Source organism: Ictidomys tridecemlineatus, chromosome 6, assembly GCF_052094955.1.
Source record: "Ictidomys tridecemlineatus isolate mIctTri1 chromosome 6, mIctTri1.hap1, whole genome shotgun sequence".
Lineage (NCBI taxonomy): Eukaryota > Metazoa > Chordata > Mammalia > Rodentia > Sciuridae > Ictidomys > Ictidomys tridecemlineatus.
Window position 1 is genome coordinate 54,431,635 of NC_135482.1, and position 288,358 is coordinate 54,719,992.

General features: G+C 35.4%; 1 long non-coding RNA gene across 1 annotated transcript; it reads right to left on the reverse strand.

The window, feature by feature from the left end:
- Nucleotides 1–104,453: 104,453 nt before the first annotated feature.
- LOC144378323 (uncharacterized) lies at nt 104,454–227,039 on the reverse strand. The gene is made up of 2 exons (XR_013440022.1): nt 226,943–227,039; nt 104,454–104,486 (listed from the first exon to the last, which is right to left on the reverse strand). It is a non-coding gene; the product is annotated as an uncharacterized LOC144378323 (long non-coding RNA).
- Nucleotides 227,040–288,358: the final 61,319 nt, after the last annotated feature.

Genomic DNA, 288,358 nt, shown 5'->3' on the forward strand with positions numbered 1-288,358 from the left:
TAGACAGCTGAGGAGAGGTTTCTTTGTCCCCCATAAAGTCCCTGTAGACTTGGTTACTGTCAGGGTTTCAGAAGTTGGACCACCTGATTAAAGTACTCACATTTTCCAGTGAAGACTACTACATTTGCATTCAGTAAACATAGAACAAGAAGGATGACCAGTTGGTATCTATTATGGCCCCTTCAAAGAGAGAACACAGACTTTTGGATCCATCTTAGTTTAGAGGAGCAGTTAACAAGCCCTGCAGGAAGTGGTGCTGGTGGGGATACCTCACCTGGTTATGTCAAGGAAGGTTGAATTTGAACTGTAAATCAAACTTCTTTATTCATTGATTTTATTCTTTCAGAGAGCTTTATCTTCATTTTTGATCTTCAGCAGACAGGAGCTGTTGATGCTGTCTGTAGGACAGAGGAACAGCGTTTGCGTAGAGGAGGAAAGAAATTCACTAAGATATTGTGCTCAGCTCCCATGATAAAAGTTGAAAATGATAAATCTTGTCAACAGTGTATGTTTCCACATGGAACTACTTCATTTTAAATGTGTCACCAACTTCACTTAATTTTTTTTTCTGCCCCAAGGTGGAAAACACTTAAAATACCTGAGGGGAATTTATTATGTAAAGATGTCTTTTGATTTAAAGAGTTTTTCTTCTTCTTCTTCTTTTTTCTTTTTGGAAAAGCACAAACATATTCTTGTCATGTGAATCGAAGTCCCTGATGCATACTACTTTGGAGAGTGAAGAAGTAGCTATTTGGGTTTTAAGACAGAGAAGAAAAACCTAATTTTCTTTTAAAGTCTTTGGGGTACAGGACTCAAGTCATATTTCAGACAACTCAATACATTTATTTTACTCATTTAGCAGCATCTACACAAAAAGAATTAGGAGGTTTTACCAGCAAATATTTTAAAATTGTCTTAAATTACCCCAACAGCAGCAAATCAAAAAAGAATGACCATCCTTTCTCTCTCCAAATCACACATCTCTCAAGTGGTATTTTCTGCTTTCTTTTTCTTTCTAAAACTCCCTTTGAAAACAATACAGACTATATAATGTGATATGATGTTATATAATATAATGTCATGTAACATAATATATATAATTGGGTACCCTTAAGAACACCACTTTTTCCCACAATATAATATTATATAATGAGGTGCCCTTAAGAACATGTTACCTATTTTTCCTTTGCCACACCAGCCTGCAGAGGGATTGGGAAGCCTGAGACACAAAGTCACTGTTTTTCTTACCTCCTACTACTAAAACAATTTTTCTTTAAATTTTGCCACACAGTTGAGATTTCCCAAGTTGTACAAAATGAATTTCCATAAGCCAACCCTTCCCCCCAACAATACCATTTTACCTCCTTTTCTGCTTTAGCTAATTTTGTCTTGGTTTTTCCTCCAGAAAAAGAGATTGAGTGATAAAGACAAAGTACCCAGAAGGCTTTGTTGCCTTGTATCTGTCATTCAGGGCTTAATGCCAAGGCTTCCTGTCCCATATGCCCTTCCTCCTGAATACGATATGCTAGTACTATTCACCAATGAGGCTACATGGATGCTACTGCAGTGAATCATGGGGATGCATCAGTGGGGCCATGACAACCAGTTTCTGCACTGCAGCAGCCCCTGACAGATGTCAGATTACAACCCTGCCTATACAGATAGACATCTACACTTCCAGTATTATCTTCATCCTTACCTATATAATAAAACCATTCCTCCTTACCTTCATAACTGCTGACAGCAATATTTTTCGGATGCCCTGTGTTCTCAGTATTTTGTGTATGTTCTGAGAAAGAGGCATTTTCATTTATCACCTGCTCTTTTATTCTATACCCATAGTTCAAGAATGGAAATATGAAATTGTAAGAGCCTACTAGAGAACAATCTGAGTGACAGACATCAAGCTGTATTCAGAGTTGTCTTCTATCAGGAATTTTTTTTTCCCTTAAACCATACATATACACTGCTGATTTTGCTCAGTATATAGAGTTTCTTGGTTTACATATGAATAGTGCCCCTGAGTGATCAACCTAGGAGCAGGCCAGGCATGTCTAGGTATTCTTCAGTGCTTGGCTGAACACAGAAGAAATTTAGATTAGGACTTTCCATAAGCAGCACTCAAATAATTGCTAGTGAAACATACCACACTTGTAGTAGTTTGGGACAAAGACTGGAATGGTAAACATATATTTGAAAGTTTAATACTATGAAGAATTTTAAAAATAGGTATAAAACACAATGTATTCTTTGGCTTACTCATTAAGGTTCTGTTTATGATTGTCTAAATCTAGGAATACTAAAAGGAGGAAGTGAGTTGCTTTTCTGAAAAATACTGTATTGGTCTTGCTTTCTTTCAATGAGCAGAACTGAAATTCCTAACAATGTCAGAGTTCCAACAGGATGTTTTACCTCAAACATTGATCTCGAATCTAAGGTAAAAAAGTATTGATCAAAATATAATACAAGCAAGAATTTTATTCTATGAAGATAACTATATAAATTAGATTTTCTTCTCTGCCTGGGCCTTGGGAGGAAATAACAAAGTGGAAAATAGGTCTCTCCTAAGTGAAGTAATAACCTTGGATAACAGAAACTAGAAAAGACACTGGATCTTCTTTCATAGCAGAGAAGGATTTGGGTGAGGGTGGATACATTTGGTCATTAAGCCACCTTGTATAGATAAACCAACCAGATTCTTTAGCTGTAGGATTCTCCAACTTCAAGATAAGAGCTAAGCACCGAAACTGTCATATTCCAGAAAAAAGTATTAACACAGTGGTAGCCAAAAGCCACATACATACTTATAATAAAAATGTCTAATTGAAAGTGTCTGCCATGATTGGAAAAAGGAGCAGAAAGAATGGTAGCTGTGATACTACTTCTATCTGAATCTATAGGCATGAAATAAATAAATCACACTTGTTTTTCATTATTGTTTATATTTAAGGCATGAGAGTCCATAGGAGTTAGAGAAAATTTAAAAATATTTTTTTTTTGTATAATCTCAAACAAGTTCAGAATATATAGCATAAAATTTTTCTAATTCTTCTAAAAATCCTACAGATGCCTTTAAACACATCCATTGCTGGAATTGTGTTTATAAAGAAATATTCAATGGAATAATTAATGTTCCTTTGCTATAAGAACATTTGTCTAAAGATATAAAAAGTATGTATTTAAACTTCCCGAAATAGCCTTTTCAAATGACCTGAATCATCCATATCATCCCCAAGAGCTCCTGTGTTCTAAAGCAAGCAATGCTTTTTGTTGAATGTTTAATGTTTGTTGCAGTTAGCGTATCAGTTAATGATATTAGTTTATGATGCATTAGAGTTTATATGCCATGTGCACATTTTATAGTATGTTAAGGCCTCTTGTAAAGATCAATGACTATAATATATTCTGTTTTAGGTGGTTTTATATGAGATGCCTGTGCCATGGTGTTAAGATTTATTGGGCTACCAATTAGGAGATCAGAGTTCTGACCTGAGATTTGCCTCGGAACACATGAAAGACAGCAGACAAGTTCCTTAACCCCTTGAAGTCTCAGTTTTGCAATCTGCAAACAGTGAAACTGCATTAAAGAGTAGCTTTTGATCTGAAATTATACTGTCTTGGACCCGAAGTTTGAGACTTTTCTGGTCTGCACAAGAAGAAATGACATACTATTGTTAGTAATTTGTTAGAATTTCACACTAATAATAATACTATGTCATTTCTACTTGTGCAGACCAGAAAAGTACATTGCCAATGACTATGTCAGGAAGTATCCTGAGTGGTGTCACTTCATTTAAAATATTAACGAGGCCTCATAATCCTTCTAGGGTTGTCATGTTGCAGCCTAAATGATGAAATAGGCTCTCTGGCAGAGCACAGATACAGGATTTGAAAACAGATTTGCAAAACTTCTAAATCCTTATTTCTTCTACTAAAACACTTTTATTAATCGTATTTGTGACTTATCTACATCCAAGTATTTTTGAATTTAATGTAATTCCTAATTGAATCATTGTTTCTGTACAGAGTTACTAAAGTTTTATGGCCACACACTTCACAACACCACTCCAAGGGAAAGTTTAGAGTGAAAAGTCGCCAAGTACTTATTAGAACAAACATCCTGAGTGATATGTCAACAGTAAGGCAACAGAAAGCCAATGCTGTGCACAGAAAAAAAAATAAAAAGAACCCCCACATGCATTCCCATACTAACTGGCAATCTACACTGTGAATAGTGTTTAGAAATTTTGAATATCAATCCATTTGTGCTCTCTCTTCCATTTGTGCTCTATCTTTGTCTCCCTTTAATCTGCCAGAAGCATCCACATAAGTGTGGGAAGGAAGATTGGGAGACAACAGAGAAGTCATTGATATTCAGTGCTCTGACATATAAACTAAACTATTTAGAATCAACAGGGAAAGTCTTGTAGGAAGTGAAATATAAGGACTATGGGGAGGATCTCTCTTGATTGCCTTTGCCCTGAACAAAGTAAACCACAGCAGAAATGTGGCAGCTTTTCTCCTTACAGGGCGAGTGAAAGGAGAGCTTACAGAAAAGAGGGAGCTACAGAAAGCGTTCATTTAAATTTGTATATGAAACCCTATTCTCACCTTCAAGGGGCCATTCATAAAAATAACTAGAATCAAAACAGCAAAGCTTTGGGAACAGACTGTGGTATGGAATGCCATCTGGATTTCAACGTGGTCTCTTGGTGGTATGCAAGCAAGGCAGACCAGAATGACCCTCCATAGTCTTTGTAAGCTAAATTGACATTTGAACTATATCCCACAAGAGATGGATAAAATTTGCATTTCAGAATACTGCCAGTTCAAGTTAACGATTTAAGGAACAACCAGAGGCACAGCATAGAATATTCCAAATATTCAAAATGTAACCCAAAATTACTAAAAATACTAAGAACAAGGAAAATCTCAAGTGAAATGAGAAAACACAAGATATAACATTACCTATAAAACATAGATACTAAAATTATCTCTACAGAACTTTAAAGCAGATAATATGAAAATGTTCTAGTAACTGATAATGAATACTCATAAAACCTATAGAAAAATAGAAAATCTCAGCAAAGAAATAGAAGACAAAAAAAGAAGCACCAATTGAAGATTTTAGAAGTAAAAATTACAGTAAATGAACATGTAAAACTCATAGGATGGGTTCAATAACCCATACACTGAGAAAATATAAAGGATTTTTAATACTCAAAATTAAGATAGAAACAATGTAATTAAAAACAAGCAGAGAACTTCATCAGACTTCACCGAACAGGATGTACAGATGGGACAAATACATAAAATTATGCCCAATATAATTAACCATTAATTAGATGCAACTCTGAAACACAACTGAATATTGCTTCATACCTATTAGAATCACTAAGACACAATATGCTATCTCAAGTGCTGGTGAGGATGAGGAACAGCTGGCTCTCTATCAAATGTTCCCTTTGGATTGTAAAATGTTACAAATACAGTGGAAATATCTTGGAAATTTTTTATGAAATTAAAAGTTCACTTGTCATGTGATACAACAATCCCACTCCTCAATATTTTGCCTTCTAGAGAAATGACTTACATTTTTGCTGCAAATACCTATACATGAATATATTAATCACATCTTTTTTTGGTAACTGTCAAAGACCAGAAATAACCCAAATACCCTTCAGTGGGTGAATACAGAAACAAATTGTGGTACAGTCTTTAAAAAGAAAACTATTCAACAATGTTTAAAAACAAAAATATTATTGGGCTAGGGGTATAACTCAGTGGTAGACAGCTAGCCTAGCATATGAAAGTCTCTGGGTTTGATCCCCAGCACTGAAACAAAACAAAACAAAAACATACTATTGATATCTACTACAACTTGGATAGATACCAAGGCGATTTAACTGAGTAAATGATCCAATATCAGATATATATGGTATAATTCCACCTAATGTAGCACTCTCAAAAGAACTTAACTATAGTAATGGAGAAGACATCAATGGTTGCTGGGCATTAGGTTTTCTCAGAGGATATGAATTCAAAAGGATAGCATGATGGAACTCCTGTGAGGTCATAGAACATTTTTTTTTTAATTTTAATATTTATTTTTTTAGTTTTCGGCGGACACAACATCTTTGTTGGTATGTGGTGCTGAGGATCGAACCCGGGCCACACGCATGCCAGGCGAGGGCGCTACCTCTTGAGCCACATCCCCAGCCCCATAGAACATTTTTTAAAATTCTGGTGATGGTTACTAAATTTTATCATGTATGATTGACAAAATTTTATAAATTATAAACACAAAAGAGTACCTGTAAAAAATTATAAAATATAAATATGGTCTGCAGTTTAATTAACAGTACTTTTATACTGATATACATTCCCTGATTTTAATTATTATATATGATTTCTGAATGAGGGAATGTGTCAGAGAATTATTTTAACTTATTAATGATGTAATCAGCAAGATGACAAAGCTAATTCAAGAGGCTATGAAAGACAGATGTTTATATAGTCAACTAAAGAATGGATATTGACCTGAGTTTATTAAATTAGATACAAATTAGATATAAAAATATTTAAAAGAAAATAAAACTAGAACATTTGGAAATACAGATATATTTATATATTTTTTCTTGAGAAAAATCAATCGCAATTCGCTATTTTTCCAAGATAATATCTAATTCTATTGCCTCTGGGCCATAATCAATATCCAATAGTAAATCAAACAGTTACATGTCCCTGAAGAGACACATGACTTCTAAACAGACTTGTCAGACAATGCTCCAATATGTCATTGAAAGGACATATAGCATCTTTTTATCTTATTTCCAAGTTTTTCCTAAATAACTTCAGTCTTTTTGCTTGCTAGGAAAGATATGTTAGCTGGTATCTACTACTGTCTTTAGAATGCCTTTTGTAAATTGCTACTTGCTTTTTATTCATGAATCTTTGAGAGAAAATTGTTTATCCTTACTCCAAGAAAACTGAGTGCCCATGTAAGTTGGCTCTATCAATACAGCTAGGTCTCATAAGACCAGGATACATATTAATATCCTCTCCAAGAATGGGTGGAGTCTTTGAATCCCTCCCAAACAGGGATAATGTGAAAGGAAAACCTCAACACTAGAACTTGGTTTGAAGCAGACAGCGGGAAAGTGCTATGGCTGGGATCTGGAATGTTCAGGCATTGAAAACTTAGTCCCCAGTGCAGTAATGTTCAGAGGTGTTTTTTTTGGGGAGGAGATGATTGGATCATGAGAGCTCTAACTTCATTAATGGATTAATCCACTGATGAATTCATAACTGAACAGTCTATTGGGAGGTGGTGGAAATGGCACGAAGTGGGATCTAGATGAAGGGTGTGGGTCCTTGGGGGCCTCCTCTTGTGGACTGTATCTTTTCCCTGGTCCCTTCTTCCCAATCTGCTTCTCAGTAGTCATGAGCTGAATGACTCTTCTTCACCATACCCTCTCCACCATGATGTTCTGCCTGAACATAGGCTCTCAGAAATCAAACCAGCAAACCATAGACTGAAACCTCTGAAAACTTGAACCAAAACTTAACCTTCCGTCTTTAAGTTAATGTTCTCAGATATTTTTGTAAAAGGAATAATAATCTAACACAGAAAACCACCCACACTAACATATGTGGCCACAGATGAATTCAATCCGTTTCTGTTTATTAATGATAAAAAGCATTTCTGACTCAGGTTTTGTGATAAAGTTATTCTACCACAGTGTCAATTGTATTAATATGAAGAAGGTACTCGAATGCATAATAGACATCAGATTCTAAAGAGATAAGAAAATCAGCTCCACAATTTTGCAACCATGAATTTGCTTTATTGTCATAGCTTCTAGTATTAGAGCATCAGAGTATTGATAGAAGATTGTTCCCTACCATTTGTTATTGACTTAGGATGCTGACACCTGTAAAGGTATGTTGTAAAATCTAGTAGTCTGGAAGAGGAAGCTGGGAGACCACCAGAATTAATCAATAAAAGGAGTTGGCATTGACTACTTCAGACATGTTGTATTTCTAATTAAACCAGAGCATAAACATTTCATTTTTTTTTCCTCTTATTTGTACAACGCTTGATTTCTCTAGAGAAATTTAATTCTGGTAAACAGTTTTTCTGAATGCTTTCCATGCACATTCTAATGTATTGACACTGAAGGAATGATCCAATTATTATGTGATTAACTTTGGACTGCTGTTGGTCTTAGGCTCATTATATTGAAGGTTTATGGGGCAGAATCAGTATTTGGCTCAAATGTCTTCACTAGCAACTTCTACCTAGGGATCAGAACCACACTGGGAAAATATTTCAAGCAGAAGCACATGTGATAATTATTCAGTTAATTCCAGTTGTCACTGGGAGACATGCTATTACTAAGCAGTGGTAATTTTAACTGCAGCATGTGTAACACAGCTGCCATGTTTTAAATTAATGAATATTTTATTGTAAACACACAAATATAGAAATATCCTGCATTTGTTGTGCAGACAGTTCTTCAGTGTTTCAGCAACAAAGACAAATAAAATGTATTTCCATGCAGATTTAATTACAGTATGATACATGAGAGAAAGAGAATTTGTAAATTAGAAAATTAGAAATTTGAAAACAGTAATTTTTAATAAAGCCAATTAACACACACTAGAATTAAATTCAATCTTTGACTTCACCAAATGATTATTTCCCATTATTTTTTTGTGCAGCATTAAAATTCAAACTATGAAGGACAGAAAATATTCTGGAAAGAGAATTATGACAAGAGTATGAATTCAAGTTTCCCTTCAGGGATTACTTCTAAATAGGTGACAGGTAACTAGATAGAATCCTCTTCATTTGCTCCTTTTTAGGTTCCTACCTATGGTTTATGAATGTTCTCTTCTTTTTTATTTGTAGTATCTTAGATGGTTGGGTATCTTCTAAATCCATTCTTTCATTCCCTGTATCACGTGGCTCATTTAATCATGGTAAGAATTCAGACCAATTAAAGATGACAAATTGACCAATATTAAGATCACAGAATAAGTAATGTTTCTATTTCTATTTAGCATATCTCCTTTTTTTCAGTGAATCTCTAGAGAAAAGTAAATACTATTGATGTTTACTCAGTGCATTCAAAGAAAATAAATTTATTCTTTTTTAAAAAATTGAAGTTGAGTCCTTTTCCACCCTATCAGGTAGAAGTAGATTCTATTGTTTGTTCTTGCTTTTGAAAGAGAGATATAAACTTGTGAAATTTTTAAACATATGGGCTTTAGAGGATCTATTTCAATCTGAAAGGAGTGCCTCATAAGGAGAGTCTACTGCTTTCAGAGAGAAAATGAGGTAGCCCAGTATACTTAAATAAATAAAACTTCATTGTATTTTATTGTTCTCAATTTTTTTAGATATAGTAGGAATCATAATTTCCATCCTTCTCAGTCCCTCAACACTAAAAGCAATTACTATCCAATATCTGGTACTTATTATTACATACAGGCTTCTATTTTAAAGTATAGATACACATTTTATATATGTACAATTTATAAATTATTTTATTAATAGTAATGCAATACACTTTTTTCTGTAATTTGTCTAGTTTTTTTTTACCAAACTGACATTTGTAAGATTTATCCATATATATTCAATCATACAATTTTAGTTAACTAATTTCCATTGCTGAATAGTGTAGTGTTTCACTATAGAACTCAATATATTTATTTTTCTATTGATGAAGTTTTTTCACTACAAGGAATGGTGCTATAATCGTTCTGGTGCAAGAATTTTATTGTAGACATGTAAGACTTCAAGAATATATTAAAACAAGAGTACATTTACCTCTGAAAGTATCCACAAGCTTCCCATGATACACCTGTAATTGATAATTTTATGATAGAAAATTCTCTGTTATCAGTTTCCATATGAACTCATTCACAATTGCCCTCCAACATTTTATAAAAGAATTGAGTCTTTACAACAGTAAATCTTCTGATTTTTTTAATATAATGGGTTTGGTGGGTTTTTTCCTAGTTCCTTTGTTCTTCTTTAATATGTTTCATTATAATTCTGTTAAATTTTTTCCCAAAATTCTTTCATGTATTTTGATAGATCTATTTCTAATCATATTAAGCATCTTTTATTAAAATATTTATGATGATACACAGGAAGGCAATTTGTTTCTGCATATTTCTAAATTCAAGCTAATATTTTTTTCTGTACATTCTTTGGGGTTTCTTATGTAAAAGGAAAAATCAAATTAAACTAAATTTGTTTTTTATTTTGGACTATCAAAGATAGTTATTTTTTCTTGCTTTATTTCAATGGTTAGAATCCCCATTAAAATTTTGAAACTGCATATTCTACTGTAGGTTCTTTTTCATTATGTTTTTTGTTTATTTTGTATTTGAGTTAATATACTAAGTATTCAAATATTGATTCAGTTTTTCATGATTGGGTCTATCTATTCTTCTACTTTTTCTATAGTAATTATATATAACTTTTCTATAGTAATTATATATTTTAGGAAATATTCCAATTTTTCTGCATTTTCAAGTTAATTTGCATAAATCTATTTGTGACATCACAAGGTTGTTGAAACACCACACACAACACAACTACCAAATGCCCAATTCTTAAAACAAGTTACCAATTACAAGATAATCAGCATATTTTTCACCCTTCCACTGTTACTGATATAAAGGATAATAATTAATAATGTTTGAAAGAAGTATATCTTTGGAGAGAATTGTCAATGTGTTCTTCATACCTCCCTTCTTTTATGTGAGATAGAAGATTTCCTTTCTCTTTGACTTAGTAAGTTGAGTGAAGAGGGCATTAAGAGAACCATGGAGAGAAGTCCAGATGTGTCTCCTGGAGTTGAATTTATGCAGGGAATAATGCTTAATCCTCACAGAACCATATTAAACACAAGGGGTGATCTGGAGCTGATATAGAAATAAGAGAAGCTTGGGTCTGGATGACTAAACACTTTGTCCAAAAGAAAGTTAACTGTACCTCAACAGAAATGAAAAAGAAAAGGAGAGAGGAAAAGGTGTGTGTCCACAGAAAGGAGATAGCCAAGAGTCATCTTACAAAGAACTTGATCCAAGAGGATTATGGGAGTCGGGGGGACAATATGACTCAGTTAAAAACCCAAGGACTGAGGGACTTATATTTGGTCAGATAACAAGGTTATTCTTCATCAGGAGATCCTAGTGGGGGATTTCTGAGGAAGTCATAACAGTGCTCATGAGAGAAATATCACATAAAAGTGAAATCTGGTTTACCTGAGGTAAACTATTAGCCACATAATAAATGTCATTTCCCTTTAGTCTCCTTTATCCATTAATGTCCTTCCCAAAGGATTAAAAGTCTAGCTAGTTGCTTGACTGAAAGGTGTGGCAGGAAAAAGAAGACCATCATCTTTCCTCACCTCTACCACTTACTGAAGACTCAACCAGACCCTAAGTGGAAAACGAAAGGGATCATTAACTAAGATAAAAGTATTGATATTTTGTTAACCTGGACTGAACTTTCATTATTAAAAACGAAGGAGTTTTTTTTTTCCCTGGGCATGGTGGAGCAGAACTGTAAATCCCAGCAGCTCAGGGGGCTGAGGCAGGAGGACAGCAAGTCCTAGGCCAGCCTCAGCAATCTAGTTAGACCCTCAGCAACTTAGCGAGACCCTGTCTCAAAATAAAAAAGGCTGCACATCCCTGGGTTCCATCCCCAGTTCAAAAAAAGAAAAAAAAGAAAAAGACTTTCTTATTTCCTGAGATACCAAAAAATTATCAGAAATGTTTCTCCAATTGAGAACTTTTTTTACATTGACTTTGCAAGGGAAAAGGAAGGAAAAAAAAAGTTGATCCAAAGAGGTCCCACAGTCCATTAAAACAAAACCTGGTTTGTTCTTTTGCATTACTTTTAAAATCTTTGCTCTGACTGTAGTTATGTCCCACTTTGCTATTTATTTATTGTCTACTTTCTTGTTCTTTCTTTGGATAAATGTTTTGTCTGTTTTATTAGGCTTAAAAAGCATCTATTTTTGTATATTAAGTAATTATAATCAATTGAAGTGTTCAAATCTTCCTTTGCTGCTGGATTTATTAAACATGAGAGAAATGTAGATAGACATATTTATCCTGATAACTCTTCCAATTTTGTTTGCTGCTGTATATGAGGCTACATTTCTATTTGCATACATAACTAGCCAATTGTAAATCATTAGAGCTTCATACATATGAACAGAAATTTAACTGCACATATACAGAGTATACCCTATGTTATCTAAACAGGATTAACTCCATCCAAGAAGGGCACAAGAGAAAGAGTAAGAATTCTTTTTCCCAGACGTGCAAGAGGTCATGAAGCAGGCTCAAGAAAACAGACTGAGAACACTCTTCCTATGGCCCTAATCCCTCTAAATGCAATGATCCAGAGAGAATTCATAATGCCCCTAAGAACACTGTCATTTCCCAAAATGCCCACTTACTGTTTTCTTAGTGTATTATAGTCATAAATAATAGTGGGGTTCATTTTGACATATTTATAAATGCATACAACAATTTTTTCCATTTGAATACCCATTACTTCTCTTTCTCTCCCCTTGTCCCTCCACATGGTCCTCTTCTTCTACTGCTTTTCCTTCTATTTATTGATTAGTTTTTTTAAAGACTACTTAGCTTTTTTTTTTTTAAAAAAAAAAAAAGACCTTTATTTTATTTATTTATTTTTATGTGGTGCTGAGAATTGAACTCAGTGCTTTACACATTCAAAGCAAGCACTCTACCACTGAACCACAATCCCAACCCTGAGTAATTTTTAATTGGAGCATTATAGTTATACATAAAAGTGGAAATGATTGTGATATATATTCTTTAATGTAGGTAGCTTAATTTGGTCAATTTTATTCCACAAATGCTCCCTTTTCCCCTCCTTCCTCCCTCTCTACCCCTAGATGCACTTTCTTTACTCTACGTTTTCCATTCTATTTTCATGAGATCCCCATTTTTAGATTCCTTATTTCTCCATAACTTCTGCATGGGAGAATATATTCAGCGCTTGACTTTCTGAGTTTGGTCTAGTTCTCTTTAGCATAATGTTCTGCAGTTTCATTTACCAGCATAATTTCATTCTTCTTTATGGCTGGGTAAAACTCAGGAACCTAGGCTGGTTCCATAGTTTGGCTACTGTGAATTGTACTGCTCTAAACATGAGTATGTGTGTTTACCTATAGTATACTAACATTAGCTCTTTTGGATAAACACAAAGGAGTGTCATAACTGGGTCATATGGTGGTTTAATTCCTACACTTTGGAGGAAACTCCATACTGCTTTCCAATGTGGTTGTACTTAATTTGCAGTCCAACGATAATGCATGAGTATACAATTTCCCCCCACATCCTCACCAGCATTTATTGATATTTGTGTTTTTGTTGACTGCTATTCTAACTGGAGTAAGACAAAATCTTGGTCTATTTTTTATTTACATTTTATTGATTGCTAAGGATATTGAACAAGTTTTACATATTTATTAGCCTTTGTATTTCTTCTAAGAAATTTGTCTATTTAGTTCATTTTATCATTTATTGATTGGATTATTTTGAGGGGGTTGGTGTCGAGTTTATGTTTTTTATATTCTGAGTATTAAACCTCTGCTGAAGAGTAGCTGGCAAAGATTTTCTGACATTTTGTAGGCTCTCTCTTCAAGCTCTTGTTGCCTTTACTCTGTAGAACCTTTTAAATTTGAAGTCATCCCACTTATTAATTCTTGATTATTTTCTTGAGCTTAGACTCCCACTGCTTCCCTTTCTACTCCCTAAAACTCTTGGCTATTCTCAAAACCCTAGATCCTATATCACTGGATATACAGTAAGTGTCTAATTGTTGGACTATATGGTAATTCTATGTTTAACATTTTGAGTAATGTAAGGTTGTTTTCCAAAGAGATTGTATCGTTTTATGTTCCTATCATGAATATAAAAGTTCTAACATTATAATTGTCTTTTGTATTACAGTCACCATGTATAGAAACTGTTATTTCATTGTGGGGATAAAATATCTTTTCATGTCTATTTTTAAATATGTATTCATAAAAGAGTTGCTTCTATTAGAGAGGCTTTGTTCTCTAATTAATAACACCTAAATGAATATAATATGATATATTTGTTAATGTAATATATGGCATATATAATATATATAGAGAGAGACATGTATATATTCACATATAAAGAGAAATAGATAACTATAAAATTTTCCAATTTCATTGTTTATGATTATCTTTTATGCACAAGGCAGTGGACACAGATTCACATATTCCCCAATTAATATATGGTATTGCAGTGTAACTTCTTCACTCAAATTTTTGTTTAAAATATAATGACTTTAAGCATAACAATATGGCCAGCTTTGCTTACCAGTCCTCCATACATGACAAACATTCAATAAATAATTACTAGATTTTAACTAAAAGGTATACAAAGAACTATGGAGGATAGAACATTGTCATATGAACAAAATGTTAGGTTCCCACATAAATAATTAACATTCCACTGAAGTTTGACATCTTATTAATTTTCCACTTGCATTGTTCTTCATTTACAATTTATCCTTGAGTTGTTGTCTTTGAAATTATATTTAGTAGTGAAACTTCAAGGCACTTGTAAAATCTATTTTACATTTTATTGAAATTTGTATTGGCTTTATCACTCTTGGAAACAATACCTACTAATACTCTAAAAACTAGAAATGTGAAGACTGAGAATAAATAATTCTTCATAGATTGTACAGAGGCAAGTATGAACCAACACAAGGAAACAACATGGAAAACACCAGGATCTTAAGAAAACTGTTTATCAAAATCACACTCAGGTAATCAAAAGGCAAAAAGTAGTCTGAAAAACAGCCATACACTGAGCAAAAAATAGATTACTTTTCTTTTCTTTTTTTTTAGAGAGAGAGAGAGAGAAGAGAGAGACAGAGAGAGAAAGAGAGATAGAATTTTTTAATATTTATTTCTCAGTTTTTGATGGACACAATATCTTTATTTTATTTTATGTGGTGCTGAGGATTGAACCCAGAGCCCTGTGCATGCCAGACGAATGTGTTACCGCTTGAGCCACATCCCCAGCCCTAGATTACTTTTCTTAATATAAAGATTTTTCAAGTCAGTAAAAAAAAAAAAGATACATATCTCATAAAATTAGTTAGAGAATTGTCAAGGTTTCATCAGTCCCTATAAAAATGGTAAAAAAAAAAACAACCTTTTTTGACATTAAAATTAAAATTCACTTCAAATTAATAAAATGCTAATTAAAGGATCATACAAATAAAATTTTTAGCTAACAACTATAAGAAGTTCATCTCACAAAGTTATGGTAAGAGGGTGAGTTACAGAAATTTTTCTATGCTGTTGGTTATAATATAAATTAGCACAATTCCACATGTCTGAATTCATTTAAAAGATATTAGGGAATATATGAATACAGATAATTAGACTCAAAATTAATAAATGAAATACATAAGATCCTAGCTTTAATGAGTGAATTGTGAAAAATTTAATAAGCACTGAAATTGTGACACAGTGTCACCTAGATAGCCCCTGACAAGTTCTTGGCAACAACCACTCTCTCATTTTTATACACATCTGTCCTGCTCCTGGCATCATGCTTGTTCAACAGGAGCCAAGACAGAAAACCAAACCCTAACACCAGCTCACCGCAGAAATATCAAAGACAGTGATATGGCAGCATGTGCCAAAGGGGTCACAGCAATGTGTGTGTGTGGCCTGCAAAAAAACAGGAACTTCCTGTGCTTTGTTTTTCTCCAGGGTCAACTGTTGGCATCTGTTCTCTCTCCTATAACACAAAACCCCCTGACCCCACCTCAGGGATAAGGCCTCTTTAAAGCATGGATTCTCTCTTGTCCATTCTTTGATCAAAGAGTATAGTTTTTGCTCTGCTTTGCTAAATCCCTTTTTGTTCGATTGGCAGAGTGACACCAAGCAGGAGGATCTTCTGAGAGGGTTGGTAACAAAAGGATTTAACAAGGAAGCATTATTGTCACAAATCTTAAGTACAAACAAGATAGCTATCTATTTCCCAATTAGATAAGTTATACACGTTATCAAAATTGATCATCCAACCCAGGTGGGCTAGATTTTGTTAGAATAATGCCAAAATCCTGGTTATTTAGCATAATTTATATTTATTATTTGTCTGACCTTTATGTCTTAACTCTGTGTTCCAGGCTTGGCCACAGCAACATTAGGTTTCTTCCCAAGAGGTGAAAGTGAGAGACTAGAGAATCATAAGCACTTCATTGCCATTATCCTACAGTGATATTTCATTTGCTACGCAATGGCTAGAAAGTGCTCTCTTCCTTGTAAAAAGAGAACCAAGTATTTCTGACATCAGTATTGTCTTCAGCCTATAGTCCAATTATCTATTCATCTATTTCTCTGTTCGCTTATCTATTCATCCATATACATATCCCTTGGGAAATATAGGCATTTCTTGATTTTTACTAACATTGGGAATATAGAGTTATTCTCAGAATAGTAAAATTATTTCCTTTGTGAGGAGTTCATGTACACTAATATAATAAAATTTATTTATAACATGCCAACACACTCAAGAACTTTTTAAACCAATCCAATAAATTAGGAAGAACATGAAAAATGCTAAAAGAGCATGATTGGTAGCCTGCTGTGCTTGCCTTGTCTTGGCAGGTGGCACTAAAATTATTTGTGCGTTGGTTGGTATCCATTTTGGTTAGATTGCTTTGTTGTGGGAAATCCCATTAATACCACTTTCTTCTCTTCAATTTTCATGCCAATAGATTCCCAAAACTTTATCCACCCGAATCATGTATGTTTCTCTCTGCCTGCTAAACTGGATACTGGCTGAGCTGAAGCAAATATGTATATACAGTCTGCAATGTTCAAAGCTCTTTGAATGCATTACCTCATTTAATCCTCATAACAATTTTGGGAGGTAGGTCTTATAATCTATTCCTAACTAGGATGTGAAATTTAATTCATTTTAGAAAGTGCAATTGGTTCCCCAGGCTAGATCATTTTTCCAGTGCCACAATTAGTAAAAGACAGTTTCAGAATTCAAATTATCTTTTACTAATAATGATCCTTCTCCACCACAAATTTCATCCTGTTCAGAATTCTTCAAGTAGGATACTGTAGGACTATCTTCATTTTACAGGAGTGAATTTGTTATCATTAAGTGATGTACATACAAATCAGCCCATTAAAAAGATAAAAGATGAGATGATTGTTGAAAAAAAAATCCTAGAATCTGGGATTCCTAACTTCTTATTCTGCCATTAGTACATTACCTTGTGCTGCCTCTGGAGTTATCCTAACATGATAAACCACTTGGCTCTTGGGGTTCTTTGGGGACAATGTCCCCCACCCTTTCCGTTTAGCTCCATAAAGCCTGTGGCACTACCAGTGTTCATAGTGCTAAGCACTCAGTCACAACCAACACGTTGGGAAGCAATTGCTGGTAAACAGTTGAGCTGAATACAAGGTTTTGGGGGATCACCTGCTTTAGAAACCAGCAAGAACTAGAGATTATTGAGAATTACCAATGCCTGGACATCACCTGACACGAACAGCTTTGTGCCTTAAGCCTGCTACTGACTGTGTAAACCACTAATTTATCCTTATCATCTGGAGTACCTAGAATGGCTCCTATTTCCCAGGCCAATCTCTCCTACTCCAACAAAATTGCTTGTGAAAGTGGATTCTTAGCATCTGTGATGCCAGAGGAATCCTGATATATTACTTCTTAGTGCTCATAAAATAAAAAACTGGTTAGTCGTGAGACAGACATCTAATCTAAATGTGTGAGAGCTTTACCCCAACAACTTTCTTCAAATAAACTGAGGTTTCATTATGTTGTTATTCTAAGCATCCTGCTACAGTGTTGGGCAGGGTGGGAAGTGAGAAGCAGAGAGGGCAATGCCTGCTGTGTGGTGCTCCCTACTTACATTCCTCATTTCAAGAATACACTTCAAAACACCTGACTGAATGGAGAGTCTGTTCTCCAAGAGGTCATTTGCTTAGCTCAGTGTTGCTAAGAATTATTTCGGAGAGCATATTAAATTATACTGGGTGAGCAGCTAAATACAAGCTCATAGACCTTAAAGAAAACCAACCTAGATAAGATACTATCTATATCTGAGTAAAACTGAGGAGCTTAACAAAATTGAAATCCTAATGAAAGATTCTTACTTTTTTACAGAAATTACCAAGCTTCTCTATAGAAAATTGTTTCAGATCCTCTTTAGCAAAAGGATACTTGGAGAATCAGGTCATATTAACAAAATTCATTTCAGTGAAAGTTCTAATGAATTTACTTAGGCAGATTTTCTTTGACAAATGTGGATGACCTTAAGATGTTCATATTATAGTAGAGGTTCATATTATAATATTTGATATGAAATTGCTTTATGACCTGAATTTTATAAGTCCACATGCTCTGTGGTTTGCCTCTATAAATCACACCAGAAAAAAGACACCTTTCTGGAAATGAGAGCACTCACCTTTGTAATATTTATTGACCAGTGCTCTTCCTCATATACAAGAATTTAAATTATTGTCATTTAAAATCTCTAAAGACAAATGGGTCACGGTTGAATTTTTTAAACTAAACATGTAACTTTATCCAATGAAATATTTATTGAACACCTACTACATGTCAGATATTTTGTTTGAGTGCTTCAATATAAAATATGCAGAGGCAATTAGCAAATCTCATGTTCTAGTAGTGGAGCTACAAAACAATCAAAATAAATAATAAAAATAAGTAGTCTAGAGTCAGGTATGGTGGCACCTACCTGTAATCCCAGCTACTCAGGAGGCAGAAGGATCACAAGTCCAAAGACATCTTCAGCAATTTAGGGAAGGACCTACACAACTTAGGGAGACCCTGTCTCAAAATAAAATAAAAAGGGCTGGTGATGTGACTCAGTGGTAAAGCACCCCAGATTCAACACCAATACACACACACACACACACACACACACACACACACAAGAAAGTAAGAAATAAAAAAGAAAACAACTCACAAAGAAATAAGTAGTCTATTAAAAGAGTAGTGGGTAACACTGAAAAAATATAGAAAAAAATGGAATGGAGAGTGGCAGTGCAATTTTATTTATTTATTTATTTTTACTTGTTTAAATGACCTTTATTGTTTTTTTTTAATTTTATTTTTTATTGGTTGTTCAAAACATTACAAAGCTCTTGACATATCATATTTCAAACATTAGTTTCAAGTGAGTTATGAACTCCCATTTTTACCCCAAATACAGATTGCAGAATCACATCGGTTACACATTCACATTTTTACATAATGCCATACTAGTAACTGTTGTATTCTGCTACCTTTCCTATCCTCTACTATCTCCCTTCCCCCCATCTTCTCTTTCTATCCCAACTACTGTAATTCATTTCTCTCCTTGTTTTTTCTTCCAATTCCCCTCACAACCTCTTTTATGTAGTTTTTTATAACAATGAGGGTCTCTTTCCATTTCCATGCAATTCCCCTTTCCTCTAAAATCATGGAATTTGCAGGGAAATGGATGGCACTAGAGCAGATTATGCTTAGTGAAGCTAGCCAATCCCTAAAAAACAAATACCAAATGTCTTCTTTGATATAATGAGAGCAACTAAGAATAGAGCAGGGAGGAAGAGCACAAAGAAAAGATTGACATTAAGCAGTGCAATTTTAAATGAGGTTTTTAGGGAAAGTCTCTGTAGCATTTTGAGATTGCAATAAGGCAGGTCAGGAGCCAAGTTGGTATGGAAGGGAAAATACTGCCTAAAGGGATCAGCTTGTGTGAAAATGTGCACTTGTGAAAACATGCACTTGTTTGACAATCAGCACAGTCAGTGAAAGTGGGGCTGTAGGTGAGGGAAAGTAGGAAGAAAAGAGATCTGAGAAGTAACCATGGAGGGCCATGCAGGCCTTTGTAAGGATATTGGAATTTATTCTGAATGACCAGGATAGCCATTGGAGGACAGAGGGCAGACAAATGATATGATTTAATTCTCATTTCCACTTGATCACTCTGGGGCTGGCTGAAATATTGGAAGTTGTTATGCCCTGGTGCATCATCACTTTACATTTGTCTCACTAAAATTCTTCTCTCACTTGTCTGCCAGCACTTTGTTTGAAATCCCCTAATGCACTATGTTCTTTTGTAAAAGAGCTTTTGTTTTGTTTTGTTTTGATCTCTTTTTTTTTTTGCAGTACTGAGGATGAAACCCAGAGGTGCTCAACCACTGAGCTACATCTTCAGTCCTTTGAAGAAGAGCTTTATCAACTAGCTTTATATTTCACATGATATTCCTTCCTCCAGATTTATTATACAGTGCTAAATAAGGTTGGACTCAGCACTAGGAATGTTCCAAAATTAACCCCTGTGCATCCAAGTGTTGTACATCTATCTTATATAAGTCTTATATATTATATAATTTATATTATATATTACTTAACTTATATATTATAATATGTCTTATATATCAATAAAAATGTTGTACATCTATCATGATTTTAGATAATAAACAAGGATGTACAATTACACATTCATACTTATTTCCAATAAAACCTCAAATATATAAACCAAATGTACAAAGGAAAAAAGACCAACTAGAAATACCTCAAATGTCTATATGATCATTATTATTTTCAGCTTTCAGTATATTTTATTTCATGAGAAAAAAAAATTATTTAAGGTTGTAAGACATCACCCTCTTCACACCCACTGCCATATATTGAATTCTCTGAAAGCAGACATAGAAAAGTTTGTGGTGAAAGTTGCTTCCTAGGAATCAAAATGTATAAAAGAAGGGTGGGAGGAAGCAGGATTGGACAGAGAGAGTAGGTTAAACTACAGCACAGTTCTGACTATCTCAGCTAACTTGGTGAGATGTTCTGTGGGAGAAAAAAAAATCCCATAAGAGTCTTCTTGATTGAGACTAAAATGGTCTGTCTCTTATGTTCCTATCTCAATCAGGCACTGATTGTAGGTGTGGCCTACAATTTTGCCTCCCTGAGTAACTGACAGCTTGAATCTTCTGCTCATCAAACTCCCCTCTGCTAAGCAAGTCCTTGCTTGAAGGGGATCAGAGAGATACATGTCTGGGTTTCACATACACACTTGTGATAGATTATTTTGGCATTCTCTTCACATCCTCTTGCTCCTTCTCCATCCTCTAAGGTGAAAAAATAATTAAAACTGAGTGAATAGACTGTGCAATAAAAGTAGACAAAAAAAAGAAAAGGATTATAATTAACTCTAGGTGGTGGTGGTGGTGGGGAAGAGTAGAGATAATTTCACATATCATAGTGATTCATGTAGGAAGGAACTATAGAAGGATCAGTGTATAGGAAACACAGAGTTATAGAGAGTGAGAAGAGTTAAAGGTGCCAAGAGTCTCAAAGCGTTAGAAATTAAGCAAACATAACAAGAGTTAATGCTGACTATGTTCAGGGATCATCTTAAAAGTTGTGACACAAATTTGTATAGATTATAGTTTCTGTTAGGCTTTGCTTTAAATGGAATCCCACTGTGGAATGATGATTTTGTGAATTTATAAGCACTACAGAACTAATTAAATTAGATAGATAAGTAATGCTGTAGATGATAAGTTAGACAGGTAAGTAGGTACATAGATAGAAATTTTATTGATGAATAAATTTCCTTTTAGATTCCAAGGATTAAATTTATGTGTAATTGAGCAGTCATCAAAACCTCATAAGACAGATAGATAGATAGATAGATGCTTATTTGTTTGTTCAAAAACCTTCAGTGTCTTAACTTCTCATATATCCTTTCCTGAGATTCAATAAAACCACTAGTTCACCATCATTATTATCTTTTTTGAAAACTTCATATATGGTTTAGAATATAAGATTTTCTGATATTGCCTCCCTTCAAACAGATCTGTTCAATTGTCTATACCTTACTTGAAATGTTTACAATTTGTCAGCTCTTAAAGTGGGACTCACCAGCAAATTTCTTTTATATTAACTTTTACACTGGTGGCCAATTCTGTGGATTGCCACTGATGTGTACTTTAGTGAAGAAGTAAAGCAATGAAAAATGGGATTTCATCTACAGTTGGGCAATTCTGGGTACAAAAATGTCTTTGCAGAGATGTCAAAAATGGGAGGAGGTTAGTGGTAAAGAGGGTCTATACACCAGAAACCTTGAAGGCAACATTAATTGGTAATGGTGCTATTGGCAAGGGTCCTCAATGCTTCCCTACAGGGGGCTTCTTATTGTGTTGATGAGTATGTTCATTGTATGCCCTCTGGCTTTCCCCAAATAATACAGAAGCTAACATGAAAATCTGCAGTGCTCTCCAGGAGGTCCTCAGAAGTCATACAGTGACACTTCTCTTATACCAATCATGCTTCATTGTGATAAGGATTTTCACACAGGTGTGAATACTGCGAGGCAAAGATCACTGAAGGAAATCTTGGTAGCTAGATACTACTGTGTGCATATATTTAAAACAGTAGCTCTCTATTTGAAAAAAAAAAACAAAATAATTATTGAGATATACTCTTTCTAAAATTACACATAAAATTAATAAGGCTTTAATATCATTGTTCAAATTTTCCCATAATTCTATAAAATAAATAAGAATTAAAATGATGTTCATGTATTGCAATGAGTTGAAATGATTCTTGAACCTCTTTGATCTCTATTTTTTCCTAATAAGTTATTTGTTCCTTTAAAAAAAAAAATGGGCCTGGCTGGAGTATAGTTCAGTGGTTAAGCATGTGCCTAGCATGTGCAAGTAACTGGGTTTAATCCCTAGGAGAGAGGGGGAAAAAAAGAAGACAAAGAAAGGGAGGGAGGGAGGAAGAAATGAGGGAAGGTGGGAAGGAGAGAAACAGGGCCTTTTTTTTTCTACAAAGTTATCTAGCCACTAAGATGTCTCTCAGTTTAGGTTGTGTTGATTACAGCCCCATGGTATTATTTTGCATGTTTCTTTGCACCTGCATTTCTTTTAACTTGGTGATTAGAACTAGGTTCTTAATCTGATTCAGATTCTGATTCTTGGCAAAATTACTTCATACTTTTCCCCAAGAGATTCACAGCATCTAGTTGTCTCTCTCTTTGATGTTAACAACCAATGATTGTCAGTGAGTACATCCATTATTTCATAGTATTCCAAAATATTGATGTTCTGATTTCTATAATCCTTTCTTCATTTATTACCTGAAATTCTTTAATAAAGTCAAACCTCATCTCGTCAATTATTTATCTTGAGATAGGGCTTGTTCATTAGAATCTGAATAGATGCTTCATTTCATTCCTCTTATTTACCAGTCTTCAGATATCTTTCTGTAACCTCCTACACAAGTCCCTCACAAGAGCTTTTTACAAAATTTTATAGTGGATCCCTATATTTAAGTGTATTTGTTGTGTTTCCATCCATTTTAGTTATTTTATTATAGATGTTCAAATTACCCCACCTTCAGCTAATAAAAGCCTTCCTAATATCCCTGAGTTTTTGAAGTGATACCAGTAATCTGAGGGGCTTGCTTTTTTTCCTCATATAAGACTATTTTCCAGGTTTATCTTATATATCAGCTGGCATCAAAATACAAACACATATTTCTAATAATCTATAGTTTTTTTTGTGGGCAATACTGATTACAGACAACAACTTGAGCACTGACCGTACTTATTGCTACTGACTTGGCACTTTTTTTAAGGAAATTTTTGGTGTTCAGTGCAAAAAAAAAAATGTATTTTCTAAGACAAATTACATCATGAATTCATAGTTAATTGAAATCTAATTTAATTTTTAAGGTTTTTACTTAATGTTTTTCATTTCATATTAAAACTCTTATACTCAGAGATCTTAATTCTAATTACATTAACTACATGGTAATTGTGAATATAATATTAATCATGTATTATGTACTCATGGATATAACATATATAGTTTCAAAGATTGTTGCCAATATTTCTACTAATAATACTATCATGAAAACTAATATGAGATGTTGTAATTATTTTTTAATCCTTAGTTCTAGTATATACAATCAAACTACTACACTTGAAATCAGGATAAATCTATGATGCATGAGCATATTCATTTATTTCATTTTGCTTTTCATCTTTACATATTATTTATATAAATTTAACTTTTATAGTTATATAACATTCATATTATTCAAATGAGTATTAAGAAAAGTTACTTCTGTCTCTTTTACCCTGTCCCTTTCTTTCCTTTATAGATATTTTTAAACCTTTGGTTCATATCTTCATTTTTCAAGAAAAAGTAGATGTTTGCTTATATATGTTTTGTAGATTAGATAAATTATATTCATACTCCACCTTTTTTTAGATAAATAGGGGACCATCACACAAAAATGAAAACTTTTATTCACCTTGATGTATTTTGCTTAATTTATTTTGGGTATCAACTTACAATAGTATATAGAGATTTTCTGCACACTTATATAGCCCTATGTAATTCCATTGTGTAATTGAATCATAGTGTTGTCCACCAAGTGATTAATGTACATTTAGGTTGTTTTCTTTGTGTGTGTGTGTGTGTGCGCACGCAGGTGTGTAGCATATGTCTGTACAATGAATGCATGGGACATATTGTACATATTTTCACTTGTTTGAAAATTATCTATTTTCTTATCTTTCAAAACTTTGTGGCATAGAACAGGTGTTCAGTAACCATTGTTTTAAATAAATGAATGAACAACTGGAAAAATTGAACTATAATAAGTTATTACATAATAATTTTCGTATAAAAAAGACAAGGTCCCCCAATGTCAAATTTCCTTTCAATTATTCTTTATTTCCTTGCATTTTTTCCTGTCCAAAACTAAAATGTATAATTGAAGAATAGTTTGATAATTGCTTTCTTCACTCTTTTCCTTCCATATGGCTTCTGTCACTACAAATCCACTGTAACTGATCTGGCAAAGGGCAAAAATAACCACTATTCTGACAAATATGATGGATATTTTTAGTGCTAAATTTTGCTAGGGCTCCCCTTAGTATTGAACACATTTTGTCACACATTTTTTAAAGATTATGTCACCACATCCTCCTTGTTGGCATCTTTCCCTTTGTGTGGACTTCTCCTCTTGTTTGTAATTTCTCCTGCTCCTTCTATGACTAAAACTTTTCATTTATTCAGAAATATTTTTAGCATCCCTTCATTTCTTTCTCTATATTAAACTCAATATGATGTCACTAGTTTTCCTGAACTTTAAAGCTCCTTTTTCAGATGACTCCCAAATTTATACCTCCTGACAATCTCTTTCTTGAATTCCAAACTTGAATGCCAAATTTCACTTTGAATTTCCACACACATTCCCCCAAGGCATAGAACACCCAACAGGTTCGGAAAAGATCCTTTAGTCCTCAGTCCTCCCTACTCAAATACAATAGATCATCCCTAATTGTCCCAATATTTCTTTTTATTATTATTATTATTATTATTATTATTATTATTATTATTATTATTATTATTTCTACTTAGTTGTACATGACAGCAGAATGCATCTCATTTCATTGTACACAAATGGAGGGCAACATTTCAATTCTGTGGTTTTACCTGGTATAGAGACACACCATTCATGCAAACATGCATATACCTAGGGTAATGATGTCCATCCCATTCCATCATCTTTCCTACCCCTGTGGCCTTTCCACACCCTCCCCTTTGCCCAATCCAAAGTTCCTCCATTCTTCCTATGTCCCTTGCCCCATCATAGCTCAGCATGCACTAATCAGAGAAAACATTCGGTCTTTAGTTTTGATGATTGGCTTACTTAGTTTAGCATGATATTCTCCAACTCCTCCCATTTACCTGCAAATGCCATAATTTTATTCTCTTTTAATGCTAAGTGTCTATATACAATCATTTCTTCATCCATTCATCTATTGATGAACATCTAGGTTGCTTCCAAGTTTAGCTATTGTGAATTCACACATTGGTGTGGCTATGTCACTAAAATATGCTGATTTTAAGACCTTTGAGTACAGAACAAGGAGTGAGATGGCTGGCTCAAATGGAGGTTCCATTCCAAGTTTTCTGAGGAATCTCGACACTGCTTTCCAATTTGCCCCACATCCTCTTCAACACTTATTATTGCTGACACCCTATATTTCTTATAGCCAGAATATCTGACTTTAAATGCTAGAAATTGAATATTCATATATTAAGTGTGCCAAGTATACCTCATTTTCATTTCAAAATATGTACCTTCTCCTCTCTTCATGGCCACCACCATGACCTCCATCATACCTTTTTTAGAGACTTTCAATAATATTTTCAGTCTTTTCCTGCAAAACTATAATTCTGAAGAGTAGCAAAAGGAATTTTTTTCAAAATATAAATAAAATCATCTTCAAAACCTCTTAATGAATTCCAATTGCACTTTACAGAAAAGCCCAAAATCTTTATCATCCCCTTCAAGTCCTCTGCATCTTATGGGTCTGGCTTGACTCTTCCCCTTCATTACTTGCTGTTCTTCCCTGAATTCACTCTGCCCCAGACATTCTGACCTACTTTTGAGTGCACTGAGCTTCTCCCTACCCTTCAGTTTTGACTTTTCTAAACAGTTTTAACTTTCATATCAAATACCACTTTTTTTTTTGTACCAGGCATTGAATGCAGGAACATTTAATGACTGAGCCATATCCCCAGCCATTTTTTATATTTTATTTTGAGACAGGGTCTTACTAAGTTGCTTAGGGCCTCTCTAAATTGCTGAGGCTGGCTTTGAATTTGTGATCTTCCTTCCCCAGTCTCCCAAGCCACTGGGATTATAGGCATGAGCCACTGCACCCAGCAAATCACACTTCTTTATGGAGAACTTTGTTGAGAATTTATTATATTTTGTTTTGTTTTATTTGTTTTAAATTGACTATCCAAATAGATATTCTATAATATTTGTTCTTTTCTTTTAGAAAATTCAGCCACAACTAACAATTATTATTTTGCTTAATTGTCTAATATATCTACGCTCTACGAATGTAAGTTCCACAAGGGTCAAGAAAGTATGTTTTATCCACTATTGTATCCCCAGCACAACACCTACCACCCAGTAAGACCCAAGTAATTACATAAACAAATTGACAAATTAAATAAAAGTCTTTATACTATATAGACAATAAGAAATAAGTTTTAGTCCTTTCATTTTAGGATAAAATGTCTTGCAAATTTTCTCACATTTTGTAAATGATAAATCTGAAATACAAACAATTTGGGGACATGCCATCATTATATCTCATCGAGATGACTTTAGAAGGCTCCTCACTTCCATCCTGTCCTTGTACAGAGTAACCAAATCTAGGACTCTTGGGTAATTTGAATTTACTGTTTTGCAATGTTTCAAAGGAAAAGACAAAAGTCAATGCAAAAATAAAATACAGCTTAAGTTGAACCTTCAAAATACTACATATGCATATTTAGATTTTCCCCTCCATGCCTCTTGAGCTTTTTAAGCTGCCAAAACTATAGATAGTCCTTCTAAAGCAAATTAGTGTGTTCCCTGAAAATCAGGAGAAGTCAATACTGAAGTAGTAGTGAGAAATGTCAAAGATGCCTACAGTCTCCAAAGGAAACTTAGCAGCATATTTCTTTTAGTGTCAAAGACACACAGATAAACTCTACTGCTTTAATTAAGGTCTCTGTAGGCGCAACAACAGGTAAAATTTCCTAGCATTCCCAGCACCATAGATCAGTAATTTGCCAACCAGGATAAGTGTGAAAGATACTATAGCCCAGGGTAGCTATATTATCCTTAGAAGTAATTAGTAAGAGATTATAACCTGGCATTCTGTTCACAGCAAAACACCTTGTTATCATAGCAATGATCTAGATGTGGATTAATGTGACACCTATTGAACAAGTATGTTAATAAACGAACACAGTAAAAGAAGATAGAAATGAGCTTGTGTTTTAATGTCATCATGTTTTCTATGATGATGACAATATTAAAATGCAAAATCCCTTAACACTTCAATTGATATGCTTCACAATCAGTACAATTATTAAAAAGCAACTCTTTGCAAAAAAAAAAAAACTCAGCTTCTTTTTTGTTTCTCAACAAAACCATTTGAGTCTCAAAAATACTATGCAAGGATCAAGAAAATTTAATGAGAAGTTTGAATTTAATTTTATGTTGCATGCTGAGTTTGCAAAAAACCTTGCAAGAATTTTTATCCTTTGGTCCTTACAGCAAGCAGCTCAGCATTTAAGAGCATCCTCTCTTTACAGATGAAGAAAAACAGAAATGCGGAGAGGGTCAGTGTGGTGTGCTGCTTATGGTCTCTGGGGAAATCAACAGGGGATTAGAGCCTGAAGGCCTTCTTTCCAGGCCAGCAAATGGTACTTGGCTCTGTGGGATTCTTTCCTTAGCAATAGAACACATAGATAAACATCAATGGACATTTAAATGTTAAGAACTTTCCAGAAATCAGTTCTCTGAATTCAAAAATGTTCTTTAAAAAGAATGATTTCTGGAGAGTTACAATAGAAGTCTCAGGGAATTCTGAATTGAAAATTTCTCTTTACATCTGTAATCTTCCACTTACTAGCTATCTGTCCTGGAGCAAAACACCTTCTCTGTGACTCTCTCCTCACTTCTAAAATTGATACAGTAATAGAAGCTACTCTCATGGAATAATCTGAAAAAATTTCATTGAAAGTGCTGCAAATAACTCCCTAAATGTTCCTTATACACAAGAACTCCATATCCTAAGATACAGAGAGAGCCAGTCTCCATCCAAGAATGTGATTATGAAAAAGTTTATTATTGTTAATTTTTTATTCCTATATAAATGTGGAAACCACGTTTTTGTGCTTCCCATCTCAAGTACATGTTTTATTAGTGAATCAACCTCTAAACCAGGGATTAAGACAATGATCCCTGAAGGGTATTGTTCAAAGCATCTGTGAAGGTAATTCAAAATTTGTTGAGCACTTTATTTCCTGAGAGAAACAGACAATGTAAATAACACTAAGCAAGCATCTCCCAATAGAATGTCCCAGAAAAACACACACAGGTGAGTCTAAACACTACAAATAACTAATTAGGTTAGACACTTCCTGTCTACATTGCTGTGAATCAATGTGTCCAGTTTTCAACCTAGAAGAATTATGTGTAACTGACAAAATATAAAACACTAATTTATTCTCTTTAAAGAGAAAAAATCAAAACCGAATAGAAATCCAAAAGATAAAATTATATCAGCATTTGTCTTCAAAACTCCTTTCTTTAATAAACAATTTTTGATGAGCAATTTTCAAATCAAATAAGATTTATTATGCCTTTTTCTGTAACATATATTCCTGAGTTTTTAGAGCATTTTGATCTTATCAAAATGTAGGGGATTCACAGATTTTAATTTATGAACAGGTATCATCTATTTTATAAATTTTGTAAGATGTCAAATGACTGTAAAATATATCTTCATAGGTACTGTATTGGTTATTAATTGCTGCCTAGCAATTTATCCCTACATAACCTAAGGGTTGAAAACCATAAAAATTCACTACCTCATAGTTTTTGTTGTTCAGGGATCCTGGAACAGATTACCAGGGCTGTATCTCATGAGGCTGCAGTTAGGGTGTGGGTAAACCTTGACTAAGCTATAGAAGGGATTTCGAAGATAAATTTATTTCTCCTGGCTCTTGGCAAGAGGCTCCTGTTCATACTCACATGTAAGTGTTTCCAAAGCCTGCTAGAGTGTCCTCCTAATTTGTCATCTGCCTTCTTCAGAGAGAATGGCCAAAGAGAGAAAGGCAAAAGCCACAGTATCTTTTATGCTGGTCTCTGAAGTCTCACATGGTCATTTCCTCTTTTTGAATCTGTGCAAAACAATCAAATCAAGAAGGCCAGCCCAAACTCTAGAGCACAAATCAGGTTCCACTTGTTGAAAAGAAAAATATCAAATCATTTGTGGACATACTTAAAACCCCTATATTAATTTATTTTAGAGGGTTTTTTTTTTCCCTAGAATTTTCCTATCAAAGAGAAACAAACATATGTTGGCAACACCTAATTATCTGAGTTACCTTCAAGATAGTAGGGTAATCAGAGTCCCACATTCTGGGACAGACTGCCCAGGTCAAAATCGTAGCTGTAATATGTACTAACTGTGTGGTCTCTGGAAAATTACTGAACTAACTTGGGCCTCAGTGTTTTCTCTTCAAGAAGTTAATAACAGTCTAATAATCTTTTAGACTTCTTGTGAGGAGTAAATAATATGAAAAAGTGCTTAGAATATTTCTTGTCACATTGTAGTCACTCCATACACTTTAATAATTGCTATGAGTTGGTGCTAACCTAAAGCTCACTTATAGATTCATGACTCTGTTTCCATAGTCAGAAATCTATTTATCTTTCTTTCGTCAAAAATAGAAAATTTCAACCAAATGATTAGATAACAGACATTTCTTACCTAAAACAATTCAATTGACTATCCTGTATAAAAAAAAAAAATCATTTTAAAGATACCTGATCTCTTGTATTTCTACAAGGAATTACCTCCTCATCCCTAATTTAAGAGCAATTCTCTTTGGAGTGTTTTTGTTCTTCTAAATTGTTTTATTTTTACCCATATAAGAAAAGATTTAATTCATCTAATATGTATTCTTCTCAAATAGAGGAATTAACTAAAAACAATGCTGTCTCAAATTAGTGTGGTTAATTTGGTTTTCTCTTTTAACAGCTCTCCCAGCTCTGCCTGATTGTACTTGGTTTTTATTCTTTTGATAAGCTTATTCCGTACTATGCTGTGTTTCTTTACAGCTTGATTGCAGTGTGTCAAAACTGCTGGGCTCTAATCATGAACCGCTTTTCAAAGATTCAATTGCTTCCTAGTAGCTGAATACTTACATCCATCCACTGACTGTTACTGTCAGTATCCCGCTGCCTCCTTGTGCGAGGAGTTCCCAGGCCCCTTTTACTTTAGCAGCTTAATGAGCACTTTGAGTTGTGAATAGTATTTTCTCTGTGAGACTAGGACCATGAATCCTTCCAAGTCACCCTGCCTTTTCACCATATTAGACAGAAGTGGGAAAAACTCCCCCTCCCCACCCCACCATTCTTTCTCCTGGTAGATCAAAAAATTCCCTCAGCCCTTCTAAACTAGCTATTACCAATCCTGCACCTCAATCTCTCTTTCTGCCTCCTGTTCTGAAACAAACGTAATTTTGTAGAAGCAAGTTGTGACAGCATATTTGTCACATGCCAAAGTAACCAGAATGAGAGAGTGGGGAAATCCTTCAAAGATTACACAGTAAAACAAAATGAGTTGTGTGTAAATAAATCATTCACTTGAAAACTTTTGTCTTCAAGACTTTTCTTTCTGAGATTATCTGTTTTTTTTTTCCTAAGACAAAACAGGATATTAAATCATATTTTCTATATGATTGTTTGCAAAGTTTTGGGTATTGTTAAATGTGTGCTACTCAGTTGTCTTGTCAAGACTTTTCACTTCTTTCTGAGATTATTTTTTTTCCCTAAGACAAAAGAGGATATTAAATCACACTTTCTATATGATAGTTTGCAAAGTTTTGGGTATTGTTAAGTATGTGCTACTCAGTAATTTTTGGTCTCTTCCCCATTTCCATCTTTCACTATATATGCTTCCATCTTTCAAACACACACAGATACACGGGTACGGTTTCCCAAGGTGGAGCCACACTACCTAGAGAATCTCCTCAATTACTGCTGTCTAAAATTAACATGTGGTCCATAGCATCTATACAATGAGTCCCTGCACAGGAACAAAGCTGATGAGATTGTCTCCTCCACTCAGCACTGTGTGAGACAGGGTAATAAATTACTTAATATTGATAATTATTGCCTATTTGTAAAATGGAGATAATACTACCTCACAAGGTTAATGTAAGGATTAAATGTGACATAGTAAGTACTTACCATATCGTCTACCAATAGGAAACTGATTAGTGTATTTCAGCTTTTAACATAATTTTATATCACTATTACTTAACAAATTTTCTCTACTAATTAAAATGACAAAAATCAGAATTCCATTTTAGTGATTGATGAATTTCAATATCTCTAAGCAACTCTCTATTGAAAACTCCTTGGATTGTTTCTAATATTTTGATATTACACATGTGATGGAATGATATATGTTATTGTCAAACATCTCCATACATTCATGACTATGTTTATGTTAGCAATATTCCCCAAATTATCAATAATCCTAGAGAATTTATGTAGACCAGAGATTAAGAATTTTTCCTCCTGTGAAGGAGATATATTTATGGCCATATTTTTTTTTGCATAATGCAAAAGTGTTTGTGTTATCAGTTGTATTCATCAGGGTTCTCTAGAGGAACAGAACAAACAAGATACATGGATAGATAGATAGATAAATAGAATTATTATCATAAGGGGGAATTTATTAGATAGACTTACATGATCAGAAACTGAATAGTTCCACAGTGGCCATGTACAGGCTAAAGAACCAGAGGAAACACAAACTCCAAGAAACTGGAGCCTCTAAAAAGAGGGACCAATAATAAAGACCCGTCTGATACTAAATAAATGGAAACTCCCTGGAGAATTTCTGGTGAGAGTCCTCAGTGGAAGATTGGAGGACTGGAGTCTCATGTCCACAGACAATGGCAGCAACAATAGGTGCACTTGCTCCAGAAGAATCAAGCTTGCACCTAGGGCAGTTACCTCCTTCTTCCACCTTGTGTTCCATTCAGGGCTGCTATTTGACGGTACTACCCACATTCAGGATGCATCTTTTCCCTCAATTTGTTGTCCCCCATGCCATTTGTCTCTGGAAACACCATTATAGATATGCCCAGAATTTTCTTAATTCTAGGTATTTCCTAGGCTTCTCTCAATCCAATCAATTCAGATTAACATCACAAGTCCACCCCTTGTCCATCTGACACCGAAGCGTATCTCTTTAAACCACACTCAATCTCCAAATAAATATAACAAGATTGTAATTTTTCCTAACATGACATAACTATACAAACTACATACAACATACAACATCCTACATACAAACTCTAGTTTCTTCTGAAAACACACTAATTTCTTCCCCACAATAGGAGGTAAAGTTTTTGAGTGATGCTTCCTCTTCTGGCATCTCACAACTCAAATACTGTAATGTAGATCTGACAACATTTATGTATTGTCAGTTAACATTTTGTTAAATAATAAAGGAAAAGGGAAAGAAAACAAAAATATTCACTCAATATATATATATGTGTGTGTGTGTATGTGTGTGTGTGTGTGTGTGTATAAAACATTTTAACAAAATAGGAAATAAATAATTATGAAAATTATAATCTTCATTTCTCTAACTGGTCTCATGGTCACAGCTGATATTTATAACTGCCTTCTCCCACTACCCATGCTGTATTCCCACTGTCTTCAGCTAGCACTTCAGCAGGTCTTGGTTTTTACATGGAGGAGTGACCTATGCTTTCCTTTCTGAAGAGTCTAAGCCATTTGTCATCCCTTCCTGGATTGATTTGTTGTACTTTTCCATTGACTTTAATGATAGGACATAGTAATACTAAAAGAAACTGTAAGGGATCTCCTGAGCTCCAATTATACTCTTTCTTACCTCCATTGTGGAGCAATAGTACAATTGCCCCTTGGTAATCTGGTTCACTCACCCCTGCCAATGCCGTAACTTCCTTTTCAGCCTGTTGACTCAAGCATGAGGAGCCCACAGTGGCCTGGGGAAAGAATTTTGTCTTTAATCTCTCTCTCTTTCTATATTTTTATTGGTGCAGTATACATAATTGGTGCATTGTACACAATAATAATAATGAGATTTATTGTTACCTATTTGTACATACATACAATATTACAATCTAATTTGGCCAATATCACTCCCTAGTACTTTCCTCTTGCCTTCTCCCAACCCCTGGTCCCTTTCCTCTTCTGATTGCCCTTTAGTTTACATTATATCCACCATCCCCCAACACACACATCTTTCTTTTCCTTTTTTCTCTTTAGCTTCCATATTTGGTAGTAAATATATGACCTCCATTTCAATGGAATCACTTTGCCTCCTGGAAGAAGCATTCCCCCTCTGGAACTAACACTTCTAGACCAGGAGAACATAACATGTCTTGTGGAAACAGAAAGAAAAAAAATTATTAGTGGGTCCTAGTGATAATGAAGAATGTACCATTTCCATTTCCATCTCTTCATTCCTGGATCCATGAATCCTAGCTATGGAAGAAAGAGTACCATATACTGGATGCTAATTCAGAGCATATACAGCCTTCTGGATAATTTTACACCTGCCTTGAAAGATATTGTCACTTCACTGGTCCTTTTACTGCATCTTCCAAAAACTATTCTATTATTCTACCAAACCAGCTGTTCAGAATGGTGGGGAACATGGTAAAACCAATGATTCCCATGAGCATTATCCCATTGCTGCGAAGTGAATTCTTTCAGTAAGAAGCAATACTGTATGGAATACCATGATGGTGGATAAGGCATTTTATAAATCCACAGATGATAATTTTGGCATAAACATTATAGGAAAGGCAAACCGATATGCAAAATAAGTACCTATTCCAGTAAGGACAAAGTACTACCTCTTTAGTGATGAAAATGATCCAATGTAATCAACCTACCACCAGAGCAATGTCAGATCACCCCAGGAATGACGTCATATCAGGGGCTTAGTGTCAGTGTCTGCTGCTGAAAGATTGGGCACTCAGCAGAGGCCATAGCCAGGTTAGTCTTGGTGAATAGAAATCCATGTTGTTGATCCCATACATAAACTCCATCCCTGGCTCCATGGCCACTTAGCTCATGATCCCATTGGGCAATGATAGGGATGACTGGGGAAAGAGGTTGGCTGCTACCCATAGACCAGGTCATCTTATTCACTTGATTATTTATTACCTCTTATGCTGAGGTCACTTTTGGTGAGCATTTATGTAACTGGGGCACAAGTATCTTCACATCCTTTACCAGTCTGGAGAAGTCAATCCACATACTTCTTCCCCAAATATTTTGTCAACAATTTTCTAATTCTGTTCCTTCCAAGTGCCTGTCTAGAGCCTATGAATATATATATATATACATTTGACCATTTTTCCTTCCTAGTAAAATGTACAGATGTAGAGCCAGGTGCATTGCCAGAAGTTCTGTCTACTGTGAATATTTCTCTTCACCACTGTCCTTCAGAGATGCCCAAGAAAGGGGCTGCACTGTTGTAGCTGTCTACTTTTGGGTAATACCTGGGTATTATGAATGATCATCTGTGAACCAGGTCTTAGTATTCTCTCCCTCTCTCAGCTGATCATAGCATATATCAATGAAACCATAGGTTCATGGTAGGGATCAAAATATATTGTAGCAGTAGTAAGAACCATGGTATTTCAGGCCACTTCTTCACATAACTAGTGCCTTTAGAACCCCATCAGCTCGGTCAAGTACATACCACTTCCATTTGATGATGGATTGCTGCTGTGCATGTCTAACTTTATGGCTTGGTGGGTAAAATAACAACCCGTTTATCATTCATTATGAGCAACTCAGGTCTCATGGTAGGTTGGTGGTCCAGGGTCATGCATTCAGTTTGCACTAATGCCCAGTAGCATCCCAGAACCTGTTTTTCAAAGGGAGAGTAGTTGTCTGCAGAGAAAAGCAAGGTTTTCCTCCAAGATCCTAAGGGTCTCCTCTGTGATTCATCCATGGGGGCCTGCCAAAAGCACTGGACCACTTCCCTATCTGCTACTGCTATCTTACTACCATTGGGTCTGCTGAATCATATGACACAAGGAGCAGAGTGGCCTGCAACAGAAGCCTGGATCCGTGGCAGAGCCTTCTATTACTCTGGGCCCCACTCAAAACTAGTAGATTTTCAAGTCATTCAATAGGTGAATCAGAGTAATGCATTCAGTTGAGGAATGTGCTCTATCCAAAGTCCAAATAGGCTCTCCAGGCATTGTGCTTTCTTCTTGATTATAGGAGGGCCAGGTGCAAGGACTTATTCTTTACCCTACAAGAGATATCTTGTCAGGTGCCATACCACCAGTGTCCTGTAAATTTTACTGAAGTAGAAGGTTTTTACATTTTAGTAGGATTTATTTCCTGTCCCCTGACATGAAGGTGTTTCACTAACAAGTCCAGAGTGGTTGCTCTCTCATTCACCTCAACCAGTCAACATAATGACATCAATGTATTGGACTAGTGTGACCCCTTAAAGAAGAGAAAGGAAACCACAATTTCTGCAAACTAAGCAGTTTTGACACAGGGCTAAAGAGTTAATTTACCCCTGAGATAAGACATGAAGGTGTATTGCTGGACTTGCCAGCGGAAAGCTTACTTCTGATGGACCTTATGAATAGGTTGAAGAAAAAAAGCAATGGCCAGATCAATAACTACATACGAGGTTCCAAGAGATGTGTCCATCTGCTCAAGCAAGGAAAACAAATTGGGTACAAAAGCTGAAATTGGAGTCACTACCTGAATTGGTTTTTATAATTACCTGTCATTTCCCAAGATTCATCTATCTTCTGAACACCTGGGAGGGGGGTGGTTCTGCCAAGGGTTAAGTATAATGTATCCTAGTTATACATTCTGGGAATGGGGAAATAACCACTGAATAAGTTTCAGAAATACAATGGACTATGAGTAGTTGGGCCTTGACCAAAACTCATCTGATTATCTGAACTCCATAAGCTCCTCCTTTGACTGGAGGGCAACAGTGACATTTTGGATCTCTCAGAATCAATATGAGTTCAGAACCAATGTCCACTAGTCCCTGAAAGATCTGATTTTTCCTTTTCCTCAAGGCACAGTCACTCTAGTAAAAGATGATGGGCTCCTTTGGGAAAGGATGGGAGGAAGATTAAAACTTTCTGCTACTGTAACTATCAGTGTCCTTCCTCAAGGTAACTGAACTTCTGTTAATTGACTCAAGTATGGGAATTAGTTGAGGGGCCTTGATCCCCTTGCATTACATTCAGGGCAAACTTTTGTACATTTGTCCTGAAATTTTCTGTTTATACAAATTCTGTATAAGATTTTGATGGATTTCCTATCTATTCACTTCTGGGATTGTTAAGCCAATGCAGTAAATCTACATGCTTTGGATCACTGTGTTCATTGTTTCTTCTTTGAGGCCATTATGGTAAGAATGAACCACCTTTGTGGTTGAGTGCCACTGCTTTTTCCTTGCCACTCTGTGATCCAAGTGTGCCAATCACATATAAGTTTCCCAGTTCAGTGACTATAACCCCCTCTGTAAGGTCTGTCATAAAGGAAAGAACAATGACAGAGTTTTTCAAGGATGCTGGTGCTACCATTGTAAATCTATATTAGTGAATGATACATTTGGACCCTCCCAGTGTGTAGGAGAAAATCTTATATGACAATTTTTTTGAGGCTTTGAAACCCATCTGCAGCAGTAACCTAAGGAATATTAGGCATTTCCAGCTCTTTTACAGTAGGCGATCATTTGATCCACATTTTAGCCAACCAACCAAATAAGCTATTAGCACATTTCTTAACACTATGAGCTACTACATTAAATCCAAAATATCTGCTTAATGGGCCCATATCAATAAATTCAGATAGTCTAATTTTATGTTCCTTCCACCATTACCCGACATCCTAAAAATACATTCCTATATATGTTCCCCAGAACTCTGCTTCTATGAAGTAGAAAATCAGGATGTTCCTTTGGAGTATAGTACAACTCCTCCTGGGTCACACTGTGTACCTTGCCTCTAGGGACCTGCTTAGACTTCAGTCTGGTTACAGGTCTAGAAGCAAAAGAAGATTGTGAGGGCGGGATGTGAAGGGTATCAACATTGTTTAACACAGCAACTGCATCTGAGAAGGTCATTACTGTTTCTATGGTAATGCAGGATTATTTCCCTCAGGGTGGGGGTCTGCATGCTATTATCACTAAGTGTGGGGAGGCCACTTCCTCTGGCAAAATAAAGCCTTCAGAATGAAGAAGCTCAATGTCCCCAGACTTATTAAAGGTCCCCCATACAACTCCAACCCAATTTACAAGACCCCATTCTTTTCCAATCAACGCCCTTATTTCAGTTGCAGACACATTTTGAGGCACTAATTCAGCCAATCACAAGATGAAAGTTTGTGCTTGGTTTTGGAATTTTAACCCTACAACAGAGAAGAAAAGTGTCTCCTTCAGAGCATACTGAGAAGACTTTAGGCTGGATATGCACATTTGGAGCTGAGCAATTGAATCTTTGAGCTCCTCTTTCTCCAATGTTATTTTGACCAGTGAAACCAGGAGCTACCAGCCAACATCATTATTTTAAGTTCCTTGATTAGCATCTGGATGGCCATCTTAAGTGACAGCCACCATTTTAAGGAAAAAGTCTCACTTTCCCGCCCAAGGATGTTTCTGAGAAAGGCTCACCACTCCCTCATACCAACCCAATCCCTAACTACCCACTTTAGGACCTGCCAGGTTCTGATTCCTGAGTCTGCCACATAAAAGTCCCAGAACCCAAGCCCGTTTTGTCTCTCTCTGCTATAGAGAGATGGCCTTTATTTGTCAGATTTGACAAATAAACTCTCACATGTATCTCTGCCTGGTCTCCATCTTTCATTACTTGCTTACCTGTCTCTGGTTCCTAGCTTTCCCTTCAATTATATTCCTTAGTTTTCCAGAATATTCAAAAGTATCATGGACAGAGCCACTAAATTCCTCGTCTCTCACAAGTGGTAATTAGGAGTACTGAATGCATTTACTTTACTCAGTACTTTAAATAGTTTGTGCAATATATTATTATTACTCTCCACATTACCAGAAAAAGAGTCTTAGTGACTTTAGGCCAACCAATTTAGAGAGCCAACTCAGAAACCCCAGACCAATTAAGGAAATTCATCTTTACCATTCTGTTTCTATAGAACTACTCCTGGCACCAAAGTGTGTCTGAGTAAGGGTTCTCTAGAGGAATGGAATATGTATATGTAAGATTATAAAAGGGGGCTTATTAGGTAGACTTATTAGGTAGATCAGATTCTGGAGAGTCAAACAATGGTCATCTGTGTGCTGGAAAGCCAGAGGAACCAGTAGCTCTTCCACCTAATAAGCTGGAGCCTCAGAACAAGAAGGACCAATGATGTAGCTCCAGTCTGAGATTAAGGGCCTGGAAACTTCCTGGAAAATTGCTAGTAAGATCCATGTTGGAAGAGTGAAGGAGGTGGAGTCCAATATCCATGGCCAATGAAAGCAGCAATAGATGAAAAAAAAATGCTTGGAAAAAAAAAATCTTCCACTACATAGGCTTCTGTCTTCCTCCTTCTTCCACCTTTTGTTCCACTCAGGCCCTCAGATTATTGGACAATACTGGCCAAGTTTAGAGTGGGCATTGTCCTGCATGCCAATGGAGACCTTTCATATATACAGCTTTTTCATATGTATATGCAGAAAACTCTTTTTTAATGTGATTATTAAACATAAAATGTAAATTTTATTGACAATGCATCACTTAGATGGAACTTTTACTTTTATCTCAATCAGCTTAAGTATTCATGATTGAATATAATATATTACTAGAATAAAATAGGGCTTATTCTCATTTTTTAACTCATTTGTAAGTCAAAAACAACATTACAACTTATTATATTTTTATTAGCTAGACATGACAGTACAATGATCTTGACAATTCATACATTTGAATCAAATGGGGTATAATTTCTCATTTTTATGATTTTACAGGTTACAAAATCACATTGGTCATACAGTCACCTATATACATACAGCAATAATAATGTCTATTTTATTCTGCTGCCCTTCCTATCCCCCCTTCCCTTCCCCTCCCCTCCCATCACTTCTCTCTACCCAATCTAATGTGACACACTTCTTTTTTTTCCTGGCTTCTCTCAATCCAATCAAGTGGACAATACAGATTAACCATTCCTTGGAATAAATTGTATCCCTTCAAAAGATGTATCAAAGTTCAAAAGTCTGATATCTGTGATGTGATCTCAGTAAAAAATACAATCCATGTGGATGTACTCAAAGGCAAGTCATGAAAAAGAGCCTTATTCCAGTATGACTGGTGTCCTTATAAGAAGGAAAAATATAGACACAAAACCAGACAAGAACAGAGGGAAGATAATGTAAAAATGCAAAATAGCCATAAATCAATGAAGTCAGAGATTGGATAGTAATTTATCTATATTCTAAGGAACACGAAGAATTTCTGGTAATGTGAGAAGCTAGAAAAAGAGAAGGAAGGATTCTCCTTTACAGATTTCAGGGAGAGTATGATATTATGGACACCTTGATTATAGACTTTAGCTTCCAAAACTGTGAGACAAAAAATAAATTTCTATTATTAAACCATTAAGTTTCTAGTGTGTGTGTGTGTGTGTTTAATGGAAACCAATATAGTTTGCTTAGACATCTGTGTTGGAAATCAATTTATCTTATTGTTTTATATAATATAGAGAAAAATGAAAAGATTGAATCACTATCTCACTTGAAGTATCATCTCCTTGCATAAAATTTGTTTCACAGGAAAAAACAATACTATTGCAGGACCACTGATAAAGTTAGTTAATGTTGTTAAAAGTGCATAAAAAAGATTGGTATAACAAACACTGAATAAAATATTCATTAGGGCAAAGTGGGACGGGAAGGTAGGGGTTATGGGAATAGAAAAGACAGTGGAATGAGATGAACACCATTACCAAAAGTACATGTATTTAAACACAAATGGTGTGAATATACTTTGTATACAACCAGAGATATAAAAATTTGTGCTCTATATGTGTAATATGAATTGTAGGGCATTCTGCTGTCATATATTGTAGGGCATGACTTGTTGCCTGCTTCTGGTCTTGGGGCCGCACATGTGGCTGGGATGGCGCCTGGTGATAAGCCAGGAGGCGGTGCTGTGGGTGGTGACAGAAAAAACAGACCACCTCCAGGATTGGTCAACGACTCTTCCACTCTCATGGACGCTCGTACCTTCCTGTACAGACTATAGGATGGGTGTACACATGAACTTGTTCCACCCCTCTGACCTTTATCCTGATTGGCTCCTGTGCAGTATATAAGCTGTGTGTACTTCCTCAATAAATGAGATCCTGCTTTGACTCATCTCCCTGGGGCATCTGATTGTCCTCCAGCAACGGAGGGCTGGGTGCAAGTGGCCAGTCGACCTTTGTCTTTCTTGGCTTATCCTGGTCGGGGCATGCTTTCCTCATCTCTCCCTCAGGTCTGGAGGAAACGGGGGGCTAAAAACCCCAACAATATATAACAAAGCAGAATAAAAAAATAAATTTAAAATAACATAATTTTCACATAATACAAAACCCTCAAGACAAATTAACTAAGATGCTCTATGTATCTATGTAAGTATCTATGTATGTATCTATTTTACAATAGCTAAGATATAATGTTCAAGTTAGAATGTGGCTTAGTTGTAGAGTGTTTGTTTGCCTACCATGCACGACAGTCCAGAGTTCAAATTCAGACAAAACACACACACACACACACACACAAAAAAAAAGCAATCCATATTTAATGTTTTGGACAGCACCCTGATTTAGATAGATCCACTTTCTCTGGTATTCAGAATTCAGATGATCAAAACTTCACAGAGTTATGAGCGTTAGTATGAGAGTTTACTTATACTACTTCTTCAGATTCCTGTTCCATCATTGTTTCTTTAGGGAAAAAAGTTTCTTCTCTACCTAGTCTACTAAATTTCTCCCATTATATCTTTTCATAATTCCATATACCTCATCTTTGTAGTACTTACCACAGGTACATATTCACGAAAACTTAACTTCTGGATCCTTCAAAATCATATAAGTTTCAGAAATTTCAAAGTCTGTCTTCTTGTGAGGATATTTTACCCTAACCATTATAAACTTAGACCATAACATTTTACCTGGCACATGGCAGACAAAACACTCAAAAAATATTTGTTGAAAGAATTCTTTCATTGCTTTGATAGGTAGTTTTATAAACAGGGTGTATCCAGAAAATATAATACACATAAGTTTGACATTATATTTTAATTTTCCAAGTACAAATTCAAGACAAGAAGGGCAACAAACATCTGGACATGGTGGCACATGCCTTGTAATCCCAGTGACTCGGGAGTCTGAGGCAGGAGAATCACAAGTTCAAGGCCAGAATCAGCAACTTAAACCCTCAGCAACTTCTGAGACCCTGTCTCAAAATTTAAAAATAATTAAAAGGACTGGGGATGTGATTCAGTGGCAAAGTGTCCCTGGATTCAATTTGCAGTACTAATAAATGAAACAAAAATCAAAACAAAAAGAAACAAACAACAACAAAAAGACAGGAAAAACTACAATACGATGATAGTATATTCCTGAGGGATGGAACAACTTAAATCTTACAAAGAAGAACTGAATGAAGCTGGGAGTTGAAAAAAAAAATGATGACGTTTAGATAATCAGAAAGGAGGGTACAGAGCTTTAGCTAATTCATATGTCAGTGTTGGCTACTGGGTTGTTCCCCACTCCCAACCCTGCCATTGTCCATGAATCACAAGCCTGTGTTTTTCCTATGAGTAACATCAACTGAATTTAACAGTTCATTCTGGTAATTCTCAACCTACCACTGTGACATGATTTATTTACTTGGTTAATATGGAAAAAATGAAGCATTTGTAATAAATATAAGATAAACCATTGTAAATAATAACTTTATGTAACAATACCATCACATATTGCACATGAACCATTTGCATAGCTGATAGTATTAAAGACTGATCATATAATTGTAAAAATCCTGGAAAATTTCAGAAGGAGACAATTTCAGAAGTCTTATTACTAAAAGAAACTCATATTAGAGATGTTTCAGAACAATGTTATACTCAAATAATTATTTCTGTGTTTTTTTATGATTGTTGATATTTTGTTTAAGAAGTGATATACTTCAAATAACATTTGGGAAGATATGTTTCATTATGATACAATTTTATCTTGGTATTTCAATCTGTAACCTACTAGAAAATTTAAACATGGGATATGTTGTATATAATGATCTATTAAGCCCAGTTGAGACCATGAAATCTACTTTGAACTAATATAAGATTAGTCCCTTTGTCAATGTCTTCCAATCATGGTGCAGGTAACTTCTTTCATTTTAGTTAACATGTAGGGGAGGTGAGAAGCACTGGGCAAGAAGAATACCACAGTGAGTCAGGGATTTGACTAGCCCCTTTTCCACTTGACAAGCTTCAAAGACCTTCCAGCCAACTTATTATATCCATAGGTTTCCCATACACACTCCCCGAGAGACCACAGATGTGGTATTTTGTGCCTGCGTGGCAGGTACAGGCTATGAAATAGGCAAAGAAACTGCTATCTAAATCTTAGTTATAAAAAAATATAGATATTATTGTTGGCACTGTGGCCCATGCCTATAATCCCAGAAATCTGGGAGGCTGAGGCAGGAGGATCACAAATTCAAGGTCATTCTGGGCAACCCTGTCTCAAAATAAATATAAAAAAATAAAAAGGACTGGGGAATCAATGATAGAGTGCCCTGGATTCAATACCCAGGAACAAAAAGAAAAAACAAATACAGAAACAGAAAGCACTGCTAATGGTGGCCAGTAAAAAAGGTAAGAAAACTGATATTGGAGCCTGAAAAAATCAGTGAACTATGCAGATAGTGTTGAAACAACTGGCAACAAAACAAAACAAAACTGTGAAATTATATATGTATCCATATGTGTGTGGGTGTGTGTGTGTATGTGTGGGGGGGTGGGGGTGTGTGTGAATGTGCTAAAGAGGATTGTAGATTATATGAAGAATGTTTAAAATACTAGTTGCCCAGCCTTAAAGAAGAATGAAATTATAGCATTTGCAGGTAAATGGATGGAGCTGGAGAATATGCTAAGTGAAATAAGCCAATCCCAAAAAACCAACAATTAAATGTTTTCTTTGATATATGGATCCTAATTCACAATAAGGATGGGGCTAGGGGGGAAAAAAGAGGTAATTTGAATTAAGTGGGGGGGAGTGTAGGGAGAGGAGGGGATGTGGGGAAGTAGGAAAGATATTAGAATGAATCAGTCATTATTGCTCTACATACATATATGACTACACAACTGGTGCGATTCTACATCATGTGCAACCAGAAGAATGAGAAGTTATACTCCATTTATTGTATGATGTGTCAAAATGCATTCTACTGTTGTGTAACACTAATTAGAACAAATTTAAAAAATACTAGTTGTCTTCTTATAATGGCATATGATAAAGTAGAAGGTGAGGGAGATAAGCGAAAGAGCATTACTAAGTTTTCAAGCAAAATTAGAAAAAATACTGAGAAGACAGGATTATGAGGTTTGGGATGTAAAATAATAACTTCATATGTCTAGACCCTCTTGGTAGAAAATATTCTCAAAGAAGGAAATGGTTCCAGAATAAATATCCCATCAAAGATGCAAGATGTTTTATTGGGAGTTATGTGTTTGTTTGTTTGTTGTTTTGTTTTTGGTAGTACAGGGGATTGAATGTATGACCATGAATATGCAAGGCAAGTGCTCTTACCACTAAGCTACATCCTCAGCCCAAGATTTCTTATTAGAACATCTGAAGTCTTTAAGGCAGTGCTTATTACACTCTCTCTGTCTTGATAGAAGACCTTAAAGTTTTAACCTCTGTTTCCACAGAAATCTAATCCCAAAATAGTTTTGAAACAGTTTGGAAAATAGTGTCTCAACAAGAAAGAATTGTAGGTATGGCTTTTGTCTAGTGGACTGAACTATAATCTAATGCATAGAAAACTTACAATATTTTCAAGAGAATTGGATTTATTTGGATGTTTAAAAGGAACAGAGAGCTCAAAACAAAGAGGACTCTCGGATCCAAGAGGATGAGAAACCTGCTTAGCCAATTTTATGAAAAAGAAAAGACTTTTCACAGGGCAGAGTCAACAGCTATGAAGCACAATGGACCAAAGAATCACTAAGAAAGAAGAACTTGGTTCTAATAAAGAATTGTTCCTTGTAGTAGTAGGGATAAGGAAACCTAAAAAATATGCCTGACTTGATTTCGCAATTGCTAAGAACCATTGACTATTTTATGCTTCCTGCTCTTCAAATGGGACTGCCTAATGCACTTATTCTTTCACTGTCTCATTGGAAACATTTTTACCCACCATGCAAAGAACCCTGAACCAGCTTTCTCCTGAATAAGAGTATGTGTAGAGAGGTCGCAGGCCAGATCATCTCAGATGAAGTCCAATGCATACAAGAGTACAGATGACACCGTTTAAAGCAGAGCCACATCAGCCTGACTTAGTGGTGCACTCCTCTAATTTCAGATCTTTGGAGGCTGCAGCAGAAGGATTGCAACATCAAGGCCTCAGCAATTTAGTGAGACCCCCAGCAACTTAGTGAGGACCTGTCTTAAAAAGAAAAAATAAAAAGAGCTAAAGACATATATAGCTTAGTGGTAGAGCACCCCTGGGTTCAATTCCCAGTATCTTCCTCCACAAGAAAAAACAAAACAAAACAAAGCAGAGCCATGTCATCCCAGATGAGCACAGCTGAAAGTGCAGATCCAAAGGATTATAAGCAAGCAGATGGTTGTGTAGGTCACTGAGTTTTGCAAGGTGGTCTATCATGTAGCAACAGAAGACATATTTGCTCTCTCAGCCTCCCAGGTAGATACTCATCCTATTCTATTTTTATTTTAAAAAAGAAGATTTCTTAAGCATTTCTCTGACAAATTCTTAAATCTATACATGCCATCTATAACCCTACGTGTCTCTGCATTAAAGACTGTAAACCTCTTACAGCAAAAACTACAACTTATTTTATTTATATTCTTACCATACAAAATAGTATTGATGCAGACTAAGAGCATAGTGATTTTAAATATGAATAAAAGAATAATTTCTTAACATGTCCAATATTATGTTTTAACTAGATATCCAACATTAGTGATTTTAAGTTAAAATGACTTATTTCAGGAGGACAACCATTTTTTTTTTAAGTTACACTAAATGATTCATATTAAAGCATTTAATTCTATTCAGCATCTTACTAATATTTTGCACATTTGTCTGCAGATCATGGAGGTTCCAAGTTGAGATATTTTCTTCTAAATATCATATCTTAAGTTATGATATTGTTGTTTTAATCCAAAGGATTATGCCTATGTCTATGGGAAGCTTTGACTAAATCAACATATTTTTAAGATTCATCTATTGGGTAATGAAAATATTTTAGAATAAATAAAAGAACCCCTTATTAGAGCCCTCTGTATCTGTGACAAAGGACACATGCACCAGTCAGTCAGTGCTGCTAGGCCAGTGAGGCTCTCAAGAGTAAAGGAGTCTTTCCAGGCCTCCGATTTTCCATTCATTCTTCATACCTCGTTTCCATCATGAGGCCCATTACTTGAAGATCAATTGCAAAACACTTTTCTCTCCTATGTGGAAACTTAAACTTAAAATGGTAAATAAATAGATAAAAAATTTTTTAAAGATGACCTGAGAGTAGAAGAGAGACAACTAGGATTGGGAAGGGAGAGAGGAGGAAGTCAGGGTGGGAGAAGGGATAAGTGAGGGTGGATATGACCAAAGCATGATGTATGCGTGGATGGAAGTGCCACAGTGAACCCCATTTATCTGTGTAATTAATGTGTGTTAATAATTATGAAAATAATTTTCAAACTGATTTACACAAGATAGAAAATAAATTTCAGTAGTCAAATCTATCAATTTAAAAAAGCAAATATCATTTCAAAAACAATTTTGTATTCCCATAGAGAATATGAGATAATTTAGGTAATTTCATAGGTGATTAAACAATTCCCAAAGGAACTGATCTGTGAATCAGAGCAGAATGTGATCTTTAGGAATATTCAATAGCCCTCGGCCCTCGTAAAAGTTTTTACCTATTTTTAATCTATTTTTATCGTAGATATGAAGTAGAAATGGGGGCTTATGCCACTTAGATGCTAAAGTCTAAATTTCATTTTTCAAAGCCATTAATGGTAGTTGATTATTGTTCCAGTCACTTCGCATAGATTTTATATATATATATATATATATATACATACATGTTATGATTTACATATATGTATGTATGTAATATGTAATATATGTATATATGTACAATATCAATTGTAAAATATTATCATTTAGATAATATAATTCATAATAAAATGTGTAATAAAATATGTAATAAAATGCCAACAAAGCCCCAAATAGAGCCTGTTTTACTTGCTAATGTTTTTCATATGCTCTTTTCTTTGCTTTGAATCTCCTTTTCTTTGTCCAGATACTTGATGCTACTGCTGCTCCATCCAGATCATTTTTAATGAGTCCATGGATGGAATCTTCAATGGTTCTAAACATTGGCTGCTAGTGATTCACAGTTTTTTCAAAGCAAGAAGTTGAATATATTTTATAAGGATAAAATAAGTCATTTCAAACACATTTAAAAGTTTAAAAGTCTGACATTTTGCTCCCTTTTTCATAAAGTTGCTCATGGCTGATTAAGGACCTAGAAAATGAGTCCCAATTCCTAAAGTAATGATCCAAAGTACTTGAAGTAATAATCAATTAATGATTGACATATGGGCATATAATATAGTTGTTTAGATGTAAGGTGGGTAAAGTATTACAATTCTTGCTTCAGATCTCCCAATGAGACCAAACTGGAGAAATTTCCAGAGAAATTTATTATATCCCTGCTTAGTTTTCTTTCCTTACCGTATCCTTCTTTGAACTCATTACTACAATAAATCAATTTCAAACAGATCTTCATTTGACAATCTGCTAATAGGAAACTTGCCCTAAATTAGTAAAAATGGGTAATTTTTTTTGCCCTAAGTTAGTACACTTGGACAATTCCTCAGTATCTTTCAAGACTCACATATTTTACTGGTGTAATATCCCCTAGAAAACTGTCTAGTTTTAAAATTTTCCAGAATACCACTTGTCCATGGCCATAAAACACATCTTCTGGGCTGGGGATGTGGCTCAAGTGGTAGCGTGCTCGCCTGGCATGCGTGTGGCCCGGGTTCGATCCTCAGCACCACATACCAACAAAGATGTTGTGTCCGCCGAAAACTAGAAAAAATAAATATTAAAAATTCTCTCTCTCTCTCTCTCTCTCTCTCTCTCTCTCTTAAAAAAAAAACATCTTCTAACATTTAAAACATTAAAATTCCTTATAAACTTCCTCCGATGTGAGAAGACCATTGTAGCTACTAAATGTGCGCATTTCTTAAAATAGTGCCTGGCAATAATAGGAACTCATTGAAAATTTGAATAAGGAGAAATGGCTTCAATTTTTTTGTAAAGATTGTTTAAACAATAGATAAACAAAAAAAATTAAAAGACTTGAAAAAATATAAATCTAAACCAGCAAGTGAAAAATATTTCATAAAGCTTAAATATTCGGCATAAGAATTTTACACATCATGAGATGGACATCATTACCCTAGGTACATGTATGACTGCACATACTACATCATATTCAGCTATAGAAATGTAAAGTTGTGGGCTGGGGATGTGGCTGAAGCAGTAGTGTGCTCGCTTGGCATGCGTGGGGCGCTGGGTTTGATCCTCAGCACCACATAAAAGTAAAATAAAGATGTTGTATTCACCAAAAAATAAAAAGTAAATATTTAAAAAATTCTCTTTCTCTAAAAAAAGAAAGAAATGTAAAGTTGTGTTGCAATTGTGTACAATGAATCAAAATGCATTCTGCTGTCAAATATACCTAATTAAGACAAATAAATTAGTTTTTAAAAAGAATTTTAAACATCAGTATATGCTGACAGAACTTTACACTTCTCAAAATTCTTTACATATTCTTCAGCATTCATCTCCCTTGATTCTCCACTCATATTTTTGTGATAGCTATTACTAGTACCCATATTTTGTAGTTGGAGAGTAGAATTTCAAGAGGTTAGGAGTCTTTCCAAGAACTCACCATTATTAAATCACGAATCTGAGAAAACAAACTACTTTGCTAATTTCTTAATTAGAAATCTCACTGCTTCCTCAAAGTAATTTATATGAACATATCTAAGAAAAGTTTGGTTAGCCATACCTTCCAGATGAAAAATGTCCTTTTTAATTACTCTAGAAGTGATCTCAATCTGAATCATATATAGATAGCACAGATGATGATTCCTTTATTCTTTTTGGCTAATTAAGAAAGTCTGAAATATGATTGGTATCCTGGCACCATGCTTTAAAATAAATACTAAGCAAGATTTGACTATATTTTGAGAAGTGCAAAGAGGACAGTGAGAAAAATGCTTTCTATGGTCCAAAGAGTTTTGAATATTTAAATATAAAGAAGAAAATTTTAAGGACATGTAACATGACTTCATGAAAAGTTCAGAAAGAAAACACTGCATCCTGCTAATGTACTTCTTATGAGATATTTAGCCATAATCTCTCAAAACTGGAAGCAACTCAAATATTCAGTTAGTATACATGAATAAATTATTCTACATTCATACAATAGAATATACACAGAATAAAAAAAAAAACAGTGACGTGGCTGAATGTCAAATGCATTATACTAAGCAAACTCAAAAGCAAACTCAAAAGAAGTCAAACTCAAAAGACAGGATACTATGTGATTTCATACATACGACACTTTTTTAAAGCTACTTTTCAGCTCCAGATTTGAGCAGTTTGATATGGTATTGCTTAGATTCCTTTGATGTTTATTGGGGTTTATCAAGGTTCTTGGATTTGTAGATTAACAGTTGCATAAATTGGAATTTTTCTACCTTTATTTCTTCTTTCTGTTTTCATTTTTTTCCTCTTAAAGCTATTTGAAGTTATCACACATCTCACTAATTTGTTATAGTTTTTTTAATTTTATTTTGTCCCTGTGTCTCATTTTGCATATTTTCTATGGCTATTTTACATTTCACTGTTTTTATTCTTTAATTTTTCTCATCATTATGGGTCATATATTCTAACTTCTTTGCACACTCAAAAGTTATTGACCAAATATAGAGGAATTTTTATCTTGTCGGGTGTTGGAGACTTTGAATTTCTATGCATATTCTGAATTTTGTACCATGTTATGGTTTTAGTTACTTGCAAAGAGTTTAATTATTTCATGTCTTTCATCATAGAATTCCTAGGTGAGAACGCAGTAGTGTTCAGTCCAAGGCTAAATATTCCCCAATACTGAGGAAAGATATTTCTGTGTTTTCTACCTAAGGCCCTTGAATCATAAATATTTCCAGTCTGGCTGGTGGGAGCAGGCATTATTCCTGGCCCTGAGTACTGTTCCCTATTTTCCTTTCAGGTAGATATCTTTGGACTCAGTTAGTTTCTTGGCATATGTGTGTTAATCACAACCCAACCAATTACTTGAGAGGAACCCTCTGCAGTTCTCCAGAATTTGCTCTTGGGGTAGCAATCCTCTCTCCACTCTTCTATCCTAAAATCTCTAGCTGCCTGGGTTCTTTCAACTCAGTCTTCACAGTTCAGGGATCCCATGAGGTTCTCTTTTAATTTCCCTGTGGAAACCAAAGTCTTTAAGCTCTTTTAGACAAGAACCTGGGAAAATTGCAGCGTTCATTATTTGTTTTTGATTTCTCAGGGGTCAACAACTTTCATTTCCTGATGTCCAGGGTCTTGATGTCCAGCATATGTTTTGTTCATTTTTTTGGTCCAATTTTAGTTATATAGGGTGTTAGGGTAATCCTGGTTATAGCTACTTCATCTTGGTTGGAAGCAGAAACCACACTGCCATATAGACACATGAAAAATAGCAGCACCAAAATATAGCTTTCTCCACTCGTCCCTGGGAATGTTCCAAGAAACTAGTGCAAATCACAGACAGTGTCAAACCCTATACGGAGGATACTACGTTTTTTCTTATAAATATATACCTATGATAAACTTTGATTTATAAATTAGGCACAGTAAAAGATGAACAACAATAATTAAAATAGAACAACTTTAACAATAATGTGTAATACAGCTTAGATGTCTTCTACAGACAAATTCAGTATTTTTTTCATCTTTACTAGGCACTTATGCACTGTGACTAGAAGTTTTGCTGTTTTAGGTGTGACTGCAAAACTAGCAGAAATTTCTTTTTCCTTCTTCACAATTTGATAGAAGTTTCATTCTTACAATGGATCCTAGAAATCTCAGTATGCTTTTTTCTTTCTCAATTAAATTGAAAAGTTTCACTTTTTCACTTAAAGTAAGCACTGTACAGCTTCTTTTGGCATATCTGAACTTCCAATATCCTTATTTTTGTGCTTTAGGCCACTGTGATCTGATTAGTCAGATGGCTGTTAAGTCACTAACAGGTGGGCAGCACACAGTGTAGACTTGCTGCACAAAAAGATGATTTGTGACCTGGGCAGATGGAGGAAGACAGTGAGTTTTTATCAAACTGCTTAAAATGCTGCACAACTCTAAACTTATGAATTGTTTATTTCTGGAGTTTTCTACTGAATATACTTAGACCATAACTTAATATTGATAACTAAAATTGCAGAAATTGAAACTCTGGATAAAGGGAAACTATTGCGTACATAGCAAAAAACTAAAGAAATTTAAAGAGATATTAAGAAAACAAATTTTTAAAACCCTTTAAAATTTTTGGTATATGGAAATATAAAAATGAAAATAAATTGTATTTTAGTACAATAATCAAAAAGGTTAATAGTGTCATACTTAATTTCCCACAAAGAATATACATTTTTATTCAGTCTTGCAAATAAGAATTGATCACTTAATAGTCCACAAAATGGACTTCAGTATATGTCATAAAAAAATCAATAATACATATTGCATTCTTTAAGTAATAAAAGTAGAAGTCTTTAATTTCAACATAGTAAAACATGATCACATGGAAATTAAAAACATAAAATATCATAATAAATACTGAATCAAATGAAAAATTATGAAAAAAATTTATAATTGCTAGCTGGGTGCAATGGTACATACCTTTAATTCCTGTAGCTCAGGAGGCTGAGGCAAGATCATAAGTTCAAAGATAGCCTTTGCAACTTAGCAAGGCCCTGTCTCAAAATAAAAAAATAAGAAGGACCAGGGATGTAGCTGAGTAGTCAAGTACCCCTGGGTTCAGTCCCTGGTACCAAATAAATAAATAAAGTTATTGCTATAGTTTCACTTTGACCATGAAAATATTTTATACAAATGAAATACAGTAAAATCTTAGCTGAAGGCAAATGTGAGAGCTAAATGGTTTTAATCATTTTTTTAAAAAAATAACATACCTAAAATAGTTAACCCAATAATTATTACTTACCGCATTTCAATATTGATGAAGATGCTGGAGATACAATGTAAAATAGTATGAACTGAGTACATCCAGTCAGAATTGCTGCTATTAAGAATACAAACAACAATAAGTGTTGGCAAGAATGTGGGGGGAAAAGGAACACTTGCTGGTGGGACGCATAATTTAACTCATGTGGAATCTAAAGAGTCCTTCTCAAGATAAAGGTGGAATGGTGGTTACTAGAGACTGGAAAGAATGTAGAGGGTAGAGAAGCTTGAGAAAAGGTTGATTAATGAGTATTCAGTGGTAGTTAGATCGGAGTAAGAAGTTCTGATGTGTTATTGCACACGAGGGTGAATAAAGATAACAATATCTTGCATAACAATATGCAGCCAATATGGAAAGCAGTATGGAGAATCCTTGGAAAACTGGGAATGGAATCACCATTTGACCCAGCTATCCCACTCCTGGGTTTATACCCAAAGGACTTAAAAACAGCATACTACAGGAACACAGCCATAACAATGTTTATAGCAGCACAATTCACAATAGTTAAACTGTGGAGCCAACCTAGATGCCCTTCAGTAGATGAATGGATAAAGAAACTGTGGTATATATACTCAATGGAATATTACTCAGCATTAAAAAAGACTAAAATCATGGCATTTACATGTAAATGGATGGAGTTGGAAAATATAATGCTAAGTGAAGTTAGCCAATTCCAAAACACCAAATGCCAAAGGATTTCTCTGATTAAGGATGTTGATTCATAAATTGTTGTGGGGATGGGGAAAAGATTAAATGAACTCTAGCTAGGCAAAGGGGAAAGGGGGAGGAAAGGGAAGGGAGGGGCCAAAGGGGGAGGAAAGATGGTGGAATGTGATGGTCATCATTACCCTAAGTACATGTGTGAAGACAAGAAAGATGTGACTCTACTTTTTATACGACCAGAGATATGAAAAATTGGGCTCTATATGTGTAATATGAATTGTAATGCATTCTGCTATCATATATAACAAATTAGTTTTTTTTAAAAAAAGTTGCCAACAAAAAATATAAACATGAGTAAAATTTTAGTGAAGGGAATTCTCAATGCAAAAACTTATGGAAATATTCACAGAAAACAAAAATTTGAAAGAATAAAAGGTATTATAACCATTGACATAGAGATTTGTGTATAAGTGTATTGAGGATAATTCTCTGATAACAAATTGGCACATGTTAATATTAATGGGCAATATTTTGTTTAAGTATAATTTTAAAATAATAGTCCTGACAAGGACTAGAAGATCTAAATAGACCAAATGGCATTTAAGAATCAGAAAAAAAATTACCAAGGGATTTATATCAAATAATAGACCTAATACCTTGGGTTTTCAGAAAATTTATTTCAAACATTTAAAAGAATGCATATGTCTGAATATACAGTGGAATACAATTCATCCAAAGAAAGAATGAAATCCTGTTATCTGTGACAACACAAATGGAATGGGAGATCATCATGTCAAGTGAAATAAATCAGGCACTGAAAGACAAGTATGCATAATCTAACTCATGTGGAACCTAAAGAGTCGATCCCATTTAAGATGAAGGTGGAATGGTGGTTACTAGAGGCTGGAAAGAATGTAGAGGGTAGGGAAGCTTGAGAAAAGGTTGATTAATGAGTACTCAGTGGTAGTTAAATAGGAGTAAGAAGTTCTGATGTGCTATTGCACAGGAGGGTGAATAAAGATAACAATATATTATACCTTTCAAAAAAATTTTAAAAAGAAGTTTGAATGTTTTCATGATAAAAAATGAGAAGTTTGAGGACACAGATATGATTAACTTGATCTACACATTACACAATGTATGCTTGCATTAAAACATCAGATGGCTCCTTGTTACTATGTCCGCTTTGGAAGTTTTTATGCATCAATTTTAAAATGTATTTAGTTTAAAAATACAAGTATATAAAAATTTATAAATCTATAAAATAAAATTTTTGGCTAAAAATCATATGCTTGGGCTGGGGATGTGGCTCAAGCGGTAGCACGCTCGCCTGGCATGCGTGCGGCCCGAGTTCGATCAGCACCACATATCAACAAAGATGTTGTATCCGCCGAGAACTAAAAAAAATAAATATTTAAAAAAATAATAAAATTAAAAAATTAAAAAAATAAAAATCATATGCTTGATGTTATCTAGTATAGAATTTAGGGAAACATAAGACCATCTTTTTCATTTTGTGGAGCTAATCAGCTGCCAAAATGTAAACAGCATTGTACTAAAAATAAGAACAGTGATCACTCTCACTTGTGAAAATGCAGAGGCAAATGCAGATTCTTAAAAAAAAAAAAAAGCTAAAAAAATCGACATGTATATACACACATTCAATGACTTTAATCAGAAATGTTGAAATATTCTAATCTTAGGAAGTGTTTCACTTTATAGCAATTAATACTTAACAATACATTATAATTTCAAGTTAATACCTATTCAATTGCATTGGAACGTTGAGAAAACTTGATAGAAATATTTCCTCAACATTATAAAGATTATGATAGTGTTCATAATCTGAATATCTGCCTTTCCCTCAGCACGTTTTACCATAAGCTGCTCCACTGCACACTCAGTGCTGCAAATTCTGGACCATGATCCATCAGTACAAATGTCCTAGTATATGAAATGGAGCTGCCATCCAAAGCCAAGAATTCCTGGACATCACATAAGTGAAATGTCAGGAGAACAAGTTTATGTGGAACTTAAACAGGAAAGTGGCATTTGGAAAGAAAATTCAGAAAACATAAAAGTCAAGTAGCAGGTTGGGGCTGTGACTCAGAGGTAGAGCGCTCACCTACCATGCGTGAGGCACTGGGTTCAATCCCCAGCACCACATACAAATAGAATAAAGATATTGTATCAACCTATAACAAAAAAAAATAAATATTTTTTTAAAAAGTCAAATAGAAGATACACGTGGAAAAGGGAGAGGAGGAAAAGGATACAGAAAAGAGACGAAAAACTTTTCAAGATAGCTAGTAATTTCGGCTTCAAAGATAAGACAGGGAAATTGCTCAAGTTGAGTAGTCAGCACGGCCACTGGCCACTCTTTGAACACATGTCCCAAATTCTGGACTCCTGATCCCAAAGTCTGTCTTCTTTCCATCAGACCACAATGCCTCCTCCCTTTTCTCTTGAGTCCCACACCTTTGCACATCTGGAGCACAACACCTCAAATCCCTGTGTTACACTTTTATATTCCAACTTTACCCAAAGACTGGTTCACAGTCTTCTTTCTTTTGGACTTGCAAAACATTAATCATTTAACAATGATTTTCCTATTTGCTTTTTTTCTTACATCTTCATACTTTTATATCAATTATTATCCCAATTTTTCTTACATCTTCATAATTTAATATCAATTATTATCCCAATTTACATGGGATATTCAAATATCCAAGTAGTTTCCAACATTTCCTTGGAATGTAGTTGGATATTTGAATATCCCATGTTTATACATGTTGTATATCATAAGCATGTATGTTTTAATTGAAATTTCAAAAATAAGGAGATTATTTCTAAATAAATATGGGAGAAAGCTGATTGGTTTCTCTTTTTCTCATTATTTTTCATTCATCCTCACAAACTTGCATTTATCCTTGTTGAATTTCAACATGTTATATTCAACACACTAAAACCCACATTCTGATTTCTGTATAAATCACAGTTTCTTTCAGCTTTATGTCTTCATCAGTTTTTATCATTGGTCCCTTTATATTTTCTTCCTGGTTGCTGATAAAAGCACTGAATGGGATAGGATCTAGAAGCATTTTTAAAAGCTTCCTTTGGGTTCTCCTCAATTCATAAATAATTTTAGAGTATTTTAGATGGTTGTTCATCCATTCAAAATATCCATATAGTATTTATCCAATTTTTTTTACAAGTAAATAGGTCTTGCCAACTATCTTTTATAAATAGAGCTGAACTATATGCATTATATTTGATTTATCTTCCTACTTAGAACCTAATTTCAAGTTACTTATCATGACCAGACTGAGAATATACCACAAACCTCATATGGTCTTACAGGTGGATTACTTTACTATCTTTTTTAAATGCCAATAAAAATTCTCTTCACTGATATATTTTAAAGTTATCAAAAGTGATATTAAGCATAAGCTTAGTTAATTCACAGCATTAGCTCAGCCATCTGTTTTGTGTGCAGTGCTCTAGTAATTTAGGGACTCCACAGATTGCTTCATGCACTTGCATACCTATCTGTTCTCTTAAAGAATATGAGTCTTGTAGTCAAGACTGGGAAGAAAAAGAAAGGAACTCTATTCCCAATTCTGCCAGTAACTACCTTAGTGGTGCACCATGTCATTACTAATTCAGGTTTCATTTCATTCATATATATGAAGTGGAAATAATTTACTAGATTAGCATTTCCCAAAGTGCTCATACAATTTTAGTTCCATGGTTTCAGAGATATTGCTGAAAATATGATGTCTATGGCAAACTCTGGACAATGTCAATAGATTTCTCTAATATGGCATTATAAAAGATTGAAAATTTACATAAAAATTGTCTCTCCAACAAAGGTATTATGGTAGTGCTCATGAGACTTGAGACATAAAACACTAGTACAGTTTGCCTTGTTGGCTAATGTTCTCTAGGCCATATCCTGGGAAATGTTGGAATGTAGTTGGACATTTGCTTATATGTGTTGTAGATCATAAGCACATAGTTTTATAAAAATAAAGAGATCATTTGTAAATAAATATGGAATAAATCTGATAAAATATATTTTAATTTAAATATTCTGACAGATGACAATGGTGCTAACAAAATTCATAAATGTTTCCATAGAAAATCCTGCTCCACAGGACTCTTTAATGATCAAAAAAATTAAACGAACAAAATCCAGAGTTTTCATGAGAAAGGCCAAATCCAAGAGAACTAAATAAAAACGATGGAGTCAATAGTTTGGACAAAACTAACATTGGCATTCTGAGGTCCTTAATTGTGGAGTATATGAATGGTGAAATGTTGTCCAATGCAGAGAAAACTCAACAGATGTTTTCCAAAAGTTGCTGTGATGTGTTCTTAGAATTGATCTTAGTGTTGTGATGTCAACAATAACTTTCTAATAGGAAAGGAAGATAAAAATTTAAAGTAGACTTGATGTGAAATGGATATAATTATATGAAGATGTAAGAAAAAAACAAACAGGAAAATCAGAGTTAAAAAGGAAAAAAGCTTTCCAACCCTGTATTTTGTCAAATGACAGTAAATTTCAGTTAGACAGGAAGAATAAGTTCAAGAGATCCCTCAGACATCATGGGAATTAATGACCACATACTATATATTAAAAATTGTGAAAAGAGTGTGTGTTCTCACCACACCCACAAAAAAAATTGATTTTTTTTTTTACTCAAGTGATTTCACCTATGGATTACCATAGGTGAAATCACTTGAGTAAAATATTCCACATGTTTATGCGTATCAAAACATGTTGTCTATCATAAATGTATACAATTTTTACTTAAAATTTAACAATAAAAAATAAACAAATTATCTCAAAATAAAGAAGGAAGAAATCCGATGAAATATATTTCAATTAAATATTTGGACAGATGACATTGGCCCAGTGAAGACTGCTAGAATTTATTAATTTTTCCTTGTTTTTCCATGGATTTGTTACCCTTTCTTTTAAAAGTGTCTATTGAATACATAAATGATAAAAGAAGAAAAGAAAGGACTAGAAGGCTCATAGGTGAATATGATTTGGAAAAAGTATGATATATTTATTGAACCTTAAGGTATGCTTCCCTCACAGTATTAGTCAAAAGCAGCTCTTGCATCTGTCATCTTTGTCCTCATTTGTCCTCAGGAGAGGATGGATTCGGCTGCTCCTCATTGTATATTGTTTATAATAGACATCAAGTTTTTTAAATGTAGTGTTTATGCAACTTAGTATTTCTCTCTATTCCTGATCTAGTACCTTAACAGAACAAGTACTCAATAAATATTTGTTAACGAAATTGTGCTAAAATGGCAGTAGGTGATAGAGATACAAAGATGAATGCTCTTGAGTTGCTTCCCTCAGGTCTTAGAGTTGCAGCCATAAACAGCATGACTTTACAGTATGGAAAGTGCTAAGGGAAGTTGGAGAAAGCTGCAGGAGGGCCCAGAGCAGAGCACCTGATGCAGCTGAGCAGGGACCTTGACTGATTCTCAGGGAGGAATGGTGTTAGAGGCTCAGAAAAGATTCACAATAGAAGCAGCCATGTGCAGTGAGCAAGAAATGAAAGTGAATGCCTGAGAGAAGAAAGCTAAATTACTACTGAAGGATGCATGTCTGGAGGATAGAGATCAAAATCCAAGCTGTCCATCCAGCTTTACAGCTCCCACTTGAACCACCATTTTCTCTCACTTTTATCCAGCTCATGCTGTTTTTAGGTCAGCGGATATGGTCTCCTATCTTGCTTAAGAGAGAGCGCATGTTGTTTTCTCTGATTGAAATTGTTTTCCTCCAATGTGTATAACTGAAACTTATTGTCAACTTTGAAATCTAGACTCAAATATTATCTTTTTGGAGAAGGCCTTTCCAAACTCCAGAATAATGTGTGTGTTTTTTCTCATTCTACCCTCTGTCTTTTCTTCCATAGCACACATTGCTGTTTCTGTTGTATATTTATTTGTGCGATTTAAAAATTAATGTCAGCATCCCATTTTAGACTGTTCCATGAAATCATAGATTCTGTCTATTTTATTTAACATTTATGCTCAGTATCTAGTAAAGTAGTTTTCATGTAGAGGGCTCTATAAACACTTGTTGATTGAATGCATGATTCCGTCAGGGAGAGATTAGAGAAATCAGCGAATGCCAGGAGAGAGCAGACATTTTGTACAGTGCTATTATACTTTATCCTTTTATTATTTCAACTTTATTCTAAAGTCTCTAGGGAAGAATTAAATTTTAAATAAGGAAAGGTATTTTATAAAGATTGTCATGACTACATGTTAAAAATTGATCAGAGTGTAATAAGGCTAAAGAGCCCAATTAAAGGTTTCCACCATAACTCAGGGAAGAAATGATGTGACTTAAACTAGGAATTAGCTGCTGGGATAGAGGTATTGTGAGATTTGAGAGATATTAAGGAGAATGAAAAATAAGAATCAGTAAATGTTGAGAGGTGGAAATGAGGGAGAAAGAGAAGAACATGTTCAAGTTGGTTGTTAGATTTCTATTTTTGATAAATATGTGGGCATTGTTAAAATAGTAGTGAGAAATAATGTGAAGTATTTGAAATGCTGAGTCATCAATGATTTCCTTAATTGACTGCAGTGGATGACAGATTAAATCTGAGATTCTGAGAGCAAAAACAACAATACAAAATACATGACATATAATTTACCATCTTAATCCATTTTGAACAAATATTTCAGTGTCACTAAGAACATTCCCTTTATTGCGTGACCATCACACTGTCTTTTTCCAGAATTTTTCATTTTTTCAAAGAAAAACTCATGTATCCATCAAATAATAGCTCTCTGCTTCTCTCCCTTCCCAACCCTAGCCACAGCCATTCTACTGTCTATAAATCTGACTACTCTAGGTACCATATATATTGCAATCATATGATATTTCTCCTCTTGTGATGGGTTTATTTTACATAACATAATGTCCTCAAGTTTTAGCCATGCTGTGAATTTTAAAAAATTTGAGAATTTTTTAGGCTGAATAAAATTCCATTGAATATATATTGCAATTTGTTTTTCTGTTCTTCTGTAGATGAATGCTTGGGTTGCTCCTACGTTTTGTCTTGTGGATAATTCTGCTATGACATGGATGTATCTATTCAAGACCTGGTCAATTATTTGGTGTATATGCCCAGAAGTAGAATTAATGAGTCATATGATAATTCTATTTTTAATTTTTAAGAAACTTTCTATATTGTTCCATAACAAATGCATTGTTTCACAATTCTATCAATAATATTCTAGGATTCCAAATTTTTCACATTCTCACCAACACTTATTTTCTTTTATTTTTTCTTTTATGTAGCCATCCTGCTTTCAAAAGTATCTAAGGTGTTAACAATGAGCTTTTTGATAAGAATTTGGAGGGTCTCACTGATATTGATTTGTAATACCAACATTATGGCCCAGAGTGGGACATGATTGGCTTGTGTTTATTTATATAGGAGCCCTATATGGAGAGTATTGCATCATGCCTTACTGTTTGGGAAGGCCTAGACCACATTCCTAACAAACAGTTCTTCAGGGTTGACTGAAGTCTAGTAAAGAAGGGCTCCCAAACATTCAGAAAAATAATCCTAATTTTGAGTACTTTTTTGTTATTGATGATTTTTTTTCAGAACTAAAACCTATCTCTGGATTTTGTCCCATCAGAACTATGAAAAATATATATAACTTCTGTCTTATATAAAAATTTTTCAAATATTCAAATAGAACTGTTTTGTTTTTTTACCTCAACAAATCTTCTTTATAAAACTTCACATTTTTGTTATTTCAGCCATTTCTCACACATCATGTTTTCTGGACTCATCAGTTTTATCTGACACGTGATTAACATACTGACTCTCCGTAGAAATTTAAGAAAATGGATGAGCTATTTGCTGTGGAAAATTGATAAATGTGGATGTTTGGAGTTTAAAAATTAACCTAAAAATAAGTTTCCGTAGAAACCACAACTCATGGTGTTACTTCAGATTTCTGTCATCTTCTGCATCTTCACCCAAGTTATCACACAGGATTTTGAGTGGTCTGTCACATTTCATCATACCACCTATGAATTCTATCATGCATTTGCTCCTCAGAGTAGAAGTTTAAGGTCTTCCACTCATAAGTTGACAGTACAGCTTCATAAATTGTAGGCTGACTCAAGTTGAGAATTTTGAGGAAAAACTAGGGTTCTTTAGGTTTGTTTTTATGACTCAGATAAGTTTATATAACAGGAAATTCTGGTAGACAATTTGCACATTTCAGAAATTATTGTTTGGGTTTGCACAGGACTCTATGAAAGAAGATAAGGAAGTTCAAAAGAGTCTATGAAAACATCAGTGGGAAAAAAAATGTTGAGAATTATCTTGAAAAAGGAGTCAAAGTGAAATGAATGCAGGAGGAATCTAAGCAGAAACAAAAGTAGTAAAGTAGCTCTAAGTTACTGGAACATATAACTTAAGAAAAGATTTTTTTTCCAAAATTGAAATAATAGATACTAGGTAGATACCAGCAGGACTCAGAAGACCTTGTACCTAGCCACAATACTTATATTTTAGTCTGTGTGGACTCTTGCTTCCATTGTCTCAGTGGGAGGTGATAGAGATCTATACTGTGGATGGAAAGCAGGGAACAGATTTTATAGATATTAAAAGGTACAATGAATAATCCATCTGATGTGATCATTAAAAATAATTATAATTGCTTTCATTGATTATTTACTGTGCATAGCACTTTTCTTTGCGTGATTAGCTCATTTGAGGTCCTTGTAAAGTAGGACCTACTATTGTGCCCTTCTAAAAATAACTGAGGCCATTACAAGTTTCAATGCTATGATATGGCAGACCAGCATTTAAACCCATAAAGCTGGGAACCTGAGATATTTTGTGTCTATTAATTCATTTTATTTGCAAGTGGAATGTTACAAAATATTTTATATTTTTAAATTTTAAGCAAAAATAATAGCAATACATGAAAATGTAAAAGTTCTTGCCTTAAACTGAAAAAAAATATTAGTTTTCTAATGGTAAAATAACAAATTTATCACAAATTTATTACCCAGAAATCAACAATACTAAATTTTATACTTCTTGTCTCAGAAGTCTGAAATGAGTTTCATCAAGATAAAATCAAGGTCCCAGCAGAGCTTCATTCCTTTTTAAAAAATTTTTATTTGTTCTAATTAGTTATACAGGACAGCAGAATGCATTTCAATTCATTGTACACAAATGGAGCACAACTTTTCATTTCTCTGGTTGTACACAATGTGGAGTTGCACCACATGTGCAGTCATGCATGTACCTAGGGTAATGATGTCCATCTCACTCTACCATCTTTCCTACCCCCATACCTCCACCCCACCTCCCCTCTTCCATTTGCCCAAAGTTCCTCCACTCTCCCCAGTAGCCTCCACCCTCATTATGAGTCATCATCCAGTTATCAGAGAGAACCTTTGGCCTTTTTTTTTTTTTTTTTTTTAGGATTGGCTTCCTTTGCTTAGCATGATATTCTCCAACTCCATCCATTGACCTACAAATGCCATAATTTTATTCTCTTTTAATGATGAGTAATATTTCATTGTGTATATGTACCACAGTTTCTTTATCCATTCATCTGTTGAAGGGCATCTAGGTTAGTTCTACAGTTTAGCTATTGTGAATTGAGCTTCAGCAGAGCTGCATTCCTTCTGGGGGCTCTTGGTGAAATTCTGCTTCCTTGTTTTCCAGCTTCTAAAAGCAATCAGCATTCCTTGGCTTCTGACCTTCTTCCACCATCTAAGCCAGGAACAACCACTTGAGTCTCACCCTAATGCTGAATCTTCTTTTTCATTGTTAAGGACTCTTGAGATTACATAGGCTCCACCTGGATCATCCAAAATGATCTCTCTATGCTAAGGCCAAATGATTAAACGACCTTAATTCCATCTGCCACCTTAATTCCTCTTTGCCATGAAACACAACATATTCACAGATTCTGGAAATTATGATATTAACATACTTGCGAGGCCATTATTCTGCCTAGTACAGATGTTGTAACTAATGGATGGCAATTACTAGCTAATAAAAATTATGTTCCATCTTTACTAACAATAAGATATTAACTATAAAGAGCATACTTGCCTACAATTACAGAAACACATTGCAAAGTTGAAAAATAATCTATGCTGCCCAGAAAACACAGCTACTCCAAAAACCTTGGTCCTGAATAGCTCCTGGAAAATAGCTTCAGAAATAGCTAAATTGTCAAAGACTATCTCCTTGAAAACCACTCTCTTTGTTTTCATCTCTTTTGTGAGTGAAAATTTCTCAAGGTTGTATAACAACAGCACTGCTTGGGCGGCATTGTTCATGTTGTCTAAAAGAGCTGCTCCTCAGAAAACCCAATGTCCCATTCATTTTTAAATAAGTTTACATGAGAGTTCAGTCACAGATGAATTTGTCACCTAGTTAACTCTGATAAAGATGCTTTTTCACATGATGATGTTCTGCCTCCCTTATTTGCTTCCAATTTATTATTGACTAATATTCTTTTAATGTAGTCTGCACCACTTTTTCCTTTCATTTTCTTTCACAGTATTCTAGTGAAAGAGATCTTTTGTAATTACAAATTTGAGGCATGTGAAAAAAGGTGCTAGGTAGGAAGGGCTGAATCTATTTTTAGGGACATGTAATATTACCCATGAGAAAAGGAGAGGATTTGAAAAATGTAACTATGCAAAGCAAATCTGTTTGAACTTCACCAAACAGTTGGATGAATGACTTTAAGATCTGAGAGAGTGTCAGAAGAGGATTAGGAGTCTGAGACTTTAAGATGCACATCAGAATGAGCTCACGACAGGACTTATTTCACCATTATCTTCAAGGAACTGACATTTGTAATAGTACCCATGGCATTAAAGAGTGTAGGTATAAGGATGGATAACCATAGAGGGCAGGACCTGCATGTTTAGCCAGGAAACAAGTGTATATCCAAATATCTACAGATTGCACATTGAAATTGTAAACAGAACAAATCAACAAATGTAGATGTAAATGAAGTCCTCATTATCTTTTTTTCTTAAAGAATAGATCTTTATGAAAAAAAAAACACAGTAATATCTACCTCTCAAAGTTAATTACTGAGATATGCTTTAAGTAATAGATGCATGATTTTTTCCAGTAAAAATTGATTCTCTTCTTGTAGGGGTATTATATACTTCCTCTCTTTTTTCCATGTTAGTATTTACATTGAAAGATGACATTTGCTTTTTATCATATGAAACATGGTGTTTTGAAATATATAAACATCATGCAATGGTTTAATGTAGCTAAATAATATGCGTATCACCTCACTTCACATACTTACATTTTTTTGTGGTGATATTACATAACATCCCTCATTCTCCTTGCATTTTATAAGAATAAGAGACCTGTGCAGGATCCCAGGCCCAGATTAGGCCCAGGTCTCCCCCACCCCCAACCCCCAGACTTGCAAACCCACAGTGGAGCTCAGGCCCAGGTCAGGCCCAGCACCATTCCCTGGGCCCCCCTGGGAGTCCATGCCTAGCCCACCTCCATCTTTGGACAATGCAGCCATCACCATAGCCCTTCCCATGCAGTAGCCTCCATCTTGCAACAACAGACAAGGCCTAGACGCAACTGCATCTCAGAATAGGCAGCCCAAAGCCATTGTAAGAATATCAAGAATTAATAAATGGGATGGACTCAAACTAAAAAGCTTCTCAGCAAAATAAGTAATCAATGAGGTAAATAGAGAGCCTACATTTGGGGAGAAAATTTTTGCCACGCACAAGTCAGATAGATCACCAATTTTCAGGATATATAAAGAACTCAAAAATCTTAACACCAAAAAAAACCCCCAAATAACCCAATCAATAAATGGGCTAGGGAACTTTCTCAGAAGATATAAAATCAATCAACAAATATATGAAAAATGTTCAACATCTCTAGTAATTAGAGAAATGCAAATCAAAACAATTCTAAGATTTCATCTCACACCAGTCAGAATGGTAGTTATCAAGAATACAGACAACAAAAAATGTTGGTGAAAAGGTACACTCACATATTGCTGGTGGGACTGAAAATTGGTGCAACCAATCTGGAAAGCAGTATGGAGATTCCTCAGAAAACTTGGAATGGAACCACTATTTGACCCAGCTATCCCACTCCTTGGTCTATATCCAAAGGACTGTGTAAGTCTGCATACTATAGAAACACAGCCACATCAATGTTTATAGCAGCTGAAATCACAATAGCTAAACTGTGGATATCCAAATATCCACATGCCTTCATATAGATGAATGGATAAAGAAACTGTGGTATATATACACAATGGAATATGACTCAGCATTAAAAGAGAATAAAATTATGGCGTTTACAGGTAAATGGGTGGAGTTGGAGAATATCATGCTAAACGAAGTAAGCCAATCCCCCAAAACCAAAGCCGAATGTTCTCTCTAAAGTGAGTGCTGATCCATAATGGGGGTGGGGAGGAGGCATGGGAAAAATAGAGAAACTTTGATTGGACAAGGGGAGGGGGCATGGGGGCAGTTAAGATGGTAGAATGAGATGGACATCATTACCCTAGGTACATGTAAGACTACACATATAGTCCAATACTACATCATGTACAATCAGAGAAATGAAAACTTGTGCAGCAATTGTGTGCAATGATCAAAATGCATTCTGCTAGCATATATATCTAATTAAAATGAATAAATTTATTAATTTAAAAATATGACATTTTGTCATTATCCTTACCTTGCTATAGAATAGGTACTTGAGATTTATTTCCCATGTCACTATGTAACCTCTGACCCCATTTCTCCAGACACCCGCTAACCATCCCAGTCTCTGATAACCACGATTATACTCTCTACTTCTACAAGACTGACTTCTTAGATTCTACATATGAATAAAATCATGCAATATTTGCCCTGAGTCTGGCTTATTTCACTTAACATAAGTATCCTCTAGGTTTAGCCATGTTATCACAAAAACAGAATTTCATTATTTTTATGACTAAATAACTTTGATTATGTATATGTACCCCATTTTCTTTATATCCATCAGTTGATGGATATATAAGCTGTTTCCATTTCTTAGCTATTGGAAGTGGTGCTGCAATGAACATCAAAGTGCACACATCTAGACCATATACCAATTTTATTTCCTTTAATTATATAGCCAGAAATGGGATTGCTAGATCATATAGTATTTCTCTTTTTTTAATTTTTTCAAGCTTAAATTCATCCTGAATCATTCAATAATTGTTTATTGATGAACTCTGTGTGTGAGACTACAATTTAAAAAATCCAAAATAAAGTATTGTCTTATGGATTTAATAATTTACATGAGTCTTTCAAATTTCTCACAGAGGAAAATGATTGGCTAATCCTGTCCATTAGATTTTGTTTTTTCTTATATTAAATATGAGCCTCTGTAATGGTTATATGTGAATGTGTAGAATTACTCTTCTCTAAGAAAGTTGGTCATCAATATTTTAATAAGAAAAACATATTGAGTTCTGAAATGCTTTCAGAAAGTTTTGATGCTTTTATCCCATTATTGATTTGTCTTTATCTGAAGTGTCATCCAGGATGGCAGGTGGTCTGTTAAGATTTCTGGTGTGTTGCCCAGACAAGCCTTTCCCAGTATGAATGATAAGATCACACTAATGGCTAAACTTTATCTTTGGTATAGGTTCATAAAGGTCTTTTGAATAATTCATTGACACTTTATTAAACTGGGAACAACCTCACCATCTGTAAAGAAAGGGTTAAAGTTTAGAAATCCAGAGGCATGTTGGCATCCCAAGTCTACTAGGAGAGCCTGGTTGACACAGTTCAAGCTATATTTTCCCATGTGCATCAATTTGAAAATGAAGCTGTATGGGTGTAGTGGCTCACATCTTTAATTCCAGCTACCAGAAGAGAAGGGGATCATAAGTTCAAGTCCAGCTTGGGCAACTTAGCCAGTTCCTGCCACAAAATAAAAATTAATAGAATTGGAGTGTAGCTCAGTGTTAGAACACTTGCCTAAAATATGCAAAGCCCATTTGGGTCCCCAGGACAGGAAAAAAAAAAGTTATAGCAGCACCTAAGTGGTAGATGGTGAGAATGGGGATAAAATAATTGTAAAGATTATTGTAAATAATAAAAGAAGAATGGAGTAACAAATTCCTCTGTGAATTAAAAAACTGCAAGCTACATGCTATTATTCCTCTCATTTATTTACTGAAAGATTTTTTTTCAGTTACAATAGATGTGAATAATTGACAACTGAAGTGGTTTGTAGCATGAAAATCATGAATCTAAATGGAATTTAAAGTCACTCTTTCCTCTATTTGTTTCATGAATTATTTTACTCTAATTTTCTTTGCAATGTCCTAGGGACATATTCTGTCTTTTGAATTGTTTACTTATTTTGGTGTTCTTTCTAAACTGGATGATGCTTGAGAACAATTTATATTTATGGATTTATCAATTGAATTCAGAAAACACATCACTACACAAAACATCAAATATAATTATCCAGACATTCCAGAATTACTAGATCCCAACATGGAAATGCACCGTGCAAAGCCTCTAAGTAGAGAAGTTCTCAGCAGAAAGCAGCAGCTGGTGTCCCATAATGAGTAAGGAAGTAATTAAATGAGATGAGATTGGAGAAGAAAGAGAGAGTAAGAGACTAGGATTAAAATTCTTATTCCAACAGAATCAGCTATGTAAAGGGGGGGGATATATACAGTGTTATCCACCAACCATATCCCCCATCACTCTGTGGGCCATTTATATTTCTCTCATTTATTGTTTACAATAACCTTTTAGGAAGTCTGTCATTTTTCTGAATTGATGAGAAAAATGACATATACTTACCATACAGTTAGTACATGGGAATATTAAGATAAATACCAAAGCATATTTGCCTGAAAAAAATGCATGATTCAATTTTACTATGGCTCACTACCTACCAGAGTACTTAAAAATTGAGCTGTGCCATGAACAGTAGCCCTGCTGCTATCACCATCTTAAAGCATGATGGAGCTGCACTTGTTTTGATCATAGTATTTACAATAGTTCATTATATTTAGTTATTCATACATATTTGTATCTCATGAATTTGTAAGCTTACCTAATTCATAGATTCTCAAATTGCTCATTTGAATATTCTTCACAACTGTATTAAATTATTGCAAACATTTTTGGTTAACAAACATTAATTGAATGAAAGAATGAATGTGTAGATTAACCAATGAATTTGTGTAAAGTCTGACATTCAGTCGTTAGCATAATACTAAATAACTAAAGTTTGTCATAATGTCATTAAATGCTCTTTGGGATCCCTATTCAAAATACTTAATAGCATGGTTTAATGTGTTTGTACCACCTTACAAAGGCAGCTTATACCCTGGAGGATTTGTTCTTAATGATTAGTATACATTTTTCCCAGACTTATGGAGACACTTTTTTTTCAGAGTTCTTCAGTGATTTATGGCTTTTTGTGCATTCCTCTAAAATAATTTTGGAAAACTGCTGAGAGCCATTGTCAAGTAGGAATGAGGCATGGCAATTTCCTTGTCAGCCTACCCAATGTTGCGTAGATGGAAGTCTCTCCATTATGGAAATGGGCTTGCCTTGGACCCAGGTCATTTGCAGTGACATTGCATGAATGTTTGAGAAAGGTGACCCTGCTCAAGGACCAGGGTGGATTCAGGTTTAGGGAGGATCCTGCTGGATTAGGGTGGGTCCAGGTTTAGGGTGTATCCTGCTGGGAATAGGGTGTATCATGCTGCCTCAGGCGCCCACCTGCTCCTTGAGTTCCAGTTGAGTTCTCACGGGATTCAGAGTGTATTTTGGGATGCAGAGCCGAGTGGAGGTGGATTTTCCCCAGAAGGTGCGTGTAGAGTGCCGGTGAGAGTTTGGGAATAAAGAGTTGCTGTTTGAATCTACAAGGTGTGTGGTGGCTCATGATTTTGTGCCCAGCCAGACTGCGGCAGAAAACTACCTTTCGTATACTGTAGTTTGGTTATCTTAAACTTTGCATCATAATTGTAAACAATTTCAAAGGGTGCAACCTAGGGAATGTTATAAATATAAGCATGTTAGGGAATTCTGTGTAATGATTCTATTAATATAGCAAATGGAATACAAGGATCATGGTGATTTGATAGGCAATACTGTGGACTGATATGCAATATTCAAGAATACAGAAAAAATTACTCAAGAGTTGAAAAGTTAATAGCATGTCTTTTTTTGTTCTTTTCACTCATATTTCCATTTTATTTTTACCAGAGAATTTAATTTTACAACCCAAAGTCTTAATGATCCTGACATCATAGTTCTACATATATAAAAGTACTTTTTTAAATACACAAGTTAAAATTAAATTTTTAAAATTAGCATGTAATCAGAAGGTTCTGCAACTTAATTTATAACTTCAGAACTAAAGAATACAACATTTTGATAATAAAAATTTTACATGAAAGTAAATTTTAATTGTCAATTCATTTTTTAATGAAATAAGTGCTAATTCTCTGCCTAGATTATGTATCCAAGAGAAATATTACTTGTGACCAAAAAGCATAGGCTTTAACATTAATCGCTTCTTAACATTTAAAAATTCATCATTAAGAATCTTTGTTAAGATCCAACATGACTGCAGGCGGGGAAGCAGCGCTTTCAATACCTCCTCAGTAACGGGGTCAGAGAAATGCATCTATACGCCTGCTGAGAGGCTCCTGGTGAAATTCCACTGAAGAGAGACCAGCTGACAATTGGTAGGATTTTGGGAAGTGACAGTTTGCCCCAGATGAGTGAATCTCCGACACGCAGTGCAGTACAGAGGTCCAGACCCGCCAGCCGCTGCTCGCGCAACTCAACTCTGCGACCGCCCACCTGCCGGCGACCACCTGCTTGAAGTCCCCACAGCTGGGCAGGTAGACCCAGAGGCATGGCCCAGCAGGTGAGGCGCAGGGATGGAATTTCTTCCCAGCAGAATCCACTTTAGCAGGTGTGTGACTCCAACCCCCTCCAGATACAAGCAGCCAGGAAACCACAGGAATCTCCCTGGGGGTGTGTCTGTAGGGAAGCAGAGGGTATTCCTGATCCCCAACTCCCCTTGCCACCAGCAGCAACACCCAAGCTCTTAGCCACCAGTTTCTGGTGGCATGCCCACCAAAGGGGTCTGGAAAAATTAAAACTGTTGGTCCCCAGATCACCGCACCACAGCACTGGGACTTAGATGAATGATGGAGAGAGTGCCCAGTTGTTCGGGAAATAGGACATGCGGTGGGGCTGCAAGTGTAACCGGTTCTTTGGGGAACTGCCTCCGGTGAACAGGACCTGGCTGGCTGGCTGGCAGGAGTAAGAGGGGGAGGGGCTGGAGAAGTGAAACAGCTCTGGACTAACAGGACTGAGAGACTCCCAGGAGCCGCCTTACAGGGATTGCTATAGGCACATAGAGGGCAGAAGCTCGGCGCAGAGGGCACAGCTCGGCCTACTGGAAGAGAAGAAAATGGATCTCTAAGACTTCAATTTTTTTTCCTCTTCTCTCTCTGTTCCTTTCTCCCCTTTTCCTTCTTTCTTTCTTTCCAGTTTCAAGTTTTATTGTTCTTTTCATTCTCCTCTAATCTATCTCTCTCTCTCTCCTTCTTTCTTTTTAAGAGCACCTTCCTTCCTCTACCCCCCAACTCTCATACCAAACATAACATCTTCCATTACGTATAATTGTCTAAATGCAAATAGGTGAATGTTTTGAGGCTGTCTATATGGCTCCTAAATACCTAGCTACTACCAACACCCTGATCCAATCACCTGTTAGTATCCCCCTTCAGTAGAGCAACCTTCTAAAGAAGCCAAGACATACTAACCCTCATACCATCATAGCACCTAACCTAAACATAAGTCCTAAGAACAGACAACAAATCACTATATGCATACAGAACCCGGAAGCCTTTTATGAATTGAATGAATCAGCTTTAAAGTACAATAAAGCCCAACATTTCTAGGCATAATCTCCCACCACAAAGGAGAGACAACAGAGATATACAAAACCAAAACAAATGTATAGGAGAAAGCAGTTACACAGCAGTCAAACAGAACTGGAAAGTAGCGTGAACCACATGAAAAAACAAGGGAAAAAAGGATTACAAACAATGCAGGACAACTTAAATCTACAGGAGGACCTAGAAACATCAGAAACATGGACAGGGAAAGAACTCAAGGCACACCTAACTCAGATGGAACGGAATATTAGAGAAGATATGAGACAGCAAGTCCAAGCAATGAAAGTATATTTTGAAAACGAATTAAACAAATTCAAATTGCAAAGAACGAGCTTTACCAGGAGATAGAGATTAAAAAAAAAAACCAAACAGTAATACTAGAAATGCAGGAAACTATAAACCAAATTAAAAACTCTAACGAGAATATTACAAATAGACTAGATCAAGTAGAAGTCAGAACATCAGATAATGAAGACAAAGTTTATCAACTTGAAAAGAATATAGTCAACACAGAAAGGATGCTTAAATCTCACGAGAAATCTATCCAAGAGTTATGGGATGTAATAAAAAAACAAACTTGAGAGTCATTGGGATAGAAGAAGGTATAGAGGTTCAAACCAAAGAAATGGACAATCTATTAAATGAAATAATCCTAGAAAACTTCCCAGAGACAAATGACAATACAGACATAACATACCGGAATCAATGGGACACAATGAAAGCAGTTTTAAGAGGGAAATTCATTTCCTGGAGTTCATTCCTCAAAAAAAGAAAAAACCAACAAATAAATGAACTCACACTACATCTTAAAACCCTAGAAAAGGAAGAGCAAAACAACAGTAAATGTAGTAGAAGACAAGAAATAATTAAAATCAGAGTGGAAATCAACGAAATTGAAACAAAAAAAAAACATTGAAAAAATTGATAAAACTAAAAGTTGGTTCTTTGAAAAAATAAATAAGATCGACAGACCCTTAGCCATGCTAAGGAAGAGAAGAAGAGAGAAAACTCAAATTACTAATATACGGGATGAAAAAGGCAATATCACAACAGACACTACAGAAATACAGAAGATAATTAGAAAGTATTTTGAAACCCTATATTCCAATAAAATAGAAGACAGTGAAGATATCGATAAATTTCTTAAGTCATATGATCTGCCCAGATTGAGTCAGGAAGACACACACAATTAAAACAGACCAATAACAAAGGAAGAAATTGAAGAAGCCATCAAAAGACTACCAACCAAAAAAAGCCCTGGACCGGATGGGTACAGAGAGGAGTTTTACAAAACCTTCAAAGAAGAATTAATACCAATACTTTTCAAGCTATTTCAAGAAATAGAAAAAGAAGGAGCTCTTCCAAATTCATTCTATGAGGCCAACATCACCCTGATCCCGAAACCAGACAAAGACACTTCAAAGAAAGAAAACTACAGACCAATATCTCTAATGAACTTAGATGCAAAAATTCTCAATAAAATACTGGCAAATTGAATACAAAAACATATAAAAAAAATTGTGTACCATGATCAAGTAGGATAGATCCCTGGGATGCAAGGCTGGTTCAATATACGGAAATCAATAAATGTTATTCACCACTTCAATAGACTTAAACATAAGAACCATATAGATCATCTCGATAGATGCAGAAAAAGCATTTGACAAATTACAGCATCCCTTTATGTTCAAAACACTAGAAAAACTAGAGATAACAGGAACTTACATCAACATTGTAAAAGCTATATATGCTAAGCCTCAGGCTAGCATCATTCTAAATGGAGAAAAACTGAAGACATTCTCTCTAATATCTGGAACAAGACAGGGATGCCCTCTCTCACCACTTCTATTCAATTTAGTTCTTGAAATACTAGCCAGAGCAATTAGACAGACAAAAGAAATTAAAGGCATAAAAATAGGAAAAGAAGAACTTAAATTATCACTATTTGCGGATGATATGATAACATATCTAACAGACCAAAAAGGTTCTACAAAGAAACTGCTAGAGTTAATAAATGAATTCAGCAAAGTGGCAGGATATAAAATCAACACACATAAATCAATGGCATTCCTGTATATCAGCAACAAACTTCTGAAATGGAAATGAGGAAAACCACTCCATTCACAATATACTCAAAAAAAAAAAAATACTTGGGAATCAACCTAACAAAAGAGGTGAAAGATTTATACAATGAAAACTACAGAACCCTAAAGAGATAGAAGAAAATCTCAGAAGATGGAAAAATGTACCCTGTTCATTGATAGGCAGAACTAACATCATCAAAATGGCGATATTACCCAAAGTTCTCTATAGGTTTAATACGATGCCAATCAAAATCCCAATGGCATTTCTTGTAGAAATAGATAAAGCAATCATGAAATTCATACGGAAAAACAAAAGACCCAGAATAGCAAAAGCAATTCTAAGCAGGAAGTGTGAATCTGGAGGTATAGGGATACCAGATTTCAAACTGTACTACAGAGCAATAGTAACAAAAACAGCATGGTACTGGTACCAAAACAGGCAGGTAGACCAATGGTACAGAATAGAGGACACAGAGACCAATCCACAAAATTACAACTTTCTTATATTTGATAAAGGGGCTAAAAGCATGCAATGGAGGAAGGATAGCATCTTCAACAAATGGTGCTGGGAAAACTGGAAATCCATATGCAACAAAATGAAGCTGAACTCCTTTCTCTCGCCATGCACAAAAGTTAACTCAAAATGGATCAAGGAGCTTGATATCAAATTAGAGACACGGCATCTGATAGAAGAAAAAGTTGGCTCCGATCTACATATTGTGGGGTCAGGCTCCAAATTCCTTAATAGGATGCCCATAGCCCAAGAGTTTATAACAAGAATAAACAAATGGGACTTACTTAAACTAAAAAGTTTTTTCTCAGCAAGAGAAACAATAAGAGAGGTAAATAGGGAGCCTACATCATGGGAACAAATCTTTACTCCTCACACTTCAGATAGAGCCCTAATATCCAGAGTATACAAAGAACTCAAAAAATTAGAAAATAAGATAACAAATAACTCAGTCAACAAATGGGCCAAGGACCTGAACAGACACTTCTCAGAGGAGGTCATACAATCAATCAATAAGTACATGAAAAAATGCTCACCATCTCTAGCAGTCAGAGAAATGCAAATCAAAACCACCCTAAGATACCATCTCACTCCAGTAAGATTGGCAGCCATTATGAAGTCAAAAAAACAATAAGTGTTGGCGAGGATGTGGGGAAAAGGGTACACTTGTACATTGCTGGTGGGACTGCAAATTTGCACAGCCAATATGGAAAGCAGTATGGAGATTCCTGGGAAAGCTGGGAATGGAACCACCAACTGACCCAGCTATCGCCCTTCTCAGACTATTCCCTGAGGTCCTTAAAAGAGCGTACTATAGAAATACTGCTACATCAATGATCATAGCAGCACAATTCACAATAGCTAGACTGTGGAACCAAACTAGATGCCCTTCAATAGATGAATGGATTAAAAAAATGTGGCATTTATACACAATGGAGTATTATGCAGCACTAAAAAATGACAAAATCATGGAATTTGCAGGGAAATGGATGGCATTAGAGCAGATTATGTTAAGTGAAGCTAGCCAATCCTTAAAAAACAAATTCCAGATGTCTTCTTTGATTTAAGGAGAGCAACTAAGAACTGAGCAGGGAGAAAGAGCATGAGGAAAAGATTAACATTAAACAGAGACGAGTAGTGGGAGGGAAAGAGAGACAGAAGAGAAATTGCATGAAAATGGAAGGAAACCCTTAATATTATATGAAATCACATATAAGAGGTTGTGAGGGGAAGGGGGGAAAAAACAACAAGGGAGAGAATTGAATAACAACAGATGAGGTAGAGAGGGAATATGAGAGAGGAGGGGAGGGGGGATAGTAGGGGATAGGAAAGGCAGTAGAATACAACAGTCATAAATATGGTATTATGAAAAATGTGAATGTATAACTGATGTGATTCTGCAGTTTGTATTTGGGTAAAAATGGGAATTCATAACTCACTTAAATCAAATGTATGAAAGATGATATGTCATGAGCTTTGTAATGTTTTGAACAACCAATAAAAAAAGAAAAAAAATTGTTTTTGTAAATAAGTATAAGGATTGGAAAGAATTTTGAAAAGCAATTTAATATGACTCTTTGAACTACTTTTGAGTTATATGTCAAAAACTTCTGTAATCCATCATCAAAGGTCACCTTTAATAATCTAAAAGCTAACAATTGTGTTCTCTCTTAATTTTATTGAAAGGTAATAATTAGAAACTACTGTATCCCTAGAAAGATTTATTTTCTCATCCTTAGTAACATTTACCTTCTCAACATCAACATCAAATCTGTAAATTCTGTTTGGCACTAGGGAAGATTTCCCATGCTATATGAATATACCATAGTCATATTCACAATGGCTGAGGCCAGGCCTTTCTTCTGTGATGTAGAAGACCCAGTGTAATAAGGAATATGGAAACACAGTATTCATGTGCATGTGTGCGTGCACGTGCACACACACACACACACACACACACACACACACACACTCACACACACCAAGATAATCTAAGCACATCTCCAGGCAGATTAGTTTGGGAAATGACACTTGTGGGAATTAAGTATTTGGACATTGTTTTAGAATTCTTGCAAGTCTCCACACTTAAACAGATACGTCCACATTCAAAGTAGTGAAGACTCATATATGTGTCTCAGAGATATACACATCTTGTTTGTAAACAAGATAACTTAGGATAGTTACTGAAAATTAAGAAGGCTGAAATAGCCTTGAAGATTATAATTCCATTAAATAATAATGATTTAATAGTTATTGCTTATTTGGTTCCAAGAACTGTTCTGTGTTACATGTCATAAGTATTTATTTATTAAAGATCTTTACAACAACTGTACCATGCAGGTATTACTATTGTTTTCATTTCATTTCTAAGGAAACTGAGTTACTTAGCATGTGAATCACACAGCGTAGAGAAATGAAAGAGAACAGAAGAATATGAGATTGGAGAAATATCTAGTCTTAGAATTTCAGGCTGTTAACTAAGGATACTTTTGAAAAGACTATGGAAATTTATAGAAAGATTTAATAATAAAAGTATGTTGCACATTCAGACTACTTTGGATGCAACAGAGAAACAGATAGATTGGTTAAGGCTTCATAAATTTTGATGTGTCTGAAATCACTGGGAATTTTGTTAAATAGAATATTATAATTCCATAGGTTTTAGTTGAGGCCTAAGATTCTATGTTCCCAGCAATTTGTCAAGTAATGTTGATACTGTTGGTCCAAGCACTATGTTTTAATTGGCAAGAGATAAGCACCATTGGTTCAAATTGAAGCCACTGAACACATTTTTTAAAAATATAAAATAATTAAGTAAAATTAAAACTTTAGTTCTTCAGATACATGAGTCACATTTCAATAGCTCAATAATCAGTGAACAGATGCAGAATATTTCCATCATTGCAGAAAGTAGTATTGAACATCATTGACTAAGAAGCATTTTGAAATAAGGAGAAAACAATAATATTTTGATCAAAGGCTCTAGTAATGGGAACAAATATCTATAGAAAGCAAATAGACTCAACCTGATTACATATGACAGAAAGGAGGAGGCATACTGCCTCCCAGATTCTTGACCTACATAGAAAAATGGGGAAGAACATAGGAGGAAGTTGAGAGCTAATGAATTATATTTTGAATATATTAAGGTATAGATGTTTATGAAACGTCCAGGTTGAGGTATACATTATAATTGAGGGTCAAATAAATAGGAGCAGAATTTAGAAGAGATGTTTGACCTTAAAATATAGAAATTTGAATATAACTATTTAATAAATAATTATTACATTGATAATCTGGGCTATTTTCAGAATCTGCTATGACAAAATCTTTGGGCCTTCTTTTGAGGGAGGTTGGTAGCCAAAGACCAGGGATAAACACATTAAATTTTCCATTGAGGAGAGATTCTCACAAGATATACTTAAGTGTTGTAAAGTATAAAACTCAGTGCTATTTAGTGATCCTTAATTTTTTGAAACCACCACCTCTCTCCAATTTCAGAACTTTTTAATCACCTAAGAACATCCTGTACCTATCAAGTAATCATTTCCAATTTCCCTGTTGCCCAGAAACTGGTGGTCACTGAACTGCATTTTTGTGTCTATGGGCTTGCCTATTATAGGTATTTAAATAAATGAAATTACATTTGACTTTCATTTAACATGTTTTCACGGGTTATAAAAGTTATGGTGTTTTTTTCTTACTTCATTCCTTCTTCTAAATGAATAATATCTCATCATATGTATATACCGCAATTCAGTTTAAATCAATGTTCTGATTCGTGTAGAGCACACCCTCTAAAGGTGATTCATGAAGTTTCTTAAAGATAATGCATGGACTCTCAAGAGCTCACTGAACACAGATTGTGGACTCAATTAGGAATGTAACAGTGGAATCATTCATGAGCCATGAATATAAGAGGGAAAGTGGAATTCAAGGGCATAATACCAGAAAGCTGCCATTTTTAAGGAACTGATAATGGAAGAAAGCCTAGTAACTAAAAGGACTGGTTGGAGATACAGAGTGAGCCAAAGCAAGACTACAAAAAAAAAAAAAATGAATTGAGCCATGATGTCACATGATTAAGAAGTCAAAAAGGAAAGAATGCAAAACTTTCCACTGGATTCAGCAAAAATAATATTGCTGTCGAAATGATTTTGTTGGAAGAGTTGGGGAATTAAATTCAGACATGAGGAAGAGGTGGCAGATATATATGACTCATTGTAGTCAGCTTTTCCTCACTGTGACCAAACACCTGATGAGAACAACTTAGGGGAGATAAAGGTTAATTTGTATCTGATTCAGAAGCTTAATTCCATGGTCAGCCAGTTCCATTACTCTGGTTCAGAGATAAGATAAAACATCATAGCACAAGGGAATGGCAGAGGAAAATTCAGCTCATGGCATCCAGAAAGCAGAAGGAAAATAAGCTGCTTTTCAGGGGATGAAATTTAAACCCCAAAGGCCTGCCATAGTGATCTACTTCCTCCAGTTACATCCCACTTGCCTACAGTTACTACCCAGTTAGTTACCCATTCAAATTATTAATTTATCAAATGGATTAATGTACTGATTAGATCACAGTGCTCGTAATCTAATCATTTCACCTTCTGCATTAGCATAGAAGGTTTGGGGGGTTATTTCATATCCAAACCAGAGCAACTTGGTATCTATCGTGTAGATGCTTTGAAAAAGACTCCAAAAGAACGCCAAGTTATTTAACATTAAACAATCCAACAGATAAGTGATGGTGACAATGATCCAAGTCAATTGACCCAAGTAAGAGAGTCCATAGAAGAAAAAAATTCTTAAAGGGTACAAATGCTAAATTCAACCACAATACATAAAGCAAAATAACATTAACATGGGATATGGTATGTATTTTTTTTTCTATGCACTTAGAAAGCTGATTATCCCACATAAAATTTAAGACCAAATTTAAGACTTCCTGATAGTACTCTTTTCTGTTTTTTTTTTTTTTTTAGCTTTAAAAGAAGTTAGGCTGCAAAGGAAGTGAACGATCCTCTAGTCCGCTTTTCTACACAAGATAAATCAGAAATTGTAGTTCTTGACAGTGGAGTTCTGGTATGAAAAAGAAGGAGCTCCTCCTTCCTTCCACTTCCTCGCCTTTGTCAGCCTGAGGCAGGAGACTGACTGATCAGACCTTTACAGCAGCAACTGCCCCGAAGTGAAGTCTTGCAGGTGAGGGGGATTACTGGGCTCCTCCAACAAAGGCAAAATGGCAGTATTTAAATAACCTGACGCATCAGATCTCCTCACCTGTTCCTAAAAGTGATCCATTAATCAGGGGATAAACAAGGTATCGTCACTCTGACAACATTTTAGAGGACTGCATCAGAGAAAGCTGAGATTTCTACTCTTGAATACAAACCAGGCCCTGACATTTTCCTAAAAAAAAAAAAAAAGGGACAACATATCTCAGCCATCTCCAGTTGTTTCTTGTTTGAGCTTTCTGAAGAGGGACACTTTCTTGATCAGCGACCTGATTCTGTAGAATATTTTAGTTTCTGAGTCTCCCTTGAAATGGGTGTGTCAGGTAGGATCTGAAAGCTCCTTTACTGCCAGCAGTAAACTCTTATGTTTGTGAATATTTTAGAGCTTTCTTTAAACACATCCCTTTCTTGTATTTTTACTTCTGTTTTAGTTTGGGTGTTCATTGGCCCCTGACGATGTTACAGTCTGCTGAATGGTTCCTTGACTCTGATTGATTCTTTCCTTCATTCCCTACATCATACACCCAGGTCTGATTTTATAAATGGCATTTGATCATCTAAAACCCCCGAGAGGATTATCCCTTCTTCTAGGACACTTTCTCCTCCTTTGGCCTCAAAACTCTGAAACCAACTTCAAGCTGACTCCCAGCTCTGCCATCCACTACTGTCTACATACAGCCTCTCCTAGCTGATGGCTCAGTATGCATCCCTATTTTTGCATCAGTGTCCACTGATTCCACCAGCTTATGATTTGCCTTTCTCCTAGAGGAGGCCTCTATTCTGACACAAATATCTACAATCACGTTGCTGTGCTAGAGACAAACTTTTTATACATTGCCATTATGAAAAAAAGTGAACCAGTACAAAAGTAAGCTACTCAACATACATCCACAAACCCAAACTTTACGACACAATGTAATGACAGGTACTCTTCAACATATGATGAAGATATATCCCAATAAACCCATTGGAAGTTGAAAATATTGTATTTGAAAATACATTTAATACACCTAATCTACAAAATACCATAGCTTAGCATAGTTTAACTACATGATCACATGTCTGACTGGGATCTAGAGTTTACTGGCACTGTCCAGCCCCATGAGAGAGTGTGGTATGCAGATTGCCAGCCTAGGAAAAGATCATATGTTGCAGTTCAAATACATGAGATTTTTCACCCAAGTCAAAAAAAATCACATGTCAAACTATCGTAAGTTGAAGACTGTACTGTAAATTAGAGTTTCCTAACTCACAAGAATCACTTGAGGATACCGGTCAAAAATAAAGATTCCCATATTCCACCTCAGACATTCTGAATTAAGTCCTTATCAGCACATAAGGCCAAGGAGTAAAGTCAAGATTGCAAAGGAAGAAACCTAGCTTTTCTCATTTTTAGATACCATTGCTTTTGTAGAAATCTTAAAAGGATTTATGGATCAATAGTTAGTGTTTAATAAGAAAGATTAGAATAATTGACTGATACAAGATCAACATACAGATATCAACTTCATTACTCTTTAACAAACAGAAAATGAAATTTTTTAATAGATGTCAATTACATTTGTATCAAAAATATAAAGTAAGCGGGGAATCTATTTCTCTTTGGAGATCATTGACCACTACTGCACTAGTTTGCTTGGGTTGCCAAAACTTAACACTACTGATCTGGGAGACATAAAAGAAAAGTATTTCTCACAGTTCTAGAGGCCAGAAATACCAAAATTGGTTATCAGCAAGGTAGGTTTTATCCTGAGATTTCTAGGGTCGTCTTCTTGCTGTCTACTCACAGGATCTCTTCTTCTTCCTGGGGAGGGAGGGAGGGGGAGAGAGAGAGAGAGAGAGAGAGAGAGAGAGAGAGAGAGAGAGAGAGAGAGAGAGAGAGAGAGAGAGAGGAGCAGACAGACAGACAGACATTGAGGGAGGAGAGATTTTTTTTTTCTTTTCTTATGGAATCACCACTTCTTTGAGACTAGGACAATACCCTTGTGGCCTCATTTAACTTTAATGACTTCCTACAGGACTTATTTTCAAATACAGTGCCTTTGGGAATTAAGTTTACGATATAAAAATCAGGATTGGGTACAATTTCAATAAATGTGAAAAGAAAAATTATAAAGCCTAAACAAGACAAAATAAAGATATATCTCCACTATCTTGGTAAAGTGGGGATTTCTTAGAACACAGAGCACTTATTAAAAAAGGAAAATATTGACCCATTTAAATGTACTGACTTTAATTGTACATATTTTTGAAATATATGCATAAGTAAAATACATTAAATTGGAGAATTTCTATTTATCAAAAGTCGAAGTCAACTTGTCAAAAGAAAAATTACCGGGTAGAAAACTTGCATAACAGAAGGAACAGAAGACTAATATTCAGAATATATATTGAACTCCTTCAAATTAGTAAGAAAAAAATAATGCTCAAATTAAAATGGGCAAAAGATTTGAGCAGACATATTGGAAAAGAAGAAAGAAAAAAGAAATGTTTCTAAATGACTAAAGGTGATCAGTTGCTTTGATGATCAAAGAAATATTAATTAAAACCACAAAGTAACACCATTTTGTATCCCCTAGATGACTAACTTGAAGTAGATAATAGCAAGCATTGGAGAGTACATGGAATAAGAAGAAATACCACACATGGGTGGGAGTCAGTAAACCCCTAGTAGAAAAATACATATAGAATGAATATAACTAAAATTCTGGGTTCAATACAATACTTAGAGGAATTAGTGCATATGTGCATAGAGAGGTGTACAAGCATGTTCATGATAGCTTTGGTCCTAAAAACAAAACAACAAAGAAAAGCAAACAAAAAACTGGAAGTAACTCAAATACCCTACAAAGTACAAAGGATGACTAAGGCCTGGTAAAACTAAAAAGATTATCAAAAGTATTGCCACAAATGTTAGAAAAGGGAGATGATAGAGAAGACTCATATATGGTGACTGTTCTAAGGTCTGAAAACATTATATTTCTTAACTTGGTTGACATTAAACAGTATTTGCTTTATAATTATTATTTAATTTTACATATATCTCATGCATACTTTATACACTCTTTTGGATATGTAGGATATTTTGCAATTGAAACACAAATCATTCAATCACTTTTGAGCCCAAGAACAGTGTTAATTCCATAATAAAAAAATGTCTATTAAGCTTAATAATCAAAGATTTTTATCTGATTTCAAAGTTTAGTTTTCCTTTCCCCACCTCTGGCCTTCTGGTATGGAACTCCAACCACCTCAGAATGGGAAAGAGGAATCCTCTCAACCCCCTCTCCACTTCTCAGACTGGAACACTTCTCTCTCTTCCCTCCTTCCAGCTGACTGCCCCTCCCTTTTTATTCCTCTAGAGTTGGGGTGAAAAGAAGTAGGGAGGGATTACACAAAGGTCCTACTTAATAGGTGTTGTTACTGTGGGGATTTCCTTGTCTTTGGGATTTAAGAAAGTTTAAAGCTGATTATGTGAGTGGGTGGGAACTAACTTCCACTGTTCAAGAAAGCAGTGTCTGTCCTCTGGCTGGACATATGAAAAACACACAAATAGAAGATAATGGAAGCAAAATTTTCAATTTCTATATGCATTGGTATAAGTTTAGTCTCTTTCTACTGAAGTTGCCTAGTTCATGGCAGGAGACAATCTTGACTGAGAGTCTCAGTAACTAAACGATACATGCTGGATATTGGTTCAGGAAGCCCATGTATGAACTCCAGGAAAGAAATCTTTCTCTCCCATTACTTCTAGTGCAGCAAGTTTTAGGCTTCTCTAGAATAGGCTGAACTCTAGTGCATGTGCCCTCTGGGACCAAATTCAAGTTTTCAATTTGATTCTACTGATGATTCACTAGGTTTAAGATAAGAGACAAATGCCCTCCTCTTTCCCACAGAGCATGGAAGAACGTGTGGGGGGAGGTGGAAGTTAGCACTCTTTCTCTCTCTCCAATGTTCTCATAATCCTCTTCAAAGAAACTTCTTTCCCAATCTCTTCCTGCTAAATACTTTCATACCTGTTAGATGGGTGCCTAGATTATACTTTGTTGCTCTCATTGACATTGCTTTTTTTTATCTTGTAGACTGAAGAAATTCTTTTCAACTTCTTAATTTGCTCTTCATCTGTTCAGATCTTAGTGAAAGACAAGTCCCAATCTGACAACTTATCACAAATATTTTGACCAATGTATAATATCACATCTCTACAAATGGATCCTTCGCTCTCTAAACTTTTCCATAGTTAAACATATAGGCTTTCCCTTCTACTAAGCCTGGGCAAAGCAGAATAATAGAAAACCTAAGGCAGTTACCACTCATCATGTTTTGTCTCTTTCTTGAGTTGGTCTACATCTCTTGCCTGTTATTATTTTATGTTATTATTTTGTTAGAGGTATTTGATAACTAAATAAATAATAAATGCAATCAAAAATTTCCTCCAACAGTTATGAAGAAAAAATGTTTCCTGGAATATATATTATAGACTACTGTAATGGCATAATCTACCAAGTATTTATGTAATAGCTAAGTAATTATCGACTCATTCAAAGAAAAACTCAATAATCTTTCTTACTTAGGTTTTATGATTACCAGTGAATGTGCTTGTGCGTAGTTGATGAGCTTCTAGTATTTTCAGAAATTTTCAATTATGTGAAGCTAAAGCTAGTAGTATATCTTACTGAAACAATCTCTCTCTGCATCCAACTCTCTGTGTTAGGAAAGAACTTTAAAACCTTGTGGCTTGTTTTGTTTCTCTTTGATGTGATTCTTTTATCTTGGCAATTGTGAAAATCCTATAATAATTATTGTGTGCATAAAAGTATAATAACTCCACAATTAGCTTACCAATTATACATTAAAATACTACCCTAATAGAGTATGGTAGAAAAGAAAGAAAGAAAAAGGTCTCAGTTCATTTTTTGTTACCTCAAAAAGAACAAAAATTGGTCACCACACAGAGAGACAAAAATAGAATATTTGCTTGAAAAAACACCAAATAAAATTTTAGATAAGGTTATAACTGATTTCAATGTATGAAATGGTTTTTTTTCTGAATATGTGAGAGTTTCTATATACTAAATTGAATGTAAGTCTAAAATGATTTTTGGAAAGTACAAATGATAGAACGATACACTCTAGGTATACTTATAGATTACATTCAAATAAATCAGCATTTTTTTCATAAGGGATTTCCTTTTATGTTAATTTTTAAAAGTAAACGTTTTATTCATTTCCTGGATTTCAATCAAAATGCTACCACAAGGATTTTCTCTTAGGTTTACCATGGTGGTGACAGTGATTTATTAATGACCTTCAATTAAAGAAAGGGTTAAAAATCCAACAACTTGTAATCTACTTGGGTAAAAAAGAACAAATATAACAAGATAGCATATTTTGTTATGTGTAGTAGAGTCATGGCCGACTCTACTTCCCACAAGGGAATTTTTCCAAGCCACTTCCGGTGGTCCCATCACCCTTGCCACAAACTGCCTCCAACATGAACATGCTGCTCAATTTTTGCGGATGAGACAGGAAACCTGCTGAGGAGTTTAGGAAGAAATTTTTTTTCCCCATTCTCAAGAGAGTGTACAAAAACAATATATAATTTCTCACCCTTTTCTTGTCTATTATGTGAAAACAAGCTGTCTTCATAGCAGTGTAATGATGAAGATACCACCAAGGCTGACTGAAGGGAGGAAAGGGGAGAAAGAAAACTGAAGTTTTTAATTTTGTCTTCGAATGGTGAAACCAACCAACACTAGAATCTGTTCTGCCTCTTGTTTTTTGTTTTTTTTGGTTTTTTTGCAAAATAACAATATTCCATGTTTTTAAACTTATTCGTGGAGAGTTTACTAGTATTTTTAGCCAGAATCCCTTAAAAAACATGTAAAGAAACATGAAGAATTACTGAGTAGACTAGAGATGACAAATGGGACCATCAGAGCTATAGTGGATGATGTTATCCGTAGACCCTACAAGAGGAAATTTGAATCATATAAAACTTGCCATCAGTGATGTCTGATGAAGGGTGTGTACCTTGGGAAGTGGTAAATTCCCTCTTACTAGACATGGCTAGCCACTTTTCAGTTGTGTGTAAATTAGAAGAATTAGACTACATAATCTCATGAGACATTTCCAACATTAGAATTTATTTCTCTGAAAACTAGGAGAAGGATTTCTCAACTGATGCAAAGTCTTGTCATAACACATCACTGTAAAACAATTTTCCATCTAGTTTCTGCCCTTCTATTTTCAATTCTCTAAACTCAGCAATTACAGAATTTTTGCTGAGTTTCTAGACTATGTTAGTAATTGTGAGAATAAAATTACTATGTGATAACTATACTAAAGGGATTAATTCCTCTTTGGGACCCATTTTCAATCAATAAAAAATAAATCCAAAAATGTAGTTCAGTGTCAAAATCTATGATAGAACTAATAAGGGGTTACACAAAGAAGCAGGAAAATCAATATGGGCTAAAATAGTTGACCTTGAATTTGACTCTAAGAATGGGTGAAAACTTTCCTAGAGCTGATCTTGACAACATAGGCATTAATTTATATAAATAGTTTCTTTAAAAATAGAATCAAATTGGCACAATGTCATTTCGAGTTAGTACTATGCAATTGTCAATAATAGATCCCACTATATGGTGTTATTAGATGAAATGCTAGAACCAGGCCAGCATTAGGATTAAGATAAAATTTAATTCAGTGTCTGTCATTTCTGAGAAAGATGTATTTTAACAGCAGGATTGGGACCAATACCATTATCTCTAGTGAAAACTATGTTGAAATTATTTTCTTAAAATTTTTTTTCCTGTTGATATCATTTGAAAGAAACAATTTCAGTGGTGTTCTTCTTTTCCACCTTTTCTATTATTTATTTGTGGCTTATAAAGATAAATTTGATTGTTTACTGCAATCATTTTGTAATGTAACATTTTTCTACCTGACCTGACTGCAATTACACAGAATATAAGGAAACTAGACACTGCAAACACCTTAAATACAGCAACACCAACTAGATTCTAAAACTACTGGGGAATGCACTAGAATTAGCTAAAGGAGTAAAGAGGAGGCATTCGGTAAAACAGCCATGAGAGAACTACAGGAAACTGCTGTGGTTTAGATATTAGATGTCCCCCAACAAACTTTGTGAGACAAAGCAAGAAAATTTAGAGTTAAAAGGATTGGATTATGAGAGCCTTAACTTAATCAGTGCTTTAATCCCCTGATAGGAATAAACTGGATAATAATTACAGGCTGGTAGGGTATGGTTGGAGGAGGAGGGTCACTGGGAGTGTGCTTTTAAGGTAAATATTTTGTCCCTGGTTTGCAGTGTCTCTCCATACTTCCTGATTGTCCACGTCCTGAGCTGTTTTCCTTCACCATACACATCTGCCATAAGGTTCTGCCTCACCTCAGGCCTAGAGGAAGAGAGTCAGCTGTCTCTGGGCAGAGACCTCTAAAACCGCGAGTCCCCTTTGCCTCCTTAAAATTGTTCTTTTCAGTTCTTTTGGTTGCAGCAGCAAAGAAAAGCTGACTACAACAGAAATCCTAGCAGGAATTATCTAACTTCATATGGAATAAATCATATTAATTAAAAAGAAAGCGATTCCACTTTTTCATTGATATAAATTCTCTAATTTTCCTGGCACCAAGTGCATTAGTACACCGTTCATGTGTGGAGTCTTGAAGGAAAACATAAGTGGAGAACAGCACAAACAGAAAGAAAAAGGACCAGGCCAATCCTGAACACACAAGGTTACTAACCATTCCATAAATCATCTGATCCAACATGACCTCTTGCTGTTACTGGCAAAAATATGACTCCCATTTGCATTTTTAAAAAATCTTCTCTCCCCCAAATAGTGAGGGGAAGATGAGTTAGGCTAAGAGTTCATTATCTAGCCTGTATCCCACATGGGCTATGGTGAAAGAAAAGCATTTGCAAAATGTGTTCTTAGTATGCTGTGTTGCTCTCTCCTTTCATGCAGTAGAATTGATTTCAAACCATTCCATTTTTTAACATAAAATCACATTCCGTGAGAATAGACCTACTGCCATAAAACCAAACAGCCTGCATTCCTCTAGTGCGTGCTTTTGCTAACTGACCTGTTCCAAGTCCACTACTTGGAGCAAAAAACAAGAATAGAAAACAATCACACATTTTATTTTCTTTGAAGCATGCATTGTTTATTTGGAATAAGAAAATACAAAGGTTTTTTACTCTCCTTTTTATGAAAGCTTCATTGACCAAGGATTTTTTTGCTTGATAATTTTGGTTTGCCTTTAAACTTTCAAGAAAACTGCAAAATCACCAAAACTTTACCCTGCACTGCAGATATTTTTATGATATGTTCTATGACAAGGTCTTTATGTTAACTATATGAAAATATGTTTGATTGGATACATGATCATTCATTTTCCATTTGACATTGAAAAAAATAAAAATAGCAAAGTATTTAAGCATACATGTCATTAACAAATTTTACATTTGAAAGTGACAGTTATGCAGAATGATCTTAAGAAGGAAAATACCATCCCATTGTTTTGATGTTTCCTCATTAATATTCAATGTTGAGAATCCTAGTCTTTTACAACTTTTCTCCCTTTTGATCTTAAATAGAACTTTAAGACTTTTCCAGTTTTTTTTTTTTTTTACTTTTTCAAAAGCTATCTCAGAATACACTCCTACTCAACTGACTCAGGTCTAACCATGTGATTCTTATGCAAAACACCCCTTATGTCCACAGCTCTTTATAGGTTTACTTTAGTCTTATTTTACCCCTCATAGTCTGTTTATTTTAATAAGTGCATAAATCATTGTCTACAATTTTTCATTTTTTTTTCCTTCAACTGGCTACAATGTGGTTTCCACCTGTATAATGCAGGGGGACACCAGTGACCTCCATATTGTCAAAATCAGTAAAATAAACAATATATATTTAATATTTATATATGAATTTTTTACTTCAGTGATCATTATAAAATCCTTGAACTGATTGACATTTCTTCTTAGAAAATTCCTTCCTTCTTGATATCCAATACAGGTCTCCTGATTCTCTGTGCAAACCTTTAATTTCTCCTATACTTATTCATTATAAAATTCTTAATTATTTTAAATCAATAATTATAAAATTTTTATAAATTCATAATTTATTTCAGATACTATTGAAAGCTAATTGGAGGTCAGGTTCTCTTTCCTTTCTCCTCTGTTACATCTACTCCTTAAATGTCGAAGTCCTAAATCTAATTGCTTCCCTCAGTATACACATTTTTCCTAGGTAGTTTTATACAAACGCATCTGTAATGATTCTCAAATTTATTTCCCCAGGCCATATTTCACCCTTACTATTCTTGGCTGTGTGTAGGACACCTTTATGTTGGTGTTCAAAAATGTCATGTGTCAAAATGCTATTGATTGTAAATTTAAAATATTTAGTTTTTGTCTGCTCCTTTTATAATTTCTAATTAATGAAAACAAATTCAAAAGGAGCTGAAAGATATAAAATGAAAAATAGATGTGTTCCTTGTCTGAGAAGAAAATGAGCACCACATGAAGTTTAGAGAATAATACAATGGAATAGAAAATAGGACTTTTCACATATACATTTACAAAACAGGTGTATCACTTTTGTTAACGTGCATTTTTAACCTTGTCAGATAGTGAGAAACTGTCCTGATCAGCATATACAAGTCTATACAGTGTTTTCACGCATCTATACACTGGACAATAGCAGAGTGTTCCGAAGGATAAGATCTTAGTTCTTTCACTGCTGATAGAAGATCAGATGGTTTTTAGTAGTTTCTATTATTGTGCTAAATATTCTTTTATGCAAAACCCTGGAGTATTTGCCTGACTTGAAGATAAATTTTTAAAAGTAAATTTTCTGGATCAAAAGTTATGAATAACTAAATATTAACAGATAGATTTCCATTCTAAACAGTTGTACTGATTCATACTGTCATTAAAATTATCTGGGAACTTGTTTCTCAATACTTTGGGAAACTTTCAGTAATCTATTTTCTTTTTTAACTGTTGCTAATATAAGTAACTCTAAAATGGGCTTTATTTTGATCTCTATCTCCTTTGGTGCATGACTGTAATCTAGTGGCTGTGGAGGCTAAGGCATGAGGATTGTAAGTTTGAGGTCAACCTTCAGCAACTTAGTGAGGACCTAAGCAACTTAGACTGTCTCAAAATAGAAGGGCAGCAGAATACAACAGACACTAGTATGGCAATATGGAAAAAAGTGGATGTGGAACCGATGTGAATCTGCAATATGTATACTGGGTAAAAATGGGAGTTCATAATCTGCTTGAATCAAATGTATGAAATATGGTATGTCAAGAGCTTTGTAATGTTTTGAACAACTAATAATAAAAAGAGAAATAGAGTTTTATGATAGAAACAGTTTAAAATCATATTTCAGGTTAAATAAATTAGAGATCAAAACCCCAGAGGGAAAAAAAAAGTTAAAATAGATAAATAAATAAATAAAATTAAAAATTAAAAAAGGGCTTGGTATGTGGCTCAGTGGTTAATTAAGCACCAACTGGTTCCGTCTCTGTTAACAAAAAAATAATAACTTTAAAAAATAGTGATTTCTATCTCTTTAACATTAAGGAATGTTGAGCAACTTATACTTAATATTGATTTGTATTTCTTATTCTGAAAGCTTATCATTAATATTACTTATTAATTTTTTCTAGTTATTTAAAGAGATATTTACATATTTGAAGATTAAAAATCAAATCAATGAACTAAATATATAAAAGGAAAAAGATATTAAATAGCAAGTCTTAAAATAGTTTTAAATATCTAAGGCCTTGAAACATGAACAAAACAATTTCAGCATTGTTGAAAGGAATTATTATACTGTATAATTTTTATATCAAATAAATTGAGGAAATTTACTGTAATCACATTAAGTTAAACAGAAGTACAAAGAGAGTTTTCACATTGTAAGACTTCCTATGATATATAAAGAAAATTCTGATTGTATAAAAATTGGAACAAAACAAATATTTAAGAAGATAATACACTCTTGCAGCATAATCTCTAAAGTTAATAAACCAAAGTTAATTTCAGTAAAAGAATATTAAGTTGAATGAATTGTGTGACAATTTTAGCAAGAAATGGGAATAAAATGACAGAATATGGTCTGAAAACAAAGCATCGTGAGAAAGGAGTTAGAAAACAAAGCTAATTCATGAACAACAATTAAACATCTTTTCAAAACGTCTTGGTCTACTATGGTCCTTTAATAATAATATAAGCTTTCATTTATTATTCTACTAGAAATTTCAAGATGGCAGTAAAACCTAGAAACTTTAAAATTCTCTTGATATTTTCAATAACTTCTTATGTGAAATGACTCATATTATACCATTTGTCATAACAAAACCAAAATGCAAACTGATTTTCTTTTTATCTATTGTTCATGGAGTTTATACTCAAAAGTACTGTTTAGATATTATCCTATACAGATTAAGAAGGTCTTGGGGCTGGGGATGTGGCTCAAGCGGTAGCGCATGCGTGCGGCCCGGGTTCGATCCTCAGCACCACATACCAACAAAGATGTTGTGTCCACCGAGAACTAAAAAAAAAATAAATACTAAAAATTCTCTCTCTCTCCTCTCTCACTCTCTCTCTAAAAAAAAAACAAAACAAAACAAAAACAGATTAAGAAGGTCTTAAGAATCTAATCTAATCTAAACACATTATTATGGATTTTATGGAAACTACCACCACCATATTGTTTCTAGGAAGATTAGATCTCTACTATTAAAGAAATCTGCAGAAATTTGAAACTTAATATAGATTCACATCTTGGACCCTCTATATTTAATGCACAAGGTGAAATAAGCTTCAAAATAGTGTTTCTCATCATTTCTATCTATTCACCTAACAATGACTAAAGGCTGTATCACTGTATCTAGTAGTTTAGGCTCTTAGTGTAGTGATCTTTCTCTGCAACATAAGAAAAGTGATGAATTGTATTCTTGAAACTGAACATTTCAGCACTGAAATAAGACTGAATTGATAAAGTATAGTAAGTACAGTAAGCTGTATATACTTTTAGGCAATTCAAGTCTTTTATGTTGCCCTTGAAGCTGGGATGTGTAAAATATACTTAAAACCTGCAAATGTGTTTGTTTTGCTCACTTCCCTCATTCTCAGAGAAAACTCCCATGAGATATGACCCTTTCAGAGTTATACTTCTGTAGAAGAGAGCTGGGGTTAGTAAATTATGGTGATCTCATATTAATTTAGGGAATGTAGAAAAACTGTGTTCAGGGAATCAGGTTGAAGCTGCACAAATACTTTGCCAAATCACTCTCATCCACTATGGTGGAAACTTTAAACTTCAAAATTTTTAAACTTCAAAAATTTAAACTTTAAACTTCAAAATTTGTTCCTTCTATCCTAAAGGAGAATTGAAGGATTAGGTGAGAAAAATTAAATAAATTCATTTCTTTCTTCAATCTATCAATTCTCCTTTAGGATAGAAGGAACAAATTTATAGGCTGGGAAGAAAGTTAATTAGTATATCATTAAAACAGGTAAGGCAAGAGATATGGATGAAACATAAACATTGCTGCCAATCATCTGGAGGTTTCTAAGTGTTCAGATATTTCATATTAAGTTGACTATTTAATTTCTGATTGAATCTTTTGATTTGGAAGTTTTGATTTCACGTATATTTCCCCAACATGTCTCTGTCACACTGGGGTATTGGCAAGGTGGAAACATAAAATAAGTCCATTTTGGAAAAAAATACTATGGTTGATTGATGGAGACAAAAGTGACAGCTAGTAGAGTGAGGCTAGTTGACATTTCAGTTTTTGCACATATACTAGACACAACACTGTTCCTCAATCATTGCTTAATAATGATCTCATTTTATTCACCATGCAATTGAAACTCAGTAGGCAAAATCATTTCTTTTGTCTTTGTAAGAGAATATAAATTGGGAAATTGAAGTGCCTAATACAAACCAATGCCAGCCAACCTCAAAGCACTTCTTTGGGGCACATTTAGGATCTTATAGTTTAGAAAAATCAAGACATTCTGTGTGTGTGTGTGTGTGTGTGTGTGTGTGTGTGTGAGAGAGAGAGAGAGAGAGAGAGAGAGAGAGAGAGAGAGAGAGAGATATCAGCAAATCCAAGACTCTAATCAGTGAACAAAAGTCTTCACTAATTAGTGAAACAAGTCATGGTGCCTCAAAAATCAGTATTTCTCAAGCATAAAAATTAGCATTTGTTTACTATCTACAGGGAATATCATTGTAGAATGAAATAGAAATGAAAATAAAACATGACATATATATCTCCTAAGTTCTAACATTTACTTTAAGACAAGGGTCATATGAGTGTTCCATTCACAGTATTTTGAGGACCATCATCTGATTTCCATAGTGGTTGTACTAATTTACAATCCCACAAACAGTATAAAAGTGTTTCTTTTTTTTTTTTCACATCTTCTCCAGCATTTATTACTGTTTGTATTTTGATAGCTGCCATTCTGATTGGAATGAGACGAAATCTCAGTGTAATTTTGATTTGCATTTCCGTAATTGTTAATGATGTTCAATATTTTTTCCATGTATTTATTGGCCATTTGTATTTCTTCTTTTGAAAAGTGTCTGGTTATCTAATTTATCAATTTATTAATTGGATTATTTGGGGTTTTTTTGTTTTGTCATGTTAAGATTTTTGAATTCTTTATATATTCTGGATTTAATCCTCTGTCAGAAGAATAACTAGCAAAATTTTTCTCCCATTTTGTAGATTGTCTCTTCACATTCTTAGTTGTTTTCCTTTTCTATACAGAAGTTGTTTTTTTTTTTTTTAAATTTGATGTCATCCCATTTATTAACCATTGGAACAGCTTCCTGAGCTTTTATAGTCCTATTGAGAAAGTTATTGCCTGTACCTACATTTAGGAGTTAGCCCTAAATTTTCTTCTAAAGTGTTTCATAGTTCCTGGTCTAATTTCAAGATCTTTGATCAATTTTGAGTTGATTGATTTCATCCCATTATGATAAGATGTAAATAATGGTATCAATTTGTTAAGAGTTGCTTTATGGCCTAAAATATGTTCTATTTTGGAGAAAATTTCAGGAATAGCTGAGAAGAATGTGTATTTGGCTATTGTTGAATGAGACATTCTATAAGTTTCTACTAAGTCCATTTGACTCATAATATTTTTCAGATCCAGGCTCTTTACTGAGTTTATGTCTGAATGACCTACTTATTGATGAGAAAGTTATGTTGAAATAACCCAGTATTATTGAACTGTGGTCTATCTGAAGTTTCAACTAAAGTAATATATATTTTATGTAAATAGGTGCACTAACATTTGGAGCACTATCATTATACCTTCTTGTTGAATTGTTCCCTTTACCACTATAAATGAATCTTCTTTGTCTCTTGGATTAATTTTGGCTTAAAGTCTGCTTTGTCAGCTATGAAGGTAGCTACTCCTTCTTATTTTAGGGCTGTATTTGCAAGGTATATCAATTTTCATTCTTTCACTTTTAGCCTGTGGCTACTTTTGCCTGTAAAGTGAGTTTCTGGTAAACAACATATACTTGAGTCTTGTTTTTAATTTTTTTACACCAATCTATGTCATTTAATTGGAGAATTGAGACATTCACATTTAATGCTATTATAAAGAGATGTTTATAATTTCCTGAAATTTTGATTTATTTCTAATCTTTAATTTGCTCCTGTTTCTTATTTGCTTAGTACTCTTCAAATGGAATTTGTCCATTTGTGAGCTCTGATTTTTATTTTTTCTTGGTGAAGTATTTCTTTAAGTATTTTTTTGTAGTGTAAACTGAGTAGTCATGAATTCTTTTAGCTTCCGCTTACCTTGGAAGTTTTTTATGTCATCTTTAATTCTTAAGGATAGCTTTGTTAGAGATAACTGTTGAGGCCACAGCCAAAGGGTCCCCAGCAAACTTCCAGCTGCCAGCAAACTTCCAGCTGCCAGCTGATGATTGGCTCACAGCAGCCCCAGCAAACTTCTAGCTGCCAACTGATTGGCAACTTTGCGGTGATGCCCATTGGGTTGTTTCCCCGCCCTTTCAGACCACCGAGCTGCTCATTGGGGGACTTTTTTTTGGCTCCGCCCATGCGACCCAGCCAATCGGCCTCAAGAGCAGGAGGAGTGGGGGAGGTTGAGAGGCTTGTGGAAAGCCGGTGGTAGCAGTTGGGCTCTGAGGGTTTTTCCTGAGGAGCTGTGTGGTCTGGTGTGTGTGTTCTAAAAATAAAGTTAGTTTCTTTTGACAAGTGGCTCCTGAATTGTGCCCAGCCAGACTGCAGCAGATAACTTTCTTGATTGACTGATACTTTTTTTTAGGACTTGGAACACAACATTCTAAGCCCTCCTGGATTTTAGAGTTTGTGTTGAGAAATTATATGTAATTCTTATTGGCTTGCCTCTATATGTGACCTGACATTTTTCTCTTGAGGCTTATATAGTTCTATTCTTGTTCTGTATACTATACATTTTAAATATAATGTATCATGGAGAGGTTCTTTTTGATCATGTCTGTTTGGGATTCTGAATGCCTCCTGTATCTGTAGATCCATCTTTCTCAAGGTATGGAAATTTTTCTGCTATTGTTTCCTCAAAAGGTTATCCATTCCATTAGCCTGAATCTCACAACCCTCTTTAATTCCATTGATTCTTAAAATTAGTCTCTTAATGTCCCAGACTTCTTGTATATTTTGGTCATGGTTATTTATTTTCTTTTCTTTAATACTTTCTAAATCAAGACTGGCCACTTTGTCTTCCAGCTCTGAGATTCTGTGTTCAGCATGGTCTATTCTGTTAGAGAGAATTTCAGTTAAAATTTTTATATGTTTTATTGTGTCTTTAATTTCCAAGATTTCTGTATGGTTGTTTTACAATATCTTTATCTCCTTATTGAATTTCTCAATTGGTGTGAGGACTTCCTTAATTCATTCAGTTGTTCTTTTGTGTTCTTTTGGAATTCATTAATCATTTTTATAATTCTTTTGAATTCCTTATCTGGTATTTCATCCACCTCAATATCTTTAGGGCCAGTTGTTGGTGAATTATATACTTTATGTGGTGTCATGTTACCTTGTTTTTTTCATATTGCTTGTATTCCTGTGCTGGGTTTTATGTATCTGTTGTAATGGATTACTCTTCTGCTTTTATGTGTGGATGATTTTAGGGCATAGTCTCATCTTGCCAACATATCCTAGAGTGATCTAGATTGAGATCATAAGTGTGGTATCCACAGTCTTTGTGTTAATTCTTTCTGCTTTTGCTGTTAGAATGGATGTCCATGAATGGGACTGAGGAACTTACCTAGCCATTCCTACTTAGGACCTAAAAATTAATTTGGGGATTTTTTGCTTGTAGTCTTTGTATTAATGTATCACTGAAGTTTTATTGTGGTTGATTTTTGTGTGGAATAAGCTGAACTGTCTCTTGACTGGGTTTAGTTCAGCCGAAGAGTCTCTAGCCTGTAAAGTTATAGTGTCCTTATAGATTCTCAGTACTATGCTGAGAAGCAATTCTCCTGCTGCTTGAATTCTTAGCCATAGAGCAACTGCAAATGCAGCCTTTCTCTAATCCACCATCTTGAATTCTACATGATTAAGGCTTTTATAACTTTAAATAAATAATACATATCTATTTTACTTTATTCATAAAGTAGACATTTAGGAGTGGCTTACATGACAAAGAATTTAGGCTAGTAGCTAGCAAGAAACAGAGACCCCAATACAGCTTTCAAAGAACTAAATGATTGCCAACAGCATATAAAACTGAAAGTAGATCCTTCCCCATCTGGGTCTTAAGATGAGAACCCAGCCCTGGCTGACACCTCAATTGTAATCTTATGAAAAGCCCTAAAAGAGAAGACCCAGGTAAGTCATACCTGAACTTCAACCCACAGAAACTGTGGGATTATAAATAATGTTGTTTTAAGCCACTAAATATAAGATAGTTAGATAACAATAAGTAACTGATGAAAATTCCAAACTTCTTGAAGACAGATGCTATGGATATAATGCAATACATTTCCTAGTTTCTAACAGAGTTTCTGGTCTTAAATCTATATTTAGTAAGCATTTCTCATTTTAAGAAAAACAATATAAATTTAAAACAGATAAAATTCAGGGTTAAGTCCTTGTCATGAATCAAATAAAATTTTAAACAGCCTCCTAATGCTCACCTTCTACAAGTATATTCCTAAAAGATATGACATCTAGCTATATTTGCTGATTTCAAAGTAAAATAAGAATGGTTTGGGTTTGATGAATAATAAAGTCTGTGATAAAAAAATATTTCTGCATTTGAAGTCATTTTGCAAGTTTAGTTATTTTCAATTTTTATATATAACCATCCACCACTTATTTATGTATTCACAACCAAGTCAAAAAGAATGCCTACTAATAGAGATGCATTTAAAAGATGGCTTTTAAAGCTAATACTCAGGAAACAAGAAAACCTTTTCCTCTATAGCCTCCAGAACTGGAAAAAAAAAAAAAAGAACCTTACTACCCTTCTTTTTTTCTTTTAAAAGTTTATTTATTGCTTATAATAAATGGTGGGGTATGTTTTGAAAGAATTGTCTTTATTTTGACAGATAAAAGAAAGGAAAAAAGCTTGGAGCAATGTATAAAACTTCAAGTAAGAGAAAAGAAGATGTGTTTAGTTATCTAAACAGATTTCAGTAAAGCAAAAATGAGGAGGAGGAAAAAGAAGTGAATAGTAATGAAATTGTATATAGTGTCTGCATTGTGAAAACATCACACAATTTTTCATTTGCAGTTACTCAATACTTGGGAGGAAGTTTCACATTATGGACAGTTTTTACCAAATGCCTTAGTGATATAAGTTTTGTGACCTTGCCTAGCAAAAACGTCAATCTAAGGTTGACATGGAAATTGTACTTAATTAAAGCCAGCAGGTATTCTGTCCTATACTCTGCATATGGAGGACTTCTCTGTCTCAAATACCATTAATGCAAGAGCCATGTAATTGTCCTGACTCCAGTCTTTCAAAACTGGAGTAAAGGCACACAGGGGCTATTTCAATCCTGATTTTGAAGGGGAAGGGTAGCAAAAGAAAAAGAAACACCTTCAGATTTGTCAAGAGCAACCAGTTGCTATCCTGGAAAAGGAGTGGTGATGCTTTGTACAGTTATAATTACCAGAAGAATGCAGCTACCACATTCTTACTTAAATGTCATATTAGCTAAAAGGAATAATTTACTAATTGATGTCAGGAATTTTTAGAAGTTTTTGAATCATCAGTTTACTTTCAAATATAGAAAAATTATTTCGTAGCCTAATGCTCTGCCTTCTTACAAATATAAAGAAAATTTCACTGGATAATGTTATGACATAACATCACACTAAATTTTAATGTAAAATGTTTTCCTTTATGAGATCATTCTGTACTAGTCAAAAAAAAAAAGGTTTGTGCATTATGTATTATGTTTCACTTTCTTGGCAACTAAAGACATGGTCTTTTATTTGAAAAGGAGCGATTTTTCAATTGTCAATCATGAGATTATAAATTGGGCTCCAAATATTAGTCTCTCGGAATTTCAATGGTTATAAGAAAAAGAAGTGAAATTACATATTAATATTGCTGTTAAAACACAAAAGTTTCAAAAATACTCCAAGGCATTCTTCCTTTCATTCAACTATTTAAAAGAGAAGAATTTTAGCAGTGGAACTATCATCGGTTTAATTAACACAGGAAATGTCTAAGGCAAAGTAAGCAATCTGGGACCTAATAAAAATGCCACAGCTGAGTGAAATGAAAAACAACCCTCAACTAACTTTGGCATAATCAGGTGTGAATTTTTCCAAGTATACATTGCTCACAATGAAGCTTTGATTAGAACTGTCTATAATACCTAGCAGAATTCTCAAATATTCTCACAGCAGGAAAAGCAAACAAAAGAGCTTCAGGGAGAGTTTGGATGTAAATAAAACTCTAAAATAATAAGCAAACATGCCTTAGTTTCAGGAGAGAGATGGAAAAGTACACTTACATTTGGAGAGCACTGAGCTAAAATTCATGTATTCAATACTGTGATTAAAATTATGAAGATTAATCTTTATATTTTAAAAAATCAGCTTTACACTTAATGGGAACATGTACTAACTGGAGGTTTCAAAACCATTCTAAAATTTATTCTGTATAAATATCATTTCAGGCTTATTTGTTGACTGATCTTTCATAAGCATGCATAATAGAGATGGCTCTTATCTACAAAAAGGAAGACTGGCATGAGTTCTAATAGGTCTCCCCTTTATCCTATTGCACTTTTTCTTTTTAGCTTTTTAAAGCTGACAGATAATAATTGTCAGTTTTTCTCATGTACAGCATGATGCTTTGAAGTATGTACATACTATAGAATGGCTAAATCTAGCTAATTAACAAATGTATTACCTCATATACTTTTTATTTCTATGATAAGAAAAAAAATATCCACTCTCTGGTTTACAAGAATGCAATATATGGTAATTAACTATAGTTATCTTGGTGCACAGAGAGCTCTTGAAATGTATTCCTCACATCTAATGATAATTATGTATCCTTTGACCAACACCTCCCCATTTCCCCTGCAAACTCTTTCCCCTAATCACCCATTTCTGCTGACCATCATTCTACTCTCTACACACACGTGCTTCATAGATTTGTACTGTTGAAAACCAGAGTAAATATATAGGAAGTGTTTAAAATTGTGTTTAGAATTGTGCCTGAAACCATGGATGCTCAGCAAAGGAGAGACTTTAGAAATATGGAAGACACAGGAAGAAGTCATTAAGTTGACATTGGGGGATGGCAGGAAGCTTCACAAAATAAGATGAATTTGAAATGTAACAGAATATTCTTAGCAGGGAAAGAACATGAGGACATTCAACCCACATTTCTCTCCCACTGTTCACATCCATCAGTGGGTGGGCTGAGATGTAGCTCAGTGGCAAAGCATTAGTGTGGTGTGCATGAAGTCTTGGGTTTGATCTCCAGCACTGCAGAAACAAATAAGTGAAATAAAACATCCTTCAATGATTTCCCAGAGAAGTATATGCACATATCATACACACATGTGCATGTCTTAATTTGACTTCAAAGTTCCATCCTGGTCTGGTCAAGGTCTCTTGCTATTTTTATTTTTCTATTAACAAGTGACGACTTAAAATACCATCCAGTTACTCTCTTGAAATCTCTTGCAATACATGGGACATAAGAATGAGCAAACTTGACTGAGTTCTATTCTTTTTTTTTTTTAATTGATTGTTCAAAACATTACAGAGCTCATGATATATCATCTTTCATACATTTGACTCAATTGGGTTTTGAACTCCCATTTTTACCCCAAATACAGATTGCAGAATCACATCTGTTACATACTCACATTTTTACATAATGGCATATTAGTGACTGTTGTATTCTGCTACCTTTCCTATCCCCTACTATCCCCCCTTCCCTCCCCTCCCCTCCCATCTTCCCTCTCTACCTCTTCTGCTGTTATTCAATTCTCTCCCTTTTTCCCCCTCCCCCTTGCCCCTCATAACCTCTTATAATTTTGTGTATCATTGAAGGTCTCCTACCATTTCCATATGCTTTCCCTTCTCTCTCCCATTCTCTCCCCGGCATTCGTCTTTGTTTACTGTTAGTCTTTTCCTCATGCTCTTCCTTCCTGTTCTGTTCTTAGTGGCTTCTTAGGGATGCACCGGCTGGGTGGAGGTGTTCATGAGCTGACTGGGCTCTTCCCTGGAGTTTCCACAGAAAAGTCAGCTTCCAAGTTCATTCCGACTGTTGGCTAGTTGGGCCTTCCAGATAATCTCTTTTTTTACTTAATTCAAAATCAGTTAATTAGAAACTTTAGTGAAAAATGCAAAAATCCCTCTCACCATAATATAATCTCCAGGGAATTGATACTTCAGCCTATATACCCATACTTAAGGGGAAGGTATTATACAAAAATTAGGATCATTGGGAGCTCTTCTTAGGATTGTCCAGGGCAAATTCCAAACATCCCCTTTTATTACCCATAGTTAATTGTAATTGTTAATTCTTTATTACATTAAACAAGCCCTAATTGTAATAGTGTTCTATCTTTTTAAGAGAACACTATTATTATCCCATTTTCCAAATGAGAAAAAGAGGTGGCATGCAGAAGTACTATAACCTGCCCAGTGGCACACAGCAGCAAAAATGGAATATAGTTTCAAATCCAGGAGGGGTGCCTCCAGAGCTCATGATCAGAACATGATACCACCTTCACTGTTTAGCTGGAGTATGGCTTTCACGACAGGCTATCTGTCCTGTTTGTTTACTTTAGTAAGTGCACTCAAGTTTGTAAAGCACAACAACTCAGTATTGAATAACACTTCTCTAAGTATTTATTTTCAAAGGCTGTTATTGAATAACCATGGCCCAATTTGTGTCATATTGTACAAATGTCACTGTATACATGTTACTGGTATGTGCCAGCCATGATTCTAGATATAAAGGAAACAAAGTAGAAACAGGTACCTCCTCTTGAAATTTATCTGGATGGCCAGACATACAAGTAAACATCCAAATGCAATGTGATGTGGTAAATGCCATAATTAAATTTCATTATCTCACAAATTAAGAAACTATGAACCAAAAGGATGATGTCTGTTTTTCTATATTTGAATGTTCCAGATCAGATCACACAAAATAGTTTTTTGGAAAATGACTTGAATGAGTCCTAAGAGCTAAAACATTAACTAATCAAGAAATTAAATCTGAAGCTCTCTCAACATCCTATTCTCTTTGTTAGGCTTTGAAATTTATTATATTCCCATGGGCAGAAAAACTAATATAGTTAAGATCAGCAACAGGGATTTGCCCCAATTTCTTTTGTTTGTGAATATTTTACTTTCCCTAGGTGGAGTTTGAGTAGAAGCACTTCAAATTACATCAGCACCAAAATTAGTCTTCTTGATTAATGTCATGTTTTATAACAAGCATTTGTAAAGCAGTCAGCCTTTGCCACTATAAAATAGGGCATCTGTTAATACGTGTTTATATCTTGTTTATATCTGCTCATCGATTAAACTTAATTATCTTTCCCTGTGGTTTTCAACCAAGGAAGATTTGCATGTAAATGTATGGCTTCTTTTGAGATTAGTAGAAATTCCACATGAAGAGGAAAAATTTTAAAAAGTGCAAATGAAACTAGCATTTATTAAACAACTATTAGGTGGAAGATTCTTTTGATAAATTATCCAATTTAAATCACCCAATAATTGCATGGCATTCCTAGTATAACACCAAGTTCACGAATAAATGTTCCAAGGCTTGGTAATGTTAAGAAAATTGTTTAAGATTATGCTGCTTATACCTAATTCTTAACTAAGAATTAAGAAGAGTTTATGCCACTAGGTTTTGGAATAAAAAATAATTCCCAGTTTTCCACTTCCTAAGGATTTTTTTTTTTTTGTATTTCTTTCCTTATTGGCTCACAAAACACTACATGTATGTAGTTTACTAGCTGGTGCATTCATTTCAGGAAAGCAAATGTTTCACCATATTCACTTGAGATTAGCACAGTCCCTACCATGACTACCATGTGTCCTAATGATATTCTAGTAACTTCTTAACTCTGCCTGCACAGTCTTTTATTCTTTCACACTCCAGTTTCAAATATTTGATAAAACCAGAAAAAAATAAACAAATGAATTGAGTCTAGAGTGATATTTTCTTGGGTTCCATGTGAGGGCCAAAGCTCAAGTCTGTTATTCTTAGAGGAAATCCCCTGAAATTATAAATATATGAAAGTGATGATACAAATGACCTAGAAATAATTAAAATGCAATTCATAATGAAAATGGAATCTGAAAATAAGCAAATTCATATTTGCATTTCTCAAGTGATTTGAAAATGTTTAAATCATAACAATGTTTAATAATAACACTTTCTCTTCATTTATCATAGTAACATTCATGCTTTTCTTTAAATTATCTGAAAAATTCCTCAATTATCTTTTCAACATACATGTCTTTTTTTAATAGCACCTCCTTTCTGTTTTAAAATCTGAAACAGAAGAACAGAGAATTGCTCTCCAAACTTAACCTTCTGAGTAGGAGGTAAAAGGAAAAAAACTGCAAGCAAATTTTGCAATTTTTGTAATTTCGCAAGCTTTTTGCAAATTTTGCAATAAAAAATTGCAAGACTGTTGATGCCTTTAGTTAGTGTGAATAAATTCCTTTATTTTGGATTTGTTGAGATTCTTATCATGAATAGGTCTGAAAACAATAAATAATTTGAGGTGGCATTTATTGATGTGATACATATTTCTTCATTATTCTGTTAATATGGTGAATATATCAAATGATTTTTAATGCTAAACCAATTTCATAATCCTGAAGTAAATGACACTGGTTATGATGAATTCATTTATGTTAAAAGCTAAATGAAAAATAATATATATAATCACACATGCATTTTCATGTTAGTTTTTAAAATACTGTATATGTTAATTAAATGTACCTTTATTTACACATATATTTAATTTGTGAATATTTAGGCAAGACTATACCTTGAAAAATTTCTGCCCTGTAATTTTCTTGTAATATTTTGTCTAACTTCAGTATCAATATTATAGTACCCTCTCTCATTTCCCACTTTTTCAAGGAGTTCATATAACAATAATACTGATTTTTAACCCTCAGAGAGGGGATTAAGTCTCTTTACAGGCTCTTTAAACAGAAACTGAAGTTTGAGCCAAAACTCAATTCTCCTCTTCTGCTGGTGGGTGGGTTCTGTGTAAACACAGGCTTCTTCAGCCTAGAAAGCTCATTTTAGTGTTAGCAGCTAATCTCAGCAGGGGATGCCTGCTCAGCAGGATTCTTCTTCACTATTACAGAGTGGCAGGTTGCAGCTCTCAGAGGTTCAACTCTTAAGTGGGGGAGGTGGGGGGGGGCTGTGCCCTCCAGTATTGCAACAGAACCCAGATGATCACTGCTTTGTAGGTTCTTGTCTTGTCTTACTCAAAGAATAAATTCACAGGACAATGGAAGACAAGAATAAAAGGAATAGGATTTATTCAACAGTGAAGAATAGAAACAACTCTAGCAGGGGCAAAAGGGGAACCCCAATGGGGGTTCCCACTTGAGTGTGCTAGTTTTTTTTTTATATAGCACTTTGGTCCATGCTGGTGGTAAAAATATATGCTAACCAGGGTTTGGATAAGTATTAATGCTGTTGGCTACCTGCAACCCTTTTCAGGTCTGACCCACTTCTGTTTCTTCCTGCTGGTTGGGGAGCAGGAAGTTAAGGTCTTAGATGGTGGATATTTGCAGGTTCAGAGCTACAGGGTACACTGTGTAGAACAGGTATCCACACCAGCCCCAGCTGGGCTGAAGGGGGTGACACGTTAGGCACATGCTGGCTCACTGTGCCTCAGGCCCCCACTGACTGTGCTCCAACATGAGCACCACTCTGCAGCTCTGGATAAGGGCGTGGTTCCATTTCAGTACTGCAGAATTTTGAGTATGACTATGTATTGTTTAAACCACTGAGATTTTATATTCCTGTTTTTCTGTTATCTATTATGAGCCTTTCCATTCAGTTTCAAGAACTTTCTTTAACAAATCCTACAAAGGAGTCCTAGTGTTCAATTTCCTTAGCTTTTGCTTGAGAGCATTTTTTATTTCTTCCTCATTTTTGAAAGGACAGCTTTGCTGGGTAAAGTGTTCTTAGTTGGAGGATTCTCCCCGCCAATCCACCCCCACCCCTGCTCCCACCCTTCAGTACTATGAATTAGAGTTATTCTGACTTGAGAGCGGAAGATTGGCCGTCAGCTGTGGACTGCTGCTGAAAGGAGATGGGACCTTGGGTGAAGCAGTATTCACCAATGCAATCCCCTTTAAGAAGTGCAATCCCCTTTAAAAAGAGCTGGTAGAAAAGAGCTGAATTCCAACATTCAGCTGTGCAGTGCAAATCATTGCTTTCTTCTTACAGTGGGCTCTAAGCAGTGCAGTCCACATTTACCACCTCACAGCCACCTTTTGAAATTATGATTGACAGACAAATTCAATTTATTCCATATACATTTAAGTGTGTCTGTTTATTGACATGCTCAGATGTTTAAAAAAAATGTCATTGACAACTTGAGTCAGCTGAAATTGATGAGAAGCACAGTCAAAAGTTACTAATATTGTACAAAACAATCAGTCTGTTCCCCAGATAAAAGCATAATTGTAGGAAATTGGCCTGCCATTAATTTTTAATATGCTGTCTAACTTCGGCAGTGTATCAAGGATCCTTGTTGAGTCACAAAGTACTATCATTCCCTGAAACTTGTTAGAGGTTGCTAAACATTAGGCTATTGAGGCTAGTAAAGTGATTTAGTATAAGTCCCTAAAGAACAGTTCTAATAAATGAAATATTATTTATTCCATTAGTATTATTTGCCCTCCAGCTCCTCAGTGCTAATAATTCTCACAAGTTCCTTTTCCTTTACGAATAATAGACCTACCACAATAAGGGGAGAGAATTTCTATAGCCCAAATCAAAATCAACAGGCAGAGTAAAATAAAGATTACTCACCTCATTCTGATGATTTTCTCATAATCTCTTTCTCTGTTAAGAAACAAAAGAAAGTTGCAAATGGCTGATTACCAGCTACAATTATAATTTATTATGCTCCACCAAGTCATCAAGCTTTTAAATAAAGAAGGTCATTTCAGCATAAAGAATAAAGTTCCACTCACTTGTTTCTATTCTGAAATTATAAAGAATGTGTCTCTTCAGAAGGAAAGGAGAAGGAGAATTAATATACAAGGTCCCTTAATTGTGTGGCAGTACCTTTCACATGCATGACCTCTCATTGACTCTGTTTTCTATTCTAATTCCAGAGGCTGTGTGAAGGGAAAGGTAATAATGTCACTGGTCCCTGTGGGCTACAATAACACCTGGGCATTCTGGGTCTAAGGTAAAAAGTACTTTGGCAGAGGCCAGTTTAATTTTGTCTAATTGCCCCACACTTTAATTTGCCTCAGCTGAGTCTAATATCAGGGCATGTTTTTCCAGACCTGTAGATCATTTTACATACTCATGTTTCATGATACAGACAGTAAAGATACTAGACTGTTTCAAGATAGCTGCCTTTATATCAGTCACACATCTGAACGATAACAAAAGGAAAATAGTTGCTCTGAAATAGAAAGACTGAAAATCACAGACTTTTGGGATCTGTTGAGGGTGGGGAGTAGGGTGTTTATTTCCTAAGATGTTTCTTTCCTTGGGCAGAGAGCTCATTAGCATTACACCTTCCATTCTCTTCCTCTGTTATTGCTGGTATGGGGGAAAGACTTACATGACTGTTAAATTAATATAAATATATAATATATTAATATGTAACAAATAAATATGTGTGTGTGTTTCAGTTTTGCTCTGCCCTTCTTTGTGGAGGTGGAAGGAAGCTCCACTTTAACAGCTTATGACAGAAAATCTGCTAGTCCATTTGTACCTGCAACCATAAGTGTAGTCCATTCTAACCTGAAGATGAAGGAGACTCAATTGTTCATATATGTAATCCATATACCTCAACTTTACATTTACCAAAAGTAAAGTTGATAATTTAAATTCCATATATATTTCTTTTGCTTTATTTCTGAATTTTTTCAGAACATAGATAGGGAAGAAGAATGGTAAGCATTGTTCTTCCTTCTCCAAAGATGCCAACTTGACTGAGCCAAGAACTCGAATAAATAAAACAAAAGAGTGAAATGAAAGAACAATTGTACAAGTGGAGAGACTTTGGGAGGGGCCAAGCTACATGATGTTAAATTTGAACTTTACTATTTAGGCTAGGCATTTTGATTTTGCACTTGGATTTCTCTCTGGCTCCCTTTTTTTTCTCTCTCTCTCTGTTTTGTTTTGCTTGAGTTATACATGAGGCCAGCCTCTCATGACGATGACATGGAAATCAGGTGTCAAACCTTGAGGAGCATTGTATTTTGACTGTGGTGGATGGAAATTGATCAAGACAGCTATACCCACAATGACTATTGTGAATATAATAAGGGCTGTTTGTTTAGATACTGGGATTAAGCAAAAGATGTGGTAGCCTTGGTCAAAGCCCCTGGCTTCAATCAAATTTCTGACTACCTGGGGGATAAACAAAAAAAAAAGCTCGGAGGCCTTCAAAAAATCGCAGTGTCCCTGGATCACTATGAAAAATTAGACACATAGCTTTCCCAGAGTAGCTGTGGGTAAGGCAAAGTTGAGTTGCTACAGGTCTTGCAGAACTTATTAGCATACTTGGACAGAATGATAGTTGCTGTTCTAGAGTAAAGGGGAGCTGAGTTCTTCTAATGTTACAGAGAGCACAAACGAGTTTCCAGTTTTTAGTTTTTAGTGCCAGGTATAAGTAGGCGTCCCCCAAATTTTCTTTCCTTTTTTTTTTTCCTGTTCCTTCCCTCTCCTTTCCTTTCTCTTTCCCTCTTTCCTGCAGCACCACCTTTCCCTCCCTCTGTGTCTCTCTTTCTTTTTCTCTCCTTCTTGTTCTCCTCAGCACCAATAAAGGAAAATCTTATTAGTCTTAAATTTATGAAGCTTATCCATACACTCACTTTGGTTCTAGACTGGTTAATTATAATGAAAATGAGAAATATTCTAGGGAAAACAATTTGGAGGACACAAATGTAACTGTAAATAAGCAGGTGTAAGAGCACTATAGTGGCCCAGGAATGAACACTTGCTAACAAAAGAAAGAGCCATAGAAAGAGTCCATGCTCAGTACTGAGCACAGTGCTTATCCAGAGGTTTTCAGTATACTACTAGGTATAGGTCATAGGTCATAAGGTGTATAGCACCTTAGCTGAGACCTGATGTTCAGTACTGTGAACAATGCAAATTTCTGAACTTTGAGGAGAAACAGAAAGATCTATTCTTTCACTTTAAGACAGAAAGCAATATGTATTACACCCTACCCTCAGATAGGTTTAGTGCCTAAACTGACATTTTTCCGGAAGTTTTAGCACAATGGAATTTAAATTCAGAGGTTATTGCAGACAACAGACATGAACTGATCGGTATCTCTCTTCTCATTTCCACCATGTCTCTAGCAATACTGTCTTTTGGCAATAGCATTTTGTGTGGAATGAGTACTATAGGTAACAGAGATTAGCTTATTTTCTAAATTTGATGGGTGTGGAACTAATGCTTAATAATCTTTCTTATTAATCCTTTGAATTCTTTCAAGTGAGGTACCTCAAAGACTCAACATTACACATTTAAAACTCTAAAGGAAGGAACCACACCCATCCCTGTGAGATGCATCCCAGAAAGCAATTGCTGAAAAATACCCAATTCCATGCAGGCATCTAGACTTCTTGTGTCCAAGGCTGAGCAGAATAATAAAGTTAGGAGGTGAGTTTGGCAAGGCAATCACAACTTTAAATTTTAAACTTTGAACATTCAATTCCACAGGGGAAAATAATTTGACATAAGACTTTAATTCATTTGGACTTGAATATATTTAGATTTTCACTTGAAAGGAGATTTAATCTTTGAACTTCAGTTTTACCTTAGGACTTTTATAATATTAAGGGTCTTTAGATTCAAGTGTGAGGTATTTTCTGTATAGATGGCATCCTACTACTAGAGAAATTTTATGGTTTTCTTAGTTGCTGTTGTTCCATGAAATATCCTTGAAAAACTTCTGACATGTTGCTGGAAAATGTAGCTGGATATAAGTGAGAAATGAAACTAACTCAGCAAAGGAACTTTCAACTTTGGATTGAGACTAGCATTCAATTTGATTCCCTTAATGAGATGTACAGGTGCATTTCAGGACATTCTAGAGGCAATTTCTGCAGTGGTCTAGAGGTACCAGAAGAACCCAAAAGGACAGACATTAAGAATCTGGAGAACTATCCTGATAACTATTAAATATTATGCACCTCCTCCCCTGAGGGCTGAACAGAATATTATTAAAGTTTTAATGTGCTAAGAGAAAAATTTATCTGGGGAATTTGAGGGCAAATTCTTATCCTTCACTCCTGATGATCCCTTCCATGTAGACACAGAGTTGATGAGGGTTATTCTGTAGGTTTCTTTTACTTACTTTCACCTCTGACCTTTCGCTTGCTCCATTCCAGAGGAAGCTGAATAATATCTGTGATTGGCAAATTGGAGAAGCTATACCTAACACGTGCTCATCTCCTCTCTTGGATTCTAATTGTCAGAGTGAGCTTGCAGGAATCCAGGTTTCCCACTAATTCTTTCTAGACTTCAGACACGTTAGTAGTTAAGTTCTATGCTTCCCTGAGGACTGGGAGAGAAAGAGAGACGAAGAATGAGCCTGAAGAGGGAGGGAGTGAAGGCCTGCCTCATTCTGGGATCTGAGGTTAGTAAGTCCATGTGTTCCAATTCAATGTTTAATAAAAATAAAGTTGATGCCTCTCCTCTCTCTTCCTCTTCTTAGTGTATTTCTTCATCTGCTTCAGGGAAAGAAAAATGCTAGGTTTTCAACTGGCCCTTTTAAAAACTCCAGAAGGCTCAGGACTCGCCTCGACAATTTGCTAATGATGTGGCCTGTTCATGTTTCTGAAACCCAGCTTACTCATCTGTAACACTAAAATATAAAATCTACCTTGTTGCACGGGCAGTGAATATTAAATTCAGAAGATTACTAACTATGGCATGGTTTTAGATGTGTGGAGAAATGGGCTTGCTAAGTCAAATCTGCAGAAAAAAGACATAGCTGGAGCAGAGCTATCACCTGCAGACCTCCACTTGGAGGGTGAAAGTAGTAACTCCGTGGATAGGCTGGCTGAAGCAGAATTCGAGGAAGGGACCTTCCCAGCATGCACGTTCCTTTTTGGCAAACCCTCAGCAACACAAGAAATTTTCCTCTTGGGTGAGTGAGTGAGGGACACAAGAAGCATAAAGAGGTCTAAGTGCTACTTTAACAAAGATTGTGTTACGTGAAAAACAGAAATGGGAATTAAGTATGATATATAGATACTGTGTGTACATATTTGGTAAAAGAAAATGCATTTTTAAGATTCAGTCTTATGCAAAAGTTTATGATGTTAATACTAGAAAACTGAGACTTATGATTATCCCGTGAAAATTCTCTGATCCTCATGTGGATAAATGGCAACTTTTCAATATAATGTCAGTGTGAATTTCCTTTGAATTCTTGCCTTTTTGCAAAGAAGAAAATGAAACATTGATATATGTATTGCTTCATATCTAATTTAATTACCAATGAGGCCATTTTAAAATAACGAATTAGATCTCTTAGCTTAATTGTCCATATAGTAAATAAGACTTTTTCATTGCTAGAACAGGAATGCCCCCACCACACCTGCCAGCAAATTCCATTCCTAAGGAAGAGAAACTCATCTATGTATTGCATTTATTTTTTAACAGATGATTTGTGAAGAAAATAAAATTGATTAAATCTGGACGGAATGGAATGGAGTTGAGTGGAGGGAGGTGAGGTAAATTGAATTGGATTAGATTAGATTAGATTGTACTAGACTAGATTTCAGACAAATTTCATCACAAATAATACCAACCCGATAAGAAAAAGTAGGCCAAGAGATTACATAACTTTACTAAGGTTACTCCCTTTATTAAGTGGAAGAGTTGAAAAATGAATCATATGCACAATGGTGCATGCTTGTGTTAAGAGCTCAGCAGCACATCCTTTCCTCTTTACTGCCTCTGGTAATTTGCTCAGTCCTGAAGCAATATTTTTATTTGTTTGTTTGCTACTTTGGTTTTTATGCTTAGACTTTTTCACTTTAACTTAGTTTTATCATAAGATAGGAATCCCTAGAGGAAGGAGAAACACAAGATTTAAGATATTGTTTTTGTTTTTTTTCCTAACCCCTAGTAAGAAATCCCTTCTGGAATTTTGCATTGGCAAGTTCAGCTGCTCTGGTTCATCAATTAGTACAATACAAGTGGAATAAAGATATTGCCCGAGAGGTAAGAGATCCAAGATTAGCATTCAACAATTCAAAGACATTTTTTTTTAAATTTTGCATAACAGAAAATTTGTTAGTCAGCTTTTTGTCACTGTTACCAAAATACCTGACAAGAACAATATAGAGAACAAAAGGTTATTTGGGGCTCATGGATTCAGAGGTTTAGTCCATGATTAGACAGCTCTATTGATATGGGGCCTCAGGTAAAGTAGAACATCATGATGGAAAGACATAACATAGGAAAATTACTCAGCTCATGGCAACTAGGAAGCAGAGAAAGAAAAAGAGAAAACAGAACCCCTGACAGATATATTCCTAGAGTACATCTCCAGTGACCTACCTTCTCCAGCCATGCCCCACCTGCCTATAGTTATTGCCTAGTAACCCACTCAAATTATTAATCCATCAAGTAGATTAATCCACTGATAAGGTTCAGCTCTAACTAATCATTTCACCTCTGAACACTCCTGCACTGCCTAACATGAGCTTTGGGGGAACATCTTATATTCAGACCATAACAAAAGTGTTCAAACTTGTACAAAAGGAGGACAATCGTAAGAACCCCACAAGCCAGTAACTGTTTTTATCATTACTGACACACAGGGAGTTCAATCACATTTCATCTTTTTTCCTGTTCTAGATTACTTTGGAAAAAATCTTAACAAAGTATTTCAATATGTATTTCTAAAACATAGACTTTAAACACAACCACAATATCATTACCACATTTGAAATATTAATAATTTATTTAAGTTATCACACATTCTGATTATTCTTAATGGTTTATTTAGCTGAATCAGCATAAAAATTAACACTGATGCAATTTTTTTTCCTCCTAAACCATTGGGTTTTGTCCCTTTTTATTTCTTCCCTTGAAATGCATGTATTTAAGAGATCAGGTCATGTGTCCTATAGCATTTCTTATATCCTAGCATTTGCTAGTTGTATCCAATGATTAATATGTTTCTCTGTCACCTGTATTTCCTGTAAAATTGTAGTTAGAGCTATAGATAATCAGATTCAGGTTTGATTTTTTTCTCGGCAAGAATGTTTCAGATAGTAGTGTATGCTTCCATCAAGAGACCATAAAACTATACTGTTGCTTCATTTGCTTAGATTCATTATTGATGATATTCCAATTCTATAATCTTTTTGCATTTATTAGCTGAAATATTTTGTATTTTTTAAAATATATATCCTGTCACAATGGTGCATGCCTTTAATCCCAGCAACTCAGGAGGCTGTGGCAGGATTGCAAGTTAAAAGCCAGCCTCAGCAACTTAGGAAGGCCCTAAGAAATTTAGCAATACCCTGTCTCAAAATAAAAACTGAAAAACAGGCTGGGAATGTGGCTCTGTGGTTAAGCACCCCCAGGTTAAACCCCTGGTACCATAATAAAAAAATTTAATTTTTTTTAAAAAACTTCTTGTCACCTATTTGTTACCCCGAGAAGTGAATTGTTCAAGTAAAGCAGAACAAATTCTTGAATTTTTTTCCTGTTATGTTGCCTATATTCATAGCTGAGTAACATATCCCAAAATCTAGTATCCTAAAATAATTATTTTATTTCTCTCTTACATTTCTGTGATTTGGCTGTGCTCAGCCAGGTGGTTCACATTTGGAGTTTGCATGTGTTTACAGATAGTGACTGAAGTTAGTTATCCTGAAGGTAAGCTGTCACTTACCTGTTGTTGAGTTTCAGATGCATTTATGATCTAGAATACTTTCTCATTTCTATTCCATCTTTCTTGGGCTTTGTCCAGAATTGTGGTTAATTTCTGAGAGTGCCAGGTTTATCATATTTTATGACGTAGTAAATGAGATTGGAAATCCTGGACCAAAGTCTTACACCAATCGGATTGAGGAGAGAGAACATGAACCCCACATCTCAAAGTAAAGAATATCAATTCATAGTGTTAGATTACATGAGATGGTAGATCTTCTTGCTATCACCTTGCTATCAATTCCCACATTTCATTTTCAGTTTTTGCCATAATTGCTATCATAGTCACCAAATATTTATCCAACCCATTTTTATTATCATTATGAAATCAAGGAAGTAAACTCATTTGCTAATTTTCATTTTCTTTTTGTATTTTGGGTGCCAGGGATTGAACACAGGGGCACTTGATCACTTAGACACATTCCAGACCTATTTTATATTTTATTTGGGGAAAGGGTCTCAGTAAGTTGCTTAGTGCCTCACTTCTGCTGAGGCTGGTTTTGAACTCATGATCCTCCTGACTCAGTCTTCCCAGCCACTGGGATTACAGGCATGCACCACCATGCCCAGCTAACATTTGCTACATTTCAATTGATTGCAGTTATTGTTTTTGCACACACAGAAAGTCATTCATCTTTAGTGAGCAAGAGCATTAAATTGACACTAGTTTTTGAAAACCTCTTTGCTTTCTGGTATAAAATGATACCCCAGATTCATCTTGAACATTTCTCATTTCCAACCTGGAATAAACCATTTCTCCAAAAACTCTGGCTCTTCCAATATTTCAAATTCAAGACTTCAAAGTTTTCATTAACTTCTTCATATTTCTTTTCTCCCATACTGAAAATCTTAATTCCAAGTGATTCCAATGTAATTATGTACATGCCTTATCCCACAAATATATCTAATATCTCTCAGAATGAGCATCAATAATAAACCTAGTGAAAAATAATTTTTCTACCCAAATATCTTATCCCCAAAGTATCATTTTTAAGATGTGTCTCATAATGGGTTTATACTCAAATCATGGTGTTTTAGTCACTCAAAATAACTCTTCTCTGGGTGGTTAGGTCAGCACCTCAACACATTAATGTTCATAAGCTTTATTTTTTAGGAATTAAATTTTAAATATTTAACTTAATAATATAAACTATATAATGTTAAAATTCATAAATCTGCAAGGAAAATTTATATTCGGGGAAGTTAAACTTTTATTCCTATCCTTTCTGCCTCCTCCCTCCTCCCCCAAGTCAGTATTTTTTTCTTTCAAAATTGATTTGCAGTTTTTATATAAGAAAACACATATATTTTTAATCTCACCCCCTTCTTAAATATATACAGCCTTATCAAGCAGATTATGTTGTCAAACTTCTGTATTTTTACCAACCTATTTTTTTAACTGTCCTGTGCTTCAAAAAGGTCCATTTAAAAACGGAACATGAAAATAAGTTATCATCTTAACTGAAGGGAATTGAACATCCTGTATTTTAAAACAGAAATGCAAATATTCTCTCTCTCTTGCCATGACTGTTTAACAGGAGGCGTTTTGTCTGTTCTATTGGACATTGTCTACTTAAGCACACCTGTGGTCCCCTGCACTTAACAGAACAAATTGTTTGCTTTAGGATGCACTTGACTGGAATTTATCCTCATATACACACCTTGTCAGAAACTCCCCATTTGAGATATTACTTAGTAAAACTAGGCTGACCTTGGGCTAGTGGCTAAATCAGATGATTGTCATGCAGCCTCAAGGGGTTCGACCTCCTCCGGCTGGGTACACGTCTGAGTCAGTGTGCGGCATTCAGCGGACAGGTCGAACAACCTTCACTAGCCAGCCTCCTAGCCTTATCCTGACAAGTTAATTTTCTCCCATTTTACTACTTAACCTTCCCACAACCTCAATCTGTGCTAGGTTTAATGATCAGGACTTTGGTGACCCCCACAGTGATGCAGCTTCTCTACTTAGTTTGTCTCCATTTTAATGAATGAAGAGCAGAAAAGAGCAAGGAGAGGTGGGAAAACAAACAGTTTTATTGTATGTATTTTCAGATATTTAGCCATTCATGCACCTTTTTCCAGTTATATTATTTGATATACAATATTCATAGTCATAAATATAGCTTATAGTCATAAATCCTAATGTTTAATTTTTTATTCCCCTACCCTCTACCATTGCTTTCTGGTCAGCACTGATTCATACTCCTGTCTCCACTGTAGCCAATTAAACATGGACAAGAACGTTTTTCTTCTTTTATATTTTATTTTATTTAAAAATTTTAGCTATTCAATAATATAACAGAGGCACCAGGATAATGTAAGTCATGTCTTTCTTCAAATGTCTGTTTAGAACAATAGAGGGTATTTCTCAGGTATGAGCTATCTCAAGTTACTCTCTTAAAATAGACTTGCTTTTAGAAAGAAATCATGGCATTTGCAGGTAAATGGGGGGAGTTAGAGAAGATAATGCTAAGTGAAGTTAGCCAATACAAAAAAAAATAAATGTTGAATGTTTTCTTTAATATAAGGAGGCTGATTCATAGTGGGAAAGGGAACAGGAACATAGGAGGAATAGACAAACTCTATATAGGGCAGAGGGGTTACAGATGAAAGGAGGGGGCATTGGGTTAGAAATGATGGTGAAATGTGATGATCATTATAAAGCCACAAATTGGTGTGAATATACTTTGTATACAAACAGAGATATGAAAAATTGTGCTCTATATGTGTAATAAGAATTGTAATGCACTCCACTATCATATATAAATAAAAATTTTTAAAAAATTTAAAAAGCAAAAAAAAAGCTATTATGAGATATAGATGTATATTCTAGTGAGAAACTAGAACTGGGAATGAAAAATGCATTACCATTCTTAATTCTCACTGGATTTTAGACACAGAATTGAATGCATTTTAATTGGGATAGCAGTCTCTTTATATTTTGTGGCATGCTACTGTTTTGTATCAATGAACAAAATTGATTTTATTTTATTGACTATTACTCATGGTCTGATGCTTTGTAGAGAAAGATTGTTCTTACATTTGCATGATACCAGTTCTAAATAAGTCCAAGAAAAGTGTAAACAAAATATCCCAAATCTTTTTTTTTTCAGAAGTTTGTTGGTAAGAGAAAGTTTGCTGGTACAGCTAAAACTCTGTATAATGGATTTGTTGTGAAAATTTTTTAACTAGAATATATATCTAGTTGTGAGAGAGAAATAAAATAATTATTTTAGGATACTAGATTTTGGGATATGTTACTCAGCTATGAATATAGGCAACATAACAGGAAAAAAAATCAAGAATTTTTTCTGCTTTTCTTGAATAATTCACTTCTTGGGATAACAAATAGGTGACAAGAAGTTTTTTAAAAAAAATTATTTTTTTTATTATGGTATTGGGGATTTATCCTGGGGGTGCTTAACCACAGAGCCACATTCCCAGCCTGTTTTTCAGTTTTTATTTTGAGACAGGATATTGCTAAATTTCTTAGGGCCTTCCTAAGTTGCTGAGGCTGGCTTTTAACTTGCAATCCTGCCACAGCCTCCTGAGTTGCTGGGATTAAAGGCATGCACCACTGTGCCAGGATATATATTTTTAAAAAATACAAATATTTCAGCTAATAAATGCAAAAAGATTATAGAATTGGAATATCATCAATAATGAATCTAAGCAAATGAAGCAACAGTATAGTTTTATGGTCTCTTGATGGAAGCATACACTACTACCTGAAACATTCTTGCTGAGAAAAAAATCAAACCTGAATCTGATTATCTATAGCTCTAACTACAATTTTACAGGAAATACAGGTGACAGAGAAACATATTAATCATTGGATATAATTAGCAAATGCTAGGATATAAGAAATGCTATAGGACACATGACCTGATCTCTTAAACATGCATTTCAAGGGAAGAAATAAAAAGGGACAAAACTCAATGGTTCAGAAGGAAAAAAAAATTGCATCAGTGTTAATTTTTATGCTGATTCAGCTAAATAAACCATTAAGAATGATCAGAATGGGTGATAACTTAAATAAATTATTAATATTTCAAATGTGGTAATGATATTGTGGTTGTGTTTAAAGTCTTTATTATTTAGAAATATGTATTGAAATACTTTGTTAAGAGTTTTTTCAAAGTATATATATACATACATACAGTGCTCTCAAATTCTCAAATCAATTTAAAAAATTCAACCTTCCATAGAGTTTCATTGTCAAGCATTATTCCACTAATAATTTTGAATAAATACCACCTGCCATGTTATTTTGTCAAAAGGGAATTGATACTTTAATGCCTGTACCTTTGAGAATGGTGTTATAAAGAGTGGAGTTTGGTTCTTCATTTTTCTAAGATGTGAAAATATATTTACAACCTGACTGAGGAGAATATGTTTTATTTAGCTTGATAAAAATCATAGAGAACCATCACCATCAGTGCTTGTTGCATGCCATACAGTCTCTTGCTCCACTAGTACGTGGGAGAGCACTGTGTCCTTTCAAAGTCCTCTCATGAGTTCGTATTGGAGATTGTATGTGGATTAAACAGGTTATTTTCTTTGCACATCACTTATTTTCTCACACATCTGAAACTTCCTGTAACTTTAACTCATGTCAGAATAAATACATATTTCTACTGCTTTTCCATCGTCTTCTTCACTCCGGCAAACACTCACATACACAGACATAGTATCACCACTGAAGCCAGCAGCAATGGCCTTGAAATAAATCACAAGCTAAGAGTTTCATGCTGCAAAGAAAGGGAGGGAAGGGAAAGAAGAAGAAAACAGTCCCTTTGGACCCTGAGGAAATAGAACATTTTCACAGATAAGAAACAATAAATAGGAACATTTAAATCTCTTGAACTGGGGGTGTGTCTGCCCAGCATACTGTGAACTTATCAAACGCACATTCAAGCAAATGCTAGAATCTGCCATCCACCGGCAACAGCAGCACATGTAAAATCACCTACCTTCCCAGGCACTGACAATCTCAACTTGACATTGACCCCAAATGAGTAGTAGCTGAAAATGTGGGTAAACACGTCTCTCAGGAATTCTAGATCTCAAAAACCTTTACATTTTCCCCATGTCTCTGCATGTTAAACTTAACAGATTCTTGGAATAATTTCATGCTTTAAATATTTAAAGGTATTTTTAAGTGGAGAGTTAAATTCTGTTATAATAACAAATAGAAATTTACTACGCACATGAAGAACATTGTTTTTAGGTGAAATTTAATCTGTATGTATTGTATCAACTCAGTCTGTGCAGAGACAGCCGAATGACCATGACCCTTGCACATTCACCCTGACAAGCCAAGGCCACCTCCCTTTTATACTGTGTTCTGGTAATTGCAATTATACCCCTCCATCTAATGTTTCCTCCCTGATTTCCCCTCCAAGACATATTTTATATAGAAATATAAATGATATAAATATATAGTTAGAGGGAGATTATATACAGAAAGATATAAATATTTTCTTACTTACTTACATTTAATTTTTATTATTGTTATTCTCCAGAGTCTTAGGAATAGATTTTCTCCTCTATCACACTCATATGCTCTGACTATGGCATGTACACATTTATTCAAATAATAAGTCACCCTGATTTACATGCTTACATATGCAGGGGATTTTTTTTTTTTTGGCTTGTGACTAAAAAAGAAATAATGCAAACATCATAGCAATACTCTTCATGTTAGTGGATGCATAAAATGAAGCAGATGTAACTCCCTGAGAGGAGAAGATGAGGTACCTAGAGTTAGACTTTCATGAAGAGCTCTTGGTTGACAGTGTAAAAATAAAAGTGATTTACTGGCAGCCCTTTAACTCAAACATGTATATTCAAAGGTACAGACTACTCTAATAAATATTCATGAGACTTAATTTAATATTATTTCAATGCTTTTGAAATGGCCTCTTAGAACACAAGTTAATGAAGTTTCTAAGTATGAATTCATTTCATCTAATCATGAATAATATCTCACATTTCTGAATATTCCAGTGTGTTCTGCAAAGTGCTAATCTCTTCACATTACCTTATCTGTATCGATTTTATTCATCTGCCTTTTATTCTCCACTCCCTCTTCCTACTGAACTCATTATTTATGTTTGCTCTCCAAGAGAAAGATTGCTCTTTGGACAGGTCAGAGCAAATATGGCAGATTTGCAGCTCATAGAAAAGATTAAATCACAAAACTTCAAAGATTATTTAAAGCCTGGTATAGTTCAGGATATTGAAATGACATAAGTCAGAGGAGGGGAGGGAAGGTAGTAACGACTAAAGCAATAACCAGAGGGATCATCTGAATCCCAAAAACCATTATTGTAACTTTTATTTGGGCCCACTAATCTTGCTATTTCATATTCCAAACACTTTTCATATAACATAAATCTATTTTCATAGTGTTGATCTTTTGTCTTATGCCACATGGGTCATATTGTCCTTGTAAATTGTAATAACTTGTTATATTTGATGTCTAAAGATTTTCCAATATGCAAATTCATGTTAAAGGATATCTATACTTTTGATAGGGGTAAACTTCTATTCAATTCCCTGCAAACATGACTTTTTGCTCAAATTTTTTTGTGTGACAAATTCCTTCAATTTGTCTACCTATGCTTCTTCATTATCCAGCAGATTATAACATAAACACCTTTCTCAAAATGGAGTATAAATAAAAATTAGTAATTTATGTTTCTACCAATGTTTGAAACTTACCAATAAAACTAACCTTTAAATATATATTAAAATTGACTCACTATTATGTTTTCTATACCCATAGAGTCAGAAGTTTTTATCATGGAAATAGTGGCTGGTTGTTTTGATCCTGTAGTCTTCAGACTCCTCTAACATTAAAATATATGAGGAAGAGAAAAGGCTTTTTCTCACCTCCCAATCAGTACTTTTATAAAATCCTGAGGATAGAATTCAATGGAGCATTGCTATAGGTGAGAATTTCTAAAAAGTAATGAATCCTTTTGTTCCTCTTTTTTTTTATATAAAAAGGTCATTTTGATTTGTAGAAGGAATTATTTTATATTCATTATATCATTAAGCATGTTTGAAAAATAAGAGACTATTAGTGCTCCTAACTGCTTCCAAAATTCAACGGAGTAACCATCTTGCTCAGTACCATTTCCATTAGGCCTGACACAGTGGTTAAAGACATCATTGCCCTCTAAAATAGCAGTCTATATCTTGAGAACATTATGTGCCAAAGAAAGCAAAGCATAATTTATGCTGCTCAAGAATAAATTTATCTGGTTTGGTTAAATTGCACTCTCATTTGTAAAATTTAGTCAAATATTTTTAAAAGAATTAATTTTTCTTAACTCAGCAGGTATGTTGTTAAGCTAGCCTGTGAATGTTTGTTTTTTTTTTTTTTTTACTTTCCAATAATGATCGAGTCTTTAGTCTTCTTTGTCTTTCAATGTAATGTATCTTTATCACCTTCAGACTGAGAATATGTGTTGGTATTTTTCTCCTTTTAATGTGTTTGCTAATATATTCTATTTCTTGATACACTTTCCCAATCTCTCTGTATACCACTTTCTCAGTAAGAATTAACACAGGTAATTTTTTATTGTAATGTATTTTTTTATATCACCTCAGTTAAATGCTTAAATAAATGAAAATTTAAGAAAAATTTTTCAAAATTTTAACATTGAAAAGACTCATTTACATATGATTTCTCTTCAGGAAAGTAGTAGCAAGCTTACCTTGGGTTAATTCCAAATTAAATTCTTAACCTATTTAAATGTACCCTAATGTAATGGATTCTCTACTTATCAATCCATCACTTGGTGCATCTGCTTAGCAATGGGCAGGTGGTCCCTTTCAGAAATACCATTAGATCATGATAATGGTTGCAATTAGAAGATAATGATCTTGGTCATTTACAACATGCAGAGTCATTTGTATAAATGATTTTTTTATAAGTATGGCATGTTGTTGGTAGGGAATCAAGAGAAATTTCTTTGCTAGATTACAATTCTTTTAAATAGATGCAATTAGTTAGGCATATGGGTTTGAGAGAGTTTCTTTCATTTTCTTTTTTAATGAGGAACATTGTATGATTCTTTGGGGGGGATGCTGGAGATAGGTTGTATCAAATCCCACTTATATGTCTACCTCCCATCCAGGCCTGACCCTTGACCTGGCCTCCTGGCAGACTGAAGTGCTCCAGTGACTGCCCTAGACTTCTCACAGTCACAAAGCCCTGGTAACCAGCACACCCACTTCATCTCCAGACAACACTTCAACCCCAGCCTCTTCAGGGTTAGAGCTGATCTTCTCAACCACTCTCTGGTTTCCCCAAACACCACCCTAAGAATCCATGTAAAATAACCCTGGTGTGCATAGGAGTAAACCTTGCAGGACAGGCTTTCACCAACAGGAACCAAGAGACTGGAGCCAACAAGTGAATGTCCCTTCTTCCCCTCTTGAGGCTGTATGTGTCTAAAATTGTTCCCCAATTTTATATATAAATGTATTTTATATGTTTATGATCATGAAATGTAAATACATTTAAGATACAAATTATATAAATAATAGTTTAATATGTAAGTATGTCCTATATCTATATATGTTAAAATAATATAAACATCTATGAACACACATATGTGTACATACACTTTGAAATTATTAAAATATTACAAGAAAGTTTAAAGCCACCTCTTAAAAACCATTTCCAATCCCAAAACAGTTACCAGCTCTCACCAAGCTACATTTTGGTGTCCACTTTTCTGTTATATTTTTCCATTTCTGCATCAGTTATATAGGACTATTTCATAAATGTGAGACTGTTTTATAATAATTATACCACATTGAACAACAGATCATCTAAGATTTGCATTCTTCATTCAAAAGTATTGTTTTATACATCTTTCCATAGCAGCCTATTTTTCCTTCCCCCCATTTTTTATTTATTGTTTTTTTTAGATATACATAACAGTAGAATCCATTTTTATATAATTATACAAGCATGGGATATTTCTTATTCTAATTAGGACCCCATTCTTGTGCATGTACATGATGATGGGATTCACTGTGAATTTTTCAAATATATACATAGGAAAATTATGTCAGATTCATTCCACTATCTTTCCTTTACCTATCCCAAACCCTCCCCTTCATTCCCCATTGTCTAATCTACTGAACTTTGATTCTCCCCCCTTTATTGTGGGGAGGCTAGCTTCCACGTATAAGAGAAAGCATTTGACCTTTGGCTTTTGGGGATCGTCTTATTTCCTTAGCATGATAGTCTCCAGATCCGTCCATTTGCAGGCAAATATCATAAAGACATTCTTCTTTATGATGAATACTCCATTGTGTATACATACTATTTTCTTTATTCATTCATCTCTTGAAGGGCATTTAGATTGGTTCCATAGCTTAACTACTGTTGAATTGAGCTACTATAAACACTTATTCTTATTCTTCTCACATGATCTTTGACATCTATATAATTTGTTAATTTTTTAAATACTTATTGAACTTCTTTATGTGCTGCATGCTTTAATGTTTTCTACCAGATTGTCGCTTGTTCTCTAACTTTATGGCATCCTTTGTCCTTGGAGATATTTCAACATGACCCAATGGATAATGCCTTTGAGCAAGTTTTAATTTTCCTGTGCTTCAAGAATAATTATAACTCTCCTCACAGGATTGTTGTAAGGATTGAATGAGTGAATATACAAATCGTACATAGAATATTTGTTACAGTACCTGACAGATAAAATGCTGTGTAAATGTTAGCTATTATCATTCCTATTTTGATATTAAATTTTGTGTTTAATATAAGAATTGATATCCTCAAGTGTAGACAAAAATCTCTGGAGTTTGAACGATTACCAAATATTAGCAGAAAGGATTACACGGCATTAACAATATACTTCAAATAGGGGCCTGAAGTATATTGGGAAGACCTCTAGAGTGGAATCTAAAGGGGAGAAAGGAAGCACCTGTTTATTGGTTATGATCCAATAAATGCTATAAATAAGCTCAGCTATTTCTCATAAAGACTCTTAGAGATAAAGAGCCACAATCTTACTTTTAAAATGAAGGTAAGGGTAAGTAGCTTGACAAGATTATATGCAAAAATGACAAGATATTAAAATTCTTGTAGGATTTGCAGTTTCCACTAACCTGGCAGATAGCTTTAGAGACCTTGTGAATCTTTCTCTTCCCTCCATGTTTATTACAGGGAGGTCAGCACTGAAAAGACAGAGGTGCCCACCCTTTTAAAACATAAGCTCCCCACAAGCAGAATCTGAGTTGCTCTCAAAATGCAGTTCTAGTCATATAGGCACCAGTCCCCAGGCACCAGTCATAGAGCAAAGGATCTAAATATCTCTTTAAAGTGTTGGTTGACATGGAAACATACAGGGTTTTGCCACTCAGACAGGTTATGCCAACTGCTCTAAGGAGCCTCTTATCCTGATCTAGTATAATAGCTGTACTTTCCATTCTGAAAGATTATTTCTGCGTATTTTCATTTTGATAACAATTTCATATTCTTTAGCTCTGTAAAGACAGGAAAGATGTCAAAAATGAGCCCAAACAAGGAAATTTACCAAGCTTAGAACTTGACATATTCAGATTTATAAAGATCTGCCTTGAATTTGGGGAGATTCACGTCTCTTTTTATAATGGCAGAAAAACCACAGTTACAAATGGCAAGTGTGATTCAAACTTAGAAGGGCTGACTCCAGAATTCTCATTCTTAACCATCACATTGAAGTTCTTCACATGAGCGTTAAAATTTCATCATGTCACCTTCCTAAATACATGTTTAACACATAGAGGGATGTACGTCAAATCATTACTAATGGTTCTTCATTTACTTTCCTAGGTCTGGCTACAAATTCAGAGTAAAACCTATCCCTGTTTGCTGTACACCCACAGCAGGCTTAGAATGGATATGATCAGCATACTAAACTGCTCTTGGAGGGCTTCCATCCAAGTCTCTACTCCGACCTCCATCAACCATATTGTTTTTGAAAAAATGAAATTATTTATATATCTTTAGTCGTAGAATTTTCAATGTAACATCCAGCTACTGTGTTAGTTGTTCAATATAACAAAGTTTCTTCCAAGCATGTGTGTGCTGCTGTTCTATTTTGCATGGAGGAAATTGAATTCCCCACTTGGAGTGAACCATCACTTGGCAGCATAAGTTATTTTAATGGACATCTCTTTACACGGAGCCTTTGCCATCTGTTTCACCCTCTAATTACAAATGCAGGAAGAACACAATTCACAATTGTATCTATAAAGAAAAATATAAGGGACTTAAATGCAGGTTTATATCACTGCATCTGTTCAGTGTTTTTAAATCCAGGAGGAACAAAGGGGAAGGAAACTTTTCTTTCCTTTCTTGATCCAATTAGTATAGACAAATAAGAATTCAAGGAAGCACAAAGTTCCCAAGATTGGCAAAAATTAGAAAAATACCATATTAATCTTGATCTGTATTTTACTTTTCATTGTTTTTCTCTGATTCCAATAATGATATAGAAATTGGTATTTTTTAGACGATAGGGAAAATATGAACTTAACTAGAAGTACAACTCAATAACAGGTGTAACTCCAAAGCTGAGCCTTTGTCATTTATACCTATTTAAATTAGCCAATAGAAAAGATGAAAGTGTTTCCTTACCTGATCACAATGCACTGTTTGATAAAGCTCAAATGCCTCTGGGTGGGTAAGAATCTCTAATCTAGGCCATTTGGCAACTAAGGAATAATGCTTCTTTCCCCTGTTGCCTGAGGCTAGACTCACACTCCAACAAGAAAGAGATATTAAATAAAATTAGATTGCATATGCATAACTGGGCCACTCACTTTACATTTTGCAGGTTCAATTTATTACAGCCATATCTTGTACCTATGGTGGGTTTAAATGTCTCTTCTTCTTAATCATGGCAGCTGCAATCTCTTTATACATCAATTAGTCCCTGAAATGCAGAATTTGCTCATACTCCCTAACCAGGACAGTTATCATCAATGTCAGCTCAGCTCAAAATGTATCAAGCTATGTAGAAATGATTTAAATAACTCAAGCATATTCATCCCTAAGGTGCTAGAAGAGCTTAACTCTTTGGGATCCCTATAGAGAAATATTATGGACTACTATAACTTAGTGGCAATCCCATCTTCAAAGAAACACACAGTAAAAGACCCTCTCCAAGTAAAGCATCAAGAAGTACAACAAATATATTGCTTGTCTTTACTGTTGCACGAAAATAAAAACCCATAAAATCACCAAAGATTAGGAAAATAACCAGAATTCAGTAATAGTGTGCCTATAAACACAAATTTTAGTTTGCCATCCAATTCATGTCCTGACTAAACAAAGAGGGACAATATAACTCAGTTTTCCATCTAAATGCTCATAAGTCTTTTTCTCTATTTTTAATGCACTTCAATGTGTCTTCTTTCTAAATCCCTCATGCAGAATAGGGTCACTCCACTTGCCAGGCAATAATGTAGGGATTATTAGCCCATATTCTCCAGCTATTATCAGGAACACTAATGCTATAAAGTGGATATGGGAGCAGTACATTGACCCTGTTAAAATTAATAACCCAGTGATTTACAATACATGACACGTCTGAAGTCAACTGTATTCATTGTCTCATTAAACAATGCAGACAAGGGTGGAAATATTATCCTCCAGTGCTTTGTACTTGCATCTGCTTTATTACAGTTGCATTATTGGGGATTCTGAAGCCATATGCAGATATCTAATTGATATTATTAAAAGGAGGTATCAACCTTGTTTTCAGGTTATTTGTAAAATAGGATGAGAAAGAAATTGGGTGCATTTCATTCATATGCAGGAGATTAACATACAATAATTTTTGAATCTTCTCTTTTCAGTTTTATTCAAATTGGCACACATGATTTATTCCCACTAAATCTAGCATATACTTTGGTGGTAAAGGTGATCTTCTCACCTGCCCTTCACTCACCATTCCATCCCTTAGTCTGTTATTGTCTCCACACACCAAGAACCCAACCCCCAAATTACTCTAAGCAGCCTGGGAAAAATGTCTATTGTCAGACACTATAGGACAGGCCTTCCTTTCTTCATCCCCTAGAAATATGCAAAATTATGGCTTATGATGTAGAATAAATAATACTTTCAAAACTCAGATGAAGAGTCACCTTTATTGTCTTGCTTGATAGATGAGTAAATGTATGAATTATGAATCATTTTTTCAGGATTTAAAAAAAATGTTTATTAGATCACATTATTACCTATTGAAATTCTTCATTGGTTTCTGAATGCAACCAAAAGAAAACGCAAAACTATTAGGCTGGCTTCTCTTGACTCATATCCCCCCAATGATCATTTTCACTAATCCTTAGTCAGATCCACCATACCTTAAACACGTTAAGATTTTTCTGTCTTTGTCCTTTTTATTTATTATTTTTTAAATATTCTCTTCCCCTATGCTTTCAAATTTTATCACTTTCTTATCATTCAACTGATAACTCAGAGAGTTTCCACTAAGTAATCCACTTATTTTTTTAAAAAGCCTATAGCTGCCCCTATTTGGTCCTATTTTAATTTTGTCATCATACCAAAAATGGTCTTGTTTTACTTGGTTACATGTTTATTCTCTTTTCCCTTGCTAAATGACAAGCTCCTTAGGATAGAAACTCTGTCCTACTAATGGCAATGTTCAATAGAGTCTGACCATATTTTCTCTGTTCTTTAATTGTGAATACAATTATTCACATCTTTTGTGATTTTCTCTGATTGCTTTTAATATTGTACTGAAAATCCTCTAGATGCCATTAAAGATGACCCTTATAATATGAGAGATATGCAGGGGAAACAGGGCAAATACTGTAGTATTCATGTCTACCAGCATCCCACAGTTGAACTTTCTGTAATAGTAGAAACGTTTTATAAATCCACCTTTCCCGATAACTACTAGCACATTGGACTGTTAAGCACTTGAAATGTGGCTGGTACAACTGAGTTGAAATGGGGTTCTTTGGATATAGATCCCTATAGACATAAATATTAGAACATCCAAAACAAAGGTGTTAATGAATATTTCTTTAGAATAACCAATATTCTATGGAGTCATAAAGAATATAATAAATAATATTAGAGAGCCAACCATTTAAACTGTAAAGGCTGACTCTACCAGAGACCCCTTCCTCCTCTTCAACTTTGTCTTTAATTGCTAGAACCTAAGTTCTGAGCATTGTTAGTATTTTAATAACTTTAATTTTTATATTACAAAATAGAATTAGACCATTTCATATAAACAGGCTCTTTTTACATAAACAACCCAAAATGATGCTCAATTCTATATTCCTGGGGAAGAGGTAAATGGATTTTTTTAAATGTGCAAGAAACAAAAAGAAGAAATCTTTATTTCTAGATATTTACATAAAAATTGTAAAATTTCATTCAGTGTTTGTTAATACTAAAAACATTTAAGAAAACATACATACTTATTTTGAATCAACCTTTCCTAAGAGTTGCAATGCTGATATGCTCTTCATAGTTCACAACCAGTAGGTGGCGCTCTTTCGTTTGCATTAAGAATTAAATAGAATAAAAGTAAGGATGGATGGACAATTGGATGAGCCAAAAAAAAAAAAAAAAAAAAAACATCAGTTTAAAATGTGAAAGAAGTTTTCAACTAAATGTTGAAATGGATATTTGGGTTTTTAATTCAGTAAATATTCCAATATTTGAGTTCCTGTTATTGCTAATACTGTAGGTCACTGTTACACCTGGGAAGGGAAATAATCTAGTTGTATAACCTGACAGGAAGTTTATTGGAGAGCTGTGTGGTGTTTTGATGCCTTGGACCATAGGACAAATTAGTAGCTGATCTGGATGTAACTTCAAGAGCAGGAGATGCCAAAATACAATTTTTTTTCATCAAACTTCTAAAGCTTTAAGAACATAACAGTGATTTAAGCTTTCTATCTCTTCGTTTTCTATTTTTAATGTCAGAGATTTTACAATAAGCACAAAATGAAAAAAATACATAAAGACAAAAATTAGCAAAGAGTAAATGCCATATATTGCCTTTTGAATAGTTTAGAATGCATTTATGGTTATCATCTCCTACTGAGAGATGACATTTAATTTTTCAAAGCCTTAAAAATTAATTTTAATAATATTTGAATACATTTGTTCTTTTTTTATGCCTAAAAGAAACCAACATCCTACTCATCTTTTCTTCCTTAGTGTTTTCTTGTCTATCCTTAATTCAAATTTGTTGTGTTTTATTTTTCGGAGGGAGGAATACATATTCATTTCCACCTGCATAAGGATTAACTTTTTCTTTTTCCTTAATACTCAGTTTTGATATTAGTTTCATTGTGTCAATTTCATTCCCAAGACATTCTTTCTGGAATAAGATAAGTTAAAAATCAATAATTCACCATTGTGGATAGACAGCCTACCAGGCTTTAATTCCCAACACATTGATCACACAAATCCCTTTCTTCGTGTGCTTAGTTTTTATTATTGTTCACTAGACCCTGACAGTGAATGCCCCCAGGCAATAGACATGTTTTATTCATCTTTATTCTACCTACAGAGGTTGCCTAAGACTTGCATGTAGTAGGTAATCATACAACATTTATTTAATGATTGAGTATATTAATCAATTAATTAAATCAAATTTCCTTTCCTTTGGGTTTATATCACCTACACTTTTTAAAATATATGTGCATAGTGTGTAGAAATTCATTTCCATATTTTAGTAACTAACCTTCCTAATATTTCTAGTTTTATTAACTCCAAAATTTTCCTGATAACAGAAAAATCCTGTTATTTCTGTCCCTATAACTATCCAAAAAGAAAAAAGATTCACTCTCAGCAAGTGAATCTATGCTTCATGTCAACTTTTCTACACCTCCTGTGCTCACATGCTGGCCCTAAAGTAGTTGCTGAGAGAAGATGAGGAGAAATGAGAGTAGAAAGGGCTATAAACAGGGTATACTCTTGGGCTACAAGGTCTGCTGCACAGTCAGAAGGATGTTTCATCATCCTAACCCAAGTCCCCATATTATGTGTCAGTTAGAAATTCAGACCGAAACATCTATAAATACAAAACTAAATATTTTGAGCTACTTTCCCAAATATTCAAATTAAATTGGGAAATTTATAAGACCACGAGCCATCTATCTAATTATTTTATCCCTCAATAAGTTAGGTCTAATTAACAGGATTCACCCATCTGATTTATCCTTAAAAACTGCCTTTTTGTAAGTTTAGTACTGAGAATTATTAGCATTAGAAATCTTTCATTTTTGCCATACATATTCAGTCTTCATATAGTTAAATTTATGAATAATCAGTCTCTGAAGGTAAAAAGCTGTGATCTCCTGTAGATACCATTCTATATTTTAGGGTGCAGCAAGAATCCTTCATAGGTAAGACTTTCAGGCCTTTTTTTTTTTTAATACACAAAATAGTGCTGTTACTCAATTTAGTATTCTTTTCTTTATGGATGCATCTTTGGTATTTAGTGCCTAATTCTAGTCTTGACTCTTCCACTGGATATTAGTTTCAAAAAAATAAACTAAGTCTTTGTTTCATCATATCTACATTACTGAACTACTCCCTGCTTCAACTGTACTATAAAGAAACCAATAAAAAATAAAATCCAAAGGGACTATTTTAAACATATTACAACATAGATTATTTGGGAAGCTTTATGTGCTTTAGACACAACACATTTACTTAATTTCTACTACTGATATTTTATTCATACTAACAAATTTGATTGGCATTTATATAGAGATGATCAGTGCAAATCTCTCTCCTGGTTTCCAATCTTTCTTCTCAAAGTTTCTAAGATGGTTATGCACATTGATTTTCACTGTTTTCGTCTTTTTTTCATTGTGGGATACACAGATATAGAATAGTTAAGTAAGTACTTAGATTTGTTAGCATCAATGTCTTAAGCAACAATGAATGTGCGGACATTCAAATAATTTTTCTCAATAGCTATATATATGTTAAGAGAACAAATAAACATATTCAAAAAACTAATGTGTTTTGTATAATGCATTACTAATATTAACTGGCTCTCTCCTACATTGGTTTACAAGAAGAAAATTATACTTATTAATGTTAAAGTTGTGTGAATGTCATTGGGTGCAAGAGGCTACCTCAGAAAAATGGTACTATTAATAAAGATTCATTTATTTTGAATATAATGATATATTATAGTCACAATAGTGAAGATATTAGTTCAAAGCTTTTATGTGATTCGACAGCTTTTTCTTCATCATTAACTTTCAGGTAACTTAAAAGCCTTCTATGTGACAATCATAAGAAAAACAACTTCTTCAAGTGATTTGAGGAAAGTCATGGGTCAATTTTATTCATTTTATTTTTTGAGTAAATGGTACTAAAGAGGAATATTTTAAAATCTCATAAAACTGTTTCATTTGTATATAAAATGCTTGCCCAGTGGATTATGGTTTTAGGTAGAGGTCAGTAGGGAAAGTTGTACATTATCAGGTCACTGTAAATGTTCATGTAGTTGTTAACATAAATATGAAAACAAAATATAAATATTAACAAAAGTTATATAATAAATATAAATACAAAATTATAAATATAAACAAAAGTTATATTTCATATATCTCACCTACTTTTTAATGCACTGACTTATAGCAGAAGACTTGAGTTTATTTCTAAGATCTATTATATTTTAATTGTGTGATCTCAACCGATTTACTTAATATCTCTGAGTCTCAATTCCTTGTTGAATAGGAATACTAATATCCTTCTCAAAATTTTAATAAATAATAAATTCAATATTTTCCCTTATTAAAAGTGCCATGCAAGTGTTAATTTTCTCTCTACTTAGGGTTCATTTTCTGATATCTCAAAAAAAGCAAAAATTTAAAATATAAAGTAATATTACCTACCTCATAGAATTGTTGGAAAATGACGTATAAATGTGAACTTAATAAATGATAATTGATAAAGTTATTGTCAGTATTGTTACAGAAAGTCCATTCCCCAAGTGAGATTGTGTTATATTTATACAATAAAAAAGAATAAAACAAAATCTCCAGAAGAGTGCTGCTATATGGAATAAAAATGAGATTTAATATGGTTAAGATAGAATTCTTATCTACAACATCATAGCTAAATAAGAAGAATTGGATTTTTTCAGTCTTTTGTAAATGTTTATTGGTATTGTGATTATCAAAGCCCATAGGGATAAGATACCATCTGTTCTATACATTTTTCTCCCAACTGCTTCAGTTCTTACTTAAGAAAATAATTTATTTTTCTGGATTTTTTTAAACCCAATAAGGCCACAGATTAGGCATTGATTATTTGTGAAGTCAAAGACTATATGTTGAATAGGTGATATGTTATTATTATTGTCCATGCTTGGGAAATAAAATTTTTAAATATTAATTGCAGTCAGGAATGGTGGTGCATGCCTGTAATCCCAGTGACTCAAGAGGCTGAGACAGGAGGATTGTAAGTTTGAGGCTAACCTCAAAAACATAGTGAGAGCCTTGGGCTGGGGATGTGGCTCAAGCGGTAGCACGCTTGCCTGGCATGCGTGCGGCCCGGGTTCGATCCTCAGCACCACATACAAAACAAAGATATTGTGTCCGCCGAAAAACTAAAAAATAAATATTACAAAATTCTCTCTCTTTAAAAAAAAAAAAAAAAACCATAGTGAGACCCTGAACAACTTAGTGAGACTCTGTTTCAAAATAAAAAATAATAAAGGATGGAATAAGGGATGGGGATTTGTCTCAGTGTTAAACTCAGTGGTACTGGGTTAAATCCCCAGTACAAGGAAAAAAAATTATCTTTTTAAAATTGTTTGTTTTACAGGTACTTCTTAAATAATCTAATAGCTTTCTTAATAATAGCTCTATTTTAAAAGCATTCATATTCAAAGAACAATTGAAGAATTCATCGTGTTATTTTATTATTTATGCTGTATTTGTAATGAAATTTGGTGCTCCTGTGGAACTGTATTTTAAATAACAGGGAAAAAAACCCTAAAATGATGCAAGTCTAACTAATAAACTGTTTTTATTTCTTTTGCTAACTCATCATTTCGTTTGTAGAGAATTTCTGCTCTCTACATGAGGACATAGATGGTGTTAAGAACTATTAATTCGATAGATTTTGGCTGATTTTATATAGAAGCAATATAGAAAATATATGTGTTTGCCCAATATAGCCTAAATTATCTTATATGTAAATGTCTTCACTTTTAGGAAAATAAATTTAATGGTGAGTCTGTTAAGAGATAAGGCTTAAATAATTAGGTTTATCTCTGTTCTTTCTGTTAACCCACTATTATGCAAAACAAACAACAACAACATTTTTTTTAAAAAGCACAAATTCAGGATGACAAGGAAAATGAGATACTGCATGTCAGCAAGACATAGAAATCAGCAATTTCTGGTTAACTTGGAAGTGGATGGCTTAATGGAGGAATGGGAAAAGTTTAGAAAACTTAGATTGACATATACAAGCTGATAATTGCTGGAAAACTTTGGATCAATTCCTACATGCAGCTTCCCTAGAAGATAAATATTGAGAAGTCTTAATGTACTCTATAAAAATTGAAGGTAGACAGAGTGATATGAAATGTGAGCTACTTAGCTTGGCCTGTAACCCAGGTACTAATCAAGTATGTCCAAGCCAATAGCACTCAGCTAAAATAATCAAGGCTGGACAGTAGAGATGTGATCATCTCCCATCCTAAGAAAGTGCCTACTCAAAATATGAGAAATACAGTTTCTATTGTCCCTGAATTAATATCCAAAGCATGCAGGTTAATATACTAAATTTGGCAAAATGTCTTAACAAATGGATCAACGTTACATATCAATTCTCATCAATGAAACTAAAATTGAATCATTGTTCAAATATATATATATTTGAAGAGGAAGGCAAAATGGAGAATTAGAGAAGGTCACTTTCCTAGTTGTTCCATGGTGTGAAACCAAGAAAGCAGACAGGCAACTTCTCAGCAAGGTAAAAAGGGGGGATTTTACTGGGAATTAATTCTAAAGCAGATCAGGGATTCCGAAGGTTGGATATAACAAAGAAGAAATTCCCAATGCCGCTGCCACTTGTGGTGGTGTCTGCCAATGAAATTCCAATCCCGTGAGAAAATAGTGGAGAGATACATCAATGAAAGGAACCCACATTTTTAGGAGGACTGAGGTGTGTTTGCTTAAGGAGAGTTTAGAGATCAAACACACTGCCAACTAACCTGAAAGGTATGCTGCACAACATCCTTATGAGGGAAGGAAGTCCTGTCTCCCCCCGATTGCCAGGGAGAACAGAGGAAGGAGCCATTTTGTAACTGAAGAGCATGGAGGCCCCCAGCTGGGGAGCCCAATTCCCCTGGCAGCTGTGCTTGGCCTGAAATACAGACCCGGCAAACCCACATGGCACAACATAAGAGTGTCCCTAAGTGACCAGGAGAAAATCAAACACGAAGAAGGGTTTACATAGGGAAATACAGATAGGGGAAACCCACCCAGCTCTCCCCTTCCCCCAAGAAGATTAGCCACTTAAAGGATTGGCTGTGAAAGATGAGCCTGGCTGGGAGAGATGCAAATGACCTAGAATTTGGAAAAGTGGGCAAAGAATCGATTGAGTTTGGAGATTGAACCCAAGAGACCAGGAAACACAGAGTCCACAAGTAACTGAGGGGAGCAAAGATTGGCTCCTTCACTGCACTGAAACTCAGGGGGTCATTCTCGGGGGAGTCTCCCAGTGAAGCCAGACTTAAAGACTGGTAGTTAGTGTAGCTAGGTAAATCAGGTCTGATATCAAGACTAACAGAGAAAAATGGAGTCGATTCTAATAAAGAAAATTGAACCTAATCTGAGTCCGGGAAATCATAAATTACACCTGGGAGATTGAAATATTAGTGTTCCCAAGGCCCCAGCCCATCCTGTTAATGAAGCAGCTCCTAACAGATAGGGAGGTACAAATCAATTTATCCTAGGTCTTTCCTCCCCCACTCCACGGCCCACCTGTTTTCCATGTTTTGGCTTTTTCACCTGCATTCCCTCCCTGCCCCCATCACATGCAAGAAAGAGGGAAATAAGCAAGATAAAGGACAGAAATGGAGGAGGACAAAAGAAAACCTTAGATATAAAAGGGATGAGACTTCACCATTTCAGGTCCCCTTCTTTCTCCCAGGAAAGTCTTTTATGTTATCCTTTAATAAAGCTTTTAACTTTCCACTCTAACCTTACCACATGCTTCTCTATGTTGTATTTCAGCAAATGGGGAAGCAAGGATTTCTCAAGGTAACCAGTGGTATCACCAGCATGGTCCACCATCTACTGAGCCCAGGAGGCATGCTGATTTAAAATCTTCAGACTACCTGCCAATCGATGAAGAACCTGGAGCCTACCTAGGCTTCAACCATGCCTGCAGGAGCCCTGCCTATGGGATTTCCACTCAGACTACACCAATGCCACCTAACACACCTGGGCAATAACTGATCATATTATTTCTGTTTATTGTAATAAGTAACATTGCAGATGCCATAGCAATAACTCTTTGGTTTAATGCTGTAAATTGTTTGCATTGGTTGTTGTTATTATTCATCTATCTAAATTGGGAGGTATTGGAAACTTTCAGGGACACTGTAAGTCCACAGGGTAGAAACTCTGCTGCCTAAAATCCATACTGATAGATGGGCAGACACACAAACAAGAAAAAGCAAAGAAACAAATCACCCCAAACAAACCAAAGTGCTTCAATAACAGAAAGCATTGACACCATGGTGGAAGAAATGTCACAGAAGATGTTTAGAACATTCATAGTTAAATTGATCTATGAAGTAAAAGATGATGTAGATAGTAATATCAGGGGAAAATACAGGAAGCAAAAGATCGCTTCAATAAAGAGATAGAGATTCTTAAAAAAATTAAGCAGAAATCCTCAAAATGTAGGAATCAATAAACCAAATTTAAAAGTCACTGGAGAGCATCACCAGTAGGCCAGACCACTTGGAAAACAGAGTTTTAGTCAATAAAGACAAAATATATAATTTTGAAAACAAAGTTGATCATGCAGAAAAGATGAAAAAAAGCCAGGAACAGAACTTCCAAGAATTATAGGATAACATGAAAAGACCAGATTTAAGATTTATTGGGATAGATAAAGGAGTAGAGATATAAACCAAAGGAATGCACAATCTTTTCAATGCCATAATCAGATTTTCCAAACCTAAAGAATGAAATGAAAATCAAATACAAGAGGCTTACAAGACCCCAAATATACAAAATTACAGCAGACCCACACCAAGACACAATATAATGAGAATGACTAACATACAGGATAAGAATAGAATTTTAAAGGCTGCCAGAGAAGAGCAACATGTCACATTAGATACCAGCTTACATTTCAACTCAGACCCTCAAAGATAAAAGGCCTTGGAATAACATATACCAGGTTCTGAAAGGAAATGGCTGCCAACCAAGAATACTATACCCAGCAAAATTAAACTTCAGAATTGATGATGAAATAAAATCTTCCATGATAAACAAAAGTTAAAAGGATTCACAGCTAGAAAGGCTGCACTATAAAATATACTCAATAAAATATTTCCTGAAGAAGTGAAAAACAAAAGTGAAAACCAGCAAATAGAGGAACTATACTAGGAGAATAATCAACCAAAGGAGAAACTAATTCAAATTAAAAACCAGAAATAAATCAAAATGATAGGGAATAAAAATCATATCTCAATAATAACAATGAATGTAAATGAACTAAACTTATCAATTGAAAGACAGAGGCTAGCAGATTGAATTAAAAACAGGATCCAAAAATATGCACTCTTCAAGAGACTCACCTTCTAGGCAAAGAAATCCACAGAGTGAAGGTAAAAGGATGGGAAAAAAACATATTATTCACATGAATCTCATAAACAAGCAGAGATTTCTATTCTCATACCAGATAATGTGGACTTTAAGCCAAAGTTAATCATGAGGGACCAATAAGGCCATTTCTTACTTCTTAATTAAATTATATATCAATAAGATGTAAGAATTATAAATATTTATGCTGCAAACAATGGGGCATCTACGTACATCAAACAAACACTTCTAAATTTCCAGAATCAAATACACCACAACGCAATAATACAGGATGACCTTTTTTTTTAAAGAGAGAGAGAGAGAGAATATTAATATTTATTTTTTAGTTTTTCAGTGGACACAACATCTTTGTTTGTATGTGGTGCTGAGGATCAAACCTGGGCCACACGCATGACAGGTGAACCTGCTACCACTTGAGCCACGTCCCCAGCCCAACAGGGTGACTTTAACATACCTTTCTCATCACTGGGTAGATCCTCTAAACAAAAAGTAAATACAAAGCTATAGAATTAAAAAAATAGAATTAATTCAAAAATACAATTAATAATTTAGACTTAACAGTCATCTAGAGAATATTTCATCCATCAATGACTGAATACACTTTCTTCTCAGCAGTGCATGGATCCTTCTCTAAAATAGGCCATATCTTAGACCACAAAGCAACTTTTAGCAATACAAAAGAATAGAGATAATACTATCTATTCTACCGGATCATAATAAAATGAAATTAGAAATCAATGAAAGAATAAAAAGCAGAAGCTACTGAAACAACTAGAGACTAAATAAAATGCTATTGAATGACCAATGGATAGCAGAAATCAGGGAAGAAATTAAAAAATACTTAGAGGTAAATAAGAATAACAACACAACATATCAAATTCTCTGTTCTAAAAGGAAATCTCATTGCATTGAGCTCATTCATTTAAAGAATACAAAGACAAAAATAACTAAACTAATGTTACATCTCAAAGCACTAGAAAAATAAGAACATATCAACATGAAAAGCTGTAGAAGACAAGAAACAATTAAAATCAGAGCCAAAATCAATGAAATTAAAACAAAAAGTTATAAAAAAACAACAAAACAAATGTTGATCCTTAAAAAAATAAATAAATAAAAGATCAATAAACCCTTAGCCAGGCTAACAAAAAAAAAGAGAAAAAAGAATCAAATTACTAAACTTTGTGGTGAAAAAGGAAATACTGATGGTAATCAGAAATTTTGAAAATCTGTGTTCCAATAAAATAGAAAATGATGAAGACATTGACAAATTTCTAGAGACATATGACCTATCCAGATGGAATAAGGAGAACATAGAAAATTTAAATATACCAGTTTCAACAATGAAACTAAAGACACCTTCAAAAGCTTACCAAGAAAGAAAAGACCAGGACCAGATTCTCAGCCAAATTTTAACAGACATTCAAAGAAGAACTTACACCAATACTCTTCAAATTATTCTATAAAATAGAAAAGGAGGGAATCTTACAATCTGATTCTGTGAAGCTAGTATCACACTAATACCAAAACTAAAGACATATCAAGGAAAAAACTTCATACCAATATCCCTGATTCACATTGATGCAAAAGTTCTTCATAAAATACTGGCAAACTGCATGCAAAAGCGTATTTAAAAGATAGTGCACCATGATCAAGTGGGGTTCATCCATGGGATGCAAGCTTGGTTCAAAATATGGAAATCAATAAACATAATTCATCACATCAATAGACTTAAAGACAATAATCTCATGATTATATCAATAGGTACAGAAAAAGCATTTGGCAAAATTCAGCATCCATTTATATTCAAAACACTAGAAAACTAGGGATGGAAGGAACATACCTCAACATTCTAAAAGTTGTATATGCTAACCCCAAGGCCAACATCATTATAAATGAAGAAAAATTGAAAGCTTTCCCTCTAAAAACTGCGACAAGACAGGGATATCCTCTTTTTACTACTTTTATTCAACCTAATCCTTGAAACCCTAGCCAGAGCAATTAGATAAAAGAAAGAAATTAAAGGGATACAAATAGGAAAAGAAGAGCTCAAACTATTTCTGTTTGCCAATGAAATAATTCTATATTTAGAAGATCCAAAACATGCCACTACTAAGCTTCTAAAAACTCATAAATTATTTCAGCAAAGTAGTAGGATATAAAATAAACATCCATAAATCAATTGTGTTCCTATAGACTAATGATGAATCAGCTCAAAGAGAAATTAGTAAAACTCCCATTTGCAATAGACTCAAAAAAAAAAACCAAAATACTTTGGAATCAATCTAACACAAGTGGTGAAAGGACTCTACAATAAAAACTACAGAACACTAAAGAAAGAAGTTTAAGAAGACCTTAGAAGATGGAAAGATCTCCCATGTTCTTAGATAGACAGAATTAATATTTTCAAAATGGCCATACTACCAAAAGTGCTTTACTGATTTAATGCAATTCCTATTAAAATTCCAATGACATTCTTCATATAAATAGAAAAAGCAGTCGTGAAATTCATTTAGAAAAATAAGAGACTCAGAATAGCAAAAGCAATGCTTAATGAGAAGCAGGAGGCATCAAAATACCAGACCTTAAATTTTACTACAAAGGGATAGTAACAAAAATGGCATGGTATTGGCACAATAAAAAAGACATGAAGACTAATGGAATAGAACTGAAGACACAGAGACAAACCCGCATAAAAACAGTTATCTCATACTAGACAAAGGCACAATAAACATACGTTGGAGAAAAGATAGCCTCTTCAACAAATGGTACTGGAAAACTGGAAATCCATGTGTAGTAGAATGAAATTAAACCCCTATCTCTCACCCTGCACAAAATTTCACTCAAAGTGGATCAAAGACCTAGGCATTAGGCCAGAGACCCTGTCCCTACCAGATGAAAATGTAGGCTCAACTGTCCATCATGTCAGCTTAGGAACTGACTTTCTCAACAAGACTCCAAAAGCACAAGAAGTAAAATCAACAATTGATCAATGGGGTGATATCAAAATAAAAACTTTTTTACAGCAAATAAAACAATCAAGAACACAAAGAGAGAGCCTATAGAATGGGAGAAATTCTTTGCCACCTATACCTCATATAGAGCATCAATCTCCAGGCTATGTAAAGAACTCAGAAAACTTAACACCTAACAAAATTTAAAAAAAATTCAAATAACCCAATTAATAAACAGGCAAATAGACACTTCACAGAAGAACTATGATCGATCAACAAATATATGAAAAAATGTTCAACATCTCTAGCAATTTGAGAAATGCAAATAAAAGCTACACTGAGATTTCATCTCACACTAGTCAGAATGGCAGTTGTCAAGAATACAGGTAACAATAAATGTTGTCGAGGAAGTGGGGAAAAATGTTCACTTATACATTGCTGTTGGGACTGCAAATTGGTGCAACCACTATGGAAAGCAGTATGGAGATAGAAAACTTAGAATGGAAGCAACATTTGACCTAGTTATTCCACTCGTTGGTATATACCCAAAGGACTTAAAATCTGCATAGTACAGTGACACATTCACATCAATGTTTATAACAGCTAAATCCACAACAGTTAAGCTATGGAACCAATCTAGGTGACCTTCAACAGATGAATGGATAAAGAAAATGTGGTTTATATACACTGTGGAATATTACTTGGCCATATAGAAGAATGAAATTATGTCATTTGCCATTAAATGGATTGGAACTGAACACTGTCCTGCTAAGTGAAATAAGCCAATCTCAAAGAACCAAATATCAAATGTTTTCTCTGATATATGGATGCTAATATACAATAAGGGGAGGTGGGGAGGGAAGAATAGAAGTTTGTTGGGTTAGACAAAGGGAAAGAAAGGGAAAAGAGTCGGGGTGGGAATAGGAAAGACAGTAGAATGGATCAGGCATAACTTTCCTATATTCATGTATGAATGAATACACAACCAGTAAAACTCCATATCATGTACAACCTCAAGAATGGGATCCTAATTAGAATACATTATATTCCATGTATGTATAGTATGTCCAAATACACTATACTGTCATGTATACCTAAAAAGAACAAATAAAACAATAAAAAAGGAAAAAATAGAGTCTCCATATGCTTGCACAAACCAGGTATAAGAGCCTGTTAAATCTGTTTGCTTTATGTAGAGGGATGCTTTGGCCTGACTTCCTGCATGACCCTGTGTCCAGCTGTGAAGTCTAGTTATATTTTTTATTATTGTTTGTTTGTTCCTTTTTCCCCAAATTCTAACTATGCAGGCAAGAGAACATTGCCCTGTACTCTTTGTCCTTATCTACTGGTCAAGCAGAACACTGAGCTGACATTCCTTTAAGTTAAACTGAGGGTCATATAAACAATTTCTTTTGCGGTTTCAGATTCATTCACCTGGTAGCAAGTAGTGGGTGGAGCAGAAAACAGCATTCATCTCAAAAATTTTCAGTGAACTTCTACTATCTACAAAAAGAACTTAAGAGCTGTGTAAAGTCAAAGTGCGGCATGTCCGTTCACAACAGTCATTATTTAAGAATTAGACAAAAAACGGAAGGATCCGCAGAAATGTGCATAGTCATAAGTAGAGCCTGGATTCCCTTTTCTACCTTCCCACTTTAAACAGCCTACTTCCTGGGCTGGGGATGTAGCTCAGTAGTGGAACAGTTGTCTAGCATGAGTGAGGACATGAGTTGGATCCCTAAGATTGGGAAAGATAAAGAAAGCAAACAACAACAACAGCAATAAAACACACACATACACACCTCCTTCCCTACATTTACAAAAGAGAAAGTTTTTCCCTAGATAAATTAAAACAAAGGGTTTCTGGGTTCTAAAACAAGGAGGATGACGTGTTTAACAAGCAAGTGAATGAATTAACAAATGGATAGGATCCCCAGAGTTTTTTAGAATTTTGCAGTGCTTGGAAACCTGAATCTGCAGTATTTTTTATAATTAAAGTTTTGAGGTCTTTCTGGGTATAACTTCCTATCCCAAGAGAAAAGATCTCCCAACCTGGATATTTGGGGTCTCATGGTGAGTTTCTACCCCCACAACAACGAAGGCAAACACAACAGGAGGCTATAATCTAAGAGTCGCCCATGATTTCTTAATTTCTCACTCTTAGAAATTATGGGACAGTAATAGATGTCTGGATAAGTTATTAAAGGTCTCAACATGAATGACTAAATCAACAAAAACTAAAACAAAACTCAGAAGAAATAGAGAGAGGCAAATTTTAGATAGGAGACATTTATGAAATGGGAGCAGTATGCTTTCTTTCTTTTTTTCAAAAAAATTATAGAATAAGAACATTAAAAAAAAAAAACACTATTTGTTTAGTCAGCTTTTTCTCTGCTGCAACTAAATCACTGCCAGAACAATTGGAGAGGAGGAAAGGTTTATCTGGGGGCTCATGTTTCAGAGGTCTTAGTCCATGGAAAGCCAGCTCCATTCCTCAGGGTTTAGGGTGAAGCAGAACATCCTGGTGGAAGAGTGTGGCAGAGGGACATGGCTTATGGCTCACTTGATGATCAGGAGGTAGAGAGAGAGACTCCTCTCTCCAGATACAGAATATATACCCCACAGCGTGCCCCTGATGAACCACTTCCTCCAGCCACAGCCATACCCCATCTCTTCCAGTTAGCACTCAGTTAATCCCATCAAGATTTGATTTTTTCCCCCCTTTGGGTTAAATCTATGATCCAATCATTTCTCCTCCAAATCTTGCATTGTCTCACACATGAGCTTTTGGGGAACATCTAGAAATAAAACTTTAGAGAATAAATACATTTATATAATGATTGTTACAATCCCAAGGTCAACATTTAGCTAATGAAGGTTTTTGGAAAAACAGAGAGGGGATGAGGGATGAGGGTAGGAGGAAAAGGGGAGAGACACAGAGAGGGAAAGGAAACAAAGAGAGAAATGTTAAGTGAAATACTGAAAGTAATAATAACAAAATTTCTCAGAACTGGAGGTCTGAGAAACTGTCTAGCAACATAAAGGTAGAAAAGGTTATAAAACAAGGCATACAAAATTTCAAAAATATATAAGTCTCAAACACTTGCAGAGAGTTAAATGGGGAGTAAAAGGTGCAACTTATGCAATGTTGGATGTCAGAATGATATGAGACTTTATAACAAGAGCATTCAGACTTGTAAGACAATGGTGTCATGATCTCAGTAGTAGAAGGACTATGGTGTAAGTCTGAAGGAGAATTAGCTTTAACTTAAGAGTGTTCTATCCTGACACAATACATTCACAAATGAGGGTAGAATAAACATTTCAAACCTGAAAACATTTTCAAAATGTACTTTTCAAAACCTGTTTCTCAAGAAGGTAAGGGAGGATGTGTTCTAGCTAAATAGAGGAACAAACCAGTAAAGAAGAAAGTAAAAGCATGGAGCCGAGGGAAAGGGAATTAAGGCATTCCACACCAGAGAACCAGAAAGGGAATGCTCTCAAGAGCTAAAGGGATGATGTAAAAGAGGAGTGGCAAGATGACAGGGCTCAGTGGACCTAAGAAGCCATCAGCTAAAACTGGACTAAGGGCAAATTAATCTGTCCTGTGCCCAGCACACAGTGATGTTAGGACCAACCAGCATCGATGGGATCAAAATGGATCATCACAGTGACGATATAGTGATTTCTCTTTTAAAATGACAGACCAGGTATAATGGTCTGTCATTTGTATGTTTGGACTGACAAATATTTTAAAGCAATGAATATCAAATTAGGCAATGTATATATAACAACAGCATGTGGCTAGCTAAACGTGCAGAAATGGGGGACAAAAGGATTTCACATTTACAATCTGGAAAAAACTATTAACTCAAATCAGATTAATTCCAGGACATTCCAGGTATATTATTGTTTGTTTATTCTCAAACTTGGACTTAAAAAGTCCACAAACTACATACAACATCTGTTGGGTTTCTGGGGCCTAGAACACAACACCCGAATTTACAGTGCTTTGTGGTATACTGACGGCTTTGAACTGAAGGCTGGAAGAGCCTTACAAGTCATAAGTTCTCTCTGGTTTTGTGTTGTCCTTTCTCCTTCCTCCATTTTTCCTCTGAAGGAGATCACAGAAACTATAATTCCTCTTTCCAAAAGTGAGTGATAAAAACTAAAAGTCCTTTTTTTATGCAAGAAAAAGTTTTAAAACCTAAAAATGGCCCTCACTGACCTTCCCCCACTCCTGAAGACCCTTATGTGACAGGTGTCCTGCTCTATTCCCAGAGGAAGTAATGCTACAGAGAGCCACAGGAAAACCCTAGAGAACAGGCCCTAAGAGGTGCCACCTCAGTTCACTCTCTCTGGATCACACCCTCTCTGTCCAGCTGCATTTTTACACAATTGTCCACCCTTCATCAAAAAAAAGAAGAAAAATCTAGTTTTCTCTGGATCTTTAGAATTTGTTTCTAAAATCTCTTGTGTCAGTTAATCAGTGAAAACTTGATTAAATAAATTAGTTATGCTTTTCTCTGGTTAATCTGTCTTTTGTTAATGGATGGTGACCTTAGGCTTTGAAATAGGCCAGGAAAAGTTATTTTCCTTTTCACCCATTTGGAGTTTTAAGAAAAAAAATATATAAGTCATCATAATTTCCTTTCAACTAGTCTCTAAGAAAGGTACTAAAGGTTGTTTGTCAATTTAAAAAATAACAAAAAATAGACTTGTTCTGTATATATTTTATGTTTATATTTTAAAGGTTGATTATCATATTTAAAATATAATAAAGAATTTAAAATGTTTCTATATGTGTTTTACAAATTTTAAAAATTACTTTACATATTACTCCACTAGTTCCACTTTCTGGGTTTTGTTATTCAAAAAAAAGGAATATAATGAACAAATTAATTTATAAAATGTATTATGGTTGATTGAATAATACCACTAATGTAGATTCCACAGGAAATGATTCATTGTCAATTTACTTAAGTTGGTTGTTCCTACTCTTTTGGTTCTCTTTTTAAATATTTTTGCTCATTAGGAACTATATTTAAAACCAGGGAGTTATAGAAGAGATCTATTTTTATGACATTTTATTTCATTTTATTTTAATTTTATTTTAAATGATTCATGACTAGAGCTTTTAGAAAAATACCAGGTCTGAGAGATTAATTAAGTTTTTGGTAAAAATGAAATTTTGAATTGTATCTAAATCCAGTAATTCTTCCTTTTTCTGCATTATTTTACATTTTTTATCCTTATAGCCTACAAATTGGGAATTTACTGTAATGGGAATTGTTGTTTATCTAGAACCCTTCATCCTTGTAAGAGTATGGGGATGTATTTTCTCTTTATAGTGAAGGATTTAATTCATCTTTCCCAATTATCAAGCAAAGCCTATTTCAAAACTGTAAGGTCTTCTCAGACTTCTTACAGTAGCCTTTATTATTCATGAAATCACAGGCCTCAGAAGCCAGGAAAATTCACATTGACCCTCTTGTTACCTCTAGACAGGAACAGTAGTCTGTCACAATAAGGCATCACCCACCCCCCAAAAAGAAACAACTATGAAATAAGAACAAATACCACAGTTTGTCTAATAGATTAAAAAACTATTTAAAACTGGACTTTCTTTGATTCCCTGGTTTAGACTTGGTGTGCAAAAGGGAGAAGATTCTAATTCACTGTGGGGAGGATTATAAATTTATCTCAAGAGAATATTGAAGAAATATATCTATTCATAGAGAAATATCATGTATATTATCTATATTATAATAGATATGAATTAGGTTTGTATTATACCATTGTTTATAAAAATGAAAATAATATATCTACATATTTTAACTAGACTGCACTACAACCAGTGTAATACCACACCATAATTTAAAATAAAAATGTAGTTAGGTCTGTCTGTATTCATTCTCAAAATATATTGATAAATAAGCAAGTCCAAAAATATATTTTATTCTTACAGTATATATACCAAAATCTTAATATCACTATGCTGAATAGTGACATGTAACTTTGTTTTTTTCTCATTTTTCTAATTTATTTCTTTAATTAGCATTTATTATTTAAAGAATCGAACAAAGGAAAAATTTAATGCTATAAAAGTAAAGAAAGTGAAATTTCTCATGAAGAGCTAGTAATTGTGACATTTTTTGAAGAATCCATGTTAATGTAATATAAAATTTCTAAGATTCGGTAATGCTTTACTTATAGTGCTCACTTGCCAGTAAAAGCAACAATCCCATCCTAGATCACTTTCTTTGTTATTGCAGAACTTAAATTCAACACAAGAGCAAAGAGAATCCCTTGTTTTGTTTTGTTCATTCCACTTCTTTATATAAATAATATACTTCTAGTTCCCAACATTTAAAGTCTACAGAATTTATTTCTTTGTCTTACTACTTGACCTTTTTTTCTTATGGGTATAGGCATGAAAAGGTTTATAATGAATCTGAAACTTATTCAAATAGCCACATACCATATTATTTGATAACTTTCAAATTTTCATCATAGAAGTACCCAAAATATAAAGGAAGCCCCACGCGGTAGTGCCCACCTGTAATCCCAACTACTTAAGAAGGTGAAGCAGAAGGGATGACAAGTTCAAGACCTGCCTGAGAAACTTAGTGACACTCTATCTCAAAATAAAATTTTAAAAATAAGTGCTGGGGATGTAGCTCAGTGGGAGAACACTTGCTTAGCATATGCAGGGTTCTAGATTCAATCCCCAATACTTAAAAAAAAAGAAGAAGAAGAAGATTGTAGATATTTAGAGGACTGCCAGAAATTAAAGAAAGCAGACTTTCTTTTTGCTGTTGTGAGGCCAATAGTATTTAGCCTTTTGTTTGTTTATAAATTAAGTTGAGAATGTTACAAAAATGATGGGCTCTCTTTCCTCAAATCTGTTCTTATGCACATATAAAAACTATTTTTATATACAATTTAAAGGGTTCACAGAGTCATTACATATATTTTTCATGGGTAAATTAGAATTAGGGGTGAAACTAAGAGAAAAAAATGAATTGATTTCTATATTAGAAGGGGTTTCTAACAAAGCAGAATTTTCCAAGAATGTGTGTTGCTTCATTAAGCACTCAATGAGAATGATCAATGATACTTTGGAAGCAGATTGAGTGAAATGATATAGAAGGAATTCCAACCTCTCAATTGAAGTTTGACAAGATGACCTCGGAGGATACTTTAACTCTAATAACTTATATTGGATTTAATAAAATGGTGTATTTAACTCAACAGATAGGCTTTAAGAACATGAAAGGAATTAAAATACATAGTGCTGAGCTACTCTCTGCCACTCTATTTTCTCATCACAGAGACAATGCAGGTGTTTGGCATTCTCTCTCTTGGTTCTTCTTAAGCATCTGTTTCAAGATGGTGGACCCACATCCAGCATTTCTCTCTATTCCTAAGCCAATTAAATAGGAAGGTATAAAGTTCACAGCAATTTTTTTTAAATTGGTGATGATTTAGTTGATGAACAAGACATTTAAACACTTTAGAAGACAAAAGGAAAAAGAGTGAATCAGAAGTCACAATAAGCTGCAGACCAGAATAACTGGGCAGGACATTTCAGGAGACAAGGTGAAGGAGACAGTTAACCTGCCTTAGTAGACTCTTGAGTAGCTAAGGAACTACAAAGTCAGCAGACAGAAGTTTCCACCATCAGATGTAGTACACCCTACTACCAGGCACTTTGCAAAATCACAGAGGTTTCTCTTTAAAAGTTTCAGCCTCTCTCTCTGGATAATTGATGCAACTCTTCAAATAAAAGACTATCAAGGAAAACCCTCCTTATTCTACCATTAAAAAGCTGTTTGGCTTAATAGTTATGACTACCCACTGACCCTAATATGAGGCCTACTGAACTTTACACACTCATTACTTCCTACTTATTCCTTCTTAAGCATGATCATAAAATCAATATTTAACATAGACTGGTGAATATCTGCAACATAAAAGAATGAAACTAGAAATACAATTTGTGTATCATGGCAAAAATTTGTTTAAAATGAATTATTTTTCAGAGAGATTAAAGAAGATAAAGTATTCACAAAATAAGAATGGGAGAGGCTATGAAGATTTAGAGATGCAGTCGGTGGTAAAGCACTTAGTATGCTTGAGGTCCTGGGTTCAATTCCCAGAACCACCAAAAACAAAGAAACAATAGGATATTATATTAAAGAAACAATTAGAGAGCAAGGAACTGCCTTTATAAAATTAAAAATACTGGAGGAAGTTTATTATTAATAGAAAGATGAAAATAAATATGTAACATAGTATTTGTAGAGTATATAAGAAAATAAAACATTCAAAAAGGGTCTAGTCAGAATCTATAACATCTAACTATAAAAGAGCTACAAAAATGTAAAAATTTTCAATTATGAGGCAAATTTAACAGTTTTTTTAATTTTCAAATTAAAAAGAAACAGATTCAACTATCCTGCTTTGTAGTAAAGCTTCCCAATGTCCAGGAATATGCTAAAAAATTGATAAGCATCTCAATAGTGTTTTTACAAAGTGCAGAATGAACATAAACGAGGCAGTGGTGAACTCTATTCTGGAGTTTTTTGATGTCATTGAATAATGCCTATGTCGACTACTAGGCCCAATATGGCTGGGAATCGGGTACTACAGGAGGGAGAGGTGAGTGACTCTTAGAGGAGGAGCAGCATGTAAAAATCTTTGATGTGGATGAATGAAAGTTGCCTGCTGCCATGTGGAATATTTAATAAGCACTAACTCATTAGGACAGATGTTAGCAATCAACTAGGACCACGCGGCCAGCATAGTCAGACCATACTGAGTGTTGTCCTGCTGGTACCAACAGCAAAGAGCAAGTTCTTCCACTTACTTGGAAAGTTCAGATGTTTACTGTACAAACTACAGTCTTTCAAATGAGCAAGTATGAGCTGGGAAGAATGAATGAACATAGGAAGTAAAGGATAATAGACGAGGTAACTTTTACTATTGTAATGCCTATGATCTTATGAAGTGAGATCAAATTTTTTTTAAAAAAAAGAAGAAAAACATATACTTAAACAGAAACTTCTTTCAGGGGTCTGGAAATACTTGCTATTTCTCCTCCAGAATCTTTTATTTGTGTGTGTGTGTGTGTGTGTGTGTGTGTGTGTGTGTGTGTGTGTGTTGGTGGTGGTAGTGGTGTGTTTTCCATGTATACACACATTTACAGAGACTTGGGAGAGAGTTTTGGGAAGCCAAATTTTAAAAACTTCAATTTTAAAGTCAATAAAAGGCTTAACATTTCTGGTATCCTGAGCAAAAAAATTATTGACTTTATTTGAAGACAATAGATGCTGATTTATCTTTCAGTAGAGCACATATAATGGGAAACTCTCAGGGATTCTTGGACACTAGAGGGAGCAAGAGAAGAAGTGATGGTTAGAAGAGGCACTGGAAGCAAAGACTCTTTTATAAAAAGATCACAGTGGCCAGGCATCATACCCTGGGTGACTCAGAGATGAATTGTTGGGATGGAAAACATAAAAAAATATTTTTAAAAACTCACTTCACAAGAGTCACAAGAATAATGTTTAGGATGAGACAAATGGGGTGGGGGGAATTAGCCATTCTTAAAAAGAAGACCCAAATTTTATGTCTTCAAAAATGAGGGTTTTTAAAATTTGATTTGTTTTTATTTAACATTTCTGCTGCATATTGCTGCTTCAGTTTGCAGAATCTTGGCCATAGGGAATAAACTCATTCCAGTTACAGAAATGTTGCTTTCAAAAAATGGCCTACCAAAAGTTTCCAATTAAAGAAGTGATAAATTTAGTTGTATGTCAGAAGTTATCACAAATTTCATGCTTGTTATTTAATAAGAAATAAGAATGGCTACTTTTACCACTTTTTGACAACATAGTACTGCAAATCCTTGTCAGAGCAATCAGGCAAGAGAAAGAAAGAAAGACCATCCAAATTGGAAAAAAAGCAGTCACTCTTTGCAGATGGCCTGATCTTATCTAAACAACACCACCCCCCTGCCAAATTACACAAAAAAATTATTAGAAATGAATTTAGCAAATGAATTTTGCCAGATACAAAATCAAGTCATAAAAAATGGTAGCGTTGCTATATGCCAATAAACAATTATCTAAAATAGAAATAAAAAAGCAATCCCATTTACAATAACTTAAAAAATTTTAAAAAATGAAACATTCAAAAATAAATTTACAACCAAGAGGTGAAAATTCTCTGCAATGAAAATTATAAAAACATTGATGAAATATAATTAAAGAGGATGCAAAAAATGGGAAAACATTCTCTGTTCATGAATAAGAATTAATATTGCTAAAATACCCATATTACCCAAAGTGGATTATACATGTAATGCAAACCTTATCAAAATACCAATTCTTCATAGAACTAGAAAAAAAATCCTAAAATTTGTATGGGACCCCAAAAAGCCCAAATAACCAATACAATTCTTGAACAAAAGAGCAGAGCAAGGCATTATATTTCCTGACTTCAAAATATATAATGAAGCTTCCACAATTAAAACACCATGGTATGGGCATAAAAACAGACATATAAACCAATGGAATAGAAGAGAAAGACCTAAAAGTAAGCCCATGCATCTACAGCCAACTGATTTTTGACACAGGTGCTAAGAATATGAATTGGAGAAAGGACAGCCTCTTCAATAAAGAGTGCTCAGAAAATTAAATATTTGTGCAGAAAAACAAAACTAGACTATTAAAGAATAAAATACACTTTCACTTGTCACAAAAATAAGCTCAAATGAATTAAAGATTTAAATGACACTCCTAGAAGAAACCATAGGTTATAATGATTCAGGATTTTGGAACGGGCAAGGATTTTTTGAACAAGATCCCCAAAAGAGCAGGAGATAAAAGCAAAAAAAAAAAAAAAAAAGACAAATGGAATTACATTGAATTCGAAAGTTTCTGTAGAGCAAAGGAAAACATTATCAAAGTGAAGAGACAGCCTACAGAATGGGAGAAAATTTCTGCAAACTATACACCAGCAAGGGATTGTCTAGAATATCTAAGGAATTCGAAAAGCTCAACAGAAAAAAAATATAACAATGAATAAATAGACACCTAAGTGAGATTCTGTCTCAAAATAAAAAATAAAAGGGGCTGAGGATGTAGCTCAGTGGTAAAGCACCCCTGGGTTAAATCCCCAGTATTCCACAAAAAAAGATAATAAATATTACTAGACATTTCTCCAAAGAAGATACAAGTGCCCAAGTATATGAAAAATGTCCCACACCACTAATCATCAGAAAAAGGCAAATTAAATAAAACCCATCATGAGATATCACCTTATTCCAGCAAGAATGGCTAATATAACAAAGAAGATAAGAAGTACTGGTGAAGATGTGGAGAGAAGGGACCTTGCATAGTGTTGATAGGAGTGTAAATTAGTATAGTCATTATAGAAAATAGTATGGAGACTACTCAAAAATAAAAAAAAAAAATAAAAGTAGAACTACCATATGATCCAGCAATCCCATTACTGGGCATGTATCCAAAGAAAATGACGTCAGGATGTCAAAAGACACCTGCATTCACATGTTCATCATTGCACTATTCACAGTTGCTAAGAAATGGAAACAACTCACTGTCCATCAACTGATGAATGGATAAAGAAATTAGGTACATACAGGCAAGGAGATGCAATTTAATCTTTAAAAGGATGAAATCTGGTCATTTGTGACAACTTGGATAAAACTGGAGGTCATTATGGTAAGTAAAATAAGCCAGGCATAGAAAAAACAAGTTCCACATGATCTTACACAGTATGTGAAAGCTAAAAACTGATCTCATCGAAATGGAGAGTAGAGTGGTGGTAACCAGAGGCTAGGAAAAGAGAGGAGAGAAAAGAATGGGGGAAAGTTGACCAGTTGGTACTAAGTTAGTTAGAGAAGAGAAAGAAGTTATAGTATTTTATTACATCTTAGAGTGACTATAGATAACAATAATGCACTGTACATTTACAAATGAGAAAAGGAGTGGTTTTAAATGTTTCAACATAAAGAAATGAGAATGAGGAAATAGATATGGTTAAGCTATACAATGTATACATGTTTGGAAGATTATTTGATACCCCAATAATATGTATAATTTGATATTTTTATGTATCAGTTTTTAAAAAATGAAGTTTTTAAAGTGACATATTAGAAGTTCCAATTAAAAATTGATAAATTAGGGCTTGGGAATGTAGCTCAGTGGTAAAGTACGTGTGCAAGGCTCTGGGTTCCATTGCCAACCCCACACACGTACATACACACACACACACACACACACAAAAAAAAGATATGTTGAGCTGTGTGTAAAAAGTAACTATAAATTTTATGCTCCTTGTATAATAACAGATTTATGTAACATAATAATGATACTACTGAATTATTGATAAATAAAATTTGAGACACAATCAGGGAATGAATTATTATGTCTTAAATTAGAGCTATTATTAAATCAGGCTTTTGGTTCAATTTTGTTATTTAAGAGAAGAAATAATTACCTTATCCTTTATGCAATGTTTTTCAGTTGTCCTCATTACTATCTTCTGCATAAACCACTAGAGGGCAAGACAATCTAACGTATTAGACCTAATTTTACCCAACAGAGGGCAGTAATGAATACATCAGGCAAACAAGTCCTTTTATTACATTGCATTTCAACTATCGACATCTGCCATTTCCTTTGGGGATTGTCTAAAGGAAAGAAGGAAAAAAGAAAGAAGAAAGGACACAACCCTCTAAAAAAAATCATTGACCTACTTCTCTGAAATTATTAAAAAAGTATGATTAATAAACAATTTAATTTTTTAAGATTTGAATAGTTTAACTTTGATGTGGGAAAAACCCCACAAGTTAGAAGATAAATCTTAACAAAAGGACTTGAGAAAACATGTGAAAATCATTTCCAATCAGAAGGACCAAGTGTTCTCAGCTTTATTTCTATGTACAAACACAATATCAGATTATCTTTAAAGGCTAAATAGTGAATCAGCAACATGAGTAATTTGTAACAAAGGAAGGCTATGAAAGAAATGATGGACATTCAGAGTCATATTCACAGGATTAGCAGTTTCTTATAAAACATTTTTCAAAAGAAACCTGAGTTAATGGGAAAGTCAACAGTAAGGAAGCCTGAGTGTTATCATTGGTTATTGTCAATTGCCTGTCACAATTGGTACATTAGCCCTTCTATACAGACTTCATTTTGCCTCATTTTCAAAATTATAGACCCTGTGATATAAAAGATCACAAATCTGACTGGTCATGCCATTCTCCACACCTACTGATATAGCACTGTATTTCCAGAAATGAAACACAGCAATATTTATACAGTACATAGAAATACATATATATATGAAAGAACTTTATAACATAGATGTACTTACGTGCATCTCTATGTATGCAGACTCAATTCTAGGTAATTCTAATAATCAATCATCATTATAAAAAGTAGGCTAAATGATAGCAAAGATTTCTTTCTCACTAAAATTCTGTCAGTTTGTGGTTATTTAGACATCCTAACAAATGATATTTTGAGATTTTCCATGTATTTCTGGTTCAACACTGAAAAAAAAATACTACAAAAAAATAATATGGGGTTAGAAATGATAGTGAAATGTGATGGACATCATTATCCAAAGTACTTGTATGAAGACATGAATTCATGTGAATATACTTTGTATACAATCAGAGATATGAAAAAATGTGTTCTATATGTGTAATATGAATTAAAATGCATTCTGTTGTCATATATAAATTAAAAAATTAATAATAATAAATAATACTAAATTGTTCCAGATGTGTTACCTGAAAAGGTGTCACTTTGGCATGTTGAGTATTTTAAGCTAAAGGGATCTGAGAATGAGACCTGCAGAAAGGTGCCTCTGACATTTCTCTTTAGTAGGTCATAAGACTTCATGAAGATGCCCTCTTCAGACCCAGAGAAAAGAGGCATCTTTATCTCCAAGGACACAAGGACACCATGATACCAGGAAGAGTCTGAACAAACAGGCTTTGCTAAGCCTCTCCAGTCTATGACCTTAACTCTCAATCTTTTATTATCTTTATGGTTTTGTCTTTTCACATTTTCCAATGATTTGCCGTTCTTCATCATGAAATCTACTATGAAAGCATTTGGGATTATCTGTTTCTTTTGGTCTTCATTTCCTATGAAGACTCCTGTGTTACATAATATCCATAACATTAACAAATTTTATACTATTTCTTATTAACCTATCTTTTGTTACAGTGGCCCCAGCCAATGAACCTAAGATGGGTAAAAATATTTTAATTTTACCTTTCCTACAAATTCAAAATCAGTGTGGAGACAACGTTTCCATGACTCCTGTAGACCATGGTATTTTTCTACTTTTCCTCAGAACTCACTCTTCCTTCCTCCCTCCCTTTCTCTCTCTCTCTCTCTCTCTCTCTCTCTCTCTCTCTCTCTCTCTCTCTCTCTCTCTCTTTCTCTCTTCCTGTCCTGCCTTCCTTCCTTCCTTTCCTGAGTATTTTCCATTTCTACTTTTGATATCTTGTTGCTGCTTCTGATCATATGCATGACTGTGTTGTTATGGTTGCTGCTGTTGTATATTGAATTTCGATTGGCTAATATCCATGGGCATGAGTTTAGTATATATTTTCTTACTCTGGGCAAAGTGAGACGACTTCTCTCCAATGAATTATGAAGTCATCAGCACAATTGAAATCTTAATTTAGGATAAACCTAGAGAAACCCGATTAAGCCTGATAGCAATATCTAAGAGAAAGAGATTCTGAAAATGATTAGTGAATTATTTTTTCTGTAAAAGTTTATTTTTTCAATCTTACTCCAATAAGGAACAACAAGTTTATCTTTAGATAAGTTAAAAAATTTTTTTTGTTTCATCTAACTGCTCAATTAAGACATAAAATGACTTTAATTTTGGTGGATACAATACTTTTTGGTATACAACTTGCTCACAAAAGCATGTGAGTCTTTGCATTATGTCAGTACTCTGGAAGCAGAAGAGATTCTTGAAGGATTTTGACATAATAATTGGCACAGGAGATGAGCTGCCTCATTACAAATGAGAGAATAATAACCTTAGAATCAGAGGCCTACTGAAGGACAATCAAGGGCAATGATATTCTCTGCTAATCTCCTGCTTTGGTCACCACATTATTTTTTAATCAGACTCTACATAATTTTCCCTCAAGAAGATATGAGAATTTATTATTTCAGTGATTTCATGTGACATAGCACTTCCTGTTTCTGTGGGAGAACAAAGCAGAGTAATTCAGAGATCAGATGCCATGGAACCAGCTTCCTTTTGCTTATTACATTTTCTAATTTTCATTTTTCCTTTCTCCCTATCTTTTGCCCCCTCTTTCTCTGATTTAAAAAAAAAGATCTTTTAGTTTTGGACAAGCACTTAAAATATATATTTATGTTTCAAGATAACTCTAAAAATTATTCTAAGATGGTGGCAAAAATATAATTCTTCAGTTAGAAATGAACTAAGATGAAATTATCAAAAGTGATTTTCATATTTTATTTTTTAAGTTGTGTTTTAAAAATATATACAACTTCTAAGCAATTTCTTTACTTGCTGTTTAGATTCATTTTAAATGCTGTGTTGTTGTTTTTCTATTTCATTCGCTTTGAAAGTAATCTTCAAGAACCAACCATTCCTAAAAGTATTCAAATTCTAAACCAGTCCCTAAGATACACAGAAAAGGTTGAATTGCCTGGGGTACAGCACTTGCACATAACATCCAATTCATATCATATCCTGCTGCCACTGGAAAAGCCACTGAAATTTTTAGAATTTTGTAAGAGATTAAGAATGTGAACATTTTACCACTATCAAGTGAGCTTAGAAAAAAAGAATTCATTTTGTGTTTATTTGACTTTCCTGAATACGACAGTAAACTACTGACTATTAATTTGACCATTAGGAAAATCAAACCTAAAAGAAAGAAATCCAATATTCAAACAATTATGTCACTGACCGAACCATGTACTGCACATAACAGAGCTTTAGCTACACTAATGATCAAAACCTCTAGAAGTATTCTTCCTCACTAATTATATGATTACATGACACACTACACCACGTAGAATGTTCCTCTACCAGATGATCACACTCTGAGTTAGCCCTGCTGAATCTGTTCTGAGTTATGAATCAAACAATGGGGAAGTTAATTCTCTGACTTCTGGAGTTTGCATTCTCTCTTATCTCTCTTTTTTCCTATCTTTTGTCCTCTTTCCCAAAATGTGGGATGAGAAAAATCCAGAGGCCCGAGGAAAATAGACCAATTACTACAAATTTGAATCTGTTAAAGAAATAGATTCTTCTCATTAGCCAAATCTAGAAGATGAACCGTGGTGATGGCACACTGCATTCCTTTACTTTCAGAAAAGTACTCCTCTCACAGTGTGGGCTGAAGGGATGTAGACACATTAAACATCCCTCTGTACATAACCTTGCTGCCTAGAAAGATGTCATTAATATCCCACTGTGTCATGCAAAACTAAGATGCTATCATTTTTATGTTTTAAATATAAGAAACATATAAAGAAGTGAATTGAGAAAAAGCCAAATATAGATGTTCTCATATCACATTTTTTCCCACCTTTCCTTCATAGAATAATCATATTTTTTTAAATCTGGAAAGGATCTTCAGAGAGTTTGGGTCATATATTTCCAGAAAGTTCAGATCATCTATTTTATTAAGTATTGAATGATGATAGAGTGGACTGAACTTGTGCTCTGATGTTAGAACACAGTGGTAAAGTGCCTGAGCACTGGAATCTGTTCACTGCGCCACCTTGGGCAAGGTTCTTAATTACTCCAAGGCTCACTGTTGTAACCCAGAATGGGAACAATGCAGCTGCATCATAAATTACCGTGAGCTCTGAACCATTAAAGTGGTAAATGCCGTACCTAGCATTTGATAAAATAGCTTAAAAAAACATTATTTCTCATATAATTTTTCTTCATTTCTTTCTTTGATTCTTGCAAAAGCAAAAGGGAAGTTCCTTAGTATCTGGGCCACTCAAAACAAAGATGATGCTCAGATGTGAGCTCTGAGTTCAGTCCCTAGGACCAAAATCAATCAATCAATCTGGAAATAGGCCAAAAAAAAAACATGTCAATCTCCTCAACTTGGAGAATTTACTCAAGAATTCTTAAGATCAAGAACTGGGTCTTAATCATCTTTAAGACGGATTTGCAGTGTCCTTCAAAGCCTCATGCGTTGAAGGTTTATTTCCCAGTGCAACAATATTCAGAGGTGGGGCTTTGGGGAAGTGATTGGATCATGAGGGCTCTGACTTCATCGGTGGATTAATTCATTGATGGGCTCATAATTGAATGAACTATGAAACTGCAAAAGATGGAACTAGTTGGAAAAGGTGGGTCATTCGTGCTGTGGCTCTGGAAGGTTTATTCTACCCGCGTCTCCCCACATTCACACACCTTCCTCTCTTCATTCTGGACACCATCAAGTGTGAGCAACATACTCTGCCACATGCTCCCACTGCCTCACCCCAAGACAATGGACCCAGCCAACCACAGGCTGAAACCTCGGCAACCATGAGCCAAAGTAAATCTTTCCTCTTTTCAAGTTGTTTATCTAAAGTACTTTGTTACAACAATGGAAAGTTGACAAACATAATATCCTACCATAGCTTGAAATGTATCTTTCCAGAAAATCTATTGTACTTAGAGCAGAAAAAAAAAAAAAAGTAAAAGCTACTGTGGAGGTCATGGGTATGTAGAAGAGGTCAAAAGGAGACATGAAGAAAAAAAGATGTTCCAAGCATTCCAGGGAAAAAAAGAAGTAAGCAGCAAGAACTCAGTTTTATCACAAAATCAACCTTGTTCATTTATAAAGAATTTCCTAAAGGATTTTCTTAAAATCACAATCAATGCAAAGATCTTTAAAGAAGAAAAAAGAAATGAATCACTTGAATTCAATCCAATAAAAGCTTTTCTTTATTTTCTGAGTAATAGTTTCCCTTTTCAGGCCCTCCAAGGCCAGGTCTCTACAGTCAGCATAAAATGAAGTTGAGCAATTATTTGTTGAATTTTAATTTAAATAGTTGTAGATCAGAATAATTTAGGTCAATTATGATCAAGGATTCATGTCAGTGTGATAGCCTCCAGTATCTGAGTTAATGATCCCCTCCCTCAGCATGGTGGTGAGAAGAACATTCAGTAAGAGGTCAGGAGAATTGCATGCTTTTTTTCAGATTCACCATTTAACAAGTAATTATTAATTTCTCTGGGCCATAGTTTTAACTCTGATCACTACAGATAATATTTACAAAGTTGAGCTGTTTGGATGAGTGATGAAATCTACACGTAAATAATTTTGTAAATATGAAATGCTATGTAAATATAATGCCCCTGTTGTGAAAACTCACTCCATGTGCCATCCCACATCAGATACCCTAAATCTTACTTCATTTAGGTTGTATGAACTCTTCTGTAGTAAGTCATTATTATAGTCGATTTAGCAAAAAAGTGAAGTCAATAGAAAGTAAAATATAGAAGCAGGATTGAGGAGAAATAACACAACCCTCGGGACACACATTAAAGCACCTTTTGGAAATGGCCTTTTTGAAAAAATATTTTCTTAATAGTATTTCAATTATTTTTAGGACATATAGATATATGTATGATTCAACAATTTTAATGATGATGATTATAATATTTTATTTATTCATAAAGAGTGACTTTATTTTTTCAATCTAAATTACATGTAGTTTTCAATTGACTAATACTAAGATTTTATAAAATCAGCCATCTAAATATGTTCAAATTTATATGCCGTAAAAGTAGCTCTTTTAAATGATGAAAAGGTTATTAGGCATTCTGTGTTCAATTAGTACTTAGAGAAGTGTGTAATCCTTGCTTTCATTATCATTAGGGTTTATAATAGTTTACATGCTAAGCCAGGGCAATATTGGCAGTAATATCAGACCTTATTTAGAAAATTGGGGTTTACTTGAAACCCAACATAAATAAAGCTACGGTGGGTGAATCCTCATGAACTAAAACCTCAACTCCTGCGCATTTTCCCCTAAAATTTCACATAACTTTAAATTATCCATACAAGCAATACCACTTAAATAACAACAAAAATATTATCATACTAAGAAACTAAAGCAAAATTTATTATCCTCTAGTAAAAACTATTTTCTTTTTCTCCTTTCTGTTGTTGTCATTGCTGCCTTTTATGCTTACTTTTAGTGATTTTTTAAAAATATTTAATTATTTAATATAGTAATAAAATAGGAATGTGTAAAAAATAAATTTGAGATTGTCCAGCAGTAGTGGGTATGTCTTTTTATAAGTGAAGTATAGGAAGATTATTAGGCAATAAATATAACTTTCACAAGACTAAAATGAAAAATTATTTTCAAATTGGCTTTTGAATGTATTTCATGTGTTTACTTTTCCCCTTCTGTATTGGCATCAGATAAAGTAACCATGATTCCTGTGAATGCATTAGTGATACCTGTCTTCAGAGCTGAACTTGACTACAAAAATATGTTCTAATATTAAAAATTGACACTATTTCATTATTAATTCAATATAAACACTTTGCTTATTGGAAAAACACAATTTATATTTTAAAATATGGATATTTTCTATCTCTATGAACCTTGGATTACAGAATCCTATTTACAAAAAGAAAGAAAATTAAATGTATGTAATCATTTGTACAAAATGGGAATCTCTCTTATACTGTGAAAGTGGGTAAAGACTGAGATCTTGCAGATCAGCAATTAAATTTTATTTCTGAAGACTGTTTTTAGCTGGTAGCCCTGAAAATCCATGTCTTCTGGATTGTAAGTTTAGTGCTCTTTAGAGCTGGTCTCAAGCACACAGAAACATAAGTCGAATATTAAAAAAGTTTTTCAAAAAATGTCGAAGTATAATTAAGAAATATATTTTCAAATAATTTTAGTAGTCATATAATAAGCAAATGAAAAATTATATTTATGCCATCCTCAAAACGACATGCAACTATTAAACATCTAATATTACTGTGAATAGAAAATGTATACTCTAGCATCTCTGAGTACCTCAGGTATATCCATACCCCTTTAAAAAAAGAGAGAGCTCATGTATAATGGCATAATTTGGCATAGACATACTTTGTAATACAGAGTTATGAAAAATTGTGCAGTGAATGGATAGTTATGAATGTAATGCATTACACTATTGTCATGTATGTAAGAAATAAATAAATAAATAATTTAAAGGTAGGATAGTAGTGTAAAAACCTTTCATTCTTGTTTTCAGTGTTTGTTAAAATAGCATTTTAGAGTCTCTGAAGCAAAACACCACATAAAGACTTAAGAATGTGGACCTTCCCTTGGGAGCAGCATCTAGAATTATGGGCCACTAACCACCAGGGTTGTGGCCAGGCTAAAGTCAAAGAGCAAGTGGAGCTAGAGGTCCAAGTATAGAGCTAAGGAAAGGAAGGAATGAAGAAGCAAAAACCCCTAGAACCTATCAAGAAGAGAGAAACTTGGCTTATGAACCCCATTTATCTTCTTCTGATATCCTTTCTCAAATCACAGTAGCATGCAGCTATGAACATCCAATCAGACAGAAATATGAAAGTGTCTCATGATATTCTCAACATGGTAATCTTTCAAATGGATACACCATAATATTTTAAAATTATTTCTTACTTCTTAGGATTTCTCTGATGGAAATCTTTGAGTATAGTCCTGAATATATCTTTGGGTATATTCACTGAATATAGGATTAGTTAATTGAAGTAGATTGGCTCAATTCAAAAGAATAAAAATTTTTAGACTTTTAAGTCAAATTTCTTGCCAGGAGGATTGTCCTGATATTTGCAGTACTGATAGACACACCACTCATTGCCTTGAACCTTTGCCAACTTGGACTGTCAAAATAAACCACATTGAAATTTTCCAGTTTTAGAAACAAAACTGACTTTCATTTCCAAGAAGAAAACAGCTTATTATTTTCTCTGACTGTAAAAATTTATATCTACTTCTATTAACAAAAGTTAGACAGTAAAAATAATACAAAGGAAAATAAATCCCTCAAATCTTTCAACCCAGGTGTATTAATGATATTTTGATGAATACCTTTAGAAACTTTATCTGTTCTTCCTTCCTATCTATTTATCTGAATAGCTATGCAGATTTTCTATACATTTATACAATGTACAGATACATTTATACAAATATTCTATAAATAAAAACAGGATATGATGCCATTCTATAACAAAATTTTTCACTCTATAATGGAAAACATATATTCTCTCATGCCACTAAATATATTTGCACAATATTTTAATGCATATAAAATAATCTTTGCTTCTTATATCCCTGCACTTTGTATAACCAACTAGCTATTATGAAAAATCTAGTTATTATGAACTATAAACACAAATACAGACTTTTTTTAGGTAGATTCTCACTATGTTGCTTAGGATGGTCTTGAACTTATATATTCAAGTGATTCTCCTATCTCAACCTCCCAAATGCTTGGGACCACAAGGTGCACACTGACTCTTTTTGTTAATGTTTTTACATACTGTTTTTTACATATTTGGTCAGTTATCTCTTTTAAAATATATTTCAATGAGATCCCTAGGATTAATGGCATGTTCATTTTAAAGTTATTCTTTAAGCACAGTAAATGATTATTTTCATTATATCATTGATTTGCAAAAACGTCTAATGAGATTAGAAAAAAATTAGTTATTAGCATTGAGAAATCTAAATCAACATTAGGAAATTTGCATATATCCACAAATGAATAATTTCCAAGTGACCAATGCATAAAGTTTTATAATCCAGCATAGATAAACAGTCTATTTAAAGTGCAAGAAACACCAATCGATTTAAAACAAATAGTTTGAAAAGGTCATCAGTATGATTGCAGATTTTATATTGCAATTGATATTTAAGAAACTACTTCTTGTCAACTTTTGGTGTAATATCAAAGAATATCTACAATTATATGAAAGGTCTATCAAATTCTCCTCTCTTTTGCAATTATGCATCTATATAGATCAGATATTTTAATAAATATTTTAACCCAAAACAAAGATTTCAACCAACTGAAAGCTAAAACAGACATGAGATCCAGCTCTCTTATATAAGGCTGGAAATTTTCACATTTGTAAAGTTATAAAACAATGTTACTCTTTCCCTAAATATTTAATTTTGACAAATATTATTTGTCAAAAAAATAAGCAGGTGTCTACATTGATAGGTAATGGACAAAGTTATTCAAGATTAATTTATCCTAATGTATGCTTTAATTTCTTAATCTTTATTTACTTAGTCTTTATGGTAAATATCAGTAGATAAAAACTTATATAAAAAAATCTTCAGGGTCCTTAAAATTTTTTAAGAGGATAAAAGAGTCCTGTCACTGAAGTCTTTGAGACACCTGACCTCGACCACAGACTTGGTCTCAAAGGAGCACACCTCTTCAGAATCCAATAATCCCAGGAGAATCTGAGAAACAAACCACAGAGCTCTATTTGAAGGATGCCCAGTAATCTCTTTCTTTCATTTCCAAGCCTTGGAAAATTTTTTCCTGACAGTATTTACCCAGTAAAGAGGCCACTTTTTACTATTTAAATTCAGTACTTGAGAGAAGATTAAAAATGAGTAGTGGAGCTCAGCCTTTAAAAAAAAAAACCACAGGTTCATGCCTGCTTTAAATTATAAATGTAGTTTATAGGGCTACATAGGCAGGATGAGAATTTTGATATAAATTTTTTATGACAATAACTACAGAGCCACAAAGGAGCAACAGATACAATAAACTTTTTTCTTTAAAAAATCTGAACCCAGGTATAAAAGCAGTAGATTATCAATTATGATGTTCTTATCCTAGCAAGGTATGAAAAATAACCATAAGAATAGATCAGTGGAGGCACAAAACATATCAGTGACTCTTTGAAGGAAATAATCAAGAGAGAAAGAGAATTAAAAAAAAAAAAAAAAAGACTAAACAACTCCCTTTCCTCTGACAAACTCAGGACATCTGGTCACTTTAGTGAAACATATGGATACTAAACATTTGCTGAGTGTTCCTTCTGTTGTTCTTACAGAAACTCTAGAACTCAAGAGACTGCAATTTCTTAATTTAAAACAAACAGGAAAAAGAGAATATTTTGTTCTGTAAATCCCATGGTGGACGGAAGTTACGAGTCTAACTTTTAGGGAAAGTCTAGCATATTTTTCTGCCTGGAGTTTTATATTTCATGTCAAAGTGATGTCACAAGTTAGTAGGGTAAGGATCCAGAATCATCATAAACCTTAGGACATCTGAAAGCAAAGACTTTTATACATATTCTTTAAGAATAACCAGGATTCTATGGAGTAAATCAGAGACAAAGAATGTAATCCAGCAAGTTAAGGAGCTGGTCACTTAAATCCTAAAATTAACTCTCAACTCAAGCAATCAATCTTTGTTAGAATTTAAAGCCAGAAGAAGATTGTATATAGTTGGAGCAATGGAAAATTCCTTATTTGACATGAACGCTAGGTAAAACTATAGAAGTTACTGAATAATCAAGGTATGCCCACCCTTCCTACCAGCAGTAAACTTCTTGAAAAGGCGCATCTGAAGAATCAGTAGAGACTCTGATGATATTTAGGATTCTTCTAGTTCTTCTTCTCTAGTGAGCCAAAAGGTGCCTCAAGGGAAAGAGTCCAAGACATAGAAAAACTTTAAATAAAAGTCATTTTGTTCAAGAAGGCCACCTCTGTCTTGTCCTCTTTACTAATGCCCCTACCTTTATGAAATCTCCTCCTTCCTTTCTTTACACATACCTTGAATTATAAATAGTGCCCTAAATTTAATCATCACAGGTGAGATGGCCAGCTGGCAGGACTAAATAAAGCCCTGTCTGAGAAGAACCAAGGCAAACAGCCAATGCAAGTTTGCCAGAGGAATGAAAGACATTTTCATCTCAGGAGCTGTTGCCTCTGGTGATGTTAACTGAAAGGGTCATTCTCTTACTGGCCCCTCTACCCTTCTCTCTGTTTTCCCTTTCCCCTGGCACTTCTTCCTTCCTCTGTCTTGTCTGCTTGCTGCTTTCCTTTGTTTCTTCTTCTTTAATCTTTTCTTTTTCCTCTTTCTACCTTACTTAATTTCTTTTTTTTTTTCTATTTGGGGGTACCAGGAATTGAACTCAGGGACGTTCAAACACTGAACCACATCCCCAGCCCTATTTTATATTTTATTCAGAGACGGGGTCTCACTGAGTTGCTATGCACCTTGTGGTTGCTGAGGCTGGCTTCGAGATCCTCCTGTCTCAGCCTCTGGGAATATAGGCATATACTACTATGCCCAGCTCCTTTTTTCCTGATTTTTCCTCCCTTTTTCCTCCAACCCTCCTTCCCTCTCTCCCTTCCTCTATTTCTCTTCATCTGTCTTCAGTTTATATAGATTACTAAAGAAGATGAGAAAGAATAGATTATTCCCATGGTTCATCCCTTTTCCCTCTCTATAAGAACTAGCACAGAGAATTATCAACCGAGGCATGGCAGCCCCTGCCTGACTTGTGTGAGCTGTTGGAAAACATAAGCACAGGGAGAAAATTCCTATTTCTATGAAACTATTCAGCCTCAGATTGATCCCAAGGATTTTTCACATGTACACACACACACACACACACACACACACACACACACACACACACACTTCACTTTGGGGGAAGACAGTTGTAATCTATTCAATTTAATGCTAAATCAGGAAATAAATTCTTATGAGAGAAAATTGCAACTCCAGGGGAAAATACCTCTTTTTTACAAGATATACTTCATAGACTTTGGTATTTTGAGTGTAAACTTTGTAGACAGACACTCCTTTGTAAACTTCTCTATGCAAAATATCAACTTTTGTTTCTCTTCCCAAACTCTTCCCTCCTCCCTCCCCCTCCTTCCCTCCCTCCCCTCTCCAGTTTTATTTGTCTTTATTTGTTTATTTATTTTAAATTGTGGATTTAAAAAAAAATATTTTGTATTAATTCTAATCAGTTATACATGCCAGTAGAAACATCTTTTATTCATTGAACACAAATGGAGCAGAATTTTTTACTTTTCTGGTTGTACATGAAGTAGAGTCACACCATTCATTCGCGCAATCATACATGTACCTAGGGAAATGATGACCCTCTCATTCCATCATCTATCCTCCCCCTTGTTCCCCTTCCCCCTCCCCTTTGCCTGCTCCAAAATTCCTCTACTCATCCCATCCCCTTCACATTATGGATTAGCATCCACTTATCAGAGAAAACATTCAGCCCCTAGTTTTAGGGGATTCGTTTTAGCATAATATTCTCCAACTCCATCTATTTACCTGCAAATGTCATAATTTTATTCTCTTTTAATGCTGATTAATATTCCATTGGGTATATGTACCAGTTTCTTTATCCATTCATTTTTTGAAGGGCTTTCACAGTTTAGCTATTATGAATTGTGCTGCTATAAACATTGATGTGGCTGCATCACTGTAGTATGCTGATTTTAAGTCCTTTGGGTATAAACAGATGATTGAGATAGCTGGGTCAAATGGTGGTTCCATTTCAAGTTTTTTAAGGAATCTTCATGCTGTTTTCCAGATTGGTTGCACCATTTTGCAGTTCCACCAGCAATGTATGAGTGTGCCTTTTTCCCACATGCTCACCAACACTTATTGTTGTCTGTATTCTTGATAACTGCCTTTCTGACTGGAGTGAGATGAAATCTTATAGTAATTTTTATTTATATTTCTCTAATTACTAGAGATGTTAAACATTTTTTCATGTTTGTTGACCAATTGTATATCTTCTTCTGAAAAGTGTTTGTTCAGCTCCTTAGGCCATTTATTGATTGGATTGTTTGGTTTTTTTTGGTGTTAGATTTTTTGAGTTCTTTGTATATCCTGGAGATTAGGGCTCTATCTGACATGTGTGTGGCAAACAACTTGCTCCCAAAATGTAGGCTCTCTCTTCACCTCATTGATTGTTTCTTTTGCTGAGTAAAAGCTATTAAGTTTGAATCCATCCCATTTATTGATTCTTGATTTTATTTCTTGCACTTTAGGGGTCTTGTTAAGGAAGTCAGGGCCTAATCTGACATGATGAAGATTTGGGCCTACTTTTTCTTCTTGCCACTCTCTCTTAAGAAACAATTAGAATTATATAATTAATAACAAACTGCTCTTCAAAACATGGAAACTTTAGGACTTTCTCCAAAAATAAACTTGGGTTACTAATTTAATTGACATTAACATCTAATTTTTTATAAATAAAAAAGGAGTTTATTACTTTTTCTGCTACTATTCTTCCATTTTAAACTTTCTTAATTTAATAAACCTAAACTAACAAAGTTATATCTACAATATAAAGTTAGGCAAAATCAAGACAGTTTCCCTTTTGCATCTACTCATTTTCCCACTACATGGAAGAAAGACATAGAAACTTAAGGTTGTAGTGTTTTCAAAACAATAATTTCTAAAAATCACATAGAAATGTGTAATGTCCATCAGGCTCTCCTAACCCTAGAACACAGAAAACATTCCAATGGGAAAGAGTTGAATGAAATAACTTGAAATCATAACACCTTGACTTCTTTACTAATATTTATTTCTATTGAAAGTAACTATCATCCCAGGTTAATGAAATCCCCAGCCCATTTGGATATCGTTCTTGCACTTCCAATTATATTTTTAAATTATATTTAGATTTCTTTTCTAAATGTTGGTAAGAGCTATTCCTAGTTTTACTAGGCTAGAAGATATCTTAAGCTCCCTTCTTTATCTTTGGATTCTAGCTAGAAGATAAGTGCTAATTAGAAAAACAAACACACAAAAAATACTTAATTAAATCTCATTATAGAGAACGAAGCCAGTCTTTTTTTTTTTTTTTTTTTAGGAACTATATGTACCAGCCCTATCTCCTTAGCAGAGGGGTCTTGACAACAGATTTTACCCCCTAATTTCTCCATCTGTGTGAGACCAGTCCCACAGTGCACCTCAGATTACTGACAGTGGTGTTGCCCCAATTTAGGATTCTCCAGGCTTTTCCTAGACCAAGCATCATGTTGGAACCAAGTGACAAGTCACCTCAAAGCTCCAAACTTCAAAATGAAGCTCATCCCTTCAGTTAATCTACTTTGAAGAGAGATTACGACGGGGGGCGGGGTGGGAAGGGGAGGCTCAATATGTTAATACTTCTAAGTTCTTTAGAGATAAGTAGTATATGGGTACTGATTGTAACAAAAAAAAAATGCTGCAAAGTACTTGTTTCTTACATACTAACAATATATTTTAATTTTTTCTTTAAAGTTAATTTTAAAATGCTTGCAAAACTGCAATCTGGTTAACAGACCATAAGATTTGCTATGAAATAAGTATTGGGTTTCACCAGGCATGTTTAAGTTTTATTTTCCTGCCTTTAAAATTTTAATCATAATATTTCTCACTTCACCTTTTATGGAGAACTTGTTAGGATTAAGTTATGTAAGTACGTAAGAACACTTTAAGCAAACTAAGCAGATAACTATCATATAAAATATAAGAACGATCTTAACTGACAATACAGACCAAGTTTTTATGCATAATTTTTGTAAAGCTGGTAGAATTTTGTATCATTAAGTTGATGCACTGGTCCCTGGTTCCACTTATGAAAACATTTCTCTTTTATCAAGACAGAAAATTATTAATAATCTGATTATTTAAGGATTCTTGAGTTTTGATGGATGCTAATATTGCCTCTGTATGGAAAGCATATGTGTATTTTCTTTGCAATTTTTCATCTGGAAAAATGAAGACTGCACTGCATACCTTTCACAATTAGTATTTTGCAAATTAATATGGTGAAGTTAGTTAAGACTAAAGCCCAATATTTATTAGATCGCAGTGGAGATTGGTTTATTCTAGATAAAAAGCATATTGTTTACAAAATGAACACATTGTTCAAACCCTTAGGACTGACCAAAAAAAAGAAAGACTGGGATAGTTTCATTGTTGAAAGATCATTTAGAAATTCTGGTTTTAGAAAAGCATCCTTTAAGTGCACAGAATGGTCTGAAGTTTTTATGCAACTGTACATGAGAAGGAGAATCATTTTAATGATGATAAAGAATATATGGAGGTTGATAGTAGAATTGTTAATTAGGCCAATTAAAGTCTCTCCTAGATTAATTTTATGTGCCACCATTCACACTCCTGGTCATTTATAAGTTTGATGAGAAATTTTCACACAGGTCAGTACAATCAGCCCTCCATATCTATAGGATCCATAACTGAGGTTTTTACCAACTCTGGTTGAAAAAATATTCTGGTAAAAGAAATTAAATCTGTACTACATATATAGAGATTTTTTTCTTGTTTTATTTCTTAAATAATCCAATATAACAACTATTTACTTAACACTACTGTGTTAAACGTTAAAAATAACGTTAAATGTTATAAATAACCTAGAGATTATTAAAGTACTTGATATCCTCATATTTTGGAATGTGGTCAGAGCTATTGGAACCAGTCCCTTGTGGATACTGAGAGACAAAAGCATATCTGTCTTGGAAACTGGAAAACAACCTCTCCATGCCTCAACAGTTCAAGGCAGTGCCTAATGTGTTCTGATACTGGATTTCGAGTCTCCAAGACTATTAAATTTCCCTGAATGAATAAGTAAAGCAGGCAGCATGTACTTTAGCAGATAACACAAAAATACTAAAGCTTATTATTATTAAGGTTATTGAAGTTCAACTGAAGAACAACAGATATTGCACAATTATAATATACAATTTTTTTGTTACTTACATATTTGTCCCATCAATATAACAAATATTTCTAATAGCTCCCATGTTTTTTCTTGACTTTTATAACCTCTTCCTCCTACTTCTACCTACTACCCCTCACCGGGTAACCATTGATTTATTTTGTTAACTAGATAAATTTGTGATTTATAGAATTTTATATGTATGTCATAATACAGAATAGGCTGTTTTATTTCCTACATCTTTCACGCAAAATAATGATTTTGAGGTTCTTCATGTTATTGAACATATTAATAATGTATTCATATTTATGACTGAGTAATGTTCCATTGCACAGATACACCACAATTGCTTATTCATTCCAAAGTTGAACATGTGGATTGTTTCCATTTTGAAACGATGACAAATAAAGGTGGTAGGAGCATTCATATGCATGTCTTCATGTCAACATACACTTTTTTTCATTTTGGTTCGGCACATACCTAAGACTTAACGGTGAGTCATATGGTAGATAAGAAACTATCAAAATCCATAGTGGTCTACCATTCTGTATTCTTAACAGAAGTGGACTGAAATTGCAGTTCGTCCAAAACACTCCTTATGGTCAATTGTTTTATTATTTTTAGCCAGTCTAATTTACCAGCAACTTAGAACCTCCATTCACTATTTTCAGCCTTCTGTTACTTTCTGCTAAGTTCTTTGAACTCTTTCTAATGAGTATGCAGTTGAATGACAGTTTATACAAAGATTTAGATGATCCCTATCTTCAGATTCGTCCTTTACAGAATCTCCTTCTCAATTCCCAGTCACTATGAAAGTCACAAAATAATAAGACTGGTTTTCTGCCTGAGTTCTACCCACCCATATCACCCAGTAACTCTAAAGGAAAAATGAACATAAGTATCACCCATATTTCAAGGCTTAGATTGCCATGATATTTTACTTGCTTTGGTCTATTCTTCATTACCTTCTAATAATAAATAATCATGAAATTAAATAATTTTATTTGATCATGATGTCCCCCAAAACCTTTGGTTAGCATCTTTCTTTTCCCTTTCAAGTTTGTTAAAATAAATTTTACCGACAGTGGATTTATTTTTCTTGCCAACCATTACCTTATTTACTATAAAAGTTTTTAATTTTTTTATCACTTTGTTAAACATGTACATATAAAAGTCACTAGCAAATAATTCCTCAGTGAGTTGAAAGCCTGTTAACTCTCAGTTACATGTGGAATTGGTGACCTGGCATGTTGACTACATGAGTCAACTCCAGATTTCCTCTCTCAACCTTCACTTTAATTGTTTTATTCTTAATATTAATAAAGCAAAATGCTTTTGATACTATTCTTTCTAAAATATTGCTCTTAAACAACTATGTAAGATGTAAAGTTTTCCATTGAAATATTTATACTAGAAACCATGACAAGGAAGTATTTATCTGCATATTAAAAGGAGTTTTTGTAAAGATTTTATAGGTACACAAAAAAATTAGGTTGTAAATATGTAAAGATTACACTTTCTATATATGTGGCTCACCTACCCCTCAAAGGAATTTTTTTCTGCTTAATTATCTGATATTGTTTGAAAGGATACTTTTGGGTGAGGGTAGGGGAGGCAGGATGTCATTATGTTACCATAACTAGTGAGCTGCTCTGAATCTGGCTTTCTCTATGGAAAAGAAGTAAGAAGTGTGCCAATTAGATCTTGGAATTTACAGAGTTTTTATAAGGCCAAGTGGTCAAGCTTGCTCAAGTGAAAGCTGCAGCCAAATTCACAGGAAATGTGTCACCATGGGCTTTCTGAGTGCATGTCAGAAGTCAAGGTACACGTGGGCAAAGCATTTTTTCCTGAACTCAGGACACAGATGTGTTGCTTTTGGGCAGTTTATTATGAAACAGCTCAGGAGCCAAAAATAGGAGCAATCACCCCACAGCTTCTCAACACCTAGAAGCCCAGATGTGTTTACCCACCTCAACATGAACACAAATTTCACTGACTTATTTAGTTACCATAGTAAAGAATCACGTCTCAGATATAATTTTTTTAGATTAAATATACCAAAATCACATTTTTCTGCTCCTTTGATTTTCAGTGACTTTGGGACTTAGCAAAAAGAAGTTGAAAATTGAACGCATTTATGTAATTTAACCTCTCCCTAAAAAAAAAAATTCACAAAATTTTCCACATCTCAATACATATTTCTGGACCACCCATCATGTGCAAAGCTCTGTGTCCAGGCCAAAAGAGTAAGACATAAGATGTCTACATATAATATAATAGAATAACTGCTTCAATAGAGAAAAACACCAAGGATGGAAGCTAAAGAGAAGGGAAAGATGAGCGCTCTTCTTGGAGGTATCACAGAGGAAAAGACATTTGATAAAAAGTTTGGAGAATGAGAAGCCAGAGAAGGTACTTGCTACTTGCAGAGAATGCTTCAGTACCTGGGTGATGAGAGGGTGGGAGAAAGGGACCTGAGAGTAAGACATGGAAAGGTCAATGGGAGCCACCTCAGGTAGAACTATCCAGTCAAGACTAAGAAAGGACATCAAATAATCACATTGAAACTTTAGACTCATTACTGGGGCCATGTTATGGTTTGGATGAGAGGTATCTCCCAAAAGCTCATGTGTGAGACGATGCAAGAAGGTTTAGAGGAGAAATTATTAGGTTATGAGAGCCTTAACCCAATCAGTGAATTATTCCCTGGTGGGATTAACTGAGTGATAACTGAAGGTGGATAGGGTGTGGCTGGAGCAGTTGGGTCATTGGGGCTTACACTTGGGGTATATATTTTGTATCTGACAAATGGAATCTCTCACTCTGCTTCTTGATCCTCATGTGAGCCATTACTCTGCCACACTCTTCTACCGAGCCTCATCTCAAGCTCCAAGGCATGAAGCTAGACTTCTATGAACTAATATCTCTAAAACTGTGAGCCTCCAAATAAACTTTTCCTCCTCTACAATTGTTCCAGTCGGGTCTTTTAGTTACAGCAGTGAAAAATCTGACTAAAAGAGGCCATTTTTTTGATAATGGCTTTGAGAAAGACAATTATAGAGGTAGAAAGAGATTCAGGATCATAATATGCTGGTTAAATGTGAGAGTGTAAACTAAATCATAAAGAAGGTCCTCTAAAATTTCTGGAAGAAGAAAAGAGGGAAAGAGAAAGTGGTTTTGAAAAGAAGAGGGATGGAAGAAGGCAAGACTAATGTCTCCATTTCTCGGATGAGGAAACTGAGGTCCTGAGGTCAGTGTTTTATCTGATTTACTGAAATAACATGTTAGAGATGCAAGGCCAGATAATAGCTATATTATGTGTAAGAGGGGAGTTTGCTGTACAGCATCAAAAATAAACTTAAAAAATAATAGCAACCTCAGAAATTTTAATGTCTTTGTTGCCTTATTTAAAATAGCAATTTTAGAGGCTGACACAGTGACTCATGCCAGGAATCCCAGCAGCTCGAGAGGCTGAGGCAGAAGGACCGCAAGTTCAAACCCAGCCTCAGCTACTTAGCAAGGTCCTAGAGCAATTCAGGAAGACCCTGTACCTAAAATATTTTAAAGAGCTGAGAATGTTACTCAGTGGGTAAGCATCCTTGGGTTCAGTCCCTGGTACTGAAAATAAATAGTAATTTTAATCTCAAGAAAAGCCTGTGTTACTGATTAGAATGTAATGTTACTGGCAGTGACTTAGTACATATTTTCCAAGACTTCATGGACTTGGCTTTGACTTTTCTTTCTTTAGACCAAAACTCAAGTTTGTTAAAATTCTATAGTAACACAATATGTGATCCCTCTTCTAGTATGTCTGTGTGTCTTGATTATTATCAAACTTTTCAAGGCTGTAGATAATTCTTTGTTTGTTTCTAGGCCAACTCCAAAACTTTTGAAAAGCAAGATACTAAAAGTAATAGCAAAGATAAGTATTGTTTTTCACAATTTGTACAATCTATTATTTATATCCAAGAACTATCAAATGAGGATAAATCACCTCATTTTGTACTCATTTAAATACCAAGCCTATTTGAGTTAATCATCTTGAGTTCAACAAGTTTGACCATTAAACACAAACATGTCATAATGTATTAAGCTCATGACATGTAAAATATTTAGAATTGAATTTTAAAGTGTAGTTGACTCTTCACAATTCATTCCAATTATGAAATCGATAGTTCTTGTTAATATTATCAAAATTTCCAAATTTTATATTTCTATCTATGCCAACACACTTTTTCTGGTCTTCTGAGCTGAAAATTCCAACATCATTGTTTCTTCTGACCTCTTTGCTTATTATGAGCATTTTACTAGTAGTCTACTTGCCATCTTTTCTATAAAACTGCTTTGTACCTCTTAACAGTAATTAATCTTTCCTCATCTAGATTCTCTTAGTCTTTTCACCTTTGTTATAGCACTTATTAAACTATAAGTTGTACGATAGCCATAGAAATATCTATCTGCTCCACTGATATTTGAGTTATTTATTTTTTTAACCATTATAATGGCCAATTTTCTAATTGCATGAATGTAACTTTAGAGAACAGTGTTTGGCATATCATAAGCATATAGAAAGCAAATTCTAAAATTTTCAAATAAATATCATCACCAAATTTTTATAAAGTGGTATTTCCAACATGACTTTTTATAAGTTTTCACCTGCCTTTTCATCAAGCATAAATGTCTTTATCATCTTTTTAATGTCTTTGACACTATTTCTCCATTGCAAATCTCTAACATATTTACTACCAATATCTGAAGTAAGTGTATGGTGGAATCCAAACTGATTTCTATCCCATCCTCCCACAGTCTCTGCTCTAGCACACTTTGCCCCATATTGGGATGCCTTCTTGTGCACTAAATCCTACTCACAGTTCAAGGTCTGGCTTTGGTCCCCCCTCTCTGATACCTTAAACATTCATTTTGATCATACCAATGATTATCACCTTTTCTAGACTTAATTCCTTTCTTAATAAGATGTAACAATGTTAAAATCAAATGAGAAGATTGATATACAATGCCTTGGAAATAATAGATAATCAATGAGATGCTTGAAAATGCAAGAATTGCTACTTTAAAGCAATCACTATGCATTATTGATTACTATGGATTTAAGTTCTTATGAGATAGAACAGCTTAAAAGTTCATGTAACCAAGAAATTACTGTCTAGTTATGGTTATATACTATTTCAAAATTTCCTACAAGAATGACAATCTTGTTGCTTCCCAAGGAAGGAAAAGTTATTGAGACAATACTATTCTGGCTACACCTCAGAGAACTTCCACACATTTTTTTTTTCTCTTTTGAGAATAGTCTTTACTATTTAAAAGGCAGCTCTAGTTTACTAGAAGTCTTTAAGCAAACTAAAAAGCCAAAGGGGAGGGCTAAGGAACGACTCAGCCTGCTGTTTCTATAACATTGCTGCATAACAAACTGCTTTAAAACTCAGTAGCTCAGAGGAAGTTTTTATTGTCATGCATCAGAGTCTTCAGATCAGCTATGATTCTTCCAATCTCAAATGTTGTGTTAATTAAGTTTGTGTCACTGTGACCAAAATACCTGACAAGAACTGACAACAACTTAGAGAAAAAGTTTATCGTCACTCACAGCTTCAGAGGTTCAGTCTGTGGTGGGCTAACTCTATTGCTCTGGGCTCACAGTGAGGCAGAACATCATGGCAGTAGGGCGTCATGAGGGAGTGATGCTCACTCATGGTTGCCAGAAGCAGAAAGAGCAAAGGGAAGGGGCTGCAGGGACAATGAAACCTTCTATGGTATGCCCCCAATGATCCACTTCCTCCAGCCATGCCCTGCCTGCTTAGAAGTTATCACCCAGTTAGTCCATTCAAACTAGGACAAACTGATTAGATTATGGCTCTCAAAATCCAATTGTTTTATCTCTGAATATTACTGAATTAATAAAGGAGTTTTGGGGGAACACCTTATATTCAAACCGTAACAGATGTGCTTAGTTGGGCTGCTGGGCTCCTGTCTTATTCTGAGACCTACACTGCACTAGCATAATCTCCTTATGGTACAAACAAACCACCTGAAGCAAACCTTATCTAAAAAGCATTTTTAAAGCACCTATTTGTGACATCAACATGTGTCCACTAGCATTCAACTAACCAGAGCATGTCTGACAGACAGATGCAAAATATCAATGGGAAATAGATATTAGATGAACTGTAAATTAGACAATCACAAAAGGCTGAAATTTGGGTAGATTGTGGACACTGGTTGCTGGTTAGGTAGAGTAGTTGTACATTAAAACAGAAACATGAGAAAACAGAACATCAAGGAAAATAATTTCCAAGGTAATGCTGAAAGTAAAAATTAGAGAAATAAATTTGATATCAAGGACAGGAAGCAGTAGAGCCTTGCTCATAAGAATCTAGCCTTATGAATTGAGGTTTTCAACAAGATTTTACCACAATTCTCTAAATGATCTTGAACATGCAAAATACTTTATCTTTTATTTGTTAGATTTAATCTGAAATCAGTAATACCTCCTTCATCAGATATAGAAATGAGTTGAAATTACTTCATTGGGTGATTATAATATGGAAGGGCTTTGTGTGTGTACTGTTCACTAGACACAGCCTCTGGTGTATACATAACATAGGTAGCCATTTTTATTTTGTTGGACATATTTTCCTATTGTTATGCAACATCCCCACCTTCTGGAAACAACACTCTCTAAATCCTGCTTCTAGTATCCAGGACCCTCGTCACAAAGATTGACCTGATAGACTTCTGACCCAGGTAGACCCAGCTACAACTGTATGGATAGTAGTTTATTTCATTGTTAACCCTGTTAAGACTTCCAGGAGAATTATGACCAGTTCTCTCCTGAGGTGAGGAGAAGTGAAGACATCTTGTTATAACAAAAGGGGAAGGGGCAATAGTATAGGATGGGAACTTAGGAACAGGGAAGGTGGCAATGATTTAAGAGGGAGATCCTACTGGAAACATCTGACATCACATCTTTTCTCTGTCTTGTCTGCTTCCGTTGGCCACCATTTCTACTTTAGTTTTTGCTGTGGCTAAACAACTCCTTCACCAAAGACTTGGAAAGTGCTTGCATGTTGGGACTTGCTCTCTTGGAGACTTGCCATTGCCATGGAAAAAGACCACAGGTGAGCCCAATTTCCCAGGAGGAGGGTGACACAGCCCTGGCTGTGGCCAGCCTAGTTCAGTACTAAGTCAGGCTGAGCCATCCCACTGAGCTCAGCTTGAGTCAACAATTGACCGACAAAGAACTGTGAGAACAAATGACTTGTAATAAGCTTCTGAATTTTGAAGTGTTTTGGGCAGCTTTATTGCTTTTCATGCTTTTGGTGATAACTAACACTGACTTATCAATTTCTTTCCCTCCTTTTGATGGTTGTAATTACAGAAGATATGAATGACAGAGAAGTGAGTAGGCTTTCCCAGGATTTGCACTCACAAGAAAACATCACAAAAAATCTCCAGCTGTGCACTATGTATGTGATCTAAACCAGGGGTCAGCAACCTATGACCCTCAAGTCAAATCCAGTCTGTGACCTGTTTTCATATGGCCCACAACTAAGAGTGTTTTTCACATTTTAAAAGTCATAAATAAGCAAAGACAAATATGTGACCAGAGATTCATAATTCCCAAAATATTTACTATCTGATTTTTTATCGAAAGTTTGTCAATTCCTGACAAAAACCAAAAATGTCTGGGGAAAAAAAAAAAAAGAATGAATCAAATCTTGAATGAACCCATAGGGTTTCCTTTCATTTTAGTCTTTCAAGAACATATTGTCAGGGGCTGGGGTTATGGCTCAGTGGTAGAGCTCTTGCCTAGCAAGCTTCACCTTATGAAGCACTGGGTTTGATTCTTAGCACCACATATAAATAAATAAAAATAAAGGTCCATCAACAACTTAAAAAATGTTATAAAAAAGAACATATGTCAAAATTCCAATATGTTTTAAGCAATGGCCCTACAAAAACCAGAGACTCTCAGTAACTTAAAATCTAGGTAACTTAAAACAGGGAAGATTTTATTCTCATATAACTATGAGGTTTAAATTTTAGTATTATTTATCTTTGAAATTCTGAGAAAAAAAATTTAGAATTTTTGGAAAACTGAGAAATGTACAAAGAAATAAAAGGTCATGTATGTAGAAGCAACAGCTTACCTCTTAGTAATAGAAGAAGCGACAGCTTACCTCTTAGTAATCTATATTTTTAATATTCATAATACTGCATACTTGAGCTAACACTATTAGAGTATGCAATCTGCATGCCATGGTAATGTTAAAACTTGAAAATTATCCAATCCTTTTAAAAATCTTTATGAATGATTTTAATAGGTTTATTAAAAATATTTATTATTTTACTATTTAAAGCATTGTTAATTCAATATCCATACATGTTTAGACATTAGGTTGTTTCTAATTATTTTTTATTTTAAATAAGAAAATTATAAATATTTGGGGGAGTAAAATCTTTTCTGTATTTCAATTTATAATCCTGGGATATATTCTAAGAATCGTGCTCACAAAGTTAAGAAATGTGTATGTTAACTATTAATAATCCAGATTTTTGCTGAAATCATCCCATAATTTTATACTACATCCAGCAGTGCTATTCCCATCAACTTTTGTGATATTCATTATTTTGACAGTCAACATTTTCCTTTAAGTTCTTCATTCACATATATTTTTCCTTTTATAAATCATTTGGATCCTTCACTCATTTATTTATTGATGATGTAAATGTTGTTCTTCCTTCACTCATTGAACCATTGATGATGTAAATGTTTTTCTTATAAATCTATATAAACTAATTACACATTAAAAAAAAATTTCCATATGTGCTATAAATTTGTATCAATATACTGTTTTTATTACATGTTTTATTTAGATACAAAATCTTTATTTTAGTGCTATTAAAATAATGGACTAATTTATTTTATTCTTTGTATGACTTTATTGTTATTTTTGTAAGATTGACAAATTATAGTTAACATAAAACACAGGAATTCATAGAGAGAAAATATACCAACAACAAAGCTTATAAAATATTAAGAGGAGAGAAAGGATATCTCAATTATTATACCATTAAAATGTTTCTAGCCATAAGTTGCACTATATACATAATTTTCATCAGTTCATAAATTTAAATAATATTTATTCACCCTAATATACTGAATCATTTGGGGTCATTAAGATTTTATTAGCATGAACAATACCTCAGTAAATACTTTGTACATAAATCTTAGTCATAGTTTTCATTGCGTTTGGGATAAATTTCTGAAAGCAAAACTGGCCCATCAAGGGTTATAAACACTTCAGGGCTAGCCCTGCTAGTTCCCAGGAAAGCTGTGCTCATTCAGACATCCAACACTAATATATGAGATTGCTTCTCACAGTTCCTGTAGTAGTACTGCCTTGGAAAACTCTATTAATTGGATACATGAAAATGTTTATTTTGTATCAATGTGTGTTTTATCACAATTATGCTGGGCATTGTATATGGTTTTTCAGGGCTGAGAATGTAGCTCTGCAGGAGAGTACCTGCCTAGCATGTTCGAAGCCCTAAGTACATTCTCCAGTTCTGAAAAAAGGAAAGAGAGAAGAAGAAGAGGAAGAAGGAAAAGTGGGGCTGGGGTTGTGGCTCAGTGTAGTGCACTTTCCTTGAACGTGTGAGGCATTGGGTTCGATTCTCAGCACCACATATAAATAAAGGTCCATCAACAACTTAAATTAATTAATAATCTTTTTTTTAAAAAAGAAGGAAAAGTAAAGGGGGAGGGGGTGAGAAAGTGAGAGGAGGAGTAACAGTGGTCCACCTCAGGGTTTGAATATAGCCCTTGTGGCTCTGCAACTGAGGCTTAATTTAAAATGGACATATTTTCTTTTCCTCTTTTCCCTATCCCCATCCCTAACCTTTAGGAAAACAGGATTACCTTTTTCCCATCCTAGGCCAACTTATCTGTCATTGAGCACACACCCACCACAGGAAGCAATAATTCCGACTACAGGTGTGGCACCAAAAGATCTAGGGGATGCTATCTCCCAAATTAGCAAGTGAATCATAACCCTCTGCAGGGAATACCTGGAATAAATCTCTTCTTGAAAAACCCTCTTTGTTCCTCCTGATGTGTAGAATCACAGCCCCTGGGACAGGAATCCCCTCTGCTTCTCCTATGCTAGCAAAGCCATAAACCTTTTTCCTTTTTCTCAAAACAGTGTTCTTATTATTGGCATGGGGGTCAAGGGTGAGCTTTTGGTAACAGAGGGAGAAGGAGAAGGAAAAAGCAAGAGGAGGAGGTAGAAAAGAAAGAGAAAAAATGATCTGGATATGAGGTATCCTCCCCAAGTTCCTAAGTTAACACAGGAATATTCAGAGGTGAAATGATTATGTGAGATGTAATCTCATCAGTCCATCCTAGCTTGAATCTACTAAGAGGATGGTAACTGTAGGCAGGTGTGTTTTGGCTGGAGAAGGTGGGTGCCTTCTAAAGTGTAAGAAAGTGTGCCTTCTTCTTTCCAGTTGCCCTTGCTCTCTCTGCTTCCTGACCACCATGTCCTGAGCTGCTTTCCCCTTTCATGCTCTTCTGCCATGATGCTCTACCTCACGTTGGACCCGGAGCAATGGGGTTGACTGACCGTGAACCAAACCTCTGAAACCATGAGCCAAAATAAACTTTTCCTCCTTTAAGTTGTTCCTGTTGAGTATTATGTTCAAAGCAATGAAAAACTAACATTTTCAGGTTATATGCATAAGATGCAAAGGAAACATAAATGAATTTTGTGTTTAGACTTATGTCCCATCTCCAAAATATCTCATTATGTGTATGTAAATATTTCAAAACACCCAGAAATCCGAAATCCAGGACATGTTTAGTCCGAGGCATTGTGCATAAGGGATATTCAGCCTGCAGTTTCTGTGACTAGGGACACCTGAGGCTCAACAGAACAGGACAGAGCAAGACTGCCTCCTGGATTGTCTGTCTGGTCAGTGTTCCCAGCACTGGTTCTTTTCTGGGCAGCAGCATCTGGTTCCAAGAGCCACGGATTCCGTCTTCTTCCCCCACTCCCAAAAGCATGCTGGCCTGGTACCAACTGGGTAAGTGTTCTCAGAGGTATGACTCTTAGTTCTGTAGGATCCTCTTGAGCTCTCGGCTTAGGGAACACTGAGTTCTTTCCTTTGTTCCTCTTGCACCAGGGTAGCAACATTTAGTTCAGTTACCATCTGCATCATCTCTGGAAGCTCTGGTAGGCAACACTATAGTAGTCCTTGGAGTTAAAGCTCAACCTAGGGCAAGGGCTTACATACTTATCTGCACATTTTAATCCCCAGAGGAGCTTTCCAAACTCCCAGTGCTCAACCACATCCCAGACCAATTACAGACGAGGGTAGATACAGCCATTCCTATACATATTTTTTTAACTCCCCAGGTAATTCCTGTGTGCAAACAATTTTAAGAACCATTAACCTAGGGGCTGAGTTCAACAAAATAGACTTAGCATAATATATTTTTCTATAAGATTGCTATTAAAGAATAATCACTACTCTCCCACACACTCAAGTCCCACTGTTGATAAAAATAGAAATTACTTTTATCTTCATCATTGATGTTGAGGAACCTACATTTCTGTCATTGCATGAAGACCTAGAAAGAAAATGCATTCCTTGAATTCATTTGGTGCATTAAAGAAAACTCTTCATTCTTCATGGGGGGGAAAAAAACAAGAGTGCTCACAGGTATTTTGGGTTCCTGGTAGGCTGGTTGGTTTGTTTAGAATGGCTTATAAGTGGCATTTAAAGTGCTGAAACAGCTGCAATGTTCAAAAAAGTGTGAAATTCTTTTCTGCTTTTGTAAACAGTAGAGAAAATACTGGCACCTGAAGCTTTCCACTGAACACCGGCAATCAGCTGAGCTCTCCATGGCTGCAGAGTGGTCTGTGAACAGACAGAAAAATGTGATAAACATAGCAAAAAAAAAAAAAAAAAAAAACTGGCTTGAAAAGAAGATAAAATGAAATGCAAATTCTTGTTTGAATTACCTGGCAAAGGCTAATTTCTGTCCACAAAAAAGGTTTGAATGTTTGGGAAACAAGAAATCAGAATTGAAAGTGCCTTGATTTGATTTTTGTGCTTTACGTTCCTCGAGATCAAAGAAGAATAAACTGCAAAGGGAAGGAAGGGAGATAAAAGCAAAAGGCCGAGCTGGAGACTCCTTCCATGTAAATGAGTTATAGTCTTCTTAATGAGTACTGTTCCTGCAAGTAATTAGCTGAATATGGAATCCAAACGAATGAATAATGCTAAATAAAATAGGAACTGACCCCAGTCCACAGCTGTTTATTGAAGTGAGCCCAGGATAAGGCCCCTCTACGACTGTGGCCTCCCATGCAAAGTGAAATGAATAACTGGTTCAACTCAGCTAATTCAAACCAAAAATGCAACGCTTGACTCAATTATCAGAATGTTTCAGAAGAAAATGATTTTTCTTGTGTTTTCCACTCCATTTGCATATATAGCTTAAGATAATGTATTCGCAGACACATCTCTTGCCTTTATATAGTTCCCATAATTTTCATACAATCTTAGTAAATATTTGAGGGAAAAATTACTCATTGTTTATCTACATTTTATTATTTCATTTCTTTGCATTGAAAAGAAAATGCGGCCTATAGTTTTTCACTTTTTCCTATAATAACTCATTTGTTCAAAATCATTTTCTGATTTCTTACTATGTGCTAGGCATCTGGATTACATCCAAGTACAACAAATGAAAAAGGTATGGATGTGGTGAGATAATTTATTGACATAATTAACTTATAATTGCTCTCTCTATTATTTTATTTTGTTTTGTTTTCTTTTTTTGTGTGTTTTGTTCTTCCTTTCCCATTTTGTAGCAATAGCCAGACCTGTAGTATTGCCTTGCCTTGGGGATTTTGTTGGTTAGGAAAATTTCCCAGCTGAAACAGTACCAATCAGTATGAATTTATGGCTTGTAATCCATCAGTTGTACACACACACATACACAAACACATACACATGCATATTTGTGTACTGCATGTACCAGCAATAAGGTCCAGTGAGGAGACGGAAATCACTCATTAATTTTAGCAAGGAATATTTAATATAAATAATTGCTGTATTACTTGTAACAACAGAATAACTATAAAGGAGAAAGGGGAATTCTCAAGTAGAGGTCAACAAACTTTTCTATAAAGGGACAGACAGTAAATATTTAAGGCTTTGTGAACCATTAGGTCTCTGTTCCCACTATCCTGTCGTAGAGTTAAAGCAGCCAAAATGTAAATGAATAAATGTGGCCATGTTCCAATGAATCTTTGTTTATAAAAAAGCAACAGGACCCCTGTTCTAAGGAATACCCTCGACTGAGAGGAGCTAGGGGAAGACCCAAAGGAGGAATAACTTGGAAAGAGAGTGGTTTCCCAAGACTGAGGTTTACACCTACTTGCCAACATGTGCCTGTAGCCCAGTTGATGGTGAAGAAGTTGGCCGCCTGGACCAGGCCAGTGTGGGTTGAATGCTGGATAAGCAGGAAGCACCTTGGGAGGGCAGGTGAAGCTTGGTGGGTGGTACTAAGGGAGTGGGGCTCTGGGAGGCAGTTTACTGGTAGGTTGTGGGAGGCCTTTGGCACCTGTGTCTCCATCAGGAATGCCAGAGTGAGGTGGTCACTGGGCTGAGACTCCCCAGTCCCTGTGGATGACTGTGACAGAGTACCTCTAGCCCAGTGCAGGAGGAGCAAGAAGCAAAACCCCAGCAGTTCACGGGAACCAGTAAGAGAAACTCCCTCCTCCATTGTCCCTCCCAAGCCCTCTGCTGATAAACTTAGTGCTATGTTTGCTGCAAAGAAGTCTTCTATCCCAGAGCATGAAGTGAAAGGGCAAGATTTGGAGCTAAAAGGTAACAAATTGATAATTGTCACAGTGCTTTAGAATTCTTAATATAACAGACAAACTCTACCATAGAAGAGGATGCATCTCAGGCCAAAATTTCAGACAGTTGTATAATTTTTGTTTAATTCCATTCTCTCCACATCTCAGGGTTGACGAGAAACAGGTTCATTGGTTTAGAGTATTCAATCCCTCTTAGCTGTGTCAAGCTTCTAGAAGTCTTGCTTCAAGCTAATGTATGGGGAAGGGAGAAATCATTTGGTCTTCCAATTTTCTGCCCATGTAGGCCTGAAAATATCCAGTGTAGCTATCTGCAGAGACATTTAGCTCTGGTGACACCTGCTTGTCACTACCTTTGCCAGATCTTCTCCACTGGGTTCAGGGTTATTTTCATGTTTTGTTATCATATTTTGAAGTTTGGGATCTATGCTTTAAAATACATGTAAACATAGTTACACTGATGTTTGCATAAACATACCTATTTTCATTTTTTTAAAATAACTACATGTTTTAGAAGACCATCAAAGATTTGAAGAAAATAGCAAAGCCAATCCTATTGTGGAATAATTAAGGGTCAGGATACTTGCTTCCAGTTCTAAAGTTTGAGCTCAGCCTACCTTCCCTGGCTTGCTCTTCCGTGGTCAACCAGATACAGATAATTAATACAAGTCCTGCCTTAATAGCTCAGCACATACCCAACACTGTCTCCCCATTTAGCCCCACATTCACAGTGCCAGGCTAGAAAAATTGAGCCCCCTCTAGAAATGAATCCACAGGGAAATCCCCTTGAGACACAAAGATTCAATTCAATTATACAAAAAATAACAGCGAGCACTGTGACAAGATTTCTATGTGCCAAGCACTGTCATAAGGGCCCACATACACAAATTCATTTACTCCTTTATGTTAGCTTTCTGTTGCTATAATAAAATACCTGAGATAATCAACTTGTGAGGAAGAAAGATTTATTTTGGTTTTGTTTTAGGAGTTTCAGTCCATGATTGGTTGACTCTGTGATTGGGGGGCCTGTGGCAAGGCAGTACAAAATGCACGACAGAAGAAATTGCTCACTTCATGGTGGCTGGGAAGCAAAGACAGAGAAGGAGAAAGAGAGAGCGGTAGACAGAAAAAAGGGGCCAGGGCCAGGGTTCCAATATCCCCTTTAATGGCATACACCAGCCACCTAACTTCCTTCCACTAGGCCCCACCTCCTACAGGTTCCATCAGCTCCCAATAATGCCACAGGCTGGTGACTGAGCCTTTAGTATCCAGGGATTTGGGGAACATTCAAGATCCCAAACCTAAATCGTCTTAGCATCTCTAAGACACAGAATTATTCGTACTTTGCAGATAAGGCAACTGAGGCACAGAGAGCTTAGAAGATTTACTCAAAGTGAGCGAAAGAATTGCATGGAACAGAGGCATCTAGGCTTTGATAATCTCCATGGATGACTCTAACATGCAAAAAGAACTGGAAACCACTTATGAAGAATATGGATGTTTGAGTCATACATTTAATTTATATGCATGACTACATCTTCAATTCTACCAATAACAAGATTGATTATTTTTAGTGTTACAAAATTAAAAGAATGAAAAAAATGTTCATTTAGGATTTTACAAAAATCTTACCTTTAGTAATGTTTTTGTTTCCAGTATAAAATAAAAAAATAAAATGTGTGTGATAGTTTCCTTCGTAGGTTTGCTTTTTCTGTGGGTTCCCAGAGCTTTTTCACTGGGTGTTGCAACTATACAATTTGCTCGAAGTAGAGTATCTGGGAGGGATTCAGACTGCAGTTGCTGTGGGCATTTTTATAGCCACTGTTGATTAAAAAAAAAAATTCCAGGATCCAAAGATACTATGTTAGATAGATCGATAGATAGATAGATAGATGATATAAATGGATGCACAGATATATAAGTATCATTGTGTGTGCAGGCATGCATGTGTATGTATAACAAAATACCTGATGCAGGGTAATTCATTTTTTTTTTTTAGTACCAAGGATTGAACTCAGGGGCACACAATCACTAAGGCATATCTCCAGCCCTGATTTGTATTTTACATAGAAACAGGGTCTCACTGAGTTGTTTAGCACCTTGTTTTTACCAAGGCTGACTTTGAACTTGAGATCCTCCTGCCTCAGCCTCTTGAGCTGTTGGGATCTGAGGCTGGGTAACTTGTAATTTATTTCTCACAGTTCTAGATAGTGGGAAATACAAAATAAAAGCACTAATAGCTTCAATGTCTGCTGAAGGCCATCTTCTGCTTTCAAGATGGCATCTTTAAATCTGTGTTCTCACGTGGTAGAAGGTGGAAGAACAAAAAGAACCTAGCTACTTCTCTCCAGCTTTTTTATAAAGTTGCCAATCCCATTTACAGGAGGTTTTCCTTCATTATCCAATCACCTCCAATAGTATTTCCTTGATGATTAAGTTTCAACTCATGAATTTTAGAGGCCATTTGGACTACAGCATGTATATATATATATGTATGTGTGTGTGTGTTGTGCATGTCCTATTACTATTTATTTCCCCTGAGAGTTTAAATCCTGCAATATCCCACTGTCTAAGACCAAAAATGAATTTTTTTCATTATTAACAAGTGGTTAATCTTTTAAAATACAAATTCAATTCCATATTGTCTCAGATGTTATTTAATAATGACAGTTTTCTTTCTATTTCTAAACTAAATCATAAAAATAGTATATGGCTTAGTAGGGATTTGAATATTTATGTCTAATTAAACATGTACTGAGTTTAATGCAGAATACAGATGCTTCTGAAATAAATTTGAAATGATTTTATTTTTCAAAAGTGTATTTTTCTCTAAAAGAGGTACTCTAGGCAAAACAAATACAGAATAAATTTTAAACGTGTATATGTTATCCTCAATTATTTTTCAAACAGCATTTGAATACAGCCCCTGTGGGAATCCAGTTTGACCTGACTATAGTCATCTCGATTGGTAACCGACACATTGCCCCCAGTAATGCAGGCCTGTCTTCCCACACACTTCACCAGCATATTATGAATACGCAAAATCCTTACAGTGGTATGTGGAGCTTCAATGCCAGGCATCCAACCCTAGCACCAGCAGCACCAGGATCTGCTTAACATCCTTGATAATAGCTTGAGATAAATCAGGGCCATTCCATCTTGGAGCATCACTTTTGTCTTGATGAATACATTAGTCCTCTTCCTCTAAACCAAATCAAGAGCATGCACTGGATTTGCTGCTTCCTTTGACCACATTTCTGTCAGTAATTGCACTCTGTACAATCCTGTATCTGTCTGCCTGTCTCTTTCTTTGGTCTCAGACCACATTGCAGTCCATGCTTCTTTACTAGGTTTTACCCAACCAGTCTCAAGTCAAGCCACAAGAAAGCAAATCTAATATGGTTTCCATCCCCTTGGAGTCCACAATTTAAAACACGAATCCCCAAAGGCAACAAGTATAAAATTGTGATAGAAAATGATGTCAAATTGATGTTACTAACACAAGTCTATGCTGCTGCAGAAAAGTTCAAACTTTCCTTCTGAAAGTTCAAATTGAGTTTGCTAATCAAACAGACAATAGACAGATTAACAAGAAAAAAAAAATCCATAACAAAATGTTTTAATATGCTGAGGCATAGGACCATGTGTAAAATATGGATGCAACAAAAAAGGGCAGATGGTCAGAGCCAAGTATTCTTTTCACAGGGGAGAGGTCAGTGTGGGTGGGGGGCATAGATATTTTTAGAGGGGTGGTAAGTTATTTTTAGGGGAGACTAATGGATCTGAAAGACAAAAATTGCCTTGTGAATGATTTCCTTCAGAATCTGAATGAGCTCACAACACAGGCAGTACCTTGTAACAAAGTCTATCCAGGTATAGTTGCATTCTTCAGTCTTCTTTGTTGCCATAGATAATGACATTTTGGGGAGGGACAGAAGAAAATTGAGTTTTCTTGATGAGTCTGCTTTTTCTCTGTGGTGACTGAAAGGCCTGACCAGGTCAATTAAAGGAGGAAAAGTTTATTTGGGGGCTCAAGGTTCTAGAGTTCTCAGACTACAGATGGCTAACTCCATTCCTTGGGCCCACGGTGAGGCAGGACATCATATGTTAGAAGAGTGTAGTGGAGGAAAGCAGCTGGGAACATGGCACCAGGAAGCAGCGAGAGCTCCACTTAGCACAGATAAAATATATACCCTAAAGGCACACCCTCAGGGACCCACCTCCTCCAGCCACACCCCAACTGCCCACATTCACCACCCAGTTAATCCCTATCAGGATATTAATGCACTGCTTAAATTAACCCAATCATTTTACCTCTAAAACTTCTTGCATAGTCTCACACATGAACTTTTGGGGGGCACCTCACATCTAAACCGTAACAGTGGATCCAGTAATCAGGCAGATATGGAAATTTCAGAGTTAGCAACTGCTGCAGTCTGGCTGGGCACAAAATCACGAGCCACTCAAAGCCTTGTAGATTCAAACAGCAATTCTTTATTCCCAAACTCACACCGGCACTCTACACACATTCTGGGGAAATCCACTTCTCAATCCCGAATACTCTCTGAATCCCTGGAGAACTCAACAGGAACTCAAGGAGCAGGCGTGCCTGAGGCAGCAGGATACGCCCTATTGCCAGCAGGGTACACCTTAAACCTGGAACCACCCTAAACCCAAGGAGCGGGATACTCCCTAAAACCTGATCCGCCCTAAACCCGGATCCGCCCTGGTCCTTGAGCAAGGTCACCTTACCCAAGCATACATGCAATGTCACTGCAAATGACCTGGGTCCAAAGGCAAGCCCATTTCCACGATGGAGAGTCATTCCTCTAAGCAACATGGAGTACGCTGACAAAGAAATTGCCATGCGTCATTCCTACTTGCCAATGGCTCTCAGCAAGCAACTGCCAATATCCAAAGGCTTTCAACCTAATCAGCATACCAGATTGCCATGTTTTGCAGTATCATGTTTTTTTACCACATCAGTAAACCATCCATTAAAAAATCCAATTTAAAAAATCAAATTATTTATAGGTAATATAAGGATGAAATAAATAATTAACAAGTGTTAATCAATGAGAAGTATGGACAGTATTAATATATTTTGACAATTATCAACTGAAAGTAAAAATTATTTTATTCAGTAAATAATTGTCATCTTGGATCTTCTTTATTTTAGGCAGTAGTTAATATATTATGTTTTCTGTTCCCTTTTGGCATAGCCATTATTCTTTTAGGGATTTCTAAAACATTAAACTCTTGAAACATTTTATAAAAGATCTCTGGGACTGGGAAAGAGAGATAAAATTATAATACTAAGTGCCAGTTTTAATACATATTAGGGCTGAAGGGAGAATGTTATATACATTATTTTATTTGGCCCATTTAAGCCTCTATGGCATGAGTATTGCTATTATACCTGTTTTAGAGCAGGAGGAGTTGCAGCTGGAATGCTTCAGTGATTTGTCCAAGGTTGTAGCGAGCAAGTAAGAAATCTGGCATTCAGTTTCAGGCAGCTTTGCCCTACAGTTTTTTCTAGTCTGTACTCAGCATATAGAATCCTGCTCCTTCTTCTCAGTAGAATGTTTCCTAGAACCATACCACTGATTAATCCAATTCCACAATGAGAAATCTGGAGCCGTCTTGGTGTTTTACTCATCTTTCCACCATGGTGACAAAATACCCAAGAAAAAGAGACTTAAAGAAAGCAAAGGTTTATTTTGGCTCACTGTACCAGAAGTGACAGTCCTTGCTTGGTTGATTCAGCTGTTTTGAGGTATGGGATGAGACAGAACATCATGACTGGGAGCACATGGTGGAGCAAAACTGCTCAACTCATGATGACCAGAAAGCAGTGAGAGAAAGAAAGAGGAAAGGAGAGAAAACTCTGGGGTCCTAATACCCCTTCAAGGTCATACCCCCAGAGTTTCCAGCTAGGAAACTGTCTTCCAATTAGGCCCTACCACCTCCCAATCGCTCCATATACTAATGACCAAACCATTAGCATATAAGCCTTTGGGGAACATTTAATATCTAAACCATATCACTTGTGAACCTGCTCTTCCTCGCCATTCTTACAGACCATCTATGGGTTCCTCTCTTTTTCTCACTTTTTTGTACCTCTGGCAGAACCAGTCTAGGCTGAGGAATTAGCATGGCCAAAGCCTCTTGATTGGCCTTTGTCCCTCCACTCTTGCTTCTCTTCATCCTGTTTTCTATAGAATAGCCAAAGCTATCTGTTCAAAATAGTGTTTCACTCAGTTTACACGAAATTATCTGGTTTCTGGGTCCTAGGAAACTCCTCAATTCCAGGCAAACCTAGTCCTAAACATTAATTAGATTATTGTACCTTTCTTGGCTAGAACATCTTTTACTGTTGGATCAAAATCTTCAATAAGACATCATCACAATTTTGGCCCAGTGATGCTCTGTGACCTAATCATGGACACCCTTCTCCCACACAATGGACTCCTTTTAAAATCTCTGTGCTCCTCCACTCCATCCTATGGACACCCTTCTCCCACACAATGGACTCCTTTTAAAATCTCTGTGCTCCTCTACCCCATCCTAAGGCTTGTGCTCATACCATTCTCTCAGTTCTAAATGCTCTGTCCCTACATGCTGACATCACCACCTCAACATCCATACCTGCTTTGACTTTTTATTTATTTATTTATTTTTATGGTTGTTGTTGATGGACCCTTATTTAATTTATTTATTGATATGTGGTGCTGAGACTCGAACCCACTACCTCACACATGCTTGGTAAGTGCTCTACCACTGAGCCACAACCCCAGCCCTTGGCTTTGACTTTTTAACTCCAACTCCACCTTTGGATCTTTCTCAGGAAGGATTTTCCCAGGAACTATCTAGGGTCCTCATTATAGTGAAGACCTACTTTTTCCTTCATTAACTCCATCTCAGTATTTTTGTAGCTATTTGTTTAGTGCCCATTGTCCATCTACCCCACAAAGCTCAGAGAATCATATGGTGGAGACCTTATTTGTTTTGGCTCAATGTCAATACTACCAATTTAAGTGTAATAGAGAGTATAGTAAGGTGTTCATTACAGTTTTTAAATGAATGGTATTTTTACTAGATCATTTTGTCATGACAATATCCTATAGATTATTAGTACAAAAATATTATAAGAAAGTTTCTCATCATTACCTTTATTTTACCCTTATTTATACTTTCATTCTACTAACATTCATTCCCCAGGTCACCTCTCCTGCCCTATGGCCTCAATGGTCATTTAAATTTATGATTCTCAAAGTTGTGTCTCTAGCCCTTATGCAGGACTGTGTTAGCTTATATAGTGTTTTTTTAATATCAAATAAAACATCTCTCACCCAAGTTTAAAAAAAATTAATTTCACATATTATTGCACAGTATGAACATACTGGGAGATTTATACATGCATGCACACACTACACTTGCACACATGCATATACACACATTCATACACACCTACTCATATATCCCATCTCCCAGATGCCAGTGTTCTACTTACTTCCAGCATACATATATGCCATGCCCTTTTCATGAAGACAGGTGAGATGACAACATCAAGTTCAAAGTGAAAAAGAGGGTCAAGAATCTGACCTCAGAAAAGAGGGGCAGATGGCAACAGAAGTGTTCTGAGGGAACATCAGCACTACCGTCACAGGGTGGGCTCCAGGACTCAGCAAGAGGTGGTAGGTCTATGATACCAATGGTGTCATCCTCTTGGGCTGCACCCAAACTGAACAGCTATATGCTGGACTCTAATTGTCTCTCTCAATCTATAGACCAAAACATCACAGTCTGTGGTAATCTGGATGTATGCAGGCATCTCAAATGTAATTTTCTACAAAACCTTCAGCTTCTTATGGTTTAAATTATAATAGAACCTCAATGCTCCATCCAGTCTCCCATCTAAAAGTACCATTTACCTGTCTTCTTTCTCTTTTTGAGTTTTTGAGTTATATCTTAAAAACAACTCTTTAAAATATATTTTTTTCTATCTTTGCTGCGACTGCTTTTCAGTTCAAACCAGGATTATCTCTCTCTAGAAGTGCTGAAATAATTTCTTGATTTTTTTCTACCTACATTTCCTTCTTTGCCTGTAAAGAGATCTTCACTTTAATTTTTTCTTTTAATTTAGAAAATAAAGTTGGTTGCCTCATTTTCAAAATTAAGAAACAAACAAACAAAATAAAACCTCATTTATCTTATTGGTTATTGAATTTACTTATATTCCAATTTGGCGATCAAAACTCTTCACCGTGCACCTTTCAGATCTTTTTAGGCCCTATCTTGCCACAATGAATTTTTCTCAAATACTAGACACACCAAATCCTTTTATAATGCTGTCTATGTGGAACTCCCTCCTACTTCCTAAATCATTTCCTTACAGTCCTTTTTTAATTATTTGACAAACTACATGTCACCTCTTCATACTCAACTCAAATGTTAGATCCTTGGGGCAACTTCTCAAGCGCCTTCACAAGGACTCTTTGCTCTGGTCCCTGGACAACTCCAGTACTTTTTTCACATCTCTGAAATGTTGTTGCACTAGAAAATTACAATTTATCTTTATGTAGCTTCTGCTAAAAAGCTTGTGGGAGGTCAAAAGCAAAGGTGCTCTGTATTGTACATATACATTCCTCACCTTTACCTGCAATGGTAAAGTTTCTTCAAAGGATAGTATCAATTTCCTGAAATCAGTGACAGTGAGATGAGTAAGAAGATTTAGTGTGTAGTAAAGTGAAGGAGTTGCTTTGTAGAAATGTTTCCCTGTATTAAAAACAGTATCCAAAGGTATCACTTTCTAAACACTTATATTAATCTAGCATTGATTATTTAGCCAATAGTGGGCTTTGCATTTTTGTAGGCAATCATTTAATTCTGTAATAGAAGAGATTCTCCCTCTTGGGTTCTCTTTCTTTCATCTCTTTGTCCCTTTCATTGGTCCTTCATAATCTATTTTTAAGCTTCTTAAAGCATTTACTGCTCCTTTTCTTAGGAATTTGGATCCACACTTGCTGCTTGTGAATGTAGTAGGAGAGAACAGGATGCAGGGGTACAGATCAGGGACAACATGCCAGCATTCCTTTCCTGGCAACACCAGCTCTCTTTTTCTCCCATGGTCTCTCTACCCTGAGAGCAGCCAGAACCCAGAAGTCAAATCTAACCAGGGGCAACTCCTCTTGTCCTTGCTCTTCTGCCTATAATAGCAGCTCTAGTAACACGTAAAGAGATTTTAGAGAGCTACATTAGTTGTCCTTGTGTATTTGGCAGGTTGTGAGATAAAAAATGAAGCTATACTAATTCTGTTGGGTCCCAGAAGACAGAACTGTGATTCATCTAGGGGAAAGTACAGAGAAATAAATTTCCTAACAAATGAAAAGTAACAGACAATAAAAGAAGAGGCTTTCTGAGGACCCTATTTAATAGAAAAACTTCTCTTTTCTTCTTTTTTTTTTCTATTTTCTTACCAAGCTTCATGGGCTTTACCCAACCTTGGTGCAGCAAAAGGGCTAGCTTTAGTGAGGATGGTTAGAAAGAGAAAATTGATCATATCTTATATCTTGGAGTACTAGGAAACATAAATGGTTAATATATGTCCTCCTAGAGGCCATCATTTAGTAACAAGAAAAGTATGGACTTGTACAAAAATAGTACAGCATATTCACTTTAATCCTTAAAGTTTTTAGATTAACTGACATATTCCTTTCTTACTTCTTACCTAAACCCAATATTTTCTTCCAAAATATTAAAGCATAGGCATGAAACCCCACAAAATCATCCTAGAGAGATTTATAAAGCAAAAACAGCAGTAAATTATTGGGATAAATTAGTTTTTAAATAGATTTGGCTTTTACATAGCATTTGAATTATTTAACTGTCAAGCCATTTTGAGTTCACTTCTCATTAGTACTAACTGGTATGGCTTTGATTTTTCCCCAAAAGAGAAATGCTTGTTAATTTGCAATGTCTGTTACAATAATGAAGCATTTCAGAAATTAGCTCTGCACTCCAGATTCATGTGTGAATCCTCAAATGGTTCAATGTAGGACCTTTCCTTTGTTTATGAACCACTTGTAGTATTGTAATGCTACACGACCATGAAAATAGTTCAAGTTGTGTTTTTGAAATGGAATCACATATGTGAGAAATTGGACACCAGGAGTGTTGTAGCCATGAATAAATGGTTTATTGTGCATGACTTCAAATGGAGGCTTGAAATGATGCTTACAAGAAATGCTCATATTTTACCTCCTTTGCACGGTTGGAACCTGTATGAATGCTTACCGGCAAAGGTAAGGGTAAGTTAAATTTCACACTTGAAACTATGTCGTCAAATTTTCAGATTTCACCCACCATAAACCAAGAAATGTTAAAACCAAATTGCTTGTGACAATGTGAGCTAGGACAAACTAAGGGGAAATTACTAGATTGAAAAGGAAGCTCCTTCAATCTGGCCCAGCTTCACTATTAATCAACTATGATCTTGCATAAAGCCTTTAGCTTGATCTCTAAAATGTGGAGAAAAAGGGAGTTGGATTAAACAGAGTCTGAGTTTTTTTCTAAGTTTTATCCCTAAACAGATATCTAACATAATTCATATGAAATAATTCCATTGAGTTTTATATTCCTCTTTTTCCTCCTGAATTTTTATTCTCACATTAACTTACACCTGAATTGCAAAAAAATAAAATAAAATATGTAATATTGCACAAAAGTCATTAAACAGTCATTCAACTAAAATTGCACAATTATTACCACATCATCTTTGTACAGTCATATTTTCACACTTTATGTGAAGGTGGTATCAGTGTTCAAGTCCAAAAATCAGACATGTTTTATTCATTTGTTCATTTGTTCATAACATCTTTATTGAGTAATTGGCTATTATGTCTTAGGAACTATTATAAGCATTATGGTTTGAGGAATCTCCCCAAAGTGCCTGTGTTTATACAGGAATATTCAGAGATGAAATGATTAGATTATGAGAGCTGTAACTGAATTGGTCCATCTTAGTTTAAATGGATTGACTGGGTAGCAATTGTAAGAAAATGGGGCATGGCTGGAGAGGTGGGTCACCAGGGTTGTGGTTCATCTTCCCTGAAGACCCTTTCTCCTCCTCTGCTCCTTGGCTATTGTGAAATGAACAGCCCACCACACCTTCCACCATGATTCTCATTCTCCTTGGACATGGAGCAATAAACTATGGACTAAACCTCTGGATCCATGAGCCAAAATAAACTTTGCCTCCTATAAGTTGTTTTGATCACAGTAATAAAAAGTTAACTAACACAATAAGGGATGTGATATGGTCAGAAACAAAACATACATGATTTTTGTCATTTTGGACATTATAATCTAACAATGGTGATAATTAATGGAAAATATCTAAATATAGAAGGACAAAATCAAAAAGAATCTAAAAGAGCTCTGAAATAAAGTTATAAGGTGAAGCTGGGATGTTGGTTACTTTTGATTATTTGTAGTTTAGATAAAAGTCCCCAGGGAACTGCCTTGTAATTGAGAACCCCTTGCAAAAAGGTAGATTTAGGTGTGGTTATTCCTAACAAAAAGGTCAGAAATAATTTGCTCTAGGGCCATGATTTTAGGCAACTCAGGGAATACAAAGGAGAGGGAGGTGGCTGTATGAAAGCTGCTTTGTGGACAGTCCACTATACACCCTCCTCCACACCACACACAGGGTCTTCCCCTGCCAGACCATCTGTCTGGGCCATCATAAGGCTTCAATTGCTCAACCATTCTGCTTCTCTTGGAAGACCATTGCAGACCCCGCCTCAGGAACACGTAGTCTGGACAAGAGAACTTAACTCTTTCTACAAGTGTGCCAGTCATACCAAAAGGCAGATTTCATTGGCTTCTTAGTTTCTGAAAAGTATAAGATAGCAAGTCAAAAGATCAAGGGTCCAAAGCCAGGCACATTCCAGTGGCTCAGGAGGCTTGACAGGAGAATTGTGAGTTCAAAGCCAGCCTCAGCAATTTGGAAGCCACAAAGTAACTTATTGAAACCCTGACTCTAAATAGATTTAAAAAAGGACTGGGGATGTGGCTCAGTGGTTGAACACCCCCAGGGTTCAATTCCTGGTACAAAAAGGGGGGGGGGGTCCAGAACCAGTTTTACCAGTTCAACAAGTGTCTCCTTCTTTCTAGAACTCATTTCCTAATATTTAAAATAGGCACGTGTACCTACCTTAGAGGTTATAGGGAAAAGAAAATAAGATGAATAAAAGCATATTTTTGAAGCCATGTGTAATTGTTTATTGTCTAATCTTTTCTCATTCTCAAATGATTTCCATAACCCACCCCCATTTCCTTCCTTCCTTCTTTTACCTCTTTCTGTGTTTTGACCTTCTCTCTTTTATTCCTATTCTGCTTCCTGTCCTGAGTCCTCTTTTTCCTTTTCATCTCTTTCTCGGAACATTTTTTCATTCTTTCCTCCTTCAAGGCATTTTTTGAGTTTATATCATGCTTCAGGCACTTTGTTAGTAAAGGCAGTGTAAAGATAAAATAAAGCTGCAGCTGCACACCTGTAATCCAGGATATCTGCCAGTTTGAGGCCAACCTGATCAACTTAGCCACACCCTGTCTCAAAATACAATTGTTTTAGTCAGCTTTCGTGTCACTGTCACTACCTGTCAAGAACAATTTAGAGGAAGAGTTTATTTGGGGCTCAGAGTTTCAGAGATTCAGTCTATGTTCAGCTGACTTTATAGCTCTAGGCCAGGGTTGGGCGGAACATCATGAGGAAGGGAATGGCAAAGGAAAACCACTAGGGACATAGCAACCAGGAAGCAGAGAGAGCTGCATTCACCAGGGACAAAGTATAAACTCTAAAGTCACACCCCCCCCATGACCTTCCTTCAGCCATAGCCTACCTGCCTTTAGTTACTGCCCGATTAATCCACATCAATGGATTCACTCACAATTAGGTTACACCTCTCATAATCTAATCATTTCATCTCTGAAAATTTTTGCATTTTCCCGCACATGAGCTTTAGGAGGACACTTCATATCTAAACTATATCAAAAATTGTTTTATAAAAAGGAATAGGGATGTAGCTCATTGGTAGAACACTTATTTGTCGATGTGCAAGGCCCTGGGTTCAATCCCCAGCACCACAAAAATAAATAAATTAATTAACAAACAAATAAATAGATAAATCTGATAAAAAGCATGAACCATGGGATAAGATATTTTTTTAAGAGAGAGTGAGAGAGGGAGAGAGAGAGGAGAGAGAATTTTTTAATATTTTTTTTTTAAATTTTATCGGCAGACACAACATCTTTGTTTGTATGTGGTGCTGAGGATCGAACCCAGGCCGCACACATGCCAGGCGAGCGCGCTACCACTTGAGCCACATCCCCAGCCCAAGATATTTTTTATGTTATGATCCACACCTTTCCATTTTCTTGCATATGCCACAGAGTAAATCATTTAACCCTGTTATAAATTATTAATTGTTTTTCCTTTTAAAATAGACATAGTATTTGCCTATACAAAATATTTAGCACCATGCCTAACATATTATCAGTGCTTTAAAAACTTAAGAATACATAGCTATGAAATGAAGGTACAAGTAATAAATATTTCTATTTAGAAATATTATGAAAGTTTTCATAGAAGAGAAATTCTTGGGATTAGTTTTTATGCATAGACAGAAGCAACAGCTTAGAAGTAGCAATGTTCATTATTGAATTAATAAATTGAATGAGTGAAAGGAAATCTTCATCCATTCTTTTATACAGATAAGTTAGGCTGGGCATAGATGGTATGAAAAGGAATATGATGTTATCAAGGAAATATTGATAATATTTTGGACTGATAATTATATAGTGGTAAGGGGGAGCATATGTGTGTGTGTGTGTGTATGTGTGTGTGTGTGTGCATGTGGGTATATTATATGTATATTAAAAGGTGTGAGGGCAAAACCCAGGTGTGAGGGCATCAGGAATGGATGAGCATGTGGAAAGAAATACAATTGGACAGGAATTGATAAGCTGGGTATTAGGCACATGGGAATCTCCAAACTAGTTCTCAGGCTTTTACACATGTGTAAAATTTTCCACAGTCATAAGTTTTATAAAACAGATATGGGTCACTCTCCTTTTATAGTCAACTGTGGGGTGCCAATTCTTGTCTTGCTATGTGGTGTTTGCCTAAGGCCACTTTAAAAATAAATAGGGAATGAGAACCCCAAAGTTATTGAAGGATCTTAAAGTTCTCTGCAACTCTTGTGGATAGATCTCTTTTCCTCATTCATCACATTAGTGGCTCCCTTGATAGGGACCTTGGGCTGCTTCCTTTTTTGTGGTGAAATGAATGGGAGAAGCAGGTGGATATCTTGTAATATAATCAGAGGCAGTTTCCTCATTCGGGTAATTATATGGCACTTCCACTGAAGCTTCTGGAACACTAAAGTTCTTTCAAGAGATACATAATCTATCACTTTTCTGTAGAGGGATTCGAAATTGGAGACACAAAAGCGAATTAGTCGTTATGCTGCCACTACATAATGAAATTGCTGATGTGCTATTACCTCAGCATTGCTTTCTTGCAGCTTTTATGATTTCACCTGCCTCCTGAATGTCTGTGTTTAATACATCTCTCCAGATGTCTTAATCTGCATTTAATTCCTATTTGAATCTGGTTCTCTCCTTTGCTCAGATTTCAAAGTTCTGTAAGCCCATTCATGTCATTGCTTTATTCCTAGAGACTCTTTCCAAGCCACCAAGTTTAATATCATTAAGAATTTCATTCCTGTATTGCCGTCTTTCTTTTCTAGATCATTAAATAGAGGCAAATATGTAGGAGGGAGCTACAAGCACCGTTCTATTAACTAATCATCTAAAAAATCATTTTATTTTGAAAGACAAAATATTGCTCTAGATGATGATACAAACATTCATCTGTTATTTAAAAATTTCCTGTGTGTGTGTGTGAGTGTGTGTGTGTGTGTGTGTGTGTGTGTGTGTGTGTGATGCTGGGGAAGAAATCCAGGGGTGCCTTTCCACTGAGCTACATCCCCATCCCTTTTTATTTTATTTTATTTTATTTTATTTTGAGACAGTGTCTCACTAAGTTGCTGAGGATCTTGCTAAGTTATTGAGGTTGACCTCGAACTTAGGATCCTCTAGCCTCAGCCCCCTCAGTAGTCGGTATTACAGATGCATGTCACCGTGCCCAGCTACATTTATTTCTTAAATCCAATCTCTTTCTGAAAGAACTATGATTTAGGGCATATTTACAAAAAAGGTAAAACCAAGACCATTAAAAGAAGCAGCAGCAAGTATTAACAAAAGCTAATTCTACTCTTTGATGACAAGGCAAAAGAATTGGACTACCCTAGAGTTGCACATTGATGTTTGACAGTCACCAGTTATCAAAAAAGGTTAATTTTTAAATGTGAAAAGATTAAGTCTTTTTACCTGTATAATTTATTAGACTGATGTCCTATTTAAAATTAGCCACTGATGCCAATTTGTTTAATGCAGACACATTCAGTAAAAAGCACTGTATCTTTTTATAGTATCAAGTTCAATTGAGTAAAACACTTATTGGATTCCAGATTGAAAAATATAAAAAGGAAAAATTCATGCATCTCTCCTCTCTCTCTCTCTCTCTCTCTCTCTCTCTCTCTCTCTCTCTCTCTGTCTCACTCTGTGTGTGTGTGTGTGCATGCGTGTGTGTATAATTACTGAGGTTGACCTTGAACTTAGGATCCTCTAGCTTCAGGTTGGATATATATGTAAGGCAATCAATACAATGAGTTCTATAATAAAAGGATTAAAGTGATAGAAGATGTTCCTTGTACATGAAAGTGTGAAGAAGGCAAGGAAGGAGCCATTTGGGCTTCTGCCCCAGCAAATACCATGAGGAGAAAGTGTGAGTCCCAGGCAGAGGTCCCAGTTGGCCATCAGCCATCTCTTGCTGTCCAAACCACCCAGCTGAGGACTCACTCATCACAGTGGAGACCATCCATCTCACCACCTGACTGCCTGTCCCCTGCAATCTCTTTACTCACAATATCCATAAAAGAAATATTGCTTTTTCATGTACTAAATTTTTCTACTTTATTTTTAGAAGAAGGGGGATGTTATGAAACAATAGATGACCAAGATGCTGAATAAGTTTGGGCCACCCTTCTTTTTTGCCTGAATTTCTCTAATATCTGCCATTTGTCTTGGTTGGCTTCCACATCATGTACATTTCCTAAAAAAAAAAAAAAAGAAAAAAAAAACTTTTTTTTTTTTTTTTTTTGCTGGGGGAGGCAGGGTACCATGTGAGTTTTTATTTTTTATATATTGTATAATGAATATAAACACATCTAACTCCTCAAAAAGCTGTCATTATCATTTCTTTATGATAAAACCATTCCATATCATTTCCTCTAGCTTGGAGACAAAATCTGCAATCATACATCTATAGATGACAATTTTATATATAGTATACAATTGTCATACAGTATACAATTGTCCTCTATATTCACTTTCCTATGCAGCACCACAACAATTTCTTACTCCTATCTAACTGTAACTTAGTACCCCTTGCTATACTTATCTCCATCTCTCTCTCTCTCTCCTCTACTCCCCCAGCCTCTGATAACCACCTTTCCACTCTCAACATGCAGACAAATCTTTCCATACACATCTCCAATTCCATATCCTTCCTTGGCTAATACCTCTCGGGAGATCCTCATTGCTTTCAGAATGAGCTCTAGATCTCTTCACAAGACTGAATCTTTCCACAGATCATTCACCATTGCACCCTGCTTATATCCCATCCTCATCATTGACTGTATACAATAACCCAGCCATATTGACATATCCTACCAAATATGCCACAAAGTTCTCAATCTGTGAACACTTTCTTGCTTCTTCCTGGAATGTTTTTCCTCCCTCACCCCAAAATTCTCATCTTCCCTGTAATCTGGTTAACTCATTCATTTTTCAAATTTAAGTTTGAATACCTTTTCCTCCAGATATTGCAGAAGCAACATTTGCAATCCCTATTTATGATGGTCTCTAAAACCTTCCTACACCTTAGATGCTCCTAAATATTATAACTATACATTTAATCTTCAATTTTCCCCTTCCCATAGACAAGACTAAGTTCTGTTAGTGGCTGACACCCATAAAAGTTACCATACTTCAACCAACCATTATATCAACTTTTGCCATAGTCTTGAGAAACATTTTTATGAAAGGCCAAGTAACCTAATTTTCTGCCATGATTAACATTTTTTCTCCTGTTTTCTGAAATTATGACTCAGGAGTATTCAAATTTTGTGGTGACCCTGAATGGTGCACATGCTTTGGAAACTAGGGATGAGATAGCTAATTCCTTCTGAATTCTCATAAACAAAAGATGTCTAAGACCTGGGGTGAAAAAAAAAAAAACTTTGGGCAGAGCTCAGTGGTGCCATGCTTTTAATCCCAGTGGCTCAGGAGGCTGAGGCAAGATGACTGTGAGTTCAAAGCCAGCCTCAGCAACTTAGCAAGCCCCTAAGAAACTCAGCAAGACCCTGTCTCTAAATAAAATATAAAAAGGGCTGTGGATGTTGCTTAGTGGGTAAGCATCCCTGGGTCCAATCCCTGGAACAACAACAACAACAAAATTTGAATCCCCAAAGTAGTTTTCATATTCAAAGCTGACAGTGTTGCCTCTTTATGTAAAGGAAGCCACTCATAAGAAATGGAAGCAGCGAGACTTATGACAGAAGGGGGAAAGGATGCTTGAAGCAGAAAGTGTAGCAGATCACATGACTTTTTAGCAGTTCTACCTAACACACCTGAACAAGGGTACGAGGGCCAATCTGTATTCCATGGGCAGAATCTCAGTATATGCAGCTCTCCTTGCTAAAATGCCCAACAACTGTGATTTGGACAAATAAATTCTGTACTTTCATGATTTTATACAAAGTTTCCAATGAATAAAGCTACACTGTTTCACTGTTTTCATGGTAGTTATTTTTCTTATTCTTAAGACTAAAACTTATTTACATCTAGGCCTTTCTTTGGAACTCTGCATGTTTCCTTTTTAATTGTTTATAACATTTCTGTCCTCTCCCCACACCCCACTATTCCTCCTGGACTCTCCCCCCAAGTCTCTCTTTCAATTTTTTTCCCCAGAAAATATTTTCAGCTTTGACAATTTTGCGTGAAGTCCTGGGGTCCCCACAGGAGTCCTTGGACTCCACTCTTGAAAGGACTGCATTAGAAATCTGGTCCCATGGCCCCCGGTCATATTGCATTGCAAAACAAGATTACTAGCTGTGACACAGCATGAAGCAAAAGCAGAAAGTGTATCATAAATAAAAAATAAAGCTACTGGGAAACTTGCTATACCAGTATAAATGAGGAGTATCCAATGAGAATAAATTTCTATGGATCACATTCAGCATTTTCAGAATTTCTACAAAATGAATTTAGTTTTTTCATTATAATATTTCTTTGCAGTTATTGGGTCCTCAGCGGGTAGAGGAACTGTGTACCTAAATATCTGTCTGCAATCATGTAGAAATGAGAATCACAAAATCTTATGTCATGCATGCTATTCTACTGTGTCACAGTCATGAACAGTAGAAATATTTTGTTTGAACTTCCTAAAGCATCAACTGATCTGTGGCTATAAGCAGAATAGTTTTATGTAGAAACAATCATTCTAATTCTTTCCCAACAGAAATGATTACATTTAGTACATTTTCAAAGACTCCTAGTTTTTTTACTGTGGTACGTTCATGGACAATAAATGCAGTTTGTCTACAGTGGGCTACTATGAGAAGACTTTGAAGAATCCAGAAACATATTAGACATGACCCCTACTTCAAGACCCTTAGTTCTTGAATAATCAAACTGCAAAATAATTTCTCAGGAGAGAAAAAAATTTAAGAAAACATATATAATATTAATGCTAAAGGATGAAGATCAAATAGCTGATAGACATGTCCAGAATTATATCCCGAAGATAATAATTTGACATTTATACCTCTAAAATTAAACAAATTAAGTAACTATCATTTCTGTCATTGTATGAAAATTTTCTGAATGCTTACCATATGTAGTACAGAGTAAATATTAAGAAATAGATTTTTGAAAAAAATAGAAATCTTTTTTTTTTTTTTAAGAGCTAAGTTAGAGATGAATGGGTAGGGCAGGGTGAGGGGTTTCTCAGCATAAGGTGGTCAGGGAAATCTCTCTGGGAAAGCCTTTGCACTGAGACTTGGTAGATAGGAAAGGAGTTGTGGGCTGGGAATGTGGCTGAAGCAGTAATGCACTCGCCTGGCATGCGTGGGGCGCTGGGTTCCATCCTCAGCACAACATAAAAATTAAAAATAAAGGAAAGGAGTTGTGAGAGAGGGAGGAAAGAGAAAGTGAAACAATTGGGTTATGAGAGCCTTAACCTAATTAGTGCATAAGTGCCCTTGAATGGATTAACTGGGCCACAACTGTAGGCCAGAGGGCTGGAGGAACTAGTCCACTGGGAGTGTAATTTAGGGTATATATTTTGTTCCTTGTGATCCAAGCATAGTCTTTCTCTACTTCCTAATTGTCGTGTCCTAAGCTCTTCTCCTGCACTATACCCTTCTGCCTTGATGTACTGCCTCGCCTTGGATCTGTTGCAATGGAGTTCCTGTCTATGGACCGAGACTTCTGAAACCATGAGTCCCAAATAACCACCCCCCAACACACACACACACACACACACACACACACACACACACACACACACTCACACACACACATTGTTCTTGTCAGGTATTTTGGTCACAATGATGAAAAGCTGACTTAAAACTGTAAATGATGGGTGTTGTTTGGAGACTAATACAGAGCTTCCTCAACATCAAGTTGCTTTTAGTTTATAATATGTACCATGATTTTTCACCTCAGAGCCTGATGTAAATGTTCCTCTTCTCTTTTCGCCTACCTTTAATTTACCCTCTTTCTTCTAGGAAGATTCTCCAATTCTCTCAGGCTGCCTCAGTGCCCTTCCTGTAACTCCCTCTGCAATTCCATACAGCCTGTCTCCTCTAATGAAGTGTGAGTCATTTAAGAGCAGAACTGCACCTTGAGTGGATTTCTACCCCGGGAGCCTACCAGAGTTCAATGGATGTGGCAGACATCCCACTTACTACCCAATAACCATTCTTTAATTCATTCAACTATTATTTTTTCAGCTATGTGCTATGTAATCTCCCTTTTATATTCTTTGAATTTGTTTTGAGCAGTAATTTTTGAACTTGAAATTTCTACTTTAAAACAAAAATACTGAAATAAATTTCTTGTCACTCTTGTACCTAAATCATAGCATTCTGACAAAAATAATATATTTACATAAAGCTGCTGAGAATATGAAGAAAAGCTCTGTTTTCCTGATCTACCAGGAACATCTTCTTTTATCCTAGAATATAGACATGTGGAGGATCAAATTATAAAGGAAAAAGCCATATAATCAAGAATGAGGAGAGACCTAACCAGCCTGAGTCTTTGATTGCTTCCTGGGTCAGCCATAAAAGCCCAGTTATTTTTCACATGCCCAAATAAAACTCTCTTAGTGAAACAATTACAGTTGGGTTTATGTTAGATGCAGCTCAATGCATTCTTACCTGATAAAGTATCCAAAAGCATGGAGTTGGGGGTGTAGCTCGGTGGTAGAGTGTGTCTTTATCATGCATAAGGCCCTGTATTCAATCCTCAGCTCAAAAAATAAAAGCAAATACAGATTTAGCAAAGATGGACGGACTGCTTACAGTCACATGCCTGTACTTACTACTTATTAGCCAAAAAATAACTGGCAAGATATTTAGTCCCTTTAAGCTGCAGTTTCTTTGTCTATAAATTAAGGGCAATAATAATAGATGGTTCATAACATTGTTGTAAAAACTGAATGAGATGATGTCAGCCAAGTTTTGAGCACATTGTCTGGCAAATAACAAACAGTAAAGGTCACTTGTTATTAGATGATGATTGAATATTTGCTTGCTAAAATAATGAATGAATAAGAAAAATTTATCTTCAAATTCTAATAAAGCTATCACATTTGGGAAAGAAAGCAAAGAAATATGTAACTACAGAAGAACCAACATCAGTCAATGTTTAAATCAGTATGTTACTGATTTTTCCAGTATTCTTGTTTTAAAAAAACAAACTTTTTATTTTAGAGAAATTTTAGTCATTTACAAAAAATATTGTACAGGCAGTTGAGTTCCCAAATGTTCCACATCCAGCTTCCCTAATTATTAACCTCTTACAATATCATGGTACATTTGTCTCACAATTAATGAACCGGTAAATGTTGACTACTCTGATTTGATTAATAAATATTGTATTGAAATATCACAGTTCCCTATACATATGTCCAATCATTATGTATCAATTTTTTTATTTTAAAGAATTCTTTAGAAAGCAAAACAAAAAAAAATAATTCATTAATCAGTATTGAGAAATTCTTTTTTAAACTATTTTTTTTTTTTAGTTGTAGATGGAGATAATACCTTTATTTCATTTGCTTCTTTTTATGTGGTGCTGAGGATCAAATCAAGTGCCTCGCACATACTAGACAAATACTCTACCACTGAGCCACAACCCCAGCCTAATATTGGGTCATTCTTATGAATTAAGCTACATACTTACTCAGATTTATTTTGCTGCTCCCTAATGTGCTTTATCTGTTCCAGTTTCCCATCCAGGACAACACATAGTCATTGTGCCTCTTTAGCTCTCCTCTTGGCCATGACAATTTCTCACACTCTTTTTGTTTTGATGACCTTGACTGTTTTGAAGTGTACTAGTACAGGTATTTTGTAGAATACCTTACTAGTACACATCTCAAAAATTAAATTAACTGACTCATTTCTGCCATTCTATATTTGCTGAATGTTTACCATGCTTAGTACACAGTAACTATTACGAAATAAATTTTTATTTTTATTTATTTATTTATTTATTCTTTCTTTCTTTCTTTCTTTCTTTATTTATTTTAGAGAGGTAAGTTGGAAATGAACAGGTAGAGCAGGGTGAGGGATTTCTCTGGGTAAGATGATCAGGGAAATCATCCTGGCAAGGCCTTTGTATTTTTCAGAGGGCAATGTGTTTTTGAGAGGGATACCATAAAATAAAGCATCATTTCCATCACATCATATCAAGGGCATATATGTTCAGCATGATTTATCACTATTTGTGTTAACTTTGATCATCTGGCTGAGGCAGTACCTGGCAGGAGTCTTTAAGTTTTATCCAGCCCTCTTTGAAAGGAAGTTATCGTGCCCAATCCATATTTAAGGAGTGGGTTTGGTTCCACTTGTGTGAGTTGCCCAAAAAAGTAGACAACTTGAGTTTATTATTTTTCTGACAATTATGATCACCAAAGTTCTAGATCTCCTTCACCAAGACTATGGGAGCAAAGTGTGGAAATAGGAAAAAGTGGATATTCAATAAGTGTTGTGACCAGATGAATGACTCTATATGCAGTAACTAAATGGTAATGGTTGATTCAGCAAAGAATATTAGGATAAATAATGACCTATGATGCTTTCTTTTTAGTATTCCCAAAGATGACCTCATAAATGTCAGAAATGGCCACTTTTTTTGAATCATGTGCTTCATCTCACCAAATGATTTCTAGGACAGCAAAGGCTATGAGCAAGGACTTCAGGCTTTGCCATCAGATACACATGTTCAAATCCCAGGTCCCCCACTTTGTGCCTCAGTATCTTATCTCTAACACAAGGGTAACACCCACCTCCCAGGAGAACTCTGAGGATGATTATGTGCACCCTTCACATACTGCCCCCTATACTCAGCAACTGCTGCAAAACATTGTTTTCATCCATTTTTTCAGGTTATTATAATTTTTTTGACTTTATATTACAAAAAATTAAAATGCCCCCAAATGTGCAGTTTTTGAAAATATATTCTAAAGAAAGATAAGCATCTCAAAAGCATGGATTTTTTTGTTTTGTTTTGTTTTATTTTCCCTGTGCAAACAGCTTACTTTGATTATCAATACAGCTGGCATAATTTGTGTTTGAACTCTTTCTTACCTAATTGGTTTTCTTCTTGTTCAGAAATTTCCTGTTAGTGATTGAGACTTCTGAGTACATTCCCTGGAACATTCTATTCATGTCAAAGTGTCACTTTTCTCCCATCTTCATCAAAAGTGTTCCACATTTGATCACCTGAGAGCTACCTCCAAAGAGTGGACATGGTATGAATCAATGTACTCGTTTGACTTTTGCCATTAGGAACACTCTAAAAATAGAGCAAGATAAAGGTTTTCTTTCTGCTAAAAGCAACATACTCATGGAGTCAGATAGGTGTTTGAACAGTTGTCAAGCTCTCTCACAAATTCAAATTTGGGTTCAAGCTCATCACAAGTCATAGGAAGTCATAACTTTCTGGGCTAAGATTCGGTTACAAAGGCGTCTTTAAAAAGTCTACCACCAGATGCTAAAGAAAATAGGTCATTGTGATCGAGTACTAGTTGGAAGACCCAGAGGGAAAATTTGACAGGAATTAATGTCTTTTCCAAGGCTCCCACAGCCAGCTGGACATGGAGCTGACTCATCAGTGGGATCAGAACACAAACTCTTCAGAATGAAAGGCCTCCTCCCCAGGCCCGACTCCACAAAGCCTTCTTATGGATGTAGAGTAGGCCAAAGGGGAATATTCACTGTTTCATGTCTGAGTGAGGATCATTTCAGGAATTATCAAATCAAGAAGGAAGCTTTCAAAATATGGCATCAATAAGTTATCACTTTCTATTTGCTATAGTTTCAATTTGACCCTTTTCTACCTGCCAACAAACAAACACAAAGATTTATTAATACTACAGAGGCCTCAAAATGTGTGATCAGGAAAGAAACCATGAAGCATGTCTAATCTCCTCTGCTCTAACCTCTACACACAGCACATTTTTCTGCACTTGGAGAAGTGTTTTGAGGTGCTTTTCCCTCCGCTGAAACGATGATGAAGAGACTTTTAAAGCCAAACTCCATGTGAAAAGAATCTGTATAAGAATGCATTGACTCATTTTGTAAATTAAATCTGGTTCACCCTAACAGTTTTGTCAATGACCTAATTAAGTGCATGCAAAAATCTAAAACACAAGAACTTGTTATTGGTATATAGAAAATTTCAGCATCTATTATTTTGATGTAGTAGGGGAGAAATTTTTCAGATTATATTTCTTACCTCTCAATGCCAAGCAGCAGTTGCAAACTCTTTCCATCACGGAAGCACAACTCACAATCCCACAGAGACATACCACACCCAAACACAAACACACACACATGAGGATACACCTGTGATTCTTTGGAGAAGACTTACCATATTTCATATGTGCAATAAGAACTTGAGCCAATTTTCAGAATACATTAAAAACATGTAAAAAATGATTGAGGAAGACTCCATGGAAAATCTGACTTTGAACAAAATACAGTGAGAGGTCCTGAGAATCTTCTGAAATATTTATTAAAAGCTTTGCCCAGGGAAATAACTGCTACATGTAGACTGTGTGGAGCATGAATGATAGGGGATGTAGAGAATCAGAGGAAGCCATGCTAAACCTGTGGTTAAAAAAAAAAGAAGAAGAATAATACAAACCAAGTCAGGAATATTTTTTCTTTGATTAGTTCTGGTTAAGGGTCTCATTAAATGTCTTTATGAGACGTTATTGGAAGTTAAGATATAATCTAGACTGTTTATATCTTATAAATTGTTGTATGGTCTTTGTAAGAGAAAGAATCAATAAAGTTTATTCAGATAGATGAACTGATAATTCCAACTGATTATGTCCATGAAGATTCTAGTGGTTGAACAGTACCTGTTGTTTTTAGGGGTACAATATGTTCATTACCTACATATTATTGGAAGGAGGATGTCATCTTCTCAGCCACAAAGATAATTGGGTTTAAACAGGCAATTTAATAAAAATGACAGCAACCTCAAGTGTTGTATTTTATTTCCTACAGATTATAGGAGGCCAAATGAGGAAACGGAATAGTATTTGTATGCTTGATATCTCTTCTCCCAACTATGACTTTTATAGTTTTTTGAGTATATAGGAGAGTGGTGACAGAGCAGTATAAACATTGTTTTCACTAGCCACAGTCAACTCCTATAAACCCAAATGAGTTTCTCTACCCCATGCAGAGCAGACAGGAGGGGGCATTGCAGCCCTATAGAATACACTGTAGATTTTTTTTTTTTCCTAAGCTCTAACTAAGCTCTAACCAACTGCAAGTTTGAGAGTGTCTGTGGCTTAACTCCAGCCATAATAAAAGTACAAACCTCTATATACTACAGAATGAATTTAGCGAAAGCAGAGTGAATCCCAAGCTATCATCCTCACTTTTTCTTAAAGGACTTAAGATCACAGGAGATACTATGACCACTTAAATTTGATTTGGAGGTAGAGAAACTCCACCTTTTCCATGTATTTGGTACCAGTGCATCCTCCCTGAAAGATAACCTCCTCTGAAAGGTAAAAGCAAAGTTCTGCGTCAGGCAATTTGAAACCATAATGAACTCATTTTACTCTTCTTGGATATTATTCACAGCAGGGACAGTCACAGGCGAGAAGAACAAGAATAAAATATCCCAAGACAGGCAGTTTCAATGATGTGGTTCCAACAATGAACATGCCAGAGATCTCATGGCAAGTTCTATTACTGTGATACTTCCTGCCCAAGACGAAGTTTAGAAAGTCAATATACGCACAGAAACTATTGGCTCTGAAACTCAGCTGAAGGCTCCCCAATCTCTTTCTGACCCTCAGTTTAGCAGTTTAATCAAATGTATCAGAATGGACAGCTGTGGTTCTCCTTTCATTCTGAAAATAATGAACCCAAGAGTCTGGGAGCTTCTCCAACAGACCAGACACCTCCTCCATTGACAGACATCCCTTCCAGCTGCTTTTAACAATTTGAAATTGATTGGACCTGCAGCCTTCGAGGGCTAATAGCCCCTCTTAACATTTTGAGAGGTGCCCGACTTGAAATGCCTCATCGTATTTCATTTCAGTGTTTCACACAGTTCTTCATTTAACCATCCAGGAAATGTAAACAGGACACTGCTTCACACTCTGAGAGCCTGTAACATTCACTTGTTTGCATGACACTTGCTGAGTAGCCTAATTAATTATCCATGGGTGGCAGATTACATGAAGTCACATTAGTCCGTTAAGTATGCATTTCCTGAATTGACATATATTCTGAAAACACAGCTTCCTGGAGGTGGCGGTTAAAGTGGCTGTCTCACTATCTGAATATTTCATGTTTATATTTCACTGGGCTGCTAAAATTTCAAATTTCCTACTAGCAGAAGTAAACACAAAACTTGGTACCTGAAGAACAATTTAAACCAGAATTATGCCTTAATTTTAACAAATTTCCGAAAGACTAGTCGTATATTAGCTCAGGTTTTACCCGAATCCATGTCCACCATTCAGGCTTCTATAATCATCAGTGGTTGTTACTTGGCTTCCTGCCAAAGAGTATTCTTTGTGCATTATAAATTCTTTAGACAAGGTCTCCTACGGGCCGCCTATGGCCTGAAAATATTTAATTTGAGGTTTCAGTTCATGAAGTGTCATTATAATGCTCTGTCTGCTATCTCTCTTCCTACCTTGTATTTATTTCTAATTACATCTCAGAGATTAACTGGGTAATTGTTTTCACATTCTTTCAAATAGATTCTTCAGTATTAAATTCCAGAGGAAGGAAATTCACTAAATCTTTCTGGTGAAAAAGCAGACACACACAAAAAAAGAAAGCAAATGACCATCAGCCCTCCCCCAGATCCCTGCTAATAATTTTATAATATGTGTTCTGCATATGTGCCTCAGACCACAGGAGCTTGGTGGAGGAAAAAGTAGAATACCACTCTTATTCCCATAATTAGACAATAAAAAAGAGACAATGGCTTCATTAACATACATGTCTCCTGAGCAATATAGTGGGGGGGGGGAGTTGCTTTTTTCTTTTATTTGCAATCTTACATGTATTTCTGACTTTTTAGAAAGGTTAGAGCTATATGAGATCTGGAATCAAAACCTGATGTGACCTACATAAAAGAAATGCTCTGATTCCCTAATTAAACCAAGCTGTGGCTGCAGGCTCTGCAAATAGCTGCCAAAAACCCATCCAATCAATCTTTCAACTATCCCCCAGGAATGTGGCGAGCAGAGTGGAGAGGCGGAAGATGGCGGTGGGGATGGGGAGACCGGGGAATGCCCTCCTCCTTCCCATGTTTGCTCGAAGCTGAGGGTCTCCAGCACATAAGCCCAGGGATAGAAAGGATTGCTTCGAGGAGGGGGCTGGGAAGCAAGGGGGACCCGCAGGGGTTGAGGAGAAAAACAGACTAAATGTTTTAACAGCTGCTCTTTTTTTCTTCACCTATTTTGCCCAGGATCTGATTTCCTCTGAAGGGGGTGGGTTTTCCATGGGCGAGGGGCTCCGCTCAGCAGGGCCTGTTTACTCAGGGAAGCAGAGTTCTCTTTCCCTCTTTGTACAAGAGCTAGCTTTTGAGGAGAGAGAAGTGGTAAGAAGAAAATGGAATCTTTTACAGAGTTCATATTAAAGCAAAAGCAGTCACAGAAAATGCAGTTCCTCCGAATTTTAAGTAGACACTGGTAACAAATGAAGAAAAAAAAATAATAACTCACATTCTTCCTCTTGAATTTTTGACAGGGAAATTGTTCTTCTGGAAGGATGGAATGTCATTCCCATGTAACTTCCTCTTCCATTTCAGTTCCTCCATGATGCCCAAGGTATGTTAATTGAGAAGGATTAGAAAAATAATGCAGCTGCTAAAATTGGAGGCAAATAACTTGCAGAGAAGCAATAAAACAAATGGCAAGGGTGCTTCCTATAAGCCAAACATTTGGGGCTGCCAATATCAGATAAAGGGCAATCTCTGTTTGAAAAGAGCAGTTATTTATTTTCTTTGCTGAAACTTCTTTATTCTATCAGTTTGGTTTTGCTGTAGAGTATTTTGCCACACAAAACATTTCAGGGTAGATGCTGTCTCTCCCTCAAACTCACTGCGTAATGGTCACTCCATTTAAGCCTGTATGTGCATGTGTAAAACATACTAGTGTGCACAGAAAGAGGCATAACTTATCCTTTTGAGGACTGAACAATCAAATGTGTATCTAATTGCAGTCATTGCTTAATTATCCTAGCAAATGCTGAAAAGCTAAAGTTACCCCAAACTACATGCATTGTATCCACAGTATGCTTTTCTATAGCAGCCCACTTATCCTCTACAACGCCAGGGCAGGCTGATGCATTTCTGATTATTTCATACCTTCACTACTTCTCTTCTCACCCTTCATCCCTGTGATCTTCAATTTCTAAGCTTATGTTTTATCTGAGCAGATCCAACCTAAGTTCCTCTTTGCAAAGTAGCTCCCTCCTCCTCCTCCTCCTCCTAGCTCTAAATCATTGAGATCTGTATGTTTTGCACACACATTTATACCAGATTTCTTTCTCTCTTGAATTGTTCTATACTTGGGTTTCATTCATCCTGTTTGCTGGATTGCAAGCACCTTGTTAAGAGGAACAGAATCTGATCTTTGTCTCTTTAAAGTTGGGAAATCTTTCATCATGGTGCTAAGTTTTCCAGTTTCAGTCCTGTTTTCACCCTGAAAGTCCCATATCCCAGAAAAAATCCTCATTTTCTGTCAGATCAGGCTGCTGGTCACCTTATCAGCTAAGTGCAAATGAAATATTTAAAAGAAACTTGTGATCATAGAAACATCAAATAATTATGACGTTTTAAATAATTTTACTTTTAAATGGAGAAACCAAAGGCCATTATCAAAGAACTTGAAACATGGCAGAGAAACATGATACATACCCAAAATACAATATTTATAAAGATCTACTTATTACATATGAAATGTATAAATAAGAGGAAGAAAGCATGATTAATGCAATCTATAGAGGCAGATGGAGTACTGGTTTGTGTTAAGCTCAGAATTGAGTCTTTCTCCTTTGTTTATTCTATTTTTTTGCTTGCCAATGAGAAGAGTGAGAATGAAGAAGAGATTTTCCTCCAGACTCCTGTGAGCCAGAATAAGTATGACTGACTTCTTCATATTCCTGGGTCATAAGCACTTCAACTTGCATTAAGTGTTTTGTCTTTTGTTTTCTCTTCAGTTGCCTTAGTTTTCTTGTACTTGACTATTGTTACCCTGAGTTTGTTAGGTGTACCTTAAGTCCCCAGGGCCTGTTAAGGGCTTCTATTACAACTTCCAAGACATGAGAATTTTTATTCATACTATCACTCTGGTAAGTTGCTTAAGCTTGATGTACTTGATTAATTTTTCTAATAATAAGATCAGTAATAATATTGGCATCTTACATATCTGTGTTTTACAGTTTTAACAGTATGATAAATTTGTTAAATATGTGCTAAATTTTTTTGAGTTGTTCCTTTTTAAAGAAATCCTGTAAGGCACTCAGAAAGGTGTGGTAGAGAAAGACAGGAGCAAGCCAAGATAAGAAAGGTCAAGCCCTTTGCTTTGCCATTAGGGGCTCATGATCAGGTAGAGGAATTGGATGCAAATTTTGACCTGGAACGGAACTCAAGGTAGGGTGGAAGAGCACAGTAAAGGTCTCTAAGGAAGGAGTTGGAGGTTAACATTGACTGGCACTGTCTGGCAAAAGTAAGAGCAGAGCTGGTTAGAAACGAAGAAAAAACATTCATTTACGGCCAAGTGAACCACATGGATATACAGATGAATAAAGCTATAGAAGAAGGAGAGTAGAAGACATATGTATACAGAGACAATAGATACAGAAGGGAAGTGACATACGAGAGGGACAGAAGGATGTTGTGGTAAGAGCTGGTCTAGAAGGTGACTGGGGTTAACGGGGCTTTCACTGGGAGCTGGGTGCTAAACTAGGTAATTTCCAGAAGTTATATTATTTAACGCATATTTGAACCCTAAGGTAGTTATTTTTAACCTTATTTTACAGGTGACAAAACAGGCTTAGGGAAGAAAATCCAAAGCTAAAAGTCACAGAGCCAACACCCAGACTCAAACTCATATGCCACCAAATTTAAGCAAATTGAACCCTTTCCATTTGTCCCAAATGACTTGTGCTTTATAAGAAATGTCAGGATTTATTAAAGGTTTGTGAACAGGGGAAGGAAAGAATCAAGACAGTTGTCTGGATGAATTGTATGAGATATATTGGCAGGTGCAGGGATGAAAGATAAAGAAACAAAGGGCAATATGGATTAGAACCAAGCCAGTAACTTAGCAAAGTATAACCTTGGGGAGCGATATCAGAAGTAGACCCTAAGGTTAAGAGGTGCACATAGCTGAATCATTGATTTTACTGGGCACAAATTATGTGATTCCAAAAAATAGAGCCTATGCGAACACTGGTGTGTTTATGAATGTCGTAGTGTAACTGCCTTCTAAATATGTAAAACATGTACTTACTGTTTCTGTTGACACGTCTGAAGAATTTTTAAGGAAATAAATCATTGTTGGTAAAGACACTTTGTTTCTGTTTAATAGCAAAAACAGTGCCTCTAATTAAACAGTTATACGGGCATTTATTCTGTGCAAGATGAAATTCAAGTGCATCTCATCCACAGTGAACAGTACTTTGAGTTTACTAGTTTTGTTGATAGTTTTAAATCTAATTGGCAACTCTGTAGCTAATGAAATGACTGGCTTGCATAAAAGAGGGTAGAATCTGTAGAAGTGGATTTAAGAGTGAGTTATGATTAAAAGACCAAAAACATGGTATGGTTTCTTTTCGATTTGGAAGAAAATACTGAGGAAAAATGACTTTTTTGTTCTTGACAATGGAAGATTTTAAAAAAATAGAATAATAAAAAGGCTATATATCTTTTAGCACATTGGGAAAACACAGCTAAAACAATAGAATCAGAGTTAAAATGAATAAACTAACTCTAAATGTTTAAAGAAGAGTCTTAACTTTGAGAACTCTTCATTCATGAGTAGAAACCTATTATGATCGTTTCAGTCATTGCAAAATTGGTTCAAATATAGGCTAGAAGCCAGGTGTGGTAGCACACTCCTCTAATCCCAGTGTCTCAGGAGGCTAAGGCAGGAGGATCAGAAGTTCAAAGCCAGTCTCAGCAACTTAGCAAGACCTTATCTCAGAATAAAAAGGGATGGGGATGAAGCCAGAATTAGACAGGCGGTCAGGTCAGTAAAGATAGGTAGATGGAGTCAGGCCAATTTTGAGTGAGTCCCAGAAAGTTCTGGATTGTCCCCTGAGGGATTGAAATGTTAATGCCTTCAGAGCTCTTCCTTCACCCTTATCAAGAACCTGCCCCTGCTCCAACGTGTGGCTAAAGTAACCTATCTCAGGAGTTGTCCTTTCCTACAGGGAACTATATGGTAGTTACTGTGTCCTGGGCTGCACCATCCTGCCCTTCCCCCTTCAGCCCACCAGGTTCCCACCTTTTGGCCCTCCCACCGAGCATTCCTGGGCCTAGTCACATATGCAGGAAGGAGAAAGATAAGGGGGGAAAAGGCAGGAGAACAAAGGAAACCTAGGACATATAAAAAGGGCAGAACACCTCGCTTCTGGAAATACTAGGTACCAGCTATGCCCCCTTCTCCATCGCGGGAGAAGTCTGTGTTACCCTTTTTAAAATAAACCCTGCTTTATATGCTTGTCTTGGTGTGTTTCTCTAATGTTCAGACTTCAGCATGTGGGTGAGGAAGCAGAACTTCTCACTGATAACTGGCAGTATCAGGGATGTGACTCAATGGTTGGTTGAGTGCCTGTGGGTTCAATCCCCAGTACCAAAATTAATAAATAAGTAAAATAAAATAAGAAAAAAAGAAAAAAAAAACTTCAAAGTGGATAAACAGTAGAAATATACTAGTACAATTTTCCATCTGACAAAGAGCAGATGGTGGAGTGGTCTCTAGTGAGTGTCTGCCCCTCTTTATTGCTATTCAGTGTTTACATATAAAAATGATGATCTTTTCCTAGCCTAATAATGATGATGATAGTGATAATAACCCTAATTTATTAGAAGGCAATTATATACAAGGCATCATGCTGGCTATACCACATACGTTCTCATTTTCTATTTAAAATGATCCTCTGGTGAAGGCACACTGCCTCCATTTTTCAAGGTAAGAACATGAGTTCAAAAAGCTTCAAGATTTACCCAATGTCAGTTAGCATAAAAGTAGTGTATCCAGAATTCAAACACAGGTCTGTCAGATTCTGAAGTCTGCTGTCTTTATTCTCCTTTAGCTGTCTACCCTAGCTTTGTATTTGAATCATCTAGGGAGATTTTTTACAAAATATCAATGCCTAAACCTCACTCCAAGAGATTCTGGTTTGATTTGTCTGGGATGGGCTTATGCATAAGTAGTTTTTAAAAGCCCCCCGGGTAATGGGCAGCCAGCGATGACAGTCAAAGTGTTGTACCATTCTATTGTGAAAAGTGTTCTGGGTCTTTGAGAATCTAATACAAAGGAAAATAAAGGACCTTCTTATGTCGACTCTTTCATTTTCCATATGCCTCATATAACCACACATCCTATTTTAGCCAAAAGTTTCCATTGTTCTCAACAAAAAACATTTAACTATTTAGTTTAGGTTTAATAAACTAAAAGGTTACAGATAATGTTAAAGCTAAGTCTTAGCTTCCAAAGTGCTGGGCATCGGTTCTTCATTGGTAAATCTTATTCAATATTTTTTCAACACAGAATCCTAGGCAAATTCTTTTCAGAATAGGAAAATCATGACAGTCAGTGGCTGTGTGTCATGTATTTAATCTTAACCCATAAAAAAAAAAAATGTCTACTTGTGTATCTGAATCATCTCTCAGTTCCCTAGAAGAGATACAAAACCATGAACAAAAGGTCGAGAGGTGGTGAAGAATAAGAGGGAGAAGAATGGCCAGAGCAAGACTAATTGGTAATTCACAGCAGTAACTGAAAGTGGCCAGTGGAAAGCCCCAGATCCCTAGGCCCTAGGAAAACTTAACTGCCCCTTCTGCCAGCGTTATAGGAAACATTTCTCCTTTTCTAGAGCAATAACATTTTGTGGAAACACACAGATTGAGCATCCTTAATCCGAAAATCAAAAATCCAAAATGACCCAAAATCTGAAACTGTTTGAATGCTGAGGTGATACCACAAATAGAGAACTCCATACCTGATCTCATGTAACAGATCATAGTCAAAATGCAAGCACACTAAAAATATTGTATAAAATTGCCTTCAGGCTATGTTTATGCTGTATATGAAACATGAATGAATTTCTTGTTTAGACTTGAGTTCCATCCCTAAGCTAGCTCATTATATATATGTACAATATTCCAAAACCTCAAAAAAAAAAAAATCCAAAATCCAAAATACTTCTGGTCCCAGGCATTCAGATAAGGGACTCTCAATTTGTATGTGCTTTTTATAACTTCATTCTTCCTCAGTGTTGTAGGCATTCAGTCTTTGTTTACCTTGGTTTATCTTGAGTCTTTTTCTTTTCTCTTCTTTCCCTTTAAAGCCAGACCACAAATACACCTTGTTCAAACCTGTGCATTTTCAAGAATACAAAGCACACCCAGGCAGACAAAAGAAACTGAGAGTCAGAGCTATAAATTATTTCTCAATGCTTCACCTCAGAATACCTGACTTGTTCTTCTACACAGGTGCTTCACAGTCAGGTATGAGAAGGAGAAATCCCCCCAAAGTGACTTTTTTTCCCAGTCTCTAACAGTTGGAAGAGGTAGGAAAAAGTGATGCATCATAGAAACTCCCTCAAAGTGTGAAGTTGTCTAACAATGGACATAACTAGAATTCTGGGAACCATGCTGGCCCTATCCTCCCATTGTGACTTCCTGTATCCAGAAAAAGGTCAGATATTTTAGTCATGTAGAATTGTTCAGGAGGAGAGCATAAACCAGAGATTAAGAACATGGAGGTTGGAGACAGAGTCTTGTAACTGAATCCTTGCTTTGTGATTTGTCTGCTATATAGCCTTGAGAAATTTATAAGTCTCATTTTCTTATCAGGAAAATAGGAATGGAAACATAACATGCTTATATGGGTTAATATAATGATTCAAAAGGATATGCCTATAAAACCCTTAGTGTAATCCCTGTTCCTTCAAGTGAAACCTATTTATTGAAAACCTAACTGAGCCAGGCATGATTGTAGGTGTTCAGGATTTAGCAGTGACTAAAACAGATAAAACTGTTTTATCTGGCCTGTGTGTGTTTACGTCCTGGTAAAGGGAGACAGTCAGAAACATAGCAAAGAGATAAAATATAGTGAATGTTAAATATGTTAAATGTTAAATATATTAAATACTCCATATTTAATATGTAGAAAGCTTTTCAGGAAATGTTATTCATAAAAAAATTATGTGTAACATCTCAATATACCAATACACTTGCTAGGTGAAAACACCCAAGTATTTTGTCACATAACCCAATTCATCATAGAAGCTTAAATAACAGATAGATGAAGGTAATATAAGGAAATATTGTATTTCCTGATTTTTTTTTAACTAGGGGTTGAAATCAGAGGCATTTTAACCATTAAGTCACATCCCCAGAACTTTTTTAAATAATTTTTTCAATGTAGAGACAGGGTCTCATTAAGTTAATTGGGGCCTCACTAAGTTGTTGAGGCTGATTCTAAACTTGCAATCCTTCTGCCTTAGCCTCCTATTGGGATTATAGGCATGTGCCACTGGGCTCAGCTTTTCTGCATTTTTAAAGAAATGATTGAGCCAAAAATCCAAGGTTCAATAATGTTGAATCAACTCTTCAATTGACATCATGAAAAGGAGCCATATGTGAAATCACACTGAAGCTATTCCACCCAAACTTATGGAACTCTTTGGAAACCAATCACTAGCTCTAAGATCACTATTTCACTTGAGCCACAGACAGATGCAAGCAGCTAATAATACCATGTGTGTTGGGCTAAATAGAGTTCCTTGCTCACTTTCACAGAGACCTCCCACATTTCTAAGGCTTTTAAAGTTTTATCTCATCAGGGAGCATTCCCTTATGTCTACACCTCAATAAATGGATGAGCATCTCACCAAACATTGCTTTTGACTTTTACATAACTTGGAAAAGTCCATTCTGGAAGATAATAATAAGCAATCTATTTTCTGCTTAAAAACCAAATGTCATTGTTCCATAAGCTTGTCTGTGTGAGTGTGGTGGAGTCCCTATAGAGGCAGAACAATGTTTATGCAGTGAAATGACCCCTAAAAAGCCATGGTTCAAGACATCATGGAAACATAAGCGAGTCACATCCAAACAAGCTGGGAACTTTTGTTTTCAGAAAGCCTCTACAGGAAATACTAAATCTACTGCTAGATTGCAGCAGCTACCTCTGGCAGGCTGCAGCATGCACTGCCTTGCTATTCCTGGCAGTATCACTTACTTTTTGGCTGGCAGAGCCCTAAGGAGGATGCTAGCAGCCAAGCAGGTCTGAACTACGAAACTATGAGTTCATGTTATACATAGAATTTACATGAAATGAACTGAGAGCAGTGAATGGAAAAGATTTATCACTTTGGGGAAGGAAATATATGTCTTTGTCTTATTTTTTGAAAATATTGCTTCCTACAGGTATTTGACTTCATTTTTTTCCCCTCTCTTATTTCCACACTCTTACACTATCTCTGTTGAACTCCTTATTCCCTCTTTGGTTGGGTGGCAATATTTAAATTTTTATCATTAACACTAATTAGATCTGGGAAAAGCAGTATACCATAGTGATTAAAGAGGAACATTAGAAGCCAGAAAGACTTGCAATACTTTGAGTAGATCATTTAAACTCTAAATCTCAATTTCTCTATCTATAAAATGGGAGTGATGATATTATTTGTCTCATATCTGTTGAGAGTATTATGAGATAATGCATAAGGCATTTAACAGACTTCTGGCACATGGAAGGGATTTAAGAGAGCTTAAATTCTTTAAGGAGGATTCAATCTGTGGATGATTGCAGAGGGATCATTTCATGTGGTTCTGAATGTATGAATACATTTGGATATAAGAAGCAATAAGAATCATGTATGCATACTAATCAAATTGCAAGCAGTTTTTAAATATCTTTGTGTCGTTCACGCATTGATTCTGAATATCTCTTCACCTTTGTAAATATATCAATTGTAGTGTGGGTGTGGGAAATTATATAGGTGGATCAACAGAATGGATGTAATCTTGAATTAGAGTCATTCACTTCTTTCTTTCCTGTAGTCTCTTTAAATTGAATGACCCTATATTAGGGTATACGGGTTATGGTTAGAAATGCTTTTTACATCCTACTGATTCCATCTTTGTTTAGCTTACTGTTTTCAGGAGCAGATTTGTCCTTGTGCCCAACAAGCCACTTTTTAATTTGTATCAGTCCTCCAGTAACAGCTGGCTTTTAAAACAAAGTCTAGAAGAAGTCAACTGGCTCAGGAACAATCTTTAAGCCAAGGAAACACAGGCTTTGAATATTTTAGATTACTAACAAAGTAATCAATCACCAGGAACCTATAAAAGTCATTTGAAATAAATATTTTACTCCAAGGTATACATATTTTTATCCTGGATTGCTAGCTGAATAATTGCATTTATTTAAAAAAAAATATTTATTTAGCATCTGCTTTGTCAAAAAGTGTATATTCCTTTAGGACTAAAAATATAATGAAACTTATGGTTACAGAACATTATAACTAGAAGGGATATTATCTATTTTAGTCTTCTATATGGATGAGAATTTTTGCTTTAGAAATGAAACAAAGATAGTCCATACTACTTTAAGATGAGGAATATCTTATAGAATCACAAAATTCTTAAACATAGACTGACTTCAGATATAGTTGACTTCAGGTACCAAAATAATCATTGTAAAAGTAACTCCTGACATATTCTCTCTTCCCTCTTCTCTCTTCTCTCTTTCCACTTCTTTCTTCTTTCTCCCCACAAGCTCCAATTCAACCTCCCTGCTTGCTTTGTGTTGAATGCAGTTTCAGGAAGATTCTCCCCATCTGGTGGCAGAGATGGTCCCTGGCAACCTTATGCTTTCATAATTATTTCATATTATCTATTTGAAAATAAAAAATGGGATTACTTTTTCCTGGGTCCACTTACACATATGAAATGCTATAATCATGTATTGTTTATACTCAGTCCTGGACCAATCACTGTGTTTAGAGATATGGAAAATTCTGGAAGCCCTGCAGTGGGGAACGAGTGACCATGTAACCAACAACCTTTCTGAAATAGTTTGGGAGAGGGCAATTCACTAAAGAAAATTGTATTAGAAAGACAAAAAAAAGTTTGTTTGCCACCTAACTCCTTTGTTTCTTGGATAAGAGACTGAAGGATTCACCCAAGAATAATCAGCTACTGATGATCTAGGATACAATTCCAGTTCTGTGACCCTTGTGTTAGTCAGCTTTTTCATAGGCATTTATTTCGGCTCACTGTTCTAGAGGTTCAGTCCATGGTTGGCCACGTCCATTGCTCTGAGCCCAAGATGAGGAAGCACATCCTGGTAGAAGGTCATGGCAAAGAAAAGTTGCTCCATTCATGGCAGCCATGAAGCAGAAAGAGAGTTGGGAAGGAACTGCAGAAAAGATGAACACTTCCAGGGCATAACCCCTGGGACCCAACACCTCCAGTCATGCCCCACCTGCCTACAGTTACCATTCACTCCATTCAGACAAGGATGGACTGATTAGGTTACAGCTGTCACAAACCAGTCATTTTCCCTCTGAACATTCCTGAATTAGCACACCAGCTTTTGGAGGACACTTCTTATCCAAACCATAAAAACCCTTTCTACTACATTACATTCTTCTTACCAATAAGAAAGAGAGAACAATATATACATATTGATAGATTGTATAGCAAAGGGGTTAAATGCAGAAGTCAGATACCTTGGTTTTAACCCTGACTCTGAACATCTTGCCAAGTCTATGTCCTGGAAAAGTAGTTAGCCCTGCTGTGCCTTAGTTTCCTTGTGTATAGAACAGGGAGAATAGTGCCTATTTCATTATGTCATTGTGAAGAACAAATGATGCATGTGAGGAATTTAAAACAGTGCCTGGCGTGTAAGAATTATACAAGTTTTTGTTAGTATTATTAAATGTTTAAAAGCATTTTGAACCTATATTATGCCATGTCATCTGCATAACAGCTGATCTTTCTCACATGATAAGGAAAAAAACTGAATCCTTGAGAAACTAAACAACTTTTTCATTATTATATGATGAGGTAGATGTCAGGGTTTGAACTTCCATCTGTCTGATAGCATTTTACTATGATATGAAGTGATAAATGTCACACGACAAGTTCAAATAAGTGCTATATGAGTTTCAGGAAGATAGCAATCCCATCCAACTGAAGTGTTACGAAACATAAAGGAAGAAGCCCTGGCCCGCCTCCCAGCAGATTGTATTTCATAATTCACTTTAACAAATATTTGTGTGAACACCAACCCTATTGAAACACAGCAATGAACAAAACCTAGAACAGCTTATTAACCTCAAATTTCAATAGTAAAAGAGTAATTGGGCAATTTCAGCAAACAGCTCTCGATGGAAAGATAAGAACAAAAGGATAAGGTGTGGTGCAAGAAGAAAGATCTGGGATTGTGTTCCAATTGGATTTATAGGATGTGATTTGCAGAGAATTAGGGAAAAAGAGAAGTTGGAAATGTACCAGATACAGCTGCATTGTAGAGGCTCATCTGGGATGCTACAGAGAGCTCCAATGCACTAAACCCAGAGGATGATAACACATAACTGAAAGCTGGAGGGGGAAGACAATAATGCCAACACACACACACTCACACATCCATCCTAGAATACTCTCCTCCTCTAGAATTGGAATGACATTAGTTACTAGCATATTGAATAATAATGTCTGCATATTAAGAAGGGACAAACACACATGTTAATATTTTATAATGTTTCAAGCTTTTCCCAAAACAATTCACTAGAAATGTCGTTTCTTTTTTGAGGAAAATACCTTTCTTTAATTTTTTCATACTTGACATTTGCTGTTGGTCACTTTATGGAAGATTATCACTGAAACATCTGAAGAACGTATTTGTGTTGTTTTTGTCATGAGTAAACTAGTAAGGTTTTACCATCCATAGTCATGCAGAAGTAGCCATTTTTTACTGTATTTTCATACAGATTAAAGGTTGCTTGTTCTTCTGGCTTCATACAAATAAATAAATAAAAGAAAGAAAGAAAAGAACTTATCATGAATCCTAACAAAGGTGACATGAGAATAAATAAGGTTCTGAATCCAAGAACACTATTATAAGCAATGAAAACACACTGTGGCACAAAAGCTTTTTTATACCAAAGCATGTGTTTAAAAATGGGGATGATACTCAAAGGATGAAAACTATAGGAGTGTCCCAATTGTATTTTTAAATCAGCATTTTAGCACTTGTTCTCTCACTTTATAGTCAATTTTAATATGCTAACCACATGAGTCTAGTTGTAAGAATGTGATGCTTCAATGTACTCACTTCCTTTAAGTGTGGTACAGTTCATCAAAATATCTAATCCGGAATAATTCTAGTGTATTTTGCAGATGAGAAAACTCAAGAGATTAAATGATTTTCTTAAGGTCATATGGCTGGTTAGTGCTAAAGTCTAAATCAAGACTTATGTTCCCTGACAACACACCACCTCAGCTGTTGCCCAATTTTATCAGCAAATACTTATTTTTTCACATTAAGTAATTACATGTTTCCATGTATCTGACATTACCGCAAAATCTAAAAGATCAAAATAATTGCTGTCCTAAGTAGCCTCTCTTTGAACTGTTTGTTACCAGAACTTCAGGAAATAGCCAAGAATATCTTGCTCTGTAAAAACAGCAAGTGAGCTATCCAGTGCCCATTGTTTAGCAACATGGATGATTGACATTCTGGCCCCAACTCCTTATTCTATAATGAATCAATAACAAATAGTTATGGGACATAGTCCCTTGGACCTCATTCGAGTGACACTGATCTAAATTCTTGTGGAGTTGACTTAGAAATCTGGACACACTAAGGACTTTGTAGTATTCAGACTACAAAGAGAAAAATACCCAAATAACCACTATAAATTGTGATTTCAGTGACAAAGATTGACAGCCATCTCATTAGTGCAGTGATTCTTTTCCTTCTGAGTTGAGGAAACACCCATATTGTAGAAATGAGGTGGCTCTCTCTTCACCTGGTGCCATCTCTCTCCGGGTGACACAGAAAGACAGCATACTCTACAAGTGGCCCCTTCTCTCCAGATGCCACCACCACACATTTTTCACAGGTCTACTCACAGCCAGGGCATGAATCGAGACACAATGATTTGCCTCAGTCAGGCATACTAATCTTAAAGTTAACTTAAAGGCTACTCAACTCTATAAATTGCCATTGAGCAAAGTACCAAAGCACAGGAAGCAAAGATATGTAAGATAAAAATATTTACAGTGGATTACCAACAGAATTTATTCTTTGTCTACTTAATGCCAGAACATTATCAATTAAGTTTAAAAACAAAGCAAAACTAGTGCAACTTAAATACCTGGTTGCATTCTTGCTTGGGAGGGTTGGGTAAAAACACAGCCTCAAGTTTATTCCTAATTTATATGTGCCCACACTGGAAAATCTTTTGAAATTCTATGAAAACTTTAGTTTGGCTATGTTTAAACCATGCTGCATTTTCCCAGGAAGTGTTTTAGGAATTCCTTAAAAAAATTAAATGTTAGCCAAACTTGGTGGCACACATCTGTAATCCCAGGTGCTCAGGTGGCTGAGGCAGTTAGGGTCACAAGTTCAAAGCCAGCCTCAGCAATTTAGTGGAACTGTAAGCAACTGAGCGAGATCCTATCTCAAAAAAAAAAAAAAAAAATCAAAAGAACTGGGGATGTGGCTCAATGCCTAAGTATCCTTGGGCTCAATCCCCAATATCCCCAGATTACCTCCAAAAGAAAATTTTGATAAGATATGAAATCAAATATGTCTTCTCCCAAATGACACAGAAACTTTATCTAACCAATACAGAAACTTTTATACAACCATTGTTCAATTGCCATTCTTTGCATTATCAAGACAAAATTCCAAATATTATTGAACATGCACTTTTACAAGATAATAAAAAGATCACAAAATTCAGCAGCCTTAGTCATAGAAGAAAGAAGAGCTATATTACTTAAGGGAGGAAGGGGAAAGGCCATCTCTGCTTGTGATGAACTAATATAGAGGACTGAATTTGAATAACTCTCAAGCTACTGTGAATCAGTTACCAAAAATTAGTTCTAAGTACAAAAAAAGAATTATAAAGATATTATTTTACATACCAACTTATTTAAAACTATGAATTATTAAAGTAAAAATGAAGGGGACCCATACAAAATTTTATGTATCCTTGTTCTGATATTAGGATTAATTTCTAACAGCTTTATTTCCCATTTCTTTCAGCACAAGTAATAAAATGATGTTGTTCATTTTGCTAGCAATTCATATTTTTAACACAAATAAGTTTCAACTTATTCTTTATTCATAATAAAGTAATTGAGTAAAATAGGGAATACATTCGCTGGTATATTATATAGGCATTAGATTATACTTATGAACAAAAGGAAACATGAAGAGGAACTCCATAAATAATGTTGAGTGAAAAAAAAATAATACCTTGTATTAACTATATTAAAACATTATGAATGTTAGATGTTTATATAAGGTTGATAAGATTTTGAATATTTTCTATTTTCCTTTTGTGACATGTAGTTGTAAGCTACAATATATCATGTAAATTGAAAGATAGTATACATTTTTTTAAACAAATGTGCTACCTAATATAATTGGCTTAACTATATTAAACTAATTTATAATTTTTTCAATAAGATAAACTGGTATTTTTAAAAATAAATGTGTTGGCTTTTAGAAAAAAATATGGGTTATATTTAACTTTAGTGGACATTTTGTGGTCTGTATCAGCATATGAAGCTTTTATTCATAGGAAAAAAAATGAACTTTTTCAATGAGAAGTTTCAGTTTGAGAATAATTATTACATTATTTTATTGAAAAATCATATATTTTTTATTTAGCCATCATTCTGCCCAAACAAGTTGAATAATAATAATGCCATCCAAATTGCCTTATTTTTAATAAACACACTTTAAATTTACCTATCAAGGACCACAAAAATCATCAATTTCACAACATTCTAAGTAAATCCAAACCTATTTTCCTAAGCATCCTCCTTAAACTGAAAAAGAGCAAGCTGAGCTACCAAATATTCATTCCAAAAAAACAAAGCCCGTGAAGAGTGTAATTATTTTGTTCTTTCTTTAAATCTCCTTGCCAAGAATCTGAACTGGATTAAGTATTCAACACCAAGAGATTAAAGATGTATATCCCTGTAGCTACCACTACACACATCTCCACATAATCACTGGGATTAACTTTCCAAGGAAGTAGATCAAAGCTTTATTTCCTTGTGGGTATCTGATAATAAAAGCCAAAGCTGAATCAAATTCTCATCACTTTTGCATCTATCTTTAAGCTTACTGGTTCAAGAATAATCAGAATATGTAAAAGATAAGGACAGGGAGAAGAAAAGGCAAAAATATAATACCTATCCTATTTCATTTTTACCAGTGATAGCACTGGACAGGTAAGTAATAAAAAATAAGTGGAAAAGCATTGGAAGTTTTTCAGATAATAATAATAATAATAATAATAATAATAATAATAACAATAATAATAATAATAATAATAATAAATAATAGATCTTTGATAAAAAGTATTTACCCATAGAAACAGATTTTTTAGATCTAGCCCAAATTAGAAAAATTCGCTACTAAAATGAAGAACTTGGTTGTTAAGCAATTACACATTAATTATCTTGTATTTATTTAGTAAAACTCTAAAATTTAAAAAAAAAAAGAAACAAAAGAAAAATAAACTAAAATGTGTACTTAAGCTCTGAAGTAGAAGTTTACTCTGACTTTGTATTTGTTCTCTTGGATACCACTTCTACCCTGGTGCTTGTGAGATCCACAGAGAATTTGAAGGGGAAGAATCTGACTTTTTGTTAGGAGTACTCCTGTATCAACCAGGAGAAACTGGAGTCTCTCTGCTATTAAGCACATCATAAACATTAAGCCCCATTGATGAATCAGCCTTCTGTTACACATTAAGAAACAGACTTATTTTCCCATTGTTTCAGTTCCTTTATTTGAAATTCCTTTATCAGCAACATTTGTGAGCAAAAACAAAAATACACCAGTATTGAAGAGACAGAAATACTCCAGGAAGGAACTCCTAGAAAGACAATTGTTTCCCCTGGGTATGTCTAAAGACTCTGAATCTTCAAAAGATTTATCTTTTGCATAGACTAAACATTCTAACTTAGGGGGAAATGGCCTGGGCTTTTAAAAATCCCCTTCAAAGCCTAGAGACATTAGAACCAATATTTGTAAAATTATGAGATCTCATGAAAGAACAGAAAATCTTCCAGACTTTGGCCATATTTTTATCTGAATTTAATTAAAATATGGTGAACAACTTTCAACAGAAGACCATTTTGTGTGAGAAGATAATATTTTTATAGTAATACAATTGTAATGGTCCTTTATAGGCATTATAGTTATATTTTTAATATAATACTTCTGATATCCAGAGAAGTTAGTCATAATTATATCTTTTCTGCTATCCAGTGGTTATATAATGCATATTTATTTTATATGTTCAAATGTCTATTGTGTTAGTGATTACACTTCTCTCTTATTAGTTATTGTATTATACTTATCAAATTTAAATAAGCATAAAGTTAGTATTACTGTTGAATATTACTATATTCCTCTTTTGCTCAAGGTACATTAACTCTTTCATGTTAATAAGGAGCATCCAAAACTTATTTTTCTGATACACTAAGAGAAAATGTGATCTAATTAGGTAGCTCAGAAAAAAAACTTACATTGCTGTACATTGTAACTGCCATTGTAACAATAGTGATAATACTGAACAGTGTAAGAAACTATACATATCAATATATGGTTCATGATTTCTCAATTGGTAACATGATAACAGAATGTGCTCTATCATGGTTCCTCCTGTTGATCCATACCACGTTTTCTCATGGAGGGAAATTGGCCTCAGGGTAGCATCTCACTTACTAAGAAGTTAAATCACATAGCCATGAAATCATGAAGTTTATCTCTGGGAAGGTAAATCATTCAATTTCTCAGTACATAGAAAAGAAAGGAAGCATTTGAATCCCATCTAGAGTTTGATACATGTCTTCCTTCCCTGCTTGTTTACTTGTGGAGGTAACATACTGGAAAATAGGAGCCTTAACACAGGGAGTCATAGGAGGGCGTGGCAACACAGGCCTGTAATCCCAGCAGATCCAGAGAATGAGGCAGGAGGATCCAAAGTTCAGAGGCAAGAGGATCCAAAGTTCAAAGCCAGCCCCAGCAATTAAGCAAGGCTCTGAGCAATTTAGCGAGAACTTGTCTTAAAATAAAAAAATAAAAAGGGTTGGGAATACAGCTCAGTGGTTAAGTGTCCCCTGGGTTTAATTCCTAGTACCAAAAAAAAAAAAAAAAAAGTAGTCATAAACTGGGGACAGTGCACACACCTGTGATCAGGAGACTGAGGCAGGAGGATCACAAGTTTGAAGCAAACCTGAGTAACTTAGTGAGACACTGTATCAAAATGAAAAATAAAAAGGGCTGTGGATGTGGATGTAGCTCAGTTGCTACAGTGTACAGTGTCCCTAAATCCAATCCCTAGTACCAAAAACAAAAAACAAACAATAATAATAATTAGATAGATAGATAGATCTTTTTAAAAAAATTATTTACTTTTTAAGGTTTTTTTTTTTTTTAGGTGGACACAATATCTTTATTTTATTTTTATGTGGTCCTGAGGATCGAACCTAGTGCCTCAAGCATGCCAGGCGAATGCACTACCACTTGAACTACATCCTCAGCTCCAATAGACTTTTTTTTTCATATAGAACTAGGCCAATTTGCTAGGAATAGGAATAAAATCAGTGCTGGAATTTCTCACTTCCTATAGTGGGAAAAACACTAAGGTAGTAAAATGGTACATAGACACACCACCCTTTAATATTGGCAGTTCATATCTGCCCTTTTTGTCTTCAGCCTTTAAATCTCTACCTTCCTTACAATCCAGATAATACAGGAAAAATAGTAAAGCCAGAAAACAGCTCTCCAGAAAGGAAAAAAAGAAAGCCTTCTAGACTTTTTGATTATGTCTCTGTAACAAGAAGGAGTCCAACCATTAAAATCACATGAAGGACAGATTTCAATTTATGCCAGATCCTACTAGCAAGTACACCAATAGGTTTAACACTGATACCCATCTGTGATTATTGAGCGTGCTATCCTAGGAACTGAGCTAAGCTTTTCTCTCCATTATCTCATCTGGTGACTCAACAATAGTTAAGTCATGTAATTTTATGTAAATCATATAATTTCTCCTTACATCTAAATATCAAGAGATTTTATATGGTTACTCATCTTGCAAATATTACTGCTATTTAATGGAGGCCAACAGAGCCAGTGTTTCATGCTTCTGTTATAAAGCTATACTGTCTCTGAAAGAAGTCACTTTAATTCTTTAAATGCATAGAACACAGAAATGACCACTTGTATATTTTGCATGAGTATCTGTTGTTTCTTAGAATTTAAAACCATACACACACACACACACACACACACACTCAACTTTGCATACTAATTCTTGTCTGATTATTCTTCATGGCATACTTTGTATAGATTCTTTCAGAATTAAGGGATAATTCCCTTGTGTTTTTTTTTTAATATTTCCCATCGCTACTTTTATGTTATTCAAAGAAATGCTTCCAAGTCACTCTTTTCACATTGCCTTTTCCCATTTTCCAAATCAGCTCACCTTTGTGTATGCCCTTATAACTGTGTCATTAGCAATAATAATGATTGATCTATCCTCCTTCCAGCCTTTAGCCATCTGTGCAAGCAAAACTTTCAACCCAGACATTTTAAGCATTAAACATATACTGGAGCTCTGTTCAATAGATCTTTCATAAATCCCCAGCCCCCAGCCCCAGAGAGTAAGAAAAGTCAGGTCATGAGCAGGAAGTAATGGAGACAAGGCAGTTTCTGAGCTGAAACTCAGACTCAAGGCTGGTTTATTGTTGTCATGACTACGAGTTCCACATGCCTAAAGTCACTGGTTTCTGAAAAGAATGATGCAGTGTCTAGCCTTACAGCTGGACATATAAACCAAATTAGTCTGCCATGCCTCTACCTGCTCTGTGGTTATTAGTGAAAAGAGCAATATATCACACAATCAGTCATGCAGCAGTTAAGCTCTGCACACATTGCTTTCTCAGATCTGTAACTCATTTTTTTTCCAGTTATCCAGAATAATAGCTTGAAATCTGGGGGGCATAAACTCTAAGTAATTTTGACCAATATTTTAAATTTTTGAATGAAAAATAAACCAGAAAGTGATTTATATTATTTCTAGGTACTAACACTATCTTCATTTTAAATCACAAAAAGTAAAAGTATTTTTGCAAATTCTGTGGAAAAGGATACAAAACATCATTGATTTGCATTTTTTTTTTTTTTTTTAATGAAGAGGGTGTTTCAGAAAGTTTGTCTGCTCCAGATGTGAAATGAGAGCCTGGAGAGCTGGATTCTATTCCTTGCTCTCCAAATGATTAATTGAATGACCTAGGGGGAGTAATTTAACCCGGCCATGTAAAAAGAAAATATGCATTTACCCGCCAGAACAGGGTGTCTAAGTTGAATCCACACCTGCACCATTGACTTCACTGCTTCTTCAAAAATGCTGTCAGACTTCCTCCTTGCTCTGAGGCTCCCTCCAATCTCCCCCTCACTTAACTCTACCTCCTGCTTTAAACCCTGAAAGTCTTATCTCACCCATAAATATTTTAGATCTCCGACCTCCTTCTTCCACTGGTTCAGCTATATCTTCAGGACCTATTAAAAGAAAGCTCAAAATTGTGAAGTAAGTTCAATCTGTCTTTCAGCATCTCATTCTCCTGGCCCTGACCCACTGAGGGCTCCATTTTAAGGCACTTGGCATTTTCAGGCTGTCCACATAGCTATTTGGTGTCTCACTGTACCGTATCTAATTTGCTTTGCTCTGCTTAAGCAGATACCCATGGTCTAAAATTTGCCAGTATGCCCTCTCCTTCCTCTTGTCAAAAGTCAGATTTCATCATTTCTCCCGACTTGCCATGCTTTATTCATATGGCCTCATCAATCTAGAAAGGAACTGGGTACAAGATGCTGCCTCTCCCCTTTGTTTGTACATCACCTGCCCTCTGGGTAGAAATCATCACTCCAATGAGCAAAAGAGCAAAAGAAGCAGTGACTTAAATGGGGGAAATGAAAGGGTACTGCCCATTATATACTCACAGGCTGATAATGAATCTTATTTGTTAATGTGTTTCCCTTTCCAGATAACATATAGACATTTTAAAATGAACCATGAGCCTATTCTAAAGCAATGAGTTTCAGGATTGAAATTTCAGGTATTGTGGCAGGTATCCTAGACATCTTTGAACCTCACAAGTTGGTCTTTAGAAACTGGATTGGGTCAAATCTGGAAGCATTTTAATCCAGGTTAGGACAAATTATTTGCACCTAAGAAACATGCAATTTTAAAGTATTATGTCATTGCTTGGATTCAGCTAAAATATGAGTTCAAACTATATCTCATGGTATAAGCCATAAAGTCTGTAGTGCATTAGATTCTTGTTCTTTGACTAATTTGCATAGCATAGAACACGAGATCCTTTGAGGATCGATGTGTATTGTTCATCATACACTATTCAGGATATTTTGCTAGATTTATTTTCATATTAAAAAAACTTTTCATTAAAATGCGCAATGACCCATCTGATTTAGATTTGTGTTATTCCCCCCCCCCCAGTTACAAAGCAACAAGTTTAATTTAAACAACAATCTTATGATGCCTCCAGGCGGACTGCAGCACGTTTGGTTTTTGATGGTCCTGTAGAGCTTTAACAGGTTATAGAGCCCTTGAGAATATGTTTGTTTCAGCAGCATGGCTTTGCACACAAAAATAAAGATTTTGAAAAATGTTCACAAATATCTAGAGTTAGATTACAAGTTTCTAAATAAAATGCAAATATGCATATTTTGAAAATGTATCTGTATGATATACAAATATGATTACATTTTATTTAAAAACAATCGATAACTAATTCATCACTTAATAAAGTCCATAGTATACAGTGGTGCATAAAGGAATAGAGTTACAATTAATAATGTTCTTAATGAAATAGCATTTATTCTTAATGTTAATTACCCAAATTATGCCTATTTATGACCTTAAAGTTGTTTTGGAAGATGGATGGATTGATTAAAGAGAGCCAGAATTGGAACACAATAGTAAGGAATCATACATGTAACCACCAGGGAACATTTTGATCCCTTCTCTCATTTATGAAAAACAAACAAATATTCAATAATTTGGAACCATCCTAAACAAATAATATCCATGAGACATTATAGCATTTGCTTTCCTGAGGCTGACCCATTGTGCTATATCACTAACCAGTTCATTCTTATAAACACCAGACCTCCTTTGTTTTTGTTCCATGGTCTCTCATTTCTCACTCACTCTAGTCTTTTACTCACAGTAATATATCATCCATCTCCACAGGCCCCATGAAGGAGCTGATGGTTGGGCTGGGAACCAAAAAGTAGCGGAGAGGAAGATCAGCAAGGAGTAAGGCTGGTGGAGGCTGGTGTGAGGGTTGGTGGAGACTGCCTAGAACATTTTCATTTCCTGAGTGTTCGCCTCAGTCTGTCAATATGCTACAAAACAGGAGAAAATTAGGTTAGATTTTTTTAAAAAATAATTTTTAGGTTAAGTGGAATTTCTTCTAATGTATGAAAAGAAACATTTTGTCACCATTATCCATATCAGCACACCATCCATATCAGCAACCCTGGAGGCTTTCTGTACACTTACTCACACTGTGCAAATATTGAGGAGAAATTGTGGTTCTGTGGGTCTCTTCTATTAACTAAATCATTAGGACGCAAACTTTCCAAATTTCTTCCTTTGTGGCAAAGTGGAATTAATGAGGTGAGGTGGTATATAACAAGATTATACGTTTTCATTCCCAATTTCTCCATATGACTGCCTTACTTCTTAGTTGCTATGGGTTCCATCTGTGATGTATTGTGTCTGATGTCTGTTGATCCATTCTTGGTATCTAGTATCTTGTAGAATATGCTACTGGTGGCTATCAGCATATGAATAACCTGCTCTCACTATGGTCAAGCAAATTTTCATTCCAGCACTCTGTACCTAAGAGAGCAGAAAGAAGCACATTTTACATGCTGAATTGAGACTCCACACAACTGTCCTCCTGCCTTCATCAAGAAACTCTGATCTGGTTATTATTGTGGTCGCTGAAGTTGGCTTCTCTTAGCTCCTTCCCTTCAGATGTTAGATACAGATTCAAAGCATATAAAACCCAGAAACTTTAAGAAGCCCAATGCTCTCCAAATCTCTCTCCAGTGAGACCCAAAGTCCTTTCCCAACAGCTGAGGCCTCTTATTCTTTTTGCCAACCTAGACAAAGCCTGCCATTTATTTTTCTTGTCAAACTCCACTGGCCATGAGATATGTGATGTAAGCCTAAACTGCAGGGTATGCAGTTTAGTCCTCAATTTGGGGGCCTAATGTGACAGGAAGGATTAATTGCACCTAAGTAGAATGGAAAGAATTCCAGAATTAAGAATCAGAAAACCTGGGTTTCCCCTGCCAATTCCATCCATAATCCTACTTTGGAGTCAATTCATCTCACTGTTTCTTAATCCAAAACTGAGATTGTTGTCTAAAACCTCCAAAATATTTTGAACCAGATTAATTATTTAGAAAATGAAGATAAATGAAATTTCTTACCAATGCCAGAAAGTGTTTTAGAGTATCAGATGAACGATAACAAAAAATGTTATAAAGCCTCTTGTGACCTCAGCTCACAAACTTGGATAAAAGAGTAAAATGGAACTAAAATAGATGTTGGCTAAGGTTCACTTCTAACCTACAATTCTTTGATTCAATTAAAGCAATAAATTCATAAGCTCTTTGAAATTATACCAGTATTTTTACAAATTTATATGGCTTGTTTTTATTTTGACTTGACTAAACAATGGAACATTTCCGCTAGACGTCCATCCTCTCCCTCTTTCTAGAATGGAGACAGAGATGGGGTGGTAAGAGACAGGAGAGGAAAATTCTTACTTGGCTGCTACCTGACCCAACTCTGCATCTGGCAGACATTTAAGTCTGGATCTCAGAGGTGCTTCCCAGGGTTCTCTGGAGGCATCCATTCTAGGTTTCTTGCACAGTTAGGGTTGATTATACTGCAGTAACAAGTAGCCCCTAAAAATAAAGGGCCCAAAACAGTAAAGTATATCTTCTGTTCACTCAACATTTTGTCTCAAGGGTGATTAAGCAGGCTCTGCTTATTGTAGTCATTCAAAGAAAGGCTCAAAGAAAGGTTCCACACAACAATGTGTGCTTCTAAGATCAGTGGCAGAGAAAGAGAACTCAGGAAGCATGTGTGGCTCTCACATGTCTACTCATAAAAGACCCCTGTGATCACCTTCCTTTGGCCACACTGAGTTCATCATCCTCCTGCAAGAAGTGGCCCAGGCCAACCACATGTCTACCTTCAATATCCAGGGCATCTTCAGCCAGGCATCCGATCCTACCTACACTCCTGGTTTCTCAATCCCCTTCCCATACAAACTCTCACTTTTGTGACCTTTCACCCTTTGCAAGAAACACCAGGCCAAAGTCCCTGTCATAGATGTGATGCAGTACTCCCCACTCTCCATGGCTCTATTTTCTCAGTTTCAGGTACTCGTAGTAAACTTGGTTCTGAAAATATTAAGTGGAAAGTTCATATTTTGAAAGACCACACTCACATAACATTTATTATAGTATATGGTTATAATTGTTCTATTTTATTATTGCTGTTAACCATTACTGTGACTAACTTTCTAAATTAAACTATATCAGAGCTATGTATGTATTTTTTTAAAGCATAGTATAAATAGATTTTCATACTATTCCACAATTGCAGGCATCCTGGGGACCTTCGCAGATAAGTGGGGACTGCTGTATCTGTAACATGGATTTCATATACCCATGACCAGCCATCTTACAGGACTACTACTAATTCCCCAAACTATAATCCCATTCTTATAGAAGGACAGCTCACCAGGCAGCTGTTGATACAAATATCCCCACAACTTCTGGAGCCACATATTATCTATCCCACTTTGGCTGGGAGATGGGAGGTAATGGGCAGTGAAGATTCTTAACAAGGCACAAGCTCTCCTCAAAGAAATTGTCTCACAAATCCTCTCCTTGCTACTTTTTCTACTCTTATATTGTTAAAGCACTGAGCGGATTAAAAGTTGTGGAACTAGTTCTTGTAGGTTTCCATTGGTGATTTTGTGTATGGTCTGCCTGTCACTCTCTCTGGTATCTGATATTTATGATGTCTTGACTTTTTTGTCAAAATACCTGAATCGGCAAATCTACCCTACCCTTGTATCCACATCACAGAGGTTAGAAGGCTCCAAATGATTAGTGGAGGTCCTGTTTGAACTATAACCTCCCTCCATTCTATTTTTGGCAAAATTCCTGTGGCACCCAATCAGTCACTAGTGTGTGCATCTAATCCAGATAGGGTGCAGTACAGTACCTGGTTCCCTTTGTCACAGTGAGAGACAGAGGAATACGTATGTGATCTGACCTGAATCTGGACTCTTCCCCATTGAAGAGAAAGAAGGAATATTTCTACCTCTTCTCAGAATTATAAAGCAGAAGGAAACTTTACTCCACCATGAGAAGATAGTGTTAGAAGAAACAGAGTTACATGCCTCCATAACACAGGAAAATGGATAATTTATTATTTGTAGTAATAGTAGTAGTAGTTGTCCTGGAAATTGAACCCAGAGGTACTGTACCACTGAGCTATGCCCCCAGCCCTTTTTATTTAATTTATTATTATTATTATTATTACTACTATTATTATTATTATTATTATTCATTCTGGAAATTGAACCCAGAGGTGATGTACTACTGAGCTATGTCCCCAGCCCTTTTTATTTATTTAATTTTATTTTTTGATTTTGAGACAGAGTCCTGTTAAGTTGCCCAGACTGGCCTCAAACTTGCCATCTTCCTGCCTGAGTCTCCCAAATAACTGAGGTTACAGAAACACAGTGACCATACCAAGCACAGGAATGGTTACTTTAATTTGTCAGAGCCTGATACTCATTGAACCATGTGATGGGATCACTACTCCTAAAAAACAAGTAATGGAGTCCTTTTTCTGTTCATGTCTCCTGTCTTATATAAATCTAGGCAAAACAAAGGTCTCTTTTTCTCCTTCTTCATGCCAAAATTAGGGTCATAAGATCTACTTTCAAAAGACAAGTCTGACCAAACTGTCTTCCTCTTTCTCTTACGTCTTCCAGCCAACAGATTGCCTTTGTCCTCTGTGAAACTGGGTAAATAGATGAACTGAGCTTATTCTGTAGAACAAGTGGTTGTAAGACTTAAATTTGAGGAAGGAACAAACCTGTTTATATTCAGTCCATCATTTTGGAGTGGTTGACTTTATGCCCTTGTCTCAGTTGTCCTAACAGTTGTTACTGTTTATTTTCTTTCAGTTGGAATCCAGGAAGTTAAAGAGGTGCAAGTAAATGACACAGGAAACAGCACCAAGGAATTTAATAACTAGAACTGGGAAAGAACTACCTTCGTCTCAAATTACAAAACTGGAGGAATGTGAATCTGGACGTCTCACTACACCTAGAGAAAATTCACCCATTGGCATCAATCAATCAATCAATAGAAATCAACCCTCCTACCCCCATAAAGGCAAAAACCGGAAGGTGATGGACAAAGTCTATCATCCATGGGCCTTTTCTCTATCTATGCTTCCTGCATTTAGGGTAATAAACCACTTTTATTTGCTCATGCTAATTTGAGTTGGGCTTTGACATCAGTAACAGGGGGGAAAAAATCCTAACTGATGCAATTCTTAAGTACTTCTTAAGACCATTGGCCACTGCCTGTGCTTCATTTCAGCAATCTCCTCCTTGGCCCAGAGCATTGAGACTCTAATAAGAATCTTGTTTAGAGCAAAAGTACACTGGGATGGGCATGTACTCACCTTTGCCAAACACATGCTTAATGACATTTCCTGACTAGTAATAAAATAGATAATTAGGTGTATATAGTTTGGAAAAGGAAATGGAAGCACACAGGGAAATCCAGGCACCCCAGCTTGCAGTGGTGGCTCATGCCCCAGCACTCTACAGTATTTGACTCCATAATTCCCTTTATCACATTTGTTTCTTGAAAACAATTCTTTGGTTCAGGTTGGTGTTCAGAGGGAAAAAAACAATTCTTACTCTCAGCCTCTTTTTCTAAGTATTCAAATGGAGGGGAAGAAATCTTAATAATACAAAGAAAAGAAACATATGGGTTTTTATTTACCATTGAATATTATTTTAGAATCAATTCAGAGTGGTCTTTCTTTCTTTCCATTGCAGACTCCTGTATAAAGTCACAAAACCATTATATTTGGTGAAGGAAATGAGAAATTTTAAGGGTTGTTAGCACATTGCATTTTTATCACAAGGAAAACCTGAAAAAGTTATATAGCCTGGTTCTTTTAGTCACTATGATGCATTGAGAAAATATGTAGTATGTGCAGGTTCAATCTGGTACCTGGGAAAAATAAAACAAGTGGGAGTGGGTGATTTGAGGGGGGTAGGAGGAATGTAGGGATATTATTTCAAAATGGATATTTGGATGTGGGAGAGATTATGAAAAAACAGGTTTTTTTCAGCTCTATTTTATTTTTATATTAACTAAAGAATATGTTACATATAAAGTATATAAAGGAGGTCACAGACCCAACTCCATGGTGCTTTGGCAAAAACTACCCAGAATGTACAAGTACTCCATAAAGAGCATTACTGGGGGTTGCAGGTGCTTACCTTACTCCAAGACCAGGAAGAAAATAATAAATAAATAAATAAATAAATAATGAGTATATGATATATAATGACCTTCTAATAGAAGTAACCCAGGTTTACTCAATCACTGAGCCACATCCCCAAACCTTTTTAGTTTTTATTTTGAAACAGGGTCTTACCAAGTTGCTTAGGGCCTTGCTAAATTGCTGAGGCTAGCTTTAAACTTTTGATCCTCTTTGTCTTAACTTCCCCAGTTGGTGGGATTACAGGTGTACACCACCACACCTGGCCCCCTCGGGTTCTTTTAAGCATCCTGTCGCTCTGCAGTGTTTTCTTTGTTATAGGTGCATCAAACAAGTATACCATTTAAGAGAAATACAATTAAAATTTGATATTTTATTACAGTTTGTGCTATGTAATTGCTAAGTCATGTTATAAAAAGGACAAACATTATTTTATAAAATATAGAAAGCACCTAGGCTACTGAATATAGCATTAATTTGACAAGTGATAATCTGTCATCTTATTGCTGCTCTCTGATTTGCCTCTGTGATTATATTAGTACAGGTATTTTCAGAGGCAGCAGAAAGCAGGAATGAACCTGATGGAGTTTTAGGTCCCCCACATACAAAATGGGGCCTACGCAATGTCATGGCCCTCAAATTATGTCGTAAATTAATATGCCTATTTTTGAGTCATTTGATTCTGAAAGCAATTATGATAAAATGATATGAGGCTTTTTATATTCTTCATAATTCCTACTTTCTATGAAATACAGTCTTAGTAAGATAAAGGAAAGATCAAGGTAAGGGGTCATTTAAAGTAATTTAAGAGATGTGCTCAAATTCACAATAGCTAAGTTATGGAGCCAACGTAGGTGCCCCTCAACAGAATGGACAAAAAAGAAAATGTGGTATATATACACAATGGAATATTATTCAGTCATAAAGCAAAATGATTGTATGACACATACCAGTAAATAGATAGATCTAGAGACTATCCTGCTAAGCGAAATAAGCCAATCCCCCCAAATCAAATATTGAATGTCTTCTCTTTGCTGCTATTTGGAAGGTAACCCACAATAAAGTGGGGGTGGGAGGTGGAGAATAGGAATTCAATGGATTATATGAAGGTTAATGAAGGAATTGGGAAAAAGAAAGAGACTAGAATGAATCTGACCCAACTTTTCTATGTACATATATGAACACAACATAGTGAATCTCACCATCATGTACATCCACAAGAAATTAATTAAAAAAAAAACTATGGGTAAATAGCAGAAAGATCAATAGCGGGAAGGAAGCAGAGGGAGGGGAAAGGGAAGGGGAAGAAGAGGTACTGGGGTCTGAATTAGAGTAAGATATATTCCACGCTTATATAATAATATCAAGATGGATTCTACTATCATGTATAACTAAATAGAGCCAATTTAAAAAAAAAGATTAGTACTCAGAAGCATTCTAAGAACAATAGAGTTTTCTGTGTACAATAAGTAGAAGGGGGGAATCTTAAAAATATTAACAGACCTTAATTTGGGTTCTAAATTAAAACAACAGACTATTACAGGTCATAATATTCAACAGATCTTTTAAAGATTTAAGACCTCATAAAGTCAGAAAAAAATCTATAGTATGTGGGCAGGTTGTGGAAACATAGGTGGCCACATGTTAAGTTTCTATTTTTCTCTTTCTCACAACCAGCAGAAGAGAGAAAATTACACTGAATTTGTGTCCTTATCCAACCAAATTCCCTCTCTTTACCAGTAAACTCTATTAATTGGTTTTCTGAACCCTAAATATGAGGACCACTAAGTGGAATATAATTTGTTGTAAGCCTTCTTGAACACTTCAGTTGCCTCCAAGGTCTTTTCTTATAGGAAAAAGAATACTCAGGAGACTAGCTACACCCTGCACACAGCCTGCGAAATTAGTCCTCACTGATCAGGATGGTAGGGACACCCCACAAGAGTTAGTGACTGACAACAAGAAATTAGGAAAGAATAGATTAGAACATACAGCGTGAACCCTGCACACTCACTGTACTTGGCCACTCTAAGACAGCATTAGTAAGCTCTCCATTGCAGGCAAGTTCACATGTAGAAATTTACAGAAGTGCAGAAGAGCAGGTCAGCTGTGTCGCCTCTCTTCTCTGGTGATGTTTTCCATAGATTTGCATTTCAGGCATTCTGGCATTGAGAGGACAGGGAGTGAAGAACTCTGGCAGAGATTTTTCTGTGCTCCAAAAATTTTTAAATGTAACAAAATTGGAAGCAGAAGTCACCAACAAAAACCAAAATTATTCCAGGCAAAGGAGCATTTGAGAATGTATCTGTAATTGATGAACCATTTTAAAAATTATTATTTTTTAAAAATGGTTAAAATAATAAATATGCATATATATATATACTTTTTGAGAAATATGGTGAAGAATAGTAGTCTATTTGATCAGGGTCTATTATATATCAGTCACTGTACTAGTCACTTTTTAGAAGCTAGCTTACTCATAAAAATTCCATGAGCAATTGCTATTTTGAGACCTCAAGATATTAACTATTTCCCCCAATGTCAAACACTCACCAAGCTGTAGAACATATTCCAGTTTAGGATTCTTGGATTTCTAACAATATAATCTTAATGTCTAATATTATTAAGAAAATGATATATCATTTGCATATTCAGTGTTCTTAAAGGACCTTTAGAAGATAATGGTGATTTTGCCTCTTCTCCATCTTGAGATTTCCATGTGTATGCCTATATTTACCTCTCCGAAGATGAATAAGGACCACTGGCTCAAGAGCTGTAATTAGGCTAGCCACCTTCATTAGTCCAACATATAGGTTCTTCAAAGCATAGTCCCTCTCTCTCTCTCTCTCTCTACTTCCAAACAAAAGGAAATTAAAACATAACCAAAAATATTACAAGGCAATTTTGTAAAAATTTATAATGTATAAGATTTTTTTCACACATTTATGAGAAATTTTTTCTCACATTTTCCGTCACATTTTCTCCCTATAAACATTATAGCTTAAAATAGTTGGAAGAAACTTTTAAGAAACATAACTACTTTTAAAAAAAATTATTCTCATAATACAGTGACAGTTTGGAAATAACTATTAATCAACTTGACCAACATCAGTAACATAATATATAAGGGCCTGAATCTTAGGATTATACCATATCAGTTAGCTTGGAAATAAGTATTTAATGCTCACAGCGTAGGTACAGAATATGATAGCTCCTAAACTGCATAGTACATTAACACCTTTTTATTTGCAGTTTTGCTTTCCTTAACTCAGTTACCCACAGTCAATTGCCATACAAAAATAGTAAAAGGAACATTCCAGAAATATGTAATTCATAAGTTTAAAATTGTATGCTTTCTGAGTAGCCTTATAAAATCTCCCACCATCTCATTCTGTGTCTCCTAGAGCATGGATCATTTCTTTGTCCATTGAACTCACAATGTATGTGCCACCCAACCGTTAATCATTTAGTAGCTACCTCAGTTGTCACACTGTCACAGTATCACAATGTTCATGTACAGATAACACAGTAATACAATATTAAGTAACTTTATTTAATAATGATCCCAAAGTGCAAGAGTAATGATACAAAGAAGGTACACGGCAGAAAACATGGAAAACAGATTCACCCTGGTACAAGGTAGCTATACTGCAGGGCATATAAGGAAAAAAAATGGTATATGTAGGATTTTATACTATCTGAGGTTCCATTTTACGTCTTGGAACACACCTCCTATAGATACGGGCTATTGCAGTGATACATTGTTTCTGGATCTCACAGTAGTGACTAACCAGTGCAGCAGGAGTCCCCCACGCCCCAGTACTGGAACAGATTTTTGTCTCTTTGGTAGAGACATAGGTGTGTTAATTTGTTTGTATGTAGGAACCATGTCCTATTAGATAGATAGATGATTGATGGATGTTTACACTGTGAGAGGCCTGAGGAGACTAGATAATCACAGATTCATATTTCAGATCTGAAGCTCATTTTGAGTGGGAAATATGCTCCTTGAGAGACAAACAAATCATTTGCTAACATGATCGAAATGATCAATTTTCTCCTTTCTCTCTGTTTTAAAATTCTTTTATCTTTTTTGAAAAGTTGACTTTTGATTAAACTCCATTAACCCATAGAGATATTTCATTGTGCTAATATAACAATTACGACAGATCATGGAAAGAGAAACATTCCTTGGATTATTTTTAACTGATCACTGAAAGATAACAGTCAGTGTCAGAGGAAATCCAACATCACCACGATGTGTTACTTTTGTAGGGCTACTGTGACACAGTACGCACAAACAGGAAACCTTAAAACAATAGAAAAATATTCTCTCACAGCTCTAGAGGCCAGAATTCTGAAGTGAAGGTGTCAACAGGCCATGCTCCCTCCAGAGGTTCGAGGGAGGAAAGCTACCTTGCGTTTCTGCCGGCCCCACAAGTTTCTGCGGTTTTGACAAACTCAGTCTGTTCTCTACCTTTCTAAGTGGCCTTCTTCCCTTTGTGCATGTGTCTGTGTCCTTTCCTGTAAGGACACAATTATTGGATTTAAGACCCACTTTAATCCAAGATGGTTTATTTCCAAATAACCCTGATGTTCTGGGCGAACAGGATCTTTGGAGAGACATCCATCAATCCACTACACATCCTCAGACTTGGGCAGGTAAAGGTTAACTGTTATGCTTTAGATATGAGGTGTCCCCCAAAAGCTCATATGTGAGAAAATGCAAGAAAGTTTGGAGGAGAAATGATTGTGTTAAGAGATCCTTAACCTCATCAGTGCATTAATTAACTGACAGGGATCAAACTGGGCAGAAAGGCTGTGGCTGAGGGAGGTGGGTCGATGGAGGCATGTATTTGGGGTTTATGTTTTGTTGGGGAGCTAGCTCTCTCTCTCTCTCTCTCTCTCTCTCTCTCTCTCTCTCTCTCTCTCTCTCTCTGCTTTCTACTTCCTTGTCCCGAGCTACTTTCATCCGTCATACCTTTCTACCATGAAGTTCTTCCTTATCTCAGGCCCAGAGCCATGGAGTTGGCCATCTAAGGACTAAGACAGAACCCTTTGGGGGCTCTGAATGGTGAGTCCCCAAATAAGCTTTTCCTCTTCGGGTCTTTTAGTCACAGCAGCAAAAAAGCTGACTAAAGCACTGGCCTTTCCCCTGTTCCCTATACTTCAGAGGGTCTCCCAGCTGACAAACACAAAATAGGGCCAGGAAAACCACAGACGCACAGAAAGTGTTTGTGTATTAAAGAACACATGAGCACTATGGTAACTCAAAATCTGATGCATTGTGAGCATCACAGTTCAACCTGTGAGACTAAACTCCTGCTCTGTGACTGATAGAAATCAAACCCCAAGGAGACGCTGGTGTTCTCAGTTCAAAAGCCTAAGATCTGATGATTTTGCCGGCTTGTCATCAGAATGCTAATATCTGCACAACAAGAAATAAACTAATTTTGGCTGTTGGCTATTTAAATCATACAAAAACCACAAGTGAATATATTTTTAAATTATTGTCATTATAAAACTATGTCAACACAAAAGGACAACACATTTTTATTTAACAATTTTTTATTTTGGTTTATTTATAATTGCTAAGTACTTAAGTTGCTAGAAAACAGTATTTTGCTATGTAACAACCTATCTTATTCATGCTAAATAGTAGCATGATTTGCTACATTAATAAGAAGGTTCTCTTTCTTTTGGGGGGGGGCGTGGGGGTACTGGTGATTGAACTCAGGGGCACTGAATCACTGAGCCACATCCTCAGAACGTTTTTATATTCGATTTAGAGACAGGGTCTCACTGAATCTCTTTTGCTGAGACTGGCTTTGAATCGCAATCCTCTTGCCTCAGCCTCCCAAGCTGCTGGGATTACAAGAGTACACCACCACGCCAGGCAAAAGGTTCTCTTCTTAAGTGATATGTAAGCCTTCATTTTTCTTTTCGTTGTACCTATAAATATGAGCAACAGATAAGACCTAAACCTATGCTGAAAAGCAGGAGCAAGTGATTGGCAGATGGAAGCTAATTCTCAGGTATTCTCATTTATTCAGGTCTTATGATTGCCCTAACACAAAACAGCACATAAAGAATGGGCTTAGATTGTGGATGTGTAACCGACGTGATTCTGCAATCTGCATTTGGGGTAAAATTGGGAGTTCATAACCCACTTCAATCTAATGTATGAAATATGATATGTCAAGAGCTTTGTAATGTTGTGAACAACCAATAAAAAAAATAATTTAAAAAAAATGGGCTTAGACAAAAAAATAAATAAATAAATATATATAGTCTCACAGTTCTGGAGGCTGAGAGTCTGAGATCAAGATGTCAGTAGGATTGGTTTCTTCTAAGAGCTATGAAAGAAAAATTTGTTCCAGGCCTCTCTTCTGGGCTTGTAGATGGCCATCTTTCCTGTGTCTTCATGTATTCTTCCCTCAGTGTGCGTCTGTGTCCAAATTTCCTCCTCTTATTGGATTAGGGCCAGTCATTTTGCTTAGGACCCACCCTAATGACTTCATTGTAACTTAATTATCTCTACAAAGACTCTGTCTGAAACAGTCAACATTCTGAGGTAATGAGGATTAGGACTTTTAACATATAAATTTGTTGTGGGGGAGGGACACAATTCAGCCCACTTGACACCTGTACACAAACAGGAAGATTTTTTTGCACTTTGGTTTCTTTCTATTGTTTGGACTTTGTTGTCCACAAACACTTGGCCATTTTCTATAAGATAATTAGCATGTCACCTAGTTTTCAGCCAAGAAGGATAAAAGGTTCTGTTTGTAAGATGATTTTTCTGAATTGGACTCTCTTTTCTTAAAATCATAAATAAAATCCTGTATGATAATAGCTCATCTAGTATAATTAATGTGGCATTCTATTTTTGCTGTGCTTGACAGAGGAAGTAGATTTCTTCAACTTTATTAAGGTTCAGCAATGCTTCTCTCTCTCTCTTTTTTTTTAGTTTTATGCAATTACTCTTTAAGGTAATAAACATGAGTCATTCTTTTATGGTTGTTAATCTATTTTTATGTATCTGCATAATATGTAGTTGATGAACTTTAATAAAATCTGAAGTGAGGTCCCCTTGAGGCCATTTTCAGGCTGGTTTTGCTGCAAACTTCAGTGAGTGGAAATTCAGTTAGCTCAGCATACAGTGTGTTTCCCTTTAAAATAGATGGGCTAATGAGAAGCATGTCTGTGCTGGCCTGGTGTAATGGTCTGGCCTCAAACACTGGTTGTTAAAACAAACTACACACCATCCAAGACATAACTGCCAATGATTGGACGGTGTAACATGGCTTAATTGAACATACTTTCAGCTTGGAAAAGGTAAATAGGAAACAAGGCAGCAAGAACAAGCTTGTCTGCAAGTATGCCATCTCACTTTATTTCTGGAAAAAATCCAGGAGATTACAGAAAAGACTCAACTAAATCAGACAATTCAGTCCATTTTCTCTTCTAAAGAATTGCTCTACCCCAAGATAAAACAGGAGTCAGTAAAGCATTGAAATACATGTGGGTTCTACCCGGGACCTAAATATGAGACATCAGACCAACAGCTTTGGTAGCACAGAAATTTTTTCTACTCAATGAAATCCCAAATATTTTTTTCTGTTTGTAAGGGCATCTTCTAGGTTTTCTCTTCTGTACTCTACTGGCAGTATGCATAATTACTCTTAAAATAATGATTTCTTCCACATTGCATTGTATCTTAATACTGTACATGTCTATCTTCTTTATTTATTGCAAACCCTCTATAGGCCAGAAACCCATTTTTTAACCTTTTGTATTCCTTCAATTCACAATCATAATGTGTTACACAATTTAAAAATAGAACAGGACTGGAAGGAAATAAATTTTAAATTCTAAAAATGGGAATGAAAAAGGATCCCGAAAGCCAAGTTAGGAAATTCTCTCTTTCACATAACTGGGTATCTATACCAATGAGAAGAACCTAGGCAAACCCAAGAGCATACAAAAGAAGGACTGTGAGTCATTAATTTTTTAAATGCATCATCCAGATGTTAATGCCATACTTTCTATCAAAGGTGACTTTCACTTACAGGAAAGAGGAGAGTTGTTTGCTGATTGTCAGTTCTCTATTATTCCATTCCCGCCTCACACAGAAATGTCAGTATTCACCCAGTGACATGTCCTCCAGTCAGTGACAAGTTGTGGGTAATGCCATGTTGATAAACACCTGAATTCCTGGTGTGCTTTGAAATCGATGTATGCAAGTATTTTTCTCACTTTACTTGTTTCCTTCACAATTACTCAACATTTCCAGGAGCTCATGCTAATTGAGTCATATATTCAGATTCAGATTAAAGCTCTGTACATTAATTTTCTGTAGGTTTGTGATTCTCTAAAAACTTTCATGGCTTCTTAAGATCACACTTGATCTTATTTCCAAATTCCCAGAAAAGGCTTGGCATGCAGTAGGAGGTCATACATATTTATTTATTCATTTTTTTAGTTCTTAAAAAGAGATGTTCTTGATGGCACCTCAACAAGGGTCACTTATTGTCTTACTATGAAAACTTTGTGTTCCTGTTTCCTTGTTTTATAAGAGATCCTTCATTTATATCAAACTGAAATCCCTCTTGCTTTAACAGAAACCATGTTTTTTCATTTGCATACTCCCAAACAAAGAAAATATTAATTTAGTATTCCTCTGGTGTGCATAAAACTTTTTGACAATTGATTTTTTTGTTTTCCCCCTTGATGCTAAGGATCAAAACCTAGGGTCTCCTACATGCTAAGCATGTGCTGTGCTACTAAGCTACATCTGCAGGCCCCATAAGTTCTTATTTCTAGAGTTTGACCTTTTCTCCATTACTCTGTTGTTAACTATTCCAGAAAGTAGCTTTAGTTGCAATTCTGTGTGTTTGTGGGTAGGTATGGGTGTGTGTAGTATCGTTAGCTGTGTTAAATGGAAAAAGTAATTTGATGATCTTACTCCCCTCGAAAAACTCGTGAGTTATGCATCACTGTTTGTTAGAAACAGAGAAGGGGATGCTGGCAAATTCCAGTGCCCTCTAGTAAACTGCATTTGAAAACCAAAAGATAAAATATTTTAAAGAATAAAGATATAAAACAACTATAGGGACATATGACCAAAACGCTCACATAAGTTTATCAAAAATGCACTAAACTGTAAACTAAAACCTATTTTTTGTGATTAATACAAACCAGAAGTTACAAAGTAGGTCTACCATTGGGTGGGGGGGGTGGGGGGGATAGACATTGGAAATTTCTGGCAACTGAAAGGACCTAGGTTTGTCTGATGCCAAGATATACTTAGCTACTGCATTTCCTCTTAAATGTCATATTTGTAAATCTTTGGAGAAATACTGCCTCCCATTAGAAATGTCGCTTCTCTACTATAAAAGAGACAACACTTTTCCCATTCCCTGTCACTTACTCATTTGGGTAGCCTGGTAGGGTCTCTGAAATTCAGTTCTTCATCTCCTTGAGGGGTAGAATAGAGCCTCTGAGTGCTGCTTTGAAAATTAAGTAGGGCAATATCTGTGAGCACCTAGTGCCAGTAGGAGTCCAATGAATATGTGTTGGTATTTGCTTGGCATAGCACTTTGGGCATCAAAAAAACTTCCAATATTGGAGAAATATGATTGTAAAATAACATAATGAAAAGTGGACTTTTTTAAAGAATAAAGAATTTAAAAACATGATTTTATATCAGAATCAATAGAAAGAGTTCCCAATCATCAAATATTCAATGATTTGAGCAATAAAATAAATAAGGTGGCACAGGATTGTAAACTGAAGTATATAATAAATACAAATGAGTCCATGCTGATATAAGTAATGATTGAGTAAATAAATAAAGAAAAAACAAATCTCCCATATTAAAAAATTCTAAATAATAAGTGTAGATGTTTCCCAGTCTGGACTCATCTCCCCTCCCATCTTTGAATGTGAGTTGAATTTGGGATTTAGTGGCTCTTTTTCAAAGAATACAGTAGGGAAAGAGGAAAAATACTGACTTAGCGATGAAGAAACCTGGAAATTGCTACCTTAAACAAGCAGTCAAGGTTAACATCACCAAAGATACAAGGCTTTGATCTCATGTACCCCCTAAGGTAACGTGATGAGAACAGCACCTCATCATGTCTGTGATGTTCTTCATAAAACCCCTAACTACAGTGTCACTATGAGGAAGACGTGAGACAAACACAAACTGGGAGATGTTTTTTTTTTTTTTTTTTTTTTTTTCCCAAATACCTGACCAGTACTCTTCAAAACTGTCAAGATCCTGAAAACTAGGAAAGCCTGAGATACTGTCACAGATCCAAGCAGGCTGAGAAGATCTGAGGACCAAATGCAGTGTGAACCTTGGGTTGGCTTCTGGAACACAGAAAGGCATTCATGGAGAAAGTGGTGAAATCTAAATAAAGTCTGTAGATTGGCTCATAGTAATACCCCTGCATTCATTTCTCATTTTGAGCAAGGTTTCCACATCAGGAGAAACTGAGTAAAAGGTGTGCAAATTCTGTACCATCTTGGCAACCTCTGTAAATCTAAAATAATTCCAAGGTAATTTTTTTCTTTTTCTCAAAAGAGACCTTTACATGTGGCATGACTCTTTCGCTATTAACTAATTTTGAAAACTAAGAAAATACACACAAGAAACTAAAATCTACCCCTTCCTCTACAATATTGTAATACAGTGTTTAGTAAAGTGGTAAGGCTTAATCAACTCAAAACCAACATTATGAAGCTCTTTGAAATCCCAAAATGAAAGAAAATTATGTAAGTATGTAAATAAAGTCTTGGTACATACTTCTGGGTACATAAGGCCTAAATAAAAAATGAATCTTTGAGAACTGTTTTCTCTAATCAAATCCATTCTGTCTATAACTGTGAGTATGCAGTGCTGAAATAACTGATTAAAAATTGAAGCATCCATTTGGATTGGTCCCACCAAACAAAGCAACAAAAAGAAAAAAAAAATACTGTTCTTGTTGATTTCACCTGGGTTTTTGCATCTTGCTTTTTGAAGTATTATTTTCTGCATGCAGAAACAGAAGGATAACATTCTTTGTGAAAACTGACAGTTCTTTTAACATATCATGCAGATGTATTATGGTTCAGATATGAAGTATCTCCCAAATCTCATGTGTGAGACATTGTAAGAAAGTTTACAGGTTAAATGATTGGGTTATGATAGCCATAATCTAATCAGCACACGAATCCACTGTTAGAGATTAACTGGGTGTAACTGTGCACAGGTAGGATTTGGCTGAGTGTGTCCATGGGGGTGTGCCTTTGGGTTGTATTTTGTCCCTGGTGAGCCAACTCCTTCTCTTCTTCCTGACTGCCATGTCCCCAGCTGCTTTCCTCTGCCACACCCTTCCACCATGATGTTCTACCTCCTCTTGGGCCCAGACCAATGGGGTTGGCCATCTCAGGGCTAAGACCTCTAAAACCATGAACCCCCAAATAAACTTTTTCTCCTGTGTGTTCTTACCAGGTCTCTGGGTCACAGCACTGAAAAAAACTGAGTAAAACAGGATGAAAACCATCATATGATTTGTGTTCCATTAAAAATGCCCCTCTATAGAAAAGACTCAAGTTAGCTGGAGTGGCTGAATTGCTTTCATGTGAGTGTCACACTTTTTGAAAAGTTTTTCAGCTCTTAATACTCAGGGCCATTATTGGATATTAACAGGGTTCTACTCCACTCTTGGTGGATCTGGGTACTCTGGTAAAAATTAGCCAACCGGATTTTGACCTTCCTCATCACAAAGTTTGAATTGTCTAATCTTAAATACACTTAAAGTAGACGGGCATATTTTTGGTTAAAAACTGATGGTCAATCTGGTGAACAAAAAGTTTTAGTTCAATTGTTAACTAATCTATCCAGCTCTGATTTTTGGTTTAGTCAGAAGGTTCATCCCACTAATTAAACATAAAAGTTAATTAGAAATTCATCTTTGCTTGTTCTTAAAACGTTTATTTATGACAGTTCATAAAACAGGCAAAACATGGGCTTTAAAATTATACAGATCTTCTTGACAATTTTATTAACTAGCTGTATGACCTTGACAAACCACTTGACCTCTGTGATCCTCAATTTCATTTCCTCAAAATGATTACTAAAATATCAAAATTATATAGCTAACATGGACATGAAATAGATTAAAAATTTGCAAAAGTGTTTAGCATGATGCCTAAATCATTAGGTTCCTTTTCAACATCAAAATGTCCTTGGAGAACATTGTTACATTTCAAGTTGTTCCCAGAAAAATTAGTTCGTTACCTGTGCGACTATGAAATATGCCTATCTCAATTAAAAAAAAAAAAAAAAAAAGAAGAAATCACATTGTTACCACATTTCTGGTTAATGCAACCTAAGAAAAAAATAAATAGATGAAGTATTAAAGTTGTGTTCCTACATGCAACCTCAGTGTCTTGGTTACTGGTACTTGATAAAAAATATGTTTAGTCATGATGGCTGAGAGTACATGTAAACTTTCTAGTGATTTTGTTTATCTAACATATGTTATCAGGCACTATTCTGGGCACCCGGAAAAAGAAAAAGAAAAAGAAGTAAAGTGCTGAGCCCCATTATGCTCTTGTTACTTACAGTCTAATGAGGGAGAGATTCAAAGACAAATTGATAATTTCAGACTGAGATAAGGCCTGGAAGATGCCATGAGTGAGAGTGACAGAGACAATGATTGCCCTGGATGATGGAAAAGGAGGAAGGACAGGGTAGGGAGTCAGGAGCCAATTTACAGAGACAGTGTGTTAATAGGTGAGAATGATCTCTAGGAGGAAATATTAACTGAGTTGTGACTGGTGAAAAGAAGAGTGAGAGGATTTGCATGTGTTTCCTTGGGGAATGACCCAGGAGGGGAAAGAACAAAACAACAAAGAGACAGAGTTTCTCCTACCTGGTGGCTAAACATGGGTTGGGGGGGGGGGGCGCACTGCTTGCAAACAGCTGTTTGCATGTAGAGATAATGTGTTTGTGTGTTTGTGAGAGTGGTGTTTTGCTTTTGAGAAATGCATACAGAAGTGGTTGGGCACAGAACCACATAGGCGATCTGTTTTGGTAAATGCACACGTCAACAGAGTCTGCACAAGAATGTTCGCATGAGGGCTGCACCAAGAACCGTGAGCTTTAGAAAAGACTGTAAAGACAACATCCTGAAAGAAAAAGAAAAGGATTTTGTTTTTTTCTTTTCACGACAAATGCTTTAAACCAGTGGTGAGTAATCCTGGAATGTTCAATAAGCTCAATTGATATAAGGACTGACTCACTCTTGCTTAATAAGTCAAAGAATGAAGTTTTAGAAACACAGTCACCCTTTTCCAACCTGGATGGTTTATTTCACAACTTAAATTTGAACATTAAACAAATATAACTCAAGTCACAATACAGCGATGATTGATGCTTTTCATCAACATCCAATTATCATTCCATCAAGCACTGTTGTCTAGGCCAAGTTAAACAGGGTATACATGTAGAAAGGATTGTTCTCCATACCTTTTCAAACTACCTCGCAGGATAGAACTACACTTACTGAATTTCTGACTTGTTAGATCATGTCACAGGGAAGCTGAACAAGTGAATTTGGTTGCTGTGTTATCACCTGCACTCTCCACAGAATATTAGTTGCCTTTTCTGTTTGAAGTTAAAAAAGAAAGTCCCTTTCATTCCTTTAACTTATTGCATGAGAATAATCTGCATCTACGTGTTCTTTGTCTTTTGTTAGCTGTGAAGGCAGCCACTTTGTACCAGGCCTGATGTCAGGCTGTGGTGTGAGATCTTGTTGGAAGTGAGACAAACTGAAGGGATTTCAGAAAAACAAAAACAAAATAAAAGCATCCCTTTGACAGGGGCTTCAAAGGAAGCCATCACATTCAGGAACTGCTCTTGAAGAAAACACAATCACTTCCCATTTTGTTCTGGGCTAAGCCAGTGGTTCAAAAGGGAAGTGATGGATGACTTGGAGGCCGCTGTAGTAAAAAACGCCTCACGTTCCCAGGGCTGCCCTTTTGTCCCAGATCACTTTGCAAGCAGCTCCCTCAAAGAGGCAGGAAGCTTTCTCACATTCAGAGCCTCCTCTCCTTTGGGGCGGCAGCAACAGCTGCCTCCCCCGTCAGCAGTTACTTGCTGAGGAAGACAAAGAACTCACCTTCCCTGTCTGAAATTGCAGGCAGGGATGAGCACTGAAATGTAATTAATTGCTCAAATTGGAATTTGGCCAGAACCCCAAGGCTAACAACGTACACTTACGGGGGTGGATGGGTGGAAGCTTTAATGAACTTAGAAAGAAGAGATCTAAAAATTATATCAAAATAGACAACACAACATATCCTGCCATGACTTATTTCAGCAGGGAGTGACTTGGAAGGGAAGAGGGAGGGAAAGAAATTGAGTCTGGAAATTCTGGCTGTCCATAGTGCGAATGAAATCCCTGCGATGACTTTGCCTCGCTCCTAAAAACTCACTTCAACCTGGAATGATAATTAGGAAGCAGAGCTGGCTTGAATTTGTTATTAGTTTAATCTTAACCTCAGTTAGAATTCACAAATTCCTAGTAAAGACATGAATATCTATTTACACAGCCCATTGACAGACCATGAAGTATCTGTAAAATGTCAGAGCAGCATGCCGAAGCTTGGAGCCCAGCCCCTCTGCCAGTTCTCTCATTCCCATCAGAAAACACAATCACTTCCCATTTTGTTCTGTGAACTTCCCGGTTCACAGACTGTGAGAATGAGGGGAAAGGAGAGCCCAACCATGGAAATTCAGATAGAGTTCAATTCAACCAACATTTGTGGGCCATCCCCAAAGTATCACAGATAAGAAATAGGCAACTTTGAGATTTGGGGGGAAATGGAGGGGAAAAAAGAGCTAGACTTTGACTTGAAACTGAGAACTGTGGAGGGACCAACACTGAAATCACTGACCATTGAAATGGGCTCAGGAACCTGAGCAAGATGCACCAGATATAGTACAAAGTTCGGAAATAGGATGTATGACAGGGCAGGATGGCACCTCTACCACAAGGAATATTGATTTGTTAGTGGGTGGACATAGCCTATGACAGAGGGCAGGAGATGCTTGGAAGACAAGAACCTGGAGGGTCATCATTCACTTGCTTGACAAATACATAATAGGCCTGTACTGTGTTCTAGACATTGTCCTTGATGTTGGGTATGTGAGATCCACAGATGGATGGAGTCACCTGGGAACCTGATTCACAGCCATGGTGAGCCAGCAGAGGATCTGCAGGATGAGTCAGAGTCTAGTGTCTTCAGTAGGAGAACCAAAGCCCAACTTTCAGATCAGAATTCACCATTCTAGATGGTAACAGATGACAAATAAGTAAAAAATGTAGGGTCTCTACTATATATCTACAGAGGGGTCAATACTCCTGCACCAGTGAAGAGCAGAGAGGCAAAGGAGGAAGTTTTCATTCTGAATATGAAATCACAAGGCACATAGTGAGGATTTCTGTCAGCTCTAGACTGCACATAGGACAGTGGTTCCATAGATTATATTGCCTGATGACCTTGTAGCCATCTTAGGTTGTGTAATTAAAATCTAAAATGTTGGTTCAATAATGAAATTTCCTAATGATTCATTTCTCAGCAGGTATCCCCATTGTTAAGTGACATACGACTATTTCTACATGCTTTCTTCCAGCCACTTTCTAAATAAACATACTTTGTCTAGGTTGGAGAATAAAATTGTCTCATGCCATGACTAAAATATCAAAGTGCTCTAATTTTGTCATGTGTGTATCTCTTATTTATTCTATAGATAGGTTTTAAGCATCTACTAGGAACTGTGTCAAATCCTTTAGATGTCAAGGTGAATATAATAAAAGTCCTGTCCTTGAGAGTCAATTGGAAGAGTCAAGCAAACTGGCTCTAATAAAAAATAGGACAAGTGCCTTAACTGCCTTTTGCCCCTCCACCACTATTTTACTGGAATTCTGATCCAGTAGACCTAAGGCGAAATTTGGGTGGTAGAGGACAGACTAGGAAGTCACCATGGAGATGAATTAAAGCAGAAAAATCCATGTCAGAGTGAAATGGAGTCAAAATGCTTCAAGTGAAACAAAGGCCCAATGGACCCCAAGATGAAGGAGGAAGCCCAAAGTTTGCAATGCCTAATAGAACTGGAACGAGGTGGGGACTGAGGAAGGGAGTTCTGTGTGACCATGACCAAGAGAACAAAGCTCCCCAAAGGGAAAATCTAGCTTATTGATTTCTCACATCACAGAGAAGGGAGCTCAAACAAGTTTCACAGTCAACACAGGGGAAAATAAAGGCAAAGGCACAAGGCTCTGAGAATAAAGACGGTGAAGACGAGCCCTCGTTTGTTGTATAGCCAAGATGGCTGAGTGGGTTTGCAAAGGGCTTCAGAGAAGGAGCAACAATGACTCTAAGAACAGGCAGCAGTTGACCAGCTAGGAAAACAGAAGAACACCCAAGGGAAGCAGTGACCCTGCAAAGAAACAACAGCTTCTGGGACCTGTCACAGGGAGCTTGGTGGCTGGACATCCTGGAGCAGCTGCAAGAGTGGAGGCTAAATTAAAAGACAGGAGTCAGATGGTTATTTTCACTTCAACTTCTTAATGGAGGCGATCTAGGGGGAACACCTTCCTGTTTATATTCTTTGGATAGCCAATCTATAAATCACAAACTTACAGATTCAGGAATATTGCTGAAACTAGCCAATAAAAATTATTTTTATTAACTCCCTCAAAAATTAGATTCTATTTAGTCTACCGTAAGTCAATTAGAATTATGTGTGGCTTGTTAACAGCTTCATCTCTTCTTCCTTCCTTTGGAAAATAGTAAATCTGCTTTGTTCAGTTAAAAAAAAAAATGAACACAGCTATTTTGATGCATCCTGATGAAATTACAGCCCCTTATATGATCCTAGTACTTAATCACTGTTAAATATAAATTTTACTGCCGAGGGCTTAAGTTGCATGGCTTTTCTTTTCTGGTCTTCAACTTCTCAAATGTTTATTTTCTCTGATTTCCTCTGACTTAGAAATTACATGAGATAGACTTTGTCATTAGGCACAAATTAAAGATTTGCTACAAGACACTGCAGTCCTTTGCAGGCTGACATTTTGTTGCTAATTGTTTATGGAACTTATCTCTAAGCTCAATAATCAACATCAGGTGGCATTTGGTTGCTGTCCCATTGTTTAATCAATTATTTGGTGGCTAGATGTGATGGTATGTAAAGTACTGCTTTTAATTACAAAAATCCTGTGCTTGGATCAACTTGTCCCCATATAACATCACTTTTATCTTTATGCACATTTATTTTAAAAACATTACCAAATGTGTGATCAGATAAAATTGCTGATTAAACTTTTGGAACCAGTAGCTGGGATCATTTGGTGCTTATAGCAGCCAAGGTAGAGATTCCTGCTATGCAGAGCAGGAAACTGAGCACTTTCATCGGGTCTATTTATTGTTCAGCTTAGTTTAGAGTCTTTATTCTGGATGAATTAATAATAATCCTTTCGAATCACAGAGCACCTTTCTTATGAGAATACAAAGCATTCTCTCATACCTTCAATCAATTCATTTGCAACCATCCCCATAAAGCAGGAAGGGTCAGGTATTCAGACAGGAAACCAAAGCAGACGCTAAATGACTTTCCCGGGGACATATGGTTAGCCACAGACAGAGCCATAACAAGAATGTAAGTCCCTTGACATCAAGGTCAGCGTTGATGCCATCAGACTGGCGGTTCTCAAAGGATGATCTGTGAAGGATCTCAGCTTATCCATGGGCTGGGGGCAATGAAGTTGAGGTCAGCTCCTCTGCAGAAATCGCTTCTGAGCACCCTTACCCATTAATTCCATACAATAAATGTCTAGGGTATGACAATAGCTGGAATGTTGTTGCTGGTGTGAGGTCTTGTGCCTTTAAAAACCGTATAAAAACAGTCCTTTCCCTGAACCTTTTCTCTGGGGCTACTGTTTCATCTCATTCTCCCGCACCCACCCCCATCAAGAACAGGATTGAGACATGTAGGCTGAAATACTGGCATATCTTCAAACTAATGATTTAAACTCTTCTTTAACACTTACTTAGTTTAGACTGGTAGACACTGATTTTTCTATTGGAAAAAGTACTCAAGAAAAACAGTAACTTAATAATTCCCTTCAATTGGCTGACGGGGTTCAATTCTTGTCGTACATTTTTTTTTAATTTTTGAAATGATTTTCCAAATCAGATGACTTCTTAGGAAACATATTAAAGGGTTTAAAATTTAGGCCATAAAACAAATCACTTTTTCCAGTAAACAGCACCACACCCATGCATTATTCAATTTCAGAATTTAACTGACTACAACTGCTGAATTCAAGACCAGTGTACTTTCACATGTGAACTTGCAGAAATACACTTAAAAAAAAAAAAACAACAACAGTAAAAACAAGTTGGGTGTGGTGGTGCACACCTGTAATCCCAGCAACTTTGGAGACTGAAGCAAGAGGATCGATCATAAAGGCCAGCTTGAGCAACTTAGTGAGATTCTGTTTAAAAAAAAAAAAATACTGGGAATATAGCTCAGTAGTAGAGAACCCCTGGGTTCAATGCTTAGTATTACAAACAAAGGTTAAAAAAAAAAAAGAAAAAGAGGGGGGGTCAGCATATAAAAAAGGGAATGTGCTTTTTACTGGAGTGTACAGCCCACTTTGGTAACAAGAGAGTGGTACTGTCTTCCATTTTGCTAGTTAAGTGAAGATCCCAGTGGATAGCTTTGAAATAACTGGCATTATATTTTTTATTTCCCCCCCAAATCTATAAATCTGCAGCCCTATCCCTTGTCAGAGCTTCAGGCCCACTTTCTAATTGCCTGATTGAGAAATCCATATGGATACCATTTCTGAACATCAAATTCAGTAGGTCCAAATTAACTCAACATTTCTTCTTCCAAGTTTGCCTATTGATTTATGTCATGAGATTCAAAAATATTTTTCACTGAAATCTCCTTCCACATTTCTGTGGTCACTAATTTTCATTGATTTAGTCATTCATTAAATAGTTCACTCAAGAGTCCCTGAACACTATTCTAGGCATTAAGACACCATAAAACCTAGTGAGGAATGAAAATTATCATCCAAAAATCATACTTATTACAAGACATACACTGTTTTGTTTTTTTTCCACTTTTTCCCTAAATAATTCCAGTTGTCCATACAGGTCTTTTTTTTTTTCCCCCTGCTTTCATCTATCCTATTAATCTATAGTCAGATTGTCTTAAAATGCTTTTCTAAAAAATATTCAGTGAGCTTCTGTAGCCAGTGAAATAATAGCCTACACCATGGTTCTCTGTGGTCCTGCCAGGCTTCTGTTGAGAAAGAGCACTCACCTGTGCCTGTGAGGTTGAGTTCAAGACTGAGCCCAACACTGATATACGAGCCATTTACTAACCCTGTACTTCAGTTGTTTCACTTGTAAAATGAGAAGACCAGATTAGAAAAATATGCATTTATGAAGTCCATCCCAATGTTAAAACTTTATGCTCAGTCAGTAGATATATGCTCCAGCTAACAGATTACTGGCTTTTCCCATGCTGGTCCAACCTCCATTTTTAGAAAAACTATCCTTCTTCCCTTTTCTCCTGCTCTCTCATTAAACACCATACATATCCTTGTTGGTTTTGTTCAAATGTCACCATGTCCTCTCCCAATTTTAAGAGATATCTCCCTACTTTGAACTTTCATGTGACTTTGTACATTCCATTTTCTTAAATATCCTGTAGTTAAAGTAGCTATAAAACTTGCACATTATTAATCAGATGTAATTACATTAAGAAATGCAATTTAATCACAAGCTTCTATCTCTCCAAATAGCAATGGGAAAAAAAAATATTCATTCTAGATAACAGTCTACTTTTGTTTATAGCCTGATTTCTTACAGATTAAATTGGTCATTTTGGGAGTATACTTTCTCACTTGTTCTCTCATCTCTTTACTTTCTCCTTTCTCTCCAAGTAGCTTCAGAGCAAGGAGGGATTATTAGAAAACATCATGAATGCAGAGGTAGGAGGTCCATGAACCCATGTGCAGTCCTGGGCTCCTCACTGAGCTGTGTCACTTCACATGACCATTAGGTGAGGGTCTTTTCCCTCCTCATCTGCATCTATTGGTGCTTCCCTGGATACACTTGCCTGCATCTGCTGTGACCACAATACCCACCATAGCTTCTGACTAAAGGTTGCCCATTTCCTTGCATTGACCTTAGGTCTACTTGACTTCCTTTACTAGGCATAGAATTTCTGCATGTCTCCATGTCACTCAGTCAGAGGCTACAGGAAACCAGGTTTGGGCAGGGACTCATCTTAAACCTTTATAAACTGATCATACCCACATCATCATCATCACCATTTCTACTCTGCAGGATTTACTCTGTATTACTGTATGATGAGAGCAGCAAACATTTGTAGACATTAAAATTACACTGATTATTCTTTCAGAACATGGTTTCATCTATCCTGTTTTATGTTTCACCTCTTTGAGGATGCATTTTATTGCCCTACTAGAAGAAACGTATGTTCAAATTGTGGTTTATGCTTCTGTTTATCCTGTTCTACAACGTAGGCTTAAAAATTGCCAAATATGCCATAATTTCTATATCAATTTGTTACATGTTGATTTCTCTCTCTCTCTCTCTCTCTCTCTCTCTCTCTCTCTTTATCATAGAAGAAGAAAGAAAAGCAAGCATACAGAATAGCCAGTGCTTAGGAAATGAAGTTGTTTTTGACTTTTATAACAAGGAATTACAAATATCATTGAAGATAATTTTGAAATTAGGAGAAATTTCATTAGGAATAAGTGAATTGTACTGTTTATATGATATAAATTATTTAAAAATTAAATAGTCTTAAGTCATATTTATAAAAGTGTCATGTCTAGGCCTTAAAAATTAATTATTAAGATGTAGCTGCAAGACTACATTGCTTTAAATACAAAGGCTCTTCCTCTTGTGCAGCAAGAGGGTGGTGATGGTGGTCCACATGAGGAAGGTCAGATTCACAATAGCACCAGGAACCACGCTCCTCTTCTTCTGATGTCAACATTCTCATAATTTGCATGAAAAGTACTACACATCCAAGCATCTTCTCCCCATCCTGGAAAAGAAGAGAATAAAGGATTATCTCTCTAGTGAATTTTTATCTTTTCATTTAGAAAGAAATATAACTAGGAGCTACTACATACATAGTTATTAGCTAGGAATATGCTACTAGTTCTCCCCACTCCCATCCCCATGGCTGGAGAAGAGTTGGGGGCTACCCACTTCAATTTTCTTGCCCCAGTTGGCAAGAGATGCAAAGTGGAAAGAGGGTTGTGATGGAATTCCTTGACTTTTTTTTTTTTTTGTGTGTGTGTGTGTGTGTGCTGGTCAGAACATTCTGAAATAAGATGCTCAATTTTGAGTAACATCCTTAACAAGAAACAGATGACGAAACAGGTGTTGCTAGAGAGGGAGATATTTGGCTGGAAGAAAAAAAGAAATTGAAGAAAACAATGTCGGTCTTGAAATATTTGAAGGGTTGTGATTAGAAGGAGATTTGTTTTAAAATTCAGTTCTAGAATCAATGAATGGCTCTTACTGGGGAACATTTCCTACTCTATCTCAGAATACATTTATGTACAAGAAAAATAAACCTGATCAAATTAGATTAAGACAAAGGAGTTAATTATGACAAAATAGAGGAGTGTCATGGAGGAGAGTACACAGTAAGTCATAGAGACTCAAAGCCAACAGGAAATAGCTTCCTTTCTTTCCCTTCTAGTCTCTCTCTCTCTCTCTCTCTCTCTCTCTCTCTCTCTCTCTCTCACACACACACACACACACACACACACACACACACACAAGTCTTATGCATGCTTCAATTTGCACATTTGCAACATTGGTCTCTCTTTCCAAACTCATTCTTTGCTCAGAATCTAATTCAAATATTTCAAAAGGTTGAATTCCCACAGTCTAACAACTTGGTCTGTGGTCTGAATTCTAAACTTCTAGGAGGAATACATCTCACTGGACCAGGAAGTCATATGTCTCCCCCTGGCTCTATATGATTTGATCAGGATGGATAAATACATGGAGCATAAAGCTCTCCTTATTTAAACTGGGGACAAGGCAAATTCTCTAAGAAAGTCTTGTAGAAAGAAAAACAATCATGGGCATATCAAGTAAATATTCCAGTGTCTGCCCTCTGCCATTCATCTTACTCTCTACTGTCAAATTCATCTCTCTAGAAGACAGTTCTGTTTATACCATGCATCTACCTATCCTCAAACTTTCAGTGAGTAGACTTTGTAAAATACTACCTGACACTTGTCTTCCACAATACAGTCCCAATGCATTTTATTTTTTATTCTTCTCCTCCCTTGCTCTAGCCCCAAACAGCTATTCTACCCTTCTACTATAGTTTACATGACTGTATGTACTGCTTTTCCCAGCACTGTTACATTAATATAATTATTGAAAGCATCCCCCTTTACTCTCTGATATGTCTAGTTTAGATGATTAAAAAAAGATGGTCCTTCTATCTGGAGGTGCATCCCTTCACTAACTCTGAATTCCCTGAACTCAACTGTTTATTCAACATACAGGAAACATGACAGCTTATTTTTATTTAAAGCCGCCTCTGGCCTAATTAAAAAGTAACCTCTTCTTAACTCCTATAGTATTCACTTTTTTTAAAAAAATTATCCTTGACACTTCCTACGTTTTATTAGAACTGAAACTTCTGACTATCCCTATTTTCCCTTGTAGATTACAATTGTATGATTATCTTGCTTTGATTAGGAGGTAAAGCCAAGGAATGTGTTCAGATAACCCAGGCAGTCATCACAGTGCAGATGTGTATCTTTAAAGCACTAAGAAAACAAAACAGTGTTAGTGAATCAACTAGAAGTTGAAATTTAATGTTAACTCTCCAGCTTTGATAGGAAACTAAAATCCTGTTCTGCTGTTACCTTCACTTCCAGTTCCTGATAGCTTAGGAGAATGGCTAAGATATCAACTAGCATAACAAAGGTGGCGGGGCTATGGGTGAGGGTGGTGGGTGGCACTGGTCATTATGAATGCAGTCCTTGTGCTCAGCCTTCTCAGACCCTCCTATCTTTATTTGCAAACAGCTTTCTGGTACCCAAGAAATGATACTGCATAGTCATGGTGTAGGGATCATTATGACAAAGGCTTGGAGCCAACTCCCCAGCTTTGCCACCTCTAGCTCTGTGTCCAGAGCAAGTCACTTATTCCCTTGAAGCTCATTTCTACACACATAAAACAAGAGTGTGATAGTGCACTAGAAATCCCATAGAGTGCTTTTCAGGACTGAAAGATATAATGTGCATGTGCTTAATCTGGTTTTGATGTTACACGTCTATGGCTATATTTTTAATCATCATATAGTTCAGATTCCATAAAACTTGTATCTCTGGGAACTCATGTAATAAAGCTACAAATATTCAAAGCACTCCTCACAGTTGGAATAACTAATATGTCAGACACGCATAATTCCCATAACTGTTTTAAAAAAGATTAGTATTATGGGAATTAAGAAAATAGAAAAGAATATAAAACTATCTTGACTAGAGCTAATTTTTATTGTTATTATTTTTATCAATTGAAACTAACAGTGTAACTGCTATTAGATGAAAGGCCATGAGGTACTGGATGTTAAAAGTGACCTCTACATTTGAAAAGTTTCCTGCCTTCACGAGAAGGGTTTTCAGCTCCTGATGGATCCTTTCAAATATCAGTCACCCACCAACTAATCTTTGTGATCTATGTGCCTGGCTTCACTGGCTCGCGACCCTGGACAGGCTCTTTTGGAATCTTATATTGAATGTGAGGGTGGGGGCTCCATGTCCATGAATTGTGAAACAAGAAATTGAAAGTATATTCAAGCACAAGAGCATCTGGGAAATACCAAATTGAATTACCAGGTTTTTGATTGTGCTGTCAGTCAAAAGTGGCTGGGCAGACAGGGAAAATTCAGGTACAAACTCAAAGAGATTCCACTTGGAGGACCTAGGAGACACAAAGGTCAAAGAGGAGGCCATGATGCACGGGGTGGAGTCATCTCTAACCTGATGAGTAGGCAATTGCCCTAACCATCGAGTGGACGTGAATGCTGAATTGACAAGTGGGCACAGTCCGTATATTACAGTTTGATCATGCCATTATTTTAAGTAGATTTGTTATATTCTTGAATGTTGGCACTGAATGTATATAAGTAAAGTCTGACTCAATTCCATATAATACCTGGACAAGTGTCTTGCACATATTAGGTGCTCACGTGTTGATCTGCTAGTATTATCACTGCTCAGCACTGGAATACAGCCTTTTCTGATTGTAAACATTACATTCCTGGAGGTATTTAAGCAGTGTCTCATTAACAAGTATGTACTGCAAATTAGAAAATGTTTAATAAAACATCTGTTGGTAAACCCTAAAAGAATTTAACTTGAAGACGTCTAAAATTGCTTCCAAATCCAAGAGTCACTGATTCTATATTCTGAGGGTTAACATTAGAGTTTCTATGAAAATGAAAATGCTTATGTAGACTAATTTAATTGATAGCATTCTTGAAACTAGAATTCAAGCAATACAGGGGCTGATGGAAAGCATTTTCTTAATTTCCTATGGATTTTAAAAATTGTATAATTGCAACTGTTCATTAGGATATAATTAAATAACTCTGTTTCCCTAGTTACTAATATGTGCCAGGGTGCTGTAATTACACAAGTAATTATGAAAGGAAAATATATGACTTGGCAAACTTTTGAAAATTATCATAGCTACAGAGAAGCTTTACTTTGGGGAAAATGCATGAAAATAGAGCAGGGAGAAGAGAAAATCACATAATAGGATGAGAATGTTACATAATAATGTACTGTACATGAAAATGGCTATTCTCATTTCCATAGAAATAATAGAAGAATGCAATAAAATCTCTTCACCATCCATGGAGGGCCAAGTGTTTGAAGATGTTTTATGTACTTAGTGTTTTTATTGTACCTCCGATTTTGGTTAGTTTATGGGCTCTGCCTCAAGTTTACTTTTATGGAGATTAATGCAATTTATACATTATATTTTATTTTATGATATACTTAACAATAAGTGGATAGTAATTAAGGCTGTGTGAGATCGAGGAAAAATGCCCAGAAACTAAATACCTTTAAAAAAAATATGTTCTTTGAATTTAATAGCATTTGAACTATTTAAATAGCTTAAATTAAATTAAAGTTAATAGAGTTTAATTAAAGTTATAGTCAAAGGAGAAATACGCTCTCGTAAAACAGAAAATGTTGTTCCGAGGTCATGAACATTTTTTCCTTGATTCTCAGTGAAGAAATTGCTTTTTGTTATTAGGAGTCTTCAGGTTTACAGTCTAGTCAAAGACTCCTGGATTAACTGCACCATGTGAGAGTTAACAAATATTCCATTTCCACTGGTAAAATTACTTATTCACCGAAAGCTCCAATAATAGCTTATAGAAATTGTTATCACATCAGGCCAACCAAAGTCCTATTATTTTCCATATTTAAATGTAAAAATCAAGTTTTTACATCAGCAAAAATGACTGACACAGAGTAGAAAGAGAGAATAACTTCATTAGCCAATATTGTGCATGGGGACACTCAGAAATGCTGTTTCCTAAATCAAAAAAAGTGAGTATTTGCTTCTCTCCTTCAAATTGTGTGACAATGTGCTCAGTTCCTGCAAAGGATACAGCTGCTCCCTTAAAAGGCAGGATCAGGAGGAGAACTGGGAAGGAGACAGGGTCTTGTGGAGTTATTGGTTGTGATCTCAGGGTTCAAGCATTCCTCCTGCTCAGTCTCCAAGTAGCTGGGACTACAGGTGCTCACTCCTACGCCTGGCAGGGGCTCAGTCTTAATTCCATCAATTACAGTCAAGATTTTGTTGTGTTCATTTGTATTGGTATTTTTTCCGTAATGTTTGAATCAATATATGTTATATGGGCCAAATACCCCCTTCATTCCCCTAATAAATTCTAATTCTCTTAAAAAATCAAATTCCAAATCTTTAAACAACAACATGAAAATCATTTTTAATGCAATTTCACAAAATGATTATTTTTACTCTTTTGGAAATGATAGAAACTTCTTTAAAATATAAAAGGAAACACCAAAGCAGTCATTTTCTCACATGTAGCCAGGTTGAGATGAAAGTGAAGAAAACTATACATAGCTACAAAATAGAAGAATAAAGGTTATGGAACTATGAACAGAACTTGTTTTTCTCCGTCTTGGCTTGGATGAAATGAAGCTGGAGTGATACTAATCCACATTGTCATTTCCATGTAACTAATAAAGGAATGACATAAAGTCTAATTCTGTGTTCATGGAATCCAAACCATCTCACTCTACCTTTGTTTTTGGTTTGTTTATGAATGTATCTCAAATTTTCTTGTGCAATCGTTAATGCAGCGAATGTTGCATAGCACTTGGCACAATGTGGTCACTGAATAACAAATGAAAAAATTAGTGAAAGGATATAAATTTCAGATGCTTTTAGTCATTTGCTTAGCTGAAAACCTAATCAAAACCAAACGCTTTTTATTGGGTTATCTTGTGACCCAAAAGAGGTTTTTGGTAGAACAATTCTCTCATTTCTTAAAAAATAAAAATAAGTAAATGAAAATAACACTTACTTCTTCTTAACCATAAACTTAAATCATAAATTTCAATTGCTTTAAAATAAAAAACACAATTTGAAATGTGATTTTATGGTGACTGGGTTCTTGATATTATCCTTTGGCTTGCTACCTTTTCTATAAAATGAATGGTGATTAAAGTATCTCATTATTATTCAAGTCACAATCAGCAGCATGGTAGAATATAAAAACATAAAGAAATATGATGCTGGCTAGGCTTCTAATTTGCTGTGCGAATTTTAGCAAGTGGCTTGGGTTTTCTGGACTTTAGTTTTCTCATTTGTAAAAGATAGTCTCACTCCAGGGCCATTAGTAGAACCACATGAGAAATGAGGGCATTGTAAGACCACATGTCAATATAAGGCATTTCTGTAATAATTATGTAAATTGCATTTTGCAAATTAGACCTGTTAGAGATTAGGTAATATCTAAGGAGAATAGTATAATAAAAAGAATACAATGGGGATTGAAATAGAGAAAACAATGTTGTATATGCATTTATGAACATGTCCAAATGAATCCCAGTATGATGTAACACACTAATTTTCTTAAATGTGAAATTTGGTATAAAAAGTTTCAATAGCTCTATTTTGTGACCTACAGCAGAGGTCACATTCAACTTCAGTTTCCTCATCTACAAAAGGAATATAATGTTGAGATCTAATAAAATGTATGAGAAGATGCTCTGAAAGTTGTTAAGTGCCAAATATATATGCATACATATGTGTGTGTATCAAATATAATTTTCATTAGCTACTGAGTTTACATTAAACATGCCAGAAAGCATATAAACCCACTACAGTTGTTAAAAATATCAGATGGAGATAATAACTCTCAGCACTGAGTGAAGTATCTACATCATTGGACATCTAAACTTCCAAAAGCCTTTGTAAGATGAGGTGGAGGATAGAGGAAGAGGAATTGTGACAACCAAATTACCTATTAAATGGAAAAGGCTTGTTTTGTTTTGTTTCCAAGAAAGTTAAAACGACATATACAGGGTCACTAAGATATTAAGTAATGAAGTCAAGTTGGAACCCAAATAGTCTCATATTTTATCATTAAACTACCCAAGAATAGAAAGCTGTACAGTATGAAGTGTCTGAAAATAAGGTTAAGGTTTCATCTGAGTTGTAATGATCAGCCTCTCTTTATCCAGAATCATGAGAGGTGGAAGAAGACAAGGAATAGTAACCGTACATGGAAACTTTCATATATGAGTTCATGTGCCAGGTATTTTACATATATTATCTTTACAGCAACCTCAGAAGGCATCCGTTATTTCCTTAATTAAAACTGAGACTTGAAAAAATTATTTTTTTGCTTAAAATTACATAGCAGTTGGGAGAGGTAAGTGTCCTTTCTATGACTGTTGGCACTGCAGGCTTTTGGAGAAAAGCCAAACTTAGAATCATCTCCAATGCTAAAAGCCACAGCCAAGTAATATGATGCATGGCATTTTTGTTTGAAAGGTGATGCCAGCTAGCCATTGAGATGATATGATTATGTTAAGATTTACATTCATATGGATATTGAACTCCTGCTGTCCACCTCGGCCTGCTATGGGACTCCTGGAGAGTTCCCATTGGTTGGGGAACTGCAGTAGGAGGGATTTCCAGAGGAGGAACTTCCTCTTGGGATCGGGGAGAACACCATGTGCGTCGATCGGCGATCTTCCCCGGGACATATGGGGCATTGGTGGCAGTTTCAAAAAATAAAGTTTTTCCTGCTTGAATGGCTCATGATTTTGTGCCTAGCCAGACTGTGGCAATTGGTGGCCCATACGGGGAACCCCTGAAGCTTGGAGGTGAGTAAAATTGCTCGCCCCTGAGGGAAGGCGAGAGAATGGGTGACCATTTCAAAAACCAATGTGTTCTTGTTTTGATTTATTTTGTTTTTGTTTCAAGCTGCCTATCCCTAGAATTTTCTCAGGCAAACTGGGAAAAATGGTTGGCTCAAGGTTTGAAGTTGTTCAGCCCTGAGAAAGAGAAAATTGATACAACTATTTTTTGTTCCATTTTTGTTTCATTCTGTTTCGGTTTTGTTTTATGCTATCTTATTGGGTTGCGTTACCTTTATAGTAGATTAGAAACTAGTAAAAAACAAACTGAAAGACTATTAAGTAAATTGTTAGAGGTCCAGACTATGGTAGAAAACATGTTAGGTCAAGCAAAAGAGAAGGTCTCTCGAGCTAGTCAGACAGAGGAAAATTTGAAGGAAGAAAGCTTAGAGGAAAAACAGCCATCAGGCGGGGAATTACAACAGGAGGCTGCTACTAACTCCATTCTATCACCAGAGGGTGTACTTCAACCAACAGCTCCATCTACAGCTGAGCGGCCCTCAACTCCCGTAGTTGATGGATGGAATCCTGAGGTAGGACCTCAAAGATTAGCATGCCCTGTACTTGAGCAGGCAGGAGGACAATGAATTCACCGTGCTTTAGATTTCAAAACAGTGAAGCAATTAAAGGAGGCTGTAACAACCTATGGGCCGCAAGCACCCTTCACTGTGAGCATGGTCGAATCCATTACTAACTTGGACATGACGCCAGCAGATGGGGCTAACATGTGTCGATCTGTGCTAAATGGAGGACAATATTTGTTATGGAAGATTGCCAATGAGGAATTTTGCACGGAGACAGCTAGGCGAAATGCAGCAGCTGGTTACCCTCAAAGAAATCTAGCTATGTTGTTAGGAAAGGGACCTTATGAGGGTCAGCAGCAACAAATTGAAAATGATCCTGGTGTATACACACAAATTGCTGTAGATGCGGTTAGGGCATGGAAAACGTTACAGGGGCATGGAGATTTACAAGGACAATTATCTAAGGTAATACAAGGAACTAATGAATCTTATGCTGAATTTGTAGATAGGCTTATTCAAACAGCTTCTAGAATATTTGGGGATACAGAACAGGCAATGCCATTTATAAAACAACTGGCTTATGACCAAGCAAATCGTTGCTGCAGAGAGGTCATTAGACCATGGGACATGAAGATTTAAACACATATATTAAATTATGTAGAGACATTAATGAACAAGGGCAAGTCTTAGCAGCAGTTCAACAGGCTTTAGATGCCAGGCCAAAAACATGCTATAATTGTGATCAAACAGGACATTTTAAAAGAAGTTGCCCCATAGGAGGAGGGTTTAACAAAGCTAGGTATCAAAGGAATAGAATACTGGGTATTTTCCCACGATGCCGTAGAAGGAGACATTGGGCTAATGAATGCCATTCTCAAACCACCATAGAGGGTACTCCGTTATCAAAAAATGGACAAGGGCCAAGTGTTTACCCACGATATTGTGGAGAAAGGCATCAGGCTCCATTGCCAAAAAACGGACTGGAGGGCCCAATGCTCTGGGGCCCAAAACCACAAATATCCAGGGCAATGGAAGAACCCAGCAGCACCATCAAGGTAGTGCCCAGGACACATTATCTATTAAATCCCTCATCAGACAAACTAGAGAGAGCGCAGGGTTGGACATCTGCGCCTCTGCCAGAGCAGCCAGAGATGAGAGTTCAAATCATTCCCACAGGAGTAAAAGGACCGCTTCCCCAAGGAACAGTAGGCTTATTATTGGGACGCAGTTCTTCTACACTAAAAGGACTTATGATAAGTCCTGGGGTAATTGATCCCGATTATGAAGGTGAAATAAAAATTATAGCTAGTTCTCCAAGAGGTATATCAGTAATTTCATCAGGAAATAGAATAGCACAGTTATTAATAATACCCAGCCTACATAATAAGTTCTCTAGTCGTACTGTAGAAAGAGGTTCCAGGGGATTAGGCTCCACAGGTGTAGATTGGGCTATGCTGTCTTTAAATTTAGATTCTCGCCCCATGCTAAAACTAAATATTCACGGACATGACTTTAATGGGCTACTGGACACAGGTGCTGACCTTAGCATCATATCTCGTCAAGAATGGCCAAAGTATTGGCCATTACAACAAGCCACTCAAATGCTTCGAGGCCTAGGAGTGGCGACTAATCCCCATAGAAGTGCTATGGTATTAGATTGGAAGGATCCTGAAGGATGTGAAGGAACTATACAGCCCTATGTATTGGATCATCTTCCTATAAATTTATGGGGACGAGATGTCCTAGATCAATCAGGTTTGACATTAACAAATAACATCAGTCCTAATGCCCCCACTACTAGGGCTAGACAAGGCTTTAGGAAAGAAAAAAGATTAAGAGAACAAGAACAAGGTATGATAGCACCAATTCAAATAGATCATGAAATAAATAGAAATGGGTTGGATTTTCAGAAAGGGCCACTGAGACAATCAAAATTACTTGGAAATCAGAAAGACCAGTGTGGGTTCCTCAATGGCCCCTGACTAAAGAAAATATACAAATAGCCCATGACCTGGTCAAACAACAATTAGCAGAGGGACATATACAACCTTCCATATCTCCTCATAATACTCCCATTTTTGTCATTAAAAAGAAATCTGGTAAATGGAGATTATTGCAAGATTTAAGAGCCATTAATAATGATATGGTTATTATGGGACCTGCTCAATCAGGAATTCCCCAATTGTCTGCTTTACCAAAAACCTGGTATGTTTTAGTTATAGATATTAAAGATTGTTTTTTTTCAATTCCAATTCATCCTGAGGATAGTCCACATTTTGCATTTACTATCCCTGTACTAAATCATGAAGGTCCTGATCAGAGATATGAATGGAAAGTACTCCTTCAAGGAATGGCTAATAGTCCAGCTATGTGTCAAATTTATGTTAACAAAGCAATCCAGCCACTTAGAAATCAAAATCCTGAACTACAAATATTTTACTACATAGATGATGTGTTATTGGCACATAAAGATAAAAACACATTGCTAGAATGTTATGGCACACTTACAAATTTATTAAAAAAATAATCTAGAGATAGCAATAGATAAAGTACAATTAAGTCTTCCAATTAATTATTTAGGAGTTCTATTATCCTCAACCATGGTCCGTCCACCAAAAATTCAAATACGAGAAGATCAACTCAAATCACTTAATGACTTTCAAAAGTTATTGGGAGACATAAATTGGATAAAGTCTTATCTAGGCATACCAACAGGAGAGCTAGGACCTTTATTTGATATCCTAAAAGGTCCATCAGATTCAAATTCACCCCGCATGTTAACACCTGAAGCAAGAAAGGCATTAAAAGTCATTGAGACATATATGGAAAATATGCATTTGGATAGAATTGATATAAGTTTGCCTTTATTATTTATTGTACTACCAACAAAAAATATTCCTACAGGAGTATTTTGGCAAGAAGTTCCATTATTGTGAATACATTTATCTTATTCTCTTAACACTATTCTTACTAGATATCCTGAGGCTGTAGGACAATTAATACTCAAAGGAATAAAAGCAGCAAAGGGAGTGTTTGGGATTTCTCCCAATAAAAGTATTACTCCATATGCTATGGATCAAATCGATGAGTTAGCTAATGAGTTAAATACTTGGGCAATAATCATGTGTATATCTAATGTTTCATTTGATAATCACTTACCATCTAATCCTTTGTTGTCTTTTTGGTCTAAGCATCCTGTAGTTTTCCCAAAAATGAGAAGAAAAATTCCTATCATAAATGCTCCAAATATATTCACTGCTGGGTTAAATAATGGTACAGCAGCAGTAGTTACCCCTGATCAAACATTTACATTTTTAGTACCCAAACAATCAGTTCAAAAGGTAGAGCTTAATGCAGTATTACAAGCTTTTATGATGTTTAAAGATTCTGTATTTAATTTATTTTCTGATAGTCAGTATGTAGTTAATGCCATAGTATCCCTTGAAGATGCTGGTAGGATTTCCCCTTCTTCTACTGTTTTCTCTTTGTTTTCCACTATACAAAGTCTAATCTGGGACAGAAAAGATCCATTTTTTATAGGACATATCAGGGCACATACAGCATTGCCTGGAACCCTTAGTTTGGGCAATGAATTAGCAGATAAATCTACACATGACATACATATTTTCTCCACAATAGAAGAAGCTATAAATTTTCATAAAAGGTTCCATGTCAATGCTAATACTTTACAAAAGCATTTTAAAATAACTAAAGAACAAGCCAGACATATAATAAAACTATGTCAAAATTGTGTGACATTTTTACCACAAGTTAATCTTGGAGTCAATCCTAGAGGACTGATACCTAACCATATTTGGCAGATGGACGTCACACACTTGCCAGAATTTGGAAAATTAAAGTATTTGCATGTTACAGTTGATACTTCTTCTGGATTTTTGATGGGCTCCCTTCATGCCGGAGAAAAAACTAAAGATGTTATAGCTCATTGCTTACAAAATTTTGCCACTGCGGGCATTCCAAAACAGTTAAAAACAGATAATGGTCCTGGTTATGCTTCTACCTCTTTTAAACAGTTTTTCTCATCATTTGGCATTACTCACATAACAGGAATTCCATACAATCCACAGGGACAAGGCATAGTTGAAAGAGCTCATCAAACTATTAAAATGTACTTATTAAAACAAAAGGAGGGAGTTGGAAAGGGGTATATATCCCCCAAAGATAAACTTAAAATGACCCTTTTTACTCTAAACTTTTAAAATTTGGATTCATCAGGGCTTAGTGCTGCGGAAAGACATTTGTATCCAAAAAATGTGCATAAGCCTAAGGTACTTTGGAAGGATATTCTAACAGGACAATGGAAAGGTCCTGACCCAGTGATTGTCTGGAGTTGGGGCTCTGTTTGTGTTTCCACAGGGAGAACAGCAGCCGATTTGGATTCCAGAGAGATTAACCAAAACAATTTCTACAGACCAAAAGGAAGATAATTTGACTCAAATCCATAACACCTGATATCCAGAACTCCAGCTTGGCTATTCTTACATCTGTGACAGTGATTAACCAGGATGCTTTTTTCAATATCTATTTTATTATTGCTTTTTCCCACATCATAAAGTTCTATTTTATTTTTGAGCTCATATAGACCTAGGTTAATGTTTTTCTGATCAGTTTTATTTTTTGACTGTGGAGTTTTTAAATATTGCAATGGAAATTTCACCTAGGTAAAGCTAAAGGCCTTTACTATTTTCTTATGTGTTGTATGTTACGTGTGCACACTTCTATTTTGTGTTGTGTGTCTGTATGTGCATATGTCCATATATCATATATGAGGAGCGCTCATGAATAAATGAATCCGAATTTTTTTTATTATTCACGTGATTTTAATGGTTTAATTTAAATTGAGTAAACAGCTGTTGAGGATTGTTTTAATATGTGTACAAATAAGCAGGTTAACAGATCTTTTTGTTTACTTTCACCTTTCCTTTTCATTATATTTAATAATTCTGTTCAGGATAATGTAAATTGTTCAAAAAATTTTTTTCTTAGTACCTGTTGAAATGTTACATATTTTATTTTTAGCATCATTGTCAGAATTCCTATTTTCATCCCAGTGCCGGTGAAGACAAAGATGAAACCAAACTATAACTTCTTCGATAGTTATCACAACAAACTGTATAAACTGATACATCAATGAATAATAACTCAACAAGTAATGCTCAATCAATGAGTTGATTTATTTTGGGAGGAAATGGACATATTGATAGATTCCTCCACTTTGAACTGCTTACAGAACTTGCCTGGTCTATGTATCACTTGTGTGCATTGTGATCTATCTGTTGATGAAGCGAATTATGGTAGTGCTGGCGTATGTTTGCTGATGTGTCACCAGTGTTGCAATTTTTCCTAAAGAGCTGTCAATTGACTTGGTGTCATGGCATTTCTGTATCCTCCTCCCTTCTACTAGTGATGGTCTAAATTTTGGGGGCCAACAGAGGTGAGGCAAAGAACCTCACCCCCCACTGGTGCATAGGCCTATCCACAAGTATGGCTATATGCTGGACCGGTAGTCAGTGACGGGTATGATCCAATTGCAGTGGTATCAACCTAAGACAGGAGGCTGATGCCTAGAGGTCAGTTTTCCGATGACGGATAAGAACCATATGTTGAATTGGACAAACCTAACGGTCCCTAGCCACATTGCTTGTTGCTTAATTAAACAGAAGGGGGGAGATGCTAAGAGCCACAGCCAAACAATATGATGCATGGCACTTTTGGTTGAAAGGCGATGCCAGCTAGCCATTGAGATGATATGATTATGTTAAGATTTACATTCATATGGATATTGGACTCCTGCTGTCCACCTCGGCCTGCTATGGGACTCCTGGAGAGTTCCCATTGGTTGGGGAAGTGCGGGAGGAGGGATTTCCGGAGGAAGAACTTCCTCTTGGGATCGGGGAGAACGCCATGTGCGTTGATTAGCGATCTTCCTGGGGGCATATGGGGCATTGGTGGCAGTTTCAAAAACTAAAGTTTGTTCCTGCTTGAGTGGCTCGTGATTTTGTGCCTAGCCAGACTGTGGCACTCCACCACTTCTTACCTTCATCTAGGAGCAAACTGAGGCTGGAGGGGCCATGTTTGTCCTCATAGGTGGAACTTGCAAAAATAAATCAACTTGTCAAATCCCCTGCCAGTGAGCTTTCTACCTCTTGGTGCAGTATAAACATGACCTCTGTCCCAGGGAGCTTATCTGCTGGTTGGAGAAACAAATAATTGGAAAGCAGCACAAGTGAACATGTTCTGGAAGCTTCATCCCATGCAGGAGAGGCCTGTTTTCTATAAATTAAAGAGAAATCCAGGACAGGAAAGAATGGTAGTCAGAGGCTCTTCACATAAATCTCCTGGATGCAGATTCTTATTTCTTGGAAAATTGAGAATGGAACCACCATTTGACCCAGCTATCCCTGTCCTCAGTCTCTACCCAAAGGACTTAAAACAGCACTCTACAGGGATACAGCTACATCAATGGTTACAGCAGCACAATTCACAATAGCTAAAATGTGGAGTCAACCTAGATGCAAAAATGTGGCAGATATACACCATGAAATATTACTCAGCAATAAAAGATAATAAAATCATGGCATTTGCAGGATGGAGTTAGAGAATATAATGCTAAGTGAAGTTAGCCAATCCCAAATAACCAAATGCTGAATTTTTCTTTGATATAAGGAGGCTGATTCATAATGGGATAGACAGAGGGGAGCATGGGAGGAATAGGAAAACTCTAGATAGGGCAGAGGGGTTGGAGGGGAAGGGAAGGGGAACGGGGTTAGAAATGATGATGAAACATGATGATCATTATTATCCAAAGTACATGTATGAAGACACGAATTGAGGTGAATATACTTTGTATACAACCAGAGATATGAAAAACTGTGCTGTATATGTGTAATAAGAATTGTAATGCATTCCACTGTCATATATAAATAAAATGAATATGTCAGTATAAATTAGAAATAAAAATGCAGATTCTCAGATTCTCAGTCACAAGTTAACAACTACATGAAAGAAGAAAGCAAAACTGAAAGAAAGAAAGCTTTTATTCTGAAGTGTGTGCTAAAATTAGTTACGAGAGAAGGGAAATTGCATGGAAATGGAAGGAGACCCTCAGGGTTATACAAAATTACATACAAGAGGAAGTGAGGGGAAAGGGAAAAATAATACAAGGGGGAGAAATGAATTACAGTAGAGGGGGTAGAGAGAGAAGAGGGAAGGGTAGGGTAGGGTAGGGGAGGGGGGATAGTAGAGGATAGGAAAGGCAGCAGAATACAACAGACACGAGTATGGCAATATGTAAATCAATGGATGTGTAACTGATGTGATTCTGCAATCTGTATACGGGGTAAAAACGGGAGTTCATAACCCACTTGATTCAAAGTGTGAAATATGATATATCAAGAACTATGTAATGTTTTGAACAACCAATAATAAAAAAATTTAAAAAAAAAGAATTTGTGGGTATGTTTCAAAGCATTATAAAAAAAGACTGGATGTGGACAAGAACAGATGTACTTTAGAAATTAAGCAAAAGCTCTTCCATTTGCTATTGATAAATATGAGTGCTATGGCAAAAGGGGGTACACATGAATAAGAGCTGGGTATCAAACCAACGAAACATGGACGGAGGTTTCTGCATGAAATGAAAGGGCATTTGACATGGGTGATCCACAGGACAGCTGGGCAGTAGCAGAGAATAAGGAAGATGGATGGTAACAGTCCCCTGCACAGAGGACAGTTGACTGGGTCTGGCCAAGGTCAAGCACACCTATGCAAAGCTCAAAGCTAACAAATACCAACTTTGTACACTAGGACAAAGATAAAGATTATTTTGGGGTATGGGTGGGGGGTGGTGGGAAGGCATAAAATGTTCCTTTTAGCAACTCCTATTGAAAAAGGAGGTCAAGCTTCACAGTCCTCATGGAGTCTTGAAAAGAAACCTTTTAAAAGTTACAAATTAGAGAATGTTTTCCTGATACTTAATTTCAGCAAACAGAGAGGGCCTTGGTTGGCTTAGAAAAGGTTGATTATTTAACTCTTTTTCAGTAGTTTTCTTCATACCTTTTCATTTTTACTCAAAGACTGAACAGTGAAAACTAGTTGGATATTCAGTAATGTAGCCACCCCAAAATCATTCTCTGGAAATCTTAAAATGCTCAAACAGCATTTTTTTAAAAATCTTTTTTTTTTTTTTTCAGTTAGTGGAAAGGTGAGGCACTAAAATTGGATATCAAAGAATCCTAGTCTCCAATGGGTAATCTTGCAAAAAAGGAGGAAGAAAAAAAAAATCAATAAGATAACAGTACAACTCAAATAATTTCACTTAAACCAGATAAACTGAAAAGAACTATGAGAAGTTTCCAATTTTTTTCTAACTAATAGGCTTAGGCCTTTGAAGTTTTTTCCATTAATGCTTGAAGAACAGTAGCAGAACATCAAAATCTATATAATGTTTCAGATGCAATATAAAATGAACACCTGAAGCCTGAGACTGACTTAAAGACAAATCAACTAAGTGAGTATATTTAGATGGTTTCTTAACTAATTATCCTCTATAACTTGGCACTCCAGAGATACTGAAAAGTTATGATTTAAAAAAATAAAATAAAAAGAGAAAAAGTATTTTAATTGGACTACAAAGTGGAGTTCCCTAGATACAGCATTAACAAAAGTCAGCAGATCAGCTTTGTTGATCTATGAATTTGGAACTTTTACAAATAGGCTCTATACATGACCCTTCTATACTTTGTATATGATCATTGATAAGTTTTTCAACTTGAAAACTTCAGGTACTGTAACTTTTAAAGGACATATAATTTAGTTGCTCTTTAGAATTCAAGGATTTCTATGAGATAAACTGGCTGATTTGTGTTGACATTAAGAGAACTTGGAATGTTTTTAAAAATTTTCATAGAAAACAATTCTGTGAGAAGAATGATCAATTGGAATTCACATTAAATGGAATTTTGTGTATTTCTATTCTAAAAGTAATTTGATTATTTGAAATATTTGAATATTGCATTTAAATTGTAGTTTTTCTCATTTATTTGATCCATTTTATTTTTTAAATAAATGGAGCACCTATGTATCAGATAGTGCTAACGGCAGAAGAGATGAGGGTTGAAATGTGAGAGAAGATGGGATTATAAAAATGAATTTACAGACTAATGAGAAAGATTCAAGCAAATTTCTAGAATGTGAGAAATACTGTAATGTATAAATACAAAATTCTGCAAACACATAGAAACACAAAGGGGAAGGTTTTTTTTGCACCCAGTCTAAAAGAAAAAATAGGAACGAGTCTAGTAAAGGGGAGTGGAGTTTAGAAAAGGCATTCTTGGTTGGTTGCAAGATCTGGAAATACTAGAATATACATAAGGGATCCATAGGAGCACCTAGTGATAAAATCCACTGAATAATAATAATGATAGCCAGTATTTATTGTGCATTTTGATAATGAGATGTCTCATTGAAATAACACAACAACTCTGTGGGGCAAGTAGTACTATTATTTTCATTTTAGATAGTAGAATTTTAACAATGTTAAACCAGTAAACCAGGGAAGTCAGAATTCAGTTATCAATGCTAAGCTGAACAAAAGGATTTGTTCGTGTGTGGTAGATATCTGGATGTGTGTGTGTGTGTGTGTGTGTGTGTGTGTGTGTGTGATTTTTTTTTTTTTTTGTGGAGGGGTACCAGAGATTGAACTCAAGGGCACTCAACCACTGAGCCACATCCCCAGCCCTAATTTTGTATTTTATTTAGGAATTTAGGACGATAAGATCTTAGAGGGCATCTTAGGAGGATGACAGGAAAACACAACGTGGCCAGATTGTGGAAAGAGTTATATGACCTAATCCTACAAGAAAGTGGAAGCTATTGGCACTTTATATAGAGAATGACACATAACATTGGTGTATTAGAACTTTTATCCAAGTCAGAAGATAGATTGGAGCAGGAAGATAACTCCATGTGGTAGAAAGCTAGGGCAAAGTACAGGTGTAGACAAGGATGTGGAGAAGTATATGGAATAGATATTGGGTTGGTCCTCTGAGGGCACTGGGGAGTGGGAGACAGAGGATGAAAATCAGGACATAGGTTCTAGGTTGATTGCTAGATAAATAGGCACCATTAAGCCAAGGAATATATCCTGCCATATGTATTATTTCATTTTTAGGATACCTTAAGTGTCAGCTAAAAATCAAGAGTATACACTGGGCCTCCTTTTTTTTTTTTTATCCAGAACTCTAGGAAGTAGATGGGGTGTCTGTTTACAGTCTGTATCATGAAAGAGTCACAGATGTTGCTCAGTGGAGGAAAGGGTAGGTTACAAAATGTACCTGGAGATGCAGAAATTTCTAGGACGGATGCCTATAATGCATTCCCATCTTTGTCTGAGTTGTTGATCATTTGCAGGAATAATTCAAGTCAGTTCTATCATTGAGGGAGGCCCAGGAAGTCAGAGTTCAGGAAGGTATAAAACTCCTGACTATGTGATAAAGCATAGGAAATCAAGTGTGTTGAGAAGTTTAATCCTGAGAAGTTAAACAGTTATTTGGTGGATCCCTTTGTATATTTCCTGTAGGTCTTCACACAAATAGAATATGCGATTTTGTGGGCACATAAAGTCAATTACATGTCTGATATCACAGAGATAGGAAATGATCTAAGAGAGATTCAGAGTACCAGTAGTGCTCAGAGGAAAGTTAAAAAAAAAAAAAAGTCAGTTAGTGAATAAAAAAAAATAATCTGTAAACGTAAGACATATAGCAAACAGTATTTTTGAACAGAGATTAGAGAAGACCATCCCAGTCAGAGACTAGCATTTCCAAAGACCCAAAGAAGGTGTTGGATGTTTTAAAGAACTCTGAGTAGCAAGGAGGAAGAGAAGCATAAGCAAGAACCAGAAAACAGAGATAAGGAGGAGAGAAGAGCAAGACTGGGGATAGGGAAGTGCAGATTATGAGGACAAGATAGAAATAGAGACCACATAACAGTACCTTGTGTTCATGAATTCCCTGTGCCTGAACTTCTCAATGTGTAAAAAACATGCCTTCCTCTCTCTTTCTCCCCTAAACAATTATTGCTTTTCACACTGTTCTTAAAAGATGAATAGAAATCCAGATATATTACTATGAACCTGAATAATAATAATAATAGCCAGTATTTATTGTGCATTATGATAATGAGGTATCTCATTGAAATAACACAACAACTCTGTGGGGCAAGTAGTACTATCATTTTCATTTTAGATAGTAGAATTTTAAAAATGTTAAACCCATAAGCCATGGAAGCCAGAATTCAGCTATCAAATGCAAAGCTGAACAAAAGGATTTGTTCATGTGCAGTAGATATCTGGTTTGGGGTGAAGAGAGTATCAGGGATTGAACTCAGGGTCACTCAACCACTGAAGCACATCCTCAGCCCTATTTTGTATTTTATATAGAGACAGGATCTCACTGAGTTGCGTAGTGCCTCACCATTGTTGAGCATGGCTTTGAACTCACTATCCTCCTGCCTCAGCCTCCAAGCCACTGGGATTACAGGAGTGTGCACCGCCCCCAGCTAGATGTTTGATTTTTATAAGTGTTCTAAATGAGTGAACCTAGTCAAGTAACCAAAGTAAACATCTTATTCTCCTAGCATCTCCGAGGAATGTTTTACTTCCTTTCAATCAATCACAGGTTTCTGACAATTGTCACAGTCAGAATCAGTCTAGCATAATACTGAAAAATTCCTGCTAGAGCCATAGGGTCCAAATGACCTTGAGGATCAGATAATCCCTTTACTAAATGCCATCATCAAAAATACATTACTTTTTCCCCTCAAAAACAAAATACTAAGATTGGGGAGAAATCTACCTTACATGAAAGCAGAAAAACATTGTAAGAAGAATTTTTTGAAAGTGTCACAACTTCACAAAGGTTTTACTTTTCTTTCATACATACAAGGGAGAAAACCATGCATGTACACATGCATGTTACCTTACCTTCAAGTGGTTCCAAGACAGAACCTTTCTTCAAAACAGGGAGAGTATTTCTGTATAAAGTCACATAGGGCAATCATTGTATTTGGGTTTTTGTTTTGTTTTGTTTCTTTAACTTTTGAAAGGCAGCCCACCTAAATGAATTCTTATATCCCAGAAGGAAACCGAGTGAGCTGAAGAAAAAGAATAAAGGATGGGAGTGGAGTGCTAAATAAAATGCCTTATCCACATTCTACAAAACCCATCCACATGCACTATCTGAATTAAGCACTGAATATGATACATTTAAATGAGAGTCTCACAATGAGTGAAGCCGTAGACAAAGACATAAGGCACAGGACTAATTGCCTCCCCACTTTCTCCAAGTTTTCCACCTTTAATCACAAGAAAGAATGCACAAAACTTCTTTTTTTTTTTTTTTTTTCCTGGACTGACAGAGCTCTACAGTGCCTCTGGAAGCAGTGAGCCTGATAAATAAAATGCCATTAAGTCTGGAAGCAGTAGTTTCATGGACAACATTTAAATTGTTTCCATGTGCCCCGGCTTGGGCAGGATCAATCATCATGATTGGTGTATTATAATTTCCCCAGACTAAATTGGTCTTTTTCTGCTTTTTTCCCCAAGGAACTCAATTTGCCAGCAAGGAATTTTCCTTGCCTCATTCTACTGGATTTTTCCCTCCCTTTTCATATTAACTGTAATACACAGGATAAAGTAAAATTCAAATGCAGAGACTCTTCTTCTTCTTAACCATTGGCAGGCATCTGTTCTAGTGTAAAACTCAGCATATTTTATCCTACATTTCCATTTATTTTTCTTTTAATTTCCAAGTCTGATTTTTGGGAACAATAAAGCTCTCAGTATTAATGAGAAAAATGACTTAAAATGCAATAGAATTTAAGTGTACCAAATATTATTTTAGTTTTGATGTAACTTTCACCTTTCTGATATTGATTTTTTTTTTTTAAATAATGAGACGTGAACTTTAGAACAAGGTGCATTTTAAAAATATATTTGATATAGGACATGAAAAAGAACGACAGTGCTATTTAAATTCCAGTTCTGAGTCTGCCTTTCCTCTAATTTCCGTAGGAAACTGGAGAATCGGTGGTGTCATTTATATCAACCTGCTCTTGAACCTACACTCTTCTGTTCCTATAGATTTTTGCTTTTGTTTTACAGTTTCCTTTAATAGGTTATACACTGTTGAAAGCCAACACTAAATCTCTGTATTAAATGAAATACATATACTATCAATGCTTCAGACTCTTTATAAAAGAAAGTTAACTATCTATAAAGGAGCAACTTGAAAGCAGTAAGATCCTCCTCCCTTTCAAAATTATCTCTATTTCCTTTGTTTCTTAGAATGCTATCTAGCCCCTGTCACTCAAACCAAATTGAAACATAAATGCACATAGAGGAGGGTCACATTCTGGCCCTTTTTAGATTTTTCCAAGGAGACATCCCTGATGATGAAGAGATGGAAGAGTGAATACATACACCCTGGGGTCAGATGGCAGCTCCCAAAGCAATCTACCTCCAACTTGAAATTTCTTTGAAATCTTGTGACATTGCTATAAAATGCACGCAAATTGTGCTTCCCATTGCCTGTTGCCTAGTGTATCTGTTTATGTTATATGAAAATTAAAGTTGTATATGGATTAAAAATGTCATGAAAAAAAGTATGGCTTGGCACTCTGGCACTCACCTTGAAAACCTAAGGCAAACTGACTTTTACCCAGTTACTGATCATTAGCACCATGCTGCAAATATGTGCATTGGCTTCTTTTAATTGATTCCTTGGTACCTGGGATTGAACCCAGGGGTGCTTAACCATGGAGTTAAATCCCTAGCTCTTTTTAATATTTCATTTAGAGACAGAGTGTCTATAAGTTGCTTAGGGCCTCACTAAGTTGCGGAGGCTGGCTTTGAACTCGATATTCTCCTACCTCAACCTCCAGAGTCGATAGGATGACATGGGTGCACTGCTGGGCCTAGCAGATTGCTCTTTTTTTATGGAAGATTGGGTAGAGACAGAAATTCTGGAACCAGGTAAGAGGACAGCAGTGAGGGCTAACGTGTCTGACCTCTGGTGATGACCTGCTGTGAAACAGATGTCCCAAGAAAGAGGAGATTCGCAGAAAAAAGCTTAAAGGAACGAAAGTCGTGTTTACTTCACAATGCCCAGTAGAAAAGGGAGTGACTTGACATGCCATTAAGAACAAAATACTCTTGGAAAACAAGTGGCAAAAGGCAACCACCCAAAACTGTCATCTTAGCAATAAGGGAGAGAGAATTTCTCATTTATTTGCACACTTTAAAAATATAAGGCTCCTTATATCAGAGAAAACATTTGGCATTTGGTTTTTTAGGGATTGGCTAACTTCACTTAGCATTGTCTTCTCTGACTCCATCCATTTACCTGCAAATGCTATGATTTTATTCTCTTTTATTGCTGAGTAATATTCCATTGTGTATTAGGATATAAGCAAGTAGATTATGTGTATATATGCCACATTTTTTTTTATCCATTCATCTATTGAAGGGCATTGAGGTTGGTTCCACAGTTTAGCTATTGTGAGTTGTGCTGCTATAAACATTGACATGACTGTGTTCCTGTAGTATGCTGTTTTTAAGTCATAGTGGGGTAGGGAGAGGGAACATGGGAGGAATAGACAAACTCTAGATAGGGCAGAGGGGTGGGAGAGGAAAGGAGGGGGCAGGGGGTTAGAAATGATGGTGGAATGTGATGGACATTATTATCCAAAGCACATGTATGAAGATACGAATTGGTGTGAATATACTTTGTATACAACCAGAGATATGAAAAACTGTACTCTGTATGTGTAATAATAATTGTAATACATTCCACTGTCCTCTATAAATAAAAAAATCAATTAAAATAAATAAATAAAAATATAAGTCTAAAAAATTTAGTTTGTTCCATGTTAAAACTAAATCTACATGAAATTTCACCTTAATAAGACATGCCTAATTATGTGAGATTCCGCAGAATATAGGAGATATTTGTTTTGATGACATTTTAAATGATGAACAAAAGAAAAAGTCATAAAGTACTGATGACATATAAAGAAGAAATGTGCCATCATTTTTCAGGATCTAGTTATTATTTCAGTATAAATCTTAATTTTAATTAAAATCACACAACACATAATACTTGTATTAAAGTCATACTATAGTGCTATGGCTAGGGGAATAAAATTTGAATTTAAATGTGATTCCTAATGCCAGTTCTCTTGGTCAAGGATACAATATCATGTTCCTCTGAAGTTCATATCTTTACATGATTTAAATTATATCTTATTGAAAACATTAGAAAGTGTCAGTGCATCATGAGAATATGCATTCTAGATGCACTTGAGACACAAATAGAACTGCTAAAAATGTGAACATGATTTCAATCAGAAGTACACAACTTATCTTGTTTCCCAGCTTTAACCTAATGGATATAATTAGCTAATATTTCTTAAATGCTGTAATGTAAACATTTTCAAATATATACAAAAATGAATTCTATGTACCCATCACTCAATTTTACCAATTTTCCCACCAATATTGATTCTTCTGTCCAACACATTTTGCTGTTGTGATTTGTCTTATTTTGTTGTTGGAATATTTTACAGAAAGATCCAGATATCTTGCCATTTTACCTTTAATTGTGGGTATCAAATAGATTTTGAATGATCCTCCATGCCTTTATAATGTACTTTAAAACATACTCAATTATGTTTATCATATCAGTACTAATATATAGATGTAAATATTTTGTCTGGGTGTAAAAAATCATCCAGATCTATTGTTTTAACTGTATGAGCTGTAAATTCAATTAAAAACTATATTAAATTGATTTTTTCCTTTGATTATTTTGCTAGACTAACTAGTCAAATCAGTTATACTCCCTGAGGTTAAAGGAAGTAAATTACAGGAAGCATCTTAATGTGTATGCACTGGACCACATCAATCACATTGTATCAAGCTGTATAGATGCCAGATTATGCAATGATTAGAGTAGTTGATTAGGATATAAGTAAGTAGATTATGCTAAGATCACTCCAAAGCTATTAAATAGAGGCAGTAAGGGAGTAGAAAGAACTTTCAAATCCATGCAAACCTAGGTTTGAAGTCCTTCTCTATTGTTTAATTAATGCCTTTGTTAACTTCAACTTGTGATAGTCTGAGTACAAATAACCTCATCTGTAGTGGGGAATAAAAATGCCATTCGAATGAATTCAATGTGAATAAAGTATCTGCCATATAAGTGCTCAATAAAATTTCTTCCTTAACAGCATCTGAATCAATACCCAACTATCAGAAAGAAGTAACTTAAAAAATGTCCTCCGTTTATATGCCTTTTAAACATTTTGTAACACATTTCAAACACTCATATGATTAGCAATAACAGATGGTTGCAATTTTAAAAAGTTACAATATTTTAACAGTTTCATTAGATAGATGTGTGAATTAACCTGTTTTCTTTTTTGTTTGTTTACATGGTAGGAAAAGATAGCTAGCAATATCAATTTTACTTGGAATAAGTAGTTATAAAATAAATCCTCTTAGTAGCTCAACGAGATGTGTACTGTGGAGATTAAGAACATTATGAAGTGGCTATTCTCACCTTTAAGATTACAGATGAAAAAAAAAAACTAAGGCTTAAGGACATAATAGGGGTCAAAATAAAAACTTAGGACATCTTTTTGTCCAAACCCAAACACATTCCACTGACTTATTCCTGCTCTCATGACTGGAGTGTAAAAGCATTGCCTTTTCCCAGAAAGGGAGGAGAATGACAGTAACATGTATTTGCATATTGTATCATTTTACTAAATGGTTTTGGAATATCAAAATCCAATCATTAAATCATGATTAACTCATAGCTCTGTAACAACGACCTTGTGAAAAATAAAATCCATACATGCGCACAAAATCCCACCTGTTCTAATAATCCCACTGTGCTTTTGTGACTTTCTGAAACTCTCTTTGTTGATGAAGATGCTTTTTAATGCAGCAAGGTTGAGCGTTATTGATCTATAAAAGTCTTTATGATTCAGCTGCTGTGGAACTGTCTACAATGCCTGAGCCTCAGGGGTGTGATTTCCCAGTGACGCCAAGTTGATTCTTGGAAATTTACATGCTGTTATCCGCTTGACAATAAATTACTGTGTAAATCCCTTATGCAATACACATGCAGGACCCTTTATAATAACAAGCTGTATATCTTAATGGCCAATTTGTCTTTGATTTTTTATTCCTTCTGAAAAACTGGCCTTAATCTCTGCAGAGGTCACTTATAAAAAGATGTTTTGGTTCCACACAATAACAAGCAATTCCCTTACTGTCAGAATTCCCCCAGGAATGCCCATTGCCTTGGGCTACATACCTGCAAAACTGACAAGATTTAGTTTTTGATAATTTCTGCCTACATGAGAAAACATATTTTAAAACATATTCTACATTAAGGACACAAGCTCCAAACACAGATTTACTGGGTTGAATCCTGGCCCTATTATGTAATGGCTCTGGACTCTTGGGCAAATTGCAATAATCTCCTGAGCTTTTTGGTTCCTCAGACATGAAATAAGGAAAATGCAAAGCATATAAAACTGTTTCATAGGATTATTATGAGAGTAAAAGAAGTTGAGAACTTTAAAAGTTCTTGAAGACCATGAGGCACAATAGATCACAATAAATATGAATTGTCATTATTATCAACATATATAAAAGGTCTTTCACATTTTAAGTAGTATTTGAAAGCCTACTTCATGACAAACATAGAATTTTAATACATTCAAAATATATTAATCAATTTTTAGAATAATATGTAAGTTCCTGTTTATCTCCCTGTTTTACTGATAAATAAATAGAAATCCAGAGAGGTTATGTAAATTGCCTACATGCACACAGCCAGCAAGAGGCTGGGCTGAGAACTGATCTAAGCAATAAGAATTATAACTGTTCCACTGTGGCCTCACATTTACCCTCCAGGATGGACCTGCTGATGGACACACAATGTATTTATAGGACTACACAAAAGTTGGGGATTTTTTAAAAGACATTTCCACAACCAGTTAATTAAAAAATCAGAATTACTTTAAAATTCAGCTACAATAACTGCTAATTATTCATATGATGGGAAATTTTGGTAAGGTGGTATGCTTTTGCCTGGGGGTGGGTGTAGGCAGCAGAAGTAAGAGTCAATAGACCCAAGAGCTCTCCAGGGTTGGGGGAAGCTGAGGGACCAATGAGTTTAAAATAAAGTTTTTTTCACCTCTGGGTTTTGGAATATGAAGCTCTACCCACTCACTTATACTATCCTTCCTATACCTTCTCACACGGGCTATTTTTCAAAGTTTTTCCTTCTCAGAGGCGCCTCATCTAGCCAACCATCTTCTTTCTAGTTTTTTGTTTGTTTGTTTGTTTCTTTTTTGAGGTATTAGGGATTAAATCCATGAGCACTCTACCACTGACCTACATCCCCAGTTACTTTTATTTTTTACAGCTAGAGTCTTGCTCAGTTGCCAAGGCTGTCCTCAAATTTGTCATCCTCTTGCCTCAGCCTCCAGAGTTGCTGGAGTTACAGACCATGTGCCATGGTGCCTGGTCAGCCTTCTGGATTATTCTTTATATATTCCTTTTTTCACATTGCCTGAATCCTTCTTATAGTGTTCAATTTAATGTTTAACTTCCTTGTTGAATATCTCCCTGTTTATAAGCATAAGGTCCATGAGAAAATGAACCATAGCGAATATTCAATCAATAAATATTTAATAATTTAATAAGAATGAATGAACTTTGCCCTTTTAGGTTTCATCTCATATTTGTCAGTTTTCTAGATTTAAGTAGATAATTTCTCATATCACAAATGTAATCACTCATTCATGGAATTCTTTGGTTTTTAGATATAACGCCATAGCTTAAAAAAATAATACTCTTAGATACACAGCATTATAAAGCAGAAAAGAAATACATCAATCAAACTTCTACTTTATATGCTTAGTTTCAAACAAGTATATTAATCCTTTTTCCTCTGTTAATGTAAAGTAGACATTATAAAATAGCTATTACAAAGTAGAATTGCAAAATGAGGACAATAATACAACAATTTATAAAGCAATTGGGATGACCCAGTCATACATTCTTGTTTAAAATACATACAATTGTTGTTTTTTTTTAAAGTGCCAGAATGTAGTAAACCCTCTTGTAATTTACCTTATTTTTTAAATAATTATTTTAGTATTTCCATTGGTTGGTATCTTTAAATAATAACAAAAATCATCCATGCTACCCAACATGATGCTTTGCATGAAATAGATGGTTCATAAATATTCATCATTCTTTATAACAAGTTTTCTCCATTTAAAAAAATTTTATTACTAAATTTCAATAGTTAAATTGTTCTCAACCAGAGAAAGATCATTCATTTTTTGAAACATTATACTTGTTTTATGTTTTTAAGTAGTAGCTGTCACAATTGGATGCAACTCTCTCTTGAAAACAAGAGGAGTGGACAGAGAGACACCAGTGCTGGTACTAGGGTGAGATGGTAAGACAGTGTCGTAAAAGAACAGGCACATAATATTTATAAAGAGGTATAGTCCTTTAAAGTAAATAAAGCACCACATAATTATAGTACAAATGAACAGAAAATGTATTTCAATGCTCCAAACTTTGATTTACATCAGCTTTTCAAGAACGTGCCAATTGGACTATGCAGCCTGATACCTACCATAGAAAGAATCAACATGATGTGGGGGAATAAAGGGCTATTGTGCTAATTTGAGTCACGGGAAGTGATATAGCTATTATTCTTTACTCAGAGAGTTAAGGATCTCTGAAGAAACAGCGGTTTGGTTTGAGGAAATAAAAACACCCATGACCTTGATTTGATCATCAAGTTGTGTACAAGTATCGAAGAATTATGCTTATCTCATAAATATGTACAGATATGTGTCAATTAAAATATTTTTTAAAAAGAAAGAAGTCATGATTTAAACAAGAAGAAATAAGCAATGGCTTTTCTTACTATATAATATTAACTTTTACCTACAGCATATCTTTACTCTTCAGATATTGTAAAAAGCAGAAATTGGCAAGCTTTTCTACAAAAACCAGATGGAAAATATTTTAGGCTTTGGGGCCATATAGTGTCTGCTTCAGCTATTCAGTCCCATCATTGCAATGCAAAAGTAGCCAAATATAATACATAAATGAATAAGTAGTTGTGACTATGATTCAATAAAGCCTTAATTTCAAAAACAGGTAGTGGGCCAAAATTGACCTGCAGGCCAGTAATTTACCAACTTCTGATGTAGGACACTGTCAAAACTAATATTTCTTGAGTAATTGCCGTGTGTACAATTTGATAGAATCTCTCTCACTTCCAAATTCCTTTTTGTTACCTTCCCCTCTAAGGTTACTTTGCCCACCTATTGTGAAGATTAAATAGGAAAGTCCACAAAAAGTGCCAGGGACAAAGTATCCAAAACATTTAGCTCAATAAATAAGCACAGGTCCTAAAACCAGATTGCCTGCTTTTGAACTCTAGTTCTGTCACTTATTATCTATGTGGAATTATTCATGTTGCTTAACTATTCTATACTTCAATCTCTCCCAATGTAAAAGGAGATACTAGCACTACTTACTTACAGGTTACCAAGACAAAATGAAGTGACTAGATGCATATAAAGGGTTTAGGACCATGTTTAGCACATGCTAAGCACTATATGAATATCAGCCATTTTTGTTTTATTGTTGTTATAGTTGTTATTATTATTACAGTTTCACAACTCAAACTAATAATTATCTGCACTTAATGAAATATCAGGAAGAACTGCATAATAAAATGGCATAAAAAATCAATGCTAGGAGAACCTGAAAAGAAAGAGATCACTATGGTCCATAATAGGTTGCTAAATGTAAAAATGAACAAATCTGTTGGGGTCAAATGATGCATTATAAAATGAAAAGACAAATAATTTGAACTTCATCTCCCAAAGGAGAAAAGAATTGCCTACGAAAATTGTCAATCTGGACCTAAATCTGATAAATGGTGAATACTGGGTTGGTGAAGCAGACATGACTTTTAAAACCCATATACAAAGGTGTTTTAGTCAGCTCGAAGTCACTGTGAACAAAAGGCCTGACAAAGATAACTTAGAGCAGCAGAATACAACAGACACTAGTACTGCCATATGTATGTACGTGGCTCTGTAACCAAAGTGATCCCGCAATCTGTACACGTGGAAAAATGAGGGCACAAAATAGAAACTCTAAAGGCATTTCCCTGGTAACCTACTTCCTCCAGCCACACCCTACCTGCCTACAGTAACCACCCAGTTAATCCCTTCAACTGGATTAACCCACCAATTCAATTATAGCTCTCATGATCATTTTATCTCTGACTATTCTTGCATTGTCTCACACGATGAGCTTTTAGGGGATACTACATATCCAAACCGTAACAAAAGGATTTAACAAAATATAGATTAAGAACCACAAGGTCCAGAGCCTTAAGCACTGCAAAGATCATGAGCACAACACTAACCATATTGAATGGATTTGTACTCAGGGAACCTGCCTTGTTCCCAGGAGATCCCATTATCCTCTAGTGGACCAGCAGCAGGATGGAAGAGATCCAGGAAGATGGACCCAAAGCAAAACACTAAATTAAGTTGTCTCAGAATGTAAGGATGAAGAAGCCAAAGTCCCGACGGAATGCATTTCTCACACAAGATTGAGGAAGGAGAAGAAAAGTTCAGAACAGAAATTGTAGCCATTACAACAAATGCAAAAGGAAGTAGATAAGAAGGAATAAAAATATTTACATGAAGAGAAAAACATCAACATGAAGTTGTAAGATACATTCACTTGTAGTGGACCACATTTGCAGAGGTCTATATTTTAGTCCAGCGGCGTGTGATAATCCAACACGCTGCTCCAAATCACAGCCTCAAACTGCAGATTAATGAAGTAGAATCAGCAGAAGGCCAAGGTGCTCTAGAGATTGGATGACAAAACCAGCATGGAGGTAGCTGGCTTTGGGGTTCAGGCATGCATATGAATCTGGTATACAGCTTGTTCATCTGTAGTGCTGATTTTTACTAGTAATATTTGATCCGTATTTATATTTATAAAATTCACAATTGGAAAAATGGATTTGAGCACTCAGGTTGTTGCAAACATGTAGGTTTTCTAAGAATTGAATTGAATATTACTTTTCAAATTTAAATTTTAATTAGTTGGAATTAAGTATAATTATGTTTCTGTTCCTCAGTCACACTGGTCACATTTCCAGTGCTGTGTAGACACAAGACTAATGGCTACCAGATTGAATTGCTCAGAAAACAAGAACCAGATATCCGAAGAAGGGATGTCAGTAATGTGGTAGGAAGAAATTACTTGAGAGACTGAGTATCCTTAGGTTTAAAGTAGTATTCATAAACCATTTGGTTCTGTCATATATTTCTACATTAATAACACAAGATTTGGAATGTTATAATGTTATCTTACATTTTATAATCCTACCACAATTGAGACAGAATATCATCTTTTATGATTATTTTGTAATCCTTGTAAAGATTTCTAGAATGCAAGAGCATAGTGACCAATAACCAATTAATGAATTGATTCATTTAGTTGATTACCTTGTAGTTCTTTATAAACACATGTAAATATCAAGAAGCTGCAGGTTATTCTAATCAGGATGCAGAAGAAAGACTTATGCAAAAGAAGATAACACTTTGCTGCCATGAAGAGGGAAAAATTTTTAGATACAGAAAATAGGACACAAAAACTCAAAAAAAGCTATTTTAGGGGTAGTTACACAAGAGGAGTATGGAGGTGGCTGCTTTTTGGACAGAATGGTGGATACAAGGATGTGGCTCAGAGAGAAGTTTACAGAGTAGACGAGTAGCACAAAGTATCATACCACAAAACTAAAGTGAGGACTTAATATGAAGAAGGAGCTCTTGTATATGTACATAAGTAGTGTTATAATTAAAATAGCACATTGAGCAAGTTATTGATGGTTGTCCTGGAGAGGCAAAGACAGTCTTGGAAATTCCATCTGTGTCTTGGAAATATACCAGGAGGGGCAAATCAGAAGATGCTGCTGGTGGTACCATAAACACTGGTGTGGAATGACAGAATGATGGAGTACTGATTTAAAATTGTTCATAGGACTTCCAAGTATGGCAAAATTCGAGCCAAAGAATTTTTTAAACACCAAATAAATCTTGCCTCAGAGGTCATATGTGAGGTACCTCAATGCACATGTGGCTTAAAAATGACTGAAGTCATTTAAAAAAAATTAGACAGCTTGTTTCAATGCCTATCTTTTGTCTATATCAACAAATCTTTCCCTTGGAGGAAATAGAGGCAGTACAATTCTGGGACCCTCTGACTTCTTAAAAGTGAATACAGTTTGACAGTCTGCAAATGATTTAATAGTGAGACAGGGTTTGTAAAGCTAATAACATCCATGTCTGCAACTTTTTGAAATATAAACACATGTGATGAATTGTGTGAAGATAAATTAGCTTTCTGAGCAACTCTACCAAGCAAAGAACCAAGAAATGACAAGGAAGAGTATCTGTTTTGGATTTAATAATTGCATTTTTTTTTTACTTTGTACCTACTATTAAACCTAATTAATTTTGCTAAGAATAATCAGTGCTATCTATGTCCGACACAATTGCAATGAATCTAATGAGTTCTAACTCCAGGATACTAGTTTTCCAGCTTGGTGAGAGAGATGGACAGCTGTCTTCAGGTTCAGGTAAAATGTTTACCTGGAACTCCCCTTTTGCTGAGTGCTATGATTTAAATCAAACCTCAGCTGAATTGATGTAATCCAAGTTGGCCTTCAGGATACCTACCAACCGCTGGCTCCTTTTCATGCCAGCTCCTACTCACAATGTTTTTAGGGTTTCTGATCACTGACTGATCAATGCCCTCTCCAATAATGCAGGCACTAGACCCCCTACTAAATCCCCATTTACAATTTTTGTTCATCAGTCTTCTTCCCTCTCAAATAAGCTTGTCCCTACTAAAAGGTGGCTTGGTTTATCACGTTTTACTAATCCTAGATGACATAATGTCTTAACTAGATTAAATTGCACCAAGACTAAGTGATCATTAACAGGGAATTACAGATGGTAGCAGCAAGCCAACTTTAAAGACAAGTTGAGGAGACTGGGTTCTTTGGTATCCTTCAAATAGTACTTATTGAAAAGACACTTTTTTTCCAGTTACAGAATGGAATGCATGTACTCAAATCCTGATGCATGCTTTCTATGTAATTCATCTCTACAACAACTACATACTCCCTGAACAGTGGACACCATGATAAATGTTGCCAATATGAAAGTCAATGTGGTTGGTATTCTCAAGAAATTCAATCATGATAAACAAACATGTTAAATAATAATTGTGATCAACAAAATCTGGTAAAGAAACAGAAAAGGGGGGAAGAATAAAACTACTTCCTGCAAAATCAGTGAGTTTTCTTGGGGGAAGTGGAAACTGGGCTGCATCTTAAAGGATGAGTAAAGCAAGTAAGTTGTTGTTGTTTTAACCAAAATAAAGAAACAGTTTTTATAGGCAGCAGATGGGGATCCAGATAGGAGAGAGATAGCAGAGCAAGGGAGGGAAAGAAATAGACCAACAGGAAGAGAGATTGACATTGACCATTGACCCAGATTCCCAGGAGATCTTTGCTGGCCAAATAAAATTGGGGATAAGGAAACGGAGAAGATGGTGATTAAAGTTCTTCTCTTTACCCTCTAAGGGAATATTTTCTTCGAAGTATAAAGAGAAGAACTAAAATAGAGGAAGTAGAATTTTCTGAAAAAATTTAAAATGAATTTACATCTAACCCCAATGGATCTAGTTAAAAAGTATCATTACTTCCTTCTTGGTCACAAAATATCCAGTTACTGGCATTACCTTAAGAAGATTTTGCATGTCTTTTTAAAAAATACATAGATGGAAAA